Here is a 288,358-nt window from a genome sequence, read left to right as displayed (position 1 = left end):
TTTGGGGATTTTTAATAAGAAATCCAGCTATGATGTAAGATGGGAAAATAAGAAGTTATCAAATAAATAATTAATAATTACCTACTGGTATGTTCAAAATGAAGCTACCACTAGCTTTTACGTTTGTTAATTTCCAGATTGATGATCATTGAACATCCTAGTTCTGATGTAAGCACAGTGACAGCTGGCTTTAAAAAGGCAAGGCCAGACTTCAGCTTCCTGATACGCAAAATCAGCACCGATGGGAAGCACGATAATACCGAGTATTATCACATCACTGAGAAATGGACTCCAAGTTACACTATCGCAGGAACTTCTCCTTTACGTTGACAGCAAATCAAGCACTAGTTCCATCCTCTTCAATAACCCAGTTCATGCTGGTACCATGTGTGATGTGGGTCATTGGGTTGTTGCTGAGATCCCGGATGCTGCTGTGACGTGACTGTTCATTGAGCCGATGTGAACTGCTATGCCTGGAGTGATCAGTCAGTCGTGACATGCTGCCATGAGGTAGTCTGTCTTCTATGCCTCTGTAGCTGCAGGGGGTATACCTAATTTATAAAAACAAGGTCAATTTCATTATGACCTCAGGCAAGAGACAGATGAAGAGTGTGTGTAAGTAAATAACTAACTCTTGGCATATATAGTGATATATTTTTATGAAAAACAGTAGAGTTATTTTACTTGGCTCTGCCACTGAACTTGTCTGTGACCTCCGGCAAATTGCTTTACCTTCCCCCCCCCGGCCCATCTATGAAATGAGGATAAGGATACTCATCACAGCACCACACAAACATTGTAATTAATAATTTGGTGAGTAAATACAGGCTACCCAATGGCCACTTCAACTAAGCTACAATTTTATTTTTTTTTACATTTCAGTAGAGCTATGAAAATTTACTCCAGCTAAGGACCTGGTGCGCTCTTCTGTTAATCAAACTCTCAGTAGTGTACAGAGCAGCAATGCTCAAATGCTACACTGACTTTGGAAGAGATTCCGTTTCCCATGCAATAGATACTATACACACACACACGGCACATTCTCTCTTTCTCTACTGAGACAGCAACTGGCTGCTTTCAGACTAATTCATACACTAACATAGCTATTGAAAGACGTTATGGTACATTTCCTTTTTCCAACCCAGATATTAAAGTTCTGTAAGGACCAAAGGGAGAGGAACTAATCATTGGTTTGGGAAGGTGAATATTAGTAGAGATTCAGACTCCAACTTTATGGTGACCAAAGCGCAGCCAAATGAAAATGTGCAGCTAGTGACACAATTCCTCCTGAATATAGAGGCTCACTGATTCCATTTACATTAGAATTTTTAACTATGCATGGAACTCACCTGCCATCACGTGACCTATGGAGGCTGCCATGGTAACTGCTTACTTTGCTGTGGACACTGCCAGCTTTGCTCCTCTGGTCATCCATCATAGCCAGCTGAGTAGATGAGGCATGAGTAGAAGTCCCCTGGGTGGAAGTTCCCCTTGACTTTCGGATAATGGGGGTATTAGGATCCCTCAGAAGTGACTGAGCAAAATCGGGCTCCTGCAGCACCTGACGACTCTCATTTACAACTCTGGTCAAAACATGCAATTGGAATAGTTAATATTAAAATAAAAATACAGCAAAGTGATCACAAAAAGCTCTTCCAAACTGGCCTATGCTACCATTAAACATATAGCTTTAATACACATATCAGTGTCAAAATATTACAAGCAGAATGATCAGGCCACTTATTTAGATGCCTACATACAGATTGAGCTGCCTGATTTTAAGCACTCCGATTTGAGTATTTTGGCCAGTGCTTAGAGAATTGTCCCATAACCTGTAATTGCTCTTCTAGCCTAGGCATGTAGGGCATATGGTAGCATAATTGCAATGTAAATAAAAGATTTGCCGTTAACTCACATGACACCAGAAGCTTCATGAATCCTATGGACCATGCAAGAACTAGTAGTAGTATAATTTTCTTTTAAACGTGGAATTCCCTTGTGGCCTTACCTCTGGAGAGTTCAGAGGTATTGCCACAAGAACATCCTTGAGAGAGTGCCGTATATCAGCATGCTCAGATTTCTGCAGAGGCAGTCATCTACATAAACAGGAAAAGTCCCTCCCTTCCCCACCGTGATATTTTAAAACTTGAATTATAAATGTCCATAAGAGCAGCATATTTTGTGAAGTACAAAAATATACAATCTTGTTCCCAGGCTTGTTAGTTTTTTGGAGCCCCCCTCCATGTTGGATTGGTGGATCGGTGCACTTTTGGTATTCTCTTTTGCTATGCTCTGGCAGAGGTGCCAATGATCTTTCTGTCCATTTGATCTCTTTTTAGTCATTTTGTAGAATGGAAACAACTGATTTTTAAGCTGTCGACTTTGTTCGCCTGCCCCAGTGTCTCCCACTCATCTGATAGCTCCTTCTTCTCATTCTCCCACTTATCAAAATATTACAGTCTACTTGGCCAGGGGCTGTCCTGTGAAGACAAACCAACTCTGCATCTCACTGCTGATCTAACTACCACAGCAACAGAAGAACACAACTTGGGCCAGAAGGCTGGTGTGTGTGTGGGTTGCTTTACTGCAACAGTAAGGGCCACCACAAGAACATGGCAACAAGCCTGGCAGCTTCCAGAAGCCACCTACTATTTTAACTGACGGATAACATTTAGGATAGTGCAACTGGTGTCATGCAGCTTTCTCTGCCCTGTTGCTCTGACCCTCTGTCCTGCCTCCTACTCAATCCAGACTAGTTTATCACCTCCAGGGATGTCCAGGTTAGGAAGTATTGCCTTAGCTGAAAGGGTATATGTGGGTACATAAAAGATGTATTAATCATACTAAATTGCTGTGAATCTTATACCAGTGACCACCTTTATTAGGTTGCCTTTTGCCTTAAAAATCTGCCCCAACTATATTGAATGCAATTTTGTTCTGTCGTTAGTGGACTACTTTTGTGTTAAGCAGTGGATTTGTCAGTCCATTGAGAGGTCACTTCAGGAAGCTTTTACTGTAATTAATTTTTGTTAAACTGTACTTTGGTAGGGGCACAACAGAAGGATTAAGAAGTGCACACAATAGCTGCAGAATCATGGTTGAAAAAATGTTTGCTTCATTTCAATACAGAGGATCAGTCATGTAGTTGAGGAGATGGTGCTTATAGAGAAGGAAGCTATAGTACTGCACACTTCAGGAAGTGATAAAACGTTTGGGATCATGGTGTATCCTATTTCCTCTCAGAACAATGAAGCAAAATAGCTTGATAATAGATAAAGCATGTTAATTTGATTCTGTTACCATTCTGTCAATCTGGTGCAAATACATGACAGGGTTTTTTTGTTTGTTTTTACAATATACAGTGCAGCATTTCTAGGCAAGCGATCTCTGCTTCTATTTCCCTCTCCAAGAAGGAGCTGGTTTGGACAGGATTAACTCGAAGTGCTCTCCCACGATTACAAGGAAGAAAGGGTTTATTTGCCAATATTACACTGGTAAGTCTTTCACATATCGGAACTCACTCTTTTTTCCTGCGTCCATGAAAAAAGCTGGCCCATTCAAAGCAGGTCTTTTTACTTCCAACCCAAAAGACAGAAGGAATCCCAACTACTAGAGCCATAAGATACTTCATCAGAAAGAGAATCAGGTCTGGACGACTCATCTGAGGGATCTAGAGAGAGGAAAACAGAAAAGAACATGTTGCAAACCATCTCCAGCTATTAACTAAATTTAAAATAACTGTCTCAGTCTTGAGCCAAAGTAAACATCATCAGGGTTCCTTTGTTTCATAGTTCTATAGAACTTGACAGAATAATGTGCAGGCTGGTGTAGCATAAAACAAAAAAGAATGAACCGCCGGGAGGTCTTGTATTTCTGGTCTTTTGTGTGGCGTATGCTGAACAATTTTGAAATATAGGCTCAGAAATGAGCCTTTGCAATTTGTGAATAGAGATAAACTACATAAACCTATGTGCTCCAACTTCTGTTGGAAAGTCAACAACATAGACACCTCCATATCATGGAACATATTCAATAATCCCTTTTCCCTTGTCCAATGAGGAGCAGATTCTTGTTTTCCGTCTCACAGAGCATAGTTTCTCAACCTGTGGTACGCGTACCCCTTGGGGGTACACGAGAGACAGGCAGGGGGTACCTGGGGAAAAACAGAGTGAAGGGGAGGTGGGCGGCAGCTGCCAACTTCTGGGGAAGCCAGGCGGCAGCAGTCCATTTCCCACCCAGTCTTAGCTGGGAGGCGGGCGGCAGCCACTAGCTTCTGGGGGAGACGGTAACCTTACTCACACTAGATCTGTCATATCACTGCCTTATATACTCAGCCCTTCTTCCAACATATGGCTCACACTAGTCTTTAAATATAAAATCCCATGGAAAATTGAGTGTTGGGTACTTATTAAAATTTTCAGAAGTTAGGGGGTACTTGCTACTTAAAAGGTTGAGAAACACTGCCATAGAGGCTTGGTGTGTCAGCAAGGTGCTACTATATGATTCTTATTAAACTCCCCATTGGATGATTCATAAAGAAAACAATCACAATTTATACCGAAGTCCCTATTACCCAACAACATGTGCATTAGTTTGACAAAGTTTGTGATCAATACATTTTTGGGAACTTCTTAAATTGTAGCTGCAAGACAGGAACCATAAAAAACAAAACAAAACAAAACAAAACAAGACTTCAAGCTGAAGTTCAAAAGAACTTATTTTTAGGGATGTGTAATAGGCTGGTAGTGTTTGCCTGAAACATCCCACCACTTTGCTGCAAGTGGAGCTAATTCACTCTACATTCCCTGCTTTACACTACTCTAGTGTCCTACAACTATTGACGTGCCACTTTCACTAAAACTATCATAATTAAAAAAATACCCTCTGTTTCAGATGTCCATGATCAAGAAGCCATTTCCCATCTCAAGATCTCCACCTTCTGGTCAACCTTCATTGAACTCCCCATTTCTGTTGGAAAGTACTTCCACTGGCAGTATATTATCTGCCATTAAATAAGGTAGGAAATAGTCGGAGGAGCAGAATGGCACTACCAGAGCTGTGCATCACCCAATAGGATCTTAACTCACTTCCTGTTTATTAGCAACATAAATATTTATTTAGAGTAAAATCAGGAAGCAGTGTGATGATATTAATGTAATAACATGCATACAATGCCCTAAATTAACACTGGGAAAACAAACTATGATAAAGTTCACAAGATCATCAAGCAGGGTTCAGTAGCTATTGTATCAAGATAACTTTATAAAAGCAACAGAATGGCTGATCATCTGCTGTTTACAAAATTGCATCTCATTCTCTGATATACAACATACTGTCAGTAGAGATGCATACCAGTGAAGATACAAAGTGTTATAATAATTACTATTGTATCTTTATAGTGTCTTCCCCTCCAAGGATCTCAAAGCCCTTTACAAACAGTAGCATTTACTTGTGACATTGGCAAGTATAATTATCCTGATTTTACAGATGAGAGAAATGGAAGTACAGAGAGGTTAAGTGATTTTCCCAAAGTCACACAGCACATCTGTGGCAAAGAAGAATACAAATCGGAATTCATGACAGCCAGTCTTTTTCTTTAATCACTACATGGCATTCCTTCACCATGGACATAGATTTTTTTAATGACTAAACCAGAAACACAATGAGCATTATCATGAGACTATTCTTCTTTGAGTTCCTGTTTGAATCAAGTGAGGTCAACCTGCCCACTGTCATTTGTTTGTTCAGCATCTCTTTTCATCTAGTTTCCACCACTTTCTACCCTAAAGCAACTACTGATGTTGATAGCCTTTGACAACACTATAGAGTTCTCCATATTGTCCATTTAACCATGCAAAACTGGCCTGAAAGCTTCCTAGGAGGTATTGTACGCAATTCTGGTTGTGTTTTTTGTTTTTGGAGTGGACCACTCTTTTTTTTTAATCAGACAAGTATACTAAGTTAAGCTTTCAAAAAATTATCCTTATTACTGCACAAGAATTACATTTTATACAATTTGAATAGCTTTGGAACGTGTAAATGGGGCACTAACTTAGTGGAACAAATGGTGGGAAGCATCATTTCCTCATGTATATAAAAGATTTGGATAGATTTTATATTTATAGCCTGTTCCCTGTATACTGGACCAAATTCTCTACTGGCATATCTATAAATGACTTAGGGGATTTACACCATCATAGAATTTAGTCCATTATATTAATAGTATGAAATGATGCCTCTGCTACCAAAGCCCCCAACGATCTACTGATCATTACATTGCCTGTTTCACAGAACATGCTCAGAAAAGCGTCATGCTTAATTCCGTGCTTGAATCACAGCACATCATCATTTTAATTTCAATCAGGGCAAAAGGAGTTTTAGGTTGGTCCTAGTACTACCTACTAGACATCCCTGTGTTTGAAGATGTCTAATCTATTTCCCACAAAATATCCTCGAATCTGAAAATAATCAGTGAAAGAGTAAAACTTAAAACAACACCAGTTATAAACTGTACCCTAACAAAGATCTTGCAGACTTGTGAATGTACAGTATTGCTTAGTCCTATAGAAATGTGGCACCATTGTTTACTATTGCAAATAAGTGAAATCTTCACTGCATAGATTAAATGCAAACCAATACTTTAATACAAACATCGTATTCATCTGGATTATATCAGCCGTTTTGGGTTCAGCACATCTATGCTTGGTGGATTTCAAAAGGGTTCCAGGTGAAACGATTTATTTTATTATATATTACATAGTTTCATATTAAACAAAAAACCCACAAACTAAAATCTTCAAGTTAAAAAAAACAAATCTCAACTTTTAAAATACTTTAAGATTTGACAAAAAATAATAAAATATTGAAAAACTATTTAAAAATAAAGTTACATTCATTTCTGGAAAATACATTTCATTGGACAAGGCAAATCAATTAATGTCTATATATTGGACTTCTATTTTAACCCATTAAAACTAAGAGTATCTGTCTTAAACTGAGTCCATTACTTCCATAGATTCTTTCACATTTGTTACAACTAATGTAACAAAACTGAAATTATTCCCCTAGAAATATAAAATTGAGAAAATTAGGTGTTTAAAATCCAAAAGCTCAAAGCACATTTCCCAAAAGCGTGGCACTTACGTAATTTCAAGTCACATACAATCATTTGCTTTATAGTAACTGAAAACAGGTTGCATAGTTTAAAAAAAAATAGTGGAAGTATGCAAAGCCCAGTCAGAATTTACCCTCAAGATTCCATTTTAGTCCAGAAGATTTTCAGTTACACTATGCCACCCATATGCATAGAGTGGGAAAAGTACAATTTACATCATAGGATTTTAGACATTCTGTATATTGAGTCATATGAAATTACATAGTTGATTTTAACTATCCACAAACTTGCCACCATTTTGTTCAAGCACAAAGCATTCTCCAAAAACATTAAGACACTTCGCTGATTATATAAGTGGAAACTATTACTACTTTAATCTGATTAAGCCATACATCAGCATCAATATTTCTAGATGTGAAAGCTTTCTGTTTGCAGACAGTGGCTAAAATATCTTAATTTATACTAGATACCTCATCAGTAGTTCTGCTATTTTGATCACTGTTCTTATGATCCTCTGGTTTTCTCAGATCTGAGGACTTTGATTCTATTCTTCCTCCTGAGGAATCCAGATTATTGGATTACAGGAGTGACTATGGATCTTCAGAGGCAATATACTCCAAGAATTCCAGTCATGTATGAGAACCTTTGCATTCTCAGATTCCCAATTCTTCAGAGAATGGTCAACAGTAGCAATTTCCTGGTGGAAGCGCTCTGGCAAACAACTGTATCTATTTAGCACAATTTATAGATATAAGAATTTCCTTAAATTTCATAACTTGCCTAGGTCAGATGTAAACAGGATGTACATTACTGCACTGAATTTATAAGGCAATGATATAAACCTTCATGTAACTTCCATATGTGGAAACTTTTGTGTGAGGAAGAGGAGGTCTGAGAATGGGCAGAATTTCCGGTTTCTTTTTATCTACTGGAAGGAGATAGTGAACAGGATGACAAAATCTGTGAAGGAGGATGATTTGGGGAATATAGGGCAGTCTACATGCCACAAAGGTCAATCCTTACACCTAATCTAATAAATGGTTACAATATCATTCTCTCCTCCCACTGGGAGTTTGGGGATTTGTTGGCTTGTCTGGCAGAGCTCCTTGACATCCCAGTCAGAAGTGGGGAAGAAGTCACTTACGTTTTTGACATAGACGAAGAAGAGGAAGCTTGTCCTGCTAATAAATTAAGGGATTCTCAGAGCCACCAACAGATGTATTTTATATCTACTTCAATACCATTTTATTGCTACTTGATACACAATTTTAATCTGGATTTCTTTTAATCAGGGTTTACATGAGAACAATACATAAGTGAGCAGACAAGAACCATTGTTGTATGCAGTATTGTTGTATCCATGTCAATCCCAAGATATTAGAGACACAAGGTGGAAAGCTAGTTTCTCTCACCAGCAAGTTGGTCCAATAAAAGATATTACCTCACTCACCTGGGCTCTCTAGACAAGAATTTCCTTAAGTTTTTTTACACCCAAGATACAAAGAGGCAGTGACAAGCACAGAGTTGAGTAATGTCGCAGTCCTATTAACAAATGTGTCTGTGCATTAATAAAGCTAAAGCCCAACCTACAAACCTTGAAAAGTCACAGAGCAAATGGTCCAATAACAAAGTAAAAAAGAATGAAGGGTGCTGAGATCAGATGGCCAAAGTATTAGGAAAGGAACTGAGAGTGGTAGGACCTATAATCCTGTAGACTCACAGTGAAAGTTTGAATCCAATATAGCCGTGCTTCTCAATCAGCGGGTTGTGATCATGGATGTATGCATGTGTGTATCATAAAAAGGTAGTCAATGGAGGTGGTGAAGCATCAAAATTCTTATTACACTCTAAAGCAGAGAAAATCTCACTTCTGCACATCCTGACCCTTCAAGTTCAAGTATTCTCTGTCAGCTCGTTGAAACAAACACACACACAAATTATGTAGGCTGTTGTGCTATTTTACTCATACTTTTACAGTAAGTGTAAGGGGGTTGTGAAAATTATTGGCTTCAAATAAGGAGTCACCCACCTGAAAATTTGGAAAATCAGTGCAATGGAGTAGTCAAGACACCTCAAACATTGCCGCCTTTAAGACTGTTCAAGGTGATATATCTTCAAATGTGATATATCTTTTCTTACATGTTTTGATGAGCAGTGAAATAGTTAATGCTTACCTTTAAAAAAATCATCACTGGCCTCTGAGTTAGTGGCTATTGAAATGAATTGGGCAATTTACACATAAAAGAGCTATCTTTTTCAAGCTCTTTGCAAATTCAGGAAAACATCAGTGCATTTTTTACACTTGGGTCACATTTTGAAAGATTTTTTTTTAAACAACCATAACAGCTAGAGACTGATTATTTTAAACAATCAAGTGTCAGACTCTGGAGAGCAACTGAGAGGTCTGGCTGCACTCCCCACCATCCTCTAGGGGAGTGCCTTAGTTTGGGAAACACTGCTTTACCTTTTGGGCCAATCTTTCAATTCAGACAAACCACCAGTAGGTCCCATTGACTTAAATGAACTAAAGAAAGAATGAATAAGTTAGGGAAAATGTTAAAAGAGTGATCAGTTCACAATCTGACAGCAGGGGCAACAAAACAAATGGAGAAGGAGGGTTCTGCTTTCTTCCCCTGTAACTGAGGCCCTACATCGAGACTGTGACTCTGATTATGCACTAATTGCTTTTAACTGCTTTGGGTCCATACACCACTTTACAAGTAAGAATATGTGTAAACATCTAAAAGCAGCAGCATACATTCACTATGAATTGAAGCACTCCTAGAAGAACAAAAACACAAAATCAAGTGTTGAAATTTAAGTGCAACTGAAAATATGATTTGGAAGCTAGATATTTTCAGAAAACCTTTTACAAAGTGTAAGATCCATCAAATGTGGGAGGGGAAGAATGAAGATACCAAGTCTTAACTCACTCAAGAGTCACAGAAGGCTTTTCTTTTAAAAAGCATATTTTAAACGAAATATTACTACAACAAAATGAAAAAGTAGCTAAAAAGATGCATACACAAGTATGCTGGTTCTTCTTTCAACATACCAATAAAGTATTATTTAGCTGAGGTTAGTCCTGGTTTGTCCTGCTTTGAGCAGGGGGTTGGACTAGATGACCTCCTGAGGTCCCTTCCAACTCTGATTCTATGATAAAGTGGATAAAAGCTATGTCAGTCAGCAGGGGCTTACTGATAGAAACTTTAGTATTTGCAGCAGGTTATTTTTTAAAATCCAAAAAGTTGAACTATTGATATAGATTTTTTTTTAAAAGAAAAATTGAAATGCCATTAAAGGATTAAAATTGTGCCTCTCCTACTGACTTTTCTACAAAACTCCTTACATCTGCCGATCTAGGCCTTGTGAAACTGCACAAAACAAATATTACAAAGACAAGGAACACCAAAGAATTGCAGAACATGAAGTTTTGCCACAAGACCTTGTCTTCTTTACCCACACTAACAAAGAGCAATATTAAATCAGTGATGAAAGAACTTGTACTGTAACTCACTCATGAGATAAAACTGTCAAATATGATCTGACATCCAGGCAATCTGTCTCTGTAGCACAAAGAAAGGCCCTACTTAAAAAAACAAAACAAAAAACCTCTCATAACTAGTGGCATACTGGCAGACCAGATGCCAGCTCTTGCCAAGGATTTAGGTCTCAGCCAGGCATTGACAAATTCATTGCTGGAAATGAGTCCAGTTCATCTGTGTGTTAATATGGTTAAGATGGATTTAGTGGCTGGTCTCTTGGGACTGGAAACAACCTGAATCTTTTGTGATCTTTGGTGTATAGCAACCATCTATCACTAAGTCCAACTTGTCTGGATGGCAGGATAGACTGGAATGGCAAAGGGGAATGTCTGACTCCATGATAAACTGTTACAGTGCTTCATGAGTTCATATTGGTTACTGGGTTGGTGAAATCTAATTATAGAACATAGGATCCGTTGGGGGTCTCTGCCCTGCCTTTTTGACAGTCTGCCCGGAGGCTGGCACTCTTGGTAGTGAACCACTCCAGACACCGTGACAACTGGATAGTCTGATCAGAAGTGAGAACATGAAAATGGTGGAATAAGCACAGGCTTTTTATGAAGTTTGACTTCAGCCCTCCAAATCCCAAGCTGAAGAGTTTGCAGAGAGTTTTAAGTCATGTTTCAATTGTAGTTATATAAACTATTGCACAAAATGTTTCATGGGTAAAGACATTATCGGTATCCTCTTCAAAGAATGAAACTGCATCCATGGCACTTTATACTTTAAAAAAAACAAACAAGGACAACAAAGAAAATCTAAGTTACACAGTATGAAGATAATCTGCCAACCACAATGAATAGATTTCAAAGATGTTTTAATGAACTATGAGCCCAAGGCATTCCTATTTAATATAATCTTTTAGGCTCTGGTTCATAACACACACACTGTAGCAACTTACATCAATCACGTAACATCCCCACACTCACCTAAATAATTTAGACACAGGGTATGTTCACACAGCAAGCCAGATCCAGAGGCAGCAACTCTCAGAGCCTGGGCCTACAAATGCGGTGTGCTACAGCACTAAACAATAGCTGTGTAAACATTCAGGTGCCAGCAGGTTCTGAAGCCCCTTCCCTCCTTCTCTCTTCCTAGCCTTCAGATTCCAAGCTCCAGCCCTAGTTGGAAAAAAATCTATGCAGCTATTTTTTAGCACTATAGCACGAGCCCAAGTCTCTAAATCCAGGCTCTGAGACCTGCTGTGTAGACATACCCACTGAGGATGCAGTTTTGAAATCTTATTGTTTAAAGTTAGACTCCTAAACAGAAGTTGTCCAATTTCTAAAAGATGCCGAGCAACTCCAGTATCCACCAACTTTAATTTGGGTGCCTAAATATCAAGTTAAGAGCCTAATTTTAGGCACCAAAGGTTTTGAAATTTCAGCCAGAGGTTATACAGTCAAACACGGTTTCTTTTAAAGCTAGATGTGTACAATCATTAAAGTTTGTTACCTCTCAATTTTGTACCTTAAGTATTCTATTTTGTAAAAAAGCTAAGTAAAAGTCCCATTAACAGTGGCCTTTAGAGTTTACTGTTCCCAATTTCATTTTAAACAAGGTTTTAATCAAAACAGTTTTTGGTATGACTAGAATGACCACCATGGATGAACCCAAACTGTATTAGAACCATGCTCGAGCTAAGTTTACACAACTCTTAAAAGTTTGAGCCCCACTGTGGATAGAGCTATAAAGGATGAAACACCTTTTTCAGACTTCTGTTTAGCATTAAAAGTGCTGGCCTGCTGCTCATACTTCTCGTTCAATCTTAACGTTATCTGTGAAATTCAAGCACATAATTGAGATCACCTATTTCTTTAGTTTCCTATTTGGCAGCTTTGCAGGACACCAAGGCATCCTTGTACATTATAACAAAGATAAGAACATAAGAATGGCCATACTGAGTCAGACTAATGATCCATCTAGCCCAGTATCCTGTCATCCAAAAGTGGCCAGTGCCAGGTGCTTCAGAGGGCATGAACATAACAGATAACCATCAAGTGATCCATTCCTTGTCATCCATTCCCAGCTTCTGGGTAACAGAGGCTAGGAACACTTCAGACCATAGTTTTGCATCCCTGTCCATCTTGGCTAATAGCCATTGATGGACCTATCCTCCACGAACTTATTTCGTTCTTTTTTGAACCCTATTATAGTTTTGGCCTTCACAACATCCTCTGGCAAGGAGTTCACAGGTTGACTGTGCGTTGTGTGAAAAAATACTTTCTTTTGTTCATTTTAAATCTGCTGCCCATTAATTTCATTTGGTGACCCCTACACTTCTTGTGTTATGAGGAGGAGTAAGAAAGAAAATGTTATTTACCTTTCTCCACACCAGTCATGATTTTATAGACCTCTATTGTATCCCCCTCAGTCATCTCTTTTCCAAGCTGAAAAATCCTCATTTTATTAATCTCACCTCAAATGGAAGCCGTTCCACACTCCTAAGAATTTTTTTTGTCCTTTTCTAATTCCAATACATCTTTTCTGAGACAGGGCAACTAGATCTGCATGCAGTATTCACGATGTGAGCATCTTGGATTTATAAGATATAAGATGGATTTATAAAGAGGCAATACAATATTTTCTGTCTATCATCTATCCCTTTCCTACTAATTCCCAATATTCTGTTAGCTTTTTTGACTGCTGCTCCACATTGAGTGGATGTTTTCAGAGAATTATCCATGACTCCAAGATCTCTTTCTTGAGTGGTAACAGCTAATTTAGATCCCCTCATTTTATATATATAGTTGGGCTTATGTTTTCCATACTTATGTATAATACGATAAGTAAACATAAGAGCAATTTCTCTTTATCAGGCTTTCGACAGCTTTCAATAACCTAAAAATATTGACAAGTCACCAACTAGTTTTTCACAGATCTAGTGTTTGGACACTGCAAGTCTCTCTTATGGACCTAACAGAACTGAATATAAGAACAGCCATACTGGGTAAGACCAGTGGTCCATCTAGCCCAATATCCTGTCTTCTGACAATGGCCAGTGCTAGATGCTTCAGAAGGAATGAACAGAACAGGGCAATTTTGAGTGCTCCATTCTCTGTTGCCCAGTCTCATCTTCTGCCATAGGGATGCTCTGGCATAGAGATACGTAGAGCATGGGGTTTCATCCCCGACCATCTTGGCTAATAGTCATCAATCGACCTATTTCCATGAACTTATGCTGTTCCTATTTGATCCTAGTTATACTTTTTGCCTTCACATCACCTCCTATCAAAGAGTTCTGCAGACAGACTGTGCATCGACTGAAATATTTCCTTGTGTTGGTTTTAAACCAGCTGCCTATTCATTTCCTTGGGTGATTTCTGGTTCTTGTGTTATGTGAAGGGGTAAATAACCCTTCCTTATTCACTTCTCCACACCAGTCACAATTTTATAGATCTCTATCATACCTCTCCTTAGCCATCTCTTTTCCAAGCTGAACACGCCCACTCTTTTTAATTTCTCCTTAGAGGCAAGCTTTTCCATACTCCTAATTATTTTTGTTCTTCTCTGTGCCTTTTCCAATTCCAATGTATCTTTTTTGAGATGGGGCACCCAGAATTGCATGCAGTATTCAAAGTGTGGGTGTACCCTGGGATCTAGAGTGGTATCATAATATTTTCTGTCTTATCTATTCCTTTCATATGTCAGCTGCTTCAGAACTCTTGAGTAGAATACTCTCTGGTCCTGGTGACTTGCTATTTATCAATTTGTTCCAAAACCTCCTCTATTGACCCTTCAATTTGGGACACTTCCTCAGATGTGTCACCCAAAAATAATGGCTCAGGTGTGGGCAGGCCTGCTGATGGGCTGGGGGAGGGGGCAAAGAGGGAAATTTTCCAGAGGCCTGGCCCTTTAAAATGCCCCATGCCTCTTCCGTCCACACTCCACCCCAGGCCCTGCCACTCGCTGCATCACTCCTCTCCCCCACTGCTCGGCCTGCCCCACATTGCTCGCCGCTTGCATCCCTCCTCTTCTCCCCCACTCTCCCCACACTGCTGCTGCTTATCACGTCCCTCCCCCACATCAGCTCCCCCGACTGTTGTTTGCAGCCTGGGGAAAAGGGGAGAGTGGAAGAGAGAAGTGGGACCAAGTGGGATGGGGGGGAAGGATGTGGCAGTGAGTGGGTGGGGCTGCAGGCGAAAGAGACAGGACAGGACTATTCTGCCCAGCAGCCCGGAATTGCTGGCGGTGGGGCTGAGTGTGGGAATCTTCCTTCACATCCTCTGCAGAGGACACCTCTGCAAAGACTTCATTTAGCTTCTCTTCAATGGTCTTGTCTTCCTTAAGAGCTCCTTCAGGCTCTTGATTGTCCAGGGGCCCAACTGAGCATGGGGCAGGGTTCCTGCTTTTAATATACATAATTTTTTGCTGTTAGTTTGTGTCTTTTGCTAGTTGTATTTCAAATTCTTTTTTTGGCCTTCCTAGTTATACTTTTACAGTTGACTTCCCACAGATTATGTTCCTTTTTATTTTCCTCACAAGATTTGACTTCTAATTTTTAAAAGATGTCTTCTTGTCTCTAATTGCCTCTTTTATTCTGTTTAGCCATGGTGGAGTTTTTTGTTGTCATCTTATTGGTGTGTTTTCTTTTTGGGGGCTATACATACAGTTTGAGCCTCTATTATGGTGTTTTTAAAAGTTTCCATGCATCTTGCAGACATTTCACTTTCTTTTACTTCCCATTTACCTAGGCTCCTCTTTTTGTTCCCAAAAAGTTCCCCTTTTTGACATTAAATACCACTGTGGTGGGTTTCTTTGGTATCCGCCCCCCCCCAAGGATGTTAAATTTAATTAGATTATGGTTGCTATTAGCAAGTGGTTCAGCTATATTCACATCTTGGACTAAATGAGGTGCACCACTTTGTATTAAATCAAGAACGTCCTCTCCCCCCTTGTGGGTTTTAGGACTGGCTGCTCCAAGAAGCAGTCACTAATGGTGCCTAGAAAATTTCTCTCTGCATCCACTCCTGAGGTGACCTGTGCCCAGTCAATGTGAGGAGAATTGAAATCTCCCATTATTATTGGGTTTCTGGTTTGGTAGCGTCTCTAATCTCAGTGAGCATTTCACAGTCACCATACCGGTGAGAAGTTGGTAATATATTCCTACTGCTATACTCTTATAATTCAAGCATGGAATTTCTATCCAGTAGTGATTGTATAATACTGGCTGATTCACTTAAGATTTTTTTTTTTAGTACTATATTTGACTCTATGCTTTCTTTCACATATAGTACCACTTCTCCCCTCCACTATGACCTACTCAGTCATTCCTATATATTTTATATCCTGGTACTATCATGTCCCCATTGATCATCATCCTTCCACCAGGTTTCTGTGATGCATTTTATATCAATAGCCTCATTAATACCAGACACTAACGTTCTCTCATCTTAATAGTTAGACTTCTTGTATTTGTATAGAAACACTTCCAGAATGTGTCAGTATTTAGTTGTCTGCCATGATGTAAGGGAATGGAACTCTCTTATTTGACTGTTTCTCTTCCGTTCTTACTTGTACTTTATCAACTTCCATCCTCACCTCTCTACTAGGATAGAGTATCCCCTTTAATCAATTCTTTCCTAAGGGACATGTCTGTCCAATCTGTGTGCTCCTCTACAACTATTGGCTTTCCCCAACCCTTAGTTTAAAAACTCAACGATGACCTTTTTAATTTTACATGCCAGCAATCTGGTTCTATTGTGGTTTAGGTAGAGCCCATCCTTACTGTATAGGCTCTTCCTTTCTCAAAAGTACCTAATAAACCTAAATCCCTTTTCCAAACACCAGTGTTCTCCTCCACCCATGGAGACCCTGCAGTTCTGCCTGTCTAACTGGCCCTGTGCATGGAACTGGAAGAATTCAGAGAATGCTATCATGGAGGTTCTGGACTTGTCTCTCTTACCTAGCAGCCTAAATTTAGCATCCAGGCTCTCTCACCTACCTCTCCCTAGGTCACTGGTACCTACAAGTACCCTGACCATCAGGTCCTGCCCAGCACTGCACATAGGTCTAAATTAACCTTCGGACCCAGCAGTCAATTCGCCAGATGGTTCTTTCAATCATCACAAATCCAACTATCTACATTTCTAATAATTGCACCCCCCCATTACTATTACCTGTCTCTTCCTAATAACAGGAGTTCCCTTCCCCAACTAGGTAATGTCACTGTGAGATGACACAATGACAACACATGGAAGGAGGGTCTGATCTATGGGATTGTTTCCCTCCATTCCAGCTTGTTGTTCTCCTTCCCCAAGACTTTCCTTCTTACCAGCAGAGGCTGTCGGAGTAGGGGTGGGACCACTCTACAGTGTCCCAGTAGTCTATGTACTTCTATCTCCATTGTCTCCTCCAGTTCAGCCACTCTCATCTCAAGAGCCCGTACTCTCAGTCTCTGAGGGCCATGAGCTGCTTGCACGAAATGTGCACACATGCTATCTGCCCACCAGGCCCGTAATCATAGATGCCACATTCAGTGCAATAAACGGGATAGCCCCCACTCTGTTACTGGACTTCCGCCTGCATTATTTTTTACTCCTGCAAGAGTTTTTTTGTTTGTTTGGTGTGCATGTGTGTTGTTGGGGTTTTTGTTTTGTTTGTTTGGTTTTTTTTTTTTGGGGGGGGGGGGGGAGAGGGGGAAAGAGGAAGCATTGACCTAATTTTAGAGAATGTTTATTAGGTACACCTGGCTCTCTCACTCTCTCTCTAAAGTCCCTTGGAAAACTCCCATTTTCTAGGTCCTCTGGTCACTTACAGCTGGTTTTGTAAACCTGTTCTCCCTGAGTTAGTCCTGCCCCCTTATCAAGAGATCCTAAAGGGATTAGGGCTCAAAAGATGGCAGGTTAGAGCCTTGATAAGGAGCTCTGAGCCTTGCCTAGCAAGCTACTAGGCTCAGCACACAGACTCCCAAAACATGCCACACTCTAAACTTCAACTGAGCAGGCACATGGCAAGCAAGCAATCACGGTATCCACATCATTCCGAAAATAAACCAGGGCATTATTTTAAGAGGGGTAACAAAAGGTTCAAACACAGTGGCAGGTGTTCAATACAGAGGCTAAAAACCCGTTCATTTCAGCATTCCTACAGGGAAAAACAGTGCTGCAACCCAGACACTGTTAATTTAGGATGGTTACATCACTCACCTCTGAATATTTTTCCCTTCTACCCAGCTATTGATCATGGCTGCTTTAAAAAACAGAAAGAAAGGAACCAGTGGCCTCTGCTTTCTAAAATGCATCAGATAGCAAATTAATGAAGCTTGATGCAAATGTGAAGTTAAAACTCAAACCCACTGTTGAATGCCCAACATCTGTCCCCCCCTCCTTTGGGGCACAATTCCACAACTAGACTGATCTGAGATTTCCTTAAGGACAAAAGGCAATGAAAATCAAATTAAGCCAGCCTTTTGCTAAAGGGGGGGGGGAGGGGGCGCGGACGGACGGACGGACGGGACACACGACGACGACTGGGACTGGGGGACTGAAGAGAATCTGTTCTAACAGTATTACCATTCTCATAATACAAGCTCAGTCACTGTCATTACTTTTCATTTGTTCATACTATATGCAAGTGCTGCTAATTTTTCAATTAAATGTAACAGTGTTTGGGCAACAATTTCTGACAGTAACATGGACTTATCTTGTTGTTCTATCAGTGCCTTTGAAAGGTATCCGGTCACGTGGCCACCTTTCTGTTTCAAATTTGACTGACATGAAAATGGGCAACCAGGTAACACTTCTCTGTCTACTAAGAAACACAGAAAGCTTCTTTCTTAGAAGGCTAAAAACTTAAAAAAAAAAAAAATACAAAAAAATTCCTAAAAATGGAGCTTTGATCTTGCTCTTACTGAAGTCAATAGCAAAACCACTATTGACTTCAGGAGATACAGGATCATGTACAAATTGTGGAAAGGTTATAATGTATACACAATATCAGGAGGCTTCCCTTCCCCACAAAAGGACTTAAAGCAAACTTTTCTGATTCCAAATTACCATATGGAGCAAGCTTATTGTTTTTTCCCCAGGTTTTCCGGATCTCCATAGATCTCTCTCTTCAAAAGGTGTCCCGAGGGAGTGCTCTAAAGGTCGTAACTGATGACCAGACTCTATTAACTAGCTATCTAATGCTTTTACCCTTTAGGCCTGTAGTTTGTCATAGGTGTCAGTGAATAGCAGTTAACTGCTGTTGTGTTCATGGAATGAGAGTGCAAAGATGAAGCCTTCAGTGAAAGTGTGTCAGCGCTAGTAGAGCTGATCTCTGGACATAAGGAATATTTATTCTGAGGATTCAGGAAAGGGTTCTTTACTGCAGCAAAGACTTTCTTACAGAACATAATGCTCATCTCACAACCCAACTTGGTTACAAGGAAATATTTTAGTTCATGGAAATAGCTCGGAACAGAAGAGGACATCTAATCACGACAACCCATTTTTCCAAGTTCTAAGCACTATTTGTAACAAACATCATGCTAGGATTCTGCCAGGCATCAGGGGTTGGAGTCGATGTGTTCCCTTAGATGAAAGTCAACCATTAACTAACAGAAAAATAACTTGACTTTGAATATCCTAGTTGAGAGTTTGGACCTGCCTTTTCTTATGGACCTACTTATGCAGCTGAAGTTGGGCCCACCTCTACTAATTGGCCCCAAGAGAAAAATGCTTTTCCTGGGATAGGTTAAACTCTCCCTGGCTATTGAAATAAATGTATTTGGTCACAGATCTAGGAGAAAAGAACTAGAGATAGAGCTATAATGTTTGTATGAAGATGGAGCAGCCTGTTGCATTTTCACACCATGCCATCCTTTGCCTTTTAAGTTTGTTTCAAGTTGTAACAGTACTGTCAACCTCAAGTGTTCAAAAATTATATTGAAAATACAGCTGAGGTTCTTTGTCTTCTGAGCCGATAAGATGCACTCAAGGGCATATATTCAAGCTTTGCTCCATCACCATGAGGACTATAAATTTAAAAAAAAATGAAAGGCAAGATTCTCAGTCACATGACAGAGCTGGCGTTTTAAGAAAAACACCAACTATTGTGAGCTTTGTGATAAAAATCAGGAGAGTTGGTGTCATGGATACAGGGCAGATGCACTTTAGACCCCTTTTAGTCCTTCTCAAGTGCACCCCTTTAGGGACAATTCTAGCTTACTGCACCTCCTTCAAAAGGGCAGAACTCTGCAGTACAACCACTCCTGGACTGCATTTCTGGGGGCAGCCCCCATTAACCAATCGCATTAACACGACGGTCCCAATTGTTTAGTACCTTTAGCCCCTTTTCTTTGGGGACCTGTAACCAGCTAGCTGATTGAAGTGACTCAAAAACAGCTTCTTCAGAATAAAGCGTTATTTGTTCACCTAAAACATACAGAGTAGACAGAGTAAAGGGTAAATACAATAAAAGGTCTATATGCATATTTTCCCCTTAACTAAACCTTAATCTTTCCTTGCATGCTTCAGTAAGTTCTATTCAGCTCAGTTACCTCTATTTCTGGGATGGGAGAAGCAGACTGCGCAGGTGTAGCACGCTCTGCCTCTCTGTTAGAGACTTACTTCCAGCTGATGCTGACAATTGCTTCCGGTTTAAGCTAGCGTCTTTAAGGTTTTAGCATCCCCTTTGGTCCTAGGTTTGGCCGGGGAACAGTAAAATTTGTGAGCCTACTTGGAGCCAGGTTTAGGTTTTCCCCAATTAACAGCTTTCCATTGGTTTTCCCAAGGACTCTGATAATTTATATTTACCATTGTTTTATTTCCTGTTGGTTTCCCCCATACACCCTCCTTTGATTTAACTCTATGCTGTCACAGCAGGATATCATCACAGGTAAACTGAGGTGCACATATTTATAAAAAATACAAATATTTCCCCTCATTCTCCAAAGCTGGCAACACTGGGTATATACTAGAACTGCAAGTCTAAATGTAATCTTTCAGATACAGCCAGGGTGGAATGATAAATCAATGATTTAAAACTCAGATTTAAATCAGGTTGAAGCTTTGTAAAACTAAAAAGTTGTACTCATTCTATTGCGATTTTAGATTAAATTTTATAATGAACTGAATCTTTAAAAAAAAAAAAAAAAAAAAAAATTCAAATACTGGTAGACAGTGACTTTGAACTGAAAATCCTGATGGAGGAATATAGCCTGGCTGAAGCATTTTATTCTTTCTTGATTTGTGGAAGTGATTTAATTGCAAATATACCACAAGCTACTTGCTTATCAGTTTTGTGTTTGAGCTTGTTCTTTCACAGTAAAGAGACTAAGGAGGCTCAACTTGCCTCTTTCAGCACAGATGAGCATTTTAACAGTAAGACTTAATAGAAAAAAATCTCCAAATAAAATCTGAAATTCTTGTAACAATAAGGAAACGAAACAAGCAAGTACAAAACATCCATTAGCATTTTAAAACTATCAAATGGGAAGAAAGTAAAGAATTAGCAACATATAAATAAAATGTGTTATTTAAACTAAAATCTATATATATATATATATTTTTTTTAAACCATAATTTTTATGCACCCTGGTTGCATCTTGCAGCTACAATTGATCCTTGCTTATTAGGCGCATTTAACAACAAACAAAACTTTTGCTGTGGACAAAAGAATGTACCCTTTTCCTGTGTTGAGTCTTGCCTTCCACAAAACAGAATCACCTCAATTAAGGTTGGGGAACAGTGTGAGGTTCTGCCGGGACTAGACCCCAGGTCTGTGGGGTGTGGGTGGCAGTTATCTCCACTACCCAGAAGCCATAATAGGGTTATATGCAGTAATAAACACCACAGTAAGTACCACCTCGGAAGGCCAGACAGACAGCTTCCCTTGTGGCCCCTGGATTGGTACAGGAACCTTATTTAAGCCCAGGAGGAATTCCAGGAAGTGGCTGCAACAAGGTGAACTCTCCCACCAGCCGTGGCAACAAACCTTCCTCTCTGCTCACCTCTCAGACTCATGATCTCGGCTCTGACCTTCAGTGCTCTTTCTGGCCTCTGATCGCCACTTCTCTGACCACTAAGCATGACTGCCCAAGCCATTATAACAAACTGGAGGGATCCGGGTCAAAATGTGGAGCACTCTGTTTGCTGATATAACTAAATTATCAGCACAGCTGTCTTTGAACAGAATAAGCATCTACTGCATTATCATCCATATACCTCTGCCATTTCAGGCTGGGAACTGAATGTTTATCAAGACTGTGGCAAATCTAGAATGTCTGCTAAAAACTTGGACCAATCTTGCAGGAGGACTTAAATCTGGTGTCAATTTATGTTCCAACTGTTAGGACCACACCTGGCTTCCAGCCTGGTCACAAGGCAACCTAGCAAGCTCAGCTGGGCCCAACAATCATGGGCCCAATAACATCATCATCTCCAAACAATCATGTTTCCTGATTAGGCAGGAGAACCCCTGGCCTGCTACTTAAGCCATGCAGTAGCAGTAACACTGCAGGTAGCTAAGTGTAGCACACCCACCCACAGCTTCTTACCCTGCTCCTACTTCCATCCCAGCCTGCCTTCAGCCCTTCTTCCAGTCATCATTTCAGCCTTGTTCCAGGCCTGTTCCAGACTTGACTCATGTCTAGTCCAATCTAGACTTTGCCTCCCTGCTCTGCTCCTGATCCTTACTCTGGTTCTAACCTTGGCTTAGCTCCTCAATCCTGACTCCAGTTTCAGCCTCAACCCAATATCTGACTCCTGGATCTGCGCTTACTACTCTGAACTGCTGCTGCAACCATCAGACAAGGTCCTGCACCACCCACTAGGCAGGCTGCCCATGACCTAACAAGTTACAGTTTGAGCAGCCCACAAAGACCAGATGTAGGGAGGATGTGGTCTTTACGCATACAAATCCCTTCTGGAACAACAAGAGTGCGAGCCCAGCTCACCCTTGTGGATTTAGTTGGGGCTCCCGCTACCTTCCTACATTTTATTAATGACCTTATCAGGGATATCCTTGATCAGTTCGTGGTCAGCCATCTAGGAAACACTCTAATCTTCTCAGAATAATCAAGAGCTCCATGATTACTGCGTGCATATTCTAGATAGCTTTAGCATAGCGTTGACTCTGGCGAAGCCAGAGAAGTATGATTTTGACAAGGACACGGTACAGTTCTTGGGTTATGTCATCTCCCTGGCAATGCTTGCCATGGACCCCTGCAAGGTCGCAGCCATCACAGATGGAAGGCACCCTCAAATGTACATAGCATGCAGAGATTCCTGGGCTTTGCAAACTTTTACATGCAATTCATTGAGGGGGTTTTCTCCAGCCTGGTCATTTCTTTAATGTCCCTTCTCAAGAAGGAGCCCAGATTTGCCTGGTCCTGATGCCCAGGCTGTGTTCAATCAGTTGAAAGGAGCCTTCACATCCACCCCATCCTAACACACTCAGAATCCCCTCAGGTCTTCATCACTGAAACGGATGCCTCGGTGTGACACTCTGTACCTCAGTGGTGAAAAGTTCCAGAGCGGTGGCTGTGTTAGTCTGTATACAGCAAAAACGACAAGAGTCCTGTAGCACCTTAAGGACTAACAAATTTCTGCAGGCATAAGTTTTCGTGGGTTGCAACCCACTTCATCAGATGCATGAAGTGGGGAAGTATATATATGCATCCAAGGGCAAGAAACAACAATGGGGAGACAAGTGCTAACAAAGTCTATTCAGTTAGAGTAGATGAGGCCTATTCACAACTGTCACCTCTTCATACAAAGCAATCAGGTTGGTCAGGCATGACTTTCCCTTTGTGAATCCATGTTGACTGTTCCTGATCACCTTCCTCTCTTCCAAGTGCCTTAAAATGGATTTCATTCCAAGTCCCTATTCAGACCCAGTCTGATTGTGTCAAGTTTGCATGAGTTCCAGCTCTGCAGTTTCTTGCTAAAGTCAGTTTTAGAGGGTTTTTTTTGTAGAAGTATGGCAACTTTCAAGTCAATCTCCTGGGAGATTGAAGTGCTCTCTGACTGTCTTATGGATATTATTTTTTATGTCTGATTTGTGTCCATTTATTCTTTTGCGTAGTGACAGTCCAGTTTGGCCAATGTACATGGCAGAGGGGCACTGCTGGCACATGATGGCATATATTACATTAGTAGATGTGCAAGTGAATGAGCTCCTGATGGTGTGGCTGATGTGGTTAGGACCTGTGATGCTGTCACTAGAGTCGATGTGTGGGCAGAGTTGGCAACGGGGTTTGTTGCAGGGATAGGTTCCTGGGTTAGTGTTCTTGTTGTATGGCATACAGATTTCAGCGAGAAACTGCAGAGCTGGAACTCTATCCAGATTCAATTTTACAATCACCTACCACCCAGGAACTATAAGTGGGCAGACAGACACCCTGCCCCACAAGAATGAGGAACGAAGTAGAGGAGGAAGCTCTTACAACTGTTATCAAACACACTAACTTCATCAGACACACAAGTGAGGGCAGTCTGATGACTACCCTCCACACTCTGCTCCCCAGTGACCTACCTGCAGTGCCAATCTGCCAGTCCCTGAAAACCCCAGAGCCTTCCCAGGGTCAAGCTTCCATCTACAGCAAGGTCTCCTCTATCATGGGGATTGCCTTTTACATTCCTTGAAGAAACCCCTAACTGCAAAGGATTTAGATTGTTCCACGACCCACATGGCAAGATATTTTGGTCACTTTAAGACTGGGAATCTGACTTCCAAGTATTTCTGGTGGCCAACCTCATGAAGAGACATCAAAGACTACATTAGGATGTGTGATCTCTGTGCCTGCCTTTAAAAAAACAAAAACAAAAGCAAAACTGTACATAGGACTAGTTGGCCTTCTCCAGAGCCTTCTCTCACCTCCATACCTTATATGAAATGGAGCTCACAATTTGACCACAACATATTCCACTCTGTCACATCTCTCCTCCCTCCCCACTTTGAAACTGCACGGACCAGGAGTCTTCACCAAGTACTCTACGGAAGTTCTCACTAGAGCATCTCCTACCATGTTTGCATTTTTCCTAACATCAATCATCTACATGTCATAATCTTGGAATACAAGATTCCGTTTTCGCAATTTGGCATTACACTTTCATGTGATGCAACCACTTGAGAGGTGAATAGTTAGTTAGTGTACTCCATGAGATGTTTCCCAAATAGATACAGTTGTAATTTCTTAAGTGCCCAAATAATGGCAATACATTTTTCAATAGTGGCATAGTTTGAGGGAGCTTTATTTATTTAATTTTGCTTAAATACACAGCTGGATGCCTCTCGCCCTCTGTATCTGTGAAAACTATAAAAGGCTTGTCAAAGCCTGGGTTTACCTCAATTGGATCTTTACTCAAAGCTTAGTTCAGTTTACAGAAGGCCCTTTGACATTTTGCAGTCCAATCCACTTTTTCTAGTTTATACAATCCAGTGCTGGGAGCAGTCAAGGGACTAAAGTAAGATACAAATCTCCTGTAATAATACACTACCCCAACAAAGGAGCATACCTATTTTACGGTCTTGGAGGCCAATTTTTAAACAGCCTCCACATTCGCAGGTTCTGCCATGATACAGCTGCTTTCCCTCCTCTCTCCCCCCCTGCTTCCCATCCCCAACATCTTTTTAAAGTGCCCCCATCAAATTTTTTCACCAGTCTGTTGTGTTTGACGCTGTATTTCTCCCACAAGCCCTAGTGAAGACAGACTTTAAAATAGCTCCCTGGTTCAACAAGACTTTATTGGTGAAGCCCCCACTCTGCTGAAAGTTGTCAAAAGGGCATCAGCAGCCATGTGTTCCTCTTAAGGACAGCGCCACAGCCTCATGGTAGGGAGTGACATACATATTCTATGGTGGGGTTATTTCTATCCTGTCCAGGTCACCTTACTGAGTGGTCCCACAATATCCATGGCTACTCTCTATAAAGATTCCTCTATTATAGGCAGTGGAACAACAGCTGTTTTACACTTACCTTGGACTTTTCCCTCCCTTTGGCAGGAATCACGTTTTGCAGTAATTTTTAAGTGCCACAAACTCCAGGCCAGTAAAAATTCTGCAACAGCCTGTGCTTTGTACACTGGATCCCCAGATGTCCTGAGAAAGGGATATCATAGGTCACATTTCACAGTTTAAGACGGGCGTTTTGGGGCACCATCAACTCTCTACTAATACCCCAGCTCATCAATTCTCTGTACAATAGAGACTGATCTCTGATGGGGACCCTCTCTAAATGCTATAGTAATAGCAATAAATGATATTTAAATGCCTCTATATCTGTGTATGAGCTCTTGCTGTATAACAATCAAATCCATTTCTTTTTTGGCACAAGTGCCAGGGGGATGGGAGGGGAGGAGGAATAATCAGGTAGTGAAAAGGAATTCAATTCTTTGTCTGACCTTTACGGCGCTGGACGAGCCAGGACTACAGATGCACACTCTTAGCCTTACTTGCATTAGAAATAGAAAATCCCAGCTCTTGTGGAGGTGTGACGGAGCAGGAAGGGTTAATCAAAGTAACTTCAGGTTAAAACAATTTTAGATTACAATTTATAGAGAAACGTTATTCATTGCCTGGAAGCAAAATTATTAGATCAGATCAAATTATTGCGACTAAAGTCCTAAATATGAGAGGTCACTAAACCAATTATTTCTGGTAACACAATTTTTCCCCCCACCTCACATTTAAAAATATATGCTGTACTTCAGAGGACTTGAGATTTTCTAACTGTATATTAAAAGATGAATGGCCAAAATTCGTAGGAAACATCCTTTTAAAGCAAGATCCACAAACTTTTAATGCACTTCCCAAAAAATATACTTTAAAGATTTTTTTTTTTAATCTCTCTCCATGCCACTTTAAAAAAAAAAAATAATTTCAAGCTGTGGCTTGTTAGCACCAGAGACAATCTCTAATGTAATTGAAAAGGATTTTCTGGAGTTTTCTTTATCGTCATATAAATCTTTTTTTGTTTCCATGGTGAAATAATTCACAATCTGAAATGTTACCCTCCACCCAACTTCCAGCAAGTCTCCTCAGAAACGTGTTTGTATGTGGGATCTTAATGGCAATTCAGATTGGCTGAAACAGCACCATGTGACTTAAAATACTTTTATATTAATACCAGGGAGAACAGAGGGAAGAATCAAACAATTCACAAAAGAACATATTACTACACGTGCTCACATTCCTCAGGAAAATTTACTGCTGCTCTCACAAACTATAAATATTATAAAATTATATGAACCAATTAATTCCAGAGCATGTACTACAGTCAGGGCACTCAAAGTGACCACATAAAGATGATTTTGTGTCTCTGACCTGGAGCTTGCCAAAGCCTGGTTAGCCCCTTGTGTAGGTTAGAGCACCCTGAAAGGTGCCTTAATTAGAACCCTCTCTCTGATGGCCCTTATATGCTGCTGCAGCAGACAGCAATATCTGAGGAACAGTAATACTTCAACCATATCGCCTACACTATGGGATCTTGCAGGAGGAAGGCTGAAAGCAAAGACTACTCCAGGTCTGTGCCTGCCAGGGCTCTTACAATGAGGAAATTCCCTGATAAATCATTATGGTATTATTGTAATCACTCTACACCTGCACAGTTGATGTGATGAGCTTGTGCAAGCTACAAATTCATTCTGTAGTTGGAATAAAAATCATGTAATTCTATAGAAACCTTTTCAACATTTTAGCAAGCCTTTTTGCCATGGGATTAGTTAAGAAAAACAGGGTTACTTATCAGTAACTGTTGTTCTTCGAGATGTGTTGCTCATATCCATTCCAATATAGGTGAGTGCATGCCACCGTGCATGGGTTCCCGGAACTTTTTTCCCCTTAGCAGACCCCATAGGGTCAGCTTAGACACCCCCTGGAGTACCGCGCGCATGCCACAGTATATGAGGAACCGCCAACCCTACGGCCTCTCAGTCCCTTCTTTCTGCCAACTCCAGCAGCAGGGACTGGGGGTGGGTGTGGAATGGATATGAGCAACACATCTCAAAGAACAACAGTTACTGGTAAGGAACCCTGTTTTCTACTTCGAGTGATTGCTCAAAACCATTCCAATATAGGTGATTAAAAAGCCTTCTACCCTCTGTGACCGTCTGGCGGGAGACTTCTCCCTTGGTGGGGGTCTCGACCAGCCTCCGGGGCGACCCAACGTGTGTTTACCCTGGGACACCAGCCCTCTCTCCCTTGGCTGGGTGGGGGAAAGGGGGGAGGATGGAGGTGTGGGCATGGCCATCAAGGCCCATGCCACCTGGCAAGCCTCCGGCGTCGACAACGCCTGCAGGGGCACTCCCCCACCCCCAGGAGTTGGAGGAGGCTCCCTGCATGGAGGTGCAGGCTCCGGAGCAAGCTCAACGGGCCGTGGCTGGTGCATCTCTCAACTTGACCCCACCTGCGCAGGTGGTATGGGGGAGTGCGAGCGCTCCACATGCTGGCATCTTCTCTTCTTCGCCACCTGGGACAGTCGGCGTTGAGTGGATCCCGGTGCTAGCGGAGCACTCTGGACCGAGGAGACGTTTGGTGCCGAGGTGGAACGTGGGGGTTCGGAAGCCGGTCGGAGTGCCGCCTCCATCAAGATAGCCTAATGTCATTAGGCTGAAGGCTGAGTCCTCGGCTTGAAGGCTTTGTATATCTTGCATTTCTCCCTCTGATGCTGCTCCCCCAGGCATTTGAGGCAGTGATCGTGAGGGTCACTGACTGGGAAGGACTTGCCGCAAGCAGCGCAAGGCTTAAACCCAGGTGAGCCGGACATGGCCTGGCCCTAAGCCCCTAAGGGCTTCTATTCTAATGCTAACTAACTTAAGATAAGTGTTAAACACACTACTGAACAATAACAAGTCTATAAGAGGAATGCTACTTGCGAGAGGCAAGAGACGTTCCAGTAACTGTCATGGGCGGAAAGAAGGAACTGAGGGGCCGTAGGGTCGGCGGAGCCTCATATACCGCGGCATGAGCGCGGTTCTCCAGGGGGTGCCTAAGTCGACCCTACGGGGTCTGCTAAGGGGAAAAAAGTTCCGGGAACCCATGCATGGTGGCGTGCACTCACCTATATTGGAATGGATATGAGCAATCACTCGAAGTAGAACTATTGCTTGATAACACAGTTTGCTTCTAATGGGACAAAACCCAGAAGTCCTTACTGAGGCCTAAATAGCTGAAATCAATCAGTGTTGCCTGAATAGAAACTGAGTGAGGACCCCAGGATTTGGTTCAGGGGAAAAAAAAACAAAAAACAATCCCCACCCCTGCCTCTCCCCAAAAGCCCCTACAATTCAAACATTTTAAAGTTTTAAAAAGATGAGAGACTATCAAAACATACTAAAAAAGCTTAAAATTGGTCCCAAACCTTAACCTGTTTCTCAATAGCTCTAACTATTCAAGGATAAATCAATGTGTTGGTACTTTGTAAATCTGTATAAATTAGGGGCCTGGATAGCTTAACTGGGGAAGCATGTCTGGCTAAAGAAAAAATTTCAAAAGTTAAAAGAAAAACCCTTCTAATATGCCACAGAGTATACAGGTCCTTTGACCCAATCTGATGTGAATGGAACCATTATTGTTCTTCCATTAACAATATAACGACTCCTGCTGAGCCATTATAATGTTAACAGTTTGCTGGAGATTTGAGTAGCATTTTTACTACATGTTGATACACTACTCCACAAACCAGGATTTTGCTCATTAAGATGCTAGACATTTCCATCTTTAAAATACTCTCTGAATTCTGAGTAAGCAATATCCCATCTAACTTGATACATTACAAAGCCAAAATAGGGAAAGAACAGGTTAAAGATAAAGGATATCTTTAAAGAATATTTAGATAAGTTAGTTACATGCAGAAAAGTCAGCAGGGCCTGACAAAATTTACTCTAGGATACTTAAGTAACTAGATGAAGCAATCTCAGAACTGTTAGCAATTATCTTTGAGAATTCATGGATGGGTGAGGTCCCAGAGGACTGAGGACTAACATAGTACCAATCTTTATAAGAGAGGACTACGGAATTATAGACCAGTCAGCCTAACTTCAATACCTAGAAAGATACTGGAACATATTATTAAACATTCAATTTGTAAAAGCAACTAGAGAATAGAGTAATAAGGAAGAGCACGCATGGATTTGTCAAAAAATAAATCATACAAGACTAATCTAATTTCCTTCTTTTACAGGGTTATCAGCATAGTGCATGGGGGGAAAAGCTGAAGATGAGATACATCTTGATTTTAGTAAGGCTTTTGACAGACCCACATTTGTAGGAAAAACAGAAAGTATGGCAAGAGACCACCCCAGCTTCACTAGGAGATCTGCATGGATCTGAAACTAAAAAAAAAGTTTTATGAGAAGTGGAAACTAGGACAAACTACAAAGTATGAATGTAAACTATAAACAGAAGTATATAGGCATAAAATTAGAAAGCCAAGGCACAAAATGAGATTAAACTAACTAGAGACAAAGAGTAACAAGTAAGAATTCTACAAATACATTAGAAGCAAAAGGAAGACCAAGAACAGGGTAGGCCCCTTACTCAATGAGGGGAGAAAAACAAACAGAAAATGTGGAAATGGCAGATGGCTTTTTTGTTTCAGTTTTCACCACAAAAGTTATTAGATATCCAATCGCTTCTATAGTGAATGCCCATAAAAATGAGGTAGGATATCAGGATAAAACAGGGAAAGAACAAGTTAAAAATTACTTAAATAAGTTAAATGTCCTCAAGTTACCAAGGCCTGATGAAATACATCCTAGAATACTTAAGGAGCTGACTGAGAAGGTATCTGAGCCATTAGCAATTATCTTCGAAAAGTCATGGAAGATGGGAGAGATTCCAGAGAACTGGAAAAGGACAAACATAGTGCCAGTCTATAAAAAGGGAAATAAGGACAACCTGGGAAATCTCAGACTAGCCATCTTAACTTCAGTACCCAGAAAGATAATGGAGCAAATAATTAAGCAATCAATTTGCAAACACCTAGAAGATAATAAAGTGATAAGTAACAATCAGCATGGATTTGTCAAGAACAAATTCTGTCAAACCAACCTGATAGCTTTCTTTGACAGGGTAACAAGCCTTTGTGGGGGGTAGGATGGGACTGGTAGATGTTGTATATCCTGACTTTAGTAAACTTTTGATATTGCCTCACATGATCTTCTCATAAACAAACTAGGGAAGCACAACCTAAATGGAGCTATCCTAAGGTGGGTGCACAACTGGTTGGAAAACCATTCCCAGAAAGTAGTCATCAGTGGTTCACAGTCAAGTTGGCAGGGCATATCTGGGTCCAGTTCTGTTCAATATCTTAATGATTTAGAAAATGGCAGAGAGCACACTTATAAAGTTTGCAAACAATATCAAACTGGGAGGGGTTGCAAATGTTTTGGAGGATAGGATTAAACTTCAAAATGACCTGGACAAACTGCAGAAATGGTCTGAAGTAAATAAACAGAATAAAATTCAATAAGGACAAATATAAAGTTTTCCACTTAGGAAGGACCAAATCAGTTGCACACATACAAAATGGAAAATGACTCCCTAGGAAAGAGTACTTCATAAAGGGATTTGGGGCTTCATAGTGGATCACAAGCTAAATGAGAGTTAACAGTATCACACTGTTGTAGGGGATGGGGGGAGGGGGGAAGAGCAAACATCATTGCACCATTTGGGGTATATTAGCAGAAGAGTTCTAAGTAAGACTCAAGAAGTAATTATTCCACTCTACTCAGTGCTGATTGGCCTCAACTGCAGTAGTGTGTCCAATTCCGGGTGTCACATTTCAGGAAAGATGTGGACAAATTGGAGAAAGTCCAGAGAAAAGCAACAAAAATGACTGAAGAGCTAGAAAACATGACCTATGAGGGAAGATAAACAAACCCAGTTTTTTCAATGGTAAGAGTTTTCAAATACATAAAAAGTTGTTACAAAGAGGAGGGAGAAAAATTGTTCTCCTTACCCTCAGAGGATAGGACAAGCAGCAATGGGCTTAAAATTGCAGCAAAAGCAGTTTAGGTTGGATATGGGGAAAAAATTCTTAACTGTCAGGGTAGTTAAGCACTGGAATAAATTGCCTAGAGGTTGTAGAATCTCCATCATTGGAGATTTTTAAAAGGGTTAGACAAACACCTATCAGAGAGGGTCTAGATACTATATAGTCCTGCCATAAGTGCAGGGGATGGGACTAGATGACTTTTTGAGGTCCCTTCCAATTCTACGATTCTCATAAGCAAACTAGGGAAATATGGTCTACTTCTAGATGAAATGACTATAAAGTGGGTACACAACAAGTTGAAAGACTGTACTATAAAAAGTAGTTATCAGTGGCTCGTTGTCAAACTGGGAAGACTCATAGTAGGGTCCCACAAAGGTCCAGTACTATTCAATATTTTCATTAATGACCTGGATAATAGAGCAGAGAATATGCTTATCAAATTTGCAGAGGATACCAAGCTGGGAGAGCCTGACAGCACTTTGGAGAACAGGATTAGAATTCAAAGCAATCTTGATAAACTGAAGAATTGGTCCGAAATCCAATCACTAATCACGAAGATGAAATCACTAAGATGAAATTCAATAGACAAATGCAAAGTACTTCACTTAGGAAGGAAAAAACCCAATTAAATGCCCAACTACAACATGAGGAAAAATTGGCTATGTGGTAGTACTGCTGAAAAAGATTTGGGAATTACACTTGTAGACTATAAAATTCAAGCTAGACTGGGCCTACTTATAAAATTGAGCTACCAAATATTACTAATAAGAAGCATATTGCAAAAGCATGGTGGTAACTGGAATCCCTTTTTGAAAAGAAGGGGCTGCTTCTTATTGCATCACATATGTGCTGTTTTCTTCTTTAAGCGTGTCTGGTATTTTATCTGGGTAACTGCCTTTCCTATGGTTAATGGCCCCTCTTGAGTGACCAGCCTCCCTAATGAAATTATCTTCTGTAAACAACATCTATATCTCAGTGGCCCCGTATTTTTCAAGGATACATTTTGATCCTATCTTCTGATGGGTACTACCTCAGGAATTATTCCATTTTCTTCTCAGCAAACCCCAACCACCTTCTGTTAGGAAAAGGTGGCACTTTGTGGCAAACAAGTCCTGGACTGTTGACTCAACAAAATCCAAGTGGCTATACCCTTTGAACTGAGCAAAAACATATAGGTCTTTCCCTGTTATTATTATTTTTTTTTAATTTCCTTTGTTCTCTCAAGTAATTACCAAAAATGCTTTGAAAACACTAAATTTAAGAGTATAAAGAGAGAAGCAACAATTCAACACTAGCAAGTGCACTTCAGGACTGAGACATCATTCCAGACACAGAACTGTCATCTCAGCCAGCTTTCTTCTGAGACTACGAATCCAAGCTCTTGGAGAAACTGTCAAGAATTGAAACCACCGCCTCTAGCCTGCATTGGTGAGGAAAATTGCTTTTGCAGCTAATATATGTTGGACTTTTGGTTTGGGGGTTCATTTTATAAGTGTAGTAATTAAAGCCCGCCTGTCATCATTGAACGAGTGTCATGTCAATTCATGAATGCACTAATATCTATCCCAGTTGGTCAGGTAACACAATGGATCACAGATTGACTAGAAGTCAACAATATGATGTAGTTGCAAAAAAGGCTAGTATTCTGGGATGCATTAACAGTAATGTCGTATATACGACACAGGAGGTAATTGTCTCACTCTACTCACCACTGGCGAGGCCTCAGCTGGAGTACTGTGTCCAATTGTGGGTGCCACACTTAAGGAAATTGTGCATAAAATGGAGAGAGAGTCCATAGAAGAGTTACAGAAATGATTAAAAGTTAAGAAAGCCTGACCTATGAGAAAAGGTTAAAATAAATTGGACATGCTGACCCTTGAGAAAAGAAGCCTGAGGGAGGGACCTGATAACAGTCTTCAAATATATTAAGGGCTGTCATAAAGAGAACAGGGATCAATTGTTCTTCATGTCCACTGAAGGTAGGAAAAGAAGTAAGAGGCTTAATGTGCAGCAAGGGAGATTTAGGTTAGATGGTAGGAAAATTTTAACTTTAAGGACAGATAAGCACTGGCATAGGCTTCCAAGGGAGGTTGTGAAATCCTTGTCATGGAGGTTTAACAGTTTCATCAAACACTTGTAAAGGATCATTTTGGAATACTTGGTCCTGCCACAGCACAGGGGGCTGGATTAGGTCTTCTGGATAGATTGGAGAGAGAGTGTTCTAACAATTGATTCAACATAATGAAACTTGCAGGCCCACAAAAAGTACAGCAACAAAAACTCAAAGAAGTGAAACGGAATACACCCATTCACTGATACTTCCTGCTATAAAAGTGCTCACACATTAGGTGGAAGGGAGGAGTAATCACCCTAATAAAATGTAAGAGAAAACAATAAAGGTTACAGGTAATAAAGGAATATCATCAAGCCATACAAAGTATTCCAGAACATTTCATATATGGCACTAAAACATGAGCTTTGATGACCCAGATGGTAATTCAGCTGCTTTAGAGCGGACTACTGGCTTGGTATTTATACTAGTGTTAGTGCAGGTACCCAATGGAACTCATATTGTTATATAACCCCCACAATACTTTATTTGAAGAAATATATCCCCCACAATACTTTATTTGCCACAACCACTTTAGCACAAAGAAAGAAAGAAACTAGGCTTCATCTGATCAACTACTCTCTCAGGGCCTGATTTTCCTCTTTTCTACATCTAATTACAACACCTTCAAACCGGTGTAACATGGTGGAGAGTCTGGCATCTAATATTCTCTATGGCATTTGCTTACATGATAACTGTATCAAATACTGACAAGCCAAACCTGTTCTTTAAAACCTGAAGAACTAACAAACTGACTTTCTGTAAAGGTTATTTCAGACCAGACTGCACACAGTCATTTCTGACACATATATGGACTTCCCCAAAGTGACCTGGAAATCTGTGTTCTAAAAACACCATTAAATACATTTACAGAAGACCACAAAATCCCTAAAAATTGTTAACAAGCAGACCATTGATGATATTCAGATGCACACCATACCTCCCCCCTTTAGGGCAAGGCTTGAAACGAACACTTAACTCCCCATTCAAAGACAAGCCCCACGACCCCATGCTTGGAATTGGCATTAAAGGGATCCTTTCTCTGGCCACTTCTGTGGGTCCCATAAAACAAAAACAAGAAAGTAACAGAAAAGCATTATAAAGCCCACTGTCTATAACAAAAAAGTCAATTCTCCAAGGTTCTGTCAAAAAGGTGCATTGCACATTTGCTTCATCCACAGATTTATCCTGTAACATTGCCTTTTTGAAGATTAGTCGAGTATATTATCTAAAGAACATAATAATGGCAAGAATCTTCCCCACCAGGAGTAGCAGCTGCTTTTCAGTAATAGATAGCAGTTAAATCCTTATAGCATACCCTCCTTTCCTATTTCTTTGCTTTCCTGAATATCCCGTATCAATTTCCTCACCTGATATGGGCATGGGATGTGATATTCTCTGCAGCGTTCTTGTATCCACGTGGTCTCCCACACACCTCGGAAAGCCTGCTCATAGAAATAGCAGCCAATTACCACCAAGAGCGGAACGAGGTACAGAACACTGAACACGCCAATCCGGATCATGAACTTCACCAGCTTGTCCTGGTTCTCTTTTTCTAATGGGATTTCAATGCGAACCCGATTGAGGGAGATAATGCCAGCCAACAGCAGAGAAACTCCAACCACAACATACAGGCAGAGGGGGGCAAGAACAAAATATCGCAATGCATCCACATCATAGAGGCCAACAAAACACACGCCACTAATATTGTCACCTTCAATTTTATTCATTGCTAAAAGGATGATGGTTAGAGTTCCTGGAATGCCCCATGCACTGGCATGGAAGAGCAATGCTTTCTTCTCAATTGCTTCACTGCCCCATTTTGGCACAGCTGCCAAGAACCATGTGATGGTAAGAATGACCCACCAAACACTGCCAGCCATGGTAAAGAAATACAGCACCATGAAAAGCATGGTGCAAGCTTTGTTATGAGAGCCCTGTGTCACTGTGGAAGCCTTGTACTGAGCAGGGCTAGATGCATTGCATGCTACTCGGTCCTCAAGCAAAAAGCCAATGAAGAAAATCAATGACACCATCATGTAACAGACAGCATAAAATATAATGGGTCTTTCTGGATAGCGGAATCTTGTGACATCAATCAGAAAAGTTAAAAAAGTAAACAAGGTAGCAGAAAGGCAGATGATGGAAATCACTCCGATGAAATATCGGGCAAAGGAAAGCTCTTCACGCCTAAAGTACATATTCGGACAAGGAGGGGAACAGTCTTGTACCCCCAGGAAAGAATAACCCAGATCAGGGTCTATTTTCAACTCCCGGGGGCACCAAAAACCATAGTCCCTCTGCACTGCCATTGGGGCCTCTTCTGTGGGCTCTCCAGCTAAATTGAGGTCTACGAGACGAGGGTAAGGCTCATCACAGTCCGGGAATCTAAAAAAAAAAATAAATATTGGGAATTATCTGTATATTCACCCATACTCTAGCAATCCTGTTCTGCTTTACGTGTCTAGTTTTAGATACAACAATTGGATAAGAAAAAAAACTAATTTACAAAAAAATGTAATCAATGAATCATATAGACATAAATTGGATAGTCTCTATATTACTGGGTACAGCTTGATTCAGCAAAGCACTTAAGTAGATGCCTTAAATTCAGTGAGAGTAGTCTCAGAATGGTGACTCAACAGGGCTACTCACATGCTTAGTATGTGCATAAAAGCTTTGCTGAATTGGGATCTAAACTCTGTCAGGGTGCTCAGTGGTGTAGACACACAAGATGCCAAGTCTCCTGTCACGAACAGTTTACAGTGTTTGTAAAAAAGATTGCTTTAATTTGCCATAACATGATTTTAAATTTCATGTTTTAATTTTTAAAAAGTTGCCAAGCAAAATATTATGATGGTGTGCCAGCAGCACTGTAGTTAAGACAGAGATTTAGTCTGCATTTGATAGAAGCTAACACTACTGGCATCTACACACCTTTCTTAAAAACAAGAAGTTTGTTCTTACAGTACTATTGGACTTGTAATAGTAGTAGGGGTAATGGGAAAGTTAGATTAGGCAAGATGTAAAGTTTAAAACCCAGTCTTTTTGGAAAGATCATGAATGAGTCACTTAAAAAAAAAAAAAAACACCACAAAAAACAACCTTTTAAATATACTTGAAATTGGCAAAGAATGCTCAGGAGGACTCCATGTGTAGACCAATACCACTTTTAAATGAATAAAATAATAAAATAAAATAGAATAAAATAAAATGGAACTTGTATACTAATTCCCTTAAAAATATGCACACTTAATTTACCCTAATCACATATAGATATTTTCGGGATATGGGCTATTGTGTATGTGGGTGGAAATGAGAAATATGAAAGTAGTTTCCTTTCCAGGAAACAGGCTGTTACACTACACAAAGGAAGGAAAAACAGGGTTATTATTTGAGGTGGAAAACATATTGATGGACTGGAAAAGAGATATTATAAAACATCCTGGAACATATTCAACATATTGAATATTTTTAGATGGTGGTTCTGAAAAACAGATTTGCTAACCTGCTGCATTCCATATCCTCTGGCCAAGAGACACCAAACATCTCCATGAGTTTGGAACATTCGTTGTATGCCCGTTGACAAAGCCTGCGACATGGGAGAGTGACCCGTCCGTACTCCATACAGACTGGAGCATATAGGGCACACAGAAATGGTCGAAAATCCCTGGAGCATTCCAGATTGACCATAGGATGAAATGGCTAGAAGAGAAAAGAATAATTAAATGTTGCAGGCCACTGGTTTTTTTGGAAAACATCAGCAGTAAGTCATACTTTTTCTTATGAATTATTCTGGCCTTTACTATCGTTCTCCTAACCAAGAGCTGCCTCTTCAAATGCTGACTGATGGAAGAAGTTGGGAACATCATAACAGTGCTCATACACCAGCATTCACTTGATGCAAACATAAGCATTAAAAAGAAGAATCCCCACGCTACACAACAGTGTCTAAGGCCATGTCTACATTAGCACTTATTTTAGCAAAAGTTTTGTCGCTTAGGGGTGTGAAAAAAATATCTCCCTGAGCAACATCAATTTTGCAGGCATAAGCACTCACGTGCACAGAGCTATGTCGAAGCTACACAACGTGCGCATAACGAAGCTACACAAGCGTGCTGGTACAGCTGTGCCGCTGTAAGCTTTTAAGTGTAGACATGACCTAAGTGTCTACCACTGCTCTTCCTCCCCTCAAAAAAAGCCAAACAAATTCGCTTTTTTTTTTTTTTTTTAAACTGGTCTATAAAGTGCAGATCCACCACATACTGCTAGCTCCCTACTTACTAAGGTGCCCCAGGTTAAATTCTGCTGGTGATATCGCACCCACCTTGAAGAGTGCCAGACAATGCAGTTGCCTTTTGGGATAAGGAAATATTACATGGTTTTATTCTGCAATTTTAAAGACATTCTTCCTAGCCAAAAGACGATATTTTACATGATAATCCTTATGTCCTCACTTCCCTTTAGTCTCTGCTTTAGCAGAGCTGGACTCTGCATTTTTATTACTTTTGCCAAGTACTCATGCAGGATACTTCGTATTCCATTCTTCCCATTCATCTGACCCAACCAACTACCCATTCTAGGCCAGCTATATCCCTAGATGGGAACTGGGCTGAGCATGATGAAGTCACGGCCATTCCTATAAATTCACCAATGATATGAAAGGCCAGCTTCCTTTAACCTACAAGAAGTAAATCTGTATTTATTGTGAAGCCATGCTAAAGGTGTCACAATTATTGATCAACCAAGTATTTGAGTTTCTTTGGGAGAGAAAGCATTAATAAGGAGGGTAAGGCCATGAAATCAGAGCTAGAGGGTAGCAAGACAAAGTAGGGATCAAAAACAACAATATTTAATTTTTTATATTACCTCATGTCAGGCATAAGTGATGCTGACTAACTGCAATGCTTAAATATAGCAGTGAAAGAAAATCTATCACAATTAACCCAACACGAGGATGTCTTAAAGTGGCTTTCAGAAGAGAAAGGGTTGAAAACCTGACAAGTTATTTGCTTTGTTAGCTACAAAATAATAGGCAGTGGACCTCACATCTTTTCCTCCTGGGAAGTGGGAAGGAACAGAAATAATTATGGGAGACAAGGGTTTTATGGCTTACTAAAAGACTTTAAAAGGATTCAAAAGCAAAGCTGCAAATGTTATAAATGTATGTTACTGCAGGTTCTCATTACTGCCATCTTCATTTGCCCAGCTACTGTTTTTATGTGCCAAGATCTTCAGGATAGAGACCATTTCTAATGATGTGGATTTATTTGACCTTTGGACTTTACTGTAAGACTAATAATCATTGTCCTTTAAGAACATAAACAGTTATTAATCTGTACTGTGACTATTATACAAGATGTTTTGCACATGTACATTCCACTTCAAGTTAGGGATGTAAAAGGTTACCGTTTAAACGTTTAATCGGCTGTTTAAACTGGAGCAGAAAAGGGGTGCAGTAGCTGGGCTGGCTCCCTGCCAGTGAGAGCAGCTGGGCAGCCCTTGCTGGGGGTCAGGGGCACGGAGCCCAGCGTGGAGGGAGAGAGGGGTGTGAGTTGCATCTGGGCTCAGCTCCCCGCAAAGGGGTGGGGAAGATGAAGGCCAGCCCTGGGGAGGGGGGTAGTTGTAGCTGGGCTGGCTGCCCATCACAGAGCCCTGCAGGAGGAGAGGGGAAGCTCAGCACAGCGGGGTGGGGGTGAGCCACAGCTGGGCTCAGCTCTCTCCAAGCAGGGGCGAGGTGGGGAGTTCAGCATAGAGATGGGGGAAAGGGGTAGCTGCAGCTGGGCTGGCTCCCTGCCAGTGAGAGCAGCTGGGCAGTTCTTGCTGGCAGGGAAGCGCAGAGCTCAGCAGGGAGGGTACGAGCTCGAGCTCCCCCCGCTGAGTGAGAGCTGCCCAGCTACCACAGTGTGGGGGGGAGGCGCAGCTAGGCAGCTCTCACTTGGCAGTGAGGAGCCAAGCCCAGCACGGCTCCCCCCACAGCATTTACCATTTTAGAATGTTTAAACGGATTTTTAATTAAACTAATTTTACATCCCTACTTCGAGTGTGTGCATGCCCAGTGCACTAGAGTTGGAGATTTTTTCTTCTAGTGGTAGGCATCAGGGCAGCACATGCGCCCCATCACCTTGTGCTGATGCAGGCCTACCGACCGGGGTGGGAGCCAAGGAGGCAATTGCCCAGGGGCCTGACAATTTAAAAGGGCCCGGGCCATGGGCAGCGATTGAAGCTCCCCTTCAGGGAGACCAACTCCTTGTCCCTCCTCTTCTGCCTGGTGCTCCGCCCACACTCCACCCCTCCTCCATTTAGCCCTCTCCCCACTTGCATCCATCCTCTCTCCCTCCCCATTTAGCCTCCCCTCCTTTCATCCACAGCCCATTCCCTTGAGAACCCCGCAGCTCGTACTCTCCGTTATTTATTATGCATCATGAAGGTTCCAGGGTGACAGAGGAGGCGGTATCTGCTACTCAGCTTCCTGGGTTCATCAGTAACCTCCTGGGGAGTCCAAGGGACCGCAGATACTGCCTCCTCAGCCACTTGGGAACCTGAGTGGCACATAACAAATAAGCATAAACTTCCAGCAGAAACCCACTCCAATTTATTTAATACTGGTGCTGTAAAAAAAAAAAAAAAAGTTAACTAGATCAAGCAACGCCACAACTTAGGCATAAGGGGTTCTAATGTGTTATCAAAAGGATAAAGAGTTGTGTCAAACCTCAGCCATCCCTTTCTGGGGGGTCATTGACTGTTCTGCCCTGGGGCCCAAAATTCTTTTCAGCAGGCCTGTGTTGATGCACAATGGTATGAAGGACAGTATCACCTCAGATCCCTCCCCCCCATATTCCTTCTTACAAGGCCAACTCTGATATAGAGGGGAAGGAGGGTGGATAGTGGCACGGATATGTGAAACACATCTTGAAGAACAAAACTAACAGAACAGGTTAGTAACCTTTTTTTCCTTCAAGTGATTGGATAGGACCATTCCACTTCAGGTGACCCAAAAGCAGTTCAATCAGGAGATGGGTTTTGGAGTCTTTCTCAACAATAACTAAAGTATCACTTGTTCAAACTTAGCATCATCTCTGGAATGCGGAGATATAGCATAATGAGTTGTAAAAGGTACGCATTGATGACCAAGTTTTAGCCCTACAAATGTCTGATATAGGTACTTGAGCCAAAAAACTGTAGAAACTGCCTAATATCTTGTAAAGTGTGCTACCATCCTGCTTGGAAATGGTATATTGGCAATATCATAGACATATGCAGGATGAAATCCTCTGCAACGAGACTAGAATGTCTTTCACCCTGTCTGTAATTGACACAAACAGCTGTGATGACAATCTAAAAGACCTAGTTCTGTCATAGTAAAAGCCAATGCCCTTCTAAACATCCAAGGTGTGTAGCTTGATTGAGGTGGAATTCCAATACTACTTTAATCAGAAATTTCAGATGTGGACGTTAGTATACTTTTCTCTATAAAAAATTATAAAGGAGGGTCAACTACCAACACTCACAACTCTGCCACCCTTCTCAAGGAGATAATAGCTATCAAAAACACTACTATCATAGAGAGATACAGCAAAGAGCAAGCCATTAGTTCAAAGGATGGATCCAACAACTTAGCATCAGATTTTAAAGTTTCAAGAATAAATGGGATCCATGATATATGGGGATATAACCAACAACAGACACTTCAAGAATCTGACTCATAGAATTAGAAAACACTGACTGGCCCACAATTGGTGGGTGAAAAAACAGAGATAGCTGGCAAGTAAACTCTGATGGAAGTAATCAATATGCCTTATTGTTTTAGATGGAACAAACAGTCCCAAATTTCTTGGATAGAGGCTAGGATTGACAGAACACCTTCTGCTTTGACCATAAGGAGAATTGTTTCCACTTTAATAGGTAAGCGTATCTGCTTTCTGCTATTCAGGAAAACTTTCTGTATATTTCCCTAACACTCCACCTCCTGAGGCATTAACCATGATGTACCAAGCCACAGGATGGAGATTGGGATGTAGCAGGCGACCATGGTGCTGGGAAATCCGATCAGGTTCTGGAGGTAGTGTCAGAGAATCCCTAGCTGATAAGCTCAGCAAACTAGAGAATCAATGTTGGCAAGGCCATGGCGGTGCTATGAGGATCATGCAAATGTGATCCTGTGTGAGCTTGAGTAACACCATGACATACAGCAGTCCGTCTTTCCATGATAGTAGGTAAGCGTCCATCGGATTCCTTACTGAGACCTGCCCTGAAACAAGAAAGTTGGCACTTGCTGCTGAAAAAAATAGCAAACAAGTCTATGAGAGGGACTCTCCCCCACAACTTTGAAAAATGAATCTCATGATATCCAGTCTGAGAGACCACTCATGATCCCGGCTCAATGAAGTGCTCAGGCAATCTGCCAAGCTGTTCTGAATACCAGGAAAGTGGAAGGCTTTTAGATGAATTGCATTGCTGACAGAAAACTCCCAAAGATGGTCTGATCTGGTCCCTCCCTGTTTCTTCACACAGTATGTTGCCACAGTGTTGTCTGTGAGGATTTGCAGAGTCTCTCCCATGACGTGACGGAGAAAAGCCCGACAAGCCACCTGAATGTCCATGAGTCTGAGAACGCTCCTGGATATCTCCAGGGATACCATGAGATGTAGCTATTCTTTTTAAAAGATCTTGGTAAACCCTGCAGTCATCTTGGACAAATGAGTAGTCCAAGGAGCTATAATCCCATCAGGTGATGATGAGGAAGAATGCAAAGGAGACTGAGGCTGATCCTCCTACAACAGTGCAGTGGGTGGAGGTTCCAAAACTTACCAACCTTCAAGGCTTGCTCGATACCGATATTGGTACAGGTGACAACCTCCTTGACCTCATCCAGTCTAGAGATCTAGAAGTCCAGCCACGATTACTCCAAGGGTCCCTATCTCTGTTCCTCTGGTGGATACCAGTAATAAAACTCCTGTGAAGCAGAAGGGGAGTGCTGCAGTCTGTCTCAGGAGGGGTGGGGCATCTGGCCACATTAGAAGCATGCTATAAGCTGGGCCTGGATGACAGGGAATGGATCACTCAAATTGCCCTGTTCTGTTTGCGCTCTATAGCAACTGGCACCAGCCATTATTGGAAGTCAAGATACTGATCTAGATGGACTGTTGGTCTGACCCAGAATGGCCATTTTTATGTTCTTGTTGGTACTCTGCCAGCCAGGGCTGAGGTCTGGGGGCATTGCTCTGGAGAGATGAGTATTGGACACATCATGGTGGGTTTATCCCAGGACTGCACTGGATGAAGAAAACACCAGATGCTCCAAAGCTTTAGCTCCCCACAGTACCAAGGGCTGATGAGAACCCTGAGGTAAGTCTGTAATCAGGGCCTGAGGAACCGCAGATATTGACTGACCTGCATCCTGTACCATAGGGGAGTCTGGCACCACGAAGCAGAGTAGGTCTTGTGCTGCTGCGCAGGTCTCTGCTATTATCGATAGCAAGATATTTTCCTCCTAGTACTGATCCTGTTGGAAGAAAATAGTCTGTACCACAAGGGTAATGGGGTCAGTCTCAATGGCCTGGGCATCAGTGCCAACAATCCCTGATATGAAGAAGTTTTGGTAATGGGGAGCGTCTCTTTCCAGAGGATGCCCTACCCTGTCCTTGCCTACTGGCGAATGGTACCAGGGACCAAAGTTGTCTAGCGGAGCTAAATCTTGGTCCTTGGATGATTCTGACCTTGTGCTTCTTTCTTGGCACCAGGAAGGGGATTAGTTCCAATGTTCTGAAGGGCCACTCTTCACCGACCCCGAAGTACTAAGTGCGTGCTCCAAGCACGACAGTTCAGCAGGGGGATGTAAGGCAGCCTCCATGAGGATGTGGCACAGTTCCTCATCTCTTCTTTTTTTGTCTGGGGCTTGGAATCCTTGCAAATTAAGTTCTCTCTAATGGGACCCTCGCCAAGGAACTTTAGGAAGGTGGCATAAGTGTCACTCACCAGCATAGATTTCTTGCAACTGGTACAAGGCTTAAACACTGAGACAAGGCATTCCTCGGTACCAGACATTAGCACCTGTAAATAAGAGGGAACCAACACTCCAAGAAAATAAAGGAAACTTTTACTACTCTAAATAACCAACAAACCACAAACTATTTACAAAAAGAGAAGAAATTCCCCATTGAGAGGATCCATGGGTCTTGAACCCAGGTCCATGGATCTTCAGGCAATCCCTGTATCCTAGTTGCTATTTGGTGACTTGCTAGGGGCTGGCGGGCTCAGTGGGTAATGGAACCCTAACACTAACAGAGGCACTGCCCACAGAAGTCCTGACTGGAGAAGCACCTGGCCCCCCATCCATAAATCCAGCTACTCTATTTAAGCTAGGAAGGGGCAGAGGAAGTTGTCCATACAACTGGGCCTGCCTAGCTGCTATATCAGACCCTGCTTTCTTGCCTGACTCCTGAGCCCTGCTTACCTACCCAACTTGTCTATGGTTTCTGCTTCCCCGTCTTGTTTCTGATCCCTGCCCCTCTTCTCTGACTCCAACGCCAGCTCTGGTCCTTAGCTCAAATCTGATTTTGATTCTAGCTCTGACACTCAGCCCTGACATTCACCCTCAGACTCTGGTTCTGACCTTTGGCTCCAATTCCCGGCTCCAGCCACTAGGCCTGACTATCCATGTCCTAGTCCCTAACACCTATAAGGGGAGAAACTTGCAGAAACAAGATAAAGCTCTCTAACTATGGATCACAGGCACTAAGACGGAACAGAGGGGTCTGGGGCAACTCTGCCCTTTATACCAGCATGGAGCAGCACAAGACAACAAAAGGTGCATTTGCCACCCTGAGAGGTACCGCTAAGGGGGAAAAAAAAATCTGACTCTGGTGCACCGGGTGGACACACCTGAAGTGGAACGGACATGTGCCATCACTCAAAAAAGAACTACAGCAAATCTAATTATGTCGGTATGTTATAGCTACAACACGAAACCAACTAGATGACTGTGCCGCCTCCAAATTAGATAGACAAGAATAATGACATTTTGGATGCCCTACTCTTATCTATTTGTTTGTAATCCAAGTCACAGCACAAAGGGAGCAAGGATGTAGTAGTCGTGCTGAATGCAACACTGAAGTGCATTTTTAACAGTCAATTCACTTCTATTTAGGTTTTATACCATGTCCATCATCCTGGTATCAAAGTGTCAGCAGTTTTCTGCAGAGAGCCTTGCAGGATTAAAGAGCAGAAGGGATTCTAATGTTCAAAGCCAGAATGATCGCAAAAGCACAAAAGAATCTAGGGCTATGTCTACACTACCATTTATGTCGATATAACTTATCGCTTGGGGTGTGAATAAATTACCCCTGAGCGACAAATTACATCGCCCTAAATGCCGGTGTAGACATGACCACGTTGGCAGGAGAAGACATAGCTACAGCCGTTCATTGGGTGTGGATTAATGAAGTCGATGGGATAGTTGTCTCCTGTCGGTTTAGGGCGGCTACCAGAGAGAGCTCACAGAGACACAGCTGCAACAGTGCAGCAGCGCTGTTATAAGTTCTTTAGTGCAGCCATAGCCTAAGACTTAGAGAAAATCCCAACTCTTGCTTTTTCGAAGACTACAAAGTCAGCTCTTTTGGGCAGCGTGAGGTTTGTTTTTAAACAAGATTTCCATTAAAATAGTTTAAGTTAATCTTTTCCCTTTTCAAATCCATCAAAACAAAATAGGTCCAATCCAACTAGGAAAATATCCTTTTATGAATTAAATGAACTGTTACAAATGAGTAACCATTTCCATAGACATGACAAGAAAAGTTTCAGTTTTCAATTCACATTTATTTCCTCCATACATACAGGGACAGGTATCTAAAAAGCCAAAATCAGGAGCATGGACTGGACCATGCAATCAGTGTTGGCATTTTGTTGCGTTTCTTTTAACAAAGCAATTCCTCTGCCACAGAGTCAGCTACAGTAGAGCACAACTATGTTAAATTCTGTACTGTGTTGGTTGTTCCTGAAAATGTTGAGCTGTATGACAGTAGTGCTGTGTCATTTGGCTGCATCTTATATTGGAAATTGAAATGAAACCAATATTATTGAAAAGCAAAGAGGAAACATTTGAAAGGAAAATAAATTTACATCACAGCAGCCTAAAAAATATTTTTTCCATCTAAAATTAATTTGGCTAGGACTTTTTTCATGTAAATACTTGGGGAGGGGGGTAAGTGGGGAAATTGATGGCACAACAACAGAAGTGCGGACTTCAGTTGTTATCAGACTCAAACCTTAGGGCCACAAACCTCCCTAATCTGTAAAAGTAGAGAAAAAGGAGAACCTTGGCTTTTATTTTTGTTAAAGTGTCTAGGCCCCTCTTTTCCTTGAAAAGAGCAAACCGAAGCCTGGTCTACACTACAAAGTTTTACTGACAAAACTTTCTGCCAGCACAGCCTTGCAATCATCCACTCTCAATTTTGAGTCCTTCTGACAAAACTAATTTATTGCCAATTAAGTTCCCTGAATGAACTAACCCTTCTTCCAGTACAATGGCTGTGGGGAATCAGAAGTACCCGTACCAGCACAATAGTGCTCCTGCAACAAGTCCACAATGCAACTGTCCCTACAGCAGTGACCACTCTAGCCAAATATTTGACCTCTGCTGCCCAGGAGTCAAAGGGCACATTTACATTGTGTTTTAGAATCTATAGCAGCAAGTCTCAAAGCCCAGGTCTACAGACTCAGGCTTGTGCTATAACCCTAAAAATAGCAGTGTAGATGTTGCAGCTTGGGCTGTGAAACCCATCCCCCTCATTAGGCTCCACCTTTTGTTGCAATGTCTACACTGCTACTTTAAACATAGTCTATAGACTGTGGCTCTGAGACTCACTGCCATGGGTTTTTAAAAGGCTTGTCTACACCACAACATTTCAAGCCCTGTGCAATGTAATTAAGCTGATGTAAACACCAGTGTAGACATCACTAGGTTGACAGAAGAATTCTTCTTTAGACCTACCTACCACCTTTCAGAGAGGTGGGTTTACTCTAGCATTGGAAGAGCCCCTTCTGTCACCGTAGTGTCTACATTACAGCACTACAGAAGTGCAGCACACTAGTATATACTATAGTGTATACATATCCACAGCAAACAAGAGCCCCTCCTTTGCCCACCCCATTTAAAATCCCCAGCATGTTTTGGAAATGCCTCTTTTCCTGCTAGCCCATCTTGCACGCTCACCTACCAAGTAAGACTTCAGCTCACCCTCATGCTGCTGCATGGTCAGAGAGAGGTTCTTGATTTCCTTGACCTGGGTGGAGGAGAAGTGTGTGCAAACACAATTGCAGAATTCCTGCAGGAATAAAGATATGTACCAGGACATTTTAAAGGGCATAGAGGCCCAGGAGTACAGCAGGGACAGTGTTAGACTTTCCAGAGAACAACGGAGTACAACCTCCAGTCTACTGTTGTCCCCAAGACATGTCCCTATTATGAAGAGCTCAATACCACGAGTCAGAACCTCACCACCTTCCTGCCAATGCACATAGACATCTTGGGTTGCAAACTACAGATTGCCCTGCAACACAAGAGATCACTGGGGACCAGGATGCAGGTGATGCTGTAATCAAGAACCAGGTACTATTTCAAATGCAGCAGGTCCCATCAAGCCAAGTAAACACTGATAAAAGGGACTCCGATAGGTGTCTAGTCTAGTCAGACTAGGACTGCCCCAGTAGTGCTGGCTATAGTTTGCTCCTGAAACATGGCCTCCCTCCACTCCATACCCTAGCTCCCCCTCTCAAAATGGCAGCCACACATGGCCACATGCTATGTTTTGAACTAGCAGATTTATTTCTAGAGCATGAAATTGCATTACTAGGCAACAGTCAAAAAAAAAAAAAAAAAAAAGAATCAGAAATTTCCTTGCTTCAAACCAGTATTATACCAAACAAAGCACTCAGTGATTTTTAACTAGTCACTTGCATTACATTGAGAAAAGAGGAAGAAACAGAGTGATGATACACTCATGACACGCAGCAACCAGCCAACACAAAGATTCTCCACAAGAGGTCCCTTCCATTACTTGCAAAGAAAGGAATTAATCTTAATTTGAACAGTTTTGTAGTCTTCTGGCACAATTTCGGCCAGTAGTATTTTAATCTTTGCCTTGTCATTTCTAGATGTAACTGCCTTCTTTCTCCCACCATGGTAGGACACCTTCCCACACCTCTCTGTAAGGAACTCGGGTGGAGGGGGAGGAGAGGCGGGCCAGGGAGAACACATCATTTGGAATGGCATAGGGCTCCAGCTGACCACCAGCCCTCTTAAGCCGCTCCCTTCTCTGGCCCTTGGGCACCCTTCATCAATGATATCCTCAAGAATCGCCACTGCCTGTAATAAAGGTAACCAGGACCCCCATACCCATCATCCCCCTTCATGGCTACAGAGTTAAAAAATATACCCCGTATGCTCACCATGTTGTATGCTATTAAAAGAATCACAAAGCTATGGTGATTCAGACTGTTCATACTTTTATGCTGTGCGCACCAAATGTATAACTGGGTTCAAAAGAGAACTGAATAAGCTCATGGAGAATAGGTCCATCAATGGCTATTAGTCAAGATGATCAGGGATGCAACCCCATGCTCTGGGTGTCCCTAAATCTCAGACTACCAGAAACTGAAACGGGGCAACAGGGGATGGATCACTTGATAATTGCCCTGTTCTGTTCGTTCCCTTTGAAGCATCCGGCATTGGCCACCATCAGGAGGCAGGATACTAGGCTAGATGGACAACTGATCTGATCCAGTGAGGCCATTCTTATGTTATACACTATTAGCTGGGAAAATGTAGGGACTTACAGCAGTTATCCCTCCTTTACACCTAATGTCTGTTTATCAGTGATCTCTGCTGGGGTATCCAACAGAAGCATTGCGTCTTTATCTGCTATGCAACTCAATGATAAGAAAGGACAAGGAAAATGTGTTTTCCAAATTGATCCATATTGTCCAGGTTGGGGCCTGGAAGGCTTAGGAATGGTGGGAGCATATGCTCAGAGACAGGAGGACCAATGGGTGCTGGAAGACATCAGGCTACTCTTGAAACAAACAGATGCTAAAGCCCCTAATTGATCAAGTCATTTAAATGGTCAACAACCTAAACAGCCACTACACAGCCTGGAGAACAATTCCTTTTGGTGGGAATTGAATATTTCCCTGCAGAGTCCCAGAGCTCCAATCCTTCCAGCAGCAGTATCCCTGGCTTTCAACCCCATGGAACAATAACAAAAGCCACTGTGTATACACCTGCTGCTCACTGTTATGGAGCTGCATGACCTCACCTTGCACTTTTTTTTTTTGGGGGGGGGGGGGGGGTAAATGATGCTTTAAGAAGTTCTACTTTATGAAAACTCAGATTTATTTTCTTTGCTTCACAACAGATGAAAATCACCCAAAGCAATGCCCCCACCGATAAAAACCCACATTTGATAACCCAAGTACTCTATATAAACTAACACAAAAGTAACAGCTGTGTGGCTATGGCCTACTGCCAAAGTATGCTTCTAAAGTTCCCCTCAACCACATAGCACCTGCAGTGGCACTAGTAATTAATCTGTATCAGGCTGCTCAAAGTCAGCCTACAGCTCATCCACCTCATTCCTCCACCCTGGCCTCACAGATGTTATGTGATAGACAACATGCAACAATAAAAGGATTTTCCTCACTAAGGTCCACACTTGTCATGAGATATCACCAGGTGCCCTTCGATCTTCCAGAAGCACACTCCACAACCATCCTTCATCAGCTCAGATGATAGTTACATCTGTCCTCGCTTCTGTCCACATGCTCAGCATATAGCTTCATGAGCCTGGGAAGCAAAGGAGTCTTGAGAATCACAACTGGCATTGCAATCACATTAGTGTCGATAACATGATCTGGAAAAGATGTCCCTTCTTTCAGCTTTCCAAAAAGTCCTGTATTCCTAAAAATAGGAATATCATGGACTTTCACTGATGTCAGTAAATTATCCATGGTGATCCACCAACTTTTGCATAACCATGGAGAAATACCTTTCTGTGTATGTACTCAAAGGAAAGGTCGGGGGACCACTATCAGAATATGCACCTCATCTATCACCTCAGCACAGATAGGGAAGTCCATTGCATCAAATCCATCTATTATGTCCTAGATGTCATCTAGCAGAACAACCGAGGAGCAGGACATGCTTAACAGCCGTTCACACCTGGATGACAACTGCCTCCATGGTAGCAATTTTCCAGCCCCAAATTGATTGCCCACTGACTGGAGGCAATCCAGAGTTGCAAGTTTCCAGGCCATGACTGGGCTCGGTGCCACGGGCTGTGAGCCTCAGTGCCAGCTCGGCGCAGCCCAGTGGGGCAGTTACACACAGACCTTGGGTGACCAGATGGCCCGATTTTATAGGGACAGGTGCATGGGTCTCTGGCTGACTCCCAGGTGGAAGGGGGACGAGGATGCACACGCCGGGGGGGATGAGGGAAGAAAGGAGGAACATGTCTAGCAAGCCACACCAGCAGCAACAGCAACAAGACTCAGGGAGTCAAGGATGACAGGATTCCTCGGAACAGCGGTGGGGGGGGGGGGGGGGAGAGGAGTCGAGGAGGAACCGGTCAGGTTTGGCAAGCGGCAGCAGTGAGGAGGGAAGGAGTCAGGGACACTGGGAGCAGTGGCTGGGGCGAAGGGGCACGGGGGGGAGGGGGGGGAGCAGAGAGGAGAAGAGGAATGGCAAGCAGGGAGAGCGCAGCAGTGAGGCCGGACACAGGGAGCAGTGGCGAGGGGGAGGAGGGAAGGAAGGAACCGGCAAAGCAGAGTACTGCAGCAGTGAGCAACGAGTTGAGTCTCTCCACACAGAGATTGGGAGCAGGCACTGGGCAGGCTGAGAGCAGATTCTGTAGCAGACGGCATGGCAGTCACACAGGCGGAGAGAAGTGAAACAGAGGAGGAGAACTCTGGATGGGCAGTCTCATGCTGCATGCGTGTGCGCCTGCCTGGCATGCTGAACTTTATATGTTCCATGCAGGTTCCTGGGCAGCATCTGTTACTCACCTGCCTGGGTTCCTCAGTAACTCCCTGGGAGGGAGTCCAAGCAGGGACCAGGGAAGCTGAATACCAGATACCAGCAGGCACTGGGGAACCTGCATGGAGCATAAAAACTTCTGCCCTCCCAACAGGGAGGGCAGGAAAAGAGGCAGGGCCACCATGGCCCCATGCTTTCAGTGGCAGCGGCTCTTAGGGAAGGCTCAGCCTTCCCTCTGCTTTAGCGGCAGCTCTTTTCCCCACCTTTAATACAGGCCGGGCCACCCATGCAGCCCATCTGCCCTTGAGTGCACTGGTTCCTCTGGCATTTGTCAGAACTGCCAGATGGCCAGTCTGCCCCTGAGCTGAGGTGAAAGGAGGAGGAGGGGAGCAAACAGCAAGCATAGGGCAGAAAAAGTCCACTCAAAACTGTAGAAAGTTCTCTGAATATCCAAAGGACCAAAAGGTCCCTGCTTTGCCTGCTTCTGCTACCGGCTGGAGTCTCTGGATGGTTCCACTCTGTAGTTTTCTCCTAAGCCCATAAGGTGGGAGGAACCATCTGGATGAGAGGCAGACAGATGGTATGTGTGTCGGGGGGTGTTCCCTGCACAGTTCTGGTCCAGGAGGTACTCAAGGGAAGGGTGAGCCCAGCTGGACCCCATTTTACTCATTCCCTCCAGTGAGCCAGTCCCTGCTTCGGTTGCTTCTGCCTCTTCCAGTTGGAGTTTCTCTCTTGAAGTCATCCTCGGTACTACCGCTTTGGTTGCGCAAACAACAAAGAGTGCCTTGCCCTGTACTTCAAATGGACGAGAAAGCTCTACTAATTAGTATGGCATCCACGTTTCTGATGGAGAGATGGCAGTGAGAAGGAAAAACAGTGCAATAAAGTAGATTATTGGATGGAACAGAAGAATTTATGGGAATTTGCACCCCAAACGCCCACAATTTCCTGAGAGTAGTGATGGTATCTCACAATACATAGAGGATTTTAAGGCCCACCTTGACAAAGCCCTTGCTGGGACGATTTAGTTGGGGTTGATCCTGCTTTGAGCAGGGGGTTGGACTAGAGATGACTGCCTGAGATCCCTTCCAACCCTAATCTTCTATGAATACATGCAGCAGCTTCACAATAAACTGCAAAAATTTCCCATAAATTAGAGCACCAGACAGTTGTGTATAACAATTTCTCAGTTTTGAAAAAAAAGTGCAAAGATCAAAATGGTAAAAGGCAGCAAATGCACATTTAATTTATCTATAGGACTGTGAAGAAAAGCCATCTGTTCATAACAGAACAGCTTTCTCACTTTTAATTTTTATTTCTTCAGTCCTGATTAGGAGGTACTGAAAAGATAGCGTTCATCTTTCAATTTGCACTTTTACTAAATATGGTCTTTGTGTTTTAGGAGCTAATGAATGCAGATGTGTTGTCATGGTAACTTTTTTTATTTGCAAAGATAAGTGTTAGAGTTCAGATCAACCAGCTGAGACTGACTTAGACTCCTTCTCATTCTAAACCCATGCTGTGATGGGCTCTTGAAAATTCTAGAGTACCATAGAAAAATCTACAAATGCATCCAATTAAGATCAAATTAGTATCTATTGCACATTATTTCATATAGTGTTAAACCCAGGGCTTGAAAAATCCATTTCCCCAGGACCAGTAAAAAGCTTTCCTAGAAAAGAACAAGCAACCTCTGCAGAATCAAAACTTCCATTAAATGAAAAACAGTTTCTAGCCCTTAAGGTTGCGAAGGTAACCTCCAAACCTGCTCTGAGTGTAACCACCGTTATATCTGCAAAGAGACAGCTCCAGCGCACGGTCACTGTCAGTTGGGAGATGGAATCAGCTACAGAAATAGTGCTGAGGGTGATGGGGGCAAAGGCTGTTATCCTCAATCGCTGGAGTAGGAGGTATCATCCCTGGAAGCACCCCAGCAGACAGCTCTGCATGTCATGGCCACCCATCAACACTACCCCACCACAGAAGAGCAGGTAGTCCACACCTGTCACACCAGCATATGAATCTATGGATTTGAGGGAAGAGAGGGGTGAATAGCATAAGCTGGGTTTTTTTTTTTGGAGACTGACCAGTGATATTATGAAGTCATGCTTCTTCCTCCAACATATTTGGTGAAGGAGGAGAGGGAGGAAGTACAGTGAAGAAGAGGGAGGTTGGCATTAAATTGGGTGCACAGTTCAGCTAACAGTCTTCAGGGCCAAGCAACAAGGAATGCCTGGAAAGCAGCAGATGGGTAAGAAGGTGGATCAGTATATTTCAGTTTAGCAACCAGGCTCAGTCTACAAACTAGTTGGTGTTTTAAATTTTTCAAGCCCCCAGTTAAGTTGTTCGGTAAGATAGACACTTGAAAATGTTTGATTACCAAAGCCTTTCATTTTTATCAGTGACAGGATAAAGATGATTTATGCAGTACCAAATCACACAGGAAGTGATGTACCTTGATGGCTAACACGTTAGACAATTTGTATTTGAAATACAATATAATTAATGCAATATTTCAGGTTGTGTACATCAAATTTTTTGAATGTATGAATTATCACAATTTAAGTCGAAGAATTTTCAAACAACTGCCTTATGGTTAACATCTATATGCACAGAGAAATTAAAGGGCTATATTCATGGACTTCAACACTTTTATGCCCCTTAAGCCAGTGGTAATTTGGCCTACAGAATTCAAAGTTATGATCTTGCAGCATCATCAATGCATATGGTTTAAGGAACAATTAATACAAGAGTGAAACTAGATGGGCCAGTTGTGAACTTAGACACTGAAGGTGTGATGCTGGCAAACCAGGTGCCACTCTTGCCAAGACTTTAGACCTCAGCTGAGCAGCTCTGACAAATTCATTTCTGGAAGCCAGTCCAGCTCATCTGTGTATTAGTATGGTTAAGATGGGTATTGGATTTACAATAATGTGTTTAGATTAATAAAATGCTTCTCAGTTGCTACATGTATTAATCCTGCTTATGTCTGTATTCCATGGTATAAAGTAAACTTCAGTGTTGCTAAATAGCTGTAAAATGCTAGTTTAGAACTACGACTCAAATCAAGAAAAAAAAAACTTTACTAGTGCAAAATGCCAAATCCTTATGAAAAGAATTAGCTCTTGCCCATCAGAAAGGACTATCAAAAGCAAATGGGTCATTAGAGGACATTACAACACAAAGACTTTGGTGATTGCCCCTGCACACCCATGAAGAGGCTACATGCGAAAAGGGATCATCCCACCAGCTTGAATTCTGGAAGGAAACAACAATAGCTGACAAGAAAATCTCTCTTTTGTTGTGTGGACTCTCTCAGGGCCAGAGATACAAAACAGATGCAGAGATCCCCAGGGTCATCGTGGGTTAACTCTAAAAGACATTCAGAGCTGACTGATTACCACAACTGTCAACTTTTGAAACAACAGACTAACTCATTTGTGTATACAAGTCTGCTTGCTTTAACCTTGTAATAACTCATTTAATTAAGAAAAGAATAATTATTTAGTTTACTAAAGGACTGGCTACAAGCATTGTTTTTGGTGCGATATCTGAGGTACAAATTGATCTGGGTAAGTGGCTGGTATCTTGGGAATGGAAGAAACCTGAATCTTTTGTGATCTGTAGTGTATTGCAACCAAGTCCAGCTTGCATAGAGGCTTGCATAGAGGCAGGATAGACTGGAAAGCCCAAGGGGACTGTGACTGTGACTCCATGGTAAGACTATTAGTGTTTCAGGAGTTCGCATTTGTTACTGGGTTGATGAAATCTAATTAAAGAACACACAACCAGTTTGGGGTCTCTGCCCCGTCTTGTTGACAGTCTGCCCTGAGGTTGGCACTTCACCTTGTCTGGTGTAGTTCATGGCCAAGGCCAGATTCTGGCACATTTCCTCACATTGCATAATAACTTACTCTGCAATTTGTCCCACTAAAATTGACAGGGCTATTTCTGTATTCATTGTAAGGGTGGCAGAATCAAGCCCCATAAGTCATTTTATACAATTTTATACAATACAATTTTCTTGATACAGGTAAGTAGGTATCCTGAGAAAAAGTATATAAATCCAATAGCTCAACTTCAAGAGAAACTGTTGAATGGAAGTTACAGCATTCTGGGTGGAGGGACACAGGAAAGACCACTCTCACTCTCATATATATAAATTCCAGAAAGGCTACAATTGTTGGTTCACTGCATTAAGGATATGTTTAACATCCTACTTTTCAATATTCCCCAATCATCAAAAATCATCTGTTACGTCCCCAAAAGCCATTATATCAGCTTAAAAAATCATAAGATTTTAAAGAAACTAAGTTTGGGGTACTTTTTATTAGTTTTTGATTTCTGTCTGCAACTGACTTTTTTTTTTAAATGTAAGCTGACATTCCAGTGTAGTAACCAGACTCCAAGTATTATTTTGCCATTCTGAAAATGTAAAAGCAGCAAACAAGTTTGTTGTCTCTATCACAGCATTATTCTTCTACCCATCCCAGAGAAAAGTTTTTTTCTTCTATCTTGTTGACCCAAGCTGCTAATATCTTAAGGACCAATAGAAGACCACAACAAGCTGGCCTCACCTCCAGCCATTCCACAACACAGCTGGTCTTTACAGTGTGCACACTTACTGAGAAGGAACATGAATTCAAGCATCCTGTTCACATTGCATTTGTGGATATCAAAGCCACGTTTGACTCTGTTGACAGGGAATTGCTTTGGCTGATCTTGAAACATGCAGGCCTTTCTGACAAGCTCTGTAGAATGTTCCATCTTGTTTAGGATGATCTTCAAGCTGCGATTTTGTAAATCAGAAAAGAACAGTCTTCTTCCAAATTAGGTCAGGTGTTCAACAAAGATGCATTGCCAAACCAGAAAAAACAGAGTACCATCATAGACTACATGCTTGACCAGACAGTAAATGCATTTTAGGCATACACCTTAATGATAAGAATCTCCCTGACACTGATTTTGCTAATGACACTGTGCTTGCTAGTTCTCGAATCAATGGATGAGCCAGTTGCAGCACTTAAAGCCCTGGAAAGCTCAATGGCAAAAGCTGGTCTGACAGTTAAGTGGGGAGAAAACAATTCTTCTGGTTGGTGATTCTGAACATGCTGAAAGCTCTAGTCTCTTAGTGGGTGACCACCAGCCAAGATTGTTGGTGATTTCACCTACCTCACATCTGTTGTTGATAACATGCATGATACTGAGAAAATGCTTTTGCAGTGTGGGCTTCAAGTTATCAGCAATGGAACATTTTTTGTAAACTGAATACCTTGGTAACTAGAGAGACAAAGTGAGGATACATAATGCTTTTTCAGTCACTCAGTGATACAAATAAATAATTTAAAAGACAAAACCAAGTCCTTAAAAAACTGGCTTTTCTTTCTTTTATCTTATTATTCGTTAGCCCAGAGGTTCTCGAAATGAAGCATGGTTCCCGCTCGGAAAGAAAGAGGGCACAGAATGTATTCAGGGAGCATGAAAAACTTCAGGGGGAATCATCACTTCCCTCAATCTGCTAGCAATGCTCCTACTAATGCAGCCCAATATGCCGTTAGCCTTCTTGGCAACAAGGGCACACTGCTGACTCATATCCAGCTTCTTGTCCACTGTAACCCCCAGGTCCTTTTCTGCAGAACTGCTGCCTAGCCCATTGGTCCCTAGTCTGTAGCAATGCATGGGATTCTTCCGTTCTAAGTGCAGGACTCCACATTTGTCCTTGTTGAATCTCAGCAGATATTTTTGAGCCAATCCTCCAATTTGTCTAGGTCACTTTGTACCCTATCCCTACCTTCCAGCACATCTACTACTCCCCCAGTTTAGTATCATCCGCGAACTTGAGGAGGGTGCAAGTCACCCCATTCTCCAGATCATTAATGAAAATGTTGAACAAAACCAGCCCCAGCACTGACTCCTAGGGCACTCCACTTGTTACTGGCTGCCAACTAGACATCGAACTATTGATCACTACCCATTGAGCCCAATGATCTAGCCAGCTTTCTATCCATCTTACAGTCCATTCATCCAATCCATATTTCTTTAACTTGCTGATAAGAATATTGTGGGAGACCACATCAAAAGCTTTGCTAAAGTCAAGGTATATCACGTCCATCGCTTTCCCCACACACACACAGAGCCAATCATCTCATCATAGAAGGCAATCTGTGAGGTCAGGACTATGAATGTATGTATGTGCCCAAACACTATTTTTTATGATGAATTCTGCTTCTTAGCCCCAGTGCCAACCTCACTGCCTCCCTCCGCCAATATCTATCCCCACTTCACAGATAAGCTTGGTAGCTCTCAGTCCCACAAACTTCCTCAGGTCCATCAAACAGGGGCTCCCCTCTGATGAGCCAAAAGGAAGTCAGTTAGACGTATCAGCTGCTTCTGTAGCAGAGCTGCAAACCTTGGGTCTTTGACATCACCCCTCCATGACTCTGGCTGCTAAGAAGAGCCAGCACAAAGGAGGAGGACAGGAAGGAGTTGAAGCCCAAGTTTTCAGAGGCTGGGAACCTGCAGCTTTGATACAGAAAAAAAACTGCCCCCTGCAGTGTCAGAAAAAGAAAAGTGATGTATCAGAGTAGTTCTTTTTGCTTTTTGTGATGTTGCTCCATTAAGATTATTCTGAAGAAGGGGAGTAACTTAGGTGCTTAATTTTATAATTTCAAACATGGCTTACATCCAAGATTTAGATACAAGCAAAGTGTGTGTGAACATATGTGTCCACAGTTCGATTTTGGGTTTTTTTTTGTTTTGTTTTGTTTTTGGTTTTTGGTTTTTTTTGAGGCGTTTGCAGATTGTGGGGTTTTACCAAAGGAATCCAAAAAACTGTGGGGGCAAAGTTTCAAAATGGAGCATTTGTAAATTTTTCTTCTGCAGTTAAAAATATTCTGAAAAGAACTATGAAAAATTCAACTGCCATTTGAAGAGTTAGTGTGCCAAATTTGGAGACCAAATTCTAATCATTAAGTGTGTAAAAGATTAGTCCGGCTTTAAGAACAAATCTCAGCACACTTTATTTATTAATTGTTTCCTACACCTCCATAATACATACAGCTAAGAGTCTCAAGGGCACTTTATATTTCATATATCTTTAAAAATTATTTTCCTAATTGTTCATAATAAACCCTCAAAAGCTTGAAACCAAAATCTAGTTGTTTCCTTCCCCCCCATGCAGTTATATTACAGTTACACATGTCTGGGTTAGACTAAAAAACACTAGATGTACAGCAGGAAATTATTCTGCACCAGGAGGTATCCAACTAGATGGGACCTTACAAGTAAGGTTCTATGGATTCTGAATTACAAATGTTTACTACTTTGTAAAAACAACAAAAGCAGACCTTTAAAAAAAAAAAAAAAAAAAAAAAGGCTGCACAAAAACTTATATTGAAAGGATAACAAATATTTATCTTTAAACTAATATTGACTCAAAAGCCATATATGCATATAATGCCGCAGAAAGACAATAAAAATCTAATCCTGTTTTGATTCAGGGGGAAAAAAAGAATGTACTCGATCAGAATTCTGTTCTTGAATTTAAAGAGAAAGATGTTTCTAGTTTCTCAATGCCTCAAACATGACAACTTTTGTTCTATAAATCAAGTAACAGGGAATATAAACAAGTTTACAAATTGAAAAGCAACTTTTAAAAAGATAAATTTCAGGTTTCTGCAACACACAAAGATGAACTACAAGGAGCCTTCCTTCCTTGTTCAAATTCAAATTAACAAGGCCTTTGTGCTTCTATTCATTGTCTCCTTCCTTTTAGATTTTGATCCCTGTTACCATGGGAACCCCCTTGCTGTCAGGCCTTCAAGCGTAGCAACAGGCCAAGCTTAGCAAGGGGTGTGAAAAGGGGAGAGAGTCAAAGGGCAGAATTTGGCTCATGAGAATCAGAACACCAACCTTTGTTACACCACAAAGGGCTGGGTAACCATAGGAACTGAGCTCTGCAGAACAGAGAAAGGAGTAGGAGTATCATGGCCAAACCCACATTATGAGAAACAAGATGTGAAAGGTGCTATTAAATACACAAACATTAAAAACAACAAAAAACACTTCAGCTTCACTCTCGGAAAAATAGATTGTTCAAAAACACTAAAAAAATATTTAACTTAAAAACCTTATAGGCCTGAATCTATACTTTATGGTATCAGTTTAATGTCAACAACACACCATAAAAGTGTCAGAGTTAAGCATCAGACCCAACAAATCTCTATCTTCTGGGTCTGATCCTGCAAGATGCTGAGCACACTGCTTCCATTGACTTTAGTGAGAGCGGAGAATGTTTAATGTCTGAGGAGAAACTCAGAACATTGCAGAATTGGGTCATACATAGGAACAGACTGCCGTAAGGAGAATCCTATTAAAATAAAGCTTGAGTATGCACAACTAATTTAATCTCCACACATAAAACCCCACAGAATATGGAACAGAAGATCAAGGGTGGTTTTTTTTTTTTTTTTTAAATCCTTATTTCTGTTGCTCCTGGAGTAGTCTGGCTGGCTGGGTTCATATACGGTATGTTAAAATGTGATCAGTGTAATCATCATGTAGATCTTCTCTATAAAAACACAAGTTTTATTTTTGCTTGATCACATCTTATGTAGTTGATAAAATTCACTTTTTAATATATAACCAACTTGTTTTGTAGATAGGAAGAATGGCATTCCAAAAGAGGAAGGGTTCAATCCTGCAAAGTTCTGCACACTCATGAGGGTGCAGTATTCTCCCATTTTCAGTGACTGAGTAGAGAGTATTCAGAACTTCAAAGAATCTAGCACAGGTATCACATAGGATCCCCCACATACACCCACTTGCATAGGAGTGCAACCTTGTTGTTCTTAGTCTGCAAGGAACGATGGGAGTTAGGCATAGTTTCCTCAATGACTAGAGTTACAAGTCCCCTACACACTCTTTCTTGCTAGTGGGAAGACTACAAAACAGGAGCTGGGAGGGTGGGAGGGAGGGGGGTGATGGGATGCATAGGTGAATAAGCATGTCTGAGACAAGAACTTGAGCCTGATCCTCAGCATGTTAATTAGGTACTTAGCTATGCACTCATCTCAAACCATTTTCCTCCTGCTGCTGCCATAGATCAGAGTAATTCTGCAGCCACACAACACCAAAAGCCACAAAGCCACCATCACAACCATCCAAACTCACCTCTTTGATAATGCATGCAGCAAACTACAACCTGATAATAGAAAGGCAGATAGCAAGTTGTAATTACTTCTGACTGGCTAAGAATTGTCCACATCTTATTTGTAACCTGTCTCCTTCAGGCAAGCCATTTCTTTCTCATCCACAGCAGGTGGATCATCTTTTAGACTGTAAGCTCTTTGGGGCAGTAACTGTCATTTTCTGTGTTTGCACAGCACTTAGCACAATGATGCTTCTAGGTGCTACCACAACATAAATGTCTAATGACAACCTAAAAGGTCCCTCTCTTGCACTTTAAGAGCTTATGAAGTTCTCTCATTGCACAGGAAAAAGTTCTGAAACCATAAAGTATTTAGAAGCAAGCAAACCAGTTTCATACCCAGGCCACATATTTAAGCAAAGGCCTAGGTAAAAGTGGATCTTACACCATACCCTGAACGACGACAAACTCAGGATCTGGTAAAACAGCAAGTGGAAAGTTTCAGAAGTCTGAAACCCTCCACTGCAAATGACCTGTTAACAGACTAAATCTGAGGACTCTTTAAATCTCAATTGCCAGGAGAACATGGAGGGAAAAGGATAAGGTCTTATAGTAGCTGGGACTAAAAATAACTAACTAATTTGTTTTATGGGGACTTAATGAGAAAGAGAGGTAAACAGACAACCTGATACCTGGACATCATAAGGGTGAGGGGTGAGTGCAGTGGCAAAAAACAAAATACAAAGAAATCCAGTTCTAAAATAGCATAAAAACACTAGATAGGATTTTTATCTAAATTCCACATAGGGAGAGATGAGCCAAGATAGTTTAATCATCATAATGAATGTAACCTGTATTGGATTATAATGCACAATGGGAGAATACTCAGGAGTTGGTTAGGTAGGTCAATTTATACTCATTTTCTTGGGGCTGCAGGTGTGAAAAATGTCTACTACAGTACTAAGTGGAAGGATATATTTGTCAACTGTGAAAAAGTCAAAAGTTGAGCAAATAAATCCATTGTATCAGTGACACAACCCCTATAAATAAGGTTTTAAAATAAGCTAAACACAAACAAGCTCTGTATTGTTTATACTGATAGCTTTAGGGTTCTGTTTTTAAACTAGTCCTCCTAAGCATAGTCAACTATGAAAAGAAACACATGTACAGTCTTCTTGTTTAAGTGGGAGTTATTTTATTTCAAGGACTAAATTCTCTTCAGAAGTAAAAGGGAAATAGTCAAGCTTATTTCTCATCTAAAAAGTAAGATCTGAAGCTCTACATAACACTGTTTTGTATTCAATTAAAAAAAAATCTTTAAAGTAAGTCTGGAACGTATTCATCATCTCATTAACACAGTGGGAAAGACCAGGTAGTTACAATACTAACCGCAGCATCGAGAAATTTGTAAAATGCATTCTATACTATTGGCCCATGCGGGCCCTTTGATGAGCAAGAGAGCATAGCCTCTCAGATATTTATTTACTACATTTCTTAAGTGACCTAGAGATTTCTCTCCAAGATCATGAGAGACTTCGCAGCTCAGTCTTCACATAGCAGCTTTAAGTTTTACTACTGCTCTTAGTATACCAATGATCTAAAGATAACATGTATGTTGAGCTGATGCTGCAAGATGGAGAAATTTACCAACTAACCAAAGTAAGGTTTCCCCCACAAGTGTTCAAATTATCCCCATGTACTCCCTAGAAGTGGAAGCTATTTGATTATTTTTGTTTTGTTTTTAGAGACAGATTCAAGCTGTTGACTTTGATATTACTTTAAACTAAAGTAAAGATTTCTCCCCTGATAGGGAAAAGCTATGACTGGGTGGGAAGGAAGACGGGGGAATTAGAAACTACGGTGCGGTCACCATCCTTTATGGCATTGGGAGGAACACTGCAAGACATTACCACATTGAACTTTTATTGCTTCAGACATACTTGTTAGCAAACAAGGTATGACTGACACTATTTGACTACATTTTATGTTAAGTGGTCATCTGATTACTTGTAGTAAGTTAGTGTACGTGTTCCACCTTTCTTAATACTTTTCTTTAAGCCTCTGCCAGATGCTGCAGAATTAGCCACAGTGCAGACCCATCTGCCTCCATGACCCTGAAAATAAGCTTATTGTGAAGAGATGTTGATTAAGATGCAGATCAGTCTACTTTAAAAATTGCATTCTTAAATAAAACCAATGAGCTTCATCAGTTTGCTATAAACTGTAGTCCACAAAATGATCTTATATCCTTTAACAGGGCCGGTCCTGGACCAAATGGCACCCCAGGCAAGAAGTGTCTTCAGTGCCCCCCCCATTTTGTTAAACTTTTAAATGCCTTATTTTTTATTACATTTGCAACCCATTTCATGACGGATGCACGATTTGCATGCCTGATTTATCCCGGTCATATAAGATAAATTTTACGTTAAGCATGGCAAGAGTAGTTACAGTATGTCTTTTATATTGTTGCATAGATAGGAGATTGATAGGTATCTCTGTCTCACTAAATATGTCCTTTATTAGTCACTACTTACACTCTTCAAGTCCTAAAACAAGTACAATTTCATAATTACACAATAAAACAAGGTTCACAATATCGCAGCTGGGTTCTCACGTCACTTCAAAATGTTCTTATATCTCACTGACTGGCAATGCCCTGCCCCTTATATACCTGCGAGGGCATGGCTGACAACATTCTAAGAGGTTCTAGAAATATATAGTTCTCAAAATCTGGAAGGTTCCATGAAAGTCTACAAAGGTCCAGAACATTCTAGATTAGTGAAAAATGAATCCATATAAGGAATACCTGAAAAATTTTACTTCAAACATTCTATTTTCCCTTTTGTTGCTAACAAAAACAGCACCTGAGCCCCACCTGAAGACTGACACCAAAGGCAGTCACCCGGGTCATCCACTCCTAAATCTGGCCCTGTCCATTAAGACAAAATCCTTTTTCCATATTTCCAGTTGAATCTTAATGCAGAATTCTATCTCCTTCCTTGTATATGGAAATGAACATACATGCTAGAAGTGTTTTCCACTCTTCCTTCATTTGTAGGAAATAGAAAAAAATTCGTAATGAACTTCTTTCCACATTGCCTCTTGTGTGTATTTTGAAGCTGTGCAAGAAGAATTTATGCAGAACTTCACCCCCCAACTTGAGATTCCAAGAGATCATAATGCAATATTGGTTGAAGTTATTCTTTTTAGAAAAATCTATTGACTTTCAATGAGATGAAGAATGCTGACTGGTCAGTAGAAGGAAACCAAGGCCATTTACAAATACTTGCCCGGTTTTGCAGTGTGTAGGTTATCAGAGCACCTGGCAATCTGAATATGTAAATGACAAATCTTTACTCCCTACCATTCTTCCTTGCAGCCCTGAAAATTCTGGCTTTAGGCACCTCATTAGTTCCCCTGAAGTACACTGGTATCCTCCTTGGATCATGGCTCTCTATGTAACTTATGTTAACTGCTCATATTAAATTGAGACTCCACTCAATCCATCTCACAATGTAAGGTAACCTTCACTTTTCCTGTGCTTGTTACACCACTTGAGCCACATAGTTTCCCCCAGGTCCTCCTGAAATTAGAGTGCTCTAATTCCATCAGGATTAGCATTCTAGTTCCAGGTAGGCTCCTGTGTTACCACCTCAGTCACAATCTCCTGCTCCCTTCAGTGCTTCCATCTTCTTCTATGAATCACTATTTACCCATCCGCTAGAATTACAAGCCTCTCAAACACACAAAAGGTATACTGCAGCAGCATAATAGCTGTTTTTTGCCCAAATATTCAAGTTTAAATCTATGCCTGGATTTTACTGTTTGTGGCCTATCACAACATACAGAAACTTTTCAGTTGAAACAGGATGAGTGTTGCTAGTTCTTTAAAAAAAATATTCTAGATGCTCTATAATCCAGCTGCTGACTCAAGATCATCTCAAAATTTGCCATAATTCATAGGTATAGGGGTAGGATTAGTGGTCCAAATGTTGGGTCACTTGTGGAAGGAGGTCTTGTGATACAGCCCATTTAAAGACAGCATTTTATAAGTCACCTGGTTCTTTTATTTATTTTTAGCACATATCTGGGACTCAAGTTATGACTGTAATCCTCCCTAAACTGTCAGGTGTTTGGATTTATTTCACCTAGTGCATGGCACCCACTGCCTCTTTGGGTATACTGAAGTTAGTATAGGTTAAGTTTATAACTCCAGGTCTGTGTGTGCCAAACAGATTTTTTTTTTTAAATAAAGTGAAATGTGTATGTGCAGCAAGAGTGGTCCTGTTTAAGAAAGAAGGTCTCCAGCTGTTATCATGGTGTGGTCACTGAACTTCGGCTATAGTCCTGCACTACAGGTGCAATCCTTACCCTTGGCAGTTTCCAGATAATATGCCTTACGCACACTCATTGCTTTCTGCTGGTATTGTGCAGGGGCTCATTTTGGAAATCTTGCCCAGAGAACAAATTTTCTGGGTTAAGAGAAATATTTTATAGTGCTCTAAAATCCACAAGCAGACTCCAATTTTACCTGAAAAGTACGGCCAAAGAAATTTGTGTTTGATTAATAGAGGGAAAAATAGTAAACTGTAAGGATAATATACCCATGTTTTCTGAACAATTGAATTGAGTGTGATCAAAAAGGAAGGAAAGTTGCTTGGTCATCAGGTCAAGGGTTTCTTATACAATGCTCATAACATTTTCAGATTCTTACAACTTTTCTGGTGCACAACAGTGAATTTGGGGGTCAAATTAGTGAGGGGGAAACGTGGAGGGAGTGATGGAGCTGTGCTAGGAGGATCCAGGGATGGGGGGAGGGGGAAATCAGGAGCAGAGAAGTGAGTTCTGAGGTGGAGAGAATAATGGAATAAAGATGGGAGCCTGTAGCCCCATGTTCCTCCCTCTCCCACTCCTCTTGTTGTTCTGGAACTGGGGGACTGAAGGGGAGAAGGGCGTAGGGAGAGATGCTTCCTGTTCATAGCTCCATCTCTCAGGGCTACGACACAGGGGAGGATGGGTATCACCCAAAGGGAAAAGGGAAAGGGCAGAAATGACCCCCAGAACCAGGGAAAACAGGGAGCCAGGATCTGGAGCCCTCTCTATCATCTCCCACAATTTAAACTGGAATGTGGGGGCCCTGACACTTTAGGGGTTTCAAGTCCATCTTTCTCCCTTCTCCTCCCTCCAGCATATAAATCAGAGTCTTGGATGGCTCTCCACTTCTAAGATAGTATAAGCCCCTCTCCCTGTCCCTATAAGTGACCTAGGATACTAAATGGCAGAGATGGGGTGACAAAAAAGCCCATGGAGATGGATGGATCAGTTCACACCTTTGAGCTATTGTTTCAGATTCTATTAATTTAAATAGCATCTCAGTAAGTTCTCAACTGAATGAGGACCCTTTACACCACTGAGACCCCTATACAGCAAATGGACGTGTAGAGCTCCCTCCCCACATACTAGGCTCAGAACTGAAGCAGGGACACTGTAGCTCCACTCTCCTTCTTGGCACTACCTCCAGCAACATTCATCAACACCTCAACCATTTTCCCATTTCTCCTCCAAGAGCATCTGTGGTATGAAGTTGCTAGAAGCAGCTGGGGGAATATGTGCATGAGGGTTAGGGGTGTGTTCTCAAAGTAGTGGGGTTGGTCAGACCAACAAGCACAGAGACACAAACACTGGAGGTGGTGGAGCAGCGGGGGGTGGAATTTGAGCAGTTGGAAGCAATATATGGAGCACTGAACCAGTGTAGGAAAGAGGGTCAGAACTATACAGTAGGTAGGAGGAAGCCTTCACAACATTTCTAAAAAAAAAAAAAACCCATATCCATGCCTCCGATCTGTATCTCCCCTTCAAAAAACCCACTGACTCCATGCTAGTCCAAGCATCCTCTGCCCAGCTCCTCAACCTGCAGATCCCATGTCAACACCTGCTTCTCCCTGAAGAGGGAGAGACAGGCTGGGCTGGACTGGCAGAGACAGGAGATGCAGGGATAACATGCAGCCCGTTCATGCTGTGGCTGGGTTAATCCTTGCCCAGGAGTCAAAAGCAGTGGAGGAGAGAGGGGGGATATGGTACCTGGAGGTGCTGAGAGATTACTTTCACTATTATCAAGGAAGCTGAAAGCTTCATTAATGGAGAACTATTTTCCACTCCTGCCCATCCAAAATGCAGACAGCAGCTTAAACTTTGACATCTGAAAACCAAAGTTAAGATACAGTAGAACCTCAGAGTTATGAACACCTCAGCACTGGAGGTTGTTTATAACCCTGAAATATTTGGAGCTCTGAACAAAACGTTATGATTGTTCTTTCAAAAGTTTACAACTGCACTGTAGTCGCTCCCCCCCCCCCTTCCCCTTTTCTATGCAGCTGTCTGATGGTCTACTTCTGGCTCCAAATGAGGTGTGTGGTTGACTGGTCAGTTCATAACTTTGGTGTTTGAAACTAAGGTTCTACTGTACATACCACCCCTGCAACACAACCTGAATTCTGCCCTGCTTGGAGCTGGTAAAAGCTGCTAGAAATGATTCAGTAACAGTGGTAGTAAAGGTCAATAAGCTACCAAGAGAAGTGTCGGATTCTACATCTTTTGTCTTCACATCAAAAGTTGAGGTCTTATGGGAAGTTGCTTTCGACAATCATAAGTTACTAGAGTCAATCCAGGAGTAACTGGATGAAATTCTCAGGCCTATGATATGCAGGAGGTCAGACAAGATGATTTAACGGTTCCTTCTGGTCCATAAAAAAAAAAAAAAAGACTATGAATCTACAAGTAGACTGAAGGATTAAGAACATAATGTGTTGTTCCACACATTTGAATTTCAGCATTTTTCTGCGTGCACTGTTAGGTGTCACTATATTGAATAGTAGCAAGATTAGTGCAATAGCTTGTCAGAGCTATGACTGATATAAATTGGTGCATGTATACATTGAAATGAAAAATACTTCATTTCAGCACTGAATGTTGTAGGTTGCCAGAGGTGCAGGAGGTTGTCTTCTTGCCATGGAGTCTGTCAGAACTCTGGTGGCATACATGACGGTAGTCTCTAGGGCTTAGCAGGGGATAAGTGAAGGCAGTGTTCAAAGAATCCTCAAGCCAAGGATGAGGAGGTGATAAAATTTAGCTCATCTGGGGTGGTTTGTGGGGAGCTTAGGCCTTGTCTACACTCAGAGAGGAAAAAAAAAAAAGTCAACCTAACATAGGTCGACTTCAGCCATCGAAGTTACTACTGTGGTGGCTGATGTCCACACTAACCTCCTTGGGTCGGTGGAGTGCGTCCTCACCAGGAGCACTTCCACTGACCTAAGAGTGGCCACCCAGACTGCCCTCCAGTGGGCTGTCCCCCCCACACTCCCCATTCCCTGCCAGGAGCCAGCCTTGGGGTTCTTCCCTCCCTATTCCCTGCCTCTGCTTACGGCCGGGGTTCAGCCACCTGGGGCTTCCCCTGCCCTAGTCGGCATGAGAAATACCAATGTAAAGGAACGCAGTGTCTATAATGACATTGCATCATCCTATCTATGCTCCAGTTTAAGATTAGCCACTCCACACATTCTGGAAGGGCACTAGAAATCTGTAGGCAACTTTTAATATATAGTTTAATTAAATTTAGGGGCATTTTATAATCAACACGTATACATGTCATATGTAAACTGAAAGTTGTAGATTCAGCTTTGTTAGGGGTAAGGATGGAGGCCAGTGAGAATGAATGAACCACTGGTAGTTCGCAGAACATGTGCTGGTTGCATGGACTTGACTATTTTTGTCTACAGCCATTAAAATGCATTAAAAAATAACTAAATTATAGTAAATATTTTGCTAGTCACCTTTACATGTGAGCAACTGCTGTAACTACCACAAGATAATACTTTTCCAATGAGAATGATATGTTCCATAGTATCACAGATAATCACCATGCATGATCCCATGTTGTAAGATCCACATTAGGAAAACATTTTAGAATGCCTGCCTTAATAATCACTTATCCATTACCAGTATTTCACTTACGGAAACTGCTCCAAATGGGGAAAAACAAAACCAAAAAATGTCTACAAACTGTGGGAACAGACACCTTTTCTGTATTTATACAACACAAAAAGACAAATATATAAAAGTTTTAACCCTCCTAAAATGGTACGCGATATAATTTGTGCATGAAAAATTAGTACTGATCAGTGCTGGACAGCTCCTAGTGGCTAGGCTCAACAAAAAACCTCTGGTGTGCTGCTCTGGATTAAATGTGCTTTGAAAAATGTTTGTATTGGGCACCTAAATGGCAATGCCCCACATAGAAATGTTTTAAAAATATTGCACATTATTAAACTATAAACTGTATACAAATTTAGAAGATTCTGTTCAGCCCATTATTGCTTCTTTTAGGAGAGAAGAGATGTAACAGCTCTCACCTTGGTCTAATATTATAAACAGTGGATTTTAGCTGACATGTTACTGGAATAACTGGCATTTGTCAGCAGTCAAAAGAACCAATTCAGCTAAGAGATCCCCAAGGACAAAATGACCCTCTAACCCCTTGAATGAATGAAGTCCTCCCCCCATTCCCTTCCAGATTAGAACAGGCCTTATTGAGGGAGCACAGTAGGAAGCCCAAGGCTTTCGTCTTTCTTGCGATTAAATAAGGGAAGAGGATCTGATTACGGTTCCACCAATTCTTAAGCTTTCATTCAGCATCCTGTGTGTAATATTTCCAGTTTCCATTGTTCAGTAAGGGTGATTCGATGATGCAAAGAGAGACCGAACCCAGCATGAAAACAAGGATTATCTTCAATTTATGGTTATGAAAAAGACTATTAAAAAAATGGAACTGAAACAAGAATACTTTGAGTTACAAATTATAATCAATAAGGAAACATCATTGGAGGAACTGAACAACAACATTTTCATCAAGCATATCCAGTATACAAAGAGGAGAGCAAAGTGTATTTTTAACAGATGAAATGACAGCTGTGTCTAATTTTCCTTTGCTTGGAAGTTCACACTTTAGCACACTATGTGCTCTTAGGAAAAAATTTACATGAAGCAAAACTGGGGGGCAGGGGGGGCGCGGCGGAGGCGCCATGGAACAATGGTACCAATACTGATCCCAATTCCACAGAAATCAATGGCAAACCCATTCATAAATTTAAATTAGCACATTTAAACTGCCTGGCATATAGGCTGGTTATAGCTAGTCACTGTTTAATAACGTAGTCTACACTCATGACCAAATGAAGACTCCTGAACAGTAGTACAGATTAAAAGGATCTGGGGCTTATAGTGGATCACAAACAGAATGAGTCAACAATGTGATGCAGTTGTGAAAAAGGCCAGTATTATTCTGGGGTATAATTCAGAGTGTCATATTTAACTGACCACATCAAGGGAGCGGAGGAGTTTAATACCTATTTTGCTTCAGTCTCCACTAAAAAGGTTAGTGGTGACCAGATACTCAACAAAATTAACAAAAAGGGTGAAGGAAGGCAAGCGAAAATAGGGAAATAGGTTAAAAAACGTTTAGGTAAGTTACACATATTCAAGTCAGCAGGGCCTGATTAATTCATCCCAGAATACTTGAACTAAATGAAGCAATCTTGGAAGCGTTAGCAATTATCTGCAAGAACTTATAGAGAACAGGTAAGGTCGCAGAGGACAAGAGGTCAAGCTAGTACCCATCTTTTAAAAAAGGAGGAACAAAGAGAAGAACTGAAGAACCAATGACTTGACAGCCTAACTTTAATGCCTGGAAAGATACTGGAACATATTATTCAACAATCAGTTTTGTAAGCACCTAGAGAATAGATGATAGCTATCCTGATTTGTCAAGAATGAATCACATCAAACCAGTTTAATTTCCTTCTTTGACAGGGTTACTTACTGGCGTAGTGTGTAGGAGGGGAAGTTGTAGACTTGATATACCCATAAATCTTAGTAAGGCTTTTGACACAGTCCCACATGACATTCTTATAAGCAAGCCAGGGAAATGTAGTCTACAGGAAATTATTATAAGGTGGATGCGACTCAGGGATCTTTTGGTGCTCACTAGCAGAGGGCACAAGATCCTCTGCATCTGGTTTCCAGTTTGCCAAAGTGTGCCATGTAAGGTTACTACAGAAAGACAGTCATGCTGATCACCACCACAAAATAACTTTAAAAGCATAACTTTCCCTGTGTAAGCTGAGGCTGGTGACAAAGTGAGAAGCATCTCCTGCCTGAAAGAAATTTGATTATCTATTTGTCTAGTTATATGTAAACTGAGTATTGAATACTTCAACGAATGCCTATTTACAGTCTGAACAAAAAGCAGTAGGGGGATACCCTGTTTATATGTTCTAACTGTATCTGGTGGTGGGGGCAGAGGTACACATAGATATTACAGCTGGTCTGGCTGTTTCATGCTGGGAGAAAAAGGATAACTCACCCAAAGCTTGAGACAGGAGAATGTCTTGTTAGTTAAGTTCAGGCTCTAGAAAGCATGTTATGATTTTATTTTGTATGTAACAGTTTCCATTAATTCTATTTGTTGTTTCTTGAATCTGTTCTTTGTTCAACATTTAAAATTTGTTTATATATTGAAAATAAGTGTAAGTGCTATGAATTGAGTGGAGCAGTGATGTTGAGGTGAAACTGCTACGCTAGCGTACTGTTCCTTTGGGAACGGCAGATCTGTGAATTCTGAGAATGTCCAAAAGAACAGGAACTGAACTCCAGGGGGACACTTGGCATGCTTAGGGGTTGGAGTGTGCCTATTTCTTACCTGCAAAGGGACAAGGGAACCTGCATGGGCTGAGAGGGGAGTATGTACTTGTGGCTGGTGGAGTCAGGGAGCTGACTCTTGGCAGGCACAGACAAGGCTTCCTCACACTAAAAGCAGGTGATAGCGAGGTGGAACCACCACAGTGGGTGCAAAACTGATTGAAACATTGTTATCAATAGTTTGCTGTCAGACCCGGGGGATGGGGTGGGAGAAATGTATCCAGTGGGGTCCCACAGGGTCCCACTGTATCTATGTCATTAACAAAAATATAATGGAGTGGAGAATATGCTTATAACATTTGCAGATGACATTAAGCTGGGAGAGGTTGTAAGCACTTGGGAGGACAAGATTAGAATTCTGAAGTGAATTTGACAAACTAGAGATTTGGTCTAAAGTCATCAAGATGAAACTCAGTAAAGACATGTGCAGAGTATTACACTTAAGAAAAAAGAATATCAAATGTACAACTACAAAATGAGGAATAACTACCTAGGTGGTATTACTGCTTGAGGACCAAGAGGGTTATAGTGGATCACAAGTTGAATGAGTCAATATGATACAGTTGCAAAAAAAGAATATTCTGGGGTATATTAACAGGAGGATGGTATGGAAAACTTGGGCAGTAGTTGTCCTGCTCTACTTGGCATTGGTGAGGCCTCAGCTAGAGTATTGTGTCCAATTCTGGGCAAAACACTTGAAGATGTGGATAAACTGGAGAGAATCCAGAGGAGAGCTACAAAAATGATAACAGGTTTTCTAAACCTGACCTTTAATGAAAGATTAAAGAAACCAGAAATGTTGAGCCTTGAAAAAAGAAGCCTCAGGGGGACCTGATAGTTTTACACCCCTGAGCGACATAAAAGTTTTGCCAACAACTGTAGTGTAGACATGGCCTTTAGTTAAAAGGTTTTCCTAATATCTAACCTAAGATAGTTAAGCACTGGAATAGGTTTCCAATGAAGGTTGTGGAATCCTGAACATGGGAAGTTTTAACAGCTTAGACAGACACCTGTCAAGGATGGTCTAGGTATAGTTGGTCCTGCCTCAGCACAGGAGCTGGACAAATTGACCTCTTGAGGGCCCCTCCAGCCCTACATTTCTCCCTTTCTTTTGTAATACACAGAATCACAGAAAAATCTCACTAATATTTTCCAAAATTGTGTATCTGGCAGTTATAGTGACCGCCAGATTCCCAGATTTGATTTTTCATTTTTGTTTTGGAGCATCCAGAGATTGCTACATGCTAGTTAGCTCAGCTGCAGGCGTATTAAAGATGATCTTATGGAGAGCTACCCACAAAAATACATAAAACTGTTACAATGCTGCAGAACACTGACCAGATCTGCAAAATCATAGAGTTGAAGAAGTTTTCTAGAAAGAAAAGTCTAAGTGCCTACTGCAGATACACTTATTTAATAGTTTTCAATCAATCCAAATATTGGCACGTCCTCACGTCTTTATACTAGAGTATCACTCCTATAATGTCTATTTAAGGCTAAATACAAAAAAGCAAGCATTTCCTTCTCGCTAAATGCATATGTCAAATTTAGGCCAGATTAACACAGGGAACTCCTACTAACCTACAGACTAAGTCTACTAGGCAGGCAAGAGTATTATGTTGGTGTTCCACACAAAAGCCACCATGGAAGATAGAGCAAAGTGGGATCAAAGTGGCTGCCAGTGTGGTAACCAGTGCAGATTATGGAACACAGGCATAGTGTGCTTTCGTAAAACCACTACTTAAAGCACTTTTTTTTTAAAATTGAGGAGAGCACTGATTTAAGTGTACATACATCAGAGCAGACAGGGAAAGAGTTAACTTCCCTTCAAAAGGAAACCAAATTAAGGGCTATTCCACCCTGAAGATGCTATTCAGTCTGCTGGGTCAGAAGACAGGATTCCCACCTGGACTCAAAGCTGCTATATGAACAGAAAGGAAAGTCAGCTTATGAGGCTCAGAGGGAAGGATGAAGTGTTTTCTTGTATCTGCTTCCAAGAACAGAGAGATAATGAAGCAAGGAGGCTCTGAGAGACTGCTTTAGCCCTACCAGAAGGCTGTGTTTATAACCAGAAACTCCAAAGCCTTGTTTACATAAGGCCTGGTCTCCACAAAAAGTTGTACCAATTAAAAAGGGGTTATTTTATACCTTTTTATTTAAAACCAGTACAACTGGTGTATAATTCTTGTATAGGTTTAAGCCTACCTATATCAGTTTAGCTTGCACTCCAAATAGCCAGTTTAAAACGGATATAGAGGAGTTCACACAAATGATTTAGCTCAACTGTTTTAACTATTGTTAATCCCTGCAACTTTTGTGACAGACAACTACTAAGAGAAACTCACATCACTAACTACACTGATGCTGATATTCTGAAGCAAGTTTTTCAAATGTAGACAGGGTTCAAGATAAGACCGTTCAGCTTCCTCTGGCTGAAGTCAGTTTGTTGGGTCTGAAATAAACTCTTCAACTGAACCAAAGTGAGGAAATCCATGATCTAAATTCATTGTGAAAGTCTCTACTCTGGCCAATTTACAATCAAGTAAACCCAAATTTCATTGTCAAGAAGTTTTTCTAGTGAGCCTAAATCTGAAAATAATTTAAAGAGATTTCAGATGACAGGTAAATTCTGTTCTCATTTACTCCTGATTTGCACAAACGTGACTCCACAGAAGTCACTGGCATTTCACTGTGTAACAGAGCAGAACATGGCCCTATGTACTAGACCCCTTTTGTACCAACAGATTCCTTTGGGAAATTATCTGAAGAACAACTGCCTAACTAAGAGAGGATTCCTCCCCGAAAAACTCAGTTTTGTTTCCTACCTAATGGTCTACATGCTAAGTACCCAGTTTAATTAGGTAAATAAGTATACTCCATTTTAAGTCTTCTGGATGACTAACCAACTCAAGCCAGATCCTCATCCACCCTTCACCATAAATAAAATAAATAAATAAATAAATAAATAAATAAATAAAAAGGATGAAAGACCTAAAATATTCTAAAACCTTATGTAAGATTTTGACCTGATTGAAACTCCTTATTTGCTCAGAAGGTAAGAAGTTGATACTGGTAATTTTGTAGAGAAGAATGGTGGAACAGTTGCATTCAGCTTATAGTTCACTGTTTTTACTCTATAAAGGAGGTTTGTATTGCTATTATTGCTTTCTGATTATCATGTTGGAGGAATTTTTTCTTCTTTACTGTGTTTGTCTTTGTACATGTTTTAAAACTATTTGTAAAATGAAAAACGCTATTTATTCAACCTAGTGTTTTTCAAGCAAAGATGGGCAATTAGTAATCATTGCATTTCAAACAAACATTCCTGAACTGCTTTTATTATGCTTTATCAGATATTGTTATATGAAATGTGCAACTGTCTTGTCTTTGTCAACTCATTGCCAAAACACTATTTCTTTAAGGAAACCGAGGTCATTAAAACTGTTTCCTTAACACATTGCCAGCTATAAGGACAAAAACAGTAACCTAATCTCAGTCAGTATCAATATAGTTTGTTGTCTGAACAGCCCTTAACTGGACATAACAATACCTGATTGTCTTGGTTTCATGGGACCAATAGGAAGAATGCATAAGGAGCAAACAAACTCATTCACAGTACTCATACTACAGTCATCCAAGTGCACTAGTTATACAACTGTACATGTGCAGAGGAAAAATATGGAATAAAATTCCATATTATAGAATAAAGTGCTAACATTACCTGTGTCCATCACACATAGAACATATGATCCCACAGTTTAGAAAGGACATAGGAGAGCTAGAGAAATAAAATAATGAAAAAAAACTATAAAAGATATACAAGAACATAGAGTTTCCATATGGTAGGAAGAAGCCACATGATCACATGTGCAATTCCTTCACAAATAGCATTGGAAAAGCCAAATCTTGAGCGTTGCTAAGCATTCGAACTCCCACTGCTTTAATCAAATCACAGACAAGCTCTATGGAAGGGAATTATTCAGACGCTGTAAACGGCAGGACACAGATTCCTAGTAGTACAAACAAGAGGCAGTGGAAAAGACCCCCAAGTAGATGGCTGAAGCATCACCAGGAGAGATATTCAACAGATCAGACATATTAGTGGGAATGATTATCATACTGTAAATTATGAAAGTGGATTGTGTACAGTAGTCCTACAAAATGATGGGGGGAGGAGGGAGAAATGGAATCAAGGCAGATAACACAAGTAGTCTCTTCTGGATTTATTCTATATATAAAAAGAGTAGTAAGGTACAATTACAATATCAAAGAAAGTTTAATTACACCAATTTGCCTGTCCAGATATGGAACAGCAGCAGTTTAAAGGAATTGTTTGCCAAATTCTTGTAACCTGGGAAAGCAACATGATTACTTTGTGTATTTAGCCATTTGCATAAATTTTTCCAGTCAGACTAATGGGACACAGACAATACAATCTGCAATAACCAAGGAGGCAAAAATTTACTTCCCTCTAACCTGAACATCAGAAGGATATATTTTTTTAATAAGTCCTCAATTGGTTGTTTAGCATGATTGTAAATTAGTTTATTGAAAAGTTCTTTAAACTATCTTCTGCTGACATTTTTCCAAATATACACCCTTGCTCTGCCAAAAATGTTTAGACCTTGAACCCTTGAGTACTTCTGAATGCATACAGTTGTTCATATATACATTAACATGAAGTACAATGTGGTTACACATTTGTAGACATTCTTAACAGTATATTTTATGGAATGATTTGTAAGGCACCTATGGCAAATGGCACCTGGGTGCTTTACACTTTTCAAAACAATAAGACAATAGGCAAAATACTGAAACTTTATAATAAATATCCTTTATATAACCATCTGTCTCCTTAATTCCAAATGCCAACAAATAATCCGATGGGCAAAGAAAGCAGATTAATTCTTACCTCCATTGCTAATGCTGCTGTTTGCTGGTCATAATGATTCAGAAGATTAGGCATAAAGGTGGTATTATAAGGCAGGTCTTGGCACATCCTCAAGATGATGGGCTCACAAGAAAATGAACTGTGTCCACTTGTGTACTCCATCAAAACATCCAAGAACAAAAGACAGCAGAACATCAAGCTTGTAGCCATCCTTCCACATGTGAATGGGAGCCAGTTACTGAAGCCTGTCAGATTATTCATTATACACTTTCAGATGTACATGCATTGAAGGTTTGGCATGAATGCCAGTATTTTTGCTGCTTGTTTATTTCAGTTTTTGAAGAATCTTAACACTCTTTTTGTGCTGATAGAGTTTTATTAGCTCAGTCCGACAGAAAACTTGAGACACAGAGGAGACATCTTGTCTTTTCACATTATATAGGTTGTATTAGGTTGATTTGTCAAGTTGATTAACCACATTCCCACACGACAGAACCCATCCTGGTGAAATAGCAGCTGCGCTATAGTCTTCTTTTATTAAACAGCCTAAAACAACAACAAAAAAACAGTAGAACCACTATAGTTTAGTTAGCTTCAAACTTAAAAATGTAGTTCATTAATAAATATTTATTCTGCCAATATTGTTCAATAAGGTAATTTATTTGTAATGTTGAAGCCACCTGATTAAATCAAGAGACCCAGATACAATTTTCAGTTCTGATTTTTCAGTCCGTTTCTCTAGGGGACAGAAAAGGCTGGATGCTACAAAAGTACAAAAGTAGAGGGAAAATGGAAGTGCCTGTGTTTCTATGCAATGAATCCTAAATAATTCCATTAAAAAGACATTGAGGCATGATCTATACTTAAAAATTGCATCAACACAGGTACAGCACTCAAGGGTGTGAAAAATCCACACTCCTGAGAACATAGCTATGCCGGCCGAACCTCCATAGCAGACACAGCTAGGTCGACCTTGCTACGGTTGCTCAGGGAGGTGGAGCTCCCACCTGCAATTGAGTTTAGCCTACAAATTTAGAACTGTAATTCCTCAGAGGGCAACTGAATTTTCTATAATTATTTTTAGTGGAATATTCATAAAATGTTCAGACGGAACATTTACAATTTTCAATTTTGAAGTTTTGCTTTTTTTGTCTCTCTAAACGAGTGTTTCTCAACTTTTTAAGTAGCAAATACCCCCTAACTTTTGAAAATTTTAATAAGTACCCCAACACTCAATTTTCCACTCTGAGAAATACAATCTTTTTCCTCTTTACCATTGGACGACTGTATTTTTCGTAAAGCAGGAGAGTTCTGCAGTGCTGTGTGGCTGTGGCAAATCACAAAACCCCTTGCTGTTTCTCCCCTCCTTCTTGCTCCCCTTCTTCCTCCATATAGGAGCAAAGATCAATGCCAGCCAATCACTATGGCCTGATGGCGGGATCACGTGGTGTTCTCCTCACACAGGTGGGAACTTGTGAGGTATGAGCAGGCACTAGCAACCCACCAGAGTGGATAGCAGCGCTCCCCATGGCCATCCCTGGGGGAGTGAGGGCCTGCGGCAAATCATACTGTGTGGGCCCCTCTTAACATTTTTATACTGGTAAAATCTGAGGCTATCGTAGTTGTCACTGCTCTAGTTGAGCAGTGAAATTGACAAGTAAGCCTGCCGGTAGAGCCCAGCTCCAGGACTGGGCAAGCCATTGGGCTCTCCACCTGGCTTTCCGGGCACTGTGCTTTGGGCCAAGGAGGGGAGCTGCCACTCGGGCAAGTTGCAGTTGGCTGCCGTCTGGCTGCCAGCCCGGGAGGTGGGCGACTGCCACCTGCTCCAAGCTGGGGCAGAGGAGGCTTCCGCACAGGCTGGGACCCAGGGATGTGGGCGCTGCCGGTCTTCAAACTGGGGCAAGGGAGGCTCTCTCTCGGCTCAGAGCTGGGGCACGGGTGGCAGCCACCCAGCTGCGAGCCCAGCTTGCAAAGTGCAGGAGGCTGCCACTGGGCTCCCACCTGGGAAATGGGACCAGGCAGGACTGGGTGGCTGCCACCCGGCTTCCCAAAAAGCCAGTGGCCACTGCTCCGCTTCCCAGAACTGGGGCGGCTGCTGTCTACCTCCCAAAACTGGGACTGGGCGGGAAGCAGGCAGCTGCAACCTGGCTTCCTCAGACATCAGCGGCTGCCACTCACCTCCCTTCACTGGATTTTTCACCGCCTACCCCCTGCCTGTGTCTCGCATACCCCCAGGGGTACGCGTACCACAGGTTGAGAAACTATACTCTAAACAAGTCACACACATATACAGAATTATTCCTTATTCAAGATAATCTAACTGAATTATGCCAAAATTAGCTATTGCAAGACTGCTCAAACCAGCTACTTGTTTTCAGATTATAGTGACCAGCCTCTGACTCATCAGTTCGGCTCTGCCTATTCTCCTGGTGAACCTTTAGGCAGATGGGCAGATGAGCCAGAGTAAGAGAGCAAACAGTGAAAGGGCCCTTGGGGAGACAGGAGCTTTAGAAAAGAAACAAGTGAATGAGCACTGGCACTTGATTAGAACCCCTAGCACCACTCCCTCTGCAAACCAGTACATGCTATGCAGTATCAGACTAGGCAAGAGCCTCTGCTCTGAGGCATCTGCATATCAAATGACACCATGGTACTGCTGCCTCAGTACCTTTGGAAACCAAGTCAGCGATAACAGGCAATTACTTCAAGCACTCTAACTGAATTGACTTTGTTAGCACTTGCCCTCCCTGTTGTTGTCTCTTACCCTTGGATGTGTACACACACACACACACCTCCCCCCCCCCCATCTGTGATTTCCACTTCATGCATCTGACGAAGGGGGTTGCAGCCAATGAAACCTTATGCCTGCAGAAATTTGTTAGCCTTCAAGGTGCTACAGGACTCTTCTTGTTTTTACTTCAAGCACTGATGCCCTGGCACAGAGGCACTGGATTCCCAGCCAAGGCCTTCGAACAGGACTTAATTTTCTTACATAGAGAACACATCCTAATTAGCCTCTTGCAAACCTTACAGCCCCACTCACCCTGACCCACCTCCAAAGCACAAGAGAAGGAAAGGACACAGTGATATATGTGCGTGGGACTAGTGTGTGTTTGACTAGGGACGCATGAGCAGGGAGTCCAGAGCTTCTGCCTTGAAGCATCAGCATTTAAAAGGGTTTCCCCAGTGCTGCTGCCTTGGCTCACTGCGTGCCTCATCATAGAGAAGTGGTTCTCAAAGTGTGGGTCACAACCCTGTTTTAATGGGGAGGCCAGGCATTTGGCTTCAGCTCCAGGCCCCAGCAAGTCTAAGCCTGAGCACCACCACCCAGGAATGAAGCCAAAGCCCAAGGGCTTCAGTCCTGGGTGGTGCGGCTCAGGTTACAGCCCCCCTGCCCCAGGCTGAAGTCCTCAAGCTTCAGTCCCCCCAGCCTGGGGTGGTGGGGCTTGAGCTCAGGCTTTGGTCCCCTCTCCCGGGGTCATGTAGTAATTTGTTGTCTGAAGAGGGTTGCAGTGCAATGAAGTTTGAGAACTGCAAAGAAGAACTAGCTCCTATACATCCGAGGCTATCCAGAGAGCCCAGGCCCCTCCCAATCAGGCCCTGCTCTGCAATGGTTCCCAAGATTCCCTCCTTTTTGCTTTTTTCAGTAGACCTTGTTGCTGATCCTCTAGGAACTATTGCAACAGCTGAGAATAAGGCAGAACATGGGAGAGATAAGGCAGTATCCTGTCTCCAACCATGGCCAGTACCAGAGCTTCAGGGGGAGTATACAGAACAGGGCAATTTTGGGGAGAACCATTGCTGTCTTGCCCTCCCAGCTGCTGGTGATCAGAGGTTTAGTCACTCCGACCATGGGGTTGCATCCCTGCCTGTCTTAACTAATAGCCATTGATGAACTACTCCATGAATTTATCTAGTTTTTTTTTTAAACCCAGTTGTACTTTTGGCCATCAAAACATCCCATGCTCATGAATTCCACAAGCTAATTGTGCACTGTTTGAAAGAGTACTTCCTCTTGTTTGCATTAAATCTGCTGCCTAACAAGTTCATCTGGTGACTGCTAGTTGCTGTATTGTGGGAAAGGGTAAAGAACACTTCTCTCTATTCACTTTTTCCGCACCATTCATGATTCTAGACCGCTGAACAGATCGTATTACCCACCCAGCCATGCTCACTTATGTACCATCATGTGTGTGCTGAAGCTCAAGAAGCCCTGAAAAATATTGTGCATTTCACCACCAGTGAAATGGATCCATACTTCCGATTGCTGAAAGCCATTCCCACTACTACTAATACAAATTGTTAATGACTCCTACCGAGTTACATACCTGCCAAACTCTGAAAGATGTAATAGTCAGTCCAATCCTTAAGAAACTCTCTCTTGACCCTGAAGAACTCTCCAACTTTTCACTCACAGGCAAAATTAATGAGAAAGTAGCAACCACCAAGCTCTGGTAACACATGATATCAGCCAACACTCTGGATGCCCCACAATTTCAACCCAGGCACAGCGCAGAGACAGCCCTAGTGGTACTAAAAAGAGGATCTCCTTATGCAAGATCTTCACCTTCATGCTCAAACTCTCATTGGAGCTCTCTGCAGCTTTTGATACTGTAGACCAAGAGGCAGGAGTAGATGACAGCATTATAATGGCTCCATTTATTCCTCTCCAGCAGAACTCAGAGTGCTGAAGGGTAACTGCACTTTCTTTCTAAAGGACCTAACCTGTGGGGTCTCAGAGGGACCCATGCTATCCCTCGGTCTCATCAATATCTATATGAGATCACTGGGAGATGTAGTAAGACAATAGGCTCAGGTGTCAAGAATATGCTGGTGATGCTCATAATATATCGCATATCTGATATAATATATCAGTCATACAACCACCACCTTTACTAAGATGTTAGAACAGTGTTTCTTAACCTGGGGTTTTAGAGGGGTCGCAAGTGCAGAGCTGGTATTGGGGGTGGCAAGGAAGGCAATTGCCTGGAGCCACAGGGGCGCCATGAAACTAAGTTACATGCCTCAGCCCCGTGGGGGTGGGACTCAGGCTTCAGGGGTACAGTAGTTTGGAAAGGTTAAGAACCACTGTGTTAGAATGACTACAAGAGATCAGCTCTTGCATGAAGAGGAGCTGTCTCAAGCTTAACACAGGCAAAATCCAAGTGATGCTGGTCAGAAGGGGGAAACACTGAAGAACTAATCATACACCATCCCCAACTTCTACTCAAGGCATACAGCCCCCATTTGTCAAAGTGGATTGAAGCCTCAGGGTCCTGTGGCACCTCACTACTCTTGCATGACCAGGCACTGGTCCAGGCACTGACAACATATGGTCACCTAAACAATGTATAAATATGCCTTTTCACTTCCAACTTGCGAGGAAATTTCACACTTTCCTCCTGCACAAGAACCTAGCCATCGTAATCCATGCATTTGTGACCTCAAGACTATTTTATTGAAGATGAACATGAAGACAATGCATAGGTATCAGCTGGTACAAAATGCTGCTATGCACCTCCATGGTCCAGGTCACGATGGGCACAACAGGCCATGCTCAAGACCCTCCACTAGCTTCCAGTCAGTTTCAGATGGCAACCTGAGGCCTCACTTCCAATCTTCACAGGCTATTAATGGTTCAAGCCATAGCTACCGTAGGGACCCTGTTTTAATATAGGAACTGTCAAGACAGTTCCATTTGTCTGGGACAATGCAGATGACAAAGCCTAATCCAAAGTGTGTAAGAACTGAGGACTATGCATTCTTGGTTATGCTATCCAGCCATAGAATGAACTTCCAGAGAAGTTTAGAAACTGTCATATTGGATCAGACTCAAGCTACATGTAGTCCAGTATCCCATCTCCAGCAGTGGCCAGCACCAGATGATTCAGAGGAAGTTATAAGAACTCTGCAGTAGGCAGATTCACCACATTAAGTGTCATCCTGATCTAACAGGAACTGTGAAGCATGAAGATTAGGCAAATCGAGAGACTAACCCTTGTTCAGGAAAGATGGCAATCCCTTCCTTTTCAAAATCCCTTTCCACCTTAGCAAGAAAGACACTCCCAATATTTACACTCCCAAATACCACCAAATCTGACAACACACAACCCTCCTAACAACAACAAAATCATAACAAATGTAGGGTTTTTACCCTGAAAAGTCAGAGATTGTGTTAAATCCTCTAGGGACTATGCTATTGTTATTTGTTTTATGAGAAAATCCCACAGACACTATGGTGCTGGACAGCAGTATAAAACTCAGAGAAATTATTTGCAAGACTAGACTCCTAGGTTGAATCTGAAGCAAAAGCTAAAGGAGATGGATTACAGAACTTACTACCTATAACCCGAACCACCTATTCCCTTTAAAAGGAAAATGCTTAAGTAAAACTAAAATGCAGAGAATATGAGAACTGCAACATGAAAAGCCAACAATGCCACTATATTCCAACCGTGAATTCTACATTTTTAGCTGCTAGATTAAGAGTTAGAAATATAGTTAATATATTAATTGATGTAGACAGGAATATGCCATAACGTACAATTTTTAATTTCCTGGGGGCAATGTTTCTGACTACACTAGCTCTTTATGTTTTCCATCAGACTTCATACACCCCCACCCTATTTTAGTGATTACACCAAGACACACCAACCCACCTGCCTTGGGACACTAAAGGCAAACCGTAGGCAAGAGGATCAGGAAGTAGCTAGTTGGCCAGTTAGTTATGGATTTTTTTAAAACTAATTATAACCACATACAGTTTGCCCCCTGTATAAAGGCTTGCTTACAGTGTTATTACATACATATTAGACAGCAAATCCTACAGGGCAAGTACCAACTCCTATGGGTAAAAGTTATATTAGCAAATAAGTTTCACAATTAACAGTGGAAGAGATGACGAAGAGCAAACATACTTGAGGAATGGGAACATCACACAGATGGATGCTCTCATGGAGAGCAATTACAAAGAAGGATGCAATGGTGGCAGTAAAGTGCTATTTTCATGTATGAGACTTACCCCAAGCACTCCAATTACTGGGAGAGAAACACAAAGTATTCCTCTGACTCCCTACTCCATTCTGATTACCGATGGACCACTGAAACTGTATTCCTCACTCCCCCCACATTTCAATTATAGATGTCCTGGAACAACATGGCAACCTCAAGCCATTCCAGATACAGGGGATGTGTGGGGACACATTCCCCACATTCCACTTCAATTACAGTTAGGGGGAGAGAGAGAGAAGCCACACTGCAATCGTCTCCCACTCCACCTCTGTTACACTTTAAGGGGGAAACCACATTACATCTCCCTGCATTTCAATCACACTGGAGAAATGCACCCCACACATCTTCCCCCGTGGTTAGACAGAGGGGGAGGGGAGAGCCACACTGTATCTCCCCTTTCTGCCAACTCCCGTGGCAGACAGGGAGGAAAGGGGGAACCAGACTACATTTTCCCCACAGGCTCCATTTCAATCACAGACTTGTGGGGGAGGGGAGGGGGGAAGAAGCCAAACAATATTCCCTCCTTATACACACAGTCTACTCCCCATCCTCCATTCCTGGTCCAGGTGGGACATGGGTGGAAGGGGAGAACCTCATCATCACACATACCCAGCCTCTACAAAGAGGGTTTCTCCCTCATCTTTTCCTTCATTCCCAGGCGATTGGGGGGGGGGGGGGTAGAGAAAGCCTCTCACCCACCACCTCAGCCCTCTCCCGCACTGGAGGGTCTCTCCCCCCTACCAGCCCTCTCCTACAATAGGGTGCTGTCTCAACCCCGCATGGGGACCGCCCCCTCCTACAATGGGGTGCTGCCTCTACACCCTCCCTTCTGTGGGGATCTCTCCTGCACTGCGGGGATCTCCTCCATGGGCGGGGCGGGGCGGAGGGGGGGTTGGGAGCTCTCTCTCACCTCGAGGATCCCCTCCGCCCTGAGGCGGCGGCTCCACCGAGAAGGGAGAGGGGCGCACCCCGCACGCGCGCACCCCCCGGCTACCGCAATTACCTGAGCGCCCGCTTCGCCTCCGCAGCGGCCTCGCTTCTCCCCTCAGCTGGCGGCGGCGCAGCGCGAGGCAATGAAGACGGTAATAACGGCCGCGCCTCGGTCCCAGACCCCCCCCCCAACGGCAACCCCGGCCCCTCCCCCCCAGCCTCCGCCTCACACCCGGCGGCCTCCTGCCAGCCACGCCCCCCTGCTGAACGCGGGCCCCGCCCCGCGCCCCCGCCACTCCCTGCCCCGCCCCTTCGTCGAACCTCCCCGAGGAGCAGCGAATCAGAACCAGCCGGCTCGTTGCTAGGTAGAAGAGCCAGCCTCCCCGCGGCCCGGCCCTGATTGGCTGCTTCTCCCGGGGCGCTAGGAACTGTTTCCATGGCAAACGGAATAAACTTGCCAGGAGAAGAGGAGACAGGGCCGCTCGAGGAGAGGGGGGGGGGGGCGAGAACCAGAGGGGGGCGCAGGAAGCCAGGTGAGAGCGTGGGGGAGGGGCGTATCCCCGCCAGGGGGCGTCGTTGCCATGGGAGACGATAGGCGGCATCGATATCACGTGGGGGCGGAGCCGGGGGGGGGGCCCTCGGGGTATCTCCCCCGTGGCGGTCAGGGGGTTATCGGCTGCTCGCGGGCACAGGGGGTGTCGATTCCCGAGCACGGGGCGGAGGGGGCCCTGGGGAGGGCAGCACTTGGGTCATCAGCTGGAGGGGAGGGGGAGGGGGAGAGGTCATTACAGGGTTCGGGGGGCACCGGCGGTATAAACGTTGGGGGGGGGGGGGGGGTTCAGGGGACCCTGGGAATCCTTGATCAGGCGGGACATGGAGGCACTGGGGGTTATCGAGGCCGGGGAGGGCACGGGGGGACATCAGTACTACGGGGTGCAGGGGACACTATGTCTGGGCCATGCTGGCGGGGGATATCACGGGGATATCAGTGCTATAGGTTTCTGTGGGGATTCCAGTGGCAGAGGATGTAGGGGGGAGCTCTGGGGGATATCAGTGCCCCACCCCTTACATATTGCAGGGGGAGCAGTGGGGATATACAGCACAATGGGGGCCACTGGGAGATATTAGTGCTACAGGCACTGGCGGTGCTGTGGGTGCAGGGGGTGATATCAGTGGTGCAGGCTGCAAGAGGGAACTGATGCCGGCAAGCACCGGGGGGGGGGGCCCACTGGAGGCTGGGAGAAGGGAGGAGAGAACTGGAGGTTTTGATGCCATGAAGCGCACAGGGCTTTCAGTGCTGCAAGGCCCAAGGTGGGCCCTGGAGAGGATCAGTACCATGGAGCATTTGTGAGGGGTATTGACACCCTGTGGCCTGGGGGAGCAGTGGGAGGTAGAGATTGTGGAGGGCACAGGGGATATCCGTGCTATAGGGCACCAGGGGCATTGACCCTTAAGATATAACAGGGAATATTGGTTTCATGGCGAGCACTAAGGTATCTATAGCACAGGCCACAAGCAGGAGACTTGGGAAGGACTGATGCCTTTGGGGGCACTAGGGGTTATCAACAGGGCCCAAGCATAATTTTTTCAGGCCCAGTATAAACTTGTAACATGGGCCCCCTCCCACACACATACCACTATCCCTCATCCCAGACATACAATCTCATCAGCCGTGAAAAGTTTTTTCCTCATGGTAATGGGGGTTGCAGTCTGGGCCAGGCCCCCCAGGGCCTCCGGACCCCAGTAAAGTTGTACCCATTTCCCCCCCGCCCCATGTGGGGGCCTGGTTATCAATGCTATGGGAAGCAAAAGGGATAGTGATACTGCAGGGCCATAGGGAGTATCGACTCTATGGGACTGAACATGGAATGACTCATGCTGCAGAGGGCAGTGGGACACAGGGTACCGGGGTGGTGAGGGAGGCTGCAAGGCTATGAATGCCAGAGGGTGCAGGGAGCCCTGGAGATACCAAAGTCACAGAATTCAGGGAGCACTGAGGGTATCTTGTGGGAGGCAAATCAATGTACGCTAGTTGGGGGCATTAAAGCTGTGGGTCACTGGTAGGGACTTTGGGAGGGACTGATGCCATGTGGGCCCTGGGGCATATCATTGCCATGGGGAAACATGGGAGACAATCCATGCTGTGCGTGTGGAGCACTGGGGACATAAGTGCCCTGGGGAGGGTATCAGTGGGTAGAGTGGGAGGCAGTATTGATAATATAGGGCATGGAGCCCCCACAGGTATTCATCTCACTGGGGCTGATGCAAGGGTGACAACTCCACAGAGTACTGAAGGCTTGAAGGGTATCAATGCCATAGAGTAATTGTTGGCAGAGGGGGCACTTAGGGGGACAGGGTACATTACAGTGAGATACAGCAGCAAAAAGGCACAACTTGTATTTATTCTGCTTCCTTGCCGCTCACAACTGCTTTCTAGATTTCTCCTTCCCATCCTCTCTCTCTCTTTCTGTTTCAGATGATTATTCCCCCCATAGATCCTCTTGCAGTTTCTCCTGTTGAATCTCCTGTAGTTAGTTCCTTTTGGTCTATATACTCTAACCTCTCCAGCTCACCTTTGTATTACTACTGTTTGCAACACTTTCACATATACTGTCCTCTATGGATTTAATTAACTACTGTTTACTCCCAGGATGATCATTTATAATCAGTCCTCTATTCCTTTCTAAACCTTAGAGTGTGGTCAATTCAATTAAGTTTATTTCCAAGTGAAAGTCACTATCCCATCATCATGCAGATTATGGTCATTAGATTATTTCTGTATAAAATGCTTCTTTAAACCTCGGGGTACATGAGTCTTTGATGAGCCAGGAAGGCTTATTCCCATAGTGCTGTGTACAAAAACTATTAATATTGCTTCTAGACTTACTCTGATTATGGTTTGTGGAAGGTCCTGGAATGGCATTTCAGAGGGTTAAGCCTAGATTAACACAGCTAAAGGAAATGAGGCTAATGCCCTTAGTTAATATGATATGATCATACATTGCATTTAAGAGAGATTAATGCTATCAAATTATTTTTTAAAACAAAGGATTTGACTCAGCTCCTATTGAAATCAATAAAAGTCTTTTTGTTATGTTTAATGGGAGTTGGATCAGGCCTGAAATTGTTTTGCTGTAGTATACAACTCCATTCACTACTAGTGCAGAACTGTATCATACATTATTTTATTGGTTGCTTTATAACACCAGGGTTTGTCTGCTTTATGTCAAAGGAACACATACCAATATAGTTCTACATCCTGAATAGGTCAAGCATAGTCTCAGTAGAATCAATGTTACCCCTGGCTATACATAATAATAATGCTTAGTACTTGTATGGCCCATTTAAACTTCAAAGCACTGTACAAAGATTAATTAACTGACTGAATTGTGAAGGAACCATTGGAAGAGCTAATCTCCATTGGTTTGGTGCTGGACCCCATTCCTTTGGGAGGGGAGTGTTGCCTAGTCAAAATGGAAGTCATGGTGACCCAGAAAGAACCAAAAAAGAGAGTCCATAAAGGCCCAGCAGCTCAGTAAATGCCTAGGGGACTATAAGGGAAACACTCACCCCTCAAGCATCTCCTTGCAGCGAGGTGCAGAATTGCAGTCCTTTTCCTGCTCCTGGCACCCCCTATAGATTGTCAATGTTGCTTGGCAGGACTTCAGAGGCTCAGCCCTCTACCTAAGTCACAAAGTCCAAATTAATACCTTTTGGGGTAGTAAAGAGTCCAACAACTAAACAGTCTGTTTGCTCTCCCTAGAGTCTTCAACCATGGTTCTGGGCACTTTAAATTCTGCCTTTTATTGAGGCTCCTAAATAAAGCCTTCCCCTTCCTGAAGCTTACACCCTTTACCTGTGACCAGTAGCGGAACCCAGCCTGTACTCTACTGCGGGTTCCAGCCAAGGAGCCAATACACAGCAACCACATACTGCTCAGTGCAGTTCTTTGCCAGTTTGCCTAGACCACTCCTTACCAGGCCTTTTATCTCCAGCCCTAGCTCAATACCAATGTCCTCAGGTCTTCTCCCTCTGCAATCTCAGTGTGAGTTCAACCTGCCATAAGCTCTAGTTAGTTGGACAGCTCCTGCAGCTAGGGAGGAGCACCTTTTATTTCTCTACTCCCACTCATGAACTGACCAGCAAACTGACTGCAGCTCCTTTTATCTGAGCCTGCTGGGCTCTGATTGGCTGTCACTAGACCTTCTAGCCCATGAAGGAATATGTCTCTCTGGCTTCCAAGATGGCTGTTTTAGTGAGGCCTCTCTATAGGGTTGCCACCTTTCTAATGGCTGTTAATAGAGATCCTGCCCTCTTCTCCATCTCTTCCCTAAGGTCCTGCCCCCTTCTTTATCTCTTTCCCCCAAGGCCACCCCCGTGCATGCCATGTGCCACTGCGAGCTGAATGAGTAGCCTGTCCCTGGAGGCAGCAGTGGCTGCTGCTGCTTCCTTCCTTCCGCTTAGGGTTGCCACAGATTTTTTTTAAAAATAGACACCAGGGCTTGTTAAATGGCACACACAAATCAAAACCCAGACTGTTTGGGTGAAAACTGGATGAGTGGCAACGCTACCTCTCTAGGCAGGCCTAGGGAACCCACCTTTTTCTCCCACCTTGCTGTTTCCTGGGGTGGGGATGTAGTAGAGCAAAAGGGCCTCCACTAGGGGCCTTGTCTACCGTGTCACAGGGACCCATATGTGGGGTACTACCCAAGTTTGCTTGCTAACATGTACTGTCTGTTTCTAGTCCCGCTGATTTAATACAAAGCCCAGAGATGAAAAATGTTCAATTGCTTATTTGGGCAAATGGTCCAAGTTAATAGATCTCAGGTGAATCCTGCCCAAGATTTCCAGTATATACCCACGTTGTTCTACATGGTGAAATCCTTGTCAGGGTTATAGAATAGGGGATGTGTTGTTCCTGCCTTCATGTTCTGAATCTCTCTAAACTCATGGGTGACCAGAGGTGTTTAATGCTATTGGGATGTTTGGAGAAAACCCATCCAGAAAGCGGGTGGAACAAGCCAGGAGTTTGCTTATCAGCTTTAGAGATGTCTTCATGACTACACTTGGGAAGACTCATTTCAGTGAGTATTGCATCCAAATCAAGCCAGGTAGCAGGGTTCAGCAAGCAGGATTCTGTGTCTTGGGAAGGATGTGGGCAAAACCAGACCAGAGTATTCAGTTTTTCTCTGATTTCAGAAGAAAAGGCCATAATAGCACACAATTTGATGCCTACCCAGTACCAGGAGTCAATGGGATGCTAGACAGAGTAGGTAAAACCAGATAAATTACAACTTTTGATCTGACTAAGGGATGTTTGTGAATACCTCTATTGCAAAAGTCCAAAGAAGTAAAAAACCAGTGTTGCCTTATGGTCACTGACCATGCCCCTGCTAAATAGCTGCATGCCATGAAGAATACCAGTGTCAAGATTACCCCCTGATAGGTGGCTCTGTAGACCAGTTCACTCACTATGCACCACGGATCTGGTGAAGATCATGTGAATGCAGATTCTTTTTGTGTGCTATTGGGGATATGGTATCATGGCGTCTGCCAGGCAGTGGGGCTGGAACTTCCCCCACCTCCTGGCTTGCAGTAGTAATAACAAACACCAAATCCATGGCTGCCGTCATCAGCTGTTCCAACACTCCTGCTGCCAGAGGTAGCCTGAGCCACTTTCTTAGAATAAAGTATATGAGAGGGTACAGAGGCACTAACTACCCTCTCCCTGTGGGGTGAGCAGTTCACAGCTCAGGATTACACAGGTACTTAAGGGAGGGGTCATAAAAGCAGCTGTTCAGGGAACAGAAAAGAAGAGCCTTTGTAGGAGGAAGGCTGGTCATCTGTGATCCAAGGGTGGGGATTATTTTTGGTTACCTTTTGATGCTTTGATAGTAAATTCTCCCTTAGAACAGGGACATGACTACCTGATCCTGGTTTTTTTGTTTGTTTTTGTTTTGTACTGAAGTGCTTCACTAACCTGCGGTGTTATTGTAGGCATTGTCCTTTCTGTGCACTGAATGAGGCCAGGGTGTTGTGGAAAAAAATAGTATGTGATTATGTAGATAAAGACTGTATCATAATGCAATGCACAAGGAAGCCAAATTAAGGTTACACAGACATCCTTAATTTTGGCATTTCCTAATTCTGGAGTGGTTGTCAACCAGTCATCTACTTACTATAACTGCTTTAAGAAACTCCCCACCAAAAAAGAAACTAGGAACCCTATCAGAGAGTCTCCTGTTCTAGCTACTAAACCATATTGCATCAAAAGATAGCAAGGGCAGGAAGTGTGTACTTCATACCAGTTCTCTTCATTCACCTGCTTCCATAATAATTTTAAAGAGAGAGAAAAATACAAGGAAAGGGTGACCTGCTGGGACTGATTCTGCAGCATTTTCAGCATTTGACATCAATGGGAGTCTTGACTGGATAAAGACTGCTAGACTGGGCTTTCTGTAAGGTTTGTCTTGTGAGCATCAGAGTGTGTTTTCAGCAGCAAAATGTTATACAAAGTTGTGTTTGCTATGGGCTTTGTAGTACTTGGAGGTATGGCAGGATAGCAATATATACTGTATCAAAGTTAACTTTTCTTTTGTTCCAGAAGTCTATTCATCTTGCCATCATGAGAGCTTTAAAATAAACTTGCTGAAGTATTTTCAGAACAGTCACCTAATAGCCATATTAAGGCTTCAGACGTTATTTAATGTCACTTCATTTAAAATAAATTATTCGATTTTTAGAATATTACAGTCGAAAACTCCAATCCTGCCACTGGCTCCATGGGGATGGGACCTTTATGTAGACCTACTGAAGCCTGTTACAGGATTGAGGATAAAGAAAAAGGCTTTCACATATTAATATTTGCATAAAGACACTACAATTTAGAACAGTAGAGATGACTTTTATTTGGTGGCACAAAAGAGAGAAGGAAAAAAATCCCAAACATTGTGCACTGGCACATTTGACCTCAGGTCTCCAATTGTTGTAAAGAAATCCTAATCCCATAAACCACAGAATCAATACAAACATCCAAAAACAAATCCACTAATATGCAGGTAGCTAGGAGCTTTCAGTCAATTCTAAACCATTTTGAATCTCATTCTGCTAGTCAAATGTAAAGGAAGCAAATGGACCCTTGGAGGACTGAGTATTGTATGCCCATCAAAATCAGGAAAGAGCCATTTTGTATCTTTTAAAATGATGTATAATCTAGTAGAAAAATAGCGCTAAAGGATCTTAGTATGTTTGTCTTTAAGGAGATTAAATCTTTGCAGCTTGTTTTCTCTGCAGTGTTAATCAGGGGCCTGAAAAAAAAATTATTTGCTTCCTGGTTTGTTGCAAAACCGCTTTTGATCCTTCACTGATCAAAAACAAGGAAAAGAGTTCAACATAATTCCTGACTGGAAAGACCCACTCGATTTATTTGTTAGTTATAGTAGCAGTAGTATGACAGCATCATACAGAGATCTAGTCAGGATTGAGGGTCCCATTGTGCTGGTTGCTGTAGATATAGAAAATAAAAAACAGTCTCTACCCCAGAAATTTTGCAGCCTAATGCCCTGATCCAGCCATGTACCTAAGCATATGCCTTAAATAGTCCCATTAAAGTAAATGAGACCACTCATATGCTTAAAATTAGCTATGTGCTTAAGAATCTTGCCGAGGTGGGGCCTAAATAGGCTTACTGTAGTTAGGAACAGCCCTATCAAAGGCTCACGTTTAGATGTGTATTGTTTCCTCCAAAAAAGCAGGTAATGATACAGAAGGATTTTCTCCTTCTGAGCCCTCTTTTAGCCACAGTATGTAGAGATTGGAGGCCCTTGATTTCTTTTCCAGCACCTTCAACCTGTGGGAAAGGTTAATGTTCTCCTGAACAAAGGTTTTGAATAACATTTTTAATTGTGTACCATCTGTCTTAAATTGATTTTTTTTCTTCAGGTAAATTGAAATTATTTTTTCTCATAAACTCCATAGAATCATCCTTAAAGATTAGATTCTCATAACCTTCACTAGGATGTGCAAGGAAATAAAAGAGGATTAAAGACACCCTGACTCCCTAGTTTGCCCCTGCTCTGATTGTGACTCTCTGAGATACAATTCTTTCTCTGATCTGCCCTAGGAGCAGAATGCTACAGTCTAATCCTAAGTGAGTTAAGACCTGATCAAAAGCCCATTTAAATTAATGAAAAGACTCTCATCAACTTCAGTGGACTTTGGATCAGGCATTTAGTGCATATAAATATTAAGGTGATGAGCACAGTATTAAAGCTAGATAGAGCTCTTTAAAAGTTTGTAGTGTTATATTGCATATACCCATGGGACTGAAACAAGCAAATTCATCCAAAAACCTTCAACCAATAACCCAAGCAGACAATCCAGAGACTCCATAAAATACACTAAGGACTTTACTGTTGCTTTGGATTTTACATGGAAGGTGCTCAAGTAGTACAGATAGATAGATATGCTTGATGCTGTGCATATTGATAAGCTCTGAATGGCCTGTAGGACTTCCACAGGGAAAATTTGAGCATCCAAGTGTTGTGATTCTTCTTCATTCAGCTTTGCCAACTGGATTTTATTGAAAAAGGTCTTCATATTCTTTTGTGTCTCTGTAAAGCTTATCATAAAAGCCTTTAAAATCACAGAATTGTACTTTTCCGTAAGAAATGTTAATTTTACTTTGCAGGATTCAAGTTTATAAGGAAAAGTTTTACTTGACTTACTGCTATACCATGGAATTTCTACATTCATTCTTGATAAAATTCATGGTTTTCATTAATATGTTGTGTTAGCATCTGCAATGGGGCATACAAAAATAATGCTGGTCTTTTATTCTAATCAATGTAACTTCTTCTGCAGAAAACATCAGAGTGGCCTGCAATCTCACAAGCCTGATGGCATTTGCACCTCCCAAAAACATAGATGGCCCCAAACTGCAAACCAAGATGAGCACATGGACACCCCTGAACCATCAGCTTATGAATGACAAGGTAAGCTGCCTCAGATACAGGCCAGATCCTGCTTCCCTTACTCATGTGAGGAGACTTTAATGCAAGTCAGTCATGAAGGGTTTAGTCCCATAGTTAGAAACCATCCTATTATTTAAAGGTAGATTTTTCTACTGTGAATGAGCCAAATCTTCAAGACCTTTATCTCATGGAAGTCTCTAGGAGTTTTGCCTGAGTAAGGAATGAGTAATACCTGTGTAAAGACTTGAGGATTTAGCCCAGTAATATTAATTTATGCAGTATTATGCATAAACTTAAAAATAGAATTCCCTTCTATTTCCTCTATTTTCTTGCCACTTGGGTTACTTTAAAACGACAAATGTCTTTGAATTGTTTGGTTAAAGGTGCTTGACTGACATCCTTAGAAACTGAAGTCTTCAGTTGAGCCACAGAACAAGTACAACACAGACTGGGGCAGTGAAAGTTTACCAAATGGCCAATATGCTTCATCTCAGACCAGAGAGGGTAGCTGATAGTGCGTGGCCACTCTGCTGAGATTACATAGAATCATAGAGTTGGAAGGGACCTCAGGAGGTCATCTAGTCCAATCTCCTGCTCAGAGCAGGACTACCTCAGCTAAATAATCCCAGCGAGGGTTTTGTCAAGCCGCAGCTTAAAAACCTCTAAAGATGGAGACTCCACCACCTCCCTAGGTAACCCATTCCAGTGCTTCACCACCCTCCTAGTGAAAAACTTTTTCCTAATGTCCAACCTAGACCTCCCCCACTGCAACTTGAGACCATTGCTCCTTGTTCTGTCATCTGCCACCACTGAGAACAGCCTAGCTCCATCCTCCCTGGAACTCCCTTTCAGGTAGTTAAAGGCTGCTATCAAATCTCCCCTCATTCTTCTCTTCTTCAGACTAAACAAGCCTAATTCCCTCATCCTCTCCTCATAAGTCTTGTGCTCCAGTCCCCTACTCATTTTTGTTGCCTCCGCTGGACTCTCTCCAACTTCTCCACATCCTTTTTGTAGTGGGGGGCCCAAAACTGGACACAATACTCCAAATACTCCAATGCCAAATAGAGGGGAATAATCACTTTCCGTGATCTGCTGGCAATGCTCCTACTAATGCAGCCCAATATGCTATTAGCCTTCTTGGCAACCAGGGCACACTGCTGATTCATATCCAGCTTCTTATCCACTGTTACCCCCAGGTCCTTTTCTGCAGAACTGCTGCCTAGCTCGTCGGTCCCCAGTCTGTAGCTGTGCATGGGATTCTTCTGTCCTAAGTGCAGGACTCTGCACTTGTCCTTGTTGTACCTCATCAGATTTATTTTGGCCCAATCCTCCAGTTTGTTTAGGTCCTTCTGTATCCTATCCCTACCTTCCAGGGTATCTACCACTCCCCCTAGCTTAGTGTCATCTGCAAACTTGCTGAGGGTACAATCTACTCCATCCTCCAGATCATTAATGAAGATGTTGAACAAAACCGGCCTCAGGAACGACCCCTGAGGCACTCCGCTTGTGACCGGCTGCCAGCTAGACATGGAGCCATTGATCACTACTCGTTGAGCCCTATGCTCTAGCCAGTTCTCTATCCATTTTATAGTCCATTCATCCAACCCATATTTCTTTAACTTGCTGAAAAGAATACTGTGAGAAACCGTATCAAACGCATTGCTAAAGTCAAGGTATATCACATCCACCGCTTTCCCCACATCCACAGAGCCCGTCACCTCTTCATAGAAAGCAATCAGGTTGGTCAGGCATGACTTTCCCTTGGTAAATCCATGTTGACTGTTCCTGATCACCTTCCTCTCTTCCAAAGTGCCTTAAAATGGATTCCTTGAGGACCAGCTCCATGATTTTTCCAGGGATTGAGGTGAGGTTGACCGGTCTGTAGTTCCCTGGATCCTCTTTTCTCCTTTTCTTGAAGATGGGCACTATATTTGCTTTTTTCCAGTCATCAGGAAAGGGTGCCAGATATGTTAAAGATCTCAGGGATATGTGCTCAGTTTATGAGTAAAAGAAGTTTTTTCATAATTTTTCATGATTTCAAAACCCTGTCTAGGATCTGCAAATGCAGCTGGACTCTCACACACATCCTCACCAGTAATATTTTTTCATCAGAATTTAGATAAGATTTCTCTTGATAATGTTCCAGGCAGGATTGAATCTAATATGCTCTCCCATACCTGTGCTGGTTCTGCAAGGCTAACAGGAGGAAAAATAGGGGAAAAAATATTTCTGACAGCTAAAACCAACAGATATTACTCTCAATACAAATAGGGAGCAGATCTATCAAGAGAGACGGCGCCATTTTTATATAGTCGTTTTTCTGATCATATCTGCACTTTTAAGAGGGATCTGAGTGAGGCGAGAAAGGGACTTCAAGTCATAAGAGGCAGAGTGGAAGAAGTCCTGAATGATAGAATCAAAGAAATGTGGGGCTGGAAGGAGCCTCGAGAGCTAAAGTGGAGAGAGATTGGAGAAGAGAAAAGAGATGCTTAGGAGGGTGATTTGTAGTAAAGGAGACAGTGAGGGGCAGGAGCAGTAGGAAGTCAGGTTTGAGCTTCTTCTCCTCTTCTTCAAGGCTTTGTATGACTCTGCTTTATTTTTACTCTGATGTGGAAGAGGAGGAGAAGCCAGAGGACTATTATACCGATTTTTGATAATTCTATTACTGATTAATTAATGTTTTGTTTCCAAATGCCTGGAGTAAGCAGAACTTCTTGGCAGAGTTGGCTCAGGTGTATTCATAAGACTTCTGAAAGCAAATATTGTATCTTTCTTTGATCAGAAGCCATTACCATTGCTTTCAGCTATGAAATAACTCCTCTGTTTCACTTAAATTCTCCACACCAAAACTTAGATCTTTGGCTATGTATCGCTTCCTTGTGGCAAATGTTTTCAAAGTGCAGCCAATAAAAGGCTTACTTGAGGGCCTCTTATTTTGCCAATTGCCTTTGGGCAAATAAAACCAAATAAATAATACCTGTAAACATACAAATAAAAAATGTCATTTTTCCATCCCTGCAGAGAAAGTCAGAGTTAGCGGATTAATCGGACTGACCCAAATGGCAACACTGATATTGTCTTTCTCTGCAGGAGCTTTTCTTGCTGGCTGCCAGAACAATAACATGTTTGGAGTTTGTAATGATGAATAATATTTTCCTCATTGTGGTTAGTAACTGTTTCAATGTGCACTTATGAGTTGGGTGTCTGAGTATCTCCTCTTTGATCCTTATGACAGAATAGCTACCGTATTCTACGCTTCCCAGTGTGCTCTCCTGAGTGAGGAAGGCCAGATACTGATGCTCTCAGTCTGTGTTCTAGTGGATGAATGCCCAGATGACAAAACCACCACAACACGTGGCAGTAATTGTCCCTCTGACTGGTGGTCTCTTCAGAGGCTGTGGCTGGCATGGGCCATGAAGACTGAACTCCTTTCTTACCCCTAAAAGTGGGCCCTCCAACTTAGTGTTGGAGCACATTGTCACTGCCATGTGGGGAAGTATGAACTGCTGCTACCCTGGCTGTAACTATTGAGCAGACAACGAGAGGTCTTTAACTGGAACTTCTCAGGAGCACTGTGTGTGGATCTCTTTTTGACTTCTATGGACTCTATATGGGTGTAAGAATTTCACTGCATGGACCAGATGGCAGGATCGGAGATTCATGTTTTACAGCAGTGGTTCCTAACCCTGTGGCCTGCGGGGTCTTTCAAAGTGGCCTGCTGCTCCCCTCCCACTGGCTGCAGAAGGGAGCCGCTGCCTCAGGACCCAGGCGGAGTGCATTGCCGCGGGGCTACAAGAGTGGTGCAGGCAGCTTGCTGCAGCCAAGGGATGAGAGATCAGCATTCCCCTCCCCTCCCCTGGCTGTAGCAGCGAGCATGGCAAAGCGCTCTGCCTAGGTCCCTAGGTGCTGGGGTCCCTGCTGGAGTCAGAGGGAGAGGAGCATTGATCTCCCATGCCCCTGGCTGCAGAAGGGAGCCACTGCCTAGGAACCCATCTGGCACATACGGGGCTACAGAATGCGTGCTGTTTCCCTGCTGCAGCCAGGGGGACGGCAGATCAGCAAGGAGGCAGCCTCCTCACTGAACTCCCTTCATGCTTGAGGAGGGGCGGGACTCTAAAAATCAGGGCCTTCCAGTTTGCGAACCACCATGACTTAAGGTGCCTGGCCATGTGCTTCAGTGTGCAGTGACAGTCACTCGTCTACACTAGTGCTTTGTCTGTGAGTGTGTGACACAGTGTGAGTAATTTGTAGGTGTAAAATAGTGACTGTAAAAATGAGCACAGTAGCATCAAAATGTTTACTGTAAATATGTAGTGCTTTGCAGTCCTTAATGGTGTGTACATCAATATGTTTTTTATGAGTTGATAAACTGGTGGCCCTTCAGAGTTGTAAAAATGATATTTGTGGCCCTCGAGCCAAAAAGGTTGGAAGCCACTGTTTTACAGATATGTAGATCCTTTTTCAAACTGGATTTTTTTTTCCTGGGACATACTGAATCACCTCTATGTGTTCTATTTTATTTGCGTCTGTGATTTTTTTAAACAGGTATTTGAAGAAAGAAGATCCCTGCTTGGAAAATGGGTAAGGTTTTCTCTTTAAATGTATGTGTTGATTTTAGAACTAATGAAGAGATGACCAGGATGCGAATTTTAAACACATTCCATATTTCAAATAATGAGACTAGTTTTCAGGATGTACATGTCAGAGACAGACAGACAGACAGACTGTACTGTTGAACCTCAGGTGAAAAATAAAGTGGCAGATTCATTCCTGGTATAACTTTGGTTATACATGAACTTAAGAAATCTGGTCCAGTTTTTAGAATGACTTGTAATGGGATGGGAAGCCCAAAGAAAAGTCTATGAAGAAGTCTTCAGTGAAGATGCCTGATGTTTAGATACTGCTATCAAAGGCCAGGAAGGCTTTAACACTGGAAATAGATAATGAGTGTGATTCATCCAAGATACTTACATGCCCCTGTTACCAGAGTACCTCTCAATCTTTTAATGTTATCTTCACAAGATGCTGGTGAGGCAGGGCAGTGATATGATCCCCATTTTACAGATGTGGAACTGAGGCACAGAGAGACTAAATAAGTTGCCCAAGGTCACACAGTCTGTAGCGGAGCAGGTAACTGAACCCTGCTCCCCCCAAGTCCCACACTAGCGCTGTAGCCACTGGAGCATCCTTCCTGTCCCATAAGGCAAAATCAAATAAATGGAACATTTATGGGAGAGCACCTGTAACATTCATCCTGTTCTAGATGAGCAGAAATAAATACACAAGAAAGGAGCATTCAGTGAGAATGAACTGAGTTATGTATTTTTGTCATCCTCAATTGTAACTGCATGGTGAAGTACCATTCAACACTTTCAAAATGTAGCCAGAAGAATAGGTATCAAGTACATGACCCCATAGATATACAAGTCAAATAGAAGCATAAAAATAATAATGATGCTTATCTCCACTGTGTTGTGATCCCCGATATTTGCATAATAACACTGTTTGAACAGCGTTGCTAATTATATAAGTTTAAAAGGTCACAGGTATTAAAATCCTTTTTGAATAAGTTGGTCTGTTAAGGACAAATATTTTGTATTTAAGTTCATTGTGACTATTCACAAGTACAGGAAACATGCCTTGTGTAGCTATTTGGCACATGTGTGTTTAGATCATAAAAATGTGCTTCAATTTCAGAAAATAAATTAAGTGCTGATTGTACACAAATACTTGTTTGCACCGTAGTTCAACAATTGCCAGGCTCAAAAATTGAATCTTGAAAATTGCAGTTTATGTTTTAAAAGGTTCCCAGAAAATCTGAAAGGAAAAGTACAAACTGGTTGGCACATGGGTTAGTAGCCACTGGCTGTAAAAGTTGAAAAACTGAAACAGCAATCCCCTCCGTGCAAAATGCAGTGCAATCTTCTGAAGGGTTAAGGGTCTGACCCTGCAAACAGTATGTCAGGGCAAGTCTACACTAGAAGCGCTACAGCAGCGGAGCTGCACCCATGCAGCTGCGCTGCTGTAGTGCATCTGATGAAGACGCTGTATGCTGACCAGAGAGCACTCTCTGGTCTGCATAATTACTCCACCTCCGTGGGAGGCGGAAACTATGTCGGCAGGAGAGCATCTCCCATTGGCATAGCACCAGTATGGACAGTGCTTAGGTCACTGTAACTTGCGTTGCTCAGGAGGGTGTCTTTTTCACACCCTTGAGCAACGTAAGTTAGATCGACTTAAGCAGTAGTGTAGACCTAGAATCATAGAATATTAGAGTTGGAAGGGACCTCAGAGGTCATCTAGTCCGACCCCCTGCTCAAAGCAGGACTAGCCTCAGCTAAATCATCCCAGCCAGGGCTTTGTCAAGCCCCAGCTTAAAAACCTCTAAAGATGGAGATTCCACCACCTCCCTAGGTAACCCAGTCCAGTGCTTCACCACCCTCCTAGTGAAAAACTTTTTCCTAATGTCCAACCTAGACCTCCCCCACTGCAACTTGAGACCGTTGCTCCTTGTTCTGTCATCTGCCACCATCGAGAACAGTCTAGCCCCATCCTCCTTGGAACCCCCTTTCAGGTAGTTAAAGGCTGCTATCAAATCCCCCTCATTCTTCTCTTTTGCAGACTAAACAAGCCCAGTTCCCTCAGCCTCTCCTCATAAGTCTTGTGCTCCAGCCCCCTAATCATTTTTGTTGCCCTCTGCTGGACTCTCTCCAACTTCTCCACATCCTTTTTGTAGTGGGGGGCCCAAAACTGGACACAATACTCCAAATGCGGCCTCACCAATGCCGAATAGAGGGGAATAATCACTTCCCGCGACCTGCTGGCAATGCTCCTCCTAATGCAGCCCAATATGCTATTAGCCTTCTTGACAACCAGGGCACCTGCCCTCAGTAACTTTGCTTATGTGCTTAGTTCCTTTGGTCTTGATTCTCCAGCATCTTTGAACAACATTTACACGTGTGAAAAGTGAGTGTAAAGCACAAAATGCTATACCCCTTCTCTGCTCACCGCACTAGGACACATGGGAGGTGTGATTGGAGTACTTTGGGTTTGGGGAGGAGACCTGGCCATAATGCACTGGGCTCTGATTATTCCATGCTGGAAAGCTCCATGGGAAGTCTTGATAGCACAGCAATAGTCTCCAGCCCCTTCCAGAATTCAGAAAGCACCTTTTCCCCCCTTTCAAGGTATGCCTACACTGCATTTAAAAGCAAATATACCCAATGGCTGGTGATGGGACACTAGATGGGGAAGGCTCTGAGTTACTACAGAGAATTCTGCCCCGGTGTTTAGCTGTTGGGTCTTGCTGAAATACGCAGGGTCCAACTGACCCACCATATTTGAGGTTGGGAAGGAATTTTCCCCTGGGTCAGATTGGCAGAAATGGGGTGGGGAGGTTTTTGCTTTCCTCTGCAGCATGGGGCACGGGTCACTTGCAGGTTTAAACTAATGCAAAATGGTGGAGCCTCTGTAACTTGAAGTCTTTAAATCATGATTTGAGGACTTCAGTGGCTCAGCCAGTGTTTAGCGGTCTAGTCCAGGAGTAGGTGGGTATGATGGGATCCCTGGGGCACAACTTGGAACTGAGGGATCACTGTGCCCCCTTAACTCTCCAGCCTGGGCTGTCTCTCATAAAGCTATGCCAGTGACAAGCAGCCAACCCCTCCAGCTGCTGTGATCACTCAGCCACCAGCAAGTGGAGACAACACCCAACTAAATTGCATGAATTCTCTCCAAGCCGCTCATTAATTATACAGAGAGAGGCAGCTGCCAGTCACTCAACCCCCAACCTTGCACCCCAGAAATATACCGTCTTACACTGCTCAAGACTCGTTAGGCAGTGCAAGCTCATTAATTAGTTTGCCACTCCAACAAAGGGTAGTGAACATGCAGCAGCCTTGTTAACCTGAGCTGAGATTCCCCAAGCACATAAACCAAAAACACACTGTTTTAGGTAAAATATAAAACTGATTTACTAACTACAGAAAGATAGATTTTAAGTGATTATAAGTGGTAGGCATAGAGACCAAAATTGGTTACATAAGAAATAAAAATAAATTCACAGTTGAAATTCTACAGACTAAGCAAGATTTGAATCAAACAGTTTCTCACCCTAATAGATGTTCCTGGCTGCTCACAGTTCTTAATAGAATCATAGAATATTAGAGTTGGCAGGGACCTCAGGAGGTCATCTAGTCCAACCCCCTGCTCAAAGCAGAACTAACTTCAGCTATATCATCCCAGCCAGGGCTTTGTCAAGCCTCAGCTTAAAAACCTCTAAGGATGGAGATTCCACCACCTCCCTAGGTAACCCATTCCGGTGCTTCACCACCCTCCTAGTGAAAAACTTTTTCCTAATGTCCAACCTAGACCTCCCGCCCTGCAACTTGAGACCCTTCAGCCTGGCACCAATTTACCCAGTTCAAAACCTTTGTCTTCCAGATGATCTTCCAGGTTTTGAGATGGGGGAGAAGAGAGGCCAAGTGATGATGTCACTGTCCCTCTTTTATCCTTTCTTCCAGCTGTAGAAAGATCCTTGCTGTGACATGGGTTTGGCCACCCTCATTGCATACGTGCCCTCTGAGGAGTCTCTGGGATGGCCACGGGCAGACTGGATTCCCCTTAATGGGGCATCAACACACGTCTGGCTTGTCCTGATGTAGATTTGTCTTACTAGTGCTCCTTTGTTGCCACTGAAAGGCTGGCTGTAGGCGTCTCCCAACCTCCTAACCTATTTCAGTAACACAAACATAACAAAACTTCATAGCTTCACATTCACTGATAGTACACACAATTCAACAGGATATTAATGATCAGCAAATTAAGACTTCTTAAATGATACCTTAAGGCATACTTTGTACAAAACAGATCAGAGTGGTGAATATGGGGGTTCCTGGGTGCTATTTTGAGGCACACAATGTCATAGTGAGAGAGGTTCTGTGGCCTGCAATGTGCAGGTTGGACTAGATGATCATGATGGTCCCTTCCAGCCTTAAAGTCTATGAGTCTTTACAGTGGGGTGGAGTGGGGGCAGTTGGCACAGGAGATGAGAGAGTTTGTCTCTGCTAGATATCCATCTGTAGAGAGTTCCCCTGCACAAGGGATTCAGTACTGGCCATTTGTGGCCATTGTGCACCATTCATGTGGCCCAGTGGCCAGAGAATCCATTCATAGGTTTACTGAGTGCCTGGATGCATGTGTGCATGTGACTCTAACTTAATGATACTCAGACCTCAGTGGCTCAGTAATAATTAAATCACACAGTGTTTTAATATCACGTACTGCAAAGAGCCGCAGGAGACACATTAAAGAGCCACTTGTGGCTCCTGAGCCTCAGTCTGAGTATTACTGTTCTAACTCTTCTGAGCATGTATGTCATGTTGTCATGTGCATGTGATCAGGTCTGCCTCTAGTGGTTAGCCTGAGAACTGTAACAGCCTGCTACTGGAAAGGAGTTCTCCTTCAGCTCAATCAGGGGAAAGAGAGAGAGAGACTCTTCTGTTTGGTGCTGAAGGTCATCGGTGCTATGGCTGTTGATGTGCTGTGGTATTTGTATGCGTGCAGAATTACAGACTGAGAGCTGTACATTCACTAGTGCAACATGCAGTATAACCTTATATCACACAGTCCTTCTGCAGTCATTGCTCTCAAGTGCTCGGAAGAAGACGCAGAAAAGGAAAAATGTTCTTAGCAGAAAAGTGATAGAGAAGGTGTGGCACTCCACAAAGATAAATCCAGTTAAACTGGTTGGATTAATGTAATCAGATGTAAGGGGAGGAGCTGTGGTGGAAGGTAAGCCAACATAGGGAGCACACAGCTTCTTTTTCCAAGGTGATATAGCAGCAGCAGCAAAGCAATTAAGCATGCTTTGTCTCTTTTTTTTTTTTTTTTAGGATTAACAAGTATAACATAACCCTACATCTTGTTACCTTCCACCACAGCTTTTTGATACTCCCCTGAAATTAATGCTGACCATATTGCATTAATTTCAGGGGAGTATCCATTTAAAACGCAAGCACAGATGTTTGCTGGCAAATCCATCAACAAAGCAGTTAGGACAACTGGGAGTACTGAAGTTATGCTTTATTCCAAATATTATGAGAGAATGTGAAGAGTGAATTAGGAGCAAACTTTCTGATCCATTATAGAATGAGCTAAATTTGTTCTGATCACTTCAAACCAAGCTGCTGGTATGAAAGACAATAAACTAGTTAGCTCTTTGTCTTTATTATTTATATTGAATAGAAATTTGCCTTTGGGAATTGTCATTGATTGGCAGTTTTATCATCTACTTGGACATGTTTTTATAGGACCAAATTGTGAGGTCCTTCTTCAGTTTTTACTTAATACTCTGGTAAACTCTCACTAGAGTTAAAGGTGATATGCAAAGGGGGAAAATGGGTTTGTTTCCTGCTTTGCTTCTTTATGACGAACAAAAAAGTCTTAAAATTTGGGAGTTTTTTCTGCTTGTTTTGTGCCTTATTTTGGAGCTCTCAGAAATGCAAATTCTGCCCTTTTATGGTTTGGCTGAAGGACTTGTTGGAGAGCTTATAGACGTGCTTGTGAAAAGGGCTAGACCAATTGTATCTTTAACAAAGGTATCTCTTTTGCCAACTGATTCTCATATAGTTGAATTAAATAAATATTAAAAACAATCAAACAATAGTTTTAAACAGTCTGAAGATAAATAGTTTTCCTTCTAAATTAATCAGGTTTCACCTGCATGGTGTCGCTAATATCAGAATCCCACCAGTTCTCCATAGAATCTTCAAAAAAAAAAAACAAAAAACAAAAAACAACCAGGGTAGAAGAGATCTGAATTTCTAATACAAAAAAACAGACAAAAAATAGGAAATTCAGTCTTTCTTTATCCATCATAAAGAAACAGAAAAGGGAACAAACCTATTATTTATCTCCTTGGAGATCGCCTTTATGTGAGAACTTCAAATTCCCATTGAAGTTAAGTAAACTAAGAAAAGACCTTGGGATTTGTCCCATAGAGAATATGTCCTCATATATGTCCTCAGTGATTTGGATAACAGATGTTATTTCTACTGAAGAGCAGGACTGAATGATAATCAATTTAAAAGCTGGTAAGAAGCATTTCAGCCCTGGAATAAAGTCTTTAATTACTGCATTTCTAGTGATCACAAGCTCCTATGGGATTCCCATTGGTCCCAATTGCTTGTGGAATGGTCTTCTTACACGTTTTCTAACCTCTGGCACTTTTTGCTCTGCCCTTTTGTATGGGGCTGGGCTGACCTTGAATTTTCTGACATGAAGTGCAAGGATTGCCTGTGATTGGGTCATTCCCCCCATGAGGTTCCTGCTATGCTCTCCTTTTCCATCCTTTACTACTTACAAAAATAAAAACAAACTTTGTTGCTGGTGCTGCACTCACTCTATCTACACATCCATACCCAGCTTTGCTTATGTACAGTCTCACTCTACTGCTCTTTAGTCTATATCAATGCATACGTGGTTGATTGATTACCGAAATTTGCACTTCTTCCCACAGGTGAGGCCAGAACTTTTTAACCCACTCCTTTCACATCTGTCATAGGCATGTTGTCGTGGAGGTGCTGAGGAGAGGAAGGATTGCCTAATGGTTAAGTTGCTAGCTGGAGATGTGGGTTCAAGTCCCTGCTCTGCCCCAGAATTTCTATGTGACCTTGAGCAAGTCATTTAGTCCAGGATCCTCAAATATATTTAGGCACCTAACTCCCATCGATTTCAATGGAAGTTAGGAACCTGAATACCTTTGAGGATCTGGGCATTAGTTTCTCTGTGCTTCAGTTCCCCATAAGTAAAATGGGGATAATAGTATTTCCCTACTGCACACGGGGTATAGAGATTGTGAGGTTCTTAGATACAACAGTAATGGGGCCCAGACAGATATAGAGAGAGTAGCAGTGAACTTATTCTCGTTTAAACACTAGATAATTGAATATTTTAACTTCCATGAATAGTCCAAGTGAAGTTAACACCCAGGGCTACTGATGGGAATAAAGAGTCTTATGCACACAAGTGTTTCCAGGATTGGGCCCTTGAAGATGGATCTTTAAAGATGTTAAGTCACATGTTGCATACATTTGCAGTTTCTTTTAATCTGGCTTTTGTCTGTGATTTCCACATCCTTTGCCCTGGAATGATTCACCAGAAGCAATAGCATATGTACTTGTCTTTACCTTGCCTTGAATATTAATCTTATTTTTAGCAAGCTGTATATCAGGTGCCACAAAACCTGCAGTTCCCTTTTTCAGTTTGACAAGTGGACAGATGGTCAGCGACGAAGGATCCTGACAGACTTGTTAGAACGCTGCTCCCTGTCACAGCAGAAATTCTGTTCTAAGCAGCTGCAGGAGCGAGTTCCAGTTGAAGCCCTGGATTTCACCACAAAGCTTCCCAGAGTGTTGTCTTTATACATCTTTTCTTTCCTGGACCCCAGGAGTCTCTGTCGATGTGCACAGGTAAAAAGCAGCACATATTTGAAATATAAAAGCTACATTCAAGTTAGCTGAGAGGACCTGTAAGGAAGCACCTGATTTTTACAGTATATTTGTGTCAGTGTCCTTCATAACAGTGCAAGAGACTCTTTATAAGTGCCAATGTGGAGGGAATTATTTGGCCATAGAATCTAGTGCACAGAATTATTGCAAGATCAGCAGTTCCCAAACTGAGGGTGGTGACCCCAAGTGGGGTCGCTTCATCAGCAGATGGGGTCATGGCAATCCTGAGGATGCCATTTTACAAAATGGCCTCCCCCATACAACATGACTTCACACGCACCGTGTGCGCGAGGTCACATCGCACCGGGGGCAGCTATTTTGCTCTACAAAACAGCGCCTCCATGCAGCATGACCTTGCACGTACCGTATGTGTGTGAGGTCATGCAATCCAGAAGACACCATTTTGTGAAGCAAAATGGCCGCCTCCTTGCAGCGTGACCTTGCATGTACAGTGCGTGTGAGCTCACACTGCAGGGAAGCCACCATTTTTAAATGGCAACTTCCATGCTGTCTGGAGTAGTGGGAAACAACACATCTGAAAATGGGGTCACGCAGGGAAAATGTTTGGGAACTGCTGGGCTGGATGATCTATATCACAAACATGACCTATGAGGAAAGATTGAAAAAATTGGGTTTGTTTAGTCTGGAGAAGAGCAGACTGAGGAGGGACATAACAGTTTTCAAATTCATAAAAGGTTGCTACAAAAGGAGAGAGAAAAAATGTTCTTGGCAACCTCTGAGGACAGGACAAGAAGCAATGGACTTAAATTGCAGCAAGGGCAGTTTTGGCTGGACATTAGGAAAAAATTTCTAACTGTCTGGGTAGTTAAGCACTGGAATAAATTGCCTAGGGAGGTTGTGGAATCACCATCATTGGAGATTTTTGAGAGCAGGTTAGACAGACATCTGTCAGGGATGGTGTAGATAATACTTTGTTCTGCCTTGAGTGCAGGGAACTGGACTAGAAGACCTCTCAAGATCCCTTCCAGTCCTACAATTCTACGATTTAAGACAGTGTAAACATTGCGGCCAAGATTTTCAAAATTGACTAGTGATTTTTGGGTGCCTCCATTTTCAGGTATCCAACTTGTGGCACTTTAAAGGGACTGATTTTCTGAAGGTGAGGGCCTGGTACTTTTTGAAAATCAGGCCCTTTGAGTCACCTCAAGTTGGGCATCCAAAATCACTAGCTGCTTTTGAAAATCTTGGCCTGTTGTATTTTAAAAGATACTGTACAAAATGCTTTAAAAACTCTTTGAAATGCATGTATTATGGTGCATGCTGGCTTTGGGGGAGCAGAAATGCTCATGGTGGGGCTTCTGAATAAGATGCTATGTGCCAGGGTCTGTCAGGACTCTACGTCGTCCATGCGCAGCCAGGAGGAAGATAGTTTTGGAAATGACTTACTCAGAAAGGAGGGCTTTGCTAGTATCAGTGGTGTTACTGGACAGTAAGTAAGTTAATGGAGCATTTAGCCTTGAAGACATGCCATGTGGAACATAAATTCCTGGGGAGGTATACAGCAGCACGCCGCCCTGACAAAAAACCTTCAGAACTGGCCAGTCTGACTTGGGGGTTTTGTTTTTTAAGATAGCAAATAATGAAGGATTTGTTCAGGCTGGAGTCTGTTTACATGGTGCCAATGCAGGGATGTTTCCTTAGACAAATTGGTATCTTCTCTCCTGTCCAGTAACCTCTGAGGCAGTGTGAGGTTCACCCCTATACAGAGGGCCAGCGCAAGGCCTCTGCCTCACATAAATGCCACTTAAACCCCATTGGCATGGCCCATGTGTCTCATACACGCCTTTGTATGCATCAGGCACATGGGCCATGCCAGATGAACTTAAGTGGGATGTAAGCAGGGACTGGGGCTGGCCGTCTGCATAGGGGTGAGTTACACCCTCAGTCAACAGTTCCTGATCATGTAAATGAAATGCCTTGCTGGGTTCCAAGAACTGTGGTCTACTCTTGCGACTGGTTGACATGGTGGGGCTCGCAGTCTGCTTGACGTTACATGAGAGTGTAAGCTGAAACAGCTATGCCTTTGGCATTCACAGGTGAGCTGGCACTGGAAGTATTTGACAGAGCTGGACCAGCTCTGGATGCTTAAGTGCCTGCGTTTTGGCTGGTACATCAACTTCTCTCCGACCCCGTTTGAGCAGGGAATCTGGAAGAAACACTACATTGAGATGGTGAAGGAGCTTCACGTGACAAGGCCGAAGGTATTCCTGTCGCTTTGGAAAACATGGAGTGGTAGCAGAGAAGATCTGAGCGTCCAGGTTGCTTCTTTTGGTTTGCCTCTCACTGGACGATATCACGCTAGTCAAACCACAAGAGGATTTGCTATTTAAAATGACTGCTTGGTGCTCTCTAGGAGAGCCTGATCTTGTCCATTACCATGCAATTTGCTGCTCCATTCTCTCATCCTTGTGGGAAGGCATGTCAAGCTCTTACTAGCAAAGAGGGAAAATTCGTCCCATTGACACCCATCCCCAATGTTTCCCACTGCTCCCCTTCATCTGCCCTTTAGGATAATGTTGTGAAGATTCCCTCTTCTGCAGTTTGGGCTCTGCGCCCCTCCCCATGGTCCCCTTCTCTGATTTGGGTCTCCCCACAGCAGAGGGAGGGAGAAGAGATCCCAGCATCACTTCCTCCAATCAGCTAATCTCTGCGGATGGGGGCAATGATCTGAATCAAGTTTCCTCCAAGGCTTCATAGGAGATTGGGGTGTGGAAAAACAAAATGCCTGTACATTGGCCTTCTCTTTGGATGGGGAGATGGAGACACTCTCTCTCTCTCTCTCTCTCTCCAGATGCTGTGTGTCATTAGATATCCCCACCCTCATGTCATTTGACAACACCCTCATATCCCTCCCCCCAAGCTGGCAGGTCTGTCAGCTGAGAGGCCGTGCATTCCCCAATAGTATTTTCTTTATTTTGAGATTCACTGCTGACGATGTCCCCTGGGGTGGGAATGTGGCTGGGTGCCGAGGTTTATTTCCCTCATCCGTCTCTTCCATTAGACCCCTCCAAAAGATGAATTTGTGGTCATCGATGTCCAGCCAATAGCAAGAGACGTCCCTGAGGCGAAACTATCCCTTTCCTCAGTTCTCCGCTCAGCATCCGTGCTAGGAAAGAGGACGGACAAAGAGAAAAAAGAGCTCCCACCGTGGCGGTCCTCAGATAAACATCCCACTGACACTGTCCGATTCAACTACCTAGACAATTACGATCCGATCGAGCAAGTGAGGCAGGCGTAAGAAGCTCACGTTCTTCCTTTCTGCATTTTCTGGGCTGGCACTAGCAGGAAAAAGGAGGATATTAGCGTGTGCTCAGGGGCATTTCTGAATAATGCAGTAAGGTTTAAGGGACCGTGCAGCTCTCCCGCTAACAGAGAAGAATAAATATACTGCTGTGATGCTAATAAACGCGTTATCAATGTGGGAATGAGATGGCTCAAAAGGGATTTACATATATATATATATATCTAAAAGCGAATGAATAGCTCCTGCAGTTACTCTGCCGAAGATAGACTTACAAGAGGCATCGGTCCTCATGCTTCAGGGCATTATGTGGTCAGCAGATGGGGTCAAAAAGACACTCCCCCCCATGGTATTATAACACACAACAAAGTGCCTTAGGGCAGTTTCATGGTTTATTCTGAAACATCTGACAGTGGCTATTATTGGAGAAAGAATAATGGCTCAGCTGGACGTTGGTCGGTCTTTGTACGGCAGTTCCTGTGAAAAGAGGCTCATAAGTGTCTTGAAACCCACCCAGCTACGCACCTAGGATGAAATTCATCCTTCTGCAGTGGGCCAACTAAAGTCCTGTGAACCACTTAAGTCCCAATTAAGCCTTCAAGATAGGGCTTAAAGTGAGACACAAATGGTTCATTGACCTTGTGTTGGCCCTCTGCAGAGGAGTGAATTTCACCCTAGGTGCACAGCCACTGTGAGTTCACCCTTACCTAGTAACTGTGTAGGGCTAAATTCTAATGTACTTGCTTGGGTTCTTTTTGAACATAGTTATGCTAAATGGACCACCTCTCCTGCTGAGCATTTCAGAAATTCCCCATCGCCTATTGAAACCCAATTATGGATTGTGATAATCGGTGTGTTGGTCACCGATGTTTATCAGTGTAGACTGCGTGCGTGTGTCCCTGTGTAGATGCTGTCCCAGCTCTGATCAGGAAACTGAGACGGCTCTCACGATTGAATGAGTCGACACGACCACGGATTAGCTAAGCAACGAAGGCACCCAGGCCAGGTTTATTGCATGTGGCACAATGAAAAATGACTTACAGAGTATCTCTGGGTCAGTTTCATATTGGCGGTGTTACAATGGTCTCGGCCCAACGGCGGGACTTTCCGTTATCCCTTAGACCGGACACCGGTATTCCCTCTGACACCCTCTTTTATACACTGTTACATACACTTTCGTTCTGCCCCCTTTGACGTAGGTAGTTGCCACCCTCCTGACGTAGTCTAATACCACCTTTTTCCATTGATTGGCTGATTTGGGCACCGCCACTTCATGTATCATTTCTATCCATAAAAGTGTCATTTCAGAGAGTTAGTATCTTGGTACCTCTTATACCTACTACATATTTTAGTAATATTTTGGCAGTCTTACAATCTTGCAGTATCAGCACTTTCCTGTACTAGTTTCAGTTAACTTGAGTGACCCCTTATACTTCCATTCACTTGGCTTTTTCCACTTAGGCCTTAGCCTGTTTTACAGGCCTTAAGCTCTCACTTCTTACTACATGGATCATTATCTTTAGTCCACATGCGCTCGTCCTAGTTGCTTCAAAGAGTTCCCTGCATTCAATTTCATCCTCTTTCTTTAAGCATCTTTCAAAAGTTTAGCCCAAAACTTCTTGGTAGAATTGACTGAAGACTTTATTAACCTCCTTTAACGGAGATGCTTGTCCTTGCAGATGGGTATTATTATTTTTTATTTGTTGTAGTAAATATTTATACTATGGCAGGATTTATAGTATTCAGTCCAGATCAGGTCTGATACAGGATCGGTGCTGTACAAAATCAAGAGACAATCCTTGCTTTGAAGGGTTTACAATCTAAAGACACAACCAGCTAAAGGGTAGAGAATGTGGATACAATATACCAGGGGTGGCCAGACTTACTGACCCCTCTCCCTCTGGGAGATCCTTCTTCCTACTGGGCAGAATCCTCTAGCCTCACCACCCTGCTGCAGGGCAGAAGCTCTGAGCTCCTCACCCCAGTCTGGTAGGCGGAGATTGGGTGGGTCATAGGGGGCTCTGTGAGCCACACTTTAACTGTAAAAGAGTTGCAATATACAAACAGATGGAGGAGATCCTGAGTTGTGAATGGTGTCATAAGCAAATTAAGTATTTTTCTTCTTCCTGGGCAGGCTTTGAACCTGTTAGCAATTTGTGCTTCTGAGAATGTTTTAGTGTCTAATGATCTACCAAACTTTGTACTTAGCTGTAATTACAAGGGATTATTTCAAGGAGAGAAATTAATTCTATGTGATTTGCTTGTTTATCAAAGATCTCCCTTTCATTTCACTTAAGCTATAAGTAATTGCTACTGTGCGGTCTCCTTCATAATACAGTAGCACAGGTGTGCTGGTTTAGGTATCAATGTGGCTTTGCACTTGAATAACCCACATTTAAGTATTTCTTTCCCTTGGATCAATCTTTGTCGGAACCCTCCACTGCACCCTTTCTCTGAACTACTCATTCTTGAGGCTATGTATTGGGGCCACCATCCTTTAGGCTCAGGAAGACCAGCTGAGACTCTGTTGGGCAATTCTGTTCCCTACTCAGTCAAGGAAGTTATTGTGGAAGCACACCAGGCCCCCCCCGCAGTGTCTAAGTTGCTTATTATTATTTATTATATGTATTTGCATATCACCTAGGAGCCCCAGGCTCCGCACTAGGTGCTGTACAACACACAGAACAAAAAGTCAGTTCCTGCCCCCAAAGAGTTTGCAATCTAACTCCAAGGACAACAGACGGGTACAGACTTCTTAACTAGCTTTTTATCACTCAGACCCCATTGTCCTAGGAAGTGAGACACCAGCACTGGATACTGTCACCCTCCATTTTTAACCTCTATTTGGTCATGTCAGCAGCATGCAACTGTCATTTGTCAGCAGCGTGGTTTGGTGCTGGAATGTAGGGTGTAGGTGGCAGGTGCTGGGAGAGGGGTCTAGGTAACATCAGCACATGAACGAAGCCCTTGCTCCTCTCAGCCTGTCTTTTTTTAAGATTTAATAAAAGAAAATGTTTCTAGTCCTTACAGTTTGAAAGAAAACTTTCTAAACATGACCCGATTTTTTGCTGTCTTCCTGAATTCACAGACAGATTGAAACAAAAGTTCATCATCATAAGATGTTTTAATTTGGCAACCTGTTACCATTTAAATGGCAACATTGCAACCAATGTCAGTGTCTCATTGCAGCAGAAACGTTCAACCAACCTGTTCCTTCCCTATCAGCATCCCGGAGGGCACCGCTACTAATGGTAGAGTCCTGCTGGCCTCCATTTCTCTACCTGATTCTCAGTCACTGGGCTCAGCCAAGGCAGTGGGAGGAAACAAGCTGCTTTCTGGAGGACCTTCTTGCTGTCTGCTTAGTCACAGTGCTAGGGGTCTCTGGTTGGAGTGCAGTCACCAAAGAGATGGGGCTTAAAAGGGCTTCATGAAAGAGAGGGATGACCGAACACTGAGTACATTAAATGAGAGGTACATGTGGGTTGGGGTGGAAGGCTGTGAAAAGTCAGACGGGAGTGAAGGAGACAGAGGTAGAAGTGAGGAAGACTGGGAAGAGAGCCGGAATGTAAGCAGGAGCTAGTTATGGATTGCCTGGAAGGTATTATTAAAACTCCTTGGTGGAGTTATAGCCGTGATTTATACTGTTGCTTATCTGTCTGTATAATTTGTCATCAGCTTGGTATCTTTAAAGTATTCTTTCTGTTTTGTTTTCCACCTGACTCTTCCAGGTAGCCTTTCGCTTATGTACAAATGAGAGCAGATAAGAGGGTGGCGTTGTCTATTCTAAGGCACTAAACAATCTTGCAAAGATGAAATGATACATTTTCATACGAGACTTGGAACCGAGTCAGCAAGCTGTCCAAGATCTCTCTGACTACGTTCTGACTGGGAAGGAACAGGAGAAGTTTCTTTAATCCATTTGCACAGTTCTGCTGGAAGGCATCTGGTGTTGTGCAGCTTGTTGCCAATAAATCAACAGTTTTCTCTCCCATTTTATCATGGATAAAGAATTCTGATTCCAGTGCAGGGTTGGAATCATGCCAGGTCAGTGTCCTAGTGGCTCAGGAAGGAGTCCTGCTACTTCTCACAATGGAAGGGCAGCTGAAATGAAGGCTGGCCCCCTCGTTCTGGCCTCTGGAAGCCAACACTAATTCAGTTAGATAATTTATGGACACAGGCAGGTTCTAAAAACAGTTGCATGTTGTGCCAGAGCGTTTAACCAACAAGAAAATAATTACTTGCAGTAATTGTTCTGTCAACAGCCTAGATCCAGCTTACAGAACAGGTCTTGCACTTGTGTGAAGAGAACTCCATTGCACTGGACCTATTAGTTGTGACAATCACTGTCACTCAGATCTCGCTACAGCTAGCCCGATACTCTTCATTTGCTACACATCATCTTGGGCTGTGCAAATTAAACCATCCATTAAAGGATGGACAGGTGGATAAATTCTGAGCACATGACAGGGATCCAGGAATTCCTGAGTTCTTACCTTGGCTCTGACACTGCCTCTGCAGCCTTGGGCAAGTCACTTATTCTCTTACTGAGATACTCAGATGCCAGAGTGATGCAGTTGGACATTGGACATAGATGTTGTGAGGATTAATATTTGTATTTTTGAAAGCAAAACATTTTAAATTATTATCATCACGCACATTGGGTGTGACGGGCTGTCCCTGTTTCATTTCTTCATAAATCCTTTTATTTTCTAATAATGTATTTTAAAATAATAGGCTCATGTGGATGCTGTCATTACCCTCTGCTGCTTGGAATCAGAACTGCTCAACCATGTTTCATAGGTCCTGTACTTTTAACAGCTAGTTAAGATTCTTCTTTGGCTCAAGTGGTATGAGCTTGTGCTTTTGGACTAGAAGAACCTGAGTTCTGTTGAAAGCTCATCAAAATTCTTCATAATGAACAATGTATTAGATGGATTTTACTTCTTGGCTGTCAGTAAATTGTCTGCAAACAGTTTATGATTTTCTTAAATTGTTATTTAAAATCACGTGCCTAATAAATTCTGTGAATAGTTCTTGGTCTGTGAGCAGTTCCTGGTGAATATGCAGTATCTGAACTGTGTTGGTTGGTTTTGAAGGATATGCAAGTCACAAGGTATGTTTCTCTTCCCAGATTAGATGAATGCAACTTTTAAAATCAGATTTCTGGCATGAAGTCTTATGATGTTGAATTCAAAAATGTGCTTAGGCTTTGTTTGTTTGACCAGATATGATGGTGAGGTGTGTGGTATAAGAATCTGGACAGAATAGGAAATTGTAGCCTTAAAATTTGCTGTTTCTGTGAAAATTTCTGCCTGTGAAATTATTCATTAAACGACTTGCAGAGATTGAACACGAAAGGAGAATCAATGTAGTCAAAGCAAATTTGCTGAAGAACCCACACAAATTTTGCAGAAAATTGTTTGCAGTTTTCACACAGCTGTAGTTGTGTCCCTGCTGTTGGTGTGAAGTGTCACGTGGCACAGCATATTGGCTGCTCTGAAGTCCTAGGAAGCCAGGTTTCATACAATCATGTAAGGAAATTTGCTGTGGACCAGTTTCAATATTCCTTCATTCAGCTCTCAGAATGTAGTAAATTCCTATCCTGTCAATTGATTATATTAGCTTTTATAACAGCTTCACATAGGCACACAGAGAAGAAGATGTATCTGGTTGTAAACACAGAGACTCATAGGAGAGGCTGGCAGACTAGGGCCTTGTCTATATTACAAATTACATTGGTTTAACTAAAGGTGTGTTCTCAAATCAATCTAATTAAACTGGTGCACACTCCAGATAAACACTCCAAAATTGATTTAACTCCTATATAGATAGATTTAGCAGAAGCAAGGAATCAACTCATGCTCACTTGATATAAACCAGGTTTAAATTGATTTAAGAATGTTCAAACGGGTTTGCATAAGTTTAACTAAATCAATGTAAAAACACACCTTTAGTGAAATCGGTGCACTTTGGAACGTAGACAAGGACAAGAAGCCAGCTGAGTTTCATGGAGCTGATTCTCCACTGTCTTGCCAGTAGTATTTGGCATCCACTTTGCACAGGTGCAAGGGAGTGGAGAGTCAGGCCCTGCATAATTAAGATGGCTGTACATTAAATGTGTGGAGTACCAAAGCCCACTTTTCAAAGCATCTTTGCTTTGCCATCTGATAAATGACTGACACTCCATTTCACACAGAGAGATGCATAGAGAGAGGTGTGAGCTATACATTATAGGACAATACGACTTTTTTTATTTTGTCTCCTTTATACAAACTATTTCCCAAAATGCTTAAAAGTGTTAAATTATAGTTCTGGAAGAGATCAACTTACAGGTTTAGATAGAGTAAGGGGGGAAACAGGAAAGTGGATGAGCTACAGACATACAAGAAGACCGTTACAAAGGGCAAGAGTGCAGAGAAGAAAGCTCTCAAGCCTACATTGCATGAGACAGGACTAGGGGGACAGATGACAGAGCTAGCAAAGAAAGCCTGAACTAGGTCTGGGTTATCTCTAAAGTTTTCTTTGAATTTCAGTAGGGATTTCCCCTCATCTCAGTTAACGCTATTCCTTTCTGTTTTGCAGTAGAAAGAAAGGAGGAGGACTAACCCCAGACCTCAGCCAACAAGCATTTGAGAAAAAAAGAAAACCGAGCTCTGCATCTTATAAACTCCGGAAAGCAAAATCACTGGCAAGTATCTCTAGATCCTGACTTTATTCCTGACAGGGCCAAAGCCTGTTACACCAGGGATCTGTTTGGCTCAAAGCGTTTATAGATATCTCTGGTATCTTGGGTCACAAATAGACCTGATCAGATGTTGCTAACTATACATTTCTTAAGCTGCGATTTTCTTCCCTTCTTGTAACGTACATTTTAAATCCCAGTTCCAGAGCTGTCTAGGAGGAGGCATTCTACAATAGGTATGATTGCTTCCATTAACGCATTGTAATTGGGTATAAAGCAGAACGGCTTTAGGAGAAAACTTGCTGATGTGGGGCCAGATTTAGGATCGTAAATTATTATTTGTATTGTAGACCTTGACTAGCTCAGGACCCCATTGTGCTAGGTGCTGTACAAACATATACTAAATGCCAGTCCCTGCTCCGAAATGCTTACAGCAGAGAAGATTGAAGGCTGCCCCAGCATCACTGTATTGGCACAGGTGGCACATGAGTCTTCTGTTTGGGGAGGCTCACACGCGAATGATGGAAGTTCTCTGGAAGTGGGAGGGGCCACCGACACCTGGACCGTGGCCCCACTTCACTAGGCCTCTTCCCCCTGAGGCCTCACCCTTGCTCCGCCTCTTCCCTCCCCTGAAGCCACTCCCACCCGCTCTCTGCCCCCTTCCCCGAGGCCCCCCCACCCGCCACTCGCTCCTCCACCTCCTCTCCCAAGACCCCACTGCTCGCTCCTCTCCGCCCCTTCCCGGAATGGCCCCATCACTTTTTCTTGCTATAGGCGAGTGCGAGGAGGCAGAGGAGTGGGCAGTGGGAGTCTCAGGGAAGGAGGCAGAAAGGAGTGAGTGGCAGGCGGGGGGGAGGCCTCAGGGGAAGAGGCGGAGCAGGGGTGGGACGGGGCCATAGTCTGGGTGCTGGTGGCCCCTCCCCCTTCTATGGAACTTCACTTTTGGCGCTCCAAAGGCAGTGGCGGGCCAGCGCGCCTCCGGAGGGGTGACCTGGGCAGCATCTGTGGTGTTTCCTCCCTGCATGGCCAGCCTCCCCTAGCCTCTTATACACGCTGCCCACGTGCATTGGCTCAGGGCAGAAGGTGCAGGGAACATCTTCCTTCCCGTAATTCTTCTGTGCGGGTAGCTGTGCTGCTTGGGCCGGATTCTCCTCTCTCTGACTCCAGCCAGACTCCCTTATAACCCAGAGGTGAGCGGCGTCACACTGGTGTGAGAAGACAATCTGGGCTCCCTGAGTGCAAAAGGGGGCTGCCAGCGTAACCCACAGGGCTGTGTGTTGTGTCCCCCTGTGTGCCTGATCCATGGAGGGTGTGAGTCTGTTGCAGTCCTGAGCTGTAAAGCCTGGCTCTTTAGCTCGAACTGTAGAGACTCATGCTGCTATCTCTGGAAGTCTCCGTTTCTACCCCCGGGTGATAGGATGGTGGGTGTGAGGCCCTGGGCTCCAGCAAGCGGCATCAAGGTTATGCTGGGGGGACGCACAGTTTAGTAGCCATCTAGTTCAGCAGTTCCCTTGCAGGGTGCTCCCCCATTCTCTGGAGGCATCATATCAACTCATGTCCTGTGGACAGCCTCCAGGGACGTCAGGGGGAGTTTCCATGGGTGAATCAAGAGTTCCAAATCTGTGGGTCTCATTGAGACTCTTCCTTAGTCAGGTTCGTTCCCTTTGCTGAGGAGCTGGTGCAAGGTGCATGCATGCTGAGACTGCGCTTACTCCTGGTTTGCATGGTGTATGTGGGAGGAGAATGAGGCCGCGGTTATTTGTTCTCATCTCTATCACTGACTAGCTGTGCGTCCTCAGGCAGCTCACTTCCCTGTGACTCAGCTTCCCTGGGTGTAAAAAGGGCATTAATATGCCTGTCTCACAGAGGCACTGGGAAACTTAATTCCTCCGTAGTGCTGAGCGTGTCATAAGAAAGAATTAATGTTCGTAAAGCACGTTGAGGCTTTGCAGTGAAAAAGCGCTAGGTAAGTATAAAGCATTATTCTCAGATATACCATTCAGGATGTGTTTAAATCGAACCAGTTTATAATAGAGTCCTTCAGCAGTTCAATTGCTGCTGTTTGCTCATGTGTCAGCAGGGCCGGATTAACTCTCCTGTAGGCCCGGGGCTATTCGATTTTGTGGGGTCCCCACACCATGCTTGAGAAACGGGGATTTAAAACACCATCGTCCTGCCCTCCCCCCTGAGCTGCTGCTGCCCCTCCCCACATTCCCAAGAGGCTGTCCTGTGCTCTGCACTTCCCCCTCCCCGGGGCTGCCTCATTCACAGAGCAGTTCAGTGTCCCCGTGCCCTGCCCTCTCTCCTCCACTCCCCTGGGCTGCCCCCTTCACAGGCGCTCCCGTGCCCGCCCCCTGCTTGGGTCACAGGGGATCCCCGGGCTTTCCCCCGCCCTGTCCTTCCGCCTGGGGGCATTGCGTTGCCACTGCCCTGCAGAGCTGTTCCACCCTGTCAGTTGTAGTGCCCTGCCCCGGCTCCAGGCAGGCCCTGGCCAGCGCGTCCCGTGCATGGTTGGCGGGGACTCGCAGTAGCTGCGTGGCAGCCCAGGCAGGTGTCGGGCTGGGCACCAAGGGCTGCTCCCGCCCAAGGGGCTCAGCCCCGAGCTGGACGAGCGGCTGCAGCTGCCTGCCGGTGCCGTGGCTCCAGGCAGGGAAGGTTCCACAACTGGCTGCCCCACACACCGCAAGTGGGGCTATGTCTACACTAACGGCAGCAAAGTCGCCGCCGTCAGATCGACTTATCTGGATCTAGTGAGCGGTCAGTGAAGACCCGCTCAGTCGATCCAGAAGTCGAGGTACTAAAACCACCTCCTCCAGTGGCGTAGCGCTGCCTCAGCGGGAACACGGTTCCCGTCGATGCAGTGCAGTGAAGACGGCGCGCAGAAGAGGAGCAGAGAAGGCGATGCAAGTTCTTTGCCTACTTTGCGTAACTCCCGTCGACTGCCGCCGAATCGCCAAGGTACGTGTAGACCAAGCCTGGGATTGGCGCCCAGGGCCGGCCCTAGGGGAGTGTGGAGCCTGAGGCAAATCTGCTGGGCTCGCGCTCTTGGGGATGTGGAAACACGGGGCTCAGTGGCACCTGGGCCTGTTCAGCACAGCATTATTGTATTGTAACTCTGGGTGTGTCTACACTGCCAAGGCTGCACGGATCGATGCAGTGGGATCGACTGAGTGGGCTGTGGAGACCTGCTCAGTCGATCCTGGAAGTGCTCTCTGGCCCATGCAATAAATCCACCACTACCCCCTCCCAAAAAGAGTAAGGCTGGGTCGACTGGAGGGCGTGTCCCGTCGACACAGCGCAGTGGAGACGCCACATAAGGGAGCATAAGTAAGTCTACGGGAGATATGCAAGCTACAGTACGTAACTTGCGTATCTCTCATTGACGGCAGCCGGCAATGTAGATCAGGGGAATTCTGCACAAAAAATGTAAAATTCTGCGCACGTTTTAAAATCCTTCCTATTTTATTTGTCAAAATAACACAACATAATCATGCCAATTTCAATTATTTTGGTCATTTATTTCAAAATGCCTGTCACAAGTGTGTCTGTAACAGTACAGACAACAAAAAAGATTCAGGACGTGTTTTTTGACAAATAGATTCCTTACTAGGCATGTTAATACGGAGCTTTGAGTAATAATTCATTAAACCACAATACAGAAACGTATCCCCGCACCCCTCAGAAGCAGTGCAAAGGCTTGGGGGAGTCAAGGGTAATGGAGGAGCTGCGGGAGAGGGAAGTTATTGCTGGGAAGGAGCCTGGGAGTGAACCAAGAGGGTTGTTGGGAGTGGGTGGGATAAATATGCAATAGGTTTTTTGGGGGCGGGGAGGGATTGTTAGGGAGTTGGGGAGCCTCCCCCATGCAGACCCTGGCTGCCTCTCCCATTCAGTCAGGCACATCTGCCCCTGTCCCTCCATGTCCCTGCTCACCCCCTCCCCGTTCAGCCAGGCATAGCTGCCCCTGTCCCCATGTGTCCCTGCACCCCCACTCAGCCACCCCCTCTCTCCCTGTCCCCATGTGCCCTGCATCCCCAGTCCCATTCAGCCCCTGGCTCAATGTTGTCAGCCCACTAGCACCTATGCCTCCATCCCAGTCTGTTCCCCTCCACTAGCTCTTCTGAACTCCAGTCTGTGTGACTCCCCAATAGCCCCATGTGCCCTGCTCTGCCTGTCCCCTCATTTCCTGTGTCACCTCACCTGGCATTTCAGGCCGGGCACTGTGAGGAAGGCAGCCTCTGCCGGCTCCCTCTCCCTGGCTGGCTGCTCCCGCCAGTGAGTCAGCTGCCCTCTTTTCTGGAGCCACATCAACCCCTGGTGGGCAAAAGGTGTAATTGTAACATGACCCCTCAGCTTCCCTTCACCTCCCCATCAGAATCAATTATTCTTGGAGGGGGGGGACCAGAAATCGATGGTAGACGTTAATTCTGCACTTGCACAGTGGTGCAGAATTCCACCAAGAGTAACTTTGCTACCCTTGAGTCCTGGACTTTCCCCAGTTTCAGTAACCAAGCCACTTTTCCTCTTTCATGTCATCCCAGTCTGTACTCCTGCTATTCATTGCTGACTATGATACTGTGATGATAATGCTGTATTTTCCTTAGGGTGATGAAAGAGACAAGATTATTTATATAACTAATTAGGAAATATCAGAAAATAATCTCTGTTTATTATAAAGATAAGGTTGGGAAATCTTGTTTAAATATATCTGTTAAAGGATTCTCATGTCAGCCAACCCCAAAGAGAGAGACTTATAATTCAAACCTTTTAAATGAATCCTTCAGAAAAGAAGGAAGCATGATGAAAGAATAAATGCCCCAGGCACCAAAGATAAAAGAAAATTATAATGAAGACACGTATGATAAATTCACTGAAAGTTAATGAAACCAAAGTATATAATACTAAACAATGAACGTATGGAAAGGGTTATTATATAAGAGAAAAGGAGCTGGTGTTCCAGATTCATAAGAGTAAAAAATGGGTGCTGAATACCAAAAGGAAAAAAATAATTTCAGGCCACATCCAGACTCGGTTAAAATCACAGGAATAGCACCCACTGATCCTGGTCTGAGTTTGGTCCCTTGGTTTCTTTTCAGTACAGCAGTAGCATTTGCTAGAACGAAATTCTGGGGAAGACCAGGGTGTGATGGTGACAGTACCATGAATCCTGGAAACTATGGCAACAAATAAGAAAAGCTCAAGATTTGTTTGGTAACAAGTAAAATTAGGTTTGAAGCCGCAGGCTTTTGACTATAGGGCCAAACTCCTCCCTCACATGTGAACATGTAACACCCATTGTCTCCTGTGGAAGATGTGAGAATATATAGAATTGGGCCCATAATTTTTGTTGGGGAGTATCATGACCCCCTTAAATACTTAGCTACTGGCTTTATTGGATCAGGGCCCTACGGATTGCCTCATACTATCTGGGTACTTATATAGACCTCAGATCCTTGGGAAGTATTGTCCCCATTTTACAGATGCAGAACTGTGGCAGAGTAGATGGAGTGACTTGCCCAAGCTCACATATTGAAAGCCGGTCTCCTGAGCTGCAGTCCAGTGCCCTAGCCACTAACTAGGTCAGCCTTCCTGTCCTTTTTGATACAGCGCTATGCACCGCCATTGTGAGTCCACCCACATGGGCCTTTTGCTCCCTGCAATGTTGTCACTTTACCCCAATGACAGCCTCTTCTCCACTCATCTCCTAAGACTCCACATAATGTTTTTGCAGCTGTTCAGCAGAATAATCAGCCAAAAACGCTGAAATGTCAAAACCATGGACATTTTATTAGCAACATAAAAATTATGGAGTCTGACACTCATGACAGCTGTGAGAAATATTACAGCCTCAGCAATCAGGACTCTTTTTTTTTCCTTTCACGCTTTAGTTTCTGTTCTCTGTGAGGGGCTGCTTCACTCTCACAAATGTTCTTGAATTACTAACTTATTTCTGGCCTTATTGAATAACAACTTTTGGAGAGAAACTATTAAGCCACATTGTTGTCTGTGTTCTAAGGTGATAAGATCGCAGTATCAGGAATGAATTTCCTCCATGAATATTGGCAGGGAGCTGGTGGTTTGAGGAAGGATCATGTGTTAGGACCTGGTGCGCATATCTCACATGTCCATCTTTTGCCACTGCAGATACCTCAGGCAGTGACAAACTTCAGTTCTAGCCAACTCATTTCTATAGCCTCAACCCATATTTTAAGTATTATTTATTTGCACAGGTAGTATCATTGAACTTCAGGGGATTACCTACAGGAGCAAAAATTATCCTGTGTAATGCTTGCGGAGTCAAACTCCTTTGTTTGTACATCTCACTCATCTTGAAAAAGCACAGCCTGGTTTTGTGGTTTAACACGCTTTGCCTTCCTATCCCCAAGCACTCTGCAGCTGAATCACCAAGACCACAGGAGGGCAAAAACAAGGTACAATCAGCTCGTTGCAAGCCGCTGCTTACCTGCTTTTGGGTTTTTCCTTCTCTATTGGAAGAAAAACCTACTGTACCTGCCACATCATGCCATGTCTTTGTTTACATTGTCATGTGCAGTCACTCACAAGGACATCTTAAGCTGTTGCATACTTCCTGGCTTCTCTTTGGGTTGATCTTTGGCAATCACTGGAGTGCTTATTTTTAACTCGAGGATTAAGCATTATACAACATCCACCACAGTCATATCAAGCGACCAGGGGAAAATGCAAAACGGTGTTAACTTTTCTGTACAACAGTTTAATCCTTGACAACAGTCTCTTTATAACATCATCTGCCGTCATTGCTTCATAACGCATTACTAAGCAAATGTTTTGTTATATTCATGGTTTTTCAGTATTCTAAGCAAGGGCTAAGCAAATGATTTGGCTCAGTTTAACAAGGGCTAGATAGCTAGCACGCAGCTTCTCACGTGCTGCTTTTTAAACGTCTTGGGATTTCTTTACAAGATTAAACAATCACTGTAATGGTGGGAGTATATTTGTCTACTTCTAAAGAACGTGCCCCTCCAAAAGCAGCCACATTTTTATTCCCGTGCATGCCCCTGAGTGTGTTACTAAATCCCACCCTGCAGATTCAATTCCACCCTGTTCTCTTCACGTCCTGTCCTAGGCCGTTGTGCAGAGTTGCTGTGCTCTGTTAGGGCACCCAAGAGATGGTTGCACTTCATTGTTGGTTGAGAAGAGCAGTATAGACAGTGCATTTCGCGCAGGGTACTGTGAGAGTGAATTAGTCTGTAAAGTGCCTTGTGATTCTGAGCTGGAAGCGGCTCTAGAAGTGCAAAGTATCATTCGTGCTAATGCAAACTGCTGCTCGCTGCATAGGTTAAACTATAGACAGCGAACTTCTTGCCAGCTGGAATCCTTCATAATGTAAACGAATAAATCCATCCTGATTCATTCCATAACGAAGACCGGTCTGTTTCATGACAGCCCAAGTTCTGCCCTGGGATGGTTGCCCACTGATTTCAATAGGAGCCATGTACATGTGTCTGAGGACAGAATTCGGGCCTTAAGGTGCGAGAGTTGTGGAGACTCCGTTAATGTGGGCAAACCCCTGTTAGTGGCTGCTTCTAAATGGCTTCCTTTGTCATTCATGAAAGGCTGGAATTTTTTCCAGTCCACAGCTAGCCCCATAAGAATATGCAGTGCTCTTATTTATGGAGCTTACTACACAGAGCTGTGGAATTATAATAACAGAGCGCAGGTCACGGCTGCAGAACAAAACTGTAATTGTATTGTCATTTAAAAACCGTGGATACCGGTTAGTTTTCTAAGGGCTCAGACATTTTTATTCCCTTTCCGGCTGTTAGGTGAACATGATCTTTCTCTTTTTTTCTCTTCCCAGCTGTCCCTATCTGCAGACCTTGGCTCTAGCCCGAAAGGACCAGTTCGCCCAAGTTGGGCTACTCACCAGTCAACGGGATACCCTGTTACCAAAGCAACAGCTAAGATCCTAGCTCAAAGTGCCCAGTGGAATGCTGGGATCCGACCAGCCCCTGTTCGAGCGCCAGTGCCAAAGCTGAGTGAAAGAGGGAAGAAGGCCTTTGCGAGGACGAGCAGAAGTTCTCCATGTTAGTAAGCTGCCTTACCTCACCCTTAAGCTACCACAGAGCCCACGGCTATCTGAGTTTGGTGTTGGGAACCATTGTTACTATGGGCCTTCAGGGCAAGCAAGCAATAGTCATTTCAGAGGGTGTGAACCATACTGACTGTAACTGACCAGCCCTAAAATCCCATCTGTCTCTCATGACGGTCACAGGACCTGGCTTTGCCAATACAGCCGAGCTAAGATAGCTATCCCTACAAAGCCCCTTAGTGGAGACGCAGCAAATACCAGGCAAAGGAGTTCTTTTGCCGGTGTTACTAAAGCACCTCCAAGAACGACATAAGCTATGCCAGCAAATGGACTCTTTTGCCAGTATGGGGGCAGGGGTGCATGCCTGCTTGGGTGTACATGTCCATCCCCGCATACCCATGTCGGTCAGGATGGCCCAAGAAGTGACAGACTGTATTACCTGTAATTTAGGTTGATTGCTGGGCAAAACTCCATAACCCCTTGTAAAAGAGATAGGCAAGTCCTACTTTACCTCTCACATCTTCAGTGACCTCTGCAGGATCTCCACAGTCTCTGCTGTGCCTTTCCTAAACTGCGCTGACCAACGTTAGACTCAGTGCTCCAAATGAGAGAGTAGTTCGCCATATTCCCAGGGCACTGGACGTGCAGGCAGTAGGATTCAGGATATTTTTAACAGGACCATATTCTACAAAATGAGATGCTGATTTTGCAGTTTAAAAATAATCTACACGTCCATTCTTGCACATCCACATTCAAGCTGCAGCTGCTGCTAATTCTCGGGGGTTTTTCTTTATCCATTCTAGCATCCCCACTGTTCGAAGCTCAGCCCTGGCAAATTCCTCCATCAGACCATGGATCTGACGCAGAGTAAGGGAGTGAAGGTTCAGCGTAATTCATCCCAGTCATACCAGCTCATCTGCCCAGCGTTCGGAAGAGGATGATCATGTCCCTGAGTCACAGGTGGTGCTCAGTGAACAACGGATGTTACTGACGTTTAAAAATCATGCTCAAGGTTTCATGGATCCAGCCCCATTGTTTTTTATATCACTTGTCACAATACAAGACTTTCTTCATTGAACTCATTATACAAAGCAGAGAAACAGGCATGAAGGCCCTGAGGGAGATTTACTAGTATAAATCTGGGCTAATTGCATTGCAGCCAGTTTAGACTGAAGGTTTTGGGGGCAGGAAATCTTTTACTTTGTGTACGTACGGCACATAGCAGAGTGGGCCCTCACTGTGGTTGGGATCTCCAGGTGCAACCATGGTACAAATAAATCATGCAAAACTACGGTGAGATCAGAAGCTGGATCAGTGTCTTGTTTGCTGTCTTGGCTCTTTTCAGTGTGTTTTCCTGTCTCTGCTGCTTTGGATGTTGATGCCTCATTGTGCTTTCACTCGGTGTTTCTTCACTGCAGAGTTAACTCAGGCCGTCGGCACTCGGGTTAGCCTAGCCCAGGTGTGAGCCGCCACACTACACAGCCCTGCCTGCCTTGTGGAGTCCTCATTGGGGCTGAACTCCCATGTGTGTCACTAGGACTTTGGGGGCACATCCCATGGTTCTTTGTGCTGCAGTATGCTGAGCTACTTTATGCTTCTTTCCCAGTGAATTGTAGGAGAACTTGTCTGTCCTTCTGGGTGCAAGGGGGGAATTCTGGGAAGGCATTGCAGGGTTTCCAGCACATGAGTGCCTTAGCCTGTGTCCTCACTGCAAAGTGGGTGGTTATAGCCTGAGTGAATGTGGAGTCCAGGCTCTCACTTACCCCCTTTTCCCCCCAGCTGTGCCAGCTAGCCCGGGATGAAACCACTAACCTCAGGTGAGAGCTTTGTGCATGGGTGGGAAGGGGGTTAGGGCTGGAAGCCAGGTAAGAGTTCAGGTTAACTCTGCACTGAAGACAGACCCTCTCAAAGGTTGGACACCAGTGTAACTCCATGATTTCAGTGGTGTGACTCCTGATTTACACCAGGGTGAGAGCAGAGTCAGGTGCCAAACTTTGGATAAAGGAGTTGGGTGAGATTTTCCATGTGGACCTGATACCAATAGGCTTGGTACAGAGAAGGTGAATCATGCACTTGTGCTCAGTTTTTTCATGATACACGAACAAGAGAGTATTCAACAAAACTGAAAGGCAGCAAATTTACAAATGATAACAGGGAATTTGTTTAAACAACGTGTAACCAACCTGTGGAACTCTTTGCCACAATATGTCATTGAGGACAAGAGCATAGTAGGATTCAAAACAGGATGAGACATTTGTGTGGACAATGGAAACTTCCACAGTAACTTTAGATAAAAAGAAAGTAAAGCTACCTGCCAACTACTAACTGATCAGGGTTCAGAATAAGCTTCCTCTGTGAGCAAAGTTAATCTGTAATTGTCCACTGCAGAATTTCTTGTACCTTCCTATGAAGTTTCTGACACTGGCCAGTACCGGAGACAGGATACTAGACCAGAGGGTCCTCTTGTCTGGTCCAGCATAGCAATTCCCAGGATCTGGCCATTTGTCTCTTGCTGTGTTTTGTAAAGTGCCATGTATATTTCTAACTCCAGATCAGTTAGTTAATAATAACCCAGCTCATTTCCTTTTCCTACTCTTGGTTCTGTAACTTCTTTCAGGCTGCTTCCTATGCTTGGAATGGTCCTACCTGGCTACCAAACACCCACTCCCTCCTTCCTCAAATCCCTCTTGATAAGCCTTTTCCCTGGGAAGTCATCCTACATTGATTTTATTGATGTTCCTACACTTTCTCAGGCCTAATTTGTTGTCCTGTGTTTATTAAGACCATATGAACTGCCGTACTGTGTCAGACCAATGGCCCATATAGCCCAGTGTCCTGTCTCTGACAGTAGCCAGTACCAGAGATTCAGGGGGAGTGTACAGAACATGACAATTTTGGAGAGATCCACTGCATTCCTGGATTCTGGCCATGAGAGGTTTAGGGTCACCCTGAGCATGGGGTTACATCCCTGACCATCTTGACTAATAGCCATTGATGGACCTATCTTCCATGAATTTATCTAGTTCTTTTTTTAATCTAGTTACATTTTTGGCCACCACGGTATCCCACAGCAATGAGTTCCACAGGTTAATTGTGTGTGGCATGAAAAAGTATTTCCTCCTATTTGTATTAAACCTGCTGCCTAGTAATTTCATTGAGTGACCCTTGATTTTTGATTTGTGGGGAAGGATAACTACCACTTTCCCCCCACACCATTTGTGATTTTATAGACCTCTATCATATTCCCGCTTAATAGTCTCTTTTCTAAGATGAACAGCCCTAATCTTTTTAGTCTCTCCTCATATGGAAGCCATTCCATGCCCTTGATCATCTTTGTTGCCCTTTTCTGAACCTTTTCCAGTTCTTTTTTGAGGTGGGGAAAACAGAACTGGACATAGTATTCAAGGTGTGGGCATCCCATGGATTTATATAGTGGCATTATGATATTTTCTGTCTTATTTTCTATTCCTTGTCTAATAGTTCATAACATTCTGTTACCTTTTTGACCACTGCTACACACTGAGCTGAAGTTTTCAGAGAACTATCCATGATTATCCCAAGATCTCTTTCTTGAGTGGTAACATCTAATTTAGAACCCATCGTTATATATGTTGTAGTTGGGATTAGATTTTCCAATGTTCATTACTTTGCACTTATCAACATTGAATTTCAGCTGCCATTTTGTTGCCTAGTCAGCAGTTTTGTGAGATTCCTTTGTAACTCTTCGCAGTCAGCTTTAGATTTAATTCTTGAATAATTTTGTAGTATCTGCAAACTTTGCCATTTCACTGTTCACTCCCTTTTCCAGATCATTAATGAATATATTGAACAGCACAGGTCCCAGTACAGATCCTTGGAGAACCTCACTGTTTACCTCTCTCCAGTGTGAAAATAGACCACTTATTCCTACCCTTTGTTTCCTGTCTTTTAACCACATACTGATTCATGAGAGGACCTTCCCTATTATCCCATGACTACTTAGTTTCCTTCAGAGCTTTTGGTGAGGGGGACCTTGTCAAAGGCTTCCTGAAAGTCCAAGTACACTGTATTGACTGGATCACCCTTATCCACATGCTTGTTGACACCCTCAAAGAATTCTAATAAACTGGTGAGGCATGACTTCCCTTCACAAAAGCCATGTTGACTCTTCCTTAACAAACTGTGTTCAATATGTCTGATAATTCTGTCCTTTACTATAGTTTCAATCAATTTGCCTGGTACTGAAGTTAGGCTTACCAGCCTGTAATTGCCAGGATTGCCTCTGGAACAGTTTTTTAAAATTGGCATTACATTAGCTACCTTCCAGTCATGTGGTACAGAAGCTGATTTAAGCGATAGTTTACATACCACAGTTAGTAGTTCTGCAATTTCATATCTGAGTTCCTTCAGAAGTCTTGGTGAATACCATTTGGTCCTGGCCATAGAATCATAGAAGATGAGGGTTGGAAGGGACCTCAGGAGGTCACCTAGTCCAATTCCCAGCTCTAAGCAGGACCAATCCCAACTAAACTATCCCAGCCAGGGCTTTGTCAAGCCAGGCTTTAAAAACCTCTAAGGATGGAGATTCCACCACCTCCCTAGGGAACCCATTCCAATGCTTCACCACCCTCCCAGGGAAAAAGTTTGATCTAATATCCAACCTGATGACTTATTACTGTTCAATTTATCAATTTGTTCTAAAATCTCTTCTGTTGACACATCAGTGTGGGACAACACTTCATGTGCGTCACCCAAAAGGAATAGCTCTAATGTGGGACTCTCCCCCACACCCTCTGCTATGAACACCAATGCAAATAATTCATCTAGCTTCTCTGCAATGGTCTTCCTTGAGCGGTCCTAGAACACCTTTGCTGTCCAGTGTTCACACGGCCTGTTTGGCAGGCTTTTTGCTTCTAATGTACTTTAAAAATTCTTATAGTTAGTTTTTGCCTCTTTAACAAGTTGCTTCTGTCTGAATTGTCTGAGTAGTTTTTGTCTGAATTAGACTGTAGGCTTTCTGTGGCAGGACCTCCAAGGATAGCTATGTGTTACTAAAATGGCAGTGGCTAAGCAAATAAAATGATGTAACATTGGGATGGGGCTGACTATGTTAATATAGTTCTTCGAGTTGTGTCCCTATGGGTGCCACTGTTGGTGTCTCTGCACCACTGCGCTGCTGATCAGAGAACTTTGGTAGCAGTCCATCCCGTCCATACATGCACTGCACCCTGCCTGCCACGAGGCTAGCCAGCGTGTGTGGGCATTCCCTCCTCAGTTCCTCTTCAGCCACCTCTGGCTAGAGACAGAGACAGGGCTGTTCATTCATGAAGTGTTAACTCCCTTTGATTTTGTTAATTTTAGCTTCCCTTGAAGCTTTTTTCTTTTGTAAGGTTTCCTTTGTAAGGTTTGTTTTTTGTTGGCTGTGCAGAAAAGAAAAGAAAAGAAAAAAGGTTTGCCTCCCGCCAACCTGGTGGGGGGACTCCCCTGGACAAGGGTATGCCTGGCTCTCCAGGCTTCAAAAAGTGCTTCAGTTGCAAGGAATCTATCCTAATGACTGACACCTATGAAGGTGTGGTTGGTGCTACCAGGTCCAGGAAAGACAGAGAGTTAAGGCTCAAACTCCTACCCATGGAGTTGGCCCTTCAAACCCCTGGAGTCCCAGCAAGAACTCTCACCACAACCTTCTACTTCGAAGGCAGGTGATCCCAAAGAGATGAGCCACTCACTTAAGGCCACTAAGAAAAGGTCTATGAATCCCTGCAGCAAGTCCTGATCGAGCCGGAAATGATCTCTGGCTCCATCGTTATCATTGGTACCGACGGTGCCAAAGCCATCTAATGGTGGTATCCAGGGCACGCATGGTACTGAGCCGACACAGCAAGTCAGTCTGCCCAAAGACCTGATGGGCACGGGCAAAGAAGTACCAGTAGCATGGGAGCATGAAAGGCATAGAAGACCTGCCCCAGGGAAGCAACATCGGCATGGACATCGTCACTGACCACGGTGCACATGGCACTGATGGGCCGTATGGCCAGGTCTGCATCTCTGACTCCATTGGTGCAAGCCTCTCGCTACAGATATTCACCACCAGTACCGACGCTATCTGCACTACTGGATTTCCGGTGCATCATGGATCTCACAGTGTCCAACGCACCGGACTTGCCCCATGCAATACCATGACCCCGGCCCCGAGTTCTCCCAGAGCAATGGATTTGCCTTTCTCATCATTGGAGTTGGAAAGTGAGTGAGAGGACTTGAGTTCCCATCCCTCTTCTTACCCACCACATGGGATCCAATCTCACAATGGGCAGCAGGCGTATTGTCCACTGCGACCCTCAGCTTCCATGGTTTGGCCAATCATGGTGCCAGCCACTAGCCTCCTGCCCTCAATGGCCATACTGGGACCCTTGACAGGTTCTGAGGCACCAAGCCTCCCAGGCTTCTAGCATGGCATACTAACAAGCAAGGAGTCACCTCCTTCAGCTGCAGCTTTGAAGGCTTCGGAACCCCCTGAAGAGTCGGAAGAGGAAGTTGGGGCAGAGGCAGAGGAGGAAGACACTCTTCAAGCTCATTTCTCGTCACCCTCACCAGACAAGGCAGCGATGCCCCCTCCACTATTGATGGCTGATGATTTTAAATCATTCCAGGACCTAACTCAGAGGATGGCAGAAGCCCTGCAAATACAGTTGCAGGAAGTGACAGAGCCTCACCACAAATTGGTGGACGTTTTACACTCTTCCACGTCTGCCAGAGTGTCCCTCCCTGTTAATGAGGCACTTCTGGACCCTGCCAAAGTCATATGGCAGACTTCTGCCTCCGCCCACCAACATGCAAACGAACGGACAAAAACTATTACATGCTGGTAAAAGACATGGAATTTCTATTTTCCCACCTGCCTTCCAATTCCATCATTGTGAATGCGGTGAATTCCAGGGGCTGCCAGCACCAGTCTAAATCAACCCTGTTTGACTGAGATGGGAAACGTCTGGACCTGTTTGGTAGGAAGACACATTCATCAGCCACCCTCCAGTTCTTCATAGGAAATTACCAGGCCTTGCTGGCAAAATATGACTACTAAAAGTGTTCGAAACTCGGTCCCTTTATTGAACAGCTCCAGGACTCCCATTGAGACCAATTCAAGGCCATAAACAATGAAGGCCAGCTGGTGGCTAAAACATCTCTTCAGTCCACATTAGACGCAGCCGACACGGTGGCATGTTCGATTTCCACAGCCATTGTTATGAGACGATCTTCATGGCTGCATTCATCAGGCTTCCCTATAGAGGTCCAAACCGTGGTGGAGGAACTTCCTTTTGAAAGGATGAAGAAGTTATTCACTGAGAACACCGACACATCTCTTCATACATTGAAGATTTCGCGGGCGACTCTTTGATCTCTAAGGCTATACATGCCAGCCTACAAGAGAAAATATAACCCTCACCCACCGTTTAGGCCTCGGTCATCACAATACATTTCTCAGTACTCATCACAAAGAGCTTACGAGCTGCAGAGGAAGAAACCAAAGTTCTCTAGGTGAAAGCAATCGAGATCCCAACCGGCTGCATCTCAGCCTTTTCCATCAAACATCAGTTTTGACAGGGTGGTCGAGGCACCGGTAGAACCACTCTCCTTGCAACCTCATGCTGGAAGATCTGCCCACTCCTTTCAAGACCATTTTACCCTGTTCTGCAGCACCTGGGAACGGATAACCTCCAACAAGTGGGTACTGGAGGTGATCCAGAATGGATATGCCATCCATTTCTCCTCCCTCCCACTCCAAAACACCCTTCCCCATCCCTCTTCAGGGACCTTTCTCACAAGAGTCTACTACATCAAAAGGTAAACCATCTCCTCAGCGTAGAAGCTATAGAACCTGTACCCATCCTTCTCAGAGGCAAAGGCTTCCATGGTTCCAGCACTACATCTTCCTGATACGAAAGAAAAAGAGAGGTTAAAGACCCATACTGGACCTCAGAGCACTCAACAGACATGTCAAAGCACAGAAATTCAAGATGGTCACCCTATCAACAATAATTCCAGTATTAGAGGAAGAAGATTGGCTCTTGGCCCTCGACCTTCAAGATGCATATTTCCACATTTCCATCAAACCGAATCACAGGCGTTACCCCAGATTCACGTTGGGCCAGGACCACTACCAGTACAGAGTACTCCCTTTCAGCTTCTCATCGGCCCCCAGCTTTTCTCCAAGGTCTTTGGATAGTGGTGGCCCACTTGCACTCTCAAGGCATCATGATTTATCCTTACCTGGACGATTGCCTTCGCAGGGTCCTTCCTTGGGACAAGGGCCTTCTTTACATCTTTCCCCCATTCGCTCTATTACTGAAGGTCCTGTTGAAAATAAGAGAGAAAGCAAGCATCGTACTGATTGCTCCCACCTGACCCAGACAAACGTGGTACCCTTACCTGTCACAGCTGACATTATGTCCACCGATGACTCTCCTGATCACTCCTTACCTCCTGTCACAGAATGACAGATGTACTCTTCATCCCAATTTGCGGATTCTGTGACTCAAAGCATGGCTCCTTCCTGGTTCCAGCGCATCTTGTTCTGAGGAGCTACAGGAGGTGTTATTACACAGTAGAACGGGAACTACTCATTGTACCTACCTTCAGAAATGGAAGAGGTTCCAGATCTGGTGCCAGCCAAAGCATGTCATCCCTACTGCAGCCATCCTACTGGTTGTCTTAGACTACCCGTTGGCTTTAAAGAAGTTGGGACTATTAGTTTGCTGAAGGTTCATCTGGCAGCAATTGCAACCTTCCACCAGCAGGTAGAAGGATATTCAATCTTCTCCCACCCAACTACAAAGAGGTTTGTTAAGAGCATAGCAAACCTCTTCCCACAACCCAGGCTCCCCACTGCCCAATGAGATCTCAACTTAGCGTTAAAAGGACTGACTAGACCGCCATTTGAACCCATGGCCACTTGTTCACTAACTCAGCTTTCCAGAAGACAGTGTTCCTCATCACCATCATCTTGGTCAGAAGAATAAGGGAGATAGAGGGTTTGATGGCGCATCCCTTTTACTGTGTTCTTCCTGGACAAGGTACACTTAGACCACATCCAAAGTTCATTCCCAAGGTGACTTCTGCATTTCACATGAATCAGCTTATTCAGTCTTTTATCTCAGACTCATGAGGATAGTCTTTACACTCAGACTCATGAGGATACACTTGACATGAGAAGAGCCTTGGCTTTCTATTTGGACAGGACAAGGGCTTTCAGAAAAATCTCCAAGACTTTTCCTGTCCATTGCAGATAGGTCAAAAGGCACAGCGATCTCAGCTCAGAGACTCTCTAAGTGGGTCTCCAGCTGTATTAAGCTCTGATACCAATTGCATAAGGTAGCCCCCCATATTAAATACGCATGGATTCTACGAGGTCAGTCTCCTCATCCGTTGCCTTCTCCAAGGTATCAGAAATCTGCAGAGCAGCTACCAGGGCATCTGCACATACCTTTGCAGAACACTACACCATCCTGGGGGATTCGACTGCGGATGCTAAGTTCGGTGCCGCAGTACTATCCTCTGTATCAGATTAGACTTCGAAGTCCTGGCCTCCAGTGTGGGTACTGCTTGGGAGTCACCTACAGTGGAGCACCCATAGGAACACTACTTGAAGAAGAAGAGGAAGTTATTCACCTTCTGTCGTAATGATGGCTCTTCGAGATGTGTGTCCTTATGGGTGCTCCATGATCTGCTCTCCTCCTCTCTACTGTGCAATTCTAATAGTTGACTCTGTGGTAGAGAAGGAATTGAGCAGGGATCACCCACACGTGCTAACTAGCCTTGTGGCAGGTGGGGAGCGGCGCATGCATGGGTGGGATGGATTGCTACCAAAGTTCTCTGGTCAGCAGCTCAGGGGTGCAGACACACCTACAGAGGTGCACCCATAGGAACACACATCTAGAAGAACCATCGTTACTGCACAAGATGAGTAACTTCCTCATCGTAAACCACTGAGCATGCTCAGTCTGAATGTGATGTTTCTGGAAGCCTGACCAGACTCAGACTGAGCTGAATGCTCAGGCAATTAATAATAACACTGTGCTTTGTCTGCAGACAAACCTGCATCCTGAACGCTCACTGAACATCACAGGGAATATGTCTGATCCAGGGGTTTATAAAGTGCTTGTATATTTATGGAGAAAGAATAATGTTTCCCCGGCACCTGGAAATAAAGAGTAGTCTATCCTTGAAACAGTAACACAGCTGCACATTTGTCTTAATGTAACGGTGCCAGTTACCTTACTGGAATAAAACAGGTGATCTGAATATTTATTTTTAATAAGCTGTGCTTTTTTAAAAAAATGGCTTTGGGGAAGCTCTATCAGAGTCTTGAACAGCAGAGAAAAGATACAAGGACATAGGTTTTATCCCCTGGCTTTGCCACTGACTTCCTGGGTGACATTGGGCAAGTCTGATCACCTGTGTGTACCTCTGTAAAACAGAGATGATACCTATCTTTGTGTCGTGCTGTGAGATCTACTGATGAAAAACATGAAATAAAAGCAAAGCAGGATTATTCTTTCTGTGTCCCTCTTTGTTGATATACACAGTGCGATTCAATATTCCAGATCCCCGGTAATTACAACTGCAATCTTTACTCAAACACAACTGAAGTACCTTATAAACTCTTATGGCCAATGAATCAGTGGATGTATTGCAGAATTCCATCCATATTAGAAGAAGGGCAGTGTGATGGGATTTATAGACCCCTCACTAGACCAGGTCAAGGAATGGATCAGTGCTGAGACAGGGAGGAACCACAATAGCTAAAGGGTATGCTCCAGGTGGAGAGAGAGTTTTAAAAGGGCACCAGTAACCCAGTGAGAGGAGAGGAGGAGTTACAGGCTGCACTAGGAAATGAGGCTGACACCTGGAGCCATGGGCAGAGCAACTGCAGCCTTGGTAAGGCCACTCCGGGAGAAGTGATCTATATTTTCCACCCCCTCTGGAGCTGAGAACCCAGAAGAGGCCCCGAAGAATGGGACATTGACCACCGGCAGACAAAGCAGATACTACTAAGATTGTGACCACATCCCAAAAGGAGGGTCCATAGCCCGATAGGCAGTGACCTGGGGTGGGGTGTGGGGGAGAGAGCATAACTTGGGATGGACCAACAAGTGGTCCAGACACTGCAACACCCCTGTAGGACTCTGGAATGGGACCTGGTGCAGTGGGAGGGCCTGCATCCTCCTCCCCTGCTCCCCCTCCCTTTTGTTGTGACTGAACCCCAGTGTGACAGTATGCTGAACCCCTGAGTACAGCCTGGGAGCTGTGGCACCACTGGGTACCCTTAACTATTTAGCTTGAGGTGGGCTCTCCACCATACTCTGGCTGATGACACGCAGTCTCTCTCCAGACCCTGTTATCACACAACCCGACAGCAGGTGGCACCACACACCCAACTTAGTTCAATGAATGCTTTCCCCAGCCACTCACAAACCCACAACAGAGAAAATCCAGCCACCTCCACAGCCCAGAACCCCAGGACTGTATTGTCTTGCCCTGGTCAATAGCCTGACCAGTGAAGTCCAGTCGGCCCTTCCCTCAAAGTGAAAGAGATGTGCACCGGCTTTTGTTACTGAGCTGAGCTTGCTTAAACGCTTCACTCAAAAACACACTGGTTAAGATAAAACATTAAACACGTTTATTAACTACAGAAAAATAGATTTTAAGTGGTGAACTCCAGCGCAGTGCCAAACTTCCCTCTGAAACTGACAACAATGGAACTAGACAGCAAGCCCAAAGCATTCTTAGTAATGTTCGAGAGGGTCGCCAGCCCATTAGCCGGTGGAGAGCTGAGCAGTCCTGATTGTCCCATACCTGACAGGTGGCCCAGGCCATATACTGAAGCCTTAATGTGAAGGTTATGCAGGACTATTCCCTACTCAAGGCGACCATCCTAGATGCTTTTGCCATCTCCTATGAGACCCACTGCCAGAGGGTGTGGCAGGAGAGATTTTCAGCCAGAACAGGACAGTAGCCCAGGTTCTAAAGGAACATTGCTGGTGGTGGCTCCAGACCTAGGAGATAATAGGAGTACAGCTGATGGAGAGGATCATGTTGGAGCACTTTCAACAAAATTCTCCCTCCTGGAATACAGGAATGGGTGGTACGATACGGACCAGAGACCAGTGACAGAAGCAGTGACGTTGACTGAGAATTACATTCTGTCTGACAGGCCTGTCCAAGAAAACATGAAGGAGGGACCTGGCCAACCACAGACAAATCAGATGACCAGAAGAAGGGTGAAGAGGAGAGGTACAGGAGAAACCTGGCTTCCCATTCTAAGGGGGGATGGCTAACTGACAGCCCTTGGGAGTTCACGCCCCCAGAGAAATGAGACAGCCCAGTGAGAGGCTCCTCCATGGGAACACCACTGAATGTGAGAGCGCAAGGCTTCACGTGTGGGCAACAGGACACTTCCGATGGTATTGCCCGTACATGGACTGCAGTTATGGGCAGATCTGGATGGCAGAACCCAGAGCCCACAAGAAGGGACCAGAAGAACTGGTGGTTCCAGTGCAGGTTAATGGGGTCAGAAGACAAGGCTTAGTAGATGTGGGGTGCAGTCAAACAGTGGTCAGAGAGCACTTGGCAAAGGTTGAGGGTGTGCCATTGGGTACCATATTTCTACCATGTATCCATGGGGACGTGCACCCCTTCCCCATGAGATGGGTGCAGTTATGGATATGGAGTTACACTGATATGGGCCATGACAGGATGGCCAGAAACCTAGCTGACCCAGTGACAATTGAGCAGGACAGGAAGTTCTTTTGGGAATGGATAGAGGAAGGGCCAAGGGAAGGTCTCTGGGGCAGAAAAGGGGGAGTCTCTGGACACAGCGGCAGGAGACCCTCAGCGGACGATCGGGTTGAGAGAAGATAATAACGGGGGGAAGGAATGTCCATGTCCTCCGTTAATGACCCTAGCCCTACTGACACCCCTGGGGACTCGAGCCAAAGGGCCACATACACCCCCACCCCCAACATCAACCCGCTCTTGAGCCAATTTGATTTCACTGAAGAACAACAAAGTGGTTTGATGCTGAGCCGAGCCTACAAGCAGCTCGCCCGGGTCAGTGATGAAGTAAAGGACCCGCGGCTCTTAAAACAATGGCCACACTTTGAACTGTAAGGGGGAAAAAATACGGAGTGGTGACACACCCTCCAGGTGGGGCAGTCAGGATTCACCTTCACGTCCCCAGGTGGTTCTGAAGGGAGGTGCCGAAGCTGGTCCAAGTCTCTAGTGTCCCTCCCTGTGGTGGGGACCCCATTCACAAGGGTAGGAATGGATTTAATAGGCCCCCTGGAAAAGAGCACAGCACAACACCAGTATGTCTTGGTGATCGTGGACTATGTCACGCGCTACCCCGAGCCAATACAGGTGGCAGTCATCGCTGCGGAGCTTACGAAAGTATTTGCCCAAGTAGGCGTCCCCAAAGAAACTATCACTGGCCCAGGGACCAATATCATGTTGCAATGAATGAGGGAGACGTGCAGTTTATTAAAAGCGAAAGCCTTAAGAATGTCTGTCTACCACCCACAGACTGACAGGCTGGTGGAAGGTTTTAATTAAACCTTGAAGGGGATTGCTGGCAGGAGCAGGCTAGCACCCAAGGCAGCAATTACTCCTGATGGGTGGCTCCTCGAGCGGCAACTCTGCCTAACAGGTATAGTTCACGGGTGGAGGAGGGGAGCCCAGGCCCTGCCACTTCACCGGGTTCTGACGCAGGGCCCTGGGAGGCTAATTCAGCTGCTCACGTGGCGGCATCTTGTGTCAGCCTCAAATCAGTTTCCCTGGGTCATTTCCTACCTCTTTCTGCCGTCCATCCCTGGGGAGTGCTGCTTTTCAGGTTTCCAGCCCTGGTCTTCGTCTTCAGACCAGGGCTCCCACATTCCCTGGATTGGGCGGGCTCAGGTCACGTCCTTCCCTGGAGCTCCCAAAGCACCTCCTTCTCCCTGTCTTGTCAGCCCCTGACCGAGCTGTTTGGCTGCCTTTTAAACCCCACCTCCAAACTGAGCATGCTCTGCACAGGCGGAGGATTGGGGACTCCTTAGCCCAGAGTTGCTCCATACCCACCTCTTGTCCAGTGAGGGGTTTATACACCCCATCACAGGGATACTTTAAAACGTTTGTGACTGCTGACCCTCATTACTAGGAGCAGCTCATACCTTCCCTCACGTGTGCTCTCTGGGAAGTTCCCCCCGCCTCTACAGGATTCTTCCCATTTGAGTTACTGTATGGAGGACAACCCCAAAGGATATTAGACCTGATCTGCTAAACAGCGGAGGGACAAGATTAAAGAACCACCAACTCGTTGTAGTACATGCTGCGACTAAGAGAAAAGGTAACCATCCTTGGCGAGAACTCGTTGACGGTGCAACTTGCCCAAGGGCAGAACTATGATAAAGGATCCCATATCCAAGAATTCCCACTGGTGGACCCTGTGTTGCTTTTGTTACCTACCTCCAAATCCAAGCTCTTGGCCTGGTGGCAAAGTCCCTTTGAAGTAGTAAGACAGGTCAGGACTGTAGTTCACCAGCTGGGAAGGAGAAAGGCTACTCAAATATATCATGTTAACATGCTGAAAGTGCGGAAAGAGCAGGAGGGGCTCCTCATCACGCCGTTCCCAACTGAGCCTGAGCTTGGCCTACAGGCTATGTTAGTTTCTTCCCCTGGAGACGATGCCAATTGGAGAAGGGTTATGACCTGAGCAGGACCAGCAGATACCCAAACTCATAAGCACTTTCTCATCTGTATTTTCAGTAAACCCAGGTTGGACTCACCAAACAGAAACCGAACATGGATGAAAGGTGAAGGAGAACATGCGACTGCTACCTGGGAAAATGTGGGAGATGGTGTGGCAGGACCTGCAGAATATGTTGACTCTGGGTGCCATGGACAAATCACACAGCGAGTGGCAAAGTCCAGTTGTACGCACAGCCAAACCGGATGGTTCAACAAGGTACTGCACTGACATTTGAAAAGTGAATGGAGTATCCACAGGTGGAGGAGGGGTTTGACACTTATCCTATGCCTTGGGTCGATGAATCGGTTGGGGCTGCAAGATATATATCCACCTTTAATCTACCCAACGGACACTGACAGATCCCCCACGTACCTGAATCCTGGGAGAAGACTGCCTTCTATACACCCATGGACTTGTTCCATAAGAACAGCTGTACCAGGTCTGACCAATGGTCCATCTAGCCCAGTATCCTGTCTGTGGTCTGACCCAGTAGGGCCATTCTTATGTCCTTATGTTCTTAGATGTACCAACTCTCTGATTATCTAAGATGCTATGTGCACTGGATGAAATACCCACATGTTGTGATAGGCATGTGTAGGATCCATGGATCTTGAAGGCGTGCTGTGAGGGAGTTGATCATTGTAGTAGTGGAGGTTTTGCATCTGTTGTTCTGGCAGGGCCTGGTGCCTCTTTGAGTTGGTGTGTCCTGGTCTATGGAGAGCTTGCTTCTGATGATGAGCTTGGAGAGGCTGGGGGGGTTGTTTGAAGGCCAGAAGAGGGGGTTCAGGAAAGATTTCTTTCAGGATCAGGTCCCCATTTGGCATGGGGTTGTAGCTGTTTGAGGATACCCCATATGGGTTCCAGTATGGGGTGACAGGTGGCAGCTAGGAGTGTGTAGTCGGAGGGGGTTTTATTTCTGTATTGAAGCAGATTCTCTCAGGGTATTTGGGTGGCCAGTTCCACGATGCGATCTACTCCTCTGGCGGTGTGTCCTTGTCTGGCGAAGGCAGTTTTGAGTATGTTAAGGTGTATATCCCGACTTTCTCTTCAGAGCATATTCTGTGGTATCTGAGCGCCTGGCTATAGATAACAGATTTCTTGGTGTGCTTGGGGTGGTTACTGGATCTATGAAGGTAGACGTGGTGATCCAAGGGTTTCTTGTATATAGCTACCTGTAGGGTTCCATGGTTGAAGCTGATCGTGGTGTCCAGGAAGTTGATGCTAGTGCGGGAGTGCTCCAGTGAGAGTTTAAAGGATGGGTGATGGTTGTTGAAGTTGTGGTGGAAATCTATGAGAGAGTTTTAAGTCGTCTGTCCAGAGGATGAAAATATCATCAATGTATCTCAGGTACATCACGGGTTTCGTGGTGCATTTGTCCAGAAATTCTTCTTCAAGGTAGCCTGTGAAGAGGTTGGTATATTGGGGAGCCAGTTAGTACTCATCCAACAACAAATACTTTGTCCAAACCATGGGAACAGTCATGGGTGCTAGGACGGCTTCCCAAGAAACCTTTGCATCATCACACCTACCTTCACAGATTCTTCTGATATTTTTCTCCTCCTTCGTCCTAATTTCCATGCATCTTTTGCCCCGCTCTCCCAATCTCCTGCCCCTTTTGAATCCCCTTTACACTAGGTCTCCGGCTGTTATCCCCTTCTCTTTAACCACGCAGTTTTCACTGTAGTCAAAATGTATTTATGGAGGGATCAGAATTTGATCTGCTCTTTCCAATTTAAATACTTTGCTGCCACCTAGTGCTGAGAAGTTGGTATTAACAAACACTCAATCTGGTAAATAGAGAAAAGTGTATGTTAACTTTAAAATGTGACAGTCTTCTCTGGCGAACTTAGTCATGATTGATTTATGAGGAAAGATTAAAAGATGTATGTATGTATGTTGGACCATGTATGAGGAGCTGGAGGCAGGAATATGATTGCATGTAAGAATCTGAAAACTGTTGATACCTGCGATGGAGAGGAATTGTTTAGCGTAGTAAAGGGGAATTGTCTCTTTCTGTGCATTTCCACAGCTCCTAGCACATGAGTCCCCAATTTCAGTTGAGGCTTCTAGATGCTACAATAAATAATAACAATAAGAATAATAATAAGTAATTAGGCAGAATGGGAAGAATTTAAGAGAGGAAAATTGTAAACTGAATATCAGGAACGAATAGGTCTGAATGGTGAGATCTAGATTGTGCAATATTCTCCCAAGTGAAGTGGTGGAAACCTCATGTCATGAGACAGTCATAATTGCACTTGAATAAAACACTGGCAAATCGACTGTAAAGAACATCCCTGCACTGACCACCAGGCATCTGATATGTCTTATTCATCTCCAGCATCTCTCTACATCTGTTCTGTAACTGTAAACCTGCCATGGACCTAATCCTGCTCACCAATGTCAGTTATAGCAAACCCACGTGCTGCGTGCTGCAGACACAATCAGAACCACCTACTTCTTTCTGGGGAGAGAGACTGGTTTTCCCTGGAAATCAGAAGGAGCAAGTGGTGCAGCAGTGACAAACGACGAAGAGGGGGTAGGGAGTCCAGGCCAGAGGCTTCCTCTGACCTCAGTGAGTGACGCAGAGCCTGAACATGCTCCCCCGTGTTATCAAACTTGTGAGGCAGCAGCATCTCCCCCAATGAGTGTCTTTTGACAGGTTGGAGAGTCTAGAGCAGGGGCTCCCAATCTTCCTGAGTGAAAGCCCCACTAGTTAACAGTAGGTAAAACACGCGCCCCCAACCCTCTATCTTGCCTCCTCACCGGCCATAAACACATATAACCCCTATAAACACATACAACGATAATAATAAAAACGCTGAATTACATAATAATAATAATAAAAATTACTCTTACCTGAGTAAGAAGCTAAGCCTTCCCCCGTGTAGCCCAGCCTCTTCCTGTCCCTCATGGACTAAGGGTAATGGAGGCGGGCTCTGGCAAGTCGGCTAGGACTGCTCCAGGCCCCCATTGGCGCGGGGCTGCTCCTCTGCTCCGGCCGGAGTGGAGCTTGGGGCTGCTGCTCCCTCAAGGGGGCTGCTCCTCCACTCTGGCCAGCACAGAGCTCAAGGCTGCTGCACCTGGTGCAGAACTCAGGGGGCTAAATGACCTCAATATTACTGAAGCCTGATGGACCCCCTGTAATCTTTGGGGGCCCACCAAGGAAGTCCCGCCCCCCAGATTGGGAACCATTGGTCTAGAGGCTGGAGACAATCTACTGAGATGCTGTAGTCCAGCTGTTCTCTATGTTTTAGTTAAAACACTATAAATTCTAGAAAATGACTCCTCCCACTTTAAGGGACATCAAGCATTTATGTTGTGACATTTACAAGGAGATTTTATATCATAGATATGGCCCTTAGTTACAAAGTAAAGATGACTCAAGATCCACATTTAATTTCCAGATACCATTACGGATTTAAATATTGATAGTGGGAAACCATACTTCTATGTTGTTGCTTGAATTCAGGGACATACTGTTTAACAAACCACAGAGTAAAGTAACATTCAGGCTGGGTAATTATACAGTAGTATATGATAAATTACTATTACTAGCCCTGATGACTTACCTAAAACAGATCATTTTAATTCACAAGAAGCAACTGCTGGATACCACAGCATCACTGCTACTCAGGAGAGGAATGGTAAATGGATTGATTCCACAGAATGCCACTAAAAAGAGACTGTTTCTATTCACTCAGAAATGTCTTCAGTTTACTTCTCAGGGTTACAAGTTTAATGGCTAATCTACAGTCATTCAATGTTGAAAGATGATCTGGCACAGGAAGTGTGAGAATTCCCTCAGTTTCCATAGTTCAGCAGCACATACTGGGCACTCTCAATAACCTAGCTAATGGAGCAGACAGCATGTTATTACTTAAAGTGCAGTCTCTGAATAGTGAGCAAAAATGCCATCATAAGGATCCAGGTTTCTCTCAATGATTCCGTATCAAATCAAATGCACTCAGTTCATAATAAAATCAATGACTTTTCCCATGGCTTGCCCTGCAAACTGAGCTTGGATCATTCCTTCTCATGCACGACCAGCTGTAATGAAGACTCCGCAAGCCAAATTCATATCCTTGTTTAAATCTGGGCAAAACAATTCAAGGTGTATGCCCAGATGTAATTGACTGAAACTTCTCAAATAAAACTATTGATGACGCACAAGGAGGAAGAACAGACTTCAGTTCACCTTCTCTTTGCACTGAAAAATACTAAAATCTATTTTAGTTACTGAAGCCAGCAGATATGATGCGGAATATACTCAAGAGAGCAGAAATGTTGTCTGAGAAGGAAGCATTATCAAATAGCCAATTTTCAAAGTAGAACCACACTAGGAACATCTCACCTTTTCTCTTCTTCTGAATTTCTGCTATGTCCATTTCCACTCAGATTGGAAGAGACAATGGACATGACATCCCAGCAAGCAGTGGGTTGGTGATGTCATGCTAACCACAGAAATACTTGAGATAGCAGAGGATGGGGTAGATAGGTGACATTTTTTCACCATAAAAGTGCACTTTTATAAAGTTTTAAATATTTCATTTCCCAAAACTTTGTCATTTTTAATTTTGCAAAGCCCTGCAATTTTTTCTTGCTTCTCTAATAATTTCCATTATCTTCATGGGAGTTTTTGTCTCCAAGTTTGTTTACAGGCTTCTTAAGAATGTGCTTTTTAAGTCTCTACAAGCACTTTCTTAATTGTGACAAACACTTTCCCTCACTTGATCTGAAACAGCTCAATCTGAGTAGATTAGACACAGACCTTCCAAGTATGTTACAAGGCTCATCTTTTTTTCCCAGGCATTTGAAAAAGGGGGAGAATTGTAACAGTAGGTGTGGGGAATTGTTCAAACAGAGAGCTATTCATGGCAGATTACCATAAATTGTTGCACCAAGGATGCATGTTTATATTATGTGAATGGATGGGGAACCTTTTTAGCGTTTTTATAAATTTACATAAACAAACATCTAAAATAATATCATTTATATTTCGCTGCTAACAAATGGCTAAATCCAGCTCTTTGTATTCACTTTAGTACTTCCACTGTCTGAAGCAGTGTTTGGCCCATTGAAGGAAGCCTCTTTCCTTTGAAGAGAAAGAACTGTCCAATAGAGGATCTGTTTCTGCATAACACACATGCATCAGCAGTTTGGATTTTGATTCATCTTGCTACCACTTTTCACTCATGCAGAAGGAAAGGTGGTCTGTGGACCTACAGACATGGATTACCTCTGAAGAACCCCAAAAAGGCAACGGTGTCAGTATGCTACCGCACATTGTCCGATTTATTACTGATGAAAAAAATACCTTTGACTAAAAGGGTTTGATAAAGAACATCGGATACAGGTAAAGAGTAAAAAAAAACTACTTTTTATTTCTTTGACAGGTTTGCAAAGCTGGGCACAACTCCAGAATAAAAATCTGAAAGGAGCGCACCCCTCCTTCATTATTCAGCAGTATATATTTCCTATCCCGACCGAAAGAATCCCTCCCTTCGTTCCCCATTGGCTGGGTACTAAAAGGTTTACACCTTTCGTGACCGCCTTCTACATACATGGTCTTTTTTATACAAACGTCATTCCATGTTCATGCTAATGAACCAATTTTCTGTGCAGGGTGTGCGATAATATTCTAACACCTCATTACGCATGCGTCTTTTAAGGTGCCTTTTTGACCTTTTTCTAACGGGATTGTTTGTTGGCACATAGCCTTAGCAAAAGCGGGTAGACCTTGGTTTCTTTGTCTTGTGGCTTGCCCTTTATCTGTATCCAGGCGCTTGATGTCTGTTCGGCCTTCAACTTCTTCATCTATTAGCCCCCACTTCTTTTCTTTCTCACGCATTTCTTAGGCTTGAAGCTGATTAAATAACTTTCGAAGTTAATATATGCATATAGCAAAAGTATTACTTTTCTATACCTACAACTATTTTATTTCTTTTAGACTCTTAACTCTTTCACTGAGATACTGAAACACATTTCTCTTCCGGCTCATCCAAACACTCACACCCGTTTCCTGTAAAGTTAATGTGTGGGCACATGTGTGGTTTGCAAGGAGAGCGACAGAGGATGGGAATGGGCATTGTAGTTATTTCGGAAATCACTGAAGGCATTGTACAAACAGGGCCATGTGTGAGGAGCTACTTGAAGGGTTTGTTTTTTTTCCATCTGAGCCTTACCCCTAAAACACTGGGGCATTAATTCTTGGAGGGGGGGGAAAATGCACCAAATGCAGCAGCAGCAGCCTAGCACTGCCACTGCTAAAGGGGGTCTGCACAGCCAGGGGGCACAGCAGCAGGCCCTGCCCCTAGCAGACAGGAGCCTGTTTCCAAGCAGAGGGCGCCTCTCAGGTTGGTCCCACTGGCTCACTGCCAAGGCCCTGAGTGACATTAACCCCGCCCCCTCAGCGGGGCAGCCTGGCGCGCTGACAGGCGCGGACCATGACCCTAGGCATGGGGGGCGCAGAAAAACCGAGCGGCGGGGGTTACAGGAAGAAGGGAAAAACAGGGGAAACGAATTCATCCTTGTCGGCCCCAAAAAGTATCCCACGTGGTTCTCCCTGCCTCGCCTGTCTCGGGGGCGCCTTTTTTCTTTATTTGTGTCTCCCGTGATTCCCCCCCCCCCGGTATACAGTTGGTGTCGTCGGGCTTCGGGCGCACGGCCTTTTGCGACGGCGCGGTGGGAGACGGCGTCGCTTTACGGCAGGAGTTCGCCTCAGAGAGAGTCTCGAGACTCGTTCGGCAGTGCGCGCCCGGCCCGGCTGCGCCCGCCCTGAGGCGCCGTCTGCTCTTGAACGTCTCCAGCATGAAGCAGAAGAAGAAAGGTAACTGCGGGACCCCCTTCTCCTCCGGCTTGGGGCTGACCCCCCGCGTCTCCTCCTCGGGCCCGGGGCGGGTCCTCCCTCCCCCCTCCCCTCTGTGGGGCTCGGGGGGGGGGGGAGAGATGCCCCCCATGTCTCCTTCTCGGGGGCGGGTCCTCTCTGGGGCTTGAGGGGGGAGACTCCCCTCCACATCTCTCCTCCCTGGGGCTTGGGGGAGGGGGAGGATGCCCCCCATGTCTCCTTCTTGGGCTTGGGGGTGGGGAGGGTCCTCTCTGGGGCTTGGGGGGGTGGGAAGACCCCCCTCCACACCTCTCCTCCCTGGGGCTCGGGAGGGGGGATGCCCCCCATGTCTCCTTGGGTCCGGGGAGAGTTTGGGGGAGACACCTCCTCCCTGGGGCAGGGAGGCTGTTGCACTGGAGGTGGGTTGTTCTCACCCATTTCTCCCCCCTACCCCTAGCTCACTGCTCTGGTCAGGTGGGAGGCGTGGGGTGCTGTGCTGAGGAGTGGGGCTGGGGGGGGGGCTGAGGGTGGCAGGGGCGTTGAAGTACTAGCATGGGCTGACCCCGTGCTGGGGACACGATCCTGCCTTTTTAGCTGGAGCCGCGGCTCATCTCCCAACGCTGCCCTGGAGCCAGAGCTGACCTAGAGGAAGATGCGCCCCGTGGGGCAGTCGTTGTTGGTATCGGTGGCACTGAAGCCAGAGAAGACAAGAGGTTGAAAATGGAACGCCGAAAGTTGAAGCGAGACAACTAGGAATTTCAGACTAGAAATAAGGCAGAAATATTTAACAGTGAGGGTCGTTAACCACTGGAACGACTTCCTAAGAGCTGGGCCGGATTCTCCATCACTGGAAAAATTTAAATCAAGACTTAAAAAAAAGAAAAAGAGATGGTCTAGTTCAAATGGATGAATTCAGGGAACTGCCACGGCCTGTGTTATGTAGGAGGTCAGACTGGATGATCACAGTGGTCCTTTCCGGCCTTGAAATCCAGGAGTCTATGAAAAGAAAAGACCTGGGACGGAGTACAGCTGCTAGTGGCTCAATGATGAGACTTCATCAGAAATGAAGATTGAGTGTGTGTTTTACACATAAAACAAAACCAGTAACTTGTAACTGTTGTTTTCTTGATAAAAGGCGTGCTGTAAATCAGGAATCATGTTCATTGACATAGCTCTGTGGGGTTGGCAGCCTAGGGCTGAAATTGCAGGAGGTGTTAGCCTGAATTGGTAATTTGGACAAATGATTAGCATATGTCAATGTATGAGAGGTTTGGGTTTTTTTGCCTAAACATATTTCATTTTTATTTCAGGAGACCTCAGCCATGCAGAGCTGATGATGATGACAATAGCTGATATCATTAAACAGCTGATTGAGGCTCATGAGCTGGGAAAAGATGTGAATCTAAACAAGTGAGTACTGCCAGCCAGAAACTTATCCCTTATTCCTCCAGGGCTGGGTACGTGCCCTAGGAAGCATATTCTATTCGGATGCTTTTAAAAATAGTACTTAGGAATTCATCGAGTGTGAAAAGTTTCACCAGTACAAACCTTATATAATTGTGTTTGTGTGCTGACTTGAAAATATACCCATTTACTTCATTCAGAGCTTTTATGCCATTGCATGGGTCATATTAATGAAAACAATAAACTTGTCTCATTTTTACATTCTAAGTCTGTCCAACCTGTTAGTCCCACAAAGGCAATGCAGGGTACATCTACACAGTGAAAAATGAAACAAACCCTCAACTGTCTTGAACTTCCAGGGCTTGTGTTGTGGGGCTAAACATAACAGTGTAGATGTTTGAGCTTGGGCTGGAGGCTGGTCCCTGAGACCTACCCCTTTTGCTGGGCTCCAGAGTGTGGGCTCCAGCCCAACCCTGAATGTGTACACTGCTATTTTTAGCCCCACTGCATGAGCCCAAATCATTTGACCTGGGCTCTTCTTGCTGCCACAGGTCTTTTTGTTTGCTGTGTAGAGGTACCCAGACTCATGAGAGAGTGACCTAGATTAAATTCAGGTTCCCATGTAACGAAAATAATTTCTCTAAAATAGTATTCTTTGTTACTTTTGTAAACTCAGAAGAGTTGTTTTGAAACTGAGAACTGGATTTGGACCCAGGTTCCTATTGCAGTGCTTTGATCTTCCCTGCAAAGACAGCAGTTGGTAGCACAGGAATAAGTGAAAGCAGAATAAGTGCCTGCAAAGATTGGGCACAAGTTGGAAAGAGACCCAGCTGGAATCTGGGTTTGCATGGTAGCAGTTAGCAAATTCGTTCAGTTCATGAGATTTTTGTCGATCAGTGCTATTTTCAGAACTTTTTTGAGTAAAACCACACTTTAATTTAAAAAATACAAAATCTTACAATTACAGTTGCCTCGGGTCATCAGGATATCTCTTTTTATGCCTTACCGCCAAGTGCAACGTTAGCTGTCACATACAGCTAGCATCGGCTTTTTAAGTAGATTCTTTTAATGTGTGTCTCTCACTAAGTAGTGTACATTAGTTTGAACTGTAGACAGTAACACAGCACTTACTGGATTGATTTGTAGGTAGGTGCTGCGATATCACAGTGATTGGCATAAGGACTTGAATAGAATAAAATAATTTGAGCTCCTTCCATTTTTAGGGTGAAAACCAAGACAGCTGCTAAGTATGGGCTTTCCTCACAGCCTCGTTTGGTTGACATCATTGCTGCTGTACCACCTCAGTATCGCAAGGTGCTGGTACCCAAGCTGAAGGCAAAGCCAATCCGAACTGCTAGTGGGGTGAGCACTATATATAAATGAGCTTTTCATTGACAGATCAGGGTTAATTGTTGTCAAACATTGTAAAGATGTTGAAAGTGCAGAAGCTTTAATGAAGTACTAACTATGGCATCAGTTTCCCAGATTGTCAAAGCATCATAGAAATGACAATATTGTTTTCAAAGAATCTCATGAAGGTGAAAAGAAGAGGGCAGGTGCAATGACCTCCGTTTGTTAACCAGATTAGCATGTCTCGCTTCTCCAGTTTCATCTGGAAACCAGACCTAGTCAAGTTTAGTGCTGTTGCAGCAGGCCAGCTCAGCAAATGGTCCAGTAACAAGATTTTAATCCTTCACACACAATTTCCTTAAAAGCTAGTTAAGGTTGAAAAAAGTGCTAACACTTAACAGCTAACATCCAACTGGATATTTTTAAGCCTCCCTATCATATACACATACACTCACTTCTCCCCTCCCCAAATTTAAAAAAAATCAGGAAATGTACAATTACCAACGTAATTCCAGTTATTGTAGTAAATGACAAGTATCTCTGATAATCATGCCTTTGGTTACTTAAGTTGCGCACCCAAAACTAGTGGATGCTTTTGAAAAATTGCATCTTAACCTCTCTAGAGATCATATTCGCTAGTTGTTTAAAGGGAGATTAATAGGGTGTTGAGGCTCAATTTTTGTTTGAGAAACTGTATGGGATTGTGGGAGGAAAAAGTGACCTAGAGATGCAGAGAAATACTTTTTGTGGCTGATGAGGATGAATTTTTTTTCCTTTTTGTCTGCTTCTTGTTTTCTCCCCATGTTTTTCTGTCTCTTCAGTGCCTATGGTCATTCTCCTAGCCTCTCACACACCTGAAAGTACACTAAACTGTCCCAGCGAAGATTTTAATGTCTCTCTGGGTCTTGGCAGTGTACCAATGGTGCCAACCTGAGATGGATCCTCTGCTTGTAAATGTGCTTATGCATGCCATGAGCACATCCCTCTGCTATATCCCTCTGGACTGTGGAAACCCCTTTTAGCAGTGGCATTGTTAGTCTGCTGTTGCATTTGGTGGTGATCAACTCTGTCACTGCCACAACTTTCCTTTTTCTACAAGGATTAATACACCAGTGTTTTAGGGGTAAGGCTCAGATGGGAAAAAAAAACCCCGTAAAATAGTCCCTCACATATGTGCTTGTTTGTACAATACCTGGATGCAGTTTTGTATCTTTTGTAATTTCTGAAATAACTATGATGATGATTTCCATCCTTTGTAACTCTCCTTGTTACAGATTGCCGTTGTGGCTGTGATGTGCAAACCGCACAGGTGTCCGCACATTAACTTTACAGGAAACATATGTGTGTAAGTATGAGTGTTTGGATGAGCTGGAAGAGAAATGTGTTTCAGTATCTCTGTAATAAATCGGACAATGTGCAGTAGCATACTGACACTGTTGCCTTTTTGGGGTTCTTCAGAGGTAATCCATGTCTGTAGGTCCACAGACCACCTTTCTTTCTGCATGAGTGAAAAGTGGTAGCAAGATGAATCAAAATCCAAACTGCTGATGCATGTGTGTTATGCAGAAACAGATCCTCTATTGGACAGTTCTTTCTCTTCAAGGAAAGAGGCTTCCTTCAATGGGCCAAACACTGCTTCAGACAGTGGAAGTACTAAAGTGAATACAAAGAGCTGGATTTAGCCATTTGTTAATAGCGAAATATAAATTATATTTAGATATTCTTGTAGATTAATGAAAATGCTATAAAGGTTCCCCATCCATTCACATAATATAAACATACATCCTCAGTGCAACAATTTATGGTAATCTGCAATGAATACCCTTCTGTTTGAACAATTCCCCACACCTACGGTTACAATTCTCCCCCTTTTTCAAATGCCTGGGAAAAAAGATACCCGGCAGGTCTGTGTTTAATCTACTCAGATTGAACTGTTTCAGACCAAGTGAGGGAAAGTGTTTGTCATAATTAAGAAAGTGCTTGTAGAGACTTAAATAGCATGTTCTTGAGCAGCCTATAAACAAACTTGGAGACGACAAACTCCCATGAAGATAATGGAAATTATTAGAGAAGCAAGAAAAAATTGCAGGGCTTTGCAAAATTAAAAATGACAAAGTTTTGGGAAATGAAATATTTAAAACTTTATAAAAGTGCACTTTTATAGTGAAAAAATGTCACCTAGCTACCCCATCCTCTGCTATCTCAATTATTTCTGTGGTTAGCATGACATCACCAACTCACTGCTTGCTGGGATGTCATGTCCATTGTCTCTTCCAATCTGAGTGGAAATGGACATAGCAGAAATTCAGAAGAAGAGAAAAGGTGAGATGTTCCTAGTATGGTTCTACTTTGAAAATTGGCTATTTGATAATGCTTCCTTCTCAGACAACATTTCTGCTCTCTTGAGTGTATTCAGCATCGTATCTGCTGGCTTCAGTAACTAAAATAAGATTTTAGTATTTTTCAGTGCTAAGAGAAGGTGAGCTGAAGTCTGTTCTTCCTCTTTGTGCGTCATCAATAGTTTTATTTGAGACGTTTCAGTCAATTACATCTGGGCATACATCTTGAATTGTTTTGCCCAGATTTAAACAAGGATGTGAATTTGGCTTGCAGAGTCTTCATTACTGGTGATGGTGCATGAAAAGGAATGATCCAGGCTGAGTTTGCAGGGCAAGCCATGGGAAAAGTCATTGATTTTTTTTATGAACTGAGTGCATTTGATTTGATACGGAATCATTGAGAGAAACCTGGATCCTTATGATGGCATTTTTGCTCACTATTCAGAGACTGCACTTTAAGTAATAACATGCTGTCTGCTCCATTAGCTCGGTTATTGAGAGTGCCCAGTATGTGCTGCTGAACTATGGAAACTGAGGGAATTCTCACACTTCCTGTGCCAGATCATCTTTGAACATTGAATGACTGTAGATTAGCCATTAAACTTGTAACCCTGAGAAGTAAACTGAAGACATTTCTGAGTGAATAGAAACAGTCTCTTTTTAGTGGCATTCTGTGGGAATCAACCCATTTACCATTCCTCTCCTGAGTAGCAGTGATGCTGTGGTATCCAGCAGTTGCTTCCTGTGTGACTTTTGTAATTAAAATGATCTGTTTTAGGTAAGTCATCAGGGCCAGTAATAGTAATTTATCATATAATATCATGTAATAATTAACTGTATAATTACCCAGCCTGCATGTTACTTTACTCTGTGGTTTGTTAAACAGTATGTCCCTGAATTCAAGCAACAACACAGAAGTATGGTTTCCCACTATCAATATATAAATCCCTAATGGCATCTGGAAATTAAATGTGGATCTTGAGTCATCGTTTCTTTGTAACCAAGGGCCATATCTATGATATAAAATCTCCTTGTAAATGTCACAACCTAAATGCTTGAGAGCCATTTCATTTTCTTGGTAGAGGATGCCTAATTTAATTATGAGTTTTGGAAAATGTTATTCTTATACACATTTAGAATTACTTACAGTATCCCTTTGTTTTCATTTTAATAATCTTTCTGTGACACTAGTCCAAAGCTCTAGAGCTGGTTCCCTAAATGAGTAAAGTGGAGATGTGGTTTATATGAAATTATTTCAGACTTATGGAAGGTATTTGTTGTACATTTTTGGTATATATTAATTTAAAAAGTTATTTTAGGTAGTCACAAATAGATGAGAAATCCAGACCCGTCAAATAGAGGAATATTATCCTGGTCCTCTATGGATGCTTTAAATAAAATGTCTGTTGTGCAGTACTTGGTGGCCTGCTTTTTTACATGTAACTTTTTTTTATTGCTGTATGACTCCTCATTCTCTTTAATTCCTGCAGATACTGTCCAGGTGGGCCTGATTCTGATTTTGAATATTCAACCCAGTCTTACACGGGCTATGAGGTAATACCTGTGAGGGTCATTGCAGTGTCACATTTTGTCTGTGAAATTGGAGCCGGCTCCTTTTTGTCTCTATTCAGAACTCTTTATTAACTGCTAGGGCTGGAAATTCCTCTGAATTAGTTTTTAATAGTTCTCTCTCCTGACTATTTTGTTTGTTTCCCCGCGTTGCCGTGTCTCTCTCTCTCCCCCCCCCCCTCCCTCCCCCGGTAATAACTCTTAGAGGTTTGAAAGTAAGTTGTTTTTTTTTTCTTTTCCTACTACTTTTATCCTTTTTATTTTGGCAAAGATTCTTTCTTTTCTGTTTCAAATGGGCTTAAACTTAAAGGGATGCTGGCAGGTTCCAAGTATGATCTCTCCAAAAGTTGTTCTTCCTCATCAGTATTGCCTAAGGAAACAGCCCACTGGAAACTTGCATTCTCTAAAGCCTGGCTCATTGTAACTCAGTTTAACAAAGAGTGGGATCTTGAGGTTTTTAAATCTGTAAATAAAATAAGGAAAAGATTTACTTGTTTGATTTAATGTCCCTTGTCAAAACCCAGAGTAGCACATTTTGAGGCTACGTAATACTTCACTAATCCTACATATTTTATAGTGTGAAAGAGACTCTGCTGCTTCCCAGCAAAAGCTTAATATCAGATGCTATAGTGAAACTAAATTACCTAAACAGTTTTTAAAAATATGCTTCATTCCATCTACTAATATAATATGAAGTGTGAAAAATAATTGAAACTAAGTAATAGTGGTCAAAATTAATGAACTAAGTAAGCTTAGATGCAGTGTTGTCCTATCTTTAATTTTGTTTGTTCTCTTTACTTGCTATTATCCCATATTCAGTGATTTGCAGTTGGTCTCCCAATCATTAGTGCAAATTAGGAAGTGTGTATATACAGTAGAACTTTCCTAATTCACACTGATTTGGAGACATTAGCACGTGCATGACTGTGTGTGTATACACTCATTCGTTAAGTATTAACAGTGTCTTTGGCTCTGTGCAAGATAAAAAGAGAGATGTTCCTGTCCTGAAGAGCTTACTGTGTACAAGATACAAAGAACACAGGATGCATTATGAAACTCAAAGGAGGGCATAATGTGTCTAAAACCATTAGTAACGGTTCACAATGTTGGCATCATGGGATTGGGTTCTTAGGGATTTGATGGAAAGAGAATGGTGGTTTGCAAACTGGGATTGGGAAGTCATTTCATGCACAGGGAGCATCATGAAGGAGAAAAGGCACTGAGATGAGGATAGGAGGAAAAAAATGGAGCATCAGGATGACTAGTGTCTTGAGACAATAGTTTTGTAATCCTAATTTGCAGAGATACAATGTAAATCTGTTTCGTTACCCCTCAAAATCTTGTGGTAATCAAGTAAAAATTGGGTCAAAAAGATTGAAATGATGTATTTCAGTCGCATTACAACATGAGGGCAAAACACAAATTTGAATCTGATTTCTTACATTGCTTAACATTCCATAAACACCAACCAGATAGACACTGGAATCATAATGGGATCAAGATATTAATAACTATATGTTTGTGAAAATACAGTGTCCAACCATTGACTAAAGATTCACACATTTTGTTCTTTTCCAGTATGTTGTCAAGAAAGAAGGTGTAAAAATGAATCCTTTTGTTTCTCCTAGCCAACGTCAATGAGGGCCATTCGTGCCAGATATGATCCTTATCTCCAGACAAGACATCGAGTCGAACAGGTAAATATTTGCAATGAAGAGAGCATATAGTATTTGAAAATAGGTGCAATAATGCTCTTAGTTTCCAGCATTTTGAAAATAGTTTTCCAATTAAGACAGTGATCTTGTGGGTTACTGAGTTGTCTTGTTCACTCTGGTGAGGTTTTAGTTTTTAAACAGATACATAAATATCTTGGGGCCTCAAAATAAACTTGCTTATGATGTTCTTTAAAATCCTCTCCTACCAGCTGCCAAATTCTTCATTCTCTGCTCCCTATATTGCATTATTTTCATACATCAGTATGTGATGTTTCATCATTATGATGATGTTGCAAAAACATATGAGCATCAAATGTTATCAATATAGAAAAAACTTATATAAACTCAGTGATGAGAACCCCCAAGGTCTTACACTTGAGAGAACCATCCTAAAATGTGAATACTTGGCTATTGAGGCTACCACAACACTCAACCAGTTCACCCCTAAATAAGCCTTTCCTTATACCTTTTACATTGTGGGAAGGAGAAGCTGGTGCCTTGCCACTCTCACATCTGCTGTGATTTAGGGAATTCCATTAGCCCAGCTCCCTCCAATGGCATCTCCATGAGAAAAACTGCATAACCCTGGGGAAAACTCTGAGAATGGCATCTCATTAGGTAATAATCTGCCACTTGATGGCGGAATGGACAATAATGATAAATGGACATGGGATCAAACTGGTATGTTTCCCTTTCTTTCCCCTATTATGGGGTTTCTCCCATTCTTCTTCTTCTGTTTAGAGGTTCCTTCTATCTCCCCCTCTAAATTCCTTTTTTTTTTCCTTCTTCCTGAGGGTGGGGTTGAGGTGAAACTATTACCCTAGTGGCTGCATCCCTCCATTAGAAGCCAACAAAGGGAGCAGGAAAAACCGTGCAGGAGGAGGAAGAATAGGAGAAGTGGCTATTTGCTGTCCTGCAGCAGTGGAACCAGCAGTCTGTAATGGACGAGAACTCAGCAAAAAGGAATCCAGTCCTTGCTACTCAAGACAAATGGGACAGGCCAAAAATTGGGGATTTTTCCAGCAGTCTGAGTTTGGGTGGCATGTATGTATGTGTGTCCAGTAAAATTTCTCCCTGTATCTCCCTGGTAAATAAACTTGTTGCAGATAAGTTGTATGAGTCAGTTGTTCTCATGCTTTAGTTCTTGATAGGCAGTTTTGTATTTTTGGAGACTAACTTAAAAGCTGTATACAGTGTTATTGTAGCCATGTCAGTCCCAGGATATTAGCGAGACAAGGTGGGTGAGGTAATATGTTTTATTGGACCAACTTCTGTTGGTGGGAGAGACAAGCTTTTGAGCTTCACAGAGCTCTTCTTCAGGGCTGGGAAAGGTACTGAGGGTGTCACAGCTAAATACAAGATTGAACAGATTGTGTTAACTATGTATGCTAAACTTATTCTAAGGGATCATTCAAGGTGAAGTAGCCTGATAACACTCCTGTAGTCATAGGACAAAAAGCAGCGATTAGTGGGGTTATGTATTGTTGTAATAACCATAAAATCCAGTATAACAACTATGTGGGTGAAACTAGATAATCACTACTCTCTTGAATGAATTCATGGAAAAATGAAACAAAACACCATATCACCTGTGGGTGAACACTTTTCACAAAGTGATCATTCCATATCAGTCCACATCCTCAAGGAAACCTGCACAACACTTTCAAAAGATGAGCCCTGAGAGCTTAAATTCATAACTTTGGTAGACACTAAAAATCATGGTCTTAATAAAGACTGGTTTTATGGCTTTTTATAACAATCTAACCCAGTAATCCCTGTCTTTGTCCTATGACTACTGAGGTGTTAATGGACCATTTCACCTTGAATGGACTCATAGAATCTGTGCCAACTATTTATGTTAAACAGTCTGTTCAGTATTTTAGTTAAACGTCATGCTCTGAATACCTTTCCCCAACCTGAAGAAGAGGTTGAAAGCTTCTCTCTCAACAGAAGTTGGTCCAATAAAAATATTACCTCATCCACTTTGTCTGTCTAATTTAAATGATTTCTCTTCATGAATGAATCTTAAACCATTTAACATTTAGCCATTTTGCATCGGCTAAACAACCAATTCTAAACCGTGTTTAAAATGACAATTCTGCTGAATAGCAATTGACTACCAATAGAAAAAGAGAAACTCCCTGGAACATTATTGCATGATCACTGATTGTCTGTAATACTGATGTGAGTAGATGCTGTCTCTTCTTATCTGTACACAAGAGTAAATGGTTACTGAAATCTTCTGTCTCTTCTCCTGAGATCAATTTTCAGGAGAACTGTGGAACTCCATTGCTCTTCCTTCTTTATTGCCTTCGTTGGCTTCTGCTGCTCTCTAAATCCAGTGGAAAAGCTCTCCGGATTTTGTGTAGCCGTGCTCTCCCTCACCCTCTTTAACTCTGCTCTTCCAGTTTGAGCTTTCTTTGTGGCATTGCTTTGTCATTTGTGCTGCCCCATCTCTTTAGAGCATTGTCCCACCCACCACCTCTTTAAATTGTCTTTGTAAACGATCATATGCTCTTGCAATAGAGGGGTCATTTCTAAGTTATTTGCAAAGTTATATTAAGGATACTGTATACAAAAGCATTATTAATTTGGCATTCTAGTCCATGGTATGAAAGGTCAATACTGATAAGGAACTAATTGTACAGTATGTTTTGGAATTGAAGGTTTTTCATGGGAGTCCTTTAGATACAAAGTCTCACAGAGCTAAATTTAACTTTTTAGCTGAAGCAGTTGGGCCACAGTGTGGATAAAGTGGAATTCATTGTGATGGGAGGAACATTTATGGCTCTTCCTGAAGATTACAGAGATTACTTCATTCGAAACCTTCATGATGCTTTATCTGGGCACACTTCCAACAACGTCTTGGAGGCTGTCAGGTAAGCATTCTTAGTGTCCTTTAAAATGCTTTTTTAAAACCTTAAGTTGGCACATGAAAACGAGTATGAAAATATGGGCTAAAATTTTCCAGTGGTGATGTTTCAAGTTAGACACCCAGATGTATATTTAGAATTTTAGGTACATTATAAGTGGCTTGACTTTCAGTGGTGGTGAGCACCTACAGGTCCTAATGACTGAAAATAAGGCTACTTCTTATGTTCTTAATCATGGGTTTAACTTGGATCCAACTCTAGGAACCCAAGCTGGAAAATTTTCTTCCCATTACATGCCTATTTCTGTATGGCATGGCATCAAACTGAGCAGATTGTTCCTACTTTGGTGTTTAGTCAGTTCTTTACAAACTGAAAGTTAACTCCCAGTGTATCTACAATTCAGCTGATATCAGCAGTGATTGTTTCCAAGGTGCAAACTTTAAATTGTGTAGTATTTAAATAACTTTTTGTATCCAGATACCAGATTTTAAATAATGACTCTTTTGGTACACAAAAAGTACACAGATATTCTTAATCAAGTTTATAAATAATGTAGGTGGATCTCAAAGTTTCCTTTTTAAAAATTCTACTTTTTTGGGAGATGGGGGCACAGGATTTGTGGCTAATGGAAAAATCTCCTGCAGGTAACATTGAGGTTTCTTCTTACTCTGATTCTGCACAGGTCTTCTATGCGTGATCTATCATTCCCTCCCTTTCCCTCAAGATGGTGATGCAGTTGAGGTGTCCACAGGTTCAAAACTCTGGATCTATTACTTTCTTTCTCTTGCTGCACTTTTGTGTGGAAAAGAATGATATGGGCCTGAGTCCTCATATGAGAACCTTTGTCCCAGTTCTTGAAGGCTGCTAGTAAAAGATTGAAATGATTCATATCACCTGAGGGCAGTTGATTATGATTTTAGCTTTATGAAACAAACTATCAGGCCATCAGTGCTGGAACAATTTTTAAAGTGGAGGTGTTGAGAGCCATTAAACCAAACTGTAAACCCTGTATCTAATGGAAAACACTTCAAGCCAGGGGGTGCAGCTGCACCACCAGCACCCCTAGTTCCAGCACCTGTGCCATCAGCACTCAGAATTTCCCTTGGTATCTGTTTCTTAAGCACAAGTGAGCCCTTTTTATTGCAAGCTTCATTCTTTGCTGCAGATTTAAAGTCATGCTATCCTCTTAAATACTCACACAGGGGCATGTTTTATTTACTATTGTTACTGGTAACTTTTAAGATTACCATAACTAAATGAAATTGGAGAAAAATATTTTTCTTGTGTACTTTGTGTATAGTCAGTTTCACAATTTCCCCAGGTTCTTATGGGTCTTCTCTATAGTAACAGGGAAAACTGTTTTAGAAAATGGGAAAATGTCATCATAAAAATCTCAGAAATTGTCATGAAAGCCTTGGGAACAGCAGTAGAATTTTGAAACTACTTTTAACTTTTTAAAAAATGGCTAGATTTCAAGTTGATCATGTTCCTTTAAGTTTGTAAACACTGTTACATTTCTTTATATGGTGTCTTCTTTTTAACATAAGAACATAAGAATGGCCATACTGGGTCAGAGCAGTGGTCCATGTAGCCCAATGTCCTGTCTTCCAACAATGGCCGGTTCCAGATACTTCCGAGGGAATGAAAAGAACAGGACAGTTATCGAGTGAGCCATCCCCTATTGTCCAGTCTGAGCATCTGGCAGTCAAAAGGCTTAGAGACACCCAGAGCATGGAATTGTATCCCTGACCATCTTGGTTAATAGCCATTGCTGGAGCTACCCTCCATGAACTTATCTAATTCTTTTTTGAACCCAGTTGTGGTTTTGGCCTTCATAACATCCCCGGCAATGAGTTCCACAGATTGACTGTGCATTGTGTGAAGAAGTTAAAAATCAGGACATCTGATCACCCTATAGGGATGGTCCCAATATTCAGCACTTTGTCTTATATGGGCGCCTATTACCACCCACTCCCTGTCCTGATTTTTCACACGTGCTATCTGGTTACCCTAGAAGTACTTCCTTATCTTTGTTTTAAACTTCCTGCCTGTTAATTTCATTGGGTGATCCCTAATTCTTTAAAGGATTTTAAGCTGTGGCTTGACAAAGCCCTGGCTGGGATGATTTAGCTGAGGTTAGTCCTGCTTTGAGCAGGGGGTGGGACTAGATGACCTCCTGAGGTCCCTTCCAATCTAATATTCTATGACATTATGTGAACAGATAAATAACACTTCCTTATTCACTTTCCCCTTGCCATTCATAATTGTATAGACCTCTGTTTACTTCATTCAAGATCATTTCTATCAGTGTGATTGAAAGTAGCAATTGATTTCTTCACTTGACCACAAGGGGGTGTATTGTATTCTGTAAGATGCAGGGTAATGCTTATCCTGTTTTTAAATTTGTTTTAATGTTAACCTTTTGATTACCTGTGGTTTTCTATCATGTTCAAATATTTGATCTTTTCCTTATTAATTAAATACAACTGTCTCTAGTGTATGATACCCTTGGATAATACAAACTGCTGAAAGTCAACAGATAAAGTTTGGCAGTTACTTATGACGCACATGCTTTTGTTTCCTGGGTGTCCTCATCAGATCAAATGGGTATTTATTTAGATGAACAATACACTCCTGCTTTTATTGCATGTTCCATCAGATAAATATCACCCTAGAAAGATGTGATTCCTCACTGCCTTAACTTCTGCCCAAAAAGCTATTTGAAACAGAGTGCTTCAGAACTTCTGAGGAAGGCAGGACGAGTGGTTAAGAAAACAGAGTTCTAGCTAATATAATCTCATCTCGCACTAATGATGAGTGCACGTCATAACAGTGCTGTTGTCCCTGTAGCTGCTAGTCTCTCTCCTCTTCTAAAAGGGTCAGCACCTCCCTGAACTCAGGCTTCCTTTTATATCCTAGCAGGCCAGCCTCTGAGTCACAAAATTCTACCATGTGACCCCCAGGACTTAACGCCTTTCCCTTGGGAAGGTGGGCTGAGCCTGGCATAGGGTACAGTTGAGCCCCAATCCCTTAAAGAGCCACCTGATTCTGTGACAGCCCCGATTATCATAATATCTGAATGCCTCACAATCTTTCATGTATTTATCCTAATGCTCCTGGGGTAGGGAAGTGTTATCCTATCCCCATTTTACAGATGGGAAATGGAGGAACAGAGAAGCTAATGCCTAGAACCTCAAAGGAATTTGGGTTCCTAACCTTCATTGATGTCTAAGTTATTTGTCCATTGTCCTACATGCAGTGAGTGGGCCTATAAATAGGTAACTGTCCTGCAGATTTTATACTGTAAAACAGCAAAGAAAAAATGTAGCTTTTCAGAAGTCCCTGAAGTATTTTTTGGGCTATTAGGACTGTGTGAGGATCCCATTGAGAGATCCTTAGTTCGCTATTTCTTACCTCATTGTTATAACTTAGTTCAGTACTTCTAAGTGAAGAACTGGAGACAATGTGCTAGGTTTTAATTGGTGCCATTGACATCTGTAAGAGGAAACAACATTTTTAAAATCATCCATCTTTCTGCAAAGGCAAGGCTTTTTTTCTATTATTTCACAGCTAACTTTTTTCTGTTTTCCTCTGGAGGGCAGCAAATACTTTGGCTGGGTTTTTTTTTTTTTTCTTTCCATTCAAGTTAAAAAACCAAAATAAAAAAACCTGGTCAGTCTTTCCAGGAGGAATTGTCAAATAAACATAATCATGAACAAATTGGGAAAACCAGTACATTTACTTCCTTGAATACAGTTTCTATAGGGGAATACTTGTGGATGAATGATACTTTTGAAGGCTCATTGAGTGTCTCTTAGTCAGCTAAAAAGCTCTGAAATTGTTCCTTATTAAAACCTAAAGAATCATGAAGAGAAGGATCTAATTGCATTTGATTTAGCACTCTCATTACTGACATTTTAAATTATGAACTAAATATCCTTTGAGGGGGAAAGTGTGGACGTTGAAGATGGTCCAATTTAATTCAGAGTGTAAATGTCAGTTGCTTCAGCCATATGGTAGATTGGATAGTTCAAGGTCTGGCTACTACTAAGCCTTTCATCTATACTGTAGGTCACCATCTAAGCTTGTGTAGGCTGGTAGAGACAAAGTTGCTAAATATGATGGCTCTAGCCTGGTCTCAATCCAGTTCTCAGTGGACAGATGTCTGCATCATATTTAGCTTCTTCAGTAAACAGACCAAGAAATTTAAACAGGAATGAAAATTAAACTACCCGTTAAGGTGGTACATCAAGTTTAAACATCTTGGTTGAGCAATGTGGGGAACTTGCATTACCAGTGCTGTACTTTTCCTGTGGATAAACAGAATTGTAATCTTTACCAACATACAATTCACTTTAAATATATATATTGGAAGAATAGGTGAGAAGTTTCCAAATGGCATCTCCTGATTAAGATAAGTGGGTTGCAGCCCACGAAAGCTTATGCCTGCAGAAATTTGTTAGTCTTTAAAGTGCTACAGGTCTTTCGTTGTTTTTGCTGATTAAGCTGGAAGATTGTGTGACCAGTGTGTCTCCTAGATAAGTAATAAGTTCATACTTCATGCTTAACTTCCTTCATCATGCATCGCTGTTGTAGCACATAAATGGAACATTGCTGTTCTGAGAATAACAGTGTATGCTGAGGATGAGTTTTATAAGTTGACTATGTGATTTGAGGTTTCAGCTTTTTTCCATTAAAAATCATCTTTTTGGTTTTGTTCTTAAAAAAATCTGTAGTGCTATTTCTTGCTTTATAGTATGCAGTATGCTTTATAGTATGCTTTATAGTATGCAGTTGTCCTCCTTTCATTACTGCAGATTATTGTAGCCTAGGGCCCTGATCTCTATAGTCACTTGTTTTGGGGGGATTATAACAGCTATTGAGATTTTTTCTCCCTATAAAAATTGTCTAGACTCATTGGTCCTTATACAGTAATCCCATTAACTGTTGACAGACCATCCAGCTAAAATGTTTCAAAACAGCATCCTGTGTATTGTCTTCTTCTAGTGAACTGAAGCTCCATGTATTTGTATCTTGGAGACCGCATGGGTCCCAGTTCAGATGAGCTCTGACAAAACTTCATTTTATTTTTCTTTGGGCCAGTCACTTCTCCTCTTTGCCCCAAACCTGAAACCTGGCCAAATGTCATCTGTGCATTAGTCCCATGAAGGTGACATGCTGACTTTTTATATCTGAGAGTCACTGCTGCAAATCTGAGCAGTTCACTCCTCTGGCATCCTCATATTGATACTGTGTTTTGAACTTGTTCCAATCCTCTGTCTTATTTGCCTACATTTAATTTCTACCCGAAGAGGTGTTCTGCATCTTGGTCCTCAGAATCCCTGTAATTTTATTACGTACCTAATACCCCATTCCATGATGGCTTGTATTCTGGCTTCCATCTGAGGAATACTCCGTGGGTCTGGATTTAGAAGTTTTCAGTATATCTTCTTATTTCACTTAATGGGTGATGTTGAGTGATGGGTGGTTTCTTAGCAATATGGAACTAATGTGTAGGCTAAGGAGTAACTGTGATCTTGTTAGGTTTTCTAAATTAAATAGGGTAGCATCTGATAAGTATTTCCACGTGAGATTTCCATGGAAAACTAGAGTACTGCAGAGGGTGGTAATGAAATTGCTCTGAATTAGAACCAAACCAGTGCACCAGGGTCCCACTTGTGAGTCTGTGCATTTGGACGCAGTGTCTCTGGGTAAGACTCAAGAAGGCATGACTACTAGAGATCGTTTAAAAACAAACAAACAAAAAAAAAAACCTTAACATTTTTTTTGGGGAGGGGAGAGGAGGTGGTGTGGGTTTTTTGTTTTTGCACAAGGGCTAGCACTGGTATCCTGGTCAAATTTCAGTTTGGAGTCATTGCATTCTCCCTACCTCAGCACCTTGCCTTTTTATTTTCATCATTGTTCACTTAGTGTCTGTCCTGCTCCGTTTAAAGACGTTGCATTCATCTTTACCGACGTAGGATTTTGACTGGCAGAAATTCCCCAAGTGAATAGGTTGCATACAGGAATGATTCAAGCAAAGAATTAGGGCAATGACGTAAAAAGAAAAAACTGGACCAAGCTCAACAGAGAACTGACATTATAATCTCTTGCAAGGGCCTTTATTACACACGGAGTAGGCAAACTGCTCCAGTCGGATTTTACTGTGTTTTTAATATTTGTACAGTGCTTGTTCACTGTGGTGATAAGCACTATTTAGACAGTTCAGGCAAATGTACTTTCTCCAGAGGGTATTGTCTCAAGGTGAGTCAGTAAGCTGGAGAATTTAGCTAGCTGAGGAATGAGTAAATGACTCACAGAACCATGAGGCATTTGCCTTTGTAAAGAATTCACAACAAGGCTGAGAAGTTTTTAATTTTTATCTCTTGAGAACACAAAGCTTAGGCAATTTCAATACATTCATGGATATCAAATAAGGATGTGGACTTTATGATAAGGGAATAGCATCCCTTCTGTGGGAGGAACGTTATTGTTGTGTCAAAGAATGAGTGTAAGATGGGGTTTTTTATTGTTGCTTTTTGTTCATTAGAGAAATGCATTCACATCTGGGCACTGGAATGTTGACTAGATCAGAATTTGTGGCTGCATTTGCTCTGCTCTTCCAAGAGGGAAAATGAAAACGAGAGAGGTGTAAAATATAGGTGCAAATAATCATTTTACTCCTCCTCTCGCCCACCATGACTCATGATAGGTGATGAGCATGCTTGTCTTCTGTTGTGATTCATTGCCTGACCCTGAAAACACTCACTGCTCCTAAAAGCAATGATATTTTTCGGTGTTGAGCACCACTCAGGATCCAGCTTTTAATTAGTAAATGCTACGTTCTTTTAGAGGATAAAATCACTTGAATTAACTGCATTGAAAATGGCCAGCGTGGGGGAAGCCTGTCTTCTGTCTGTGCCTGCTCTGCGGCTAGCCTGGATTCCGATCTCCAGTTGGGTATCTTTCATCTGTGCAAAACTCAATATACTAAAACCAAAACACCCTCCCCCCCCCTTTTAATAATATGCTACATTACAAGTTTATCTGGTCTTTAGCAATCACATCCCTAATGGAAAAATAAGAACGGGGGAGAGGTGATGGAATCCAACAAGTTGCTGTTACCCAGCGCACATGCCCACTGGAATGCTTAGTAAATAAACTAGTAGGTATAATAAGGCCTTGTCTACATGCATAAATTGTACAACTTTAACTGTGCCACAATAGTTAAAGCCCCACAAACTCCCTGGTGTGGACACAGTTATATATCTGTCATAGCGGTTGTACTAGTATAACTATTTCAGTAAAAAGTCACACTTTTTTGGTTTTATTGCACGGCAGGAGAATAATAATGGACTCAAGAAGATAAAAAGTCCATTAGCCACTGCTGATTCTGCTTGAAGCCCACTAACCTTCTGTAATAGACCTCAAAAAGCCTCTTTTTTTTTTTTTTCCATTTGTAGCACACACTGAAATGTGTTGCTACCAAGATGTTGAGCACTTGCAATACCATTTGACTGCTCTGACAGTTTCATTTCCTCCTCTGTCTTGTGATAGCACCATGATATTGCTTCTTGACAATCATGGTCTTTGTTGCTTGAGTTTTTGCCCAAGTTCCCTTGTGTGTGGGTGACTAGGCAGCAAGGCATTTTCTTCCAAATGTTTCTATTTCTCCAAGCAAAATTTCTCTTTGAGGTATCCAAACACTATATTGCTCTTTTAAGAGAGGATACAAGCAGTCAGAAGTTGCTACCTGAGAACTTCCCCAAAATAGAGGACACGTGTATTGATTTGGGTCAGAATTTTTAAAAATGGCCACTGGCTTTGTTACCCCAAAATTTGGACCCAAGGGACCCTATAGTGGCTTAGGTGTACTAATAGACCAATCACAAGCCTTGACTCCATAAGTGAGTAAACAGGAGGTAGTTTGTCCTAGGGGACTTGCAACATTTACCAAAGGTTTCCCTTTAGATCATTGGAAAACTCCTTGCTTCAGTTTACTCTACCTGCCTCAGTTTACCCTTGGGAGGACACAGATACAGCCTTCTGCTCAAAGGATTGACGCTGTCATTTCTTCGAAAACAAAATGTCTCTTTATTAAATGATAATTCTAATACAATTGGATTCTTAAATTGAAAACCAACATAATGTAACAAATGGCATAGGTCACTTGAGGCAATACAGGATACCATAAATTATATAACCTAATGTGGTGCAACATCAATTGTAACTCAAACACAATATAACATTTCCTTAGCACATATAACAATGTTATAATATGTGAATACTTAGTATGGCATAGCACATAGCATAGCAGACATAGTGTTGCAACATATAGTACAAAGAGAGAAGACCTTTCATGCATATGGATAAAGCCTTAAAACCAATGTAACACCCAGATTCCTTATATATGTATAAAATAACATTACAATAGTGCACATTTAATAACGTTACTATAAAATAACATTCTACAAGTGTTGATCAGGCAGTCGTAGAATGGGTGGGGTAAGAGGCCATTCAGATGTAAGCATCCAGTTTTATTTGTAATCATACTCATACATTCCTTATCCTTAGAAGAGTTATATTTACTTTCCTTCTTCCTGATCAAATCCCTCTGACTCATCTTAGAGGTCCTTTTGCTCTGTCAAGTTGCTTGCTGCTGCCACCGCCGTCTTCAGTTGTCGTCGTCGTCGTCTCCTGTGACCATCAAAACCACCCACACTTAAACCTGTCAACTCTCTGCCTTATATACAATTTCTGATCCTTCCTGATTGATTGCTTTATTAATGCCAATCATTAACATAGTCCCCTCTCTGTGGGGGTGATGTCTTTTTGACCAATCAGTTTTCTGATATGCTAATTAGTTTTTACCTGTCACCCCTTGAGAACCTCTTTCCTACCTAACTCACCCCTCCCTTCAGGTATTTAGGAATGACCTTTATTTCACCGTAGTCCGTCTGTCTGCTATTGGTCAGTTTATCCTAAGACCTCCATTTTATTTCTCTCTAATATGAAATCATTGTGGCCACCATTTTGGATTTCTAGCTAACCCTGCTCTAAACTATCATTTACTACTTATGAAAAACCTTAAATCTAAAGCTAACTATATTTTTATACATGCCTAAACACTATGATATTGTCACCACCTTTGTTATGCTAATTAGAACAGATAAAATCCATGATGTTTTTCTCCCTCTGCCTACTTTTCAGCTCTCTGGTTAAATGCTATTTCTGGTGCTGGTCTCCTTATATGGGCTACAGCAGCTTGAAAACCTCTTGTATCAGCATTGGGTGTTTAAACTATTGGGTGTCCAGTTTAAGATGCCCTGGGCCTAATTCCTGAGGTATTAAGCACCCATAACAGCTGTGCGGTAATTCTCCAAAAAGGGCCATATTTTTGGAGTTTAAGGTACCCACCATACACACACTCACATTATATATCATTTGATTTATTTTATGTGCTTTAAATGAGGTGTGATGTGGAGCTGCCACATGGTGCTGGAAGTGTTTAGGCAAGATGAGACAATAGTATCCAAAATAAGAGAGTTTTGTACACAGTTCCAGAAACACTGCAACATGACCATCAGTACAGTTTTTACAGTTTTGTTAGTTTCAGCACCTTAATGTGGTGGTTATTAGTCAAAGCTACCAAACAACAATGCATTAAAAGATTTTTATGGGTTTTGCTTAGGCAAGTATTTTTTTTTTTCCAGAAATGAAGCTTTTTAGCATGTGGCAAAAATGGGAAATATCAACATTTTGCATTATACTAACAAGAAATGTTTTCACATTGCATATTTTTAGTTGCTAAAGTATTTCACAAGTGATTGTGATAGTTTTCTATATTTGCAGTTGAAATTTGCTGACCAGATCAGTCTCACACTGAAGGTTGTGTACCAGTAGCAGTAGATTGTGCCCATAGTTTGTACTGCATAGCAGAAAGATATAAATGTATGTGAATTCCTAATGTAACACTTCTCCATTTGTAAGCTTTAGTACATAGACAATAGCATGTAGTCTGCCTGATAGAATGTTTTAATTTGTAGTTGCCTATACATGCAGTACTAGCCTTTGAAATATTCTAGAAACTAGTTTTTTAATTCAGTAACACTTATGCACAGAAGTGGGCTAACAAGAAGTAGTGACGACGAAGTTCGCAACTGGTCTTTGCCTCTGCACTGAAGAAGCTTGAAGAGCACGTTACACCTCTTTGCAGCTATGTTGTCAATGATATGAGAAACGCATTTGCCTCTGAATCACAGCCAGAGGTACTTATCACCAGGGTGGATTGATTTAAATCACGTTTCCCACTGATACTACTTCACATATTTCTTAAACAATGGTGCAAATCTGATCACTAAAACATTGATTTACAACTCAATATAGCATTTTACAACATCTAGGAGGGTATTCTTTGTGTAATTTTTTAGATAATTTGATTTTTATTAATTTAGGAAATAGTACATAATACTCATTACCTGTGTCAAGTTGCAGATGCAGCAGCAGTACATTTAGGAATGGTAAGAACTAAATCACCCACACACAAACACAATAGCACTTATATTTTATTAAACTAAATCTTAAATGTTACATAAATTTCACAATTGCAGCAGTCTCCTGAGTTGCTGGCTGACAGCTGTCCTTAAACTTTTTTTTTAAATTTTCAAATTTTATTAGCTCTGACAAGTCGTCATAACACTAAACGTATGCTGTCCTTAAAACTTCTACAACTAACTCTCATCTTCCCCACTCCCACTATCATTTTTATTCAGAAACTGAAACAGAAATACGAGTTTTCCTGCTTTTTCAACTCCCAGTTGTTTTTTTTTGGTTTTTTTTTTTAGTGTTCAGTGAATAATACCAAATGATGAAAATATTCTCTCTCTGTCTGCAGAGGAAGCTATTGCTGTGAAAAGTTGGCTTAGCAACTGAAGGAACTCTGTTTCAAGGTGCCTGGCTAATGATTGCCACCAATTCAGGGGAGTGACTTTTTGTTCAAAACATCATCAGTAAACATGTACTGTTTGAGTGGTTCCGCTCCAGCCCTGAAATTTATTATGACTGGCATAATTGATGAGTGATTTTGAGATGCCCATGCCATGGCAGCATCATCTTCTTCAGAATTTAGGCATCTACCTTTATATCTGGGATCGAGATTGTTCGCAAGAAAATGAGGTGGAGTTGTGGCTTGATCCATTCGCTTCTTTATTGCCTGCAGTTTAGCTTTCTGGTGAGGTATTTCTTTCTTCAATGTCTCTTGAAGTGCCTTCCTAATTTTTGACAGCATCAGCAATGCAGCAACAATTTCTCTGAAGTTTGTTTAAGGTTATGGATATAGGCTTCAGTATACTGAGCATATCCTCTACATTCCTCCTGAATCCAGTGTTAGATACTTTGGATGAGATACTGCTATCTTTTTTATCACGGTTTTCTTCACAAAGTTTTATGAGAATAGGCCAGTTCTTAATAAATTGTTCAAAACAATCAACCCCAGAATTCCATCGAACATCTTGAGGGAGAATTAGTTTGGATCCTTCTGCTCTCTTCAGTGAAGCTGAAGCAAAATGGTTGTTACGGAAGTATTTTGTGACTTCAACAACATTTTCTTTTATTCCTGGAGAAGACGTACTTAAGTCTTTGGCTAAAAGATGCATTAAATAGTCACTGCAGCCATATGTTAAGGAGCATCCTTCCATTTCTTCTTCTAAGTATCATCTTTGCCACACTTACAGCATTGAGTGAATAATACCAGATGATAAAAATATTCTCTCTGTGCCTTTAAGACAGTGTCTTAACTAACTCCTCTGCCTTGCTTGGCCCAGTTCCACCACCACATAAGCACAGAACAATAACAATCCTATCCAGCCTGTGTCTGTCTTTGCACACGTGACTTTAGTCTGCTGAGAAACAGAAACTGAAAGCCCAGAATGTTCAAGAAGCAAGAGCTGGTAGTTAGGCTGGACAGACTAGAGACATTAATTCATTTTTATGAGACTGTAAATGTAGGTTTAGCATGTTTGCGATGAGATTTAATTGTAACCGTTATTTTTTTAAACGAGAGAAGTTTAGTATTTTATTGATTTTAAAAAAATCCAATTTAAATAAAAAAAAATTATTAAAAAAAAAAATCATTGATTTTATCCACCCTGCTTATTACCAAATCTACAAGTCTGCATGTAATATCAGATGTACAGAAGTCTCTACTGAAAATTGCAGGTGTTGAAGTACAAATTGAGAGATTTGTGACAGGTGCCCTGGATTGTGATGGGACACACAGCTTCTTAAGCCCTGAGCCAGTCAAGAAATTTGGCATCAAAACACTTGCTGACATGGCCAAGAAAACCAAAGTTAAGTCTTGCAAGGGAGGGACAATCACAGCAGCTGTCAGTCCAGAAATTGTTATCTGCAGAGATCTGTCCTTACCAAGTAAGAACAGCCATACCGAGTCAGACCGAAAATCCATCTTAGATCAGTATCACATCTTCCGACAACAGCCAATGCCAGATGCTTCAGAAGGAAAGAACAGAACAAGGCAATTATCGAGCGAATCATCCCCTTTCATCCTTCTGGCAGTCAGAGGCTTAGGGACACTCAGAGCATGGGGTTGCATCCCTGGCTGTTTTGGTGAGTAGCCATTGATGGACCTATCCTCCATGAACTTACCTAAATTTTTTTTTAACCCAGTTATACTTCATCTTCACAGCATCCACTGACAACAAGTTCCACAGGTTGATTGTGTGAAGTACTTCCTTTTGTTTGTTTTAAGACTACTGCCAATTAATTTCATTGGGTGACTCCTGGTTCTTGTGTTATGTGAAGGACTAAATATAACGCTTCCTTATTCACTTTCTCCCCACCACTTGTGATATTATAGACCTCTGTCATATCCCCCCTTCATAATTTCTTTTCCAAGCTGAACCAGTCCCAGTCTTTTAATCTCTCTTCAGATGGAAGTTGTTCTACACTCTTAATCATTTTTCTTGCTCTTCTCTGTACCTTTTCCATTTCTGATGTCTTTCTGAGATGGGGCAACTGGAACTGCATGCAATATTCAAGATTTGGGCGTACCATGGATTTATATAGTGGAATTATGATATTTACTGTGTTATCTATCCCATTCTTAACAGTTCCTAACACTGTTAGCTTTATTAACTGCTTCTGCATATTGACCAGATTTTTTCAGAGAAGTAACCACAATGACTCCAAGAGCTCTCTTTCATGGTAACAACAAATTTATACCCCATCATTTTGTATATATAGTTGGGATTATGTTTTCCAATGTGCATTACTTTGCATTTATCAATGCTGATAATGGCTGATCTGCCATTTTGTTGTCCAGTTTTGAGAGATCCCTTTGTAACTCTTCGCAATCTGCTTTGGACTTTACTATCTTGAGTAATTTTAGATAATCTGCAAACTTTGCCACCTCACTGCTTACCCTTTTTCCAGATCCTTTATGAATATGTTGAACAGCACTAGTCCTAGTACAGATCTCTGGGGGACACTACTACTTTCCTCTCTCCATTCTGAAAACTAACCATTTATTCCTACCTTTTGTTTTGTGTCTTTTAACCAGTTACTGATACATGACAGGAATTTCCCTCATCTCATGATTGCTTGCTTAGCTTAAGAGCCTTTGGTGTGAGACTTTGTCAAAGGCTTTCTGAAAGTCCAAGTACACTATATCCACTGGATCACCCTTGTCTACACGTTTGACCCCCTCAAAGAATCCAAATAGATTGATAAAGTATGATTTCCCATTACAAAAGCTGCATTGAGTTTTCCCCAACTCATGTTCATCTATGTGTCTGCATTCTGTTCTTTACTATTTTCAATTAGTTTCAACCAGTTTTCCTGGTACTGATACCTGGTACCAGCCTGTAATTGTCAGGATCGCATCTGGAGCCTTTTTTTAAAAAAATTGACATCATATTAACTATCCATCTGTTACAAAAGCTGATTTAAGTGATCAGTTATCCACCACAATTAGTAGTTCTGCAATTTCATATTTGAGTTCCATCAAAACTGTTGGCTGAATACCATCTGGTCCTGGTGACTTATTACTGTTTAATTTATCAATATGTTTCAAAACCTTTTCTATTGACATCTGTCTGGGACAGTTCCTCTGATTTGGCATGTGTGGGAATCTCCCCCATATCCTCTACAGTGAAGACCAATGCAAATAATTAATTTAGCTTCTCTGCAGTGGCCAGTCTTTTTTGTGCTCCTTAGCACCTTGATCATCTAATGGCTTTACTGATTGTTTGGCCAATTTCCTGTTTCTGATGTACTCAAAAATTTTTTTTTTGCTATTTTTTGATTATTTTGCTAGCTGTTCTTCAAATTCTTTTTTGGCCTGCCTAACTATACTTTTACACTGGACTTGCCAGAGAAGTTTCCATACAACTTGCAGGCATTTCACTCTTGTGACTGTTCCTTTTAAGTTCCCTTTTACTAGCTTCCTTTGGTATACGAGGGGGCGAGGGGAAGAAATCTGTTTAATGTTGTCAAAACAAAGGGAGCTTACTGCTTTAAAGATCTTGTCAAATTGGAAACGTGATGGACAAGCCGCAATTTCTACAACAAGTAAGTTGGTAACAGTGCTGTATGACCAGAGCGAGAGAGAAGTGTAGTCCACAGAGACCTAAATTGTTTGCACTTCAATCTAGCCTTCAAAAAGGACAAGTCACTGGCCAAACTCCACTGTTTTGAAGAGTATGTCAAATGAGCATCTTGGCAAACAAAAGATTTGAATGTCTTCACACTCAGGTAAGCTAGATATTGGATCACCATTGCAACATGGATGGAAAAATGTGGATGATGAAATACTTCCTCCTTCAAGGGCACAGTGGCATCAGAGCTTCTACAAACCCTTATTTGTCTGTACACAAGGTGGGGTTGTTGCACAATAAACTGTCCGTGGTCAGACCAATTTTCCCCTCACAGAACTGCGTACGTGCCAAGGCCATGAAGACTGTGGTAACTCAACAGAGATCATAATAATGAACATGATGATGATGTTGACTAGAAATGTCACCAGCACAGTTTAGCTTCAGTGATACCTGTAAACACGTATTATTAGATTTTATTTTACCCTTTAGATTGTTGGTGTGATGCTTTGGAGGCACAAAGAAATCCAGTTTTATGTCTTGAGATAATACATAGTCATTAAATTAATAGAAATGAATACAAATATTTAAAAGTAGTCATTTTAATGTGTTGATGTCATTGTTTATCCCTGTTTCTATGGTAACTGCACCACTTGACAGTTCCACATACCTCATCTTAAAGTAGACTTTCTTTAAAATGTCCTCAGCAAACATGTAGTTCTTTGAATGGTTCACGAGCCCTGAAATTTATTATGGCTGGCGTGATTAATGAGTGGTTATTAGATGCACATGTCATAGCACATAATCTTCGACAGTTAGGCTTCTACTGCAATACTTTGGATTGAGAATATTGGCAAGAAAATGAGGTGGAGTAAGTGCTTGATCCATCTGCTTCTTTACTGCCTGCAATGTAATTTTGTTGTTAGATATTGCTTTCTTCAGTGTCTCCTGAAGTTCTTTCCAAATTTCAACAGCATCAGCAATATAGCAGCAATCTTTTTGCAGTTTGTCCAAGACTATGGAATTAAGTATCAGAATGTTCAGTGTATCTTCTACATTTCTCTTAAGTCCACTGTGGCTACTTTTGCTCTGATAGTTCCATTTATTTTGTCACATTTTTCTTCACAAATTGTCATCAGACTAGGTCAGATCTTAACAAATAGCTCAAAACAGTCAACTGCTGAATTCCATCGTATATCTTAGGAGAATTAGTTTGGATTTTCCTGGTCTCTTCAAAACAGCTGAAGCAAAGTGGTTGTTCCAGAACTATTTATTAATTTCAACATCATTTTCCTATATACCTAGAGTTAAGTCTTTGGCTAAAGTGAGCATTGCACTTATACGTTATAAGTTTCAGGTTCCCTTTGTTATCTTCTTCTAGATTTCTTCTCATTTTTGCTACGTTTGCAGCGTTGACTGTGACAAAACTTACACACTTGACACTCAAATTTTTTTTCCACACTATCTTTTACTGCACCTTCTTTTAAGTATACTTCTGTATGGACTTTTCCTGATGTATCAGTTGTTTCTGTAAGATCGACAACCCCATCTTCTGTTGTCACACAAGCACAAAGTACTGGATCATTGTGTACATTGCTGCACCCATCATGACTCAGATTAATGAATTTTCTGTCCATGTTTTTTTGCACACTGTTCAATTTCCTTCTCATATACTGTGTCTAGCAATGTGTCTCTGCCAGATGGAGTGTAGTCTGGTTGTAATGATTGAACCTGTCAATGATTGAACCTGTTTGTTCTGAACAAGACAAAAGGGATAATTTGTTGCATAAATGACCCAATTAGTCTTTTTATCTGAGGAATCTTGCTGGAATTTCTTTATCCTGATTACAAACTCATCCATGGGTTTTACTGGGTGTTGAAGAAAGCCTTGGGTTTTTGTTAGTTAATTTACTGTCTGTATATTTAGTTGCAGCACTGCTGGTGACTTTGAAGTTTTAGACATTGGCAATGTCTAAAAAAGTCTCACTCACTATTAGTGCACTACTTTAAAAAAAATTAGATTGTAAAAGAGATTTCTCCTTCTGCAGCTGTTTGTACCCCTGTTTACATTATGTAATTTATTTTAAATCCAGTTGTATAGGGAAAACAATAAATCATAAGAATTATTGAAATGTTTAAATCCTTCTCTAGCAACATACCAAACTGACTGAATTTTAAAAAAAAATACTAGTTTATAAATGTCTAATACTTTTAAACACTATGTTTAAATACTATGTCTAATACTTTTAAACGCAGGATGTTTGATTATACAGAGCAATAAAAAATCATTCCAGAAGTCCAACAGTAATAGTAAAAATGTAATTGATAAATTCTCCAGCAAACTTACCAGTTATATTTCAAACACAAACATTTTGAAATTCATAAATCTCCCCATATCACAAATTTATGACTATCTGTTATCATTTACATGCTTAGTAAAACATGGTAGGCAGTCCATAAGAATGGTGCAAAAATAGTTTTACTAACCAGTTTATGCAGATTGTTCAGATATGTCCACATCTTCAAAGTTATTGCCTTTTGAGGAGAGTTTTTCATAATGTTGTTTCATTCTGGCAACCAGGCTTTGCATCTCTTTGTTGCACTGTTACTTTATTCTTTGGCATGTGTTCCTTTTTTTAGCCAGAGGTACAAGAATTTCTTGAAAAATATTCTGTCAGGGTCTCTTTACCACCTGCAGTCATGACAGATTTTTTTCCTCCATTGTTGAAATCAGCACTAGAAGCTGCACTCTGAAGAATGTAGTCCCTTCTTCCCACAGTGTCCTGCTTTGACACCAGTATTGCTCCTTTCTGGTTGCACCCGCTGCTCCTTTTCCTTTGTTACCTAACTGCCACCCACCTCTTGTCCCAGAAAAACAAAAGATCTAAAAACGAAGACTTCTGCTTGTGTAACGCACATGCCTTTTGCACTGCAGTATTTTATTTGCTTAGAGACAGAGAAGGAGGCAGTTGGGAATTTAATGGATTTCTGTTTGTTTGTATCTTTTCCTGTGTGCACATGAAAGAAGACAGCAGAAGTCCACTTATCTGAAGTACCCAGAACCCTCCAGAAGCAAAGGCTGGTAATTACTGGGCAGATCAGTGTTTTTCCATGAGCTGGAGAGTAAGTTTCCATGATGTGGAGAATAATAAATATTCATGATTGGAGAACTGAGCCAATCAACCCTCAACTAGGGAGAAGCTATAAAATAGGAGTATGAGACTACCCAGGTGGTCTCAGTAGATGGTCCTGATGGTCTACATGATGGTGTCTACTGGAGTCAGAGGCTGGGTCCCAACACCTGTTATGACTTTGCCAATGTCGTGCACACAGCTGCACACATCCCGAGTCCCCCACAGGATCAGAGACCTATTGAGCCACATTTATAAAGCTTGACCTCAAAAGTTAGATGATTTTCTCCTGTTTCTTTCTTTATATAGAAGAAAAGCCTTAAACTTAGTTTTTGATAGGCTCATGGATTCAGCATATTTATTTTTTATTTAAATATTTTAGAGATTATAATAAGAGTAGGCCTTAACAGGTTCTGCATTAAATTCAGATTTTGTTTTAAATGGTTTTATTTTTAAAAAGAAAACTTTAACATTTAAATAATTTAAAAAATCATTTTTAATCACCCTCCCCCCCGCTGGGGGAATGTGAGCCCTCCTTATGTCATTGTGAAAAATAAGTGCTGTGTGGTCATAGCAGAGGATTATCTATAATCAGCTGCAAGTTTTGCTTTCAAGTAGTAAAAAATAACTAATTATTTTAAGAAAAGGATTTCCTTTAGTAACAAATTTAAAGGAATACTTAATAGAATAGTGATTGAGGGTTACCAAATAAATTTTTGGTAGTTTTTGCTGCAGTGTGTGGGTTCCACAGTTAATTAGGGTCTTTTCCCCCCTCTTTTCTTTAATAGAACTATTATGAATAGTATCAATGCTGTTCTAGAACAGTATGTAACCCTTTATGGGCAAGCAAGACCCATTCCTGAATTGCCCATTCTGCCTAGTGCAAAGGATATTTCATTGGGGAGTGTGGCATAGCTTTGTTTGCTTCTCTCATGGCTAGGAGACAGTCAACATAAAATCGTAGAAGATTAGGGTTGGAAGGGACCACAAGAGGTCATCTAGTCCAACCCCTTGCTCAAAGCAGGACCAACCCCAACTAAATCATCCCAGCCAGGGCTTTGTCAAGCCGCACCTTAAAAACCTCTAATGATGGAGATGCCACCACCTCCGGATGTAACCTATTCCAGTGCTTCACCACCCTCCTCATGGAAAAAAACACCCTTCTAGTGAAAAACACTATTATTCTAGTGGCATACATGTAGATCACTTACACCAGGATTAGTTTCCCAATCTGTGTGAAATTCTACCTTTCTAAAGGCACAAGTAGCGTCTTTCTGTACACCAGAACTTCTAAGGGTGCTCTTGTGGGTTTGAAAGCAGCATTTGCCATTACAGTCTGATTTCTTGTTTCCTAAGTGACTGATTTTCAGTATTCATAGCATCCCTTCTTGCTAGTAGAGCTTGAAAACTCCTACCATTAGATTGCCTGTACACTATGTTGTATCCCTGTATCTTTGCACACTGCTCATACTTTTCTATTTGAAGAACCAATTTTAGTTGCTAAGCATATTATTTAAAATATATGTAAGATGATATTCTTTCATCAAATTGCATCTTGATCAAAGCAGGATTGTTCATGAGTACCTGATAATGTTCAGATTTCAAAGTATTTTAAGTCTGCCAATTTCTTCTCATAATCTCAACTGCTATTTGCAATTTAGAAGGATAATGGCGGTTGTTTCTGCTGCCGCGCCCAACCTCCCTAGTTTCATGCCTAGTATAGTCATTCAGCCAGATAGAATGGGTGGCCATTCTGTTCAGTTTATTATTTCTGAATATTTTACACATGGGAGGAAATACTACAGGTTTCTGCTGATATAAAGGACTACTTTAAACTGAGATGAAATAAATATAGTTAACTGTATGTGCCGCAGCACATACAGACATGACATTATTTGAGATTTGCTAAGAGCAAAGCAGGAAACAAACATTTCCTTTGCAGACTCTGATCAGATGACTAAGATGTTTAGTCTTCACAGAAATGATAGGTGTTTGTCTTAGAAATAGCTGTAAATACAATTGAGCTGTGCTCTGCTTTTTGCTGATAGAAATGATGATGGCTTTAATGGTCATGGAATCATTGAAGCTGAAAAATGAACTTGAGGGTTTTTTAGACTTTTAGCAAATTACTTTTGAACATGCACAGAGGGTGATTTTCTCATTTTTGCTGCTCTACTGCTGTGTTCATGTAATTTAGCAAGAACAGGAACTTCTCCAGTGACCTGCATGGAAATGTTAATGTTAGGTTGGACCTGGGTGACCAAAGAGGATTGACAATGAGATGTGGAACTATCTTCATCTCCTGGTCGGTTTGAATGATTGGGGTCCAACTTCTAGCTTTTCAGTTCCAATTTTGCCCCCATGCTGTGGTGGCAACTTTGGATTAATATCTGTTCATTGGGCTAAAATATTAAATAAATTGTTTGATTACAGTTCCTGTGGAACTTGTCATCAAAAGCATTGTAGCAGTTGGTGTCGTAGCCAGTTTCTGAGCATGGTGCAAGGATAAATATTAGAAACTATTTTCTAGTGCCAGCACTTAGTAAACAGGATCCAATTCTGCACTGGGCAAAGCCCTACCTCTTCATGGAGCTTAGGGCAGCATTGGGGTCACGGATGGATGCTCCCTTGTCCTGAAGAGCTTATGTAGGGCCTGCACTACTTTTTTTCCCCAACAGGGGTTGCTTTCCAAGACCAGGTTAAAACATGCTGCTGGGGTAACGATGCATGGTTTGTGCTGCCAGGGCCTGCGCTCTGTTTACTGCGTAGAGGGTCGACGATTCTGAAAGCAGAAATCAGTCACCTTTCAGTGTCACTAACTTCACTTTAAGGAAAAGTAATTTTCTAGCAAGGTGGTGATTCAGTGTAAGGATCTGAAAAGTCTAGTTTAATTTTCAAACTTTATATAAGGCAAAACATTTTTCTATGACTGTTTGAGAACGTTGAACTGAGTGAAATGAATGTTTGCTTTTGGATCATATCTTTCTGCAGTGTGCTGTAGCTAGTGTACTCTTGCATGCTATAATTATAATTACACACAAAGAACTTGACCATGATCATGAAATTAAACCATGTATCATAATGCATATGAGGGCCGAATTAACGTTGCCTAGACAACATTTTTTAGTTCTGTCAGTTCCTAACTTTGGACTGCTTGACTTTGCAATCTTAATGTTCTCTTAACTTAGTTTGTGTGAGATTTCCTGGGTTTTTAAGAAAGCAAACTGAAAAAAAATGTAATGTCATACTGGCACCCACATGGGATATCAGCAGGGATCCTAGTTTTTTGTGATAAAAAAGTAAAATTATCTGGTTAAAAAACACAAAAATCTGCATCTTTCTGCAGTTAAAATGAAAGGCTAAACTTTAGTTTTCCTAGCCACCCTACATATAGGTATCAGTTAAACACAATATTTTATTGATATATTTATAATTTTTAAGCAAGTTCAAAGCCTACCAGTGCCATGAATTCAACACCGAGGGGTTCGCCCCCTGCACCAAGGCAAGCCTGGATGCCAGAGACAGCCTTGGCACTGAGGTTTCACCCCCCGTACTGAGGCTGCGCCAGACTCGGTGGCCGGAGACAGTCTCGGCACTAAGGAGTTTGCCCAGCACTGAGGCCAGGCAGAGTGTGGTGCTGGAGCTTGACTCAGCACTGAGACGCACAGAGCGCAAAAAGTCCTTGATGCAGGAATGATGCTCGGATCAGCCCAGCTCACCGGAGTGTTGTCTGTTCGCCTGCTCTAGCCGCGGCACCCACGATGAACCCGGTAGTCAAGAGCTGAGGGATCGCTCTCTGGAACGATGAAACCGCACAGTAAGAGGCTTTTGGGCAGCCCCAGCAGTGGTCTGTCAGCGGTTCCTCAGTGTCCCCTTGGGGATGCAGTATCTGGGGGAGCAGCTATTAATGAAAGGTGCCAGAGCCCCAGGCAGATGGCCTCAGGCAATGGTCACCCCAATGGCTGTATGGGGGCTTAGGGGTTTTCCCCAGGGGGAGGGGGACCACGGTCCATCAACCCCTCAGGGATGCAGTCAGTGCCCCAAGTACAGGGAAAGGGCACTCAACATAGTGAGGATCTCGTGGCAAACCTCCCCCGCTGTAGCCTGATGCCTAAATGAGCCAAGAATGGTATTACTCCCAGCCAAGGGGTTTGAATACTGCTCACCACCGCTCCCTGGTGGTGGTTGCCGCCAGCCTCAGGGAGAGGCAGGGCAGATTGGCTCTACTCCAGAGAACAAGGGCAACTGCAAGCCAGACTTGTTTGGAGAAAACTTTATTCAATAGCAACACCAGCAAGTGGAAGTTGAGCCCCTTGGGGGACTCAGTGAGCAGGTTGCTGAGGTTCTGCCCCGAAGCACATGTTGAATCTGTATATTGCAGAAGAGGGTACTGTGGGAGCTGGAGCAGCGGTCCTGGCACCCTCAGTTGCTGCTGATTCGGTGGGCAGAGCCATACCCCCCACCATCGGCATGCCCAGAGGTTAGTGGCTACAATCCTAGGCTATTCCGAAAAGGTGCAGTAGCTCATCTGGGGCCCTTCCGTGGATGGTTCAGCCTTCTCTCTGGTTCGCATAGAGGCGATGCTGCATGGTCTCAGGGACTCCTAGACCATATTCTATTCCCTGGGCTGCTACGCGCCACAGACCTTTGGGTGTCAGACTGGTCTCCAGGGACAGCAGCAGCAGAGGTGCCAGCCACGGCCATCTCGCATCCTATGGGCAAGGGGACAGAGTCAGGGGCCCTAGGGGACACCATCCACCCTGAGTGGCTCCTTAAGGCCTCAGTAAGGGTCCTCTCAGCGTAGGGCAATCGGAAAAGGCCTCTTCTGCTGGTGAACGCAAGGGCAGCACCTTAGCCTATGCCCTCCTTCAGGCTTGGGTGAGCCAGAAGGCCTTTGGACTGCTGGGCCCTTGAGATACTCCAGTCAGCTAGGGCCCCCGGTCGTCCCCTCCCCCAGGCCCCTTAATGCCTCCCCCTTCCTCCTCAGTGACAAGTTCACTCCAAGAGGTTGAGGCCACCTCAGCCAGAAGCAGCCGGAGAGGTCCTCCTTGAGGTACTTCCCCCCCTCCCCCCCCAAAAAAGGGGGGGGGGGGAGTTGAGGACGGTGACAGACCTATGTTGTCGCACAAATACTGAACAAGGAGCTCAAGTCTCGCATGTCCCCCTAGCTCTAGTAGGCAGGAGCCCAGTATGCCGCCCTGGATGTCAGGGATGCACATCCTCAAAGGTCCCTCCACTTCGTAGGGGTGGACTCCCTCTAACACTTTACAGCTTACCCTGTGGTCTCTTACTTGGCTGACGGTGTTTACTGAAGGCTTGGCAGGGGTAGCTGCACGCTTGATGATGAATGATCTGCCCAGGCAGGCCCAGGTCCCAAACCCAGAGCAGGGTGAGCCGGTCAGGCGTCTCTTGTGACTGGTGGGTTCTGCTGGTAAACACGCAAAGCTCACATTAGCTCAGGTGCAGCTACGGAATGCATCGGCATGACCGGTTGCTTCCCAGACCAGACCTTCCTGCCCCAGCCGTGCTGAGGGTCAAGAGTCCCTCAGAATGGGCCACATGCACAAATGCCCTACGACAACAGCCAAATGTTGCCGACAGCTGATAGGTCACAGGGTGGCCTGCACCTATAGGGTGAGGATAGCTAGCCTGACGCTTAGTCCGCTTCAGTCACGGCCCCGGGATGCAGTCCAAGCAGGCAGCTCCTGCACCAAGAGGCGTCAGCACACCGTTGTAAAGACCCGTGAAACGCTCGCAGGGCTTGCGGAATGTCCCTCCGCTTTATCAAGGGCAGGGAGGTGCAGGTGCTGACAGACAGTATAGCGCTTTTTCTCACTACGCTGCACCCACTAAGGGCTTCTACGACCGTCTGGAGGGGGATTTTCCCCAAAGGGAATCTGTTGGTATCAGACTGCAGCACGAGGTGCCCGCAGTGCTGCTCTCTCCATGGTCAAGGGGCGGGGGTGCTCACCAACACCATTTGTCTGAGCGCTCAGAGGCCCTCATATTCACTTTCCTGCCTTCCCCTCCTGCATATGGTCCTGCTCAAAACAAGGAGGGGCTAAACAGATGCCATCTCGATTCTTCCGGCTTGGCCACGCCAGCATGGGTTCAGCACTGACTATTCATTGATTAGCTATCAGTATAATTATGGCTGTCATAGATTGTCATTGTTTAGTAACAGAGACATTTTCTTTAACTGTCATTTTGCAAGGTTCCTAGACAAAATCCTGCAGCAAAGGTATGAGAAGTCATGGACAAACTTTATTGACTGCAGCATGAAACTTTTATTGCAGTCTTTATTTCATTACACACATTATTTTATCAAGTTGCTTGTACTTTTTAGTGTCACTGCTCTGACATCATTGAATGTTCATGGAATATAGTACATTTTTCAGTGTACTTGGATGGACAGTGCTTATCTAGAGAAATGGGCATATGTTGAAACCTGTCCAAGGGGTCAGCAGCTGTTGATTACATACCAGAAGTGGCATTTAACTGAAGATCACACAAATTTGTACTGGAAACTACATGGGGTGCTTTAAAATGTTTACTTGAAAAATGTGATTGCCTGTGAGAAGCAGTCTCTAGTGCAGGTTTCATAGTATATTTATGTCAGAGATGCCAGAAATGGGGAGGAATACAAACCAAATGCTGCATGCATCTGTATATTATGTTTTTTCTTCTTTTGATACACTATATAGGTTGTCTTCCCACTAACATTATGCTAAATAGAACTAGTATGTTAAAGCCAAGAGAAATACATTGGATACACAGCCTATTTAGGCTAACAGCAAATGGACAAAAAGCCAAGGCTCCTTATTATTGAGAGACAATTTTCCTGAGAATCTATAGCTTAAAAATGAAAGAAGTGGCATCTGTTCTGCTCAGTATTCTGTATGGTCTCTTAGGAGCATAGAATCATAGAAGATTAGACTTGGAAGGGAGCCAGGGCTTTGTCAAGCCTGACCACCTCCCTAGGTAACCCATCCCAGTGCTTCACCACCCTCCTAGTGAAAAACTTTTTCTGAATATCCAACCTAGACCACCCCACTGCAACTTGAGACCATTGCTCCTTCTTCTGTTATCTGCCACCACTGAGAACAGCCTCATCTAGTCTCCAAGTCCCCCTGCTCAAAGTAAAAAACTTTTTCCTAATGTCCAACCTAGACCTCCCCTGCAACTTGAGACCGTTGCTCCTTGTTCTGTCATCTGCCACCACCGAGAACAGCCTAGCCCCATCCTCCCTAGAACCCCCTTTCAGGTAGTTAAAAGCTCCCCCCTCACTCTTCTCTTTTGCAGACTAAACAAGCCCAGTTCCCTCAGCCTCTCCTCATAAGTCCTGTGCTCCAGCCCCCTAATCATTTTGGTTGCCCTCCGCTGCACTCTCTCCAAATTGTCCACATCTTTTTTGTAGTGGGGGGCCCAAAACTGGACACAGTATTCTAAATGCGGCCTCACCAATGCCGAATAGAGGGGAATAATCACTTCCCGTGACCTCATATTCCATTAGCCTTCTTGACAACCAGGGCACACTGCTGACTCATATCCAGCTTTTTATCCACCGTTACCCCCAGGTCCTTTTCTGCAGAGCTGCTGCCCAGCTCGTCGGTCCCCAGTCTATAGCTGTGCATGGGATTCTTTCTTCCTAAGTGGAGGACTCTGCACTTGTCCTTGTTGAACCTCATTAGATTTCTTTTGGCCCAATCCTCCAGTTTGTTTAGGTCACTCTGTATTGGGGAACTCCGCTTGTGACCGGTTGCCAGCTAGACATGGAGCCATTGAAGCCAGTTCACTATCCATTTTATAGTCCATTCATCCAACCCATACTTCTTTAACTTGCTGATAAGAATACTGTGAGAAACCGTATCATCTAGTCCAACCCCTTCTGCTCAATCATAGCAGGACTACTTTCCCTTGGTGAATCCTCAGCTAAATCATCCCAGCCAGGGCTTTGTCAAGCCGCATCTTAAAAACCTCTAAAGATGGAGATTCCACCACCTCCTTCAGCACTAGGTAACCCATCCCAGTGCTTCACCACCCTCCTAGTGAAAAACTTTTTCTGAATATCCAACCTAGACCACCCCACTGCAACTTGAGACCATTGCTCCTTCTTCTGTTATCTGCCACCACTGAGAACAGCCTAGCTCCATCCTCCCTGGAACCCCCTTTCAGGTAGTTAAAGGCTGCTATCAAATCCCCCCTCGTTCTTCTCTTTTGCAGACTAAACAAGCCCAGTTCCCTCAGCCTCTCCTCATAAGTCTTGTGCTCCAGTCCTCTAATCATCTTGGGTCTCCACCAAATTGTACTGAACTATGGTGCGTTTGTCATTGGGGATGGGTTTGTGACTGATCTAATGTGGTGGCATTTCAGAAGAAGGATTGTTCTTGCGGATGTTGTAACAGACTATAAATAGCGTTACTTTATGAAAATTAGCCAAGTTATAGATCTGTTTTAGTCAATAATTACCTTATTTTAAAGTACTGTAGCTTGTGCATTACTGGAAAACTGATCCTTGAGAAACTGATGCTGATGTGAAACAGAAACCATTTTGACATATATTATTTCTAGGGCTGTCAAACGATTTTAAAAAATTGATCATGATTAATTGTGCTGTTAAACAATAATAGAATACCATTTAATTAAGTATCTTTGGATATTTTCTACATTTTCAAAAATATTGATTTCAATTACAACACAATATAAAATGTATAGTGCTCACTTCATATTTATTTTTTATTACAAATATTTGCACTGTAAAAAAAAACAAACCCAAAATTATATTTCAGTTCACCTCAGACAAGTACTGTTGTGCAATCTCTTTGTCATGAAAGTGCAACTTACAAATGTAGAATTATGTAAAAAAGTAACTGCTCTCAAAATTTAACCAATGTACAACTTTAGAGCCTACAAGTCCACTCAGTCCTACTTCTTGTCCAACCAAGTGGTAAGACAAACAAGTTTGTTTATATTTACAGGAGATAATGCTGCCTGCTTCTTATTTACAATGTCATTTGAAAGTGACACCAGGCATTCGCATAGCACTGTTATAGCTGGCGTTGCAAGGTATTTACGTGCCAGGTATGCTAAACATTCATATGCCCCATCATGCTTCGACCGCCATTCCAGGGTGTTCCATCAATTCACTGTCATGCCTTTGGCAGTAGCTTATATCTGATCTTTTTAAGGAAGACAAAGTCAAGCACAATACAACAGATCAGCTAGTGACATGATGCTTGCAATTAGATTACCTTTTTCTTGGCACGTATAGCTACAAATGTTATTGGCCATAAAATTACCTAGGCCTTGACACTCTGATGCTACTGTCAGTCATCCTGAGTGCTTTACTCTTCCAGTGCAGTAGTTCTAGGAAGTAGTTGATGAACCAAAGATAACTATTAGCTTAAAAGGGAGACAGTGAGGTTGATTGATGAGATGACTTGTAAGTGGCTGTAAAGATGTTCTTTTCCCTTTATGACTTTACAAGTTTTTGATTTTATTTAATTAAATGGTAAGTTCAAAGTGAAATAGATTTAACTTTTTGCAAATAGGAGTGATGCTAAAATATTCTGTTGTTCTATTGCTTTGTTTTAATTTCCCTCCTTAATGGAGGGAGAAAAACCTCCTCTCTCTCTAACATTCTTGTTTCCCTGGCTTCCATATATTTCAGGGAATAATGAGCAAGTTTTTTTTACCAGAATCATTTGCAGTAGAATGCTGTGTGGCATGTACTTTTGCCTTCTCTTTCTCCTTGCAAATTAATAAATCAATGCAGTATCAATGATTCTCTTTTATTTAAATGGCCTCCTCAGTCTGAGCATTTATTTATTTATTTATTTTTGATCTTCAAAGACTAGATACATATGTACAAAAGACATTGTGGCCAGATGTTTGGCTGGTCAGCATAATTCTGTTGTAGAAATCCAAAGCTGCTAACCAGGGAGCACAAGCACTGCCCAGAATTAGTCCTTTCCTTTCCGTGCATGTTGTTATCACTGCCTTTCATTCCTTCTGCACATGAAGCATGTTCAATCCCAGAGAGGTTTGTTGGGAAAAAGCAGTATGATTTTGGTCCTTCCAGTTGGCTATGAATTCAGAGACTTACAGACTCTAAGGTCAGAAGGGACCAATGTGATCATCTAGTCTGACCTCCTGCACAATGCAGGCCACAGAACCACACCCACCCACTCCTGTAATAAACCTCTAACCTATGACTGAGTTATTAAAGTCCTCAAATTATGGTTTACAGACTTTAAGGTACAGAGAATCCACCAGCATTGGCAACAGCTGTCTCTTGTAGCATGAGATTCCAGCCAGTGAAAACTGACAATGACCAGGAAAATTCAGCTAGTCCTTTTCCAGAAAGATGATGATACTGTTCTGAGAGGGATCTTGAAAATTAGGGAAGGGGGAGCTAACCAGAATGATTTGAAAGGTGTGTTCATATTCAATATTCTGATGTGGACATCGCCTGTTATGAGTCCTGAAATTGCTGTATTAAACTACTGTATCTCCCTGGGTTTAGTGCCTTGGTACCTTCTTTGATACTATAATATCCTTTTTGTTTGTTTCCCTTTTTTAACTCAGCCACACTTTTATTTACAGCATACAAGGAGTTAAGCAAGACAGTTTCATTTGCTATCATGCTACACTGGATTCATAAGTCTTTTTGTAGTTTCTGTAGTTAAAGGTCTTCTGGTGTTCATTATGTTCAGCAGTTTATAACTTGGCCATGAATCTGCTTCAAGGGAAAAAAATATTATTTTTGTTTCCCTTCTGACTCTCTCTTTATATTTTTACACTGTATTGCAGATGGCTTGTTTCTTAATATGAATATATGCCCTCTGATATTATGGGAGTGTTACTTATTTATAAAGAAGTTAAAAAACATTTCTTTTTAATTCTTACAAATCAATCAGAATACATTCAGTGGGTTTTTAAAAGACAAAATTTTCCTAGTGTCTAACAGGCTAATGAATCACAAATATGTAACACCTTCTTTGACCTGACAAACAATTATTCAGTTTGTCTGTCAAGTATAGTCTGGGAGCATGTATAGTAATTTTGTGGGCAAGTTAATAATAGAAAGTAAAGGGGGGTGTCTCTTGATTTGTAAAAATATACAGAATCATAATTTCAATGGTGTCATCCTCTGCCACATTGCTGCGGGGGACTTGCTGTCCTCTAGGCTCCTAGTTCCAGATTCTCCAGTTGGTGGCAATCTTGTCATCGGAAATGGGTCAAGTTGGATATCCGTTAAAAACCCTTTCTTCCATGTATACAATGGTACCCAGACATGACACATTTAGAACAACTGTATTTATATATGCAAGAAAATGTTTAAAAATAACATTTTTTTAAATTATACTTTAATGCAGGATTTATTGCTTTCCTAAAAAAGACACTGATGTTGGTTAATCCTAGGGAAGTTAGCCTTGACAGGTAGGATTGAAATAACTTATTTCTCAAAGTCATCATCAGTGTCATCTCCGTCAAGGGTAGGTGGCTACATTTCAGTGGTGACTGATTAATTCCTATATTGAAGTGATGAGTATTATTACCCTTACCTAAATTTTGGGATGTTATAAAGATTAATCTGTGTTACCTTTTTAAATCAGTTTTTATCTAAGGATCTCCAAGTATCAGTAGTAATATGACTTTTTATTTTACCCTGTGCCCCAAACCACTGAATTAAGCTTTGCAGTAACTTATAAAAAGAGAATAATAATGGACAAGAGAATAATATTCAGTAACACTATATATCAGTTAGTCTATATTATGCATCTAGTTCCATAAAGAAAAACAGTTTAAATGAGGCTTCCTTGGGAAACGTCAGACATAAATGAAGCTCAGAGTGTTACTCAAATCCAGGAGAAGAGATGCTCTGTGGACTTTTGCATAGATTGCCTACAAGTATCTGGCCTTATCAAAACATACCAGCTAGATCTAAATCATGTTTCTGCATGCTGTTTTAGTGCCTCTTGGAATCACAAGGAAATGTGTGGATTATACAGAGTTTTATCTAAACTGAGGTTTTGTAGAATTTAGTGTAACATGCAACTCAGTGATTTAAATAGACGTATTTAGCTGGATATGTCAGACTGGCTGTTGTGGTGTAAGGGTATGCCAAGCTCAGCTCACCTTTTTATTTCCCATCTTGACTTTCCTCTCTTATCGAGGCCCCACTTCCCACTGCTGCTGGTGCAAAAGGGCTTGATCAGTTCAGGGGATATTTTCCTTTTCCCAACAAGTATTGTTTGAAAGAAAGTTTGCAAGCCAGGCATGTTCCACTTTCTTTAATATTCAGAAATAGATAAAACCTTTTATTGTACATGTGTGTAACTATGTATGTTCACAATGTGATAATGTTGGGTCCATTCTGATTGCCAGGCTATTTTTTTTTTCTTTTCCTGGTTATAGCTGAGGAGGAGATTGTAAAAAGTTGACACCTGGACATTTTTGGACTTGTTTTGAACACTGTCTGTGACTGACTTGTGATCATGACAAGGAGCTTGTTTTTGTTTACAGGTACTCAGAACGAAGTCTCACAAAGTGTGTTGGGATCACTATAGAGACCAGGCCTGATTACTGCCTGAAGCGGCACCTGAGTGACATGTTGTCATATGGCTGCACAAGGCTGGAGATTGGAGTGCAAAGTGTCTATGAGGATGTGGCCAGAGATACAAACAGGTGAGAAAAATGTTTCACTGTAAAGCTCAATGTCTGCTTATTGTTTGTCTTATAGAATACTCTAGAAGATGGCTGGTAACAAAGTGCCAACCTAATTCTGTACAATTTTATGCTGACATTCCGATTCCATAAATATTTTATGGTGCTGGATACTGTCTTTATAGCTCCATAAATATATGCAGCCATGTAAAGTAAGTAAGATGTGCCCAAACAAAGATCAGAGTCCTTGTCCTGAGAAATTTACAATCTAAAGGTTTGAGTAGGTACAGTACATTATAATCTGTACAAAATAATCTGAACAGGTACCTTACATGCAGGAAGTATGGCATTAGGTCATGGTGGTCATTCCTGAAATGTTTTGAAGAAAAGAGAGGCACTTGGAACATGCAGAGTGTGAGGCAGGTCCGTGTACGTGTTTATAATTGACACTTATCACAGTCTTGTATATACCCAGAAATTATACCTATTGATACTTTAATCAGGATCATTCAATATATACAGTCTTTCAGAGACTGTGAAGTGTACTAGTCAGAAGTTCTTGACTACTTTTTTGTGGCCCTGGACCAGTGATGACAAAATAATGCCAGAGGCTCTAGAATATGTTACAGTTCATATTCTCATAACCTGCCAGGAGAGAAATATGCTTCATATTGTTGCAGAATTGGGGATCTGTAAACTTCAGAACACTTGTGTTTTCCATGATTTATATAAAACCTACCTTCACCCTTATCACACACTCCAGTTACTTACCGAAGATCTTTAATAAATGAAAAGCATAACTAATTACAGAGAAATTGGAATTTGGTTTGACAGGCTTAAAAAAACCACCCATAACTTAGAGGTGACAATTGTGCAGTAATTGAAAATATCAGACATTTTCTTGTGGAGACTTGACATTAGAGTCTGAAGCCAGTTTCCTCCCAAAGATTAATCTGTATTGTGACTGCACGATAAAGGTCCAGAATCTCATTGCTGCATTAGGACTAGATTCAGTATCTGACTAGGGGAGCAAAGCCGTAGTGTACAGCAATAACTTTAGTCTATTGTGCAAACTAAGCTGTCACATAAACTAAATTAACTAACTAGTCCTTATATAGCACTTTTCAAACTTAGACGGCAAAGAGCTTTACAAAGTAAATAGCCAATACTAAAAAAAGTAGCCATATCGCCTGATTCTTAGCTCGGATACATTAATTAATTCTGATTTCTGGTGCAATCTTCAAGCTTATCAAGCCCACTTATCCATGTTTTTCTATAAACTCTTTCACAGCTGTTGTGCTATCCAGAGATGGAACTTTCAAAATCAGTATCCCTATTATCCACCTCTATGATCTCCATTTAGTTCCCATCCAATTTTGTCCATCAGATTAAATGATTTTTTGCAGCATCTCTAAACTGCATGTCACTGCTGTTTTGAAAATTTGTCAGTGAAACTGCAAGTGGAGTTGCTGTTGCTTGCTGTGAAGAAGAGGAAGGTAGTAGGTAGCAGTCTCTTTTACATAGAAGGAATCCTTTTTAAGATTAGATTTTTAAAGGTTTTGGCACTTTTAAAGATGCTTGCAATATGCCTAAATGGTTCTATGCTCTATTGTAGTCTGCTCATGCATACATATCCAGCCCATCTTCTGTATTTTAGAATATCCCTTCAGCTCTAAAACAATGAATTGGATTCTGTTTCTTGAGCTGATTGGTGTTCACACTAGTCTCCCATAGGGTGGCTCTGGTTTCCTTCAATTTTTCATTTAACATGTAAGGGTAGGTTTTTGTTTTAAACTTACATATTTTGCTTGTGGCTAAATGTCAAATTACAACCAATTAGGTTAAATGTTTGGAAATTACTTTTCCATTCAGTAGCATGAGTCATTAGTGAGGTTGTTATTGAGTGTTTCCAATTGCTGCAAAGCAGAAGAATATTCAAATATGGGTTGAGGCATCAAGTAGTTTAGTTGCTGATGCATCTCAGATCCCTCCTCTAATAAGGAAATAATTTTTATTTATGAAATGACTCTCTGTTGTCTCCCCTCAAGCTACTCAAAATGCCAGATAATTTCACCATAGAACAGACTTTTAAAAAATCACAATACTTTATTAGTAAAGTAAAACCACAGTAATAAAACCAGACACAAAAATATAAATGAGAGAAATCTTCCATGGTGTAGAGAAAAGAAAAGGCCCCAAATATAAGGGGAACAGTTCTTCAGTGATGGGGGTGAGCTTATTTAAGTGGCAGCTAAAATGGATATCCAGGTGGAGTGAATTCCACACCTGAAGGACTGCAATTCATGAAGGCATTTAGGTTTTGTAACCAGTTTTTCATCTTTCCAGGGGACACACAGTGAAGGCCGTGTGTGAGTCATTTCACTTAGCCAAGGATGCAGGATTTAAAGTGGTGGCACATATGATGCCTGATTTGCCGAACATGGGGCTTGAAAGAGATATTGACCAGTTTGTTGTGAGTATGGCTTAAAATAACCCTGCTTTTGTTTTATCTTACTGGATCTAACACTCCTGTTTCATAGCTTTACTAGTGGATGTTTTACAGGCCAGACTTTCTTCTTAAGGACATGTACCTTAAAATTCAGGTGACGAGAAAGAACAAGGAAGATTTATTGAACTACTTAATCCAGAAAATGTTCTCCCTTTCTTGTGAAAGACTGAATCGCTAAGGTCCCTGGAAAGTGAAACACAGTGGTGCCCTTCTGATATTAATTAAGGCTTTTACTTTTTTGCAAGGTAGTTTTCTTTCTTTGGATTTAAAATTGTATACGTTTCAGAGGCATCCTGTCTGGAAGGCAGTTACACAATAGTATATGTGTACAGAGCATATGGGGTTTCTTGATCCCAGTGCTAGTCAATATCTTCATCAAAGAAAATCTGGAATAATTGATGGTGAAGTTATCAGATAACACAAAAATTGGTAGTGTAGTAAATGATGGAAACAGCAATCTGCATCACATGAAAAGCTGTGTATACTTGACCAGCATATGTTTTAATACAGCCAAATGCAAGATCATAGATCTAGGAACAAAGAATATTTGGTCACACTGGATTTTGGAAAGCCGTGACTCAGAATAATGACTCTGTGGTCATGCTATATACTTGTAGTCATGGTGTATAACCAACTAAGCACAAGGTCACAGTGTGATGTCCTCACTAAGAGGACAAATGCATTGGATTTATAAACAGCAGAATATTGAGTAGAAGTATGGAGGAGCTACTGCCACCATTACTGCAATACTGTATCCAGCACTGGTGTAAACACTTCTAAAAGGATGTTGATGAATTGGAAAGGGTTCAGAAAAGAGTTACGAGAATGATTTTGACATCTGGAAAACCTTCCCGTGTGAGACTAAAGAAGATCAATCAATTCACTTTATCCAAGAGAAGATTAAGAGGTGATTTGATCAGTCTATACATATCTGCATAGAGAGGAGAATTCTGATAGTAGAGGGCTTTTCAATTTTGCAGACAGAGAGGCATGATAAGATCCAACATCTAGATAAATCCCAGCTAAAAAGAGGTGCAAGTTTTAAACAGTGAAAGTAATTAACATTGACTGCACTTTACCTGGGGATATGGTAGATTCTTCATCACTTGAATGCTTTAAATCAAGAATTCCAGAGGGATAGCCGTGTTAGTCTGTATACAGCAAAAACGAGAGTTCTGTAGCACTTTAAAGACTAACAAATTTAATTTCAGCAGGCATAAGCTTTCATGGGCTTCAGCCCACTTCCTCAGATGCTGGAGCCCACGAAAGCTTATGCCTGCTGAAATTAAATTTGTTTGTCTTTAATGTGCTACAGAACTCTTGTTGTTTTTGTTAAATCAAGAATGGATGTCTCTTTTTAAAAGAGAGACTCTAGCTCAACCACAGTATATGGGTTTGATATAGGAAACATTGGGTAAAATTCTGTAGTCTTTTATGAAGGATGTCAGCACAGATGACCATCATAATGGTCCCTTCTTGCCTTAAAATCAATGAATTGATTGGAAGATTCATGTCAGAAATATAAGTAAAAAATAAAATGTGATTCAGCTTGAAAAGTTACAAGCAACCACCCCTAGCCAGAAGCAACCCAAAGTGCATCCGTACAATGTTGGAGAGAAACCTGGAAATATTAATACTACTTTGTTCTTTTTGTAGCATGTTTTGTCCATGGATCTTTGAGCACTCTGTAAACATTTATTCAGTAATTATTAGCCCCATTTTACAAGCAGACATACTGTATGTGTCTACACAGCAAATAAAAACCAGTGGCTGACCTGTGCCAGCCGACTCGAACTTGTGGGGTTCAGGCTGCGGGGCTGTTTCATATCTGTGTTGACTTCCAGTATTGGCGGTCCCTCCTACCTCAAAGGATCCTAGAGCCTGGATTCCAGTCCGACACTGGAAGTCTACATAGCTATGAAGCAGCCCTGCAGCCTGAGCTCTGTGAGCCCAAGTTAGCTGGCACAGGCCAGCCGGGGGTATCTAATTGCTGTGTAGACATACCCACTGAGGTCCAGAAGTTAAAAAGCTTGTACAAAGGCACAGATGAAGTCGGTGACAGAGTTGGACGTATAACCCAGAATTCCTGACTCAGACTCCTTTGCTGTCACCATTAGACCACATTTTCTAGTGATTCTGAAAGAGGCTTAAGATAGCCAATTTCCAGTATACTGAGTTCACAGTGTCATTGTACTGCAGAGAAAGGAAGAGCAGTGGTCCCTCTCTAAAGCATTCATGAAGTTGCACCTGCCATTCTGGATTCAGTTTCGGTCACTTCGTTACCAGAAAGTCACAAGCTGGAGAGAATTCAAATACCTTATAAAAATGAGTAGTAGATGTTTGAGGATCTGACTGTCGGGTAAGTTTTAAAAACCTAAATGTATGTAACTTAGATAAGGGACAACAGAGGGGATGCATAATATTCTAAAAGTATTTGAAGGGTGTGAATGCTAAGGAAAGGGAGGAATTGTTCAGGGTAGTGCCTTGTGGGGTAGAACTAGAAGTTACAGTGGTAATATTTTTTTGCTGCACAGCTTCTGTCCTCATTCATAACAAGAGGATCAAGTGGATAGTGCCGCCCACTTATGGAGTTCGGAGGCAGTCCAGTGTTGTAGCAGGTGGCTTCAAGAAGCTTTGGAAGAACATTTCTGGTGGGCTGAGGAGAAGGTGGGGATTCTCCATGAGCCTACAGCCACATCAACGCTGGACCACCTCTGAATTTCACTGTGTGAGGCATTTTCCATTTGTTATCAAGAGAGAAGCTTGTAACATAGAAAATGAACAGGTAAGAAATTTTTCTTTGTTATTACTTTTCACTCCTGTTAGACTGCGTAGCCAACCCAGTTATAGCAGAGTGAGCTGCAGTCTGTTTTTCTCTGTGCATTGTCAACAGAAATACTTACTAAATTCTAGAGACAGGGTGGGTCGGGTAATATGTTTTATTGGACCAACTTCTGTTGGGCAAAGAGACATGTTTTCGAAATTACACAGAGCTTTTTTTGAGGTCTGAGAAGGGTACTCTCAGTATTCACTGTAAGCTTGAAAGCTTCTCTTTCACCAACAGAAGCTGGTCCAGTAAAAGATATTACCTCGCCCACCGTGTCTCTCTAATATCCTGGGACTAACACAGATACTACAACACTACTAAATTCTGCTCAGTTACTCCTGTGCAAACTCGGTGAAGGCAGTGAAGTGGCACAGGTGTCAGAGGGTAATCTGAAGGGCATAGGGTTGAATAGGTGTCACCGTGAGCCAAACTTTTGATCCACTGAATCTTTTTATTAATAGTTGTGAAGTATTAGAAGGAGAGAACACACCTGACTGTCAGATGCCTCATTGAGTGTGAGGGGCTATCAGTTACCAATTCACTTACCTTTGCATGCGTTATAATTGTGAATTAAGCACACTTGATATAGAAATTATTGAGTGCCACAAATTTTGGAATGCAACAATGATATTTTTATAGTGACTTTTTTTAGTACAATTGCACTTCAAAGTTATGTATTAGATGCTGCAGAAATTAATGTTAATGATACAGTAGGTTGCATTCTTATAGTACAGAACCAGTGAACCCTGGTAGGGGTGCTCTCCTGCTACATTTTGCTGTCTTTTGGGTAAGATATAAAATAGAGACCCTGACTAGATTTCCTGTTCTATTCATTTCCTCTGAAGCATCTGGCATTGGCCACTGTCAGAAGACAGATTACTGAGCTAGATGGACCATTGGTCTGACCTAGTATGTCTGTTCTTATGTTCTATGACCCTTTATGATCATGAAGATAACATGGTGACTTTCACAAATGTAGGGGTATTGAGCATGGTGTCTTGGCCAAATTCCAGCTTGAGTGGTGGTATTATTTATTTGTATTATGATAGCACCCAAGAGCCTTACTCATGGACCAGGACCCCAATGTGATATGCGCTGTACACAAAAAACATGGGAGTCTTGCCTCAGAAAGTTTACAGTCTAAATATAAGCCAAGAAAGAGAACATATGGATACAGATAGATGGGAGTACAAGGAAATGGTGAGACGATGTTGGTCAACATAATAGTTTGTGTTCTCAGCACTCCAGTCTAATCATTCTCAAGTTTTTTATAGGCATTGTGGCAAAGCAGAGTTGCAAGGAGGGATTTGAAGGAAGATAATGAGTTAGCTTTGTAAATGTTTGGGGAGAGCTCCTCCCAAGCATTATGAACCGACTGGGAGAAAGTATAGTTGTTTGAAAATCTAACAGGCAGGTTATGGAGGTTGGAGTTATTGGCAATTCGAAGGTGGGAGTAAACATTTCAGTACTGAATGAGAGATAATAGGTAGGTTGGGGCTAGGCCATGAGGGTCCTGAAAAGTGAATACAAGCAGCTTATGTTTAATGCGATAGAGAAAGGAGAGCCAGTGAAAGGATGCAAAGAGAGGAGTGACGTGGTCAAAACGATGTTCGAGGAGAAAATCTTTACAGCAGAATTCTGAATGAATATAAGCAGGGCAAGAGTGCATTTGTCAAGACTGGAAAAAACGGTGTTGCGATAATAGTCGTTCGAGACAATGAGGATGTGGACAAAGGTTTGAGTTGTGTTGATGACGAAGAAAGGCTGTATCTTAGGAAGACTGATATTGTGCACAAAGAATCTACACGTTTTAGACATAGCCTGGAAATGAGGACCTAGAGAGAGAGATCTGAGTCGAAGGTGATGCCCAGGTTACAGGCTTGAATGACAGGCAAGATGGTGGTTTTGTGCACAATGATCAGAAAAGGAGGTGGGAGGAGAGCTTGATGGGGGAAGATTAAGAGCTCTGTTTTAGCTATGTTGAGCTTGATCTGATGGCTAGACATCCATGAGGAGATGTCAGAGAGAGAGAGAGGCCAAGATTTTAGTTTGAACAGAAGGAGACAGGTTTGGAATAGAGAGGTAGATCTGTGTCAGCATAGACATGGTAATTGAATTCATGTTTGCAGATGAGATTACACAGAGAGGAAGAGGAGATGGGGGCCAAGGACAGAACCCTGTGGAACCTTGTAGAAAATTGGAGGCGGGATGAGGATGATCCTCTGAAGGACATGCTGAAAGAGCGATTAAAGAGGAGGAGGAAAACCTGGAGAGGACAGAGTCACAGAAGTCTATGGAGGACAAGATTTCAAGAAGAGGAAAATGGTTAATGGTGTCAAAGGCAGTCAACAGGTCAGGGAGAATGAGGATGGAGTACTGGTTCTGAGCTTTGGCTAGGAAGGGATCATTAGAGATTTTGGCATGAGCTGTTTCAATGGAGTGCAAAGGGCAGATGACATATTGTAGAAGTTGTGGAATGGAACTGAAGAAGAGTTACTCCAGATAGTGATTGTAGACAGTGTGTTCAACAAGCTTAGAGGTGAAAGAGAGAAAGGAAATGTGGCTGCGGTTGGAGTACCAAGTGGGGTCAAGAGTTGTTTGTTTAAAGATGGGAGAAACTAAAACATGCTTGTATTTGGATGGTTTAAAGAGAAGAGTAAGGGAGAGGTTGAAAGTGGGTGCATAGAAGATATGGGGATGGATTGGAGTCACTGGGGCAAGTGTTGGAGGAGTTAGAGAAGGAGAGCAGCTGAGAAGCTTCTGCATCTGTGAGGGGAGGAGGAGGAGAGTTGTAGAAGGGGAAGGGAGGGTGAGCTAAGGGGAGCAGGAAGATTAAGTCGTGTTTTGTCTGTTTTCTCTTGGAAAAAATTGGCAAGATCCTATGCAGAGAGCTGTGGTGGTGGGAAGGGTTTGAGGAGCAAGTCAAAGGTGGCTGGGATTGTGGGCATGGGATTTAACTAAACTGAAGAAGTACAATTGTTTAGCTAGGAAGATGGCAGAAGTGGAGGAGGAGCGAACAGATTTATGGTGGAGGAAGTCAATGTGGTCACATGATTTCCACCAGAGAGACTCCGCAGCATGAGAGCAGGGACAAAAGAAGCAGGTGTTATGGATGAGTGAGTCCTGGGGGTTGGTAGGATGGAGCTTGGAAAGGGGGTAGAAAAGTTAAAGGTGGAAGAGAGTGAAGCATGGAGAGAATCAACAACCATATCAATGAAAGAAGGGGAAGTGATAGCAGTGAGGAGAAGGCTGAGAGCATATGAGAAGTCGTCAAGGCTGATGGACTGAAAGTCACGGAAAGGTTGAATAACAGGGCATTTGGGGTTGGAGGGGATGGTCAATACTGAAAAAGATCAGGTGATAGCCAAAGAGGGAGACTCATCAACAGAGAGATCAGAGTGAGCAGTGTTTGTGAATATAAAGTCAAGTGAGTGGCCCTTTTCTTAGATTTTAAGTCCCAGAAGTCTGAGCTCCTGTATAACATGTTATAGGATTTTTCTGCATTAATTCCTGCTTCAAAATGGATAGCTGTGGTTGAATCAGAGCACATCTTTTCAGACAACATCCAGCTTTGATTTAAAGATTTCCATTGATGGAGAGTCCACCATGACCCTTGGTAAATTGTTCCAGTGGTTGATTAATCTTACTGTTCAAAATGTAATCATTATTTCCACTCTGAATTTGTCTAGCCTCAACGTCCAGCCACTGCTTTTTGTTTTACTATTGTCTGCTAGACTGAAGAATACTTTATCAAATTCTGTTCCCTATGTAGGTATTTATAGACTCTGATCAAGTCACCCTTTAACCTTTTCTTTGATAAACTAAATAGATTGATGCCTTTGAATCTTTCACTGGAAGGCATGTTTTCCAATCCTTTAATCATTCTTGTGGCTCTTCTCTAAACCCTTTCCATTTTATCAACATCCTTCTTGAAGTGTGGATACTGGAATGGGATGCAATATTTGTGGGGGAGAGTTGAACAAGGGCTGCATGTTGAATGAAGACATGAGGGTAAGGAATCGTGTAGGTAGATGGACGGATAGATCGTCAACATAGAAGTTGAACTTGTCAGGGATGAGTTTGGGAGTATGAAGAGGTTAACTCACCACAGGCACCGCCCAGTGGCAGGTGGTCTTCTCTTTTGGCACAGCTGTTAACAGCCTCTCTGGGTTTGTGGTACTCTGGCCCTTCCGTGACTCAGCCCTCTGGCAAGGTCACATGTTTCATATCTGCCCTTTTCGGAGTATATAAAGAGTCCAACAGTGGGGTAGCCCTCTGGGTTAGGCAAGGGACTCTGGTCTCTTCCGGGTATAAGGTCTGGAGGTCTTACCCTTCAGGTTTCAGTACTTCTCTCTTCTAGACTCCCTGTATCAGGGGTCCACTTCTGCCTTTGGCACCCCTTAGGGGTTTGTAGGGGAACCTGGGTCCACCCTCTCCACCTGGTTCTGATCCAGGACCCAGTGGAGGCAGCTCTGTTGATCAGAAGGCATGTGATGCATTGTCCTAGGGATGGGGGTTCCACGACCACCACTCTCAAGAGGAAGAGACGGGTGGTGGTGATCGGGGACTCCTTCCTAAGGGGGACGGAGTCATCCATCTGCCGTCCGGACCGGGAAGCTAGAGAGGTATGCTGCTTGCCTGGAGCTAGGATTCAGGATGTGAAGGAGAGACTGCTGAGACTTATCAAGCCCTCAGACCACTACCCTTTCCTACTTCTCCATATGGGCACCAATGACACTGCCAAGAATGAACTTGAGCAGATCCCAGACTATGTGGCTCTGGGAAGAAGGATAAAGGAGTTTGAGGCGCAAGTGATGTTCTCGTCCATCCTCCCTGTTGAAGGAAAAGGTCCAGGTAGGGACCGTCACATTGTGGAAGTAAATGCGTGGTTACACAGGTGGTGTCAGAGAAAGGGCTTTGAATTCTTCGACGATGGGATGTTGTTCCAGGAAGAAGGATTACTAGGAAGAGATGGGATTCACCTAACGAAGAGAGGGAAGGGTATCTTTGCAGACAGGCTGGCTAACCTAGTGAGGAGGGCTTTAAACTAGGTTTCATGGGGGATGGGGATCTAAGCCCCGAGATAAGTGGGGAAGCGGGACACCAGGAGGAAGCAGAAGGAGGAGGGTGCAATAGAGGAGGTCTCTGGAATTGCACTGAGAAAGTTGGGCAATTGGCCAGTTATCTCAAGTGCCTATACACAAACGCAAGAAGCCTGGGAAACGAGCAGGAGGAATTGGAAGTCCTGGCACTGTCAAGAAACTATGATATGATTGGAATAACCGAGACTTGGTGGGGTGACTCACACGACTGGAGTACTGTCATGGACGGGTATAAACTGTTCAGGAAGGACAGGCAGGGGCGAAAGGGGGGAGGAGTTGCACTGTATGTAAGAGAGCACTATGATTGCTCTGAGCTCCAGTATGAAACTGGAGATAAGCCAGTTGAGAGTCTCTGGGTTAAGCTAAGAAGCAAGAACAATAAGGGTGATGTCGTGGTGGGTGTCTGTTATAGATCATCAGACCAGGAGGACGAGGTAAATGAGGCTTTCTTCAGGCAACTAGGGAAAGTTTCCAGTTCACAGGACCTGGTTCTCATGGGGAACTTCAATCACCCTGACATCTTCTGGAAGAGCAATACAGTAGAGCACAGACAATCCAGGAAGTTTTTGGAGAGTGTTGTGGACAACTTCCTGGTGCAAGTGCTGGAGCAACCAACCAACTAAGGGCCATGCTCCTCTTGACCTGCTGCTCACGAACAGGGAAGACTTGGTAGGGGAAGTAGAAGTGGGTGGCAACCTAGGCAGCAGTGATCATGAGATGGTCGAGGTCAGGATCCTGACAAAAGGAAGAAAGGAGAACAGCAAGATACGGACCATGGACTTCAGAAAAGCAGACTTTGACTCCCTCAGGGACCTGATGGGCAGGATCCCCTGGGAGGCTAATATGAGGGGGAAAGGAATCCAAGAGAGCTGGCTGTATTTTAAAGAAATTTTATTGAGGTTGCAGGAACAAACCATCCCGATGTGCAGAAAGAATAGCAAATATGGTAGGCGCCCAGCTTGGCTTAAGAAAGAAGTCTTTGGTGAGCTAAAACACAAAAAGAAACTTACAAGAAGTGGAAGCTTGGTCAGATGACTAGGTAGGATTATAAAAATGCTGCTTGAACATGCAGGAATGAAATCAGGAAGGCCAAAGCGCAATTGGAGTTGCAGCTAGCAAGGGACATGAAAAGGAACAAGAAGGGTTTCTACAGGTATGTTACCAACAAGAGGAAGATTAGGAAAAGTGTGGGCCCCTTACAGAATGGGGGAGGCAACCTAGTGACAAAGGATGTGGAGAAAGCTGAGGTACTCAATGTCTTTTTTGCCTCTGTCTTCACAGACAAGGTCAACTCCCAGACTACTGCACTGGGCAGCACAGAATGGGGAAGAGATGAACATCCCTCAGTGCTGAAGGAACAGGTTCAGGACTATTTAGAAAGATTGGAAATACACAAGTCCATGGGGCCAGATGCAATGCATCTGAGGGTGCTGAGGGAGTTGGCTGATGTGATTTCAGAGCCATTGGCTATTATCTTTGAAAATATTTGAAAGCTCATGGCAATTGGGGGAGGTCCCTGATGATTGGAAAAAGGCAAATATAGTGTCCATCTTCAAGAAAGGGAAGAAAGAGGATCCAGGGAACTACAGACTGGTCAGCCTCACCTCAGTCCCTGGAAAAATCATGGAGCAGGTCCTCAAGGAATCCATTTTAAGGGCACTTGGAAGAGAGGAAGAAGATCAGGAACAGTCAGCAACACGGATTCACCAAGGGCAAGTCATGCCTGACCAAACTGATTGCCTTCTATGAAGAGGTGACTGGCTCTGTGGATGTGGGGAAAGCAATGGACATGATATACCTTGACTTTAGCAAAGCTTTTGATACAGTCTCCCACAGTATTCTTATCAGCAAGTTAAAGTAGTATGGGTTTGATGAATTGGACCATAAAATGGATAGAGAGCTGGCTAGATCATTGGGCTCAATGGGTAGTGATCAGTGGCTCCATGTCTAGCTGGCAGCCAGTCTCAAGCGGAGTGCCCCAGGGGTTGGTCCTGGGGCTGGTTTTGATCAACATCTTCATTAACGATCTGGAGGATGGGGTAGATTGCACCCTCAGCAAGTTTGCAGATGACACTAAGCTAGGGGGAGTGGTAGATACCCTAGAAGGTAAGGATAGGATACAGAGTGACCTAGACAAATTGGAGGATTGGGCCAAAAGAAATCTGATGAGGTTCAAGTGAAGAGTCCTGCACTTAGGACCGAAGTATCCCATGCACAGCTACAGACTGGGGACCGACGGGCTAGGCAGCAGTTCTGCAGAAAAGGACCCGGGGGTTACAGTGGATAAGAAGCTGGATATGAGTCAGCATTGTGCCCTGGTTGCGAAGAAGGCTAATAGCATATTGGACTGCATTAGTAGGAGCATTGCCAGCAGATCGAGGGAAGTGATTATTCCCCTCTATTTGGCATTGGTGAGGCCGCATTTGGAGTATTGTGTCCAGATTTGGGCCCCCCACTACAGAAAGGATATGGATAAGTTGGAGAGAGTCCAGCGGAGGGCAACAAAAATGAGTAGGGGACTGGAGCACAAGACTTATGAGGAGAGGCTGAGGGAACTAGACTTGTTTAGTCTGCAAAAGAGAAGAATGAAGGGGGATTTGATAGCAGCCTTTAACTACTTGAAAGGGGGTTCCAGGGAGAATGGAGATAGACTGTTCTCAGTGGTGGCAGATGACAGAAGAAGGAGCAATGGTCTCAAGTTGCAGTGGGGGAGATCTAGCTTGGGTATTCAGAAAAAGCTTTTCACTAGGAGGGTGGTGACACACTGGAATGGGTTACCTAGGTAGGTGGTGGAATCTCCATCTCTAGAGGTTTTTAAGCTGCAGCTTGACAAAGCCCTGGCTGGGATGTTTTAGCCATGGTTAGTCTTGCTTTGAGCAGGGGGTTGGACTAGATGACCTTCTGAGGTCCCTTCCAACTCTAATCTTCTATGATTCTGTGTCCTGCACCATCAATATGCTATACTGCTGCCTCTCTGGATCTCTTCTTACCAGTCCCCTCTTTCCCAGCAAGAAAAGTAAAAACATCAAATAAGTGGAAATCAAAGATAAAGTCTCAGATCTGGCTTCTACAAATCCCAAGTCTCTTTCCTTTGGGTTTGGCCATACTACAATCAGGTGTCAGGTCTCATGCAGCAGGAACTCAGAATATATGTCAATTCACCTGCTCTGTCTGCTATGTTACTGAGCTGGCTGACTCCCCTTTTGAGCTCCTCCAAGCCATTCGTGCTATGCAGGTGTGATGGGGTAGGGGTGCCTGTGCCCAGAGCAGCTACTTAAGCCCTTCCTTACTTGTGGGGGGTATGTATACCTCATCACAGGAAGATTGTGAGGAGAGTAAGAGAGAGAAGCAGGAAATTAAAATCAGAGAAGAAGGCTGATCGGGAAGGGTTGGAGGGGGAGAAGAGTCAGTCAGATGCAAAAGAGGATAAACAGTGGGAAGGAGAAGAAGGAGCCAGTTAGAAGCAGTGGAAATAGGATAAAAGTTCCAGAGGGGTAGCCGTGTTAGTCTGTATACAGCAAAAACAACGAGAGTCCTGTGGCATCTTAAAGACTAACAAATTTCTGTGGGCCTAAGTTTTTGTGGGCTGCAACCCACTTCGTCAGATGCATGGAGAGGAGAAGCCCAATGCATCCCACCATGGTCTGATCCAGGGTGGAGAGTGGAAGAGAAGGAGAAGCTTCCATAAGAGAGGCCAGCTACAGAGGCAGTGTCAGATGAAGGGCTCTAGGTCTCTGTGGGAGCCAGGAGATGAAGGGGTCATGATCTTTTTAGAGATGGTGTGGGTGTTCCAGAGACAGCTGGGGAATGGGGAAAAGGGAGGGGGATGGCTATCTCAAAGGCTTTTTAAAAACTGACTATAAAAACCAAACATCTTTACTTCCTTGCGTGGGAGGGGATAGAGACCCACCTAAAAAGGATTCTTGTTTCATTTTCTTGTAAGGTGCTCAGATACCACAGTAATATGCACTGTAAATATTTAGAGAGATGAAAATCCCCTTGCAGTTTCATTGGGTATAGCATTTTTTACGTTCTGCTTTGCAGAGCTATTAAAAAGCTGTTGTGCTATATAAATGTTATTCTATATTAGTAAATATTGAAATGTTTATATTGCACTGAAATAATGAGATTGAAAATGAAGAACTAAGAACAAAGCATTCTAATTAATCTGTTAATGTCTTAGCAACATTACCAAGCAGATCAATAGCAGTCAATAATTTTGCTGTTTTACACATGATTTAAAAAATATAGCGTCACAAAAATTGTCATCAAAACCCATTATAAAACACCCTTAACAGTGCAAAATAAAAACACATCTGTCCCAGTATACGTGTTATAGTCTTCTTAGAGAAAGAGAGACATTTTTGCTTTTTTGGTAGTTCTAAATGAATCTGGAGAAAATAAATCCATTCACTCGGATCAATAACTTTCTTTTAGCTGTGGACTTAATACCATCCTTCTTTGCATGATGGTCTGTATGTGTATCCACACCTCGTATGCATGCACCATGTGCCTGAGCCCGTAATTTTTTACAGGCAGTGTCTGTTGGCCCACACGTGCAATAGCTCTCCTCATGCTCTGACCTGAGGGCATAAAGGATGATGCAGGCCAACCACCTTCTTACTGCTCCTCACCACCTTCTTACTGCTGCAAGGTTTGAGTTGGATCCTTTGGTGTCCTCAGCTCCTTTTTATTGCAACATTGCTGTAAATATTTTGTATGTAATTCATTTTTAGTATTTTATAATACAGTCTAGTCCCCCTTTACTATTCCACCTCAGGGAATTTTCCCCGAGAAGTCTGAGATTGTATTCAGGGTCCCTGGGTTCAGAAGCTGTGTACTGCCTTGCTCCTTTTTAGTAAGTGAACGTCATCAATGCTGCCTCTGCTGCCTGGGTGAGGCTGAGATTTCTGCCAAGTGCAGCATTTGCCATGCTTTTCCCTCCCAACTTATGAGGTTTGAGAGCTGATACATAGAAAATATCTAATGGAGAACGCAATGAGACCCCAATCAGATCTGGGTCAGAGATCTCCCCTATACATCTGCCTTGGCAAGCAAGCAGTGCCCACCAAACATGAGCTTGGAACTGGAAGCTAAGACTGCTAAGTCTAAGGAGAAGGCTTCCCATGAGAGTAAGGCGCCCTCTCATACACATAGGGACAAGTCATCTTCATCAAAAACTTCCCCAAATAGAAAGGATTCACACACACCCTCATCAAATACAGGAGAACCTGCATACATGGGCACTGAGAACTTAGGCCCAAGTAAATCTGCTCGGCAGGAGAAGGTGGCATGCAAGGATATGGATTTGACGGTTACGACAGTGATTCCAATGGTGAAGACTCAGGATAAAAAGCTTCTGGTGCTCCTGTTTACTTCTAGAGCTGATGCTGTGTGTGTAGCAACATGGCCGTGGATGGATCAAACTTCCATTGTGACCAGGGAAGCTCCAGTTCCAATGGCTCCACCAATGGATTCTTCTCATATTCCAGGGCGGTCTTAGACCTTTGTCTCCCCAGAGGATATCTTTACTTTCCGCTTTCCGCATTCATCCCTCCTATCAGTGCAGTCTCTGTTCTGGGGCATTGTTACACCAGAGGAAGAGACTATCCCAAGGATGCAGAATTGTTCTCCTATCACAGCTGCCAGCCTTGAGGCACAGCTATCGGTAGCCCAGGATCTGACCTGTCAGAGTTTTGGACTCTCTTGTCCGATGGATGAAACTGGAGAAGATTCAGGTAGGGATCTCTTGCTTCACAGTGACTCCTGAGACAACCATTGTTACTGATGCCTCCATCTTAGATTGGTGAGCTCATGTGGGTGACTGTGAGGCACAGGGCATCTGGAGGCCCTGGGAATCCAGAATGCACATCAGTTTGCTGGAACTCAGGACAGCCCATCAAGCCTACAATGTCTTCCTCCCACTCATTCGATCCACGTGTCCAAATAATGTCAGACAACATGACAATTGTGTTTTGTATAAAGAAGCAGGAAGGAATGAGACCCCCTACCTCTTTGCCTGGAGGCAGTCACCCTCTGGAATTGGTACATCAACCATTGTATACCTTTAGCCACATATTTACCAATGCTGCAGAACTCCCTCATGGACAGCCAAAGCAGACACTTTTCCACGAATGGGAGATTCATAATTTGACTCTCGACAATGTCTTTGTCAAAAAAAGGAGCACTGGCCTTTGACCTTTTTGCCTTGCAGGCAAATAAGAAACTTCCTCGGAACTGCTCTAGAGCAGCCCTGGACAAGGGCTCAGTGAAAGATGCTCTTCAGGTGGTATCATGGAAGGATCACCTGGGATATACCTTCTCTCCCATTCCAATAATAACACAACTTCTGTGGAAGATCCACTAAGACACAGTTCGAGTCATTCTTATTATGCCCATCTGGCCGAGACAGTTCTGGTTTATGGATCTGCAATAATTCTCAGCTCTCACCCATTAATATCCTCCCATTGCCTGACCATCTATCACAAAACAAAGGCAAGTGTAGACACCTCATTCTGGAACCACTGCAACTTAGAGCCTGGTATTTGAATGGGCATCCTTAACTAAAGCAGAAAGGACTTTACAAAGAGTTGTTATTCTGCAAAATGGAAACATTTCTCTTCTTGGCTGAGTCCATTTAGCAGTGATCAGCGCTTTCCATCTTCTGGTGGATAATCGTACGATCTTCACTCATCCTGTCATAACTAGATTTCTGAAGGGACCTCTCTGATCCTTTCTGCCATTGGTGAAGTTCGCACTGCAGTGGGACCTCAGTTTTATTCTATCGTCTCTCATTAAACCTTCCTCTGAGCCTCTAACCACATGCTCTATGGCCCATCTGTCCATGAAGGTGGCCTTTCTAATAGCTATAACATCAGTGAGCTGGGAGCACTCATGGCAGATCCACCATATGCTACGTTCTGTAAAGAAAAGGTCTCAGTATGGCTTCACCCAGGTTTATCCCTAACGTAATTTGAGTTTCATATGAGTCAGGTAATCCCCTCACCAGTATTTTTTCACTAAACTGCATGCCTTGGGTGAGAAGAGATGGCTGGCTGCATTCTCTGGATGCCTGAAGGGCTTCGACCTTGTATCTACAAAGAACAAGGGACATTAGAAAGACACCTAAACTATTGTTTCCATAGAAGAGAGATCAAGGGATCAAGCTATATCAGCACAGAGACTCTTAAAATGGATCCCTGGTTGTATTATCCTTTGTTACCCTCTAGCTTGAATTCCTCCCTGCAGAGGGGGTAAGAGGTCATTCTACCAGAGGGCGAGCGGCCTGTGCATCATCTTTGAGAGATGTTTCCCTATTTGAAATAGGTAGGGCAGCTACTTGGAGCTCTTTGCATAACTTCACGAGACATAACAATGTGGTGACATGACGCATTACATTACAGTCTTCCACTGTAAAGATAGCTGTGGGGACAATAGTATTACAGTCAGCTATCACTTCAGCATCCTTACACCCTCCATCTGTTTGACTACTGCTTGTTAATCTCCCATTTGTGGAATACACACAGGGACCATTACTCAAAGAAGAAATGGAGGTTACTAACCTGTAACTGGAGGTTCTTCGAGATGTGTTGTCCCTATTTATATTTCACTGTCTGCCCTCTGTCCACTCTGCTGTGGATTGTTTGGTCTGTGGTAAGAATAGAAACTGGAGAGGCGTTGGAGCTCACCACCCTTTATGTCCTCAGTTGGGAGCACAGGGAGAGCTACGGGTATGTATGGGCCAGCAGACATGTCATGTAAAAAATTCCAGACTCAAGGCACATAGCATGCATGTATAGCTACGTGTGGAATAGAGATAGGGCTAAACATTTCAAAGTACCTTCTGTTACTTAACCTCCATTTCCCAGCAACTGAAAGAGGAAATAATGAACATACCTTCAAGAAGATATCTAAGCACCTTACTCTTGTCACCAATGGAGGCATTAAGTATAGTAACTTCTCCTAGGAAAGTAATGACTTACTGATAGCCCCAGTGATGGATTAGGGATAATGGACATTCCCTCAATTGAGCTGGTAATTACAGTTGTAAGTATAACATCCCAACTATCCCTACTACCCCGTCAATATTCCTTCTTTTGAAGTGTTCCCCATCACTGTCAGCCAGTAGTATTCTATTATACTATATATTAACACTTGTACATTACTGTTTTTAGAAGTATTTCTCAATATTCCCATTTTCTTATGAGACAAACTGTTTTCCTTAAGAGTTTCTGAATATTTTCTATTTTAATTGTAGTGCATTGACTAAACTGGGAAGGCTCTGGCTTTTTGCCTTTCTTAACTATGGCAAACTGAAATGTCTTTAAAATGTTTTTTAAACAAAAATGATATAAAAGTCTTATTTTCCCTTTATTTCTCTTTCTTATTTTCTTTCCTGGTTCTTATACTGGTGCCTGTCACCACAGCATGGGATCATTTTTTGGTTTTTTGTTTGGTCTTTTTCCCCCACCCCATAATATGAAAAATTTGTAACAGTAATCCTGTTTTTCCCCCCACCAAGTCTACGTCATCATGCCAGGAATTCCAAGGGATTTGCACACACTTGTTGGCAAGTGTAAATGTAATTGCTAAGACCAATAACCCATACAGCCTAACCTAGCAGGGGGACTGATAAGATCATTAGAATAATAGCTGGAATAAATCAAGCAGACAGCAGGAATTAATGGGCTTTTTACCACAGCAGATACTTCATTCTGTGGAATGCGATAAACATTCAGCTTCTCCTTTGTAGCACAAGAGAGATGAGTTGACAGGCGGGGTAAATGAATGGAGGAGTAATGATCACACTTGCCAAGAAGTATACTGAACAGAATTTAAAGTTTAAGCAAAAGATACAGGAATCTGAAGAATTAGGAATTGTATTCTGGGAATTCCTCATTCTGCTGTTTTGTGAGCTACTGAGTAGAAACTGAACATAATTTAACAGACTGTATCCATACTAATATGACAAATTGTAGTTCAACAAGTATAATTTAATGGAACTAAACAAAATGCAGCCTTTATAAATGTGTTCTCAGGCTGTTAAAATGTCATCACCTGATATATAGTACAGAGGTGTGCAAATATAAACTTCCTTTTCTAATGGAACTTTTCTGCAAACAGACCTCCGATACAGTCCCGTTTTAGCATTATATTTTATCTTTCCACTTGATGCTTTTATGTTTTACGGATAAATTGCGCAGCAGGCTAGAGATCTGATGGAGTAGAGCCTTTTGTGATGCTTTCACCATTGAAGAGAGAATAGGAGTTAATCCCAAATAATGTGGTGGGAGGCATATGGTTATCCTGTATCTTGTGAAATGTTATTATATAACTTCTTATAGCTGCAGACAAACTTCTCATTATTTTTTCCAAAGAGCTTTCAGTTCCCACAAGGTACCTGATATTCATAAATAATGAAAAGAATATAAAATTCCATCAGGAGCCTTTACAAAACTGTTAAGAGATGGTTAAACCAGCTAATCAACATTGATTTTTCTCGTTGGGGGAAGAGGATTACTGTTAATTTAAATGTAGCATCTAAAACTTTTAGTGGGGAAAAAATTTCCCTTTAAAACTGTACTAAACATCTCTTCATCGAAAAACTGCCGTTCTTGGCAAGTAGCACACACTACAGCTGAAAGGTTCTTGTCTGTCTTCCATGCGTCCATCTACAAAGATAGAACAGAAGGTGTTTAAAGATCAGTCCTTCAAAAATAGTTTCTGGAGCTTTATTCAAAGACTTAGTAAACTTCAGAAATAGTGATCACTGCAAATTGCAAACAAGTGCAGTCATGAACTTATGAAGTCTCTTGAAGGAACTAGGTATTTTTAGAATCTTTTTTCCGAGGTAATTGAGCTTATGTTATGTTTGTAGATGAAATCTAGATGTAGGCTTAGTGAGTGCTCAGACTTTTGTGTCTGGCCGTGTTGTGTGCATGTAACCCCGAATGTCTGTATGTAAATTAACTTGCATGTGTTCAATGGGTAACTGCTGCAACTCTGAGAATACTAAAAAAAACAAATTAAAAAGCGCTATGCTGTCCTTGATTGCACATATATGGCATTGGAAATAACTCTCTTCCACTTAAGAAGTACAAGCCCACGTTCTCTTACTTGTTGATGTACATTAAGAGAATAGCTGAATCATTAGAAGGAATTTATAAACTTGACTTAGTCTGCTATATGGTGGGAGAGGCGCGATCCATAAGTATACAACCCATAAAATGATATCCATGTAGAAAGCTGTGCTATTGTCATGTTAAAGTTTCACGGTTACAATCAGTCAGGAAATGCAAAAGATTAAGGTTGGATATTAGGAAAAACTTTTTCACTAGGAGGGTGGTGAAACACTAGAATGGGTTATTGAGGGAGGTGGTGGAATCTCCATTCTTAGAGATTTTTTAAGGTGCAGCTTGTTGAAGCCATTTTTAAGGTGTGGCTTGATGATGTGCCTGGGATGATTTAGTTGGGGTTGGTCCTGCTTTGAGCAGGGGGTTGGACTAGACTAGATGACCTCCTGAGGTCCCTTCCAACCCTAATCTTCTATTATTCTAATAATATTATCTCAGCTAACTTGCATGGCCATTGTATTGTGGTGTACCTTTTACTATATAAAGGGTACATAAATGATTTTATGTCACACTTGGTCATATGTACATGATAATTGCATGATTGTGTGATAAACTGCATTTATTATGGGTCTTTGATTACTTCACCTGAACTCTGTCCACTAATTCATTATTAAGGATAAGATTTTGTCACAGATTCTGTAACTTCCAGAGAGCTCCGTGAAATTATCCTCTTAGCTTCCACCCTGTGCTCTGGTACACAGGGAGGAAGCTGTCAGCTTCTAGGGGCTGCAGGGATCCAGGAACTCTCAGCCACCATAGGCGGCGAGGGTCCCGGAGTTCAGGGGTGGGGGCAGCTCTCAGCCGCTGCAGAGGGCCTTCAGCTTTGAGCTTCTGCCAGCAGCAGAGTCCGCTTCTCTTTATTGGCGTGGGCAGTGGGGACCTCTGGCTCGAAGCCACTGCAGGCAGTGGAGACCCCCCGGCCCTCAGCCGCTGCAGGTAGCCTTATAGCTGAGAGCTAGGGCAGAAGTGAGAGGACCCCAGAACCCCAAGCTGCTGCGGGCAGTGGGGGTACTCCACCGTCATCTGCCGCGGCAGGCCGATACCGTAGCCCCAAGCCACGGTGGAAACCTGGCAGCAGCAGGGACCTTGTGGCGCTGAGCTACTGCTGACAGCAGAGTCAGCTGCTGTCTGCCAGTGTGGGCAAAAGAATTCCCAGCTCTGAGCAGCCACAGGTGGCGGGGCCCCCAGCCGCTGTAGGTGGCCTTGCAGCCGTGAGCTGGGGTGGTAGTGAGGGACCCTGGAGTCTCAAGCCGTGGCAGACAGTTGCGGGGACCTCAGAGCCCCTTTGGCCCCCACAGCTCCCTGCCTCCACAGAGGACCCCTCAGTCCTGACCTGCCTCAGGCTGCAGGGATATCCCTCAGTCTCCAGCCTCAGCGGCAGATTCCAGAGACATCACCCATGGCCGGGGAGGAAGCCGCAGCCCTGAGCCACCATGGGGGACCCCAGAGCATGGAGCTGCAGTGCTCTGTAGGGGACCCGGAGCCGCTTCCCATGATTGCTACACCTTCCCCCTCCCTCAGTGAGTCTAGGGTTCTCAACCTCCCCCCTTGGGCATTTGGTCAGTCCCTCCCCCCATTATTTTTAGTAGAAGTCACAGACAGGTCACAGATTCCATGAATTTTTGTGTATTGCCCGTGACTTCTTCATGACTTACTAAAAATAACTATGACAAAATCTTAACCTTATTCATTATTGCTGGCAATGTTTCTAACACTTAAAATCTTTGAGTGGCCTCCAACAGCTGCCCAAAAATAAAATTTAAAAAAAACCCATAGAACAACTGCCATAAAAATACTATCTTTATTTTCAAAAAAAAAAAAAAAAAAAGACTTTTCTCAAAAATAACACTCATCTAAGCCTGTGTTTGAGGTCTGATATCTCAAAGCTAGAAACTGGAGCTTAATACTGTTTCAAAGGGGGGAGGGTTGGTTTTCTATTGAGATATCACTTACTTCTAGCCCTGGAAGGCCTGAGCAGATCAGATATACATTTTGTATAAAACAACCCATCCTCAAAATATACTTTTTTTTTTTATACTTGTCTTCTGTTGTTCATTTAATAGATTCTAAACTCCTTAGAGCAAGGGTCTTACCTCCTCTGTATTCTGTGCAGTGCTTAGTATTTTGCCAGCACTCAAATTTCCTCACAATAGTTTTTACCAATCAAGAAGGGCATGGTGGATGCAAAGATCATCTGTACAAGACTCCAACTGCAACCAGGGTTCCAATAAATAGACAAGTATGAGACTCTTTTCCCACCCAATCTGAAAGGTCACCCCGCCATTTGATGCCCAATCAACCATGCACTCTTGTGGGATTGGATAGTTACAATACCTCTATACAGCTAGGGGTTCTCAATCCCACAGCCACAAGATTGAGCTTTTAGCGTACCACTGACCCTCCCAACTGCATGCCCTGCTGCTGAAGCTAGAATGATGAACTGTTGCCTGGGAAGGGAAATCAGGAGATGAAAAGAACCCTTTAAAAAAAGGCTCCTGTGGGTTCAGGGTACAATGCAATAAACATAATTTGACAGATTTATAGGCAATTTGTGTGGGAGTGCATTCACTGTAGCTGAATGATGATACAACTGAGGGTCTTGATGTCATGATGGGGTAAGTTGAGTCATGAAGTACAAAACATTTTTTTATAAGGCAGATACGGATGAGATATGTCACTCACTGCCCCCTTCCAAGAGCATACAACCCGTAGAGGCTGTCCAAAACCACACACTGGGGGGTTAGGATTCTCTGTAAGCATGGAGAGGTCTGACCAAGAAGAGTCAGTCAACAAAACTATTGCTGAGATGTTGGTCACAGATGTGCTTTAGGGCAGAAGTAACTGCTTTTAAGTGGCAGGTGTTGCAGAACATCTTGAAGGAAGGAAAGTCTGGCAGAACTTGGATACTAATTCATGAGAGAGAAGATATGCTATTAGGGGAACAGAATTGTACTATAGTCAGTCTTTATGGAGAGGAGTTGAATATTCTTGGCAAAAGTATAAAAGCCAGTGTTATATACCTGGCAAAGCTGAAGGTGCAACTCCAGAGTAAGTTGTTTGGGGTTTTGTCACAAGAGTTTCCCATGGAAATTGCTTAATAAATGTAAAGACTCATTTGGATCACACAGAAGATGAAGCAGATGGTCTGTTCAGTGCAGTGAGCGCCATCTGGAGAGGATTGCCCAGCTCTTTGATAGATGACTTGTGTTCTCTGGTTGAAAAGAACACAGTAAGTCATGCTGCTGAAGTCTGGGGCCCTCTTCTAAAGACTACATATCTCTAAGTGGCGGGGGAGTAAACTAGAGTTGTTCCCTCTGTATCGTGGAAAGAATAATATAGTATCTTACCTTCCACAAATTAAGAAACAACTCAAGGGAATCTTTGTGGCTTGCTTTTTTGTTAAGAAGCTTTCCTCTGACTTAGAATTATTATCCATGTGACAGCATGATTGAAATACTAAAGCAGTGTGGTCCATTTAATTTAATTCTGGCTGGCAAGCAAGGAATTCTACAGTTCTAATTCCTGCTGCCCTTGCCTCGCTGTGCAGTCTTCAGCAAGCTACTTAACCTCTCTCGGGCTAATTCTCTTCTGATGTAAATCAGTTCAGTTCCATTGCTGCTGATCCGCCAGTTCACACCAGAAGAGACTTTGGTCCATCAGGTGTGTGCGCATGTGTAACATGGCAGGAATGCTTCCTTTCCTCAAAGGGTATGTTGTGAGGATTAATTTGTTTGTAGAACACTTTTGAAAAAGCTATATATATAATATATTTAAAATAAATTTTTTTGTGAGGGAAATAAATAACAGCTTCCTAGAAAAGAAATTGCAGACTCTTCTATAAAGCCCATCGTGGACATTAACATGCAGAACTAGTTTACCTGTTTGGCATTCGGATGCTACAATGATGGTGTTACAGAAATATCTAAGATGTATAGGTGATAAAGGATGGGCTTCCATTAACTATAGGGATCTGACAAAAATATAAGGTGACTTTTGGACCACATTAATTTGTTTTGCGTTGTTTCCATATTCTCAATATATATATCAAGATCTCAGTGACTAATGTAATGTTGATAAGTTCTTCTGTAGCCTATTGTGTATGTTCTTCAAATTATTATGTTATGATGTGTGAAACTCAGCAATGCAAAAACTTTCCTGTTGTGTGGTGCTGCCCAGTAGGTGGGGCAAATTTAGACAGTGGATGTGCTGTTCTCCTCATGCCTATATGTGCTGGACTTGAAAAAATACCTATGTAGATGGGCTGAAAACAGATTTTAATCAAAAGCAGAGAAATGGGGGGGGGGGAGAAAGGTAGTAAAATGTTGGATTTTATGGCTCTGTTTTCAAGAACCAGTCCAATCAAGCTATCACACCTTGCCACCAAACTGTATAACTAGGATTACAGGAACTACTGGTTCTTGAAAACAGAGCCAGGTATTTTAGCATAGCTGTACCAGGAAAGTTATAGTATTCAACTGGAAAGTGGTCTTTCCTCCCTTGGTTGCACAATGGTTTACAGGTAGCCCTGTATCCTGGAGGAGCTGAAAGTTGGGCCCAGCTGCTTTAGAAACTTTTGTCAACATGATGAAAGTTGTTTATGATGTATTGAAGCTTTAACAAGGAGCTAGTAACCTGATTTGTCTATTTGAAAATTCGTACTTGATCTGTTTCCAAGGATGACAGTGTTAACTTCCATGTTGTGGCCAAATTCCAGCTCTGGTAATTGCATTATCTCTACAAAGAATGCTGCTGTTTAATATGGCAGCATTGTGTTTGTGTGGTGCTTACTTTTACTGTGTAGCATTTCTGTGCACTGTTAAACATCTGCTGTGTTCCACTTCAGAGAGAGCTGCATTTTTGAGGTACATACTGGATTCCTGTATATACATTGGGATTCCTATAAATACATTGGGATTCTATGTAATGGAGACACTACATATCATTATATACACATACACATATTGTTAATGAAGATAAATACTCTTTAACAGATATTTCTAAACTTTTGAGAGATTCATGTGCTAACCCTCCAATATTTTACATCTTGTAGTTGTAAACATTAGTGAAAGGAGACCGTACTGCTACATAATTCTCCGTGGTGTTTAATTTAGCACTGTAGCATTTAAAGAAAAAAAAAGATACTGAAATTACTAAAGATAAAACTAAAACCCCATATTTGGGCCACAAACTTTATTTTTAAAGAATAGAGTTAAATCACTAAAGTATGGTCTACAATAGAGTGTTTTGTCAAAAGAAGTCAGCTTTTTTTTGACAAAACAGTGCTGGTGTATTTACTGCAATAACCTGCCTGCTGACAAAACTGTCCTGTTTTTTTGACAAAATAAAACCACCTTGATGAGAGGCATAAAGCATTTTAAGCCCAACTTCAATTGACAGAGCATCAGTGTAGACACTGCTGCTTGATTATGTCATGGAAAACTGCCTCCAGAAGTGTCCCAAAATGCCCATCCCGCCTGCTTTGGCCATCTCCCCTTTCTATTGATGTACTCCGTTGCGAGATGGTCTGGGACCAAAAGTGGGATATGCATGCCATTTATCACCCCGCCACAGTTAGGGAATCCCATTGCTGTGAAGCCATCCACTATTTCACGCACGTTGCCCAGGGTCACAGTCCTTCACAGCAGAATGTGATTAATGGTCCCGCACACTTGTGATAACACAGCTCCAACTGTGGACTTGCTGACTCCAAACTGATTAGAGACCAACCGGTAGCAGTCTGGACTTGCCAGTTTCCACACAACGATTGCCACATGCTTCCCCACCGAGGGAAGCTCTCATTCGGGTGTTCTTGCGCCACAGTGCAGGGGCGAGCTCCTCATAGAGTTACATGAAGGTGGCTTTCACATTCAAAAGTTCTGCAGCCACTGCTCATCATCCCAGACCTGCATAATAATGTGATACCACCACTAAGAACTTGTCTCGCGTGCCCAAAAGTTTCAGTTCACCGTGTGCAGATGCACCATGAATGAAAACAGTGACATGGTGCTGTTTGTTTGCATGTCACTCAGCAGGTCAGGTGTCTCCGATTCCCATTCCAATTTGGAACTCATGATATACTGCGCAACCACCTGTGATGTGTTCAGAACACTGACAGCAACGGTGGACAGCAGTCTAGGATTCAACCTTTCAGATAGAGATGGCGGGCATGCAGGAAACAGGGGCTGTTGAAAAATGGCACGAAACGCAGCTGGAAACGCAGTGAATGATGGGATGAAAATCAGTGCATCATTGGACATTGAGACAGAACCCATGCAGCACCATGCTCCTTCCCCCCTTCCCACAATACCTAGCAGCAAAAGATGGCGAGTTGTACAGTGGGATAGCTGCCCACAGTGCACTGCTCTCACTGTCTGCTACAACACCAAGTGTTGACGCATTTTGGCTACAAAATGAGTGCTATGTGGACAGGTGCTTTTTGATCACCGATGTAACTACCGTTGACAAACCTTTCTAGTGTAGACAAGGCCTAAGTGATTGTTCATCCCTCTCCAGAATTGGAAAAAGTCATTCAAAAGTGTTGTAGCTTTAATGTATTAACATTTATTGTTATAAATTATTCTGCCAGGAATACTGGATTACTGAGATTTAAGACACTGCTCATCTCAACTTTATGAGTCTAGGACAAAAGCTGTGGCAAAGCATGCCCCTCAGTCTTGCCTGATAACGGCTGTCTTCTCTGGTGGGATGGGCCTGAGGTAAATCTGACCCACCCTGGATGAGACCTTTGCTTTTCTCCTCAGCAACTCTCTGTTAGAGTGCTTGGGGTGGGCCTTGGTTTGGGCCTGTGGAATGTCTCTCCATCCCACCGGGGGGAGGGTGTGAGCTTGTCAGTCTATACCTTTCAGACTACAGGGAAGTATCCTTCTCTGACCCCTTCAGTGGGGCTGTAGATGTGGTGGTATAACCATGGGGGTCAAACCTGCTAGTGCCTGTGTTTTTCCTTTACTGCTCCCCGTCTGTGGAGAAGCGCTAACTCCTAAATTGGGGAAGTGTCTCCTCCTACTGCCACAAGCCTTTTGACAGCTTCTCTCTCTCCCCCAACCTTTTCTAGCAGAGGCAGGGTTTTAGTAGGCCTGGAGTAGCCTTTAATTGGACCCAAGTGCCTCTAATTGACCTGCAGTAACGTGCAGTAACCTCTCCTCTGCCTGCAGGGAAAAGGGCCTTTAACTTTCTAGGGCTCACATACCGACAGGTAAATCATGGATTTACAAAATGTAGCCATCCGCCTGACTTTACCACAAAGCTTAATTCACTGTTTATTATGGGTAATCCATAAAAATTGTAATCAAATTGAGTGAAAACTCATTTATAATGTACAATAATATAAAAATTAACTTGATTTTGTTAACTTTTGTTCCTACTAGAAATAATTTTGGCATTTTAGTAAACCTGGTAAAGGGGGAAAATTGCAGCATTTATACAATGAGCACTCTCCCAGTGGTATTGACTAGTCATAGCAGAAAGATTAAAGATGGCTGCCAGTTCTCTGTTGCTGTGGGAAGATGGAATGGATCTCCACTCTTCTTTCCCTTCCAGTGAGGAACAGAATTGCAGCTTTCAGATATCATTAAAATGCATCTAGTAGATCAAGAGCAGCTGCTAAAGTCAAGTCAGAATTGAAATTTCGGTGTGAGGGATGCAAGAAGATAATTAAAATATTTTTTTTAGTATTTGCTAACTCATGACATTAGAGGGCAGGAAGGAACTTTGGACTAGGTCAGTGATACTCAGACTATGGCTCAGGAGCCACAAGTGGCTTTTTAATGGGTCTCCTATGACTCTTTGCAGCACATGCTATTAAAACACTATGATTTACTTATTAACCAATCAGGATGCTTTTATTATGTTATTAACCAACTGTAGTTGATAAAATAATAATACTTGGTCAGAATAACCAAGAAAATTATATATATGTATGTGTGTGTGTGTATGTGTGTCTGTGTATAAAATAATAAACGAAAAAATGAATTCACACTACTGTGGCTCTTTTAGGTAATGTTGATTGCTAATTTGGCTCCTGAACCACTGAAGTCTGAGTATAGGGTGACCAGATGTCCCGATTTTATAGGGACAGTCCTGATATTCAGGGTTTTTTCTTAAATAGGCAAGTATTTACCCCCCTGTCCCCCCATGTTCCAATTTTTCACACTTGTTATCTTAACCCTATCTGAGTATCAGTGGACTAGATCAATATATTGAGTTCCGGTCCAGAACCAGTTGTGCTTTGTATTGCACATACAAAGTGACACATAGGTAGCAAACTGATTCTCAGTTTATTAAATACCATACTGATAAAACCACCAAAAATTAGACGGTTACCATGACAAACAAATTTGGAAGTAAATTTACTTTAATATTCAAGTCCAGCAGCTACCTTCCCCAACCTCCAACTCCTGTGTTCTTTCCTCTTTTTTAAAAATGTTTTTTTTGGTTCGCCTTGGTATTAAACAGACTGCTATTTTCCATCAACACCTGTTATGTTGGGCAGTAATAATAGAAAGTAATCTATAACATTTTGTAACTAATGCAAAATAATGACTAGCTTATAAAACAACTGATTGGACTCAGACAAAAGGCAGGAGTCTGACTTCCACTTTGATGCCTCTTCATTGATGGAAAGTAAGTAGCATCTTAATGACTGATTTTGCACCAATCCAATCCTGATTATTCATGCTGGCAGTGAGTTTATGAGGTTGTGGAGGAATGGATGCTGTAGATGCCATTAGCTGTAATAACAGGGAATTTCTACAACAAAGGCATGTGCTAATAAAATCAATTACTCTCATAAAATATGTTTAAGGGCTAACTTGAATAACCTTGTACACTGAAAGTGTATGCTGATGGGATTTTATTAAGATTCTTTATTTGTAATTCAAAGAGCAGCTGCTCATACAAATAAAGCATGTCTTATGGAACCCAGATAAAGCTGCAAGATTTTGAATTAGCAAGTCTTTCTGGTTATTTGTTATATTCTTTGCAATGAGTGCATGTTATAGTTCCCTCAAATATTCTAATTTCCATTACCTAGATTGTCAGTTCCCTAGAGCAGAGACTGTCTTTTTGTTCTTTGTTTTGTACAGCACATAGCATGATGGGGTACTGGTTCATGACTGGAACTCCTAGGCACTACAATAAAACAAATATTAAATAACTCCTCTTTTTCAGATGCTCATAACTTTCTGAAAAAAATCCTTTTAGGCTGAAGACTCTCATGTTTCTCAACCCACAGATAATTAAAAAGGGCTGACCTGATTCAGCTCAAATGTTTTAAAATGTGTTAAACCAGCATGAAAAAATAACACCCCCAATGCAATGCTCTTGATTTAAAATTTTGCTCTAGTATCAGTCTTTGTGTTATGAAAGAAATGTCAACCTCTGTTTGTATTATAGTCTTTGGTAAGAGAAAAACTACATATCGAGTCGGAAGAACATTGATTTAGTAGCTTCAAAGTTATGTTTCCGTTTGGAATATTTATGCACATGTGAGAGCATTTTTCTGCATCTTAAAATGATTTTAGAACATTGGGTGTCAACTGGATTCTTCTAGCTTTAGCTCACCTTTAACTGCTTAAATTTGTACCCGGTGAAACACTTGTGATCACTTTGGTGCTTCAGGTTCTGATCCAATGCCTATTGAAATCAGTGGAACAATTCTCATTGACTGTAATGGGCAGTGGATAAAACTCCAGGGAACTAAATGTTGCTCTGCTTTTAAGTGAGGTGCTATCTTGTAGTGAGGTGCCTTGATCACATCAGCTTTTAAATACATCTTTTTAGCTCTAATTAAAAAGTTAAGGTTTCTACCACCACTTAGACATGGCCACATTGCATGGGATTTCTGGGGAGATCTGGTCAACATTTTTTCACTTGAGAACACTGCTCAGTTAAAATGCCTTTTTAAAATTAAACATTTTATTCAAAATGTTCAGGTTTTTGATGGAAAAAATGAAATGTTAGTTTCCCCTCATCTTTCTCTCTCTGATCCTTTTTCCTTGTTTCCATTTTCCCATTGGAAAAGTCGGGTTGGGAAGGGAGAAAAAGAGAGGCAATTTGTTCCATTTTTCATTGAAATAACAATACATTTGAGGAAAATCTTGAAAAACAATTTTAAAAAAATGTATGCAAAAAAATTACCATTTTTCCAGCAGCTGCATTCTCTGGTATATGTCCTAAGAAACATAAATGGGAAATATATGTCCATTAGTTTATACTGTAAAATATGAGAGATGCAAGATAGCAAAGCTAGTGCCGTGTTAGAAATTTTAACTTTTGACCTTGCCTTTTAATGCTTGGTGTCTTAACCTTAATGGTGAATTAATGTATTTACATTTAATTTATAATATAAATCAATGAGTTCCTAAGTATTCTGATTGGGGAATCAAACATTCTTTTGACATAAGTTCAAACATTGCTGTGAATATTAATGTTGAACCTTATTAGAGGAAGGAATTTTTTTCTGCAGTAGCACCAAAAACTGATTGAGTGGTTGATTTGTTGTTGTTGTTGTTTTTATTTTCTGTATTTCATTGTAGAAGTTTTCAGTGCTTCCTTACTGCAGCATCTTGCTTTTATTTTGTGATGCTTCTGATTTAAGTCTATGAATTTCCAGACAAAGCAGCATGATGTCTTTATTTTTCTGCTCATGTTTATGCTATTGTTTTGTCTGAGAAAATCTCTTCAGAGGCACTATAATCTAGTGCTAAAGTGTTACTCATTCCTCCATTCATAACTGCTTTCTTTTTTATGTGGAATGCCTTTGAGCACCCACAAGAGGGTGAAAATCTGTCTTGTCATGGAAAATGACTCTGTCAGGCCTACTAAATTCTGTTCCCGCCCAGCCACTGATTTGCATGTGGCATTGGGTGAGACATTTGATCTTTCTGTGCCTCAGGTTGCCTGTTTGAAAAATGGGTTCCAGTATTATTTACCTGACTCACTGGGATCTTTTGTGGCTCTGTTTCTAAAGTGCTTTGAGATTATGAAAATTGCTACCATCTATATGTATGGAAAGAATTATTACTTTCATTTTTCCTGGCACTGCTGAGATGACATCCTAACATCATTTAATTTTGATGTGACATATTTTGGATACCATAACGAAAAGTTGGTTCATGGAGACTTCGGGATAAGAGGGTTTCTGCTGAACTGGGACTTGAAAGCTTTCTTTGAGTAAAAGACTCTTTCACTTCAGAAGGCCTCAACAGAAAAAGTTTTAAAAACCAAACCAAACGTCCTCAAGAACTGTGACCTGTCATAGACTGAAGTCCAAGAAGCCAGGTAATACCAAATCAACTTTGAGCCAGCAACGGCTAGCCTGGAAATGCAAGGATTATACTCAATTGAAAGGTTTAATAACTTTCATTTGAACTGTTGTGAAGCTTAAATCTGAACTGCAAAACAAAAACAAATATTGAATTAAGGTCTGCTTTGTGCTGAATGCATCCCCTCCTCCATCCCCCATATATGAGTGAAAACTCATCTTTTTGTGATTTTTCCCTTTCGTCTGAAATCTTCTTAGTGTTTTCTGCTTTCATTGGAGGGATCCCAGAATGCACTATTCTATGACATTAAAAGTACCAGGGGTTGCAATGAAGAGGGAGTGGTGGGAAAGGGAAAGTAAAAAAATTTAGTTTAAATTTTATTTTAACACTGGTTGAGTCCATCACACAGACAGTTTAGTTGGGGCACTCAGACCCAAATCTCTGTTTAATTTGGCTTTTTATTTTTTCTCTCAACTTTGGTGTTTTGAGAGGAGGGAGGAAGTGTGTTAAACAAAAACAATTAACCACTTAATAGAGGCTTTTAGAAACAGAATGTTATTTTGGCTTATGGAATAATATCTAAGAAATAGATACGGTATCTGCAGGGGACACAGGCGTCATTATCATCGTCATGGAAATCCCATGGGAAGGTGCCTTCCTTGCAGATTGAGCACCACTCAGATCAATTCTCTAGCTAGTTCCTTAAGATGGTCTGGGTGGATATTTAGTTGATGGCCGTCATTGGTGATCTTATCACATCACCAAAGCTTTTACTGACCACATTGTTAGGTAAAAGAGAAGATCCATTTCAATTTAGTCTTAAACAGTTTATTTTAGCCTTTATTTTATACGTTTTAAGACCGTGCTGTTATCACCTACAAATTGCACATAATGCAAAAACAGTTAAGGTAAAAAAGGTAATTGATCAAGTTACCTCTCCTGGCGATGGAGTGACTCTTTTCAAAGCGCTGGTCTCTATGTTCTTACCCTGTGTCTTCTCCACCCTCTTGTTGTCAATCACCTGTATTTTATCCCTTGTTCTGTAACTTTGCACAGACTCAGTTTACCAAGTTACCTCCTCTGTGTACCTATCTATTTAGAACATTCTCATGCATAAATCACAATAACTAACCTAAACTAATACACTTTTGTTTATTCTGTTAAAACTTACTTTTTTATCTGTCCATTTCTGTCTTCTATTCTGTGCTGTAAACCCCCTCAGGATCTATCCAGTCCTTATCTTATTTGTCTATTTTTGTGGCCTTGGATTTTTTTCACTTCTTTGGGGTGGGGGGGAGCACCTGAAGTTAACAATTCCCTCATGACACAGACCAAAGATTTCACAAATAAGACACACAAACCAATTTTCATGGTTTACACAACTCTGAAACTGTTACAGCTCAGTTTTTAAATTCTGCATCAGCAGACGCATTCAAAAAGCAAAAATTCTTTTATACCTTCTTATAATACTATATATAATATTTATTTCTCTAATATTATTAAATATATTTGACTAACGCAATTAATTACACTGTTTTTTAACAACATGGTCTCTGGCTGTGTAGTGGTATTCCTTGATAAACGTGCTTTAGAATTCATTGGTCTTCCATCCTAGTGAAGATAGTAAATTAGATAGTAGAAAGGATGAACTTGTTTTTCAGGAACTGGAATGGGACTCTCATGATTTGGGTTCTGTTCCCAGGTCAGCCACAGACAACTTATATGACCTTGTACAAGTCACTTCTTTTATCCTGTGCCTCAGTTTCTCAGTAAAATGGGGATAATATTTTCCTAGTTTGTAAGTGGTGGTGTGAGATTAAAATTGTGAGATATTGCAGTGATGAGACCCTTGACAGCACTTAGACAAACATGAGATAATTGACTCAGTGCTCCTACTCAATCTTTTAGCTTTTGACTAATGACTTTGGTTGTGGTTTCTGGAATTTTATCTGTAGAACAGCATTTCTCAATTAAATTCCCCTGCGGAACCCTTTAGGCTCCTCGAGGAAATTACACTCATACTCGATACCCTCCGCCGAAAAATCTGGGACATCTTCCCTTTTTCGGCGGCGCAGAGAACAGCTGCTCTTGGCGGCGCAATGTCACTTTCTTGTGGAACCCTAACAGTGTTCCTGCGGAACCCCAATTGAGAAACATGCTGTAGAAAAACAGTATTTCATCACTTTTCTGCACACTATATGGCTTTCAGTGATCATAGAAGTTTGGAGGTTTTCACTTTGAAACTGTGTACTGGAATTTAGGCATGGATGAATGAGTATCAGGTGCTGTTTGTTCCACCTTCCCAGTATTGCTTAGCACATAGGTGAACGGGCATTTCTGTTGTGCAGTAGATCTGCTTGTTTTTATATTAGTATTCTACTAATGTATCCCGGACACATTGAGTAATATCTAAATGTTATCCACAGAGATGGAAGATAAGCACATTCCTTAATATTGTTCTGATTCTAAGCAAAATTCTATTACAGAGAATAATATGGTTGAAATATCTGTTGGCTTCATGTTGAAGTCTGGTGAAATCCGCATCCTCGCCTTGTGTGGATTTTTCTGCAGTGGTCTTATTCTTTTATTAAAAAAAAATATAATCCTCTAAATTTAGGAATAAGTCTTTAGACTGATAAAAATATTGGAAACTGAATGTAAGCCAGCCTTTTAAAATTGAACATACATTGTACTCATAATTGTGCTTTAAAAATTTGTCCTTCTGATGCAACTTGAATTTTTTTAAAAAAAGAGGTGTCTTCTTGTTTGAAAGCCCCAGGAAGCTAGTGCCTTGGTTTCTGATTTGCATTTGTGTTCTGTGTTTACAGGAGTTTTTTGAGAACCCTGCTTTTCGCCCTGATGGCATGAAACTCTACCCAACTCTGGTGATCCGTGGCACTGGCCTGTATGAACTCTGGAAGTCCGGAAGATATAAGAGTTATTCTCCAAGTACATTAGTGGATTTGGTGGCTAGAATCCTAGCTCTTGTACCACCATGGACACGAGTGTACCGTGTTCAGAGGTAAGTTTTCTTGGTGGGCTTTACTGGTTGATTTGTGTCTCGGCTGTACAAAGAATTATTTTGATTTGTAGTAATATCTTAACCACAATATTTTTCATCTCTCAGTCATTATTGCACTAAATTTTATTAAAATTGCTGCCAGTCAATGTGTTAAACTGAATAATGTGGGGCACCAGAGTTGCCTCTCCAACTCACCTCCGTATTGCCAGTATTCCAGAACCCTTCCAAACAAGCTTCAGGCCAGGATGTGGAACAAATGGCATTGATGGATGATCTCCTCTTGGCTGTGGATAAGGCTTGTATAGCCAAAGTCTTATTAGTGGATCTGTGCAATAGTTGATATTTTCAACTATGGGACCCTGCTTTCTCTCCTCAGGGAAGTTATAGGAGTTAGCAAAATCACAATGAGGTAGCTTCATTCATTTCTTTCAGACTGTGTCCAGAGAACTGATTTGGCACCTGCTTTTCCATTTCCATATCTTTCATGTGTTGTCCCTTTCTCCTATTTTCTACATCTGTGTGATGTCACTCAGGGAGATTGTTAAGCAGAGTGGATGGAAATGGCAGTAGCATGTAGACAACACCAACTGCTATCTCTCTAATGTCCTGGTTGAAACGAACAATATGTATGAAGAGCAGGTAGCTGAAGTTGAATCATGGAAAGAAAGGGGGGATGCTGGTATGGAAGAGGAAAACTCCCTTGGGGGTGTCTGCTAAGAGCTTCCATATTTCCCTGGACTCCTCACTGCTATTGGATATCCACAAAGCTATGATCATGAAAAAATCCTTTTCTATAACAAGACTTTGCCCCGTTCTGATGACTCAGACTCAGATATAGACATAGTGATCTACCCATTCATGACTTTTAGGCTTTATTATTGCAGAGCTCTAAACCCAGGAACAAAACTGCCAACCTTAAAGAAAGCTAGCCATCTGCTGAGCAACCCAGGCCTGGAGAGCTCATCTCCAGCCAGTGCTCTGCTCAATGCACTGTCTTCCTGAAGAGTACTGGGTCATAGTCAAGATTTCAACACTCAACGTCAAAGTCCTCTATGGATGTGGCTTATGTTACTTGAGGAACCTCCTAATATTGTGTGAGCAGGACCTCCTACAACTGTCGTTCCAGAAGAATGTAATTGAACTGTCAGCCTCCAAAAGTGAATCTTATGTGTAGGAGACAGTTTTTTCAATGACTGCTCCATGAATTTGGAACTCGCTCCCAAAAGAGAGAAGGATGGCCCTGAATTGCTGCACCTTCCAGGCAAAATGCAAAACCCACATCTTTGACCAAGATATTCCTTGGTAACACTAGACTTAAAATTGGGGGGGAGTACAAAATAAATTAAACCCATTTATTACTGACTGGCGGGAAGAGAGATTATATCTTTGTGCCCACTCCATAACTGTGGGAAGTGCTCAGATGCTGCATTTATGACAGTCACATAAAAACCTATATAGCTAGATGAGGCTGAAAAAGGATCACCAAATGCTTTGTTGGTGCCTAAGAAAAGATGTAAAATGATGAAAATAATATCTGGCACTTAGAGCATCTTTGCTTTGAGCATCTCAAAGCATCTTAAAGGAGTAGTAGGGGCAAACGTTCAAACTAGTTTGGAGATGGAGCTTGATAAATCTATTAATGGGATTATGTAAGAGGGTTGCCTGCAATAGCTGGTGACTGGACTCGATCTCAGATGTCCCTTCCAGTTCTGTGATTCTATGTGAGTATCATCCCCTTTTTCCAGATTGGGAAACTGAGGCACACAGGTTAAATGACTTGGCTAAGACCACTCAGCAAGTCAGTGGCAATCAAGGATAAAACTTAGGTGTCTACATTGCTACCTGACCACTGGCTCACACTGTGTTCCCAGGCAACCCAAACTCCTTAATATTAAAAGTGAAATCCTGACCCCAGTGAAGTCCTATTAATTTCAGCATGGCCAAGATTTCACCACAGGTATCCTGGGTTTTACCACTATTTGTTTCAGCATTTTAAGAAGAAACAGGGTCTTCAGTCTGATGCTTTGTCCTTGAGCTATCCCGAACAGGCAACTATTTGATACATTCAGCCATCCCCAGCTGTGTAAACAAATATTTTGTTCTAATCTGGATTGCAGGGAGGATGGGAGGCCTGATTTCTTCTGTCACTACCACAAAATGGCAATTTTCCATATGTGAATATGTTGATTAGAGGTTATGAGTTATTGTTTGTTTGTTCCCAATATGCAAATGAGGGGATCAGATACATGGAGCTGTAAAAGGTTGTTGTTTTTTATTTCTTTGCAATATCTTATTTACCATGTCGGCATTCCAGAGGCAACAAAGTCTTCACCCTGGGTTTTGTTATAGGCCTAGTGTAGAAGATATCAGTTGGTTTTATTTGTGTTCCTGTTGAGATGTACACAACAGCCTAGCTCTTTGGAGCTGTTCCGTAATTGGAAGAAAGAGGTACTCAGTCAGATTATTGCCTTAGTTCTAACATGCCCAGATGAAAATGCTGTTCTCCTCTACTGTGCCCTTTAGACTCCATGTGACGTGCTCATTACCTCTAATTGAAGCTGTTTGAAGTCTGTTATCTTGGCTTTATGATGCCTTATTTACTCTAAGAAATCAGCTGAATAAATTAACTGGTTAGCTAATTGCATTTGCCTTGGTTTTGGCATGAGACTATAAGAGGGGAGGAATTAATTTTTCAGAGCCCCTACCACTTTATAAAATGTTGTAATGTATCACAAACAAAATAAGGGAGGGAAATAATACTCGCAAAGCTTCTGGTGCAAAACCCTAATACTTGTAAAAGTGCCACCAAATTTATTTAAAGTGAGTTTGGTACCAGAATGGAATGAAAGCCCTGGAGCCCGAGATCCTCGCTCTGCAGAACAGCTATAGCATGGGCAGCAGCAGTGCAAGCTTTCCTTTCCCCTCTCCCCTGCCAATGTACTTCTACTCTTTCTTGCAGGGACCACCTCTAAGATTGAGTCTCCATGGCTCATTTAGACCTTGGTCCTTGTGCTGAGTCTGCCAAAAATGGTGACTGTTAATGTTGGCTTTTATGACATATATCCTTAAGGAACTGGATTGATACCTATTAATACATTTCACATAGGTCACCAGACAGCTGTCAGATGGTACTGACTTCTAATCACTACTGACCTGAAGTGGATTAAACTAATAATATTACCAACTCTCTGAATCGTCCAGTTCTCTCTAGGTCTGTGTGTGTGCGATCCTGTTCTTTAACATGCTCTTATTACTTCACTGTGTTTGCTGAATAATTGTACAGGTGAGGAAAGAAGTTTAAAAACTCATTAAGGAGCTTGTTAAAACCAGGTTTTGAGATCAAAGTGTTATAGAATCATAGAAAATTAGGGTTGGAAGGGACCTCAGGAGGTCATCTTGTCTGACCCCCCGCTCAAAACACCACCAACCCCAACTAAATCATCCCAGCCAAGGCTATGTAAAGCCAGGCCTTAAAAACCTCTAAGGATGGAGATTCCACCACCTTCTGAGGTAACCCATACCAGGGCTTTACTACTCTCCTTGTGAAAAAGCTTTTCCTAATATCCAACCTAGACATCCCCCACTGCAACTTGAGACCATTGCTCTTTGTTCTATCATCTGCCACCATTGAGAACATTGTACAATTTAATACTCTTTTTATAGTTCACTCTATTATTATGGCTCCTGTTTCTCTAGAATAAATGCAGAAAGTTAGCAGCTTTTGGTAATGCGCGTGGGTAGCAGGTTCATCTTTATGTCATCTTTAAAAGACTTTAAAAAAAGTTTGGAATTTTATCATTAGCATCATTCTGCTGTTTCTAGGAGATGCCTGTTTTAGGTTATGGGTAAACCCCTCTAGCATAAACACCGCTCTCTGCACCTTCTCCCCCACAAATCGCAATGTAATCCCTCATGAACCTCTTCCCGCTCCCAAGGGGGCAGAGTGGTGATTGTGCTAGTGAGGGGAGATATATGTGGAGGGGAAAGGGTTGCTCTGGGTGGAGTGGCAGCCAGGGCCCTTAGTGGGTCTGTGCTGACATTTTGATACTTAAATGGCACCGCACTGCCATGGGAAGCCCTTGATGGGCCAATGCATCTGCACAGAGGCCTAGTGCCTAGTGCTGTCTAGTGTGCCAGAGATCCAGTGTTGCAGATACACAAACAAGGGTTTCGTTCACTTGTGGTCAATGAGAAATGCAAGGGGAAAAAGGTATGTTTGCTTAAATGGAGAAATGCAAAAGGGGTGGGGAAAGATGCACCGTTCTCAGTGCTCTCTTGTTAATCTCCACAGTGGGTGTTCCCTGTCTTCATATCAGCTGGCACAGGCCAGACCTTTGCATTGAGTCTCGGCTAAGGACCACCCCTTAGGAAGAACTCCTCAGAATTCTCTGCCTCCAAGCAGTGCATATGGCAGATTCCAGGGCTCCTTTTTGTTACAGAACTTTCACAGGATTTTCAAAAGATTTTAAACTAAGGCCATGTCTACACTGTCAACTTTGGTTGACGTAAATTACGTTGGCGTTAATCTGCTGCAGTTAGTATATTGCTTATGCATGGGTATACTTGGCTCCTTGCGTTGGCGCTGCGCAAACTCACCAGGAATGCTTAAGTCAATGCACAGTGCAGTGCAATCAGCCAGCATCCAGCACCCTGTCTTTTGTGAATTTTTGGCAATGCATTATGGTGCAGAAACCAGTTGTGCAGGGGTGACTGGGAACAGGGGGTCAAATTCCCAATGTGCAACTGTCTCCATCCTATAGTGTCATCTATAGCCCATAATTTTCGCACCTTTTAAAAAAATCCCATGAATCAGTGCAGCCCTCTGCTGTCCACTGCCTCTTACAGAAGCATGGAGCCTGCACAGCTCTGTGTTGTTGTCATAAGCGTTGCAAACACAGGACGCATGATCCTCCGGTATTTGCAGGACCATAAGAAGAATCAATTCCTTGGAGGACAGATTGCTGTGGGACATAGTGAGAGCCAATTTTGGGTTGTTGGCGGTGTTCACCGAGCAGCTGCAGATGGTGGAGCACTGCTTCTGGACCCACGAAATCAGCACTGACTGGTGGGATTGTATCATAATGCAGGTTTGGGATGTTGAGCAACGTCTGCAGAAGTTACAGATGCGCAAGACCACATTCCTGGATCTGTGTGCCAAACTCACCCCAACCCGCTAGTGGAGGGACACCAAAATGAGAGCTGCACTGACAACGGAGAAGTGAGTGGCAATTGCCCTGTGGAAATTTGCAGTGTTGGATTGTTACCAGTGAGTGGGAAATATTTTGGAGTTGGAAAATCCACTGTGGATGTCGTTTTCATGCAAGTGTTCTGGGCCATTAATGGTCTCCTGCTACACGGGACTGTGACTCTTAGCAATGTTCAGGACATAGTGGATTAACTTGCAGCAGTGGGGCTTCTGAACTGCAGTGGAGCAATAGATGACATGCATAATCCCTACTTTCACTCCAGACCTCCTTGCCATAGAGAACATCAACAGAAAGAGCTACTTGTCTGTGATTATGCAAGTGTTGATGGATCACTGGGGACACTTCACTGACATCAGTATTGGCTAGTCAGGGAAGGTGCATGATGCTTTCATCTTTAAGAGCACAGAACTGTTCCAACTGTTCAGACAGCTGCAAACAGTTTCTTTCCCGACCAGCAGATTTCCATTGATGATGTTGATATGCCAATAATGATTATAGGGGACACAGCCTACCCCTGCCTCCCCTGGCTCATGACGCCATACACCAGCCACCTTGAAAGCACCAAGGAAAGATTCAACTACTGGCTCAGCAGATGCAGAATGATAGTTGAATGTGCTTTTGGTATACTGAAGGAACGCTGGCGTTGTTTACTCACAATATTGGAGCTCAGTGGAAAAAAACTTACTAATGGTTATAGCTGCCAGACATGTCCTGCATAACATCTCTGAAGCAAAGGGTGAGAAGTTGCCACCAGGGTGGAAGATGAAGATGGAGGTGGAACAGCTGTCTCTTGAGTTTGAAGAGCCAGACATGAGAGCTCTTAGAAGAGCTCAATGTGGAGCTCTACAGCTCAGGGAGGCTTTGAAAGAGCACTTTAACAGTGAGTCATAGTAATGCATTGTGGAGTACTGTGCTCTACCTGGCTCTGCTGTTTTGTAGCCTGTGAGGAATTGTGTGTTGCATGGTGTACGTGTCTGAATATATAACACTGTCAATGCACCTATTAATTTTGCAGTGCTTGCTGTACATTAATGATTATTACATTGTCAATGAGTTGTCACACTGTACAGTTACAAATAAGTAGTTGCTTTCAGAACTGCTAGGCATTCTGCAGCGTATGTTGAACTAATGCAGAGGAACCCAAATTATAGAATTTTCTTCATTAACAAAATCAATGAAAAGAAAAATCTTTGCAACTTAAAGCAAATACATTAAAAACTTAATAAATTAATAGAACAGAACTTAAGGGGAAAGAACATTCATGTCCATTTTACTTATTCATACAGCAACTGTGGCTTTCACAGGTCAGTGTATATGAAGCTGTGGTTGGTCTTTTTGGTCTCCTGAAGTGGAGTAGTAGGGGGTAGGGTTGTGGTCCCTGATGCCATGTGGAATGTTGTGGGATGTGTGTAGGGTGGTACTAAAACGAAAGAAGCAAACCCGAGATTGTTGAACCTATAGGTCCACAAGAGACCGCAGCATCTATATTTGCTGTTTGAGAAGCCCCATTATGTCCTGGTACATCTTCCTCTCCTTTTCCTACTGGGACTCCTGGGCCTTTCTCCTTTCTGTGCTTTCCTTCTCCAGTCTGTCTGCAGTGTTTGCCCCTCAGGTCATAGAATCATAGAAGATTAGATTCTTCTTTGAGTGCTTGCTCATGTCGATTCCATTATAGGTGTGTGCATGCCCATGTGCATGGTCACCAGAACTTTTTTCCCTTTAGCAGTACCCATAGGGCCAGCTCTGACGCCCTCTGGCATTGCGCACTTATGCCTTGGTATAAGAGGGGCAACTGGCCCTGCGCCCTCTAAGTTCCTTCTTTCCATCAGTGATGGTTACTGGAACTCCTCTCTCACTTGCGTCTGCAAAGCGTGTTGTAGATAAGCATTCCTTTTCTTTTTTGTTTTGTTAATAGGATTAGTTTAGTCAGTCTTAAATGTGATTAGTGTAAATAGTTTTAGTGTAAATAGTTCCTTAGGGGCTCTTGCCCACGGTCCTGGATCCCTGGGGTTTAAACCATGCCTGGCCTGTAATAAGCCCTTCCTGCTTAGTGATCCTCACGACAACTGCCTAAAGTGTTGGGGGAAGTGCACAGAAAGGATAAGTGCATTATTTGTAAAGGGTTCAAACCCAGGACGAGGAAGGACAGGGATATTCAGCTGAAAGCATTGCTGATGGAGGCAGCGTTGAGGCCTGCCTCAGAGCCCTCCCGAACAGATTTGGTGCTAAGTATGGCAGCCTAGGTGCAGAGCACCGAGTACCTCCTGGTACCACTCTGTGTCACCGGAGTTGGGGTGCAGGAAGAAGCACCGCTCCGAGAGGGGCCGTTCACCGGGGCCCAAGAGGAACAAGAAAGGGACTTAGGGTATAGGACCCTTGTTGGGCCAGTTATCCTCGCCAGGACCCCAAGTTTTGAGCTCCCCATCAAGGGACCCACCACAGACTCCAGCTAGTATAAGGAGCTCTGTTCACCTGGCCATTCCTTTGATGCCCAAGGCATTTCAGGCAGCAAGAGACCTTATGGCTTTGCCTGTGCCTCCAACACCAGAGTCCTCGGTATTGGACAAGGGGAAGGTACCGGTCTCCAGGAGAAAGCCAGCAATAGGACCGCCCTGGTGACTGTGTCACTAATCTGTACCACCCAGCTCACCGAGGTCCTCGGTACCATGGTCACCAATGTGGAGGAGATCTCCACGCCTTTGGCACTGCCACTCGAGATCCCGTTCACGATTTCCCTTGTCAGCGCGATGGTCGGACAGGCACCGGTCATGCTCCCAGCATTGCCGATCTTCTCCCTCCCCCCCAGTGCCAGTCCCCACTGTCTTGGCACCACTCGGGGGATTCCCAGCCACAGTCCCGGTCTTCTCAACGTTCTCCTGAGGGGTGCTTATCGGAATGGAACTAACGGATCAGTTCCAGGCACTGGTTCCCTTCCCTGTGCCATCGCTCCGAGGTACTGCGGATGAGTCAGGCGGAGGAGACGGCAGCCCCACCCTGGTCATCAGGTACAGACTCCCATTCCTCTGCATTAGAGGGGGAGCTTAGCCCGGAGCCAAGCCGGCACTGTCGCCACCACAAGGGGCATAGGGCAAGACTGGTGCTCAAAGGAGGAGTCTTCAAAGCAGATCCTTTGCTTGCGGTCTGATGCAGCACTGTGTTTGCAGGATCTCATCATGAGTTTTCTCCTTCCTTGTCCTCATCTGGCTCAGGCATTCTGTGGGTGTGGAGGGGGAACCCCGCAAGAATGTAATGGCAACAGCTGCAGCTCAAACACACGGAGGTACTGTTATCAATACAGTCACAACAGAAAATGAAAGTTCTTCTTTGAGTGCTTGCTTATTTCGATTCCAAACTAGGTGTGCGCAAGCTATGTGCAGTCAGCCAGAAAGTTTTCCTCCAGAGTACCCGGAGAGTCGGCTGTGGAGCCCCCTGAAATTGCGCTTCCATGGCGCTTTATATAGGGCCCTGCCGACCCTTCCCTCCTTAATTCCGTCTTACTGCCCGTGACAGTCACTGGAACAATGGTCTCTTGCTCAGCAAGTGTTTCCTCAAGTTATCGCTTCGTGTTAAGTACCTGTAAATAGTTTTGTAGTTAAGGTAGTGTAGTAGAGTAGTTAGGAGAGAGTTCTCTGTTAGAGGGTAGTTCGTTCTGCCCACCTCTTTTGGGGTTGGGGCATGCCTGGCTTCAAGTCGTGTGAGTCCTGTAAGAAGCTGATGCCCAGAGATGACCCACACTCCTCCTGCCTTAAGTGTCTGGGAGAGTTGCACTTACGGGACAAGTGTAAGTTCTGTCGGAGTTTCCATCCAAGGACTCAAAAAGAGAGGAGGCAGAGGCTCAAATTTCTTATGATAGGACGAAGCTCTGTGGCCTTCGGACACTTCAGGAGAACAAGCAGGCAAATCAGCTTCGATGCGGAGTGTGCCAGCGGCGGTACGGGAAGGGCCACAGTTGAAGGACTCTGTTACAGAGCCACGCCTCCGTCACTCCCTGGCACTGAAGTCTTCAGCTTGTGAGACTCAGCGGCACCGTTCACACTCCGGTGCCACACAAGAAGAAGAGGTCGGAGAGAAGGCACTCTCAGATGTTGAGAGCAGAGAAGGAAGGGGGCAGAGTGAGGCCTGTACCAGGCCACTCTAGCCCAGACCCTCAAGGCATGGTGCCATTGACTCCGGCCCTGAGAAGGGGTTCATTGAGTCTGGCACTGGTGGCATCTTCAACTAGGGAGATAATGGAGGAGGGTTTACAGCTCCCCTCCACTCCTGAAACCTTTGAGGCGGCGAAGGAGCTGATTAAGGAGACTGCTCACCTGGCCTATCCTAGGCATGAGCGCACACAAGGCCCGGCGCTGAGAAAGCTCCCCGCGGCACCAATCCCTAGCACAATCCAGCATCATGGTTACATCGCGCTCCCCGCGGCACTGATCCTCAGCACTGTCAGGCACCGTGGCCAGGTCTCGCTCCCCATGGAACCGATCCCTTGCGCCATCCAGCACTGTGCCGCCATGGTCCCCAAGCAGCGGCAGATTCTCTTTGGACTCTGAAGTGGAGTTGGTGGTATCCAGGGGAAGCCGGTGCTGGAGTAGACACAGACCAGAGAGACTGCCACCTCCTTCGTCACAGTGGCCACCCCAATGGCGGATGTCACCACAGTGGCCATTTTGGACCCCCTGGGCATACCATCAGACCCAGGAGCCCACTCAGGCAGGTCATACTCTTTGGCCTCAGGATCCAGACCTCAGCCCTCTCACTCTGCGAGCACTCCGCCAGACGCCAGAGATGTTTCGGACATGTGCACCAAGCTGAATGAACCTCGGGAGTCCGGCACCAGGGGAAGTGAGATGGCACCGCAAGATCCAGCCGGTGCCGAAGGACAGGAGATCCCAGAGCCTGTAAGAGAATCTTCCTTATCGTCCCTGGGTGAAGCAGTAGCAGGTGCTATCCCAGCAGCCATTCCAGAGGACAGCAGGGCTCACCAGGAGCTGCTGCACAGGGTGGCTCAGAATATGGGCCTTCAGGCTGAGGAGGTGGTAGAGGACATGGATGTCATGGTGGACATATTGGTCCTGGAAGGACCTTCCAGGGTCACCCTGCCTCTGATCAAAACAATCAGAGAGACCACAAAAACTTTGACAGACCCCGGCCTCTCTACCCCCTACATTCAAGAGGGTAGAGGAAGTACTTTCTGCCCTCCCAAGGGGCACAGACATTTTTACACCCAACCCACTCCAGGGTTGTTGGTAGTAGCCACCGCTAATGAAAAAGAGCAACAAGGTCAGCAGGGGCCCACACTGAAGGCCAAAGACGCCAAAAAGTTGGAGCTCTTCAGGCAGAAGATGTATTCCACCGGAGGGCTCCAACTTAGAATCACAAACCAGCAAGCAATCCTAAGTAGGTACGCCTACAATTCCTGGGCATCAGTGGACAAATTCAAGGACTCTTTGCAACAAGAGTTCAAGTCTGAATTCATGGCCATGGTTCATGGCCAAGGCAAGGTGGTATCCAGGACCCTGCTCCAGTCGGCCTTGAACGCAGCAGATGTGGCAACTCGAGCCATGTTGTCAGGCGTGGCCATGAGAAGAAGCTTGTGGTTGCAAGCTTCGGGCCTCCCTCAGGAGGTTCAAACGACTATACAGGACCTCCCATTTGAAGGCCAAAAGTTATTCTCATCACAGACGTACTCGAAATTGTAGATCCTGAAGGACTCGAGGGCCATTCTGAAATCTTTGGGCCTGCACACGCCAGCACCTCAGAGGAAGCCCTTCAAACTGCAGCCTGTGCCCCGTTTCTACCAACAGAGACAGTACTATAATTGTAGACCGGGCCAGAGTGGCAGGAGGAACAACCATCACCCCTCTGGCCAGAACCAGGGCCAGTTGTAGCAGTCTTCAGGGCCAAAAAAGAACTTTTGAGGTGCACCCGGGGACAGCACACCAGCCTTCAACCCAAATCCAAACTGTCCTCTGTTTCACAATTGTTTATCCCCATTTTACTATGTGTGGTCTCAGTGTACGTCGGACCAATGGGTCCTGCGCATGGTACAATCTGGGTTCTCACTCCAGTTTGCTTCCTTGCCCCCTTTCCACTCTCGATCCCCATCCCTCTTTAGGGACCCCCTCACGAGCAACTGCTTCTGCAAGAAGTGCAGTCGCTTCTAAGGTTGGGGGCAGTAGAAGAGGTGCCTCGTGACCTGAGAGGGAAGGGGTTTTATTCCCATTACTTTCTAATCCCAAAGGCCAAAGGGGGGCTTCGCCTCATTCTAGACCTGCGAAATCTGAACAGGTTTTGAGCAAAGTACAGTTCTGCATGGTTTCCTGGTCCTCCATCATTACCTCCCTGGATCCGGGAGACTGGTATGCTGCCCTTGACTTGAAGGATGCATACTTTCATGTTGCCATTATCCCGAGGCACAGAAGATTTTTCCGCTTCATGGTAGGCGGGATGCACCTACAGTTCATGGTTCTGCCCTTTGGCCTTTCAGCAGCACCCCGAGTGTTCACGAAATGTCTTTCAGTGGTCGCTGTCTTCCTGAGGAAGCAAAGGATTCAGGTGTTTCCTTATCTGGACAATTGGCTGGTCGGAGATGCACCAGAGCCCAGGTGGAGGCACACCTACAGGTGATGAGGTCTGCTTTTAGCAGGCTGGGGCTCATGATCAATGAGCAAAAGTCGACACTGGTTCCCATGCAGAGAATAGAATTCATTGGTGCAGTGCTGGACTTGGGGCACGCAAGGGTGTCTCTTCCTCAAGCTCACTTCTGGACCATCAGAGATATGATAAGGGGCTTAGAGAATCATCACAGCCCCGAACTGCTTGAAACTGCTGGGTCTCATGGTGGCATGCACATACGTGGTCCCAGCACACAAGGTTGCAATCATCCAGCACACGATGCTCTGGATAAGGTGGTGCGTCTGCCCCCCAAGGTCCTAAACTCCCTAAATTGGTGGTGCAAGCCCCATCAGGTGTGTGCAGGTCTCCCTTTCTGGTCACCTCAGCCGTCCATATGCCTGGTGACTGATGCCTCAGACTTGGGGTGGGGGGCCCACTTAGGCAGCTTTAGGACGCAGGGCCTGTGGACGGACTCAGACCAGCGGTCACACATCAAAGTGAGAGAATTAAGAGCAGTGCGTCGGGCATGCCAAGCTTTTCAGGACTATCTACAGGGTAAGGTGGTGGTGGTTCTGACAGACAACATGACAGCGATGTTTTATGTAAACAAACAGGATGGAGCTCGCTACTCTCCCCTGTGCCAGGAAGCCCTCAGTCTGTGGGAATTTTGCATCGCTCGGTTGATCCACCTAGTGGCATCATACCTTCCAGGGCGCCAGAATGTGTTGGCGGACAGCCTCAGCAGGTCGTTCCTCACCCACAAATGGTCAATTCATCCAGACATGTTGGCCAGTCTCTTCCAGAGGTGGGGTGCTCCCCAGATAGACCTGTTCGCCTCAGAACTCAACAAGAAGTGCAGGTGGTTCTGCTCCTTCCAAGGCCACAGCCCTGGGTCCATCGCGGACACGTTTCTTATTCAAATCAACTGGACAAATCAGCTGTTTTATGCCTTTTCTCTGACTCCGCTGGTCCACAGGCTGCTGACGGAGATCAGGCAGGACAAGGCCATGGTGATCTTGGTAGCCCCCGCTTGTCCCCAGCAGCATTGGTTTACAACGCTGCTGGATCTGTCGGTCGATACACTGGTTACTCTACCTCTCCCTCCGAGCCCACTTACCCAGGACCACGGCAAGCTGCAGCACCCCAACCTCAAGGCGCTGCACCTAACAGCGTGGAACCTCTGTGGTTGAACCCCAGTTCTGTTCAGATCAGGTCAGGGAAGTCCTCCTTAGTAGTAGGAAACCCTCTACTAGGGCTACCTACCTGGCAAAATGGAAATGATTCTCCATGTGGGCAGCATCAAAGGTATCTCGCCTGTGGCAGTGCTGATCTCAGTGATATTGGAGTATTTACTTCACCTGAAGCATCAGGGCTTGGCAGGATCATCAGTGAAAGTCCACCTGGCACCTGTTTCGTCCTTCCATCCGTTGGAGGCAGGTGGCTCAATCTTCGTGAACCCCATGGTTAAGCGGTTTCTGAAAGGTTTGGACAGGCTGTTCCCACCCATGCGTGCGCCAGTGCCCCAGTGGGACCTAAATCTCATCCTCTCGAGATTAAATGAGGCCTCCCTTTGAGCCTGTAGCATCATGCTTGCTTCTCTCCTTATCCATGAAGGTGGCCTTTCTGGTGGCTATATCTTCATCCAAGAGGGTGTCCAAACTCAGAGCGCTGACTTCAGAACCACCATACACAGTTTTCTTTAAGGACAAGGTCCAGTTGTGCCCTCATCCAGCTTTCCTTTTGAAGGTGGTCTTGTCTTTTCACTCAAACCAGGACGTTTTTCTCCTGGTTTTCTTTCCAAAGCTGCATGCCAGTAGTAGAGAACGAGGGCTGCACACCCTTGCTGTCAGAAGGGCCTTAGCCTTCTACATCAAAAGGACAAGACCTTTCAGGAAAATGACTCAGCTTTTCATGGAGGTAGCCAATAGGATGAAAGTGGAGCCAGTGTCGTCGCACACATTTCATCTTGGATCATGTCATATATCAAGGCATGCTACGAATAAAGAGGGAATTGCTTGGTTGCATGAAACTATAAGTGTAGGGCAAAGGCACTGAATACTGGCACCATTTTCCACAAGCAGTGGTGATTTTGGCTGATATCTCACTCCAGAAGGTAACAAAGGCACAGAGAGCACAGCTGCTGCTGGTAACCCAAAGCTGCCTGGGCCTGTGTGCTGTTAATCTGTACATTGCAATGGTGCCTGCTGAAGTTATCACTGACTGGCATGGGGAAGTGTCTTACTGCAGATAAAGAAATAAGGCTGCCCTCCCTTGAAACCTTAGGGAGAGGATTGCATAAAACACCCATGAAAGCTTCATCAAGATCTCTCAGGAGGATTCAAGGCAAATCCCTGTGTACATAAACAAATTGCTTTGCATGGCTACCCCTTCCCAACTCTACAGGGGAATGAAAAGCTGCTAGCAGTGTATGAGTAAATTAATTAAAAGTCAATAGCTGTTAAGTTATTAACCTGTTAAGTTGGGGGTGCCATCACTACATCATTATAATGGGAAATACAATTACACGTTTACCTGAGGTTCCTTCCCCTGCATCAGGCCTATCCATGCTTGACTGGGACTGACTGGACAGTGGTGGAGTCTCAAAAAGGTCTGGACTTGCAGCTTAGATGGACCTCCCAGTTGCATGTCCCCCCATCCTCCTCCTCACTGTTCTTGCCAGTGGCCTGTGACCCAGGTTCCTCGATGATATCCACAGTGGCATGTGCAGTGGTGGTGAGGTCTCCCCCAAGTATGGCATGCTGCTCTTTGTAAAAGCACTGGATCGACTGTTGGCCCCCCAGGCCTTCTCATATGCCTGATGCAGTTCCTTCACTTTCACGTGGCACTGCTGCTGGTCCTTGTCGTATCTCTTCTTCTTCATCCCCCATGCCGGTCCTTAGCTCTGGTTGTACAGCCTCTTCTCCCCACAGGCCAGGAGATCAAATATCTCCTGTCTGCTCCAAGTCTGTGTGTGTGTGGAGAGTGTAGCATGTAGCTGGCATGGTCAGCGTGGCAGTTACATACAGCTGTGGAGAGATGCTAGGTGTGCTTGTCAACCTGCACAAACAGGAAAAGACATTTAAAAAATGTTGGGGGATTTAAAGGGTCGGGGGCCTTACAGTCTCTGTGATCCTTGGGCAGTGGAGTTCACAATTGTGACCAGAGTGATCAGCATCCAGCATTGTGGGACAGCTCCTGAAGGACTGTTAGGATTGACATAAGTAATGCAACTCGCATTGTGTCAACCTCAGTACATTGACCATGGCTCAGTGCCACTCGGAGGCAGTGTTACTGTGTCGCTGTATGGGGTGCTTCGGTGGGAGGCAAATTTAAGTGTAGACACATGCATAACCAGGTCAACGCAAGGTGGCTTATGTCGACCTAACTTTGTAGTTTAGACCAGGCCTAAATGTTTGAGGTTTTTTCCTCAAAACTGCTAAGCTAAAAAACCCCAAACCAGACCTGGCTTTCTGTGTAGCGCTTCTTCCCTCCACTTCCAAAAAATGGCAGGTAGACTGCAGAACTCCAGGTCCCAGCTTGAATGTGGGATAGTTCCATAGTAAGAGAAGCTGAGCAGGCTGCAGGAAAGCATGGCTCCCGCCAACGTGTGGACAAGATCCATGCTAAAACGGCTGAGCGGGCCAGCTGGCCACATGGAAGCTCACTTCAATGAAACCAGGCCAAAATCAGTGGCATGGAACTGGGTTTTCACAGTCTTCCACCACTCCATTATGTATGGTCCCCTAGTCACAAGGTTTTTAGAGCTAGTAGGGTAGTTTCATTCGAGCGTCCTAAATCTTGGGGAAAGGCAAGGTATCCCTCCTCCTCCCCCTCTTCCCCCCCCACCTCCCCCCTCTGGGAACCCAGAGGAAGAAATTCCTGCTCCCAGCCAGTATGTAGGCAAGGTATGTGATGAGATGGCTGAGAAGACCACAAAGCATCTGCCCCTCCCCACTTCCTAAAAGCTGTTCTACCTGAAAGGGCTCAGCTGCAGTGAAAAGTGCCAGGTTCTGCAATCTCTCTGGTACACATGAGTCATTTGTCTTTTGTGGCCCCAGCTCACTCCTTATTTTGTACAGTTGGTCCCCATTCTGTAGGGTTGCCAGTTTTGGTTCGACATATTCCTGGAGGTGTCATCACATGACAATCTTTAATTAAAGATTAATCTTTAATTCCTAGAGACTCCAGGACAATCCTGGAAGGTTGAAAATCATATCACTCAGCACAGACCCAGCAGCAGGGAACATGAGAGAAAGTGCTTCAGATTGTGTTCCCTGGGAGATGAATCTGTCTCCTCTCTCCTTCCAGCATCCAGGGGTCGCACAGGAGGTCATAAAGTGGCTATTGTTTTCCTTAGGGAGGCAGGTGGGATATATGCCTGCAGATTGTCCTTTTAATCTCCCTGGTAATGTGCCGCCCGCCGCCCCCCCCCCCCCATTCTCTCAGGAGTTTGGTGCAGGGACTGGTGAAGGATATTGCCCACAATCAGTTTTCCAAGTGCCGACCCAAAGTCCTAAAACCTCTCATAAGAGAGTCTCCCCTCTAGATCCTGTAAAGAGGAGAAATCTCTGAAGCTTGAGCTTTGAGCCAGGTACCTCAGACTCAACAAAGCTTCCCAGAATTAAGCATGAATCTAATTTTTCAGGTGCTTATGGTTTTAGAAAATGAAACATCCAAACAAGCAAACAAACCCAACACCTTACAAAGTTGAAGAGCTGTGTAATTCTTCCTCACATGATTTATGAAGGTGTGATTAAGGTGCAGAGAGAAGTCCCTTCCCTCTTTCCAGTGAAAGAATCTTCAAACTGCCTTATTTCAACAGAGATTCCCTCTGAAGTGCTGCTCCACCAGGCTCCAGTTAAAAATTACACATCAGGAGAAAGCCATTGCTGCCCTGAGAGTTGGAAGACCAAGGCTGATATTCTCTGGAAAACTATGCAACTCCAAAAGTTTCTTTTGATTTTGAGGTTCCAGAGCCTGGCCAGATCCCTCCTTTCCCTTCCCTTACTTAAACAAAAGTAAACGATCATGGGATAAGAGGGAAGGTCCTCTCCTGGATCAGTAACTGATTAAAAGATAAGAAACAAAGGGTAGGAATAAATTATCAGTTCTCAGAATGGAGAGAAATGGAGTGGTGTCCCTCAGGGATCTGTACTGGGACAAGTACTGTTCAACATATTCATAAATGATCTGGAAAAAGGGATAAGCAGATGATACAAAACTACTCAAGATAGTTATTTCCAAAGCAGACAATGAAGAGATACAAAGTGATCTCACAAAACTGGGTGACAGGGCAATAAAATGGCAGATTAAATTCAATTTTGATAAATGCAAAATAATGCACACTGGAAAATATAATCCCAACTATACATATAAAATGATGGGGTCTAAGTTAGTTCTTACCACTGAAGAATGAGATCTTGGAGTCACGGTGGATAGTTCTCTGAAAACATCCACTCAGTGTGCAGAAGCAGTCAAAAAACCTAACAGAATGTTGGGAATTATTAGGAAAGGGATGGATAATAAGACAGAAAATATCATATTGCCTCTTTATAAACCCATGGTACGCCCACATCTTGAATACTTTATGCAGATCTGGTCGCCCCTTCTCAAAAAAGATACATTGGAATTGGAAAAGGTACTGAAAAGGGCAAAAAAAAAATGATTAGGGGTATGGAAAAGCTTCCATATGAGGAGAGATTAATAAGACTGTGACTTTTCGTCTTGGAAAAGAGACGACTAAGGGGGAATCTGATAGAGGTTTATAAAGTCATGACTGGTGTGGAGAAAGTAAATAAGAAAGTGTTATTTACTCATAACACAAAAATTAGGAGTCACCAAACTAAATTAATTTGCAGCAGGTTTAAAACAAACCAAAGGAAGTATTTCTTCACACAATGTACAGTCAACCTGTGGAACTCTTTGCCAGAGGAAGTTGTGAGGGCCAAGACTGTAACAGGGTTAAAAAAAGAACTAAATAAGTTCCTGGAGGATAGGTCCATCAATGGCTATCAGTCAGGATGGGCATGGATTGTTGTTTACCAGAGGCTGGGAATGGCTGATGGGATGGATGACTTGATGATTACTGGTTCTATTCATTTCCTCTGAAGCATGTGGCACTGGACACTGTCAGGAGACAGGATACTGGGCTAGATGGACCATTGGTCTGACCCAGTATGACTGTTCTTATGTTCTCCCTGTTACGAAGAGTACTTCAGGATGGGCCCGATCTGAGAGTGAGCCACCTCAGAAAATGAGTGTTTGAGATAATCACTGAAGAAATTCAATAGAACTCACTCTCCCAGGACCAAGTTTATCCTTTTTCCAAATTAAATTAAATTAAATCAACAAGACCTTCATAGCATCAGAAGAGAAAGAGTACAGGACTCCATCTTCTACACCCTGGAATGATAGAACCAGTTCCATAGAGAGTCAGATAGTTTGTTGAGGGCATTAGATTCTTTGCGGCAACAAGCTCGTGAGGAAATCAATATTCCAAGTGGAAATACTGAAATCCATCGATACAAAATTATCTTCTGTGATAGAGAGACCTCAAGTATTGAGGCCAAAATGGTATTCATAATTATAATAATGCACTCTTACAATGTTAATTCATTACAAACTTGTTTGCATCTTCACTGAAATTTAGGATATGGTTATAAGTTTTATGCTCAGGATTCTTGGAGAATATACCAATACATGCTGTGAAGACTCTCAGAAATGGAGGGTCCTAGAATGAAAATTCACACGTAAAACAGAATTTTTCCATTCTCTAGTTATTGAGTATGATGAATATGAATAAAAACACATAAATAACAGTAAAAAGATCTTTATTGTTATAAAAACCAGTCATGTAGCTCTTTCCTTCCCACCACTTTCAGCTGTTAGTTGGTTTGGCCATGCTCTAGTTCAGCTAATGCTATTGGACTTTAAAACAGGAATTAATTCAGAGAAGTCCTATGTTATGCAGGAGGTAAAATTAGATGATGACAGTGGCCTCTTCTGGCCTTATATGGTTGTGTAAAGTTTTGTTTTTCCCTTTATATAGGGATATCCCAATGCCACTAGTCAGCTCAGGAGTGGAGCATGGTAATCTGAGAGAGCTTGCCTTGGCCAGGATGAAGGATCTAGGAACACAGGTAAAAGATTGGCAATCTGATGCCTAGGAGGAGCTCCCTCCTGACTGCACTGTGCTACTGATTATTGTGTTTGTGAACAAAAGGAGAAAATGGCAAAATGAGAGGAATGTGAGCTCTAGGAGCCGGATTTGCTGCTGAATTAAAGATGACCTACAAACAAGAATATTGGGGTCTTGTCCCTTTTTTTTTTTTTTTTTTTTTTTAAATAATTCTCTGATAGGTAAAGAATGCCTCAAAGATTTTTCCTAAAAAGCTGATGTTTTGCTTTATTTCTGCATTAGAAATTTAGATTTTCTCTACAAGACACTTGATGATTGGAGAACTAGGAGGGAATTTTTTTATTCAGACTGTTTACAACTCTTTAAAAAACGTATTCAACTCAAACACCTAACAGTTAGAAGAAAAGCTCTTTAAGTGCTTAGCACCTTGATCCTCCCCAATAGGATTGAGAAACCTTCCAAGAAACCCTTCCAGCAAAATCAGAGATGATGAGACTTTATATTCATAGTATTTCTAAGAATCAAAAAAAAATGTAGGTGGGGAAAAATCCGCTTTATACATAACAAAGCAAAAAAGGGGGCACAAACCCAATTTTGTTTTCCTTTGTTTTCCTTTAAAGAACTGAATCTCTAAACAATTCTACTGTGTGGATAACTGTAGGTATTAATTGACTGGGGCAGAAGCCTTGCAGCTGCTAGAGTGAGCAACCAAAAACGTCACAATGTAACTTGAAGTACAAGATAACAATGAATTTTCCTTTTATCTACTGGATGTATAACATTACAAATAAAAACTTTTTAAAGGGCCAACTTAATGGGACAGAACTCACATGAAAACTAGGTATTTTAGGTATGTAGGTTCATAGTTAGAGGGTGCCCAGGCTCCTCAGCTCTGCCTTCTTCACAATTTCAACTTTCCCTCTTTGTTTTGTCTCTGTGACTAATGATACTTGGATTACTGATTGGGGCAAAGAATTGGAGGGCATAGTCCTAAAGATGCTGGGCATTCTCAGGACTAGGGCCCTTAATGAAATGCAGGTAATTGTCTGCCCTCCGCATGCCATTTGTCTAGTTAGGAGTTTGTAAAGCACAAGTAAATTTTGTGCCTATGACAGTAAAAAAAGCCAGATTTAGCACAATCACCATATGTGTTGTGTATTTTGTGTCTTGTGTAATTGCCTAGGTTGCCGTAGCAACAGAGCTTAGCTTGCTGTCATAGCAATAGAGTTAGACTATTAGGGGATAGCTCAGCCAGTCCTGGCTGGTTTTTAGTGTTAGTTCAATAAATACGCATCCTGTGTTGCATCTGTCCTGTGCTGATCCTGTGCTGATTTCTCTCTCTGAATAGAAGCAATAAAAAGGAATTCAACATGAGTAAAGTGTGCCAGTTTTTATGATCATAGCAAAGATTAAATTATTTCACAAAATATAGTATAGTCTGAGTTTCATTCTTCTTAAGGCATTGTAGGGGGTGTTGGAATAGAGATGGGGTCATTTGGGTACCTTGGAAATCAAGTTCTATGTGGGTTTAGGCTTGACTTTGGATTTTCAGATATTTTGTGTGTGCATGCATGCGTGCGCAAGCGCTCACACTTTAAAAACAGTCTGTCTTCGGAAAAGTTTCTCTCCGTAAGTTTTCACTCATAAGGCTTAGTTTGCATTGGTTACAATAAGAGACACACAAGACTTGTGCAAGCTACAATCCAGCTCGCTAATATGGAGTTCTGTTTCTTGTTCCCCACAGCTACCAAAGAGCTGTAAAGTTGTGTAAAGTTCCCTGCCTTTTCTCTGACATCTTAGACTATTGGTCCTAACCTCCCCTGGTTAGTCCATCCTGTACATCTGTGGGACACTTGACCAGAGAGTTAATCCTCTGCCTTCTGATATTCATTTATGTCATGTGCCTATTTTGGCATTAAAAACCCATTACTCAGATTTAGAAATTGCCTGCTCAATAGTATCTCTGGCACACTAGGTTAGATTTTGCCTATTCTAGATCTCTCTGGTATAGGACAGAACCTGACAGCCTGGAAATAAGGCATAAATTTTTAACAGTGAGAGTAATTAACCATTGGAACAATCTACCAATGGTTGCGGTGGATTCTCCATCATTAACGTTTTTTAAATCAAAATTGGATGTTTTTCTAAAAGATCTGCTCTGGGAATCATTTTGGGGAAGTTCTGTGGCTGGTGTTATACAGGAGATCAGATAAGACAATCACAATATTCCCTTCTGGCCTTGGAATCTATGAATCTATGATAATGTTCAGTCTTTCTTGCTCTTTCATTTCTGTTGCCTTTTTCCCTCTAAGCCCTGCTGCTTGCAATCAAATGGTACATTTTCTCATGACATATAATGGTTGCTCAGTGAATTGATTTTTATCAGCATGTTTTTACATTTAGCATCAAGTTCTTTTTCTAAGGTATATTAGGGATGGCTCGGTGAGCATTTTTATACTGAAGTCTACTTATTCAAATTCTACCATTGTAAGACAGTCTGTTTCAACTTAATTTTGAGTCCATGAGGTGATTGGAAATCTTAATGTGTCTGAGCTGCATGTATTTCTTTGTTTTATGTAATTTTTCTATCCTGGCTTTTCCTAGTGTCGTGATGTGAGGACAAGAGAGGTTGGAATACAAGAGATTCATCATAAAGTGAGACCATATCAGGTGAGATTTGTTGTTTCCCAGGTAACTTGCTTCAGACATGACTTGCTATGAAACATTTGGTATGAAGGAAATGGGATTCAGTTGTGCTGCCAATTCTGCAACACGCCTATGTAGATGGCTCCAGTTTCTCATTCATTTTCACAGCAGATTTGAGTGTTATTGTTTAAGCAAACACATTCACATGTGGAAACATATGGACCACCATGTTCAATAAATAAGCTGTAGCCACTAGTATTTCAGTATTCCCATTTCAGTAACAAAATTCTGAGCTGACACAGCTGTCTCCACTCCTTGCCCCCATCCCTTCCTTTTTTTGAAGTAAAGAGTATATTTATCAAATAATAAAAGCACAATACTGGCATGTTGAACAGAAAGAAACTGAATTGTTTGAGGCTGTATAATGTGTATATATAACCTCTGTTTTTTTCATTGGACCACTATCTACAATATGACAATAAAATGTGGTTGCTTTCTGAAACAAATACAAAATCCAGGTTTCCTTAGTACTGTATTCTAACTGCTAGACCATGCTGCCTTCCAAAATAATTATGGCACTTTTAAAATCCAATTTATCATCTAACAGTCTAACAGTGGGATGGCTCTGTCACATCCTTCTATCCTTTTAAACACGATTTAATCATGCCAGATACAAGCTTCCTCTTCTACTTTCACATTGAATCCTAGATCAGAGCTTCACGTAAGTGCATCTCTTAACTTTTCCACTTTGTCTGTCCATGTGGGGGCTGCTCTCACTTTGCAAGCCAGAGGTGATCAGTGGTTTAAATGCTATTTCCTGCTCTTTGCTAGCAAATGGAATAGAAAGCTAGTCATCTCACTGGGAAATGCATCCTGGAAACAAATGTTCTAATCCAAAAAAAGTTCTGTTGTAGATTTTTATTGGACTGCTAATAGACTTCAGGCAGCAGCCTCATCGGTTCAGTGCAAAGCAGTGAATGCAGCCACTCCCTCCATTTTCCTATTACCTGTCCTTTGGTCACTGCACAAAATATCTTGCATACAGACATAGGTGCTGTCATCAGAAGCTCTAAGCCATCTTGAGTTGTAAGCTTCATGGGTAATTAGTGAATAGCTCACTACAGCATTTTCAAAACAGTGCTGTTATTAATACTCCAACACTTCATTGGTTAAACTGTGTCTCCTTGATCCAGATAATGACAATCCCATGCCACAGAATGCCAGAAAAATGTATATCAATATCAAGCTAGAGATAAAATGCATACAAAACAGCTAATTTATTGTTTGTATTATCATATATTATATTATTTATATTGCCTAGGAGCTGCAGTCCTGGTCTAAGAACCCATTGTGCTAGGAGCTGTGCAAACCCTGAACAAAAAGACAACCTCTGCCCTAGAGGCTCAATCTGTGTATAAAACAAGAGATGAAAGATGCAGACAGAGGAGTACAAGGAGACAATATCAGTCAGCATCAAAGACAGTGGTCTCAGTCCACCAACAACCTAGCCATTGCTGAGTTTGTTGTAGGCCTCATGGCAGAGGAAAATTTTGAGGAGGATTGTGAAAGAGGGCAATAAGTTAGTTGTGCAGATGTTTACAGGCATGAGGGGCAGCCTGGGAAAGAGCATGAAGAGGCTTGTTTGAAAATTTAGTAAGTGAGTGAGAACACATCAGCCTGCAGGGTTTGATAACTTGGTCTGAGGAAGTGACTTTTCCCTTCCCTTTAAAAATAAACTATTCCTTTGATAAAGGAGATCGTAATAGATCTAATGTAATTAAACTGTTCACTGAAATCACTTAAGATTATATAGCATCTTTCCTTTTGTAGAAGGCTAATATAATGTATGTATTATGTGACTGCTTTTAAAGTTATTTTTAACTGGTTTTTAAAAATCCATTGGAATAGAAAATATTTACTGTTGGTTAGTTATTCACAAAGCTACCTCTGGGCTTCTGTTCAATTGATAACATTTCCCACTAGCAGTAGAGAAGGCATTTGTTTACTCTGAAAATGGCCTTGAAGTGTTTGTAGTTGTAATATGTCATTAATAGCCTTTAAAAAAAAAATCTCCAGTGAATGTTATTGCTAGTGAATGTTACTGCTGGATTGATAGCTTTAGAGACTGAACTCCATCATTTAGTCACAGAACAGGAACTGCATGGTCATAACGTGTAGCAGAGTTTGCATTAGCCCTTCTAACTTTGAAGTGAATGTTTTGTTTTACCTCTAGGGAAGATGGAAACTGCCTTTACTGCAGAACAAAAAAAAAAAAAAGGAAGAAAAGGGGGAAGGGGTTGTTTTAGACTCAAGATAGCTATCTCGAAGTAGAATTCTAGGGGAGATGAGGCATAGGTAGTTTTTAATCTCGATGTAACTAATTGAGGTCAACATTATACATATTCCCACCCCAAACTTTATCTTGACTAGCAGACTATGAGTGGCTTGTATCTGCTAGGATTCTGCAGCAAGGAAGTTATCACAATGTAAAATCCCACCATTTTTGCAATGAAGATATAGCCTGAAAAGTGCATTCTGTATAAGCCACTTGTCCTAATATTAAGGTCAAGTTTTATCAGCAAAGGTACCAATCAGTGTCAGTTCTCTTTTTCACAGGGACACTTGTACTCTAGGAACTGGATTGAAAACCACCAGTTCATTTCACTGTCACTAGCTATCAGTCACTTCAGATGGTCACAGCTAGCTTGTGCCAGGTTCACCCCAACAACCTAGAAGTGAAAGGCTCTGTATATCTTTTCTGTTTTCCTGAGCCATCAAGGCCCCTTTAGTAGATTTTCTTTTTTTTAGCTTTTCACATACATGTGTTAAGTGTAGCTTTATATTCAACCCACATAGAGTCTCATGTTTACTTAAGGAAGAGGACAGAGCAGAAGACCCTGTGGAGTCCATTAGAAACCTTGCTATGCAGATTTAATTTATCTGGCAAATGCTTAGGTACTGTGAAAATGAACAATATACAAATTTCTATTAAAGTTGGAGATTTTTATAATTCAGTTTTTTCTTCCAGGTTTGTCTTGTCTCTTTAGATGACATGTTCATAAGGGCAAGGGCTGTTTGTGTTTGGGCAGCACAGAGGACAAAGGAGTTCTACTTGTTACTGATATAAAAATAATAAGTGAGACACATTCTTCCATTGCATTGCTTTTCCTTAATTAGAAAGCCCAGAGTTCACAAAACTTTGAATCTAAAGCCTTTTGGATTAGCTATGTGAATAGTATTTTCTGCCTTCTTTCTTTAGCTGTGAGTTATTAAAAACTGCTTAATGAGTGAGTCTTTAACTTAGGTCCAGTCTTAAAAATGGCTCTGCATAGGTTCTGCCTGCATGGAACTCATTGTAAGATCCAGGCTTTAGATTGTAAGCTCTTCAGAGTAAGAATTTTGTTCTCTTATTTTTTTGGTTAAACTCTGATCATATTGTTGCTGCTATATAAATAACAATAGGACCGCTAGACCAATTTTTAGTTCTTTGAGTGTCAAAGAATCATAGAAGACTAGGGCTGGAAGAGACCTCAGGAGGTCATCTAGTCCAACCCCCTGCTTAAAGCAGGACCAACCCCAACTAAATCATCCCACCCAGGGCTCTGTCAAGCCTCATCTTAAAAACCTCTAAGGATGGAGATTTCACCACCTCCCTAGGTAACCCATTCCAGTGCTTCACCATCCTCCTAGTGAAAAACTTTTTTCCTAATGTCCAACCTAGACCTCCCCCACTGCAACTTGAGACCATTGCTCCTAGTTCTGTCATCTGCCACCACGGAGAACAGCTTAGCTCCATCCTCCCTGGACCCCCCCTTCAGGTAGTTAAGGGCTGCTATCAAATCTCCTATCTTTTCTTCCACAGACTAAACAAGCCTAGTTCCCTCAGCCTCTCCTCATAAGTCTTGTGCTCCAGCCCCCTAATCATTTTTGTTGGCCTCCGCTGGACTCTTTCCAATTTGTCCACATCCTTTATGTAGTGGGGGGCCCAAAACTGGACACAGTACTCCAAATGTGGCCTCACCACCAGTGGCGTACCATGGGTCTCCGGTGTCTGGGGGGTCATACTTAGATTGGTGCCCTCCCACCCCACCCACCGTCGGCGGCAGCAGCATCAGCAGCACCCCACAGGAGGGCGATCTGTGGGCCCGTGTCCTGCTCTCCCCCACTCACCCCTGTCGTCACCAACAGCAGCATCAGCAGCACCCCGCGGGGGAGGGGAGGGCTGTGGGCCCATTTCCTGCTCTCCCCTCACTGTGGGGCGTGACGGGCTCTGGTCTCTGGGGCTCCCTCTTAGTGCCCAGCGGAGAGGACAAGAGTACGACCTGACTGCCTGTAACGGGACAGCTCCAAGGAGGAGGGCCTGGCCGGCCCCCTTTTCCCCTGGCCAGTGCCCAGGTGCATGGCTCCTGCACCCCCCGTCAGTACTCCACTGCTCAGCAGTGCCATGTGGAGGGGAATAATCACTTCGCTCGATCTGCTGGCAGTGCTCTGCATGTGCCTTCTCATGGGCTGCTCTGACCAACAAAACCCATGAGTTTTAATATGTAGAGTCCAGCTCCAAGTAACCTTCATTTTTATTATAGGAGTCTGAGCCAGCCTTTTTGTATCATGTTATATGATAGTGTAAATCTTGGAGAATTCTGCACAGGTGCGAAGATCCATTTGAACTTTTTCACATGCAAAGATTCCATTTGACCAGCCTCATCTCAGAGCTGGATGAAGTGAACCTTATTGGTGTAATAAGTAAAAGGCCCATTTAATTTTGGATTGCATACACAAAGGCATATTGATGTTATGGAGCAGAGAGGTAACAGAATCCACTATTTGGCTCTTGAGTGATCAGATCTTGAAATAGTGCACTCATTTGTGCGTATCATGTTACCAGCAAGGTGGTGATGAGTTGGAAAGTGTTCAGAGGGAATCCTATCCCCAAAGCCCTCTATTTGAGAGTTTTTAAAACAGGCTGGACAGGGCACTAGAAAGTGTACATAGAGAACAGTACTGCTCTGTACTGGCAGGGAAATAGATGTGGGAAAGATCAGCCTAGCATTTGTATACAGTCAGTCGGAAATGTTTATGAAGTGTTTTTGAATCTGTATGCATGAAAGGCACTATATTAATGAGAGGTCATGATCACTTGAAGACATTTCACTGACAGATTAGCAAAGAAGCAGTTTATTGCTAATTAGACGTCCCAGATTACATTGCTGGCAAGAGACTTTTCCTTTCCAAAGCAGTGGAGACTAGGGGCCAAATTCTCACATGCTGTCAGCAAGTCTAACAGTACTGAAGCCAGAGCAACGCAATTGTAGTCAGGTCTGAATTTGCCCTTAGATGTTTGAGATCTCTGGTTGGAGATGGGGAGCTGCTAGTTGTGATGCTCTTAGAGCACCAATGAAGACTACGTTACCAGAGAGAGATCCAAGCTTCTATTTCTACCTTATACAACACCTAGCTACTGTGGTGACTGGCATTTTCTCAGTGCCTTATGGGTTGAAATATTCAGCACTGAAGAGTAATGGTGTCATCTACACAAATGTATTTTTCATAAAGTATGATACATGTTTTGTCTTTAGGATGATTGTGATAGTAGGTCCTTCAGTTGTTATTCAATGCTGCTAAAATCCATCTAAAATTAAATTGGGCTTTAAGAAAGCACTTCACACTTTTTCAGACCCATAGCGGTTTATGGATCCATGAAATTGGTTTTGGTCTATTCAGCATGTTGCCCAATTATTTTTTAACAGGTTTCTTCTCCTCTCCCCTGCTTGTTCTCTTTGAAAAGGTTGAGTTAGTTCGACGAGACTATGTGGCCAATGGTGGCTGGGAGACCTTCCTGTCCTATGAAGATCCAGAACAGGATATTCTGGTTGGCCTTCTGCGTTTGCGAAAGTGTTCAGAGGAGTCATTCAGACCTGAATTGAAGGGAGGTGTTTCCATCGTTAGAGAACTGCATGTGTATGGTAGCGTGGTTCCAGTGAGCAGTCGTGATCCTTCCAAATTTCAGCATCAGGTATCCTAAGTAATCTTGATTGTCTTCTTTTATACCCCATCCTGCCCAACTCTTTTGTTAGAAAGATTGAGAAAAATTTGTTACAATCTTGATGAGACTGGTCATTCAATTACTTAGTGAATAATCTGCTGCAACAGAACCAGAATTGAATTTGATCCCATCTTGTATTAGTAGATTAAATTCCTGCTGCCAATAAACTTTCACTAATATAGTCAAGCGTGTGCAATTATGGCTGTTTCACGTTTGAAAGCGTGGGCGTACTCTGTCACTGTTGCTGCACACCCATCTGATATAGGCTCATTTATGCTGACACTACTTCAGCCTTCAGATACTGAACACCCATAGTTCTGAAATGTCTTTGCTATCTCTGCATCATATTTAGAGTATCGTAGCTTGCTGCGTGGTGGGTAGAATAAAAATGAAAGACAAAAATTAATTCCATGTTTTTGTTGTGCTTTTTTAAATAACTTCATGCAGTTCAAGAGATTTTTAGTTCTGAAATCTAAAATGAAATAGTCATCATGAGAATGTGATATCTTTTGTTGCTTCTTCATCTGTGGTATTTATTTAAATGGAGCATATGTTAAATACATTGTTACCACCAAAAATAGGAGATTTCATCTCAAGTTTGAAAAATTTATATCAGCTTAAATGATCTGGTAAAATTCTTTAGTAAAATCTACCATTCTTGCCTGATTGGTCAGTAGTTTTGAGCTGTGGAAAAATTCCTGACTCCATTTCACATGTATCCTAAAATATATTAAGATCTAAGAGGAATGCAAGTACACTGCACTGGCTTTCTCACACTACTTCATTCCAGTGACTTTCTCATAAAAATTACATGCCTCATCCTTCTGCTACATATAACATCTTTTGGTTTAACCGTAGGAAGAGTGTGAATTTGATCTTATGCTGGAAAATTTTTAGCCTTTAGATCAAACATAAAAAAGAAAAAAGTAATCAATTTATTCTTTGTGCCAGGAAGCCTCAGGGCTGATGTTTTAAATTAACTTCCTTTTATTTAATAATCTTTCCCTGTGTAAACGCATTAGGATGCAACACTTTGTTTGACGGTGATGACCTGGGGCAGTGAGGCGGCAGCCATAAAAACAATGAATGCTTCAACTACAGAATAATTAACATTTCAAAACCTACAGTAGGAAAAGTGGTCATCGTAAGTAAAAAGCAAAGGGAAAGAAAAATCAATTGAATCAAGTCAAATGCAAACAAATTAAAATAGACTGGAAATTGAGGTTTCAAGGCATATGACGCACTAATGCACACTGTAGTAACATTTATTACTTTGGTAGATTCAGAGCCACCAGCGCTCAAGATGTTAAGCAGAAAGTGTTCTTCCCATCTCTGAATAGTAAAGTGCCCTGGTAGGTACAATCTTTGATTAGGAGAAAATGTTAGATTGAAGATTTTTTTTTATTTTTTATTTTTTTTAAATACCTTGTATGTATTTTGTGTATTTAGGACTGAATTATATACCCTTCAACTTCACTTCAGCCCAACTCCTCTCACACTATCAGGAAGACAGATGAACAAAGATCTGAGTGTAATTCTTGCATCTGTGTTTTAGAGATGAATTAATCCCCTCGGTTCTCAGAGAGAGTGTAGGGAACAGTCTTACCATGTTGTTGAATTGTGTTGTAAAGGGGCTCCTCCTTTAGAATCATAGAAGATTAGGGTTGGAAGGGACCTCAGAACCTCATCTAGTCCCAACCCCCTGCTCAAAGCAGGACCAACCCCAACTAAATCATCCCAGCCAGGGCTTGGTCAACCAGGCCTTAAAAACCTCTAAGGATGGAGATTCCACCACCTCCCTAGGTAACCCATTCCAGTGCTTCACCACCCGCCTAGGGAAAAAGCTTTTCCTAATATCCAAGCTCGACCTCTCACATTCCTTTGTAATGAAACACTATTTTATTTGCTTCCAGTAGCACCAACTCTGGGCTAGGACATGTACCAATATAAAAAAAGGCATGGTTCACACCCCAGAGTGATTACTGTGCACTTTTACAGTGCTTTTCATCTTAGCATCTCAATGCTTTACAAACATTAAACCTCTCAGTACCACATGATGTAGGAAGAATAGTCCAGGGCCATGGGAGACCCAGGTTCAATTCCCTGCTTTACCACAGACTTCCTAGGTGACCAAGGGCAAGTCACCTAGTCTCTTTGCCTCAGTTCACCCTCTGTAAAATAGTCATAACAGTACTCCCCTACTTTACAGGGTGTTATGAGGATAAATACCTTCAGGATTGTCAGGTACTTAAATAGTATGTTTGATGGGGGGCAGGCCATATAAACATCTCAAGTAGATTCATTTTATGAATGAGCAAAGTGAGGCACGTAATTTAAAGGACTACTTCAGGATCAGTGACTTGTTGGAAAATCTGGAATAGAGCCCAGTCATTCTGACTTGCATTCCTTTATTCCAATCATTAGATAGTACTTCCTGCTTCTCTTTTGAGCACAGAGGAAATGTCAGTGTGGGGAGGAGGAGCTTGTTTCTCAAGGTAGTTCTAGGAAACATGTACCAGGTTGAGTAAATCAATGGTTTTAGCCTTGTTCTTTGACAGTAAGAAGCAGTCAGATGCTAAAAGATTCTAAAAGAAAATTGCAATTTATACCTATGATGAGCTTCTATTGATCATAAGAAACTTTGAGCGTTTCACCATTATGAAGGTTAATGTTTGCTGCAGTGCTCTTCTTAAGTTCTCAGGCTGTTATCCTTTTCCTTTCTTTGCACTAAGTTTTTTAGTTTCAATATACAAAGCTTTTGTGTCTCTCTGAGTGCCTACATTTTTTTTAACAGTATTTATATTTTTCTTCCTCTCTCATTTCCTCCTTTCTAGGGATTTGGTATGTTGCTAATGGAGGAAGCAGAAAAGATAGCCAAAGAAGAGCATGGGTCATGGAAAATTGCAGTCATTTCAGGTATCTTTGCTTAATTCTTCTTCAAAACTTAATTTACTAATAAAATTAAATAACAAAAAACTTTGTTAATGTAGAGTTAAGATTGCCCGGTGATAGCCTGTGCCCTTGCAGAATGTCGAGTTCAGCAAAACTCAGACTTGTGAACACCAGGAAGTACAGTTAAGGTGAATGCTCATGTAACCTTAACTCTGCCCCCTTGAGCTGGCAGTAGCCGCTGGGATTTATCTATATGCGCTCCAGCTGCATTCACTGTGATAGGTGTAACAATTGAATTGTGGAGTAATAAGTGAAAGCCATAAACATATGAGAAGTTGCTCCTTGCTTGTCTCCCGCCATGTGCTGCTGCGTACACATATTACAGGCAGCAGCTCACTGGGAGGTCATGCACTACCTTAGGCCTGGTCTACACTTACGTTGTAAGTCGACATAGCTACAGTGCTCGGAAGTGCGAAAAATCCTCACCCTGAGCACTATAGCCATGCCAGCCTAACCCCCGGTGCACATGCAGCAAAGGCAACGGAAGAGCGCTTCCGTCACCTGAGCTCCGTTGCTTGGGGAGCCTGTAGTGCCTATAGTGACAGGGAAAAACCCTCCACCAGTGTAGGCAGCATCCATGCTGTGGAGTTATGTCAGAGTAGCTACAGCACTGTAGCTACACTATTATAGTCTACATAGCTCAGACGTGGCCTTAAGTATGTAGCCCAAGCTGCACACTGAACTGGGCCCCTCATTCCCACTGCCTAACCCCAGCCTGCCTCTCCTCCAAACTGGGCCACTCCCCCACACACCTGGCCAGACCCACCTCCCCCTATATAGTAAAAGTACTTTAGTAAAAATCATGGACAGGTTGTGAGTAATAAACAAAAATTCACAGAAGCCTGCAATCTGTCTCTGACTTTTATATACCCAGTAGGGTAGCGGGATTAACAGTGGGACCCCCACTGGAGGCTGTTCCTGTGGTGGTGTGGGCTGCTTCAGCCCCAGGGGTTGCGGACCCAGCCCCAGCCACTGCTCTAGCCCCAAGGGCTGAGTACCAGCTGCTGCTCCAGTTCTGCCGCTGCTCCTGGGCTGAGTCTGACAGCTGCTCCAGCCCCGCCTCTGCGGGCGGCAGAAGCCAGAAGTCACGGGAGCTGCAGTCCCCTCAGAAGAGCAAGCCCCCCAAACATGCTTATATGGGGGTGGGGTCAGAGATGGAGGCAGACTGCTATAGATGAGCAGGGGCCTCCAAAGCATGGCGCACATATAGGGGGCAGGAACCAGAGACCCCCAGATCTCAGCTCACATTAGGGGGGAGAAGGCAAGTGGGGGTCACATTCCTGTAGATGGGCTAGGGGCCCCCCAGATCATGACACACGGGATGGGAATGTGGGGCTGACAGGTGCCCCTGCCCCTATTCTCCCCAGTCCCCATGTCACTCAACCTCATATCTCCCTTTCCAGGGTCCTATCCCTTCCCTCCTACTCCTTGTGACCGCCTCCCCCCTTCGGTTCCCACTTACTCCTCTACCCCTAATTACCCTTCACTGCCAGCAAGTATTTGCTTGTATAGTTTTTCTTTTAGAAACATAGTTTCAGTACGTTCCCAATATTCTTCTGTACTCACATTTTCCCAAAATAAAATTCCTTTTTGATAGAAGCAGACTGGAACAATATGCCTGCTTTTTGCCCTGGGTTGGATCCAAACTCATAGTGTCTAGGGTGGAGCTTGGATTCAATGACTGTTACATTCCCTCAGAGCCCCCCAGGTTCTGTGACATAGGGATAGTGTTCCAGGTAGTTAGTGCTTTCTTGGTATAATCCATTAGGATGAAATGCCCTTTAACTAGGAATGTGGTGGATTCCCCATCTCCTGAAGTGTCTAAATTTAAGATTGGATGATGATCTAAAAGCTATGCTCTACTACAAGAAGTAGTAATGGGCTTGATACAAGAATTACTAGATGAAATTGTGTGACCTGTGTTACGCAGGATGCCTGACTAGATTATCATAATCCTTTCTGAACCAAAAAAAAAAAAAAAAAGTCTATTTAAAAAAAAAAAACAACCAGCCCCCAAAACTCTGCAGACCAAAGGAGAGCAGCACTGCATTCCAAGTGCTGTTACCTGTCATGTATGCATTGAAACCTTGCCTTAGGTAGTATAGGATCAGTCCCAAATTATACTGGTTATTAAATCTTCAAAGGCAAAGCTCATTAAGAACTTCAGTACTGCAAACCATAATCATACCACAGCATTAGTCATGGATTGCACCCTGGTACGGGTTTACCCGTGGCACTTCCCACGTGTCTCTTGTTAGTTGTCTTTTATTGAAGACAATCAGTAACAGGTACTCAAACATCAAGGATTCAGTTCTTCAGCATCTCCATATTTTGATGCATTAATTTGGAGATCATTATTTATCAGAAAAATAAATACATTTGGTATTTCTAAAAATGATGGAACAGCAGTGCAGGCAGATCCCCAGAGAGCCTTAACAAAGCATCTCAGTCCTGACAAGCAAGACTTCACTTCAAAGTGTAGTCCTGGGACTCCCCTGAGTGCACACTGGGAGCTGGCAGTCTCTCAACCAGTCTGTGAATTAGCATCTAATATGGACCATGAGGGAGAGATCACCCAAATTATATGTTACTTTTCTATTAACCAGAAGGCTATTACACACTGAAGTTTTAATAAGTGATGTATTTTAGACTACCATTGAGAGTGTCATAGAATTTTCTCCTGATATGTAGCCCAGTTCACTCTTTCTTCTCTCTCTCTCGCTCGCCTCCCATTGCGTTTTGTTCCTTATGGCTGAATTTAGTGCTGGTAAAATGCACCATATGCACTTTAGAGAAGTTCTAAGTACCCTGTTTATCCAGGGAGCATGTATAGCAAAGGTAATGGTAGTGTTAGTTGCCCTATCTTGACCATGTGCCTCTGCCTTGCTGCAAAAGGATCACATCCAGAAGTGGAAGCAGGTTATTCTCCAGGGTCTATTCAATCCTTGTACTGTCCATGGAGACTACAAATAAAGGCTATTATTACTACCAATTCTAGGTTTGGTTTTTGTGACTGTGGATATCTGGCCTATAGGAATTAGACCGAGATGCCCAATTCATTAAACTTAGGATGCTGAGCAGTTATCGGATGGTAATGACTGTCAGTCACTACCAACCCCGGGCTGGATTTGAACCAGTGATCTAGAGTTGAAGGGCTCTATATCCTACTATAAACACACTCAATCCTTCAAGACTTACCTTATCTCTTTTCTTAAAAGCAGAAAAATGCACCTCTTCAAAAGAAGTTGAAAGGAAAGCCCTAGAAGAAATGTAAAACCATGGGGAAGGGAAAGGAGAATCCTGGGAATTTGTCATTGTTCAGTGAGGGGTTAGGACAAGGAAGTTTGGGGAACCAATGGACCAAGCATTTGGAAAACAAACAAATAAAAAACCATACCACTAACCAGACAGACCTGCTGAGAAATATTTTCAAAGGCAGCTCACAGCTGAAAGCTTCTTTCTAGACATAATCAAAATTTTGTTACGGATGCTGGCAGCCTAACACTGCAGTGAGATGGTGGATAATTTTGCCGCTGTATTGTGTGCACCTGGATTGGGTTCAAAATAGATTTTTAAAATTAGCGACATAGGGTTAGTCTCTAATGCAAGAGTGAATTCCAGCTGCATTTTTATTTAAGATAAAACCCATCAGGAGAACTGAACTTCACTAGATAACATTTCCCAGGTAACAGCTGGAAGGCATCTGTTCTTTGCAGATGCTTTAGTATTCTTTCATTGTGCCAACACACTGCACAGTGTAAATTCTGCATCCTGGAATGATGATGAGCATAGTCATAATATAATGTCATGTTTTTTTCAGTAAGCAGCTAGACTAATGTTTTTACAAATATATTCATATTTGCAGCAAAAATTATTGAACTAGCGTGGCTGTTCCTCAAGCAGTGTAATTCAGTTTGCTTGACGATAGCCTAAATTAGTAACCTTAACATTGTGATGAACCATTTTATTAACAATCACTGTTCCTATTATCTTCTTCTCAAAGCTGTGCTCTTTAGCACAGAGGAATAATCACTTAAGAAGCTACTTCATAGCCCAAGCCAATATAATACCGAGGGCTGGAAAATATAGTCAAATTATGGGAGGAAAGAGATTCTTTATGTCTTGGAGGCAACCCTTTACTAAGAGGGATCTGATATGGGCAGGTGTTGGTGAAATCCTGACATTCAGACTTAGGTTCCAGTCCAGGGTCAGTGAATATACTTGGTGCATGGAAAAGGCTGTGCTGAGACAGAGAGAATATAGGCTAAAGTAATTAGGCCATCACCTGCCCCACCTCTCCTCACTCCTCACTATGAGCTCCTCTTGTCTCTCATTTTCTCAGCCCTCCCTTTCTTCGATTGTGTCCTACTAATCATGACGTTAGAGGGATGAAAAGACAAACCATTAAGGCGAATGGCCTTATCTCACAGCAGTTGGGACCAGGGTCTACACTAGAAAAGGTTTGCCGGTATGCCTCTTATCCTAGCATAATTTCCTAGTTCCCTGAGCAAAATAAGCTGTACCGGCAAAAAAAAAAAAAAACTTTTATGCCAATATAACTGCATCTAAACTAGGGCATTTGTTGGTATAAAAATGTTGCCCAAAAAAAAAAAAAAAAATCATGCCTCAACCCAACATTGCTATACCAGGAAAAGATTCCTGTGTAGATATGATTTTGTTTCACAAATGCCACTGAGCAGATGTCAGAACGCTACTATTTTCTGTCACTATTGAACGTGCCTGGAGAAGGAAGTGGGAAAAGGAAGCAGTCTCCTGTACTGTCCAGTTCCCTTCCCCACAATAGGTTACATTTATCCTGGAAACATAGTTGACAGCCATGATCACTGCAACTGAACAAAGAGACTAAAATGGATGCCTGCAATTTTTAAGTGTTGTTAGGAGCTGGAAAACTTCCTTTAATAATGTCAGGCCAAGACTGTATATCAGCACAGGGGATTTTAAAAACAGTGCTCTTCAGAGAAGGAAGAGGCCTATTGGGCATCTAGAGCATCCCCCTAGGTACTAGAGGCAGGACTGTTTTCTATGACATATCCCCCAGTACACAGTGTTGTCCAATACAGTTTTAAAATGACAAGCAATGATGGGAATTCCACCATTTGCCTTGAGAGACTATTCCATGGTCTAATAGATCTCCCTATTAGGAAGTTTTTTCTGATGTTCATTTCCCCCTAATTACAATGGATGTTCTTAGCTGTAGTGCTGACTGCATGTGTATTATAGCAGAAAACAATAGTTTTCAAAAACCGGCTAGCTGTATAAAGCTTGACTGTTCTAAGTGCTCTAAAATCTGTGCAGATAATCAAATTGCCTTGAAATTAGGTGCGCCTCATGGAGATGTAGGGTAAGGTCAGTGATCCCAATTTGGAGCCGTTTGAATAAGGGGTTCCTGAAATGGAGCCCCCAGGGGGGAAGAAAGGCTTTTTCTTAAAGTTGCACATTCTGGTATTGCTTTTTTGCCCACAGATAGAGATCAGATCGTTGCACCAGAGTCTCAGATGCTCAAGGTTTACCTCTAATAGAGTGCATGGCACCCACCAGCCCTTTGGGGGAAGTTAAATTAGATGTAGATTATAATCCATTAGGCTCCTTAAAATGCTAATTAGCATTAAGCAAACTCTTTTTCTAATGCGTAGCAGCTGAAATCTCATTGCTGCTGCCTGTTGTTCTGAGTTGGTTTTTAGGATTGTTGTCTCCTGATTAAAGGGAAGGATGCATTTTGCTCTCTTTCAGGTGAAATATCCTCCTTGACCGTTCGTGTTCTTATTATGTTCTCACATTCTGATCATAATCTTAAAAAAAAACCCAACAGGACATAAAAGCTTAAATCTTATTTTCAATGTTAGGGGATGGAAGTTACTATTTATTATTATTACTTATTTCTGTAGAGCCCAAAATCTCCTAGGGACTTCGCAAACAAGTGTGAATCCAAGGTCCCTGCTCCAAGCATCTTACAGGGCAAATAGGCAATGACTAGCAAACAAAGGATGGGGCAGGGGATGCAACTGAATCAAGTGTCTGGAGTGAATTATGATGTACATAATCTACCTTGCAGTTCCTAGTTAAATTTTTCTCCATTTTGTCTCTCTCTCTCACTTCATTTGAGGGTAGGCGTGGTGGGGGAACAGGATATAATTTGACTGTGAAGGGGGAGTGTGGTTTTTAAGGAAGGATTTGAAGGAAGAGACTATGAGAGATTTTGCAAACCATGTCAGGGAGGACATCCTGGGTGTAGGGGAGAGTGCATGGAAGGAGGAGCACAGACAGGAGTTGGGGAAGGGTTGAGTGGCATGACTAATTCTGGTTTCACATACTGAGTAATACCCTTCGCTATTCCGTGGTCATCCTACAGTGTGGATCCAACAGATACTATTGTAATGCTTTTCTCCTGGTGTGTTAGTGATTATAAGAGATCTTGCTCAGCTGCTATCTTGTGTTAAACACTTGGCCAAACTGGACAGCATTGAGTATTCACGTTTTAAGAACAGAGTGGTTTTGTCTCAGCTTGCAAGGTCACTGTTTAGCGCCAGAAGTGTGCTGCCTGTCCATAACAATAAAGAGGACATGCCCCCTGGTCCCCACATCCTAGATCAGAGCTAAGTGAATGTGAGTGACTTGTTTATCATGAAGCTATTGCTCATTTAAGGTAATTTTCTGCCTGAGTGATGCCTTTCTGCTTTTCTCATTCAAGGCAGTATATTAGTCTGCAGGCTCAGTTAGCTGAATGGTAGGACCTCCAGGCATTAGTGCGTTATTCAGCGCTCTTAGGAGGTCTGCTTTAAAATGTCTGTTTCATCAGCATTTGAAATTATGTTGTGTGGAGGCGCATGTTTTCCTTGACTTGTGTTGATTTTACTTGCATCCTTACCTGATTTGAAAATATATATCTTATACAAAATAAAACAACCCTAAAAACCAACCTGGGTATCTGATGTCCATCGGTTGAAGTTTTTATGTTCTGGAAGTGCAAATTCTCAGTATATCTGATGATATTTGTACCTTACTTTTGCTTAATTTAGCTGCAAATCTTCTTGTATGCAAGTTGAAATATCTAATGCTTAGATCGTGGGGTTTTTTTTCTTCCCTTTTCGAAGGTTGATTCTAGGTTTCATTTTCCACAATAATTCTTTGCTTCTAAGAATGTCACTGGAAGTTAAAAAGATCACAGAGCTGTTACTGAAATTGAATTGTGATATAAGCTCATGAAATTTGAAAATATAAATAGTCCATCTTGTTAGATTTTAAACTCTTCACTTGCTTACTCGCCTAAATCATAGTTTCTCAACCTGTGGTACGTGTACCCCTGGGGATATGCGACACACAGGCAGGGGGTACGCGGCGAAAAATCCAGTGAAAGGAGGTGAGTGGCAGCCACCAACTTCTGGGGAAGCCAGGTTGCAGTCGCCTGCTTCCTGCCCAGTTCCAGCTGGGAGGTAGACAGCAGCTGCTGCAGTCCTGGGAAGCTGAGTGGCAGCTGCCGGCCTTTTGGGATGCTGGGCAGCAGCCGGAGGCTTGGGCAGCAGCCACTGCCTTTTTGGGCAGCCGGGTGGCAGCCTTCCCATCCTGCCTGGTCCCAGCTCCAAGGTGGGAGCCCAGTGGCAGCCTCCTGCGCCTTACAAGCTGAGCTCACAGCTGGGTGGCTGCCACCCGCGTCCTGGCTCTGAGCCGAGGGATAGCCTCCTGTGCCCCAGTTTGAAGACGGGCAACAGCTGCCTGCCCACATCTCCAGCTCGCAGCCTGCACAGAAGCCTCCTCTGCCCCAGCTTGGAGCAGGTGGCAGTCGCCCACCTCCCGGGCTAGCAGCCAGACGGCAGCCAACTGCAACTTGCCCAGGTGGCAGCTCCCCTCCTCGGCTCAAAGCCCGGTGCCCAGAAAGCCAGGTGGAGAGCCCAGTGGCTTGCCCAGTCCTGGAGCCAGGTTCTACCCGCAGGCTTACTTGTCAATGACAATTATGACAGCCCCAGATTTTACCAGCATAAAAATGTTAAGAGGGGCCCACACAGTGTGATTTGCCCCAGGCCCGCACCCCCTTGGGGACGGCCCTGGGGAGCGCTGCTATCCACTCTGGTGAGCTGCTAGTGCCTGCTCATACCTCACAAGTTCCCATCTGTGTGAGGAAAACACCACGTGACCCCGCCATCAGGCCATTGATCTTTGCTCCTATATGGAGGAAGGGGAGGAGGAAGGAGGTGAGAAACAGCAGGGGGTTTTGTGATCTGCCACAGCCACACAGCACTGCACAACTCCGAACTCTTCTGCTTTATGAGAAATACAGTCGTCCAGCGGTAAAGGGGAAGAAGATTGTATTTCTCAGAGTGGAAAATTGCGTGTTGGGGTACTTATTAAAATTTTCAGACGTTAGGGGATACTTGCTACTTAAAAGGTTGAGAAACACTGTCCTAAATGATACAAGCGTAAGATTCATTTCTTGAGGTGGATAAACAAATTCATAGAGCAGGGTCCCTTGATCTTTCTTCTAACCAGAAGCTTGATTGTTTTTGATAATATCACCATTCCGTTAATGATTGTTGTCATTTACAATAACCGTGACCAGTGAGAGTCAAGTGTGTGCTTTTAATTTACTAATGTTTTCATGGAAACATGTGGACAATAATATTACAGGACTTGAAATCCTTATCTTTAAAATACAGCAGTTTCATATACTATAAGTGATGGGGGGGAAATGATCCAGATGTTTTCCTATCACCCTTTCAAAATCACATATAAAATAGAAGATACATATCCAGGTGATGTTCCAGGCAGGAGTGTTTTTTTTTCCCCAGAGGCATTCTAGTGTCATAGAACCAGTACCACCTAATAAGTACAGAAAATATTGTAATTAATATAAAGCTAGTATTTTAAGGGATCTATCCCTTCCTGCTTTAGGACATGATCAAACCGTTTACTTTACACTTTGGAGATTTTTGCATTTCCCTTTGAAACAACTGGCCAGTCTGGGGGACAGGGTGCTGGTCCTGTAGTCTCCCTGTCCAGTATGGCAGTCCCTATGTTCCTACAACCCACTGGTGCCTTTAAGTCTGTTTTGAGATTTTAATGACTCATTATTGGAGCACCATTGTGGTGTTGTTGCTGGGTCAAAGCAGCTAGCTGTTTTTCAAACTCCCCTAGTTAATTCAATTCTGATTTTCCTCTGATATTTTACAGTGTTTGTGCTTCTATCTGTTAAAACTAAAGAAAAGTAATTTTGTGTCACGTAAGATGTGTCCAGCTTAATGCCTCATGAGTCCTTAGTTTTTGCTTTTTAGCCATTTCTTCTTCTTGTCTTTTGTAAAAGTGTCATGCTTCCTCCTGTAAGGTTTTTTAACTGGGAATTTCTGACCAGCAGTCCCAAGTCACATGTAACGGCATGCCATTTACCAAGTGCAGTCATAAGATGCCCATTGTGGACTGATATTACTGATGTTTGAAATGTCTAGGGCCACACTGTGGCTGAGTTGGCTGTAGGATCTCTACCTGATGTCGTGGATGAGGTCCTGGGGCAAGAGCCACAAAGTCTGTTGGCTGCCATTGAAGCTTCTGCCAAGTATGGTGGTATATTGGCTGGAAGGGCTTGAAGAACAAGTGTGTCAAAGCAGAGTGACTGAGCCCAATGTTGATACTATTCATCTATTTGCCATCTATTTCAGTGACAGTACATAGAAGCGGACAGGCCTGACAGTGCAGCTTGAATGCCATTGATCTAGCCACCAGATTAGACGAGATTGAAGTTGGAGGGGATGTTAAGGTTTTGGCTAGGACCATTGGTGCTTGTCCCTCCTGACACTGCTTCCCTCAAAATGCAGGGAGAGGCATGTATCGCATAAGATCAGTCATGTCCACTGCTATGATTCGTCTGCCCTTTACTTGTGTCCTCAGTTTGTGAAAGCCAGGTGATTCCAAACTAGATAGCGTTGGCCCACTCACAGCTGTTGGAGTTATAGGCACGTTGGATGTTTCAGCACAGATCCCATACCTCCAGCTTCACTCTGTATACATGGCATTCATGCTTGTTCTGATGCTCCTTATTCTTCTCACTTTGCACAATGGGACTCAACTGCTCTGGTTTCAGTACTGTGTCTGCTACTCATTTTAACTTTGCAACCTGAGCCTTATGTGCTAAAGGATGAGATAACTCATCCAGTTATTCATGGCCCCCTTTATTCCAGCAATGAGCAAGTATGCTACAGCCATGAGTAGAGTAACCTGATGTGTCTGCCTGATTGGATGACTGTGTCCCCCCCACCCAGTCTTTGGCCAGCTGGTGAAAGTGGAAAGGGACAGCAGCACTTGCCCACTCCCAAAGCAGTTGCTGGTGTCACCATCTGTTACCCTTCCTGTGAGCCTGGTGGTTAAGGCCAAAGGTTAGACCTGTTGATTCAGTTCCCCTGCACTATGAGTCCAAGCACTGCCCGAGGGTAGAAAGATTCTCTGATCTTTCATGCTAGCTGTTACGTCACAAACTTCCAGAGCTACATGAACAAAATTGTACATGTAATGGTTCTAAGATTGTTGGCTGGTTTTTCAGACAGCAACCCTAAAATTTAATTTTTCAGAGAAAATTCCTTGTTGCATAGAGGAAATCTTTACCCTGAAATAATTGCTATTGTGTCTGCCTATACTCATATCGAAAGAGTAGAAAGGCATCAGTAATGCACACCGGATTCATTATACTTTATCTCTGTACAGAAGTAGTCTGTTCTGTGAGGAATGTGAAGAAAAGATTAAATTCCACTATCACAAGTGTCCATCTATTAAAATCACATGTGCTCAAGCATGTTCCCTTTCCTTTTAAAGTGCGGGTGCTGCATTGCCTAAGACCAAACCCATCTCTGGTAGCCTTTTAAAATACTATAATTGATGTGGAGCCTGGAGATCTCTGCAACCATGCCCACATCTATTAAATCACACCAGTACAGGTAGCCTGTTGAAGCAATTGTTTCATGTGTCCCTGCAGTGAGACCTAAATACAGCTTTCCTCATTCCAGTGACACACAAGTCTTATCTCAATAGTGTGGGGACCTGTTTTGTGCGACGAACTAATTACGGTGCAGCAAGATGATCAGTTTCCCCCAGACCACATTTCTATTTGTGTTCTGTCAAGTAGAAAATTAACCTGGACACAGGCCAGGAATGTTATACACCTGAGCACACAGAGGCTGAAGATGAAGGAAAGGAGGGGTGGACTTCTGGATTGGTAGGGGTTGGAAACTGATGATGTCAAGTGTTGCTGGCCTGTTTCATTAGCCAGTTCATCAGAGAAGTTGAGAAGCAGAAGAAAAATTGGGGAATAACAACATTTAGTGTAGCTATAGCCCCTTTAACTGCTGATCTCAGCACTCTTTGTTTAACATTAAGCCTCAGAAACCCCTTTGTGAAGTAGGTGAGGGTTATATATTGTAAACTCTTCTGCCTCTCCTCATCGGTGTGTACACATCACCTGGCACAAAGGAGTCCTCTTTGAGGCCTCTGCAATACAGAAATACAAATAATAAATGTCTTTCTCTCTCAAATGAGCCTCTCCACCTGTGACGTTAACTGGCTCTGCTAGAAGCTGCATCCAAACAGAAAGACTGCTAGATGTGACACAAGGAATTCAACAGAATGCAACAAAACAGAAAAACTGGGAAAGATTGTAGGGCAGGGAGAAATGCTTCATTATCCCCAGTTCTTGTTAATCTGTAGCAGTATTTCTGGATTCCCTGTTTTTGCTGCTGACTGTTGACACCCCATGAAATAATAGGTTTCAGTAAGTGCCATAGAACTGTTTTAAGTGGGTTTTCTTGTTGTACAGGACTGGACAGCCCAGGGTTTCATAAGAGACATGGAGCCTTTCTACCTCTGTTGCTAATTCAAAAATAGTAGCAGATTATTAGAAACCAAAAGTCATTACTGATGATTTGGTAGCCGATGTTACTTAGAACGTAAGCTCCTCAAAGCAGGGTCCATGTTTTTGTTATGGGTTCATACAGTGCCTATCACGGTGGGGCCCTAGTTTATGACTGGTGTCTCTAGGTCCTACTACAGTAAAAATAAATAATGTAAATAACAGTGAATTAGTGATCTCACTCTAGTTCCTAGTGAACAAGATAGCAGTCTTGCAAGTAAAGGCTAAATATTGAATAGGCATAGTGACCAACCTACCTTTCGTCATTAGCGGTGGTGCCTCTTGGTCGGTATTGAGGCAGCGTTTGGAGAGGCAGGGTAGATTCAGCACTGCTGCATGTGCCGTACTTGTTTAAAGGACAGTGCAGTTTAGTCACCAAGGTTATCAGTCTGTTCTTTCATCATCACTAAACTCTCTTAACTTATGCAGAGGAAAATCAAGCTTGAATTCCAAGGCTTCTTTGTGGCATCTTAAATCCCCAAATTCTCAGTACCGTAATACCATGCCAGAGGGTGGATGCTTTATCCACCAAGCAGGAACAAAGTCTCAGGACATCATGTTGCTTGTAGATCTAAAATCTCTTAAACCTTCTTCGTGAGAAATACAGGCATGAATGCTGTAGCAGAAATGCAGCAGCACTGTCCTGTTGGATTTTTCTAATGCCTGTAGGACATAGTCATTTGTTAAATTGTAAAAGGCACGGGGGCATTGTTTAACTTTAAAAATTCAGTGTTTAATTTTGAACTGAGAACACTGTGAGCTTGATTTTAGGATCAAAGGTTAATTAGCTCTGGCATCATTGTGAACACTAAGGCCCCAGTTTGCTTTGGTTGCTCCCTTCCTCCCAAAGTTGCTTCTGACAGATGGGGATAGGCGGGGCTATGTAGTCATTAATGAAATATTGCCATCACACTAAGAGATCAATGAGATGTAATCTCACCATCTGGAAGCCCCATGGTGGTTCTGAGCTGATTTTTAAATGGCAAGTGAGCAGACATAATGAGTGCATCTACTTTGTGCTAATGACTCCCCAACAATTGATTGCTGCAGAATTAGCTCATTAATTCTACTAATTCAGTTTTTACTTCATTGATTTTTTTTTTTTCAAAAATGCCATTGATTACAGTCCTGATCTTTTGGGTTTATTTGCCTTGTTGATGTAGAGATTGGGAAGCCTGAGAATGATGAACTGCTTACATGTCAAAGTCTATGCTATAGCGTTCATTTTTAGCTGAATAGTTTTACTCAACACACAGAAATCCCATAATGTTATGTAAGGAGAATAAGACTATCCTGTTACACTGCTTAGTTTGCAATGGGACTTCATAACCAATTTACCAATAATACTACTTTGGTATTTGATGTAGTCATTCATAAATCAACAAGTGCCTTTCAAAAGTAGGTGGGCATTTTACAAATGGGGGATCTAAGCCTTAGCGATTCACTGACTTTCTTAAGGTCATCCATCTTAAGGTCAGTGGCAGAGATGGGAATAGAACTCATAGTTTTAGAACCAATAGATTTAGTTGGGATTGGTCCTGCTTTGAGCAGAGGGTTAGACTAGATGACCTCCTGAGCTCCCGTCCAACCCTAATATTCTGTGAACCTAACCTCTTGTTTGGCCACTCCCCCTCTCCCCATGTTGATCCAACAACTCTGGATCTCTGAAACTCTGCATTGTCTTTTATTGTGCGCTGAAGTTCAGCAAACTCAAGTTCTGACAAATCAAGGGAAGGAACAAGTTCCATAGTTTCTGAATGGAAAATTCTCCCAGCCATCAGTACACCAGCATTCACATCTAGAGATTGGTTCATCTGATCTCTTAGGATCTGTTTACGTGATATAAAAACTCACAGCGAGTCTAAGACCTGGGCTCATGCTATGGTGCTAAAAATAGCTGTGTTTAGACCTTTAGGCTCTGGCTGTCAACCACATCCCATCCCCATGCTTCAGAGCTTCAGCTCCAGCTGGAGCTGGAATGGCTACATGGCTATTTTAAGCAAGGTTGTGAACCTAAGTCTGTAGACCTGGGCTCTGAGACTTGTGCCACAGTGTTTTGTTTTTGTTTATTTTTCCTCTGGGTAAACATACACCATCCCAGACACAAGGGGTATTACAGTGTGATCAGTCAGCTCCCAGACCTGGCAGGAATATCATAGATTAAAGCTCATATATCTTAAATTACTCTGTGCACTTAATAAACCTGTAACTTACAGAAAGCAAGATAAAATCAGTGAACAAAGTCAAAGGGTTTTTCCCCTACTGTTTGTATGATGGGAGTTCCCTCTCTCAATCTCATTTGTACAGTAAATGAGATGATCTTTGCACTGCCTTCTTGTACCTACGCAGTTAGTCCTGTTTATCACATATGCCTCAACCAGATGGTAAGTTTTTCAGGGGGGTAGGGTGGAGGAGAAGGGGGACCATGTCTCTTTGCATTTTCTGTAAAGTGTAGGTATGTTTGTTTACAGCACCATGTAAATAACCTTATATAACTGTGGATTTTAACATCGGTTAGAGGGCAGGGAATTGGATGACTTGGGGGAAGTGTTAATGCAGTACATTTCCATGCTTTTCATTTCCATGTCACCAGTCCAGATGCAATCCCATGCCAGCAGAGACTGAAAGTCCTTATCTCATCATTGTTAAGGGGCCTGTGTGCAGTGAGTTGCTGAGTTTCACTCTAGTTAAGGTGATCCAGTGATTAGGGACTAGCCTAAGATTTGGGAGACTCAGCTTCAAGTCCATGCTCTAAAACAGACTTTATATGTTACCTTAGGCAAGTCACTTAGGCCATGTCTACGCCAAAATTAAGTCAACCTATCTGCTGCAGTAATTACATAGTTTGTGTGTGTCTACACTTTGCTCCTTGTATCGGCAGTGCATGTCCTCACCAGGAGTCCTTGTATCGATTATACTGTCAGTGTGGTGCATTGTGGGATGGCTCCTGAAAGCCAGTAACAGTTGACATGAGCAATGCTGTGTATGCTGACAGTGCATTAACCTAACTACATCGACCTTGGCTCTCTGCCACTCGTGGAGGCGGAATTATTAAGTCAGTGTAGCAGGGCAGTTACGTCAATGGGAGCAAAATTTACGTTTAGACACTTCTATAGTTAGGTCGATGTAAGCTGCCTTGCGTTGACCTAATTCTGTAGTGTAGACCAGACCTTAGCCTTTCTGGGCCTTGGTTCCCTAGCTGTAAAATGGGGTTAACAGTACTTCTCTAACTGACAAGGTTGTTGTGAGAATGAATACATTATGCTCTGAGGTGCTCAGATACTATGGTGATGAGGGCCAAATTAAAAACCTTCGATGTGTCTACTTCACAAAAATACCATCCTTGATGCTAATTGGCAGCTTGTTGGTTGCCTCAGTCCAAGAGGTCATGGAGACTGAACTATCCTTTTAGCCCTGAATTTAGTCCTTTCATAACAGGTTTTAGGCATATTGACCAGGGGCTTTGTGGAAATGCTCCCCGTGCTGCATCTGTTCTGTGGATGGAAAACGTCCTCTCCAGTGCTGTAATATGGTGCCTTTAACCACCATAAAATTAACATAAATTAAAATATTAAAGAGCATCTCCAGTGCTCAGTTCTGATATCAAAACTAGCTACATTAAAATAGAGGCATTTTCAAAGCACTTTTTAGAAATGCCATTCCCACCTATTGCCTCTATGAATGAATGGGACTTTGTGGCTCTCTACAGAAACTTCCATTAAATTTGTTCTTCTCAACAAGGTCTCTTATTCAAAATAGAACTGAATGAATCTGCGTTCCCATTAGAAACTTGTTTGAAAATCAAGGATGACAAAACTGTAAGATAGAGGGTAATGTTTTTAAAAGCATCTAAGTCCCATTTTCAAAGGCATCTACCCTAAGTCATGTTGGAGCCAACGCTGCTGAGTAACTTGGGTGCTTTTGAAAATTTTACCCAAAATCTATATTTTAAAAAATTGTGTGATTATTTAACTTAGTGTAGGGACTATTAATCAATTCTTTTCTTAATTTAAGAACTTTATTTTAAGTCCCACATTTCCCAAAAGGCAGATTCCTTTTTATTTTGTTAATACTATTTCAGATCCTCTTTATGCTTTTTCCTCTCTATGCTTGTTTAATTGTTTACTCTTATTTGTAATTGGAAGTTAGTGATTGAGAATCTTTTATGTCACACTTGCATTTTCTTTAAAGAAGAAACACGGCATTGTGAAAAGTGTAAGTGCCAAACCAGGCAATCCAGACAAGGGGCTGGACAGCAAATATGTTCACAGCTCATGCTGCAATTTTATTTAATCCATCATCTTGCCAGTACAACAAATTTTGAGATTAGTTTTCAGTACCCAAGAAGACAACAGTGTCAAGGTGGCTGTTCCCTCATGTTTCCTTTTGCTGTGTTTGGCAAGTTGCTCTCTTGGGGTCAAATTGAAACTGTCAGCTAGAGGTCTGTAACTGTCGTGCATGCATTTGTAGCTGCTTGCATGTATCGTGGCAAAGCAGAGGACAGCTGGAAAGCGTGCAGTGCTATGTTAGGGCTGGAAACATCATGACTGCGTCTCTCAGGGATTCTAAGTTTGACGTACAGCCTTCCCTATTTAATCCTCTAGTTATTTACATCACTTGATCCTGTGCAAGGGTGGATATTTGAAGTAGATAGGCATGATGAAATGAGGTTGATTAGTTTTGTCTTAATGAATGGGAACAAACAGAAACTAGATGCTTTTTTTTGCAATACTTTCACAATAGAAGCCAGAATTCTCGGAAGCAGCTGGTAATAGCCACTGTCAGAGACAAGATGCTAGGGCTGAATAGGAATAGCCATAGCAGTGATCTATGTTCCCATTACTGATGTGTTTTTAGGGCCAGATCTTCCAAATCTTGTTCATTCAAGTAGTTCTGGTCATGACTTTGACTCCAGTAACATTATTTGTATAAGTAAAGGCTAGTCCCAAACAAGAGTTTTAAAATTACACATAGTTACATTACATTATTATTGAGAAATTGCCAAGAGTTTACTGCTAAATTTATGCTTTATTTTGATCTGAAATCCTGGATTAAATACCAAGGTGTTGAATGCAAGAAGTGGCTTTTACACTTTGTTAAAGTAGGTTTTTCTGAACTCAGCAAAGTTTCTTCTGAGAGATCTTGGGGAAGGTAAGAGGGAGGGATATAAAATCTGATACTGTTTTCTTTAGCTAACAGCAAAACTCTTGAAAGACTCTGCTGTGTTTGCTGATTTTTCTTTAACACTCATGCCCCCCAAAAGATCCCTTAAGGCTGAAAAGAAATTTTAAAACATTAAGCATCTCATCTTTAAATGACTGAATTGACATGTTTTTAATACGTTCTGGTTGTGTAAATCTATTGACTAACTTTGCGCTAGATGTCATAGATGGGGGAAGATCAGGAGCTCTCACTCTGAGTTCTTGCTTCCTTCCATTTATTCCCTTTAATCCTTCAGTACTTTTATTTTAAATAAATAGTATTATGATTTGCCTAGTGACAATAGCTGGTTCCAAATCTCCTGGTCAGTTCTCTCTACCTGCCACTGTGGTATCTAAGCTTCATTGATTTCAGCTGGAGTTGCACACATGGCTGACGGAGTAGATTTGTGTTCCTTTTGTGCCTTTCTGGACCATCAAAGGTGGCAGTGCAGCAAAGGCAGTATATTCTGCCCTTTTGGGGAGATATGTCAGGATGTTGGTCAGCAGTTGTATCTGCATGAATGAAGGAACGTCCTTGGCTGGTACTGAAGGAAGCAGCCCCATCCAGTCCTCTTTGGGTTGGAGTGATTGGAGCGGTGTTGCTGATTTCAGGTGAAATCTTTGGGGTTCTGGCAGAGCTGTGTAACTTCTTTCCTATTCCTTCCTTTAAGTACTCTGAACACTAACCAAAGAAATTGTTCTAGCACCTTTATAATAAGATCACGTTTGAGTAACGTTCTGCATAGAACTCAAATAGAACTTGGAGGAAAGTTCTCACATCTTGCCTGCGCTGCTTTATGCTTAAGGCAACATATTGTGCAGTCCTAAGAGGAAGTCCTTTTTCCTGCAAAGCCTCTGAGAGGAGATCTTGCTGTAATTAGAATTGCATTTGGCACATTAATGGATTGAAACAATCTGAGGATTTCATTCTATATGCCTAAGCTGAATTTTTCTATATCATATCGCATGTTCCACTGAATGCTTTTAAGTAGGCTTGGAAGGATTAGGTTTTTATCAGTAAATGTCAGTTAATGTCAAATTCTTTGTATACCCACAAACTTACAAAAAAAAATTCTGTCTATGAAACTTACAGATAAGCAAAGTAAGAAAAATGCAGTTTGAGAATTTATTAGAGGTTGATTTAAGGATATTTACATTGTATATTTTAACGTGATGTTGACAGTTTGTGTTTTAACAGTTATAAAGCTTTAATTTTTTGAATCCCAACATCTGCTGTCATAAATAATTGTCTGACCCCCTCTACTATATTACGCCCCCCATAATTTCCCACAATTGTGAAAAAGTAAATTGATAAAAATTGAGGAAAAAATCCTTAAAACCCAAAATTCTGCACAATTGTGAAAATTTAAATAGATAATTAGAAAAAATGCTTAAAAATAAACATTGATATCTGTCAAAATTATTTAAAAAATGAAAATAGAATTCTGCCAAACACACTTTTCAGACATATTTTGAGCGGGAGCTATGAGATATCATGTGTTAAGTCTACTTGTCTGTAAAGATTTTAATTGTTGCCTTATGATGTAAAGCCCTATATGCAGCTAATTCTCTCATGTGTCTTAGTGAGTCTGCTATGGAAATGTCATGAACTAGTAGTACCTTTTTAATAATCTTAAAATTATCTCATTTTCACTTAATCTGTTGACCAAGCAGTGGTTAAAGGTTCTTTTGAGAGTCTGCATCTGTATATTCTTGTGTGGCAGGACTGAGTCAGATGAGTAGGTTTATGTTCTGTCTTTGTGAAGAAAAGGGCATTGATAAGGGTAGGAATGTGCATAATTACACCTGATTTTCACCCAGTTCAAGTATAATTCAGGTTGCTTCCTCTTTTTCTAATCTGCTAGCCAGGCAAAATGCAGGGTTCATGTTCCCTCACCTTTTATTCTGTTCACTTTTGGTATTTATACTGAATCTAGCACCATTGTATTCAAGCCCTTATAAAAATATACTTAACTCTGATAGACAGTTCACTTGAGGTCCTCTTTTCCCCTTACCAGAGAGAAGTAGATTGGTTTTTACTATAGAAATGCTAAGGTAAAAAGCTAGATCTTATATTTGTCCTGAATTCACTGAAATTCATTATCATTCTGACTTCTTGTGGGAGGACAACTAAAGAGCCCATGAAATTCCCTAGGGACCTTGCCAAGTAGGCCTAATTTACCTGGAAGTGCTTAGATGCAAGTGCTACAGCAGTGTTCTTCATTGCAAGGCCCGGGAGCCAGTGGCGGCTCCCATCGACACTAAGTGTGGCTCCCCGACTAGTTGATTATATTCCAATTTATTTTATTTTTAACATTAGACTATGTACCGAGCCTATCAAAGTCCGCCTTCTTTACATATCACATTAACCAGATGGTACATTGTGCGCCAATAAGTACATCTAAGTATATCAGTTGTATAATAACCGTAATATCACCATAGCAACCGTGTTAATTTAGTAGTTGATGTGGCTCTCATATTGAAGGGTTTTTGCCAAAGTGGTCCCTGCTTGAAAAATAGTGAAGATCACTGTGCTACAGTGATAGATACTATAGAAAACGCTAAGATAGGATGGAGTTCTGTAGTCATAGGCCAGCTGACAAAATAGTTCTATCCCCTTTCTCTACAAGTCCTCCCTCTTCCAGCAGAGGTGGCATTCCTGATGAGCCCAGGGCAAACAGTGAGAGATCCCAGTCCCATTCCATTAAGGACCTGAAAAGTAACTCCTCATTCAGCAGGGTGCCAGTGTAGAGATGGGATCACAGGGGTGATATGCTTACACTGATCTGTGTTTAACAGGCAGACTGCCACATGCCATGCTTGGTGGAAATTTTCAGCATCATTGTTTTAATTCCCAGTTAGCATTCCAACTATGTTACGCAGGACATTTGGTTTTGTGGACTGGGCTGTTCAGAGCAACTATGGCCTCAGGGTTAGAGTTGCTTCAGTCTAAATTCTCAAAGCAAATTTGAGGAAGGATTTTTCAACCACAGCGAGCAGGGCTTGTTTTATAGCCAAGTCCTGTGAATAATTCAAGCTATTTCAAGGAAGTCCTTATTATGCTTAGAAACCCCACACAACAAATCCAAATAACTGTGTTTGTTTTTAAAAATATCTCCTCAATCCAATATGTGTGTGACTTTTACCCCATTACTGATGGATGATTCTGGACCTCTTCAGCATGGTTTTGAGTGATGGGAATGTTGGGCTTTGTCTGGGCAGCTTCACCTGAAAAAGGCCCGTCAGCTGGCTGGGTGGAAGATGTGTTGTAGATATATATGCTGCCTGGGCAGCAGTGAGTAGTAAAGAGAAGAGACACACCACTAAGATCTTTACACCAGACACATCTTGTAAAAATATATTATAGACACGCTAAGTTTATTGCTTCTCTAACCTATGACCCATTGTGACATACGACCAAGTTATCTGTGGGTAGTTGAAATTGTGTATTGTTTCATTAGTTGCCTCTTTAATCTCCCTTGGCACTTTCCTTTTCTCAACCAGGAGGCCGGCAGTTTCACCCTGCTAGTTTCTGTGTATTCTCCTGGAATTTGTATCTGTACAGATTCTCCTATCTGGTCCTTTTCATTATCAAATTTTCTCATTAGATACTATGGAATCTTTCATGTGTAATGTTACTCCCATGTCCATGACCTTTCTTTTCTGTACAACTTTTACACAGTTATTAATGTCTCATTGATCTATTATTCCACTATGTTTCAGCAATGCATATTATGTTAAGCTTTTCTTCTGTTGCCAGAGATTCCAATTCACCTGCTTTTACTGTCAAACTTTCTTCATTTGTGTAGAGAGAGACAGTCTTGTTTTTGGCTGTGTATCTATTTTTATTTAACTTTATTTATTTTTAGACAGACACCCTGTAATTTTTCCAAAGAGGTACATTTTTCTGACCTCTACTTAAGATTAAAATTTTGTCACAGTTATTTTTAGTAAAAGTCACGGACATGTCACAGGCAGTAAACAAAAATTCATGGAACCGTGACCTGTCCCTGACTTTTACTAAAAATAACCATGACAAAATTGGGCTAACTGGGATGAGAGCCCAAGCCCTACTGCAGGACAGGAGTACAGGGGGTGGGGTCCAGCACCCCTGCCCCGGAGGCTCAGAGCTCCTCCGCAGGGGTTACCTGTCGTCTTCCCCCCCACACACCCTCCATGGCAGCTCAGAGATGCGGGGCCCCCTGCCTGGCATCTTCAGGGACCAGTTGAGCTCCAGGCTTCTGCCATCAACCATGGCAGCAAGGAGCTGCGCATCTCGGAGCCCCAGGGACCCCCGCTGCCCGCAGGAGCAGGGAGCTGCAAGGCTCCAGCTCAGAGCACCAGGTTCCCCCTGCAGCAGCTTTGAATTGCAGGGCCCTGCAACCCACCCTGACTGACAATAGCGTGGCTGGGGGCTCGGAGCCACAGGGTCCCCACCGTCCGCCCAAGCTGACAGCAACAGAGCCCCCAGTGGTAGCTCGGAGGTGTGGTCCCCACAGCTGCTGAGAGCTGCCACTCTCCCCCGTCCCCTGAGGCCCCACAACCCTCAGAAGCTGACAGCTTTGCCCCGCTGCCCCAGGTCATAGGGCAGAAGCTGAAAAGGATAATTTGACAGAGGTATCTGGAAGTCATAGAATCTGTGGCCTCAGTGACAAAGTCTTATCCTTACCTATCTTTCACCAGACACAGATACTTTTGTATTACTGATATCTCTAGTGGGTATCTTTGTCTGACTGGTGTGTTCCTCAGTACCTTTCTGCTTTCCCCCAGCTCTTAGTTTAAGTAATCCCCCATAAACTTGTTAACTTTCTGTGCCAGCTGTCCCTTCTGATTTGGTTAAAATGCAGCCCATCTCTTGCATATTGGCTCTCCGTTCTCCATAAAGTTCCCTGGTGCCTAATACATTTAAATTTTTCTCTTTGCACCATTTTCTCATCCATTAATTGAAACCCTGACACTCCCCTATATAATTGGACCTGTGTGTGGAACTGGAAGTTCTCAGAAAGCAGAACGCTACTGTAAAGGCCTAGGGAAAAAGCCTTTTTCCTAATAATGTACATCTACTTTCTATGGTCTCTGTACTTACCATAAAATATTAACCTGAGCGCCTTCCCACGATGACTTGTTCTAGCACTGCCTCTTCTTTCCTATAGTTTTTTGTTTTAGAAACACTTATGAGACCGCCCTGGTCTCGCTGTCAAGGTAAGTCAGCAAAATAGTTCTGCATTTCCACACACTGGGTTCTAAAGCTTGACAACTGTTCACAGTGGGAATGAACAGGATTCTCATACCTCCCACTTTTTGTTCCTGAGCCAGTTCAGAAAAGTGTCTCTTGTTGAAAGATATAGCTCTGTGAAATAAATTGTTGGCTTTGAATTTTGATCAAAAAACCTCAAAAGGAATTCAGACTGAGATTCCTCACCTGGCAGTGTCATGTCTTCCCCTGGGGCACCAGGCTAGCCGAGTTGCAAAATCAGTCTTGTTAATGATCGGAACCTATTGCCCTCAAATGAAGACGAGTTCTCACCTAACTAGCCCTTTTTAATAACTCAGAGATTAGTGCACACAGCACGAGCCTCTGACACAGCCTGCAATACCTTTAAAACCTCCCACAAACTCCCCAAGAGGACATTTAAATAGCTCCGATCAAGGTGTTCTTAAAGCTAGAGAACAGAATTAGTAATTGTTCTTCAGTTTCAACAGTTTTTTTTAATAAATGAGGCTTCATTAATCTTTTTAAATGAAATACTCTCTTGGTCAAATGACAGGGCGTCTCTTCTTTGTGTTACTGGCAGAGATCTCTGTCACATTTCCCTATGTGTCTGAACTGTTCTGAGAGTGAATGCAAGGTATGTTTTTTCAGGCAACATATTTGCAAAGGTAACAGCTCACAAAAAGTCAGAGGTAACCAACCCTCCGAGGAGAGGTCAGTGAGCAGTGGCAGGAGATCTGTAGGGCTTTTGCTGTGCATTTTTGTTTGGCTTTATAGAGACTTAGACTCTGTGAAACCTTGCCAATGTACTTAAGTTTTTGTTTTAGAAATGCTGACAAAGCAAATAGCACTTCTTATGATTTTAGAAGTCCCTTTCCTTCTCCTGGGACTGTCTTTCATAGATTCATAGATTTTAAGGCCAAAAGGGACCATTTTCATCATTTAGTCTGATCTTGTGCATATCATAGGCCATAGGGCTGATTTACACTGGCAGGAGCAGTTGATGTACCACTGTACACTGATGTACCACAACGTCTTCATGGTGCCGCATCAACAGAAGACGCCCTTCCATCGACGCAGCCATGCTCCTCTTGGGGAGGTGGACTAATGGCATCGACCAGAAAGATTGACCAGAGATCCCACTGCATCGATCGCCGCAGAGCCCATAGTGTAGACAAGCCCATAGAATCTCACTCAGATTTTATATTTGGGCATGATGTGAATGGGTTACCATGTGAATGATGCCTTTTCTCAGAAGAGGTCAATTACCCCTGAAAGCAGGCAAATAAAACAGGCACATAAAGATGCAGTTTGAGTCTAAGGAAAGGAAGGAGTGAGAGAAGCAGAATAACAACAATAGATTTTAAAAAAGCTAACTTTAACAAACTCAGAACTGGTATGTAAAGTCCCATGGGAAATAAATCTAAGGGAAAAAGGAGTTTGGGGGAGTGGGCAGTTTCTCAGAGAGACACATATTAAAGGTGTAACAGTAAATTATCCAGATGCAAAGAAAAGATAAAAATAGTAAGAGACCAATATTGCTCCATCAGGATCTCTTCAATCACCTGAAAATCAAAAAGGAATCCTACAAAAAGTAGAAATATGGAGAAATTGCTGAGGATGAAACGGCACATGCACATAGGGACAAAATCAGAATGGCTAAGGCACAAAATGAGTTACATCTAACAAGGGACATAAAAGAAACTTCACTAAAAAGGTGAAGTGTGACTAGGTGCTTAACACAATTAATATTAACAACAAAGGGGAAGAAAGGCATGCCAAAATAGGGAAAGTACAAGTTAAAGAATGTTTAGATAAATTAGATATATTCAAGTCAGCATGGCCTGGTGAAATGCACCCTAGTATACTTAATACTTAGCCAAAGCAACTTCTGAACTGTTAGCAATTTAATACTTTTGTTTAAAAAGGGAGACGACCTAGGAAATTGTGGACCAGTCAACCTAACTTTGATACCTAACTAAGATACTGGAATAAATTATAGTAAATACCTAAAGGATAGTAAATAATAGCCAACATAGATTTGTCAAGAACAAATCATATCAGACCAACTTAATTTTCCAATTCTACAGGGTTGCTGGCCTAGTGGGTGGGAGGAAGCTGTAGATGTGATCTATCTTGAGTTCAGTAGGGCTTTTGACATAGTCCCAAACTAGGGAAATGTGATATAGATAAAATTACCATAAGGTGGGTTGAAAGACTGTGAGGTAATAGTGCTCCTCTATTTGGCAATAATGAGGCCTCAGCTGGACTACTGTTCAGTTCTGGGTGCCAGACTTTAAGAAAGGTGTGAACAAACTGGAGAGAGTCCAGAGGAAAGCTACAAAAATTATGAGGTTTAGAAAATCTGACCTGTTGAGAAAAAGTAAAAAGAAAAAAATCCCCCAAAACTAGGCATGTTTAGCCTTGAAAAACTAGGCCTGATGGGGAACCGGATAATAGTCTTCAAATACGCTAAGGGCTGTTACAAAGAGGATGGTCAGCAATTGTTTTCCATATCCACTGAAGGCAGAACAAGAATGAATGGGTTTAATCTGCAGCAAGGGAGATTATAGGTTAGATATTAGGAAAAATTTTCTAACAATATGAATAGTTAAATACTGAAATAGGTTACCAAGAGAGGTTGTAAAATCCCTGTCATTAGAGATTTTCAGAACAGATTAAGCAAACACCTGTCAAGGATGGTCTAGGTATACTTAGTTCTGCCTCAGTGCAAGAGGCTGGAGTAGATGACCTCTCAAGGTCCCTTACAGCCCTTCACTTCTATGATTATAAGGTTCCCAACAACAAGGTAAGATTGCAATTGTATGCAAGGTATTAGAACAAATTTTGAAAGAGAGAGTAGTTAAGGAAATAGATGTAAACAGTAATTGGATAAAATACATCATGGTTATAAAAGGTAGATCATGCCAGACCAACTTGATCTTCGATAAGCGATTTTTCTAGACAAAAGAAATACAGTAAATTGAATCTACCTGGATTTCAATAAAGCATCTGAATACAGTTCCAAATGGAAATTTATTGGTAAAATTGGAGAAGATGGGAATTAATATGAGAATTTGAAAGGTGGGCAAGGAACTGGTTAAAGGGGAGATCAGTGGGTCGTACTGTATGGTGAGCTATCAGGCTGGAGGGAGGTTACTAGTGGAGTTCCTGAGGGATCAGTCTTGAGACAAATTTTATTTAACCTTTTCATTAATGGCTTTAGTACAAAAAGTGGGAGTGTGCTAATAACATTTGCAGATGACCCACAGTTGGGAGGTATGGCCAATATAGAGGAGTACCAGAATATCATACAAGAAGATTTGGGCAATCTTGAAAACTGGAGTAATAGAACTGGGATGAAATGTAATAGTGCAAGTCATGTATTTAGGGAGTAATGACTAGAATTTGTGCTTTAAATTGGGAATTTAACAGTTGCAAGCAACAGAGGAGGCAAAAGACCTGAGTATATTGGTCGATCACAGGATGATTATTAGCCATCAATACGAAGCTAATGCATTCCTGGGATGCATCTGGCAACGTAACTCCAGTAGAAACAAGGAAGTGTTAGTACCATTATAGAATGCAATAGTGAGACCACTGTGTGCAGTTCTGGTCTCCCATGTTTAAGAAATATAAATTCAAACTGGAGTAGGTACGGAGAAGGGCTACTAGGATGATCAGAGGAATGAAGAAACTACCTTAAGAGAGGAGACATAATGAGCTTGGCTTGTTTAATGTAACAAAACGAAAGCTGAAGGGAGATATGATTGCTCTTTGCAAATACATCAGAGGGGATAACTACCAGGGAGGTAGAGGAGTTATTTCAGTTAAGGGCCAATGTTGGCACAAGAACAAATGCATGTAAACTGGCCATCAACAAGTTTAGGTTTGAAATTAGACAAAGCTTTCTAACCATCAGAGGTGTGACTGTCTAGAACATTCTTCCACGGGAAGCAGTGGGGGCAAAAAACCTAATTGGTTTTAAGACAGCTTTATATATGTATGGCGGGGATGGTGTGATGAGATTGCCTACAATGGCACATGGCCTATCTGAGACTGCTTTCACCAGATATCTCCACTGGCCAGAGATGGGATGCTAGATGAGGAGGGCTCTGAGTTACTACAGAGAATTCTTTCCCAGGTGTCTTTCTGGTGGGTCTTGCCCACATGCTCGGGGTCCAACTGATCACCATATTTGGGGTCAGGAAGGAATACTTCCCCAGGTCAGATTGGCAGGGACCTGGGGTTTTTTTCACCTTTCTCTGCAGCATGGGGCCTGGGTTACTTGCTGGTTTGAACTAGAGTAAATGATTAATTCTCTGTAAATTGAAGTTATAGACCTATTGCAGGAGTGGGTGAGTGAGGTTTTGAGGCCTGTGATGTGCAGGAGGTCAGACTAGATGATCATGGTGGTCCCTTCTGGCTTCTATGAGTCTATGAGCCTATCACTTTGGATCTGACTCTCAGCCAGGATGTAGCAACACCCACTCCCAGAGCTTCTCTCGTGGAAAAGCATGCTCAGTGTGGGGAAGTTTGTCTGCAAGATACTTTTCTTCTATTCTCTCTTCTTCGGCTTCCATACCTGTAAAATGGTGGTGATACCTACTTCACCAAAGGTGTTAGCGTTTTTGCAGTTCTTTGCAAACATCCAACTCTATAGAGATGCTAAACATTTAAGCCATTTGGTAGCAATACTAAAAATAAAGTCCAGGGAAAATGCTTTTAAATGAACATCCAATGAATTAACTTGGCTAAAGGCAAACTTACTCTAAATGTTGTGCACATGGGAACAGAAGGGTTGCTAACTGGACTGATTAAGTAGCAATGTGATTAATTCCTGGATAGGTAAAGAGCCAGACTGCCAACAGTTCTATAATGCACTGAGAAGGGTTTGTCTGTTTGTCCTCCCTTAGCCTCATTTGATGACTAATGCCTGCATCTGTGTATAATTAGCAATGAGGTGGGGGCAGCTGTTATTACTCTTGCCTGTAATGCTGCCCCTCTGCTGAATGTTATTGAAAAGCCAGTGTTCTTCCAGGCCACTGGGCTTATCCTGGAGTTGGTTGCCACAGGATCTTATTAAGGAAGATAAGAGGAAGAGGAGGAGGGAGAAGAGCCTGTTTAAGAACAATAGCATTCTAAAAGCCTCCCCTTTAACAAGGAAATTGAATTGTGACTGCGGAGCCTACTTGTCCATTTAAAGTGGAGCCAAACTTATTTCTGTGAGTGAGGACAGAGCTTGCTGGGTTTCGGGGCTCTTCAGTTCTCTGTAATGATGTCTGCAGCTGCACCTCTGCCTCTCAAGGGCTTGTCTTCTGCTTTTTGTTAAACTTAGGACAAGTTAAGCTCTTGATACTGAGGAACATTAAATGGTTATTCTAATTGTAGCCTTCCATCCCTGCTCACAGTCATCCCACTTCACAGGAGGAGGGGCAGGAGTGTGGCTCAGTTCAGCTGTTTTACCAAGTTCCTACACCTTTATCCTCAAAAGCAGAGCACTGCCTTTCCAGAACGCTAATGCCTAACTACCCACAGCCCATAGGTGGTGGGAGCCTGGAAGGCCCAGTGGCTAGGATTTACACCAAGGAATTTAGGCACCTGACTCCCAGTGATTTGGACTTTCTGTGAGGTGAGCACTTTTCACAGGGGCCTAAGAGAGAAAATTCTAGCCCAGTGGTTTTCAAAAGGGGGGGGTTGGGAGCCCTCAGGGGTTTGCAAGGTTATTATGAGGGGGTCGAAAGCCATCAGTCCCTGCACATGCCATGGCTGCAGCTGGCAGCCAGAGCCCTTCAGAGCTGAGTGGCCAGAGAGCAGCAGCTGCTAGCCAGGGTGCTCTGAAGGCAGCGCCGCCCCCAGTAGCAGGACAGAAATAAGAGTGGCATGGCGGGGGGGATGGGTGGCATGGCGGGGGGGGGGGGAGGGGTTGTCACTTTTTTGGGGGGGTCATCACAGCCTGAAATATTTTCAACGGGGGGGCCCAGAAAAAAAAGCTTAAGAACCCCGGTGATCTACCACTGTGCCTTATCATCAAGTTGTAGGAAAGTAGGTGTTGCTGTAGTGAACTATTTACCTGTCTGTTTTATAAATTAGCTCCAAGGAGACAAGTCCATCCCCATGCAGAGGTTGCCTGGAGACTAGCTCAGTCCCAAAGATTTTGGGAGGTATTATACTAGGAAAGAGGCGGGGGTTCTGGTCATTATGCAGGGACTGTAGGCTGGTGAAGGTCTCCACCCAGCATGCCTTCCTCCTGGGAACCCACTGCTCTCCCAGTGTAGCATAACACAGTTGGGGGGGATGTTCACATAACTGAGGGTCAGACATATCCCTCCCCCAGGAGTGATGTGCACACCATGTTGCTCTGCAGCTTATCAAAAACCTCATTGTTCAAAGGTCTCCAGAACCCATCAGAAAAACAGGACTGTATCCTGCAGCTTTGCTGGACTCTCCTTCATTACCTGTCTCATGAGTGAAAATCACTTTTCTGTGAATCTCTGATTTCCATGGTAGCCTGATTTGTTGCCATCTATCACTGCACTGATGAATTTTGCTCTATTTTGTCGCAGGAGTTGGCACCAGGAATTATTACAGGAAGATCGGCTATGAGCTGGAAGGATCATATATGGTGAAAAGGCTGAACTGATGCCCTTAACCAGAGGCACTGGCATCCTATCTTCACACAGGCATGTTGCTGGGAGCAAGGCAGAGATAATGCTGTCTAACCTTGGCAAGAAAGCTCAGGAGAAGGAATGAAAGCTTAAAACTGAGGTCTGCTTGTTGCTAAGTATTTGTTATGCTGCAATCTGCTGCCATAAATTGAAATCTACTGGGAAGGACTTGATGGTGTTCTCCTGAGAGACCACCCATTGTCCCTTGTGGTGGTGGATCTCATGAGAGGGCCATTAATCTCATTAGCTGACATGGTACTGATGGAGTTGGTGCAATTGAAATGAGAAGGGCTGTGATGTTTTGCTGATTAAAGGTTCTTGTTTTAGGGGTGCCTAGTTGAACATCCTGCTCAAGATCCATCAGCATTTCCATTATAATGTCACTAGCATCATGTTTAAAACGTGGCCATGGGAAGCTTGCAGTCAGGTGAAGTTGGGCTTGCAGGCTATTCTGAAAGCAAAAATATTGCATTATGATTTTATGCGTCTCTTTTTAAATTGGGCTGGCTGTCTCTCTCTCTATACTGAGCAATAAGATTTAATTTTTTTTGAGTAGGTGTATGTGGCGATGGGGTGGGAGGGGGTTGCAAACAATTTCCCTGGATATTGTCAAGATTTTGAGATTCACATTTTGACCAACTGCACTAGGGCAGACTCTGGATTTTGGATCATTCCATCAATGAGAAATGTTAAGAAAAGTCTTATTCCCCTTTTCAGAACAATCAGAGTAAGTGTCTCAAGCTACAAACTCAGTGTGTAGAGGCTGTGTGTGTTCAGCTTCTTTACTCACTGTTCCCCAGTCCTCTGTATTGGGGAATCCTGGGGCAGAGTAGGCTTCTGAGTACCCATTGTGCTGCAATAATCAGGCACTCAGAAGTATATTTTGAAAAACATTATGCTAGATTTTAGTTGCTTGACTCATTAAAGTCAATAGGAGCCATGCAGCAAAAACCAAACGGAATGTATTAGAGTGTGTCCCTGCCTGATAGGAGGGAAGCAGCTTGAACTCTGCTGGCTTTTCAGTTTTTACAGTCTTTCAGTCTGAACTGGGGTGGAAATCAAGGGAAGCCATGTGTACAGCGTTCAGCATTTTACAATGCTATTCTTATAAATTAACCTGCCCAGAGCCTTCACATGTAATAGCTGCTCATAGACATACGCGATTAACTTGAAGACTGCTCCTGCAGTCATGTTTCCATTCAGTAAGGATGACTGCCACCATAATCTATTGCCGCTTCAGAACATCGGCTTCTAGGGTCAGAGGCTAGAGCTGCTCCGACGTCTGCTGACGCACACCTAACCAAGGAAGAGGAGAAATATGGGCCGGCTGTTGACATACATCCTTTCTGGAGAGAATCTTTTAATAGAATTGTGTATAGAATACCTGACAATAAACTTTTTATTATCTAAGTGTGGACTTCTTAATGGTGTCCTGCACTTGGGTTCAGCGGCTAAAATGCACACAGACCAGATTAACTCAGAGGTAGGAAAATACCATGCTGGTTTTGCTTTCTAATGGTATGCACAGACAGCCTGCTTTTCAAACACTGGAGTGTTTTGGTTTGGTACAGCTTTTTATACCTGTTGTTGTGTGTATATATTAAAGAAGGAAAGGTCAAAGAAATGCACCTTGCAGTTGGAAAAGTGGTGATGTTCATGATGGTCCTTAGTTCCTGGGAAAGTTCGTTCCACAGTCTCGAACCACCCCTAGAGAAAGTTCTGCTTTCAGCACAGACGAGCTTTACTCTTATTGTTGAGAGTTCCATTGTGCCAAAGAAGTGAAATTGTCAACCCTGGTTTTCTCCCTGGAGCTTTAGATAGTCTTTTAGGTATCCAGAATCAGGCCACCACTTTGAAGATAAGGACAGAGACTTTGACCTTCATTCAAAATTCTGTGGGAAGCAACAGACAGGTCAGACAGGTCTCTCTGCTGTCTCTCAGGTCAGACAGCAGTATCTCGTGGTCAGCAGTGTCAAATGCTCCAGAGGGGGCCAGGAGGATGAGAAAGAATGTCTGTCCTCTATTCATTGACCAAAGGAGATCCTCTATCAGTGTCATTAAAGCAGTTTCAATTCCATGTCCCGGCTTGAATCAAGATTGTGCAAAGTCTAAAATGTTGGCTTCAGTTAAATGAGCTAATAGTTGACCTTTTGCTAGCTTTTCTGTGAGCTTGCTCAGGAATGGGAAGTCTGACATTCAGCAATAATTGCCTTCCCCCCCCCCCCCCAACAAAATTTTGTGTGTGACTATCAGGTTTATAGTTCATTGTTGTTCACCTTCATTAGCATGGCACAGGGATACATCAACATCTTGAGGCAAGAATTAGCGGAAGCCAGATTGGTTTCTGCCTAGAAGTAGGGAAGAGGGAGGCAGGTTTTGCCTTGAGGATCTTACGTGAGCAGGTGATAGAAGTGCAAAGGGAAATCTGTATGTGCTTTGTGGATTTAGAAAAGGCATTTGATAAAATCCAACATGACAAAATGGATACTCTTGAAGAAGGTAGTACTGACTTTCAAGATCTACAATTAATAAAAAGCTTGTGGTGGGGACAGAAAGCAGCAATCGGAATGAACTATGGAATAGCTGAGTGTTGCAACATCAAGAAAGGTGTCCACAGCTATTCAACATATATGCAAAAGGTATAATGAGGGAATGTTTAGAAGATACGAACCAGGGCATATACAGGTGGCATATACATCAACAACATAAGATACTCCAATGACCTAGTTTGCATCACTCTGACTAGGGAACAACTTCAGAACATGCTTATTGATGTGAATAATGCCAGCAAGAAATACGGAATGATGATTAATGTCAGAAAGACAAAAGTATAAGTAACCATAGAAATACACAAGGTAGGCAATATCTATATCTCAACAGTCAAGTGGTGAAACGAGTGAATAGCTTCCCCTGTTTAGGGAATCTGATAACATCAGAGGGAAGATGCAATAAAGAAATCAGGAAAAGGATACAACTTGCAAAAAATGCATTCAACAACTTGCAAAGGCTTCTGTATTGTTGAAAGTTTAAATTACACATCTGCACTAGGTTGCTGAAGTGCTACATATGGTAAACCCTCCTGTATGGATGTGAAAGCTGGACACTTAAAAAGGATGCAGATGATTCAGAGTGTTTGAGTTTTTTATTACAGAAGAATGTCATCTGGATAACATCCCTTCCAAAACTCTGTTTTAAAAATATTATTGACATTACTGTTCTAACTCTGGATATTCTTGTTATACCTAGAGATGCCCAGCCTTAAAGTCAGTATTTCAGGCAGGAGCTGGCATTGCTAATAGAAAATGTCCCCAGAGGGCCATGTGAAGCCACCTCTTCAGCTTTCACTCTCATTCTCTGCCCTATCAGCATGTGCACCTTGCATGTTACCAGAGCCAAGACTTCAAACCACAACCCTCATGGACCACACCTGTAGCCAGCAGCCAGAGGGGCTATAAAGAAGCTTTCGTAACTAAGTAGTGCTGAGTTGTCTCAGCTGGAAGTTGCTCTATGTTTATTCTATAGCACATAGCACTGGGGGCCTGTGCTACTTCCTCACTGGTTATTACAAGAATCTTTTTAGTGGCTCTGCAGGTCCCCCCTTCACTGAATGGTCTCTTAAGATTTGACCTTTCTACCTTCTCTGTCGGTTATTAAATTGCATGCAACAACTTCTTAGCCCATCTCTCTCTTGTGTAATATCCTGTGATTTTTGTCTCAGCCTTTTGCTAAGGAAAGGGTTATATTGTGGCATGAAAATAAATACGGAGGCCTCAACCCATCCCATCAATAATGCAGCAGGGTATAGAGAAAGCACTTCCTGCTCCATCAAATGTCAAGGCTGCTGTTCAGTTTGAGGCACTGGAGCGTGGGGCCTCATTTTAGTAAGGGCAGAGGTGACTCTTTTCACTTTCCTTCTCCTCCTCCTTGATGGATTTTACCCTGTGGAAAAATTAAAGTCCATAAAAAGAGGTTTTTCTTGGCTTCAGCATTGTTTTCAGTCTGTTGTCTTTTTCTTCTATACCACGGTTTCTTTTCCTTTTCAGAAATTATTCAGGGTACAAACACTTCATCAGGGAAGATGTTGTTTTTTTAGCAGTGCTTTATGTTGGGCATGTTCTTTTAGCCTGGTCCCCCGTTCAGTCTCATATTTTGCTTCTCTGATGTAAAGACTTTCTCCAGGCTGAAAATTTATTTTGTTTGGGTGAGATTTTTTTCAGTAATCCTCCAAGATCTTGATTTTTTTTTTTCAAGGCTGCATATGTTTATGAGCATAATTTCAGCGTAGATGTAAATGTCTTCACTTAGCTGTCAAACTTCCTGCAAATCAGGTAGCTAAATGTCTAAGAACTAGTTAGACTCTCATAATTAATTGCAAGCACCTTTGGACTTGTAAAAGAGGGCAGAGCTGAAGCCCCTCCTTTTAAGAACTGGGAGAAATCACAGCCAGCCATGCATTCCCTGTTGTTTAAGTGCCGGTCATATCCAGCACTGCAGCTATATGCAGAAAGCACAAGTTCAGTGTCCAGTTTGTCTCTGTTTCTCTCTTTTGTTCTATTTAGGGTTTTACACTGCAGTTGTCATCATAGGATCTTAGGCATTGCAATGCTGACCCTAAATCCCCTTTGTGGATTTTGCCCTACCTTTTAGATCCTGCTGTGTAGTGGAATCAGTCCCAGAGTAGGCCTGGCCTCTGTATACAGTACGGGGGAAGAGTTAGGTGCCTAAAAATGGGATTCATAGAACCCAGCATGCTGAGCCGCAACTGGTTAAATGAGCTAGGAGGAAGTGCTGAGGAGAGGGCTGTGGCCTAAGCCTCACCCCCAAAGGTAATCAGCCACCTGCCTGTGGGCTAGAGGGAGGTGCTTATCTCTGCTTGGGCTTCACAGCTGTGAGCCTGCTTTTGGAGTGAGGGGCCTAAGCCATTCCCCGTCAGGCCCTTCACATGAAAACCAAAGAGAGAAAGTGTGCAATTAGGATAAATAGCCCGGAGCTAGCCAGCTCAGCTGGGAGGGGGAAGATTTGTTTTCAAGTTCCTGCTCTGCCTGCTTTGGAGAAGGGACTTGAACTTGAGTGTCTCATAGCCCAGCTGTGTGCCCTAACCACTAGAATATTCTGGGGTGGGACTTTCTCCCTCCTGGTGGAGCTGTTCCATTTGGTATAAATAAATATTCAGTGGCACAGGGACTGGAACCAGGGTCTCCCAGTGCTCCAGTGAGTGTGCTAATCACTGGGCTACAAAGTGAATCTCTCTTATCCCCGCTCTGCCTGATTTGGAGCAGGGACTTGACCCTTGGTCTCCTCTAGCCCAGCCAAGTGCCCTAACCCCCAGCCTGTATGCTGTTCTGAGATGGGGCTCTCAAATCTCTCCAGTTGGAGCTGTTCCAGTTGGGCTAAATGGAAGATTTAGTGGGGCAGTGAAAACAGTCTCCCTAGTGAGTGCTGTAACACTGGGCTATGAGAATATGCTGACACAGGCCCCAGTCTGGAAAATTCTTGAGCTGGTTGCCCCAAGCTGTTGGCCCAATCCTCAAGGCATGCTTTGAGGAATGTCAGCCAGCTTGGACAGCCCCCAAGTGTGATTAACATGGGAAAGCCTAGTGTGAGAAGCCCCCGGGCTGGGACTTAAGGGGTGAGGTAGGTTATCAAGCAGCTCTGCGATGTCAGGAGTTGGGTGGTTTTTGCACATGTGCACCGGCAGAAACTTAGGCACTGGGACACGTTGCTGGCAGGAAGTTACATGCCTGGGGAATTTAGGCATCCACAAGGTTAGGCAGCAGCTAAGCAGACCCGAGAGTGAGAGCACCTGAATGAGAGTGGCTCTGTAATCCAGGGGTTAGCGCAACCACCTGGCAGGTGGGAAACCTGGCGTCTAGTTCCTCATGCTCCCATGAGTCTAATTATTTATCTGTAAATTCAATAGGGAGAGATTGCGTGCACTCAACATCAGAATGTCACTTAGCTGAGGGGCTAGAGCATGCTCCTGAGATGAGACCCCCCCCCCAACCCGTTCAGTGCCTTTTTCCCCATCAGCCAGTGTGGGGAATTGAACCCACTTTCCAGCAGAGCGCTCTAACCACTGGGATAAAACTTACAGAGGGTGGGGGCACCTCCACACAGGCAGGATGGGGGAGGGGTTCTGGTTGTAGATCACAAGCAGACATAGGCACCCAGGCCCCTGTACAATGTACTGTGGGAGAGAGGGGCCTAAGACCATGCTTCACAAAAGCCAACACACTAAGTAAGGCAGGGCCCAAAGCAGCCAATGGAAGATGTCTGCAGGAGGGGTGTGTCCTAAGCCGCCCTCCCTCCCCAACAATGCTCCGTGCCTAACTGAGGCATTGGGGAGCCCAGTGACTCTCCAGAGGCCCAAAAGTTAATGCTGAGAACATCCCTGTGGGGCTCCAGGCCCAGAACCTTACCTTGGATTTTACATCCACTAGCGCCCCAGGGGTGGGAGCAGCAGTTGGTAAGGAGATAAGATGCCACATTCTGCACCCATTGCACCTTTTTCAAGGCTGATGCTTATAAACCAAAGTACAGAGGTGCATATGATTGAGGCAGCCAAGATGATCAGTCTGGCATGGTTCCTATATTGGTAGCCGCCTCTCTATTATCTGGGGCACAGTCTCCTAGAGAGCTGTTGTGGCTAGGGTGTCTTTCATTGCAGCCCATGTTATGAGAGATTCCAATAGCAGCAAAGAGGCTAGGCTTTCTACCCTACCTTGAGTATTTAAGGGCACATATCTTTGTTGTAGGATCATATTCTGGGGACAGACAGCGCTTCAGTGTTGCCTTTGACCCCTCGGCAATAACAGTTTGTCTGGGCTTAATCTTCATCCAACTCCTCTTCAGCCGCGTGCTGATGCTAGCCAGACAGTAGGACTTGGTCAGTGGTAGAATATATACAGTCACACGGGCATAACAATCTAGTTAGGCCCTAATGAAAATACGCTTTAATTGGTTGAGTAATTTGGTAAATTAAGCAGAGATTAAACTGGTTTATCTTAATGTGATCATTTATTAAATTAAGTGAGGCTTAAACCATTGTAAGACAAGGCCTAAAGGCATTTAGTTACACTGGGCCAAGTTTTTAAATATAGCTGAGCCCTGGGCGAGCTGGCTGCTCCTGCAGGGTTTCTGTATGCTGTGAAAGATAGAGGGGGCATCTCAGTTTCTCCCAGCAGCTGCCCGTGTGGTCATGCTGTACTAGAGTGCTGAGTACAGCATAAGAACAACATAAACTAGAATGGCCTAGCGCATTCTGTGCTATTCCTAACCTGGTTTTGTAAAAGTAAAGTCGTCCTGTTCAACTAGTACAACAAGGTGCTTGTATCTTGTCTGTAAGCCTGCAGTGTCGTAGGGGTGGGAAACTGTGATTTAGGACTAGAGCTGCATGTCACATGGAATTGAGCACAGATGAGCCCTGTAACATTGTTCCCCTCTTGGGCAGCAGGCAGGGCTGGCTATTCTGAGGAATGCAGTGAAGACACACAGGTGGAAGGGGCATTGACTGTAATGCAGCTCAGCAGCCCTTCAGAGACTCCACAACCCCCTCTCTAGGTCTCACAAAGCTAAGCGGGTATCAGGAAATCTCACCATTAAAGAAAAGCTTATAAAAGTTGCTGCTTTTCCTTAAGGGACAGCTGGTGTCAATGCCAGGTGCTTTTTTATTTTTTAAAAAACCCACAAAAGCAGGGTAAGGGTGAGGCAGCGGCCAGC

General features: G+C 42.8%; 3 protein-coding genes across 7 annotated transcripts; 2 read left to right on the top strand and 1 right to left on the bottom strand.

The window, feature by feature from the left end:
- Window positions 1-3: 3 nt before the first annotated feature.
- On the bottom strand, window positions 4-83,628 carry FZD3 (frizzled class receptor 3). Its single transcript, XM_067556158.1, has 7 exons — window positions 83,527-83,628; window positions 75,534-76,058; window positions 37,201-37,397; window positions 35,063-36,080; window positions 3,522-3,670; window positions 1,350-1,583; window positions 4-551 (listed from the first exon to the last, which is right to left on the bottom strand). Exons 2-7 carry the CDS (start codon window positions 75,771-75,773, stop codon window positions 338-340), a joined length of 2,052 nt encoding a protein of 683 aa, XP_067412259.1. The 5' UTR covers window positions 75,774-76,058; window positions 83,527-83,628; the 3' UTR covers window positions 4-337.
- A 324-nt stretch (window positions 83,629-83,952) lies between these two features.
- Window positions 83,953-124,238, top strand: FBXO16 (F-box protein 16). Of its 4 annotated transcripts, none has more exons than XM_067556179.1 (9): window positions 83,953-83,986; window positions 92,316-92,446; window positions 96,971-97,006; window positions 104,689-104,895; window positions 106,992-107,156; window positions 107,957-108,189; window positions 114,779-114,884; window positions 122,716-122,941; window positions 123,750-124,238. In XM_067556179.1, exons 2-9 carry the CDS (start codon window positions 92,351-92,353, stop codon window positions 123,815-123,817), a joined length of 1,137 nt encoding a protein of 378 aa, XP_067412280.1. In that variant the 5' UTR covers window positions 83,953-83,986; window positions 92,316-92,350; the 3' UTR covers window positions 123,818-124,238. The 4 variants fall into 4 exon arrangements, with proteins under 4 accessions (XP_067412280.1, XP_067412279.1, XP_067412281.1 ...); XM_067556178.1 differs by lacking the exon at window positions 83,953-83,986 and adding an exon at window positions 89,260-89,309; XM_067556180.1 differs by lacking the exon at window positions 83,953-83,986 and adding an exon at window positions 89,260-89,309 and having other exon boundaries at window positions 122,716-122,945.
- A 20,177-nt stretch (window positions 124,239-144,415) lies between these two features.
- Window positions 144,416-282,472, top strand: ELP3 (elongator acetyltransferase complex subunit 3). Of its 2 annotated transcripts, XM_067556155.1 has the most exons (16): window positions 144,416-144,533; window positions 145,841-145,940; window positions 147,158-147,296; window positions 148,559-148,629; window positions 151,114-151,177; window positions 152,821-152,889; window positions 155,632-155,786; window positions 186,049-186,210; window positions 188,536-188,662; window positions 220,871-221,064; window positions 239,926-240,016; window positions 242,620-242,685; window positions 248,447-248,674; window positions 251,539-251,620; window positions 280,538-280,739; window positions 281,880-282,472. In XM_067556155.1, the coding sequence occupies exons 1-15, from the start codon at window positions 144,515-144,517 to the stop codon at window positions 280,612-280,614; spliced, it is 1,644 nt and encodes a 547-aa protein (XP_067412256.1). In that variant the 5' UTR covers window positions 144,416-144,514; the 3' UTR covers window positions 280,615-280,739; window positions 281,880-282,472. The 2 variants fall into 2 exon arrangements, with proteins under 2 accessions (XP_067412256.1, XP_067412257.1); XM_067556156.1 differs by lacking the exons at window positions 248,447-248,674; window positions 251,539-251,620; window positions 280,538-280,739; window positions 281,880-282,472 and adding an exon at window positions 245,690-245,801.
- The last annotated feature ends 5,886 nt before the right edge of the window (window positions 282,473-288,358 follow it).

Source organism: Emydura macquarii, unplaced genomic scaffold (assembly GCF_026122565.2).
Source record: "Emydura macquarii macquarii isolate MOO-44397 ecotype Brisbane River unplaced genomic scaffold, CSIRO-AGI_Emac_v2 contig_1676, whole genome shotgun sequence".
Lineage (NCBI taxonomy): Eukaryota > Metazoa > Chordata > Testudines > Chelidae > Emydura > Emydura macquarii.
The sequence above is the reverse complement of the archived record's forward strand: the minus strand, read 5'-3'. Positions and strand labels throughout refer to the sequence as shown.

Bases quoted from the DNA above. Each gene is read 5' to 3' on its own strand.
- FZD3 (XM_067556158.1), bottom strand. From the start codon at position 75,773: ATGAATAATCTGACAGGCTTCAGTAACTGGCTCCCATTCACATGTGGA. The intron at 36,081-37,200 runs GTTAGCAAATCT...TTTTTTTTTTAG, and splicing joins GAGGATATGGAATGCAGCAG to ATTCCCGGACTGTGATGAGC. The intron at 1,584-3,521 runs GTGAGTTCCGAT...TGTTTTGACCAG, and splicing joins CATGGACGCAGGAAAAAAGA to AGTTGTAAATGAGAGTCGTC.
- ELP3 (XM_067556155.1), top strand. The intron at 145,941-147,157 runs GTGAGTACTGCC...TTCCATTTTTAG, and splicing joins AAAGATGTGAATCTAAACAA to GGTGAAAACCAAGACAGCTG. The intron at 248,675-251,538 runs GTATCCTAAGTA...CCTCCTTTCTAG, and splicing joins CTTCCAAATTTCAGCATCAG to GGATTTGGTATGTTGCTAAT.
- FBXO16 (XM_067556179.1), top strand. From the start codon at position 92,351: ATGGCATTTGCACCTCCCAAAAACATAGATGGCCCCAAACTGCAAACC. The intron at 108,190-114,778 runs GTAAGAAGCTCA...TCTGTTTTGCAG, and splicing joins ATCGAGCAAGTGAGGCAGGC to TAGAAAGAAAGGAGGAGGAC. The intron at 122,942-123,749 runs GTTAGTAAGCTG...TATCCATTCTAG, and splicing joins GACGAGCAGAAGTTCTCCAT to CATCCCCACTGTTCGAAGCT.